Source organism: Argopecten irradians, chromosome 16 (assembly GCF_041381155.1).
Source record: "Argopecten irradians isolate NY chromosome 16, Ai_NY, whole genome shotgun sequence".
Lineage (NCBI taxonomy): Eukaryota > Metazoa > Mollusca > Bivalvia > Pectinida > Pectinidae > Argopecten > Argopecten irradians.
In genome coordinates this window covers 12,029,318-12,317,675 of record NC_091149.1, presented here as the reverse complement: position 1 = coordinate 12,317,675, position 288,358 = coordinate 12,029,318, and the positions used below count along the sequence as shown (strand labels likewise).

The 288,358-nt window shown below is 34.3% G+C and overlaps 8 protein-coding genes and 1 long non-coding RNA gene across 19 annotated transcripts in view; 4 read left to right on the top strand and 5 right to left on the bottom strand.

Moving 5' to 3' along the window:
- The window catches only part of LOC138310429 (uncharacterized), a 51,121-nt gene extending 48,232 nt beyond the window's left edge, over positions 1 to 2,889 (bottom strand). For both annotated transcript variants that reach the window (XM_069251646.1, XM_069251648.1), the window contains exon 1: positions 2,646 to 2,889. In XM_069251646.1, coding sequence (XP_069107747.1) covers positions 2,646 to 2,686 — 41 coding nt within the window. In that variant the 5' untranslated portion in view covers positions 2,687 to 2,889. The remainder of the gene's footprint in view (positions 1 to 2,645) is intronic.
- A 515-nt stretch (positions 2,890 to 3,404) lies between these two features.
- Positions 3,405 to 8,470, top strand: LOC138310302 (eukaryotic translation initiation factor eIF1-like). The gene is made up of 4 exons (XM_069251443.1): positions 3,405 to 3,571; positions 5,510 to 5,676; positions 7,368 to 7,499; positions 7,923 to 8,470. The coding sequence occupies exons 1-4, from the start codon at positions 3,538 to 3,540 to the stop codon at positions 7,935 to 7,937; spliced, it is 348 nt and encodes a 115-aa protein (XP_069107544.1). The 5' UTR covers positions 3,405 to 3,537; the 3' UTR covers positions 7,938 to 8,470.
- An 8,528-nt stretch (positions 8,471 to 16,998) lies between these two features.
- On the top strand, positions 16,999 to 67,510 carry LOC138310353 (la-related protein 4-like). Of its 6 annotated transcripts, none has more exons than XM_069251544.1 (18): positions 16,999 to 17,185; positions 31,486 to 31,581; positions 43,324 to 43,447; positions 45,194 to 45,349; positions 45,873 to 45,963; positions 46,692 to 46,828; positions 47,321 to 47,433; positions 48,111 to 48,275; positions 48,751 to 49,011; positions 49,878 to 50,069; positions 51,845 to 51,892; positions 54,325 to 54,416; positions 54,999 to 55,361; positions 55,884 to 55,941; positions 56,162 to 56,269; positions 56,763 to 57,157; positions 57,745 to 57,835; positions 58,957 to 67,510. In XM_069251544.1, exons 2-18 carry the CDS (start codon positions 31,528 to 31,530, stop codon positions 59,344 to 59,346), a joined length of 2,838 nt encoding a protein of 945 aa, XP_069107645.1. In that variant the 5' UTR covers positions 16,999 to 17,185; positions 31,486 to 31,527; the 3' UTR covers positions 59,347 to 67,510. The 6 variants fall into 6 exon arrangements, with proteins under 6 accessions (XP_069107645.1, XP_069107643.1, XP_069107646.1 ...); XM_069251542.1 differs by lacking the exon at positions 16,999 to 17,185 and adding an exon at positions 17,668 to 17,748 and having other exon boundaries at positions 58,960 to 67,510; XM_069251545.1 differs by lacking the exon at positions 16,999 to 17,185 and adding an exon at positions 17,670 to 17,748 and having other exon boundaries at positions 49,878 to 49,961.
- Positions 67,511 to 70,760: 3,250 nt separating this feature from the next.
- Positions 70,761 to 72,414, bottom strand: LOC138309992 (uncharacterized). The gene is made up of 3 exons (XM_069251143.1): positions 72,385 to 72,414; positions 71,232 to 71,459; positions 70,761 to 71,039 (listed from the first exon to the last, which is right to left on the bottom strand). Exons 1-3 carry the CDS (start codon positions 72,412 to 72,414, stop codon positions 70,761 to 70,763), a joined length of 537 nt encoding a protein of 178 aa, XP_069107244.1.
- A 17,220-nt stretch (positions 72,415 to 89,634) lies between these two features.
- Positions 89,635 to 92,859, bottom strand: LOC138310596 (uncharacterized). Its single transcript, XM_069251863.1, has 4 exons — positions 92,792 to 92,859; positions 92,171 to 92,402; positions 91,267 to 91,399; positions 89,635 to 90,855 (listed from the first exon to the last, which is right to left on the bottom strand). The coding sequence occupies exons 2-4, from the start codon at positions 92,336 to 92,338 to the stop codon at positions 90,830 to 90,832; spliced, it is 327 nt and encodes a 108-aa protein (XP_069107964.1). The 5' UTR covers positions 92,339 to 92,402; positions 92,792 to 92,859; the 3' UTR covers positions 89,635 to 90,829.
- Positions 92,860 to 112,327: 19,468 nt separating this feature from the next.
- Positions 112,328 to 123,654, bottom strand: LOC138310774 (acyl-CoA 6-desaturase-like). Its single transcript, XM_069252108.1, has 12 exons — positions 123,481 to 123,654; positions 121,388 to 121,528; positions 120,405 to 120,551; positions 119,125 to 119,223; positions 118,055 to 118,114; positions 117,699 to 117,764; positions 117,181 to 117,241; positions 116,547 to 116,623; positions 115,442 to 115,539; positions 114,224 to 114,400; positions 113,347 to 113,472; positions 112,328 to 112,472 (listed from the first exon to the last, which is right to left on the bottom strand). The coding sequence occupies exons 1-12, from the start codon at positions 123,652 to 123,654 to the stop codon at positions 112,415 to 112,417; spliced, it is 1,284 nt and encodes a 427-aa protein (XP_069108209.1). The 3' UTR covers positions 112,328 to 112,414.
- A 26,906-nt stretch (positions 123,655 to 150,560) lies between these two features.
- On the top strand, positions 150,561 to 201,729 carry LOC138310238 (protein Wnt-9a-like). 3 transcript variants are annotated; one of them, XM_069251359.1, is made up of 6 exons: positions 150,561 to 150,696; positions 155,272 to 155,590; positions 164,887 to 164,934; positions 166,176 to 166,453; positions 183,792 to 184,060; positions 197,576 to 201,729. In XM_069251359.1, exons 2-6 carry the CDS (start codon positions 155,514 to 155,516, stop codon positions 198,053 to 198,055), a joined length of 1,152 nt encoding a protein of 383 aa, XP_069107460.1. In that variant the 5' UTR covers positions 150,561 to 150,696; positions 155,272 to 155,513; the 3' UTR covers positions 198,056 to 201,729. The 3 variants fall into 3 exon arrangements, with proteins under 3 accessions (XP_069107460.1, XP_069107459.1, XP_069107461.1); XM_069251358.1 differs by lacking the exon at positions 150,561 to 150,696 and having other exon boundaries at positions 154,696 to 155,590; XM_069251360.1 differs by lacking the exons at positions 150,561 to 150,696; positions 164,887 to 164,934 and having other exon boundaries at positions 154,706 to 155,590.
- An 801-nt stretch (positions 201,730 to 202,530) lies between these two features.
- LOC138310240 (uncharacterized) lies at positions 202,531 to 247,027 on the bottom strand. The gene is made up of 5 exons (XR_011206379.1): positions 246,437 to 247,027; positions 212,095 to 212,218; positions 211,700 to 211,765; positions 210,634 to 210,721; positions 202,531 to 203,495 (listed from the first exon to the last, which is right to left on the bottom strand). It is a non-coding gene; the product is annotated as an uncharacterized lncRNA (long non-coding RNA).
- LOC138310239 (protein Wnt-1-like) lies at positions 241,422 to 284,666 on the top strand. Of its 3 annotated transcripts, none has more exons than XM_069251361.1 (6): positions 241,422 to 243,105; positions 252,443 to 252,699; positions 278,791 to 279,059; positions 281,740 to 281,890; positions 282,350 to 282,376; positions 283,223 to 284,666. In XM_069251361.1, exons 1-6 carry the CDS (start codon positions 243,014 to 243,016, stop codon positions 283,558 to 283,560), a joined length of 1,134 nt encoding a protein of 377 aa, XP_069107462.1. In that variant the 5' UTR covers positions 241,422 to 243,013; the 3' UTR covers positions 283,561 to 284,666. The 3 variants fall into 3 exon arrangements, with proteins under 3 accessions (XP_069107462.1, XP_069107463.1, XP_069107464.1); XM_069251363.1 differs by lacking the exon at positions 241,422 to 243,105 and adding an exon at positions 251,505 to 251,662; XM_069251362.1 differs by lacking the exon at positions 282,350 to 282,376 and having other exon boundaries at positions 241,423 to 243,105.
- The last annotated feature ends 3,692 nt before the right edge of the window (positions 284,667 to 288,358 follow it).

The following is a 288,358-nucleotide window of genomic DNA, read 5'->3' as shown; positions in this document are numbered from 1 at the left end:
ATAAAAAAAAACACACTTTTAAATCAAGATTTTTTTTAGTTATGAACCTAACAAACCAAATTATCTGTTAAAATTTTATGTATATAAACACAAAATTACTAGAACAGCTGAAGTGTATACATATTGTATTGTGGACAGTGATATAATCAATATCACAAATTCAATTCATATATGATTGAGAAACATATAACTAAAATTCTATTAAATATCTAAACAAGATTCTGAGCTGTAAATGTATGACATTAGTAAAAAGTATTAACTGTAATCAAATTACCGGTACACTGACAGAATTTTTTAAAAAGCAACCAATTTGACCATCTCCTTTGTCAACAGTATTGCTCTATACAGCTAACATTACATTCAGCAAGGGAGACAACTACACCATCTTCGCTATGGGCATTATATGTAGACTGTATATATATATATATATATTTGAGGATAAACAAAGCATTTGAAATTGTTGTCCAACAGACAAATACATGTGTGTAATATTACCAAACAAACAATCCTTCTTGATTATTCTTATAAATCTTAAAGATTGTCGATGGAATTTAAGAATTCTTGTGTAATGTCTGAAAACTCTGAGTGAATGTAAACAAATTATACCTTATCTGAGCATGATCATATCTGATACACCAAATGAAAAACACACCAAATTGTCTAAGGCGTCACCAAGTTCCAGAAGCCTGAGTTACCTCATCAACAATGAAACACCAAGTAAAGATGGTTTTGAGCACAGGAATGTCAACACTTTTGAAAATCATTTTCGGCTTTTCGCATCACCAAAATATGTATGGCAGCCAACCAGATAACAGCACAAACTGGACAGTGAACTATGGCCAATAATGAGTTATCCAGCACTTAAATATTCTCATTAACTGTAAAAAACAAATTCCTGATGAGAACCTGAAGAAATTATTGACCTATGGTTCTAAAATTTATAAGCACCTGACCTGTCCTAAGTGGGGCTTGAACTTAAAGTGCAGGGGCAATGATAAAATACTAACTTCTAAAAAACCAAAAGGTGACTAGCCAATGGTCATGCCATTGAGTAAGTTCAAAAGAAAAGCGACAAAATTTGTCTATGTACATTTTCTTCTTATAAAATATCTTATCAAATATTTTCTAAATATATTCTTCTAAAATATATGTACAATTCGTATCCATGTATCTACTGTTTATACAATGCAATGCTGGAATTCAAATAATCTAATTGACAGTTTCCACAGTGATCATGTCAGCATATCGAACCGACTCACTTCGTCATTGAAACGTCCTTTTTTGAGGATGTGGATTAGGCGCAGGTATGTTTGGCTAGGCGATTGGGTACCAGAGATCGAGAGTTTCAGGCCCGGATATATAGGGCACGAATATTAATCAATGAATTGTCATCCTTTATTAAATTGTGTTTCTTTTATTTTCTTCTTGAAACAACACAACAATGTTCTGTTATTTTGTTTAGTATTGATTGATTGAGTATTTTGTTTTTATATATTCCTTGACATTATTTTCGTTCACACAAACTTAGGGGTAGGGTGGTGCAAATATCATCCCCAAAATACAATAACTTGGACACAGAGTTTTTATAGCACTGTACATAAAAATAGTTTTTTTCTCAATTGCTTCATGCATTTTAAAGCATTTAACACTATTTAATTTACTAATTAAGATAATTAGAATTAATTGTAATTAAACGCAACTTTTTGTTGATATTTCTCCAGTTTAAACATCATATCCCCACAGTTGTCTCCCTTGTATTTCAAAAGCATTTAGAAATTTTAAGCAAGGACTATCAAAGAAATTAAAAAATTGTCCTGAAATATCTTAGGACTGCAAGTTAAAGGTTCAAAAACTATACTTGTATTAAAACACAAAAATAATAACATTTAGTCTAAAATAAGTAGATGGCAATTAATTGTGCATAGTATCAATATATCAATAAGCAATGAAATAAAAACATTTTCAACAGTTCATTTTAAAGTTTTTAGAACACCAGCTGGATACATGCAATCATTACCATCATCTAATGCTTGATGTGATTTAAATATGAGTCATGTTATTCACTACAAGAAATATATCAAAACTTATTTCAAATGTTGACGTTACTTCGAAATAGCAATTTTTCCTGTGTTGACATATATATTTACCTGTAATATGCGTGTACATGTGCTTATACAAAGTTTTGTCCATTTGAATCAATAAGATTACTCATCAGTGATGGACTCTTTAATGAATTAAAATGGACAAAAACGTTTTACTTAACATTGACAATGCACAATTTATCTTTCTTGAATTCCAACTTTAAACTGATAACAACACCTACACCATGATCAAGTCTGGTAAGACAATATCTGAAATATTTTTCACTGTAGTGTTGTGCAGATATTCTCGCCTATATTTTTGTACACATCGACTTGATTTATGGTTTTTTGTCAACACCATATAACAAGATCTGGTTACTTTGAAGTAAACAATCGTGTATGTTGACAACACAATTGTTTGTGAAATAAGATTGTGTTTTCTATATTTAGTGCATGTCAACGAGGCCACTGTACTAATACAATGTAGCTGCATTAGCCAGACACCGTTGTGGACTGCTAGCTTTATGATAATGATTATTTCATGTCGGCGAAAACCATACTCACTCAGTAGGACAAGACGGGTCATAGACGTCCGATTCAGACATTGTTGGATCACCGTTGCACGGCGAACATAATCTGTCGATATGAGACCAACTAGTAGCTACAAATGCAGGTTGTCTAACAGCAAACACTTGCCGCTCAAGTCGATTCAGTCGGGACGAACAGCCATTGATGATGAGCGTTCTCGCTTGTGTTGCATGAACTCTCTTCGATGTTTCTGTTCTTTATCTTTACTCTGTCGTCTCAGTGACACCTGTTTATATCAAAATAACATCAATAGATACATACATTGAAATATGTGCGTCAATAAATATGTTGATTTCTAAGTTACTTGTATACTTGCAGTTGTATAGCCTTATCGAGTTCTCTTCTCACAGCTCTCACAAGCATAAAACAAGCACATTGGGGGTTTCCTTTGGGGCACCATAGGGATATTTATTTTGGTAAAAAATAATATTTTTCAAAGTAACGTTTAACACCTACTTAAATAACAATTGCTTTGTTATTTTATTATAACACTATTACTTCAATATATTTTGATATTATTTTTCAAAATTCAAAGTATTGTGAAATACATTTTGCAATTTTAGCAAACAATTGCCCTTTTGGGGTACTTTCACAACATCCGGGCATGAGTGTTTCCCCACTTCATTGATAAGTACATGTTTATTTTTTCTAAAATTTCAATTTCTGATAAATATTTGTAAATCTAATAATTTGTAGAGTCTTTCACAAATTTCTACCTAAGAACAAACAAAAAATGTTTTGTTGTTTGTGGTGAAGGCCATTTTGATACAGGTGAACACCAAACAACACCTCTCTCAAAATCTATTAACATCAACCTTAAAACGGGTGTTTTGTTACTTCTTTTCGGTAGACCACAAAGAAAGGCTATATGAATATCGCTGGGCAGCTTCCAGGTCAACTCGGTTAGTATAAATACCATTTATCGTATCATTTTCTTACCGGAAGTAAACTTCGATTTAGCTATTTGCGTCATCAAATGGAGTTCAGTGCATACTATTGTTGCGTTTGTGAAATCGCAATAAGGTTTATGCAACAGTAAGTCATGAACTAAATGTGATATACATTAAGATTGATATCGTCATTAACATTTGTGATTAAAAACTACTTTCTATATTGTTTTGAAAACGATAATCGAGCCCTAATATCTACTGACAGTCCTGTATCGATGTTGTTTATTCTGTCAGTTTTACCAAAGTTCTGACTTGGCCTATTGCTGATGAAATTCTATTCACAAAATTGATCGCTACTGACGGAGATCCGATACACATTTTTGTTAATTTCAAAGCTATATGTCATACTAATATTAACTATGTACATTTATCAGTGGAAGCAATACTATGTTTCTTGTATTACATTATCAAATTAAAGATTGTGATTCGGTGTAGTGGTTAAGCCACTCGCCTTTCATTTAGCTGACCAGGGTTCGACCCCCTACACGGACACGAAAACTGAAGGCCTGCAGGGTTTTCTCTGGGCACTCTGTTTTCCACCCACTCTAAAACCCCTCGCTAGCTATAAAGGCCATCGAATGTTATTAGCATCACAGGGATCTGAGTTACAGTTGATATAATTTAAATATGGACCCACCAAAGTGCCAATAGAACATTTTTATACGTTTTAGTGGTAAAGATAAAAAATAAGTAAATTCATACTATACATAGTACTACAGTTATATATTTACGGAAACGGTGGAAAGCTTCCCGCTACACCATGCACCTAACTTTAGTAAATTAGTAACTGAAAAATTCACATTTCTAACAATTACAATCTGATTAAAATACAGATCCATATTATCACTACGTTGGATAAGAGGATCTGAGAAAATCCCATTATGGGTCATGTCCAGGTGACCTTTGGAAATGGCCAATCCAATTGCCGCTGGCAAAATTTTGACAGTGAATTTCAGGGGACGAAATAGTTTGAAAATCTGTCAGAATTATTTCTGTGTACTTAGTCATCTCGCCCAAAGAGCACAACAAAGCTAATCGTATATGTATGTTGGGGCGAAATGACGTTGTCAATTGATATAGCAACGTGCAGCGTGGTATAAAGGTCATCTGAACATGACCCTTAACGGGATATTGTCAGATCCTCTATTGAATGGAGTGGTTATAAGGATCTGTATTTCAATCAGATTGTAGCAATTAAGTCTTGCTGTGTGTTAAAGGCAAAGAATTTCTCACTGCATTATAAATCAAATGAATCAGTGATTTACGGAACTCGCCTAGACAAGTCCTGAACTCATGATTTTCTTGTACATGTGGGACAGACTCCCCCGACTTACCAAAATTTTGACAACCCTCTTTATTTCCTAGTAATGGGATTCATCAAAATTAGAAAATCGGTCTTCTGGACTCGCCTTAAAAAATCCATCATAAATTGCTGGGAAGTTCATATTACTATTAATCATTCAAAGTTGGATCCTTCAACCTGTGGGACCTCTTGTTGGAGTATTCTATAGTTAGCCAATTGACAATCGGTACAATGCCTAGGAAATCTTCCGTGTAGTATGTTCAGGGGTTTCATTATCAGGCAGTACCCGGTACTTTTTGTCGGTTAAACCTAGCTGTGGTACCGCTTGATTTAGGCTAAATTACATTAGATTGCCTATACAAATGATATAGAAAATTCTGGTATTTCTTTGGCTACTAGTATAAATATATGTTATGTATGATGTTGATTGTTTTGATTCTAGGCCAGAACCAGTATGAGTAAAAGAGCTAAAGTAAGATAAGCTAAACACATATTTTGTTAAAGGTTTCCAATCCAACAAACATTTTTCGTTGGAAATTTGCTTTCCTCATTATAAATCAAAATTTTATATCATTTTTTTTTTCCAGCCCAATCGGACCCCTTTTCTAATCAAAGTGCAGGGGAAGGAGGTACCGGTTCTGAAACATTCATCCACATCCGAATCCAACAGAGAAATGGTAGAAAAACCCTGACCACTGTTCAAGGGATTAATCCCCAATTTGATCTCAAGAAAATTGTCAAGGCATGCAAAAAGGTAAAATATTGAGAAATTGATGAGATGTTTTATGAACTCCAAACAACTGCATTGTATGTCTATATTGTGGTTTTCAGATAGAACTTTGTTGAAAAATTAACCTTATATTTTATATCTTATGAAACTTGGGCGAGGTATCCAAGGTTGATTTTATAGATACTGGTAGAATGTCCCAATATATAGAACATTTCTATGTAAGATTTGTACAGATTGATGTGATTAATTCTATAATTTGTATCAATCACACAATGTTAAAAAAAAAAAAAAAAAAGATTCCTGAGAGCGCGGGCAAGATTTGAATGTCACAAAGAACAAATTCAACAGTAGAACTGTGGATACATGGAACAGTCTGTACCTGAAAATGTTTTGGTATCTGCATTCCTCATGAACTCATTTAAGTCACGCCTATTAACAACACTGCAGGTTACCACTCAAATTTTCATAAAGAGGTTTCCCTCTAAACTTTGAACCGATCTATGGATTTTATGTTAAAGATTGATTGAAAAAGACAAGGTAATCTATTTATACAAGGATACCCCAAGGACTCTAGTTTGGTGCATAATTTGTTATTTGGGACCGATCGTGAAAACAAGATCCGACCGACGTCCATAATGGATTTTTGAAGAATACAGACGGTCTTTAACTACCCTATAATTACATATAATATATGCCTGATGAAAAATCGGTCAATATGTTTACTTTCATTGTTGAAAATCTTAGCGGAATGGTGTAAAATCGAAAGATGCCCTGATCAACATAGAGATTGAATAATTGGTTTTCTTTCAGGAATATGTTATATAGAAACATCTTTAAATTTCAAACACTTATCAATCGAGGTTATCACTATTTAATTGGAAAAACACTAAATCACGGTTATAGTGTGGTAAAAATCCTGTCCACTGCGACGGACTAATGCATCATGATGGATACTGTCCTATATATGAGAACAATATCTGTAGGGTAATAAAAATGGGCTAATTATTCAGTTGAATTATGATAATCAAATGTTTCTTGACACAAATCTAAATAGGATGACTTTGAAAAAATTCTGATTAATTGGTTTTAAAAATTCTTAATCGATGATCAGTTTAAATTTTTTTCGACTGATTTTTCAATTTTTTTTATTTTTTTTTTCAATCATTGGCCCGTCACTACATATACTATATAATTGTAATTAGTGTAATGTGCAAATAAGAACATGTGTCTGGCTTGATTTTGAACAAATGTGGGTAGTACATAATATAATATTTTTAATATTATATAATATAATGTAAATCATATGTACATCATATTTCTTTCAAAACAAGTCGGACACCTCTGATAAGAGGAAGCGGGGGACATAAGTCAGCCATCAGCTTACTGTTCTAGTTTGTTTTAGGAATTTCTCGATTAACAGTACATTTGTGATTTGTAGGAATTTGCCTGTAATGGTACTGTTATGTTGTGTTGTTAACTTGTAGAAATTTGCCTGTAATGATACAGTTGTGATTTATTGTAGGAATTTACCTGTAAAGGTACATTTGTGATTTATTTTAGGAATTTGCCTGTAACGGTACATTTGTGATTTATTTTAGGAATTTGCCTGTAACGGTACATTTGTGATTTATTTTAGGAATTTGCCTGTAACGGTACATTTGTGGACGTTAATTAATCAAACAAACAAACAAACAAACATTTGTGATTTATTTTAGGAATTTGCCTGTAACGGTACGGTGGTAGAACACCCGGAGTATGGGGAGGTTATACAGGTGCAGGGTGACCAGAGAAACAACATCAGAGATTTCCTAAAGATGGTTAACATTGCTACAGACGAGCAGCTCAAGGTCGGTATTGTTCATTGTACAATAAACAAATAAATATCACAAAGCAATATAGCATTGAAACTTTAGATAAAATTATAAATATACTGTATTCAACCCAATAGGCACCCATGCCCCTGTAAGCGGCCCCTCCTCCATTTGAGACCTCGCTTTCAATTGGCTTCGCAATAATTTTGTCTTAGTAAGCACCTTTTTATTTTTTAAGCCCTGGCCTGGGTGCATATTGGGTCGAAAATGGTAGATAATTTTGTGTGATTCAAGTTGAATATATTGAATAATCAAATTAGGGTTGCCAAACCAGGAGTTTCAGGTAGAACAAGAAGACCTATTGAGAGAAATGTAACACAATAAGAATTATTATTTTCCTCCCTCCTTATTTATAACTGTGATAGGAGCATAACTCTCTATATTTATTTTTGGTTTCAGGTTCATGGTTTCTAATTTGTAACATTCTGGGGGACAAGCTGCCAAATCTATTCATCAGCTGATCATCTCATTACCAACATCCCTCCCCACGGAAGTGGGCTGCAGCGGTTTGGTTGTAAAATTGGACTAATGAAAGAAAGCCTTAACTTAAAAAGTGAATAATTCAAACATGGATATCAAAAAATAATATTTATTGTTCTATAGGGCTGGACTTGGGGTAACAGATTTGGAGAGATGTGAACAATTTCCTGGTCAAAATTGAAAGAAATCTTTAAAATACAGTTGTATCTGGAATAGGGTGGATTGGCTCATTTTTCCACAGTGATATTGTATACCTTTCACAGTGAGTAGTGTTAGAACAACAAATCAAAGTTTTTTTTAATCCATTCTTTTATTGGTTAGGAGTAAGTCTAAAGGTTCTTTTGAAATAAATAGCAACATGTCTAGAGTAATAGTGATCCAGGCCCTGAGATATTTTGTACATATTTATTGTAAACATGCATAAGTATTGTCATTTTGTCATAAAATAAAAAAATTTGATAATAAAATGTTTTGTGTTCTGTGTTTATAATGATCGGTCAACGCTCATGTGAACATTTATATGATTAATGGTGATATGGGGGTTTCGAGATCCATAAACAATGTGTGTATAGTACAATTTACGGTCGATTAGTTCCACCGTATGGTGATTATAACGTGATCATTTGGCATGACAATGATATACTGGAAGGACCGGAATAGGCAGGACTAATCAATGGTAAATTGTACTTATCCACCTGATAACCCCTGTATTTATATCAGCGATATTCATGATTTGTGTAAGGATATTTCCAGTGGTGTTGGAATGACTTTCAATTTTAATCAATAATCCATGGATTATTATTTTTCAAAAGACTGCTGATTATGAATGGCGATTATCGGCTATCAAAATGGGAGATAGCTCGTGCTTATTTCATACTATTCTGACCCTTTAATATGATATGTAATGGTGCAAAAGCACAGTTCAAAATGCTTTCAAACACTTAACGACCAATTTTTATGTGAAGTGTATCAGAGTTTCTTCCCTTACTGAAATAAATTCTATTGGTTCTGACCGGGTGAAACAAAGGGTCACATCTGAAGTTGATTTCCAGATGATAGCTTGAGAACAAAGTGATGGATTTTGATCAAACTTCACACAATGTAGCATATGAGAAAATACAGCATGGGATTGGTTTTAGGGTCAAAAAGGCAACTGCAAAGGTCACTTTGTCTATAATATTCTAGTTGTTTCTGGAAGATAACTGGAGAACACATCACCAGTATTTGTTCCATTTTCATACAACGATAGCATAGGAGGTGACATTTTTGGATTGAATTTCGGGTCAAAAGGTCAACTACAAATTAAAGGTCACTGATTGAAATAGATTGCTTCACAAAATATTAGTTTCTAGACCATAATTTCAGAACACATCAAACCAATTGATGGAATTTGATCAAACTTCACACAATGATAGCATATGAGAAAATCAAGAGTGGGATTGAATTGAAGGTCAAAAGCTCACTGTTATTAAAAATAAATTGTTTCACAAATTTTAGGTTACATGCGATACTTTGAGAATACATCAACAGAATTTGTTCAAACTTCATACAATGTTAGCATAATTAAGCAAAATAATAATAACTCGCCATTGATTATCATTCAATGGACCTCTCCTTAATAACAGAAAGGCCCAGGGTACTGATATTTGGCCTACAGTATGCTGGGATGAATGACCTTGATCTTCATTCAAGGTTACAAGATCAAATAGGCTAAGATCTTTAAAACAACTTCTTGTGAAAAACTAAGAGACCTAATATTGGGTCAGTGACATGCTGGGATGAAGGGCTACCATCCTTGTTAAAATGAATGACCTTGACCCTCATTCAAGGTCACAGGGATCAAATGGCTAAAAATTTGAAACGACTTCTTGTAAATAACTAAGGCCTAGAGACCTTATATTAGGCCTGTGACATGCTAGGATTAAAGACTACAAAGTTTGTTCAAATGAATGACCTTGACCTTAATTCAAGGTCACAGGGATCAAATAGACTAAAATCTTTCAAATCTTTTAAATAACTAAAATTCCTGAAGACTGGTTATTGGACTTGAAGCATGGTGGGGATCAAGGGACCTTTATTCATAGTCTTATTCATCAAATATATCAGAACCAGAGCTTCTTGTTTTGAAAGAGTTCTTTTGTATTGCCGTAATTGTTCTCCACTACTATATCCTTTGAGGTGTTGCATTGTGCCAATAGTCGGACGAAAGTTATGGGCCTCTTGTTCGCCATGTAACCTTGGATGAATGTCAAGGTAATTCACATTATCAAATTTGGTAGGTATTTATGCCAGCATGCAACAGTCTTAATATCAAGTCTCTAGGCGTTCTAGAACTTCACATGAAGTCTAATGAATATTTTTTGGCTTATGTGACCTTGTATGAAGGCCAAGGTCATTCATATTAACAAACTTTATAGGCATTTATATCCTACGGACCAAATATAAGGTCTCTATGCCTTCCAGAACTTCACACGAAGTCATTTGAAGATTTTATAATTTTTGGCCCATATGATCTTGAATGGAGGTCAAGGCCAATCATATCATCGATATTGGTAGGCATTTATGTCAGCCTGTTGCAGGCCTAATGTGATCTTGAATGAAGGTCAAGGTCACTCATATCAGTAAACTTGGTAGGCATTTATGTCAGCATGCTACAGACCTATTAGATCTCTGGTCTAGATCTTGAGAAGAAGATTTTTAATGATGTCGCGGCAGTCATCCTTGCTGGAATATTACCACGCCTTGAACTTTCCTGGTAGACATGTCCTATCGCCATTCCTCAGTCATTCACAAACTTGCTGCTCAAGCTGTCATATAACCATTTACTAAGACACGTAATTGGATTGCCCAATAGTGATGGAATTGGATTTCCTTGAATAAGAAGACGAAATTGTCTTGTCACTTGGCCTTCTTCACCATTAGACATCTTGATTTGACTGGCTTTCATTTCATTCTGGCCCAGGATACTGTCTCCTCCAATGCTGTCGTGATCTGCCTTGCTCGGACATGAAATGTTGCGGTAAGTGTCATTCCATCCATGAATACCCTTCTCTGTGGCTGTCTGATATTAGTTCTAGACAGCGGGTCTCGTGTCTTAGTCTTCCTAGCTGCAATATTGTAATATGTAAATGCATGTATACGCATAAAATAATTGGAAACCTACAAAAAAGTATAGAAAACTGTGCCCGAGTGATTTTCGGAGGCAGCGCTCCACTACGACACATAGGGACCAATTCGTTCCCGGCCGAAAGGTATAGTAGGCCGGGTACGTATATTCGTTCTATAGTCTTCCATGCCTCGATGATCATGTTCATTAACGTAATGAACAACACTACAAAATTGAACAGCATGTCAAACTCCCTTTCACCGATTTCTGCCATGATGTTCCTTGAAAATAGCTTTGGATAATTTCCTTCACTTTCTCTTGGATATGGTACTGGTCTAGGGCAATTGTCTATCAAACTCTGAGGACAGTGCCATACGCATTCGCCAATTCAAGCCGATCCTCAATACTGCAGTGCTTCCGATCACTTACAATCTCTACAACCATGGACTATCTAAGAGTAGAATGGAGGCAACAGAACAGAACATGTAATTTACTCCTTTTAAAAGATCGGTAAAACGCTACACTGTGGTTGACGGTGTGGCTTTGGAGTTGGACCTCGCTCTGTCTCTGTAGTTTTCAAAGGAAGTCTCTGCAGGCCTGTGATTAGTTCATATTTTTTTCCTCTGAGCTGCCTTCAGTTTTACTTTGAGATAATTCAAGGGTGAAGAGATCGTAAGTGATGGAAACCCCTGGAGTATCGATGAGTCGAGTCTCCATGGTTCACCTTCACTTCCCTGATCAGTTGACTTAACACACATGTATGATCCTCATGTCCAGAAAATGTCCCGAGTACCCCACCTTTCTGTGCACACTCTCGTTTTAAGTCATTAAGACGTCATACAGAGACATCCTGAACTCATCGGATGTTATAGCGGAAATATAATAACCTGTATCCGGAGGAGTTCCTTGTGATACAGAGAGTAAGATAATCCTTCCACGTTGAGCAATGCTATTGTCCTGAACTGTCCTAACCTTTTGGTTAGTATCTTCCTACTTTGAAACAGCTTGCAAGCATGCTGGTATTCTTCCTTTCCTCCAGACCACTTTCAGAACTTCCCAAAGTCTGTGTAGAAGCTTGTGACATATCTTAAACACCTTGTACGGAATGTCATTTGTTCTTCATCCTATTATTGCAGTTGTCTCTTACAACTTCTGTTAAATCCCTCGATGTTGGTTCCCTTAAATCCATTGGTCTATCTGGAATGTTTACAGGCTCTTTTTTTCATTTGACCTCGAAGATTCCTCTCTGTCTTCTCAGATGTCAGCTTATCCTATTCAGTAGCTTCTGGTATTCTTCAGCTATAGAATAGTGCCCGAATACAGTTGTTGGTGTTGCTGCTCAACTGTCGACGTCGTCGTCAGCAAGTTATGCCCATCCATCACTATATCACTGAAGCATGCCGCCGAAGACACCAAGCAACACACACTCCACCCGGTCACATTATACTGACAACGGGCGAAACCAGTCGTCCCACTCCCTGTATGCTGAGCGCTAAGCAGGAGGAGAAACTACCACTTTTATAGACTTTGATGTGTCTCGGCCAGGGGACAGAACCAGAGCCTTCCTCACAGGGGCGAACGCTCAACTCAAGGTCAAAAGTGAGGCAGTGCCAAGGGAGGCATTAGGAAAGATAAAGTCGGTTAGGAAGAAGGGTAGGAAGAAGAGAAAACGATAAGATCCTAAATATTGTCGCCTTTTACTACCATGCAGTAGTGGCAGCAGGTACAATTCGAACGCCCTACCTGCAGACAGATTTCCTGCACATTCAACATGGAGAATGTTTGCAGCACCGGGTGTGAAGGGCAGAAACAGGAAAACAGCAGTGGACCGACTGTCAAGAACAGCAGAGAAGTCGTCCATCTGACTGTGGTGGAAACGATAAGACACGAGCTGGAAGTTATCCACAGTCAGGCACAGATTTGGCCAATCACTGTTGTCTCGCCATCTTGGGGAAGTTCCAGGTTAGGAGTCGAAACGTCCAGGGAGAGGTGGACTTGGCTGATGACGATTGTGGAGCTGTAATCCAGAAGAGAGTATTTAGGTAAGATACTATCACTGTGTATAGTCGTAATGCTTGTCTCCACCATCACTGCATCCTCGATACTCCAGTGGTTCCGATCACTTACGATCTCTACACCCCTAGACTATCTCACAGTGAAATTGAAGGCAGCTCAGCGAAAAACATTTGACCAATCACAGGCTAGCAAAGATTTCCTTTGAAGACTACAGAGAGAACGATGCCTAACATCAAAGCCACACAGTCAACCACAGTGAACCGTTATACACCTCTTTTGATGTACATCAAATGACTAAATTACCTGTTCTATTCTGTTGCCTCCAGTTTTACTATGAGATAGTCCAGGGGTGTAGAGATCGTAAGTGATCGGAACCCCTGGAATATCGAGGATGCCATCACTGGGAAGGTTAACTCGTTTCCTCCCAGGGCACACATCTTTTGCACATCCTAGAATATGTAGCTTGGTCTTGATAAATACGTTTCACTACGGCACATGTCATATTATAGTCACATTTGTTTGGACAAGCCTGTTCATGACCTTTGTATGAGATTTGTTCGGTTCATCCTCCCTCCCACCCTCTCGGAAAACCATCTTCAATCATTTTTATGTTCTCAGAGGAGAAGTACATAAAATTACACTTTTTCACTATGGGTCTACAAAATGACTCTGGTCATTCCTCTGTAAGAAGATGTGATCTTCACTATGAGTGTACGGAATGGTCCCAATCATATTTGTCTTTAAGAAATTGTGCTTTGCACTATTGGTCTACATAATGATATCAAGCATCGTTCTGTAAGTAGATGAAAGCATATCTACACAAATCACACACTTTACAATTACTAAGAACGCTGCAATATATGAAGTTGTAGACTATGATTAGACTTCATTTCATTGCGCATCCTCGATACCCCTGGGGTTCCGATCACTTACTATCTCTACACCCCTGGACTATCTCATTGTAAAACTGGAGGCACCCAGAACAGAACAAGCAATTTAGATATTTGATGTTCATCAAAAGGGTCGTATAACGGTACACTGTGGTTGACTGTGTGGCTTTGAATTAGGGCGTCGCTCTCTCTGTAGTCTCAAAATAAATTTTTGCTGGCCTGTAATTGGTTCAGATTTTTCCTTCTGAGCTGCCTTCGGAACCTCCTGGAGTATCGAGGATGTTTACTGTGCTGTAAACGTAAATATGTCAACGTCCATTTTAAATTCTTGTATTTGTCTATTATGTCTATTATTTGAACAATATCTGATTTTCAATCATGTATATATGTGTCAAATTGACACAAAATACATACACGTGGTGCATGCACAATTATCCCATATAAGCATAGTGCCATAAAGTTTTTCCTGGATTCAAGAAGCTCAAAATTTTCGATGGTGGTAATGGTGTAAAGTAAGTAACCTTTGCAACCGAAGAAAAATACTAATTTGTCTATTCCTGTTTTTGATAGGGGAAAAAGTTCTATTCGTCAGCGGTGAAGCACCTTTAAACCTCCTTCATATTTAAAACAGGAAGTAGTTCTCTTCAAATTTTACACACTCGCTTACATTAAAGATGCTCCACCGCTGACAAATGTTTTTTTTCCCACTATTATAAACAGGAGCAGACGATTTAGTATTTTTCTTCAGTTACAAAAGTTACTTACTTTAGACCATTACCACCAATGAAAAGTTTAAGCTTCTAATTTTACTTCACGTTAAAAATATAAAAAATAATTAATTGCATCCCGAAAAAATTCCCTGCCACTATATCCTATATGGAATGAAGTACTGATTGCGCATGCACCAAAGGCGAAGTAAATTATTTTATATTATTTTTTTGTGTGTTAATTATATATATACACGTATATATACACGATTAAACACCAATTATTGTTCAAATGATGAATACCATTTATGCTCTGTCGGCGGTGAAGCATCTTTAAAGACTCGAACATAGAACTCTCAAACAACGCTTATATTTAGGAAACTTAGAAGATAGTCCACTTTGTACTTGTATATTATCCTCGATACTCCAGGGGTTAGTATCACTGACGTTGTAATAATGTTAGTGATAGTAATCCCTGGAGTATCGATGATACCCCAGTTGTGAATCAGTCGAAACAAAAGATCATTTTCTTCTATCATGCTCTAACCATACTGTTTTAGACAAAATACTAATAACTGCATCAACTAGAAAGTGTTTTTTTTACTACTTTTTTGTTTTGGTTTTTTTATTTTTATTTTTTTTTTTTTTAACTTTTCAAAATGTAAAAGTTACATTCGACATCAGCACACAAATCATTCACTCATTCATCATCATCATCATCATACATATACTCAATAAATATACAAAGTCATTACAAATAATCACCATATCCCACAGTAGCAAATTATAATTGATTACCATTATCACACTCCGTAAACACTATAGTTACAGCTTTGCACATTAACATCATCTCTCAATTCGCATCATCATTACCATAATCATTATCATTGTCAAAATATCCTTACTACATGTATTTTAATATCATGATCAATAAATCTTATATTTTGATATCATAATCAATGTTATCACATATCCTCTTATCCTCAAACATAACATTATATATGATATCACCCACATTTTTTTACTACTTTTTTATCAGTGATTATGTGCACGTCAATATCATAACACCATATTTGATACCTAGGTAATTTAATGGGTATGTATATTGTCAGAAACATGTAAACATATTCATAGAGATTGGCAACTCCGCCATTTTTACGATCGGCAGATGTACCTATATATGTGCTTAGGCGTTGGTTTTTTTTAGATAAACCCTTAAAGATGCTCCACCGCTGACAAATGGGATAAACAGGATCAGACGATTGGGTATTTTTCTTCAGTTACAAAAGTTACTTACTTTACACCATCACCACCATTGAAAAGTTTGAGCTTCTACTTTTACTTCAAGTTAAAAATATGAAAAATAATTAATTTCATCCCGAAAAAAATCCGTGACACTATATCCTATATGGAATGAAGTACTGATTGCGCATGCACCAAAGGCGAAATAAATTATTTTATATTATTTTTTTTGTTTTAAATTATGCATATGCATATACATATATACATAATGATGTACCCAACTACTAAAAGAAAACGAAACTCCTACATGACTATTTAATGTGCCTACTAAAAGAACGATAAATCCTACATGACTATTTAATGTGCCTCGTGTTACCGTAGGTTCAGGCCAACAACACAACACAGCTGGTTGCCATAAAAGGAAGTGATTTATATCGCTAGTATCTTGAAAATCAAACACCAGATACAATCATATTCATTACCAATTCCATTATTCGTATACGCATGTAAAACCACATTTATGAATAACACCATTTTAGCATAAATTGTGTGAGTTGTGCTGAAGATTCCTAGATTTTTGTAGCAAGGGGCACTTAACTAATCATCACTTATAAATATATCACCGTAGGCGAAAAAATGTGCACTGTTAAACACACGCAATTACTGCTCGTTGGGAATTTATTTACGAAAAATCTTTCGCGTATTGGTTATCATTCTGCTTGCAATACAGTCTCTAGTTAAAAATAATGTTATGACATACGTGTAGCAAGCCATGTGTTTTCCAATCAAATTTTCCCTAAGGAACCTCAACCGCAGTGCGTCACAATGGCCCGCCTCTCTCCCGCCAAATAGCACACAATCCGTAATTTCACACTCCAAATACACAAATTTGTAATGCTTTCATCATTACTGATAATTATAACAATCTTATAGTATGTTAATGTGAATAAATATCCAGAGTTTTTAACATTTGTTTATTTTGTTCGTATCCTGCATGTTTTCTACATCGCGGTTGCCATGTTGGATATGAGCGGCCCATGTGACTAGGCCTAGTGAGGAGATAGGCCAACCTGCTTGATAGCATTGAACTGCATTTTCGTCTCCTAAGGCAGCGTTTTCTTGTAAATTTTCGTCAAGGTTCAACTGATATAGTTGTCAAGAAAGGCTTAAAAACGGCTTTTTTCAAGGATTTTGTCACGTAGTGAGTTTACAGCCAGAAAAGTAAGTGAAAATGTAACTTGTGTATTCGAATGAAATCATGGCACGAGTTTAGACGCCATATTCTGCAGTGTAATGTAGTGGCAGTGTCACGTGTAATTCTTATTTCTGAATATATTTCTATATTTTGAGTTATAATATATATATGACAAGGTATAGAAATATACACACTATAGATGTAAAATGATAAAATCGGTTGTTAAAGTGGTATTCGTTATAAATCCCTTCTGTCGGACGCGTTGTGACCCGCCTTGATCAAAGTGCTCAAAACCCTCGTGTTCATTGAAACAATTTGACCATGGCCTTGGTGACAGACTCAGACGGATGTCTAAACATCAAGACATCACCCATACATTCATCTATTCAAACCCAAACACCATTCCTATTGATTAAGTCATATGCAAATGATATATCACAAAACATAAGCTAGCATGCTTTCCTCGTGGAAAGCGGAAATTCGTATGTCCGTCAGCCATTTCAAGATGGCGGCGTCCATGGTATTTCCTAAATTGGACAGGTTTTGAAGATTTTTAGCCTAATACACTGTCAAAATGGTTCGAATGCAGGTAAATTTTCATATAATTTTGTAGTAGATATATTCTTACGTATATTTGCAGATCATATGATGATGCATTTTGATTACATCCACCCAATATGTTAATAAACTGACGAGTGATTATAACTCCACTTTCTGACCTTGTCCTTCAGATACTCGCGGTAATAGGGTTTATTTTCGGGTCAAGTAATCGCACTCTTTCTCTCCCTCCCACCTTCCCACACATATGGTCTTATTCTCATACCTAGTAAATGCTGTAGTATCTATGCAAAGTTTTGTTATGTAAAATAATAGTATTTCATCATAGAAAGTTGGTCAAAATGACCCATGCAATTTCTAGTAGGTGTTATATGATAGCTTAATTTACATTAGCTCGGAATTACTTATCTAGCTAGGCCCTAAAGACTGACCATCAATTTCATGATCATATGTGCATCTATCACTATGGTATAGGTCCAATTGGTTTTGAAATATCAGATGGGTTTATAGATAATGTGATACGACATTTATCAAACGAGTTCAAGAATTTGATATGCCATGACCCTTTAATACGAGTGCAAGATTTTATTTATCACATAACTTTTAGTAATAGAAATTTAAGCAAAACTTAAAATTTTGTGTCTATATAAAACAGTAGAAATCCAGCTCCGATATGATGTTTCCGGCTACTGAAACAATCATGCAATGTCATATATATATAACGACGTCAAAAATGCATGTGACGTCATAATAGTATTATTACACATATGTCTTAAAATACTTATGACATGGCCAGACATGTGATAAGAATAAGTGTGAAAAAAGCAACACATTTACATGGAGACATTCTAGGCAAGTTTTGCCTATATATATTTAGCTTTATCAAAATTTTTGAAGAAGTTGTGTGTTTAAATAGTATATAATTAGAATGTATGTTTGATAAAATATGAAGACCTGATAGCTTTTCTATTGATTTATCACTATGTACATATTTTTATCAATGAGTCAAAATGTACGCTCTGTCATGAATGAACTTGTGTCTGTGTCAATACACATTTAGGTCAGACTATAGGCCTTTATCAATGAACCAACATCCCATGATTATACGATGTGAAATTGTACACATTACAACATGGTACTAGTCTATCTCTATTATAGACATCTCGAAATTTACTGGTCCGACGAACATATCTGACAAAATTTGACTCGAACCGCCTATTTTATAATCCAGTCGGCACCGACTGTCCAGCAATTATTGTGTACCAGAAGTCTGTAGAAATGGCGTCCCTGAAGTATTACGCAGGTGCCGAATCTGACAAAAATGTAAACTGCATAAGATAATCATGAAAACAGTTGCCGGGATACTAATAACATGAAGTTGTTTACTTCAAAAATTCACATTAGTGTTCGGTATGGCAAAATCTTGTTCGGTTCGGCTTGTTCGGCCATTTTTTCAAACTTTCATGATGTCTGCCATGAGTGTATCCTCTTTATGTTTTTAGTGTGAGTTAGTGTTGTATAATTGGCTAAAAATGACAATTGATCATCGGTTGGAATTGGATTCGGTTGGAATTGGATGATCATCTGATCTGATAATCGCACAAAATGATCGGTTTAATTTTGTAGTCAAATTGCCTATTTATGGCTACTTTTGCCTTCTTCATTGTAAGCATTGAAGAGAATGTAATGTTTTTTTCTTGCAAATTTTTGTCTTTAAATGGTGAAAAATATTGTAATGGAGAAATGTATGGATTATTTACACTGTAATTTGTGTTTTTATTGGAAAATTTTTGAAATCATGATGATCACAATAAGTTCTTATACTTACCTGGTAAAAGATTATAAAAATTTCTTAATCAATTATCAGATCAGTTGAGGGTCATCTAGTAGTTAATCAATTATTGTCGATCACTATTATATGTGAGTGTACTCATCACATGCTACTGAATGTCACAGCATTATCCAAATTAATAGATTTCAATGTGGTTAAGTGATATGACACCTGCATTCAAAAACAAGTTATAAAAGAAACCTGACAATGTTCTTCTACTAATAGGAATAGAAATAACTTTGACAGTGCTGGTAAACACGTTCATTTTGTCTCACTTCAAGCTGGGTATCATACACATGCTTGTATTAGCCACCATATTCTAACCATCCCTGGATCCCATTGACTTAAGAAACTTATGTATAACCTTAAAATGCAAATCAGCTTGACTTGTATATATATATATAGTTTATAATTTAAGAAACGGATAAAACAGATAACTCTTGCATTGTCAATTAAAGCATTCTGTAGCTATTTCATGTAGGCCTTAACCAGCTTAGCTTGTGAATATATCCTTGGGTTATTAGGTTGAAGCTGTTGACTTACATAATACAGGGTTTTCGAGATCCCTAAATGACATGGGTAAAGTACGATTTACCGTCGATTAGTCTCACCTTCTGGTTATTATAGCGTCACAAAAATCACGTCAGAAGAAGTCGTTGCAACTTACAATCACGGTTGGTGGTTCGGTACTTATGGACATTTGTACAGTCCACAAGCCTATAGGTCCAGCCTATCCCCATGTCTGATGAACTGTCTGTAAAGTCAAGTGACAGTTTCATATAGGGCACGTTAGTTTGTGCTGGAAATATTTTCAATTTTCCATGTATACATGTTTATTAATTATCAATAATGACGACCACTGTGGTCAATCACACAGGCAGATATTGATTTCAGCATTGTCTGTACTATAGTACATAAAGTATGGAATTCTCCTCATCAACATTGATCCATCTAGATCTGGACTCTGTCTATCTGCACTTAGTGTCCCAAGGGACAGATCTAGCAGAATTGTGGTATTATAAAATACATCAAATAATGTTGTAATCTTGTAACTTCAGTTTGTAAACTTCACATATATATATAAGTGGAGCAGTGTTTTTCCTGCCTATATATTTGGGGCCGAAATAAGGCCCCATTCCCAATTGTATTTCTTGTTATTTTTTCCCCAATTTATGTCTAAATTTCCCAAATCAGTGAGATGACGCCAATTTTGTGTGATGAAACAAAAAAATTCTGGAAATCCCAAGTCTGAACGTGGTATTTTAGTATACATTCTTACACTTGATTCTTAGAGAAGGATAATTGTTTATTTCTACCTTTTCCAAAATTTCCATAAACACTGTTAAAATTTTTCATTTCATACTTTTATCGCACAAAATTTCCCAATTTTTACCAGGTGGCAATTTCCCAAAATGCCCAGGAAAAACACTGGGGAGGGGTGTAATAAAATAAGCGTTCTACCATCATACATGATTAAGGTTTCTTTGAACCAACAATACCCTGATGATTTTTGGATACTTCCCCACCCTTCCCCTGGACTTTTGCCCCCCAATTTAGCTAATTAGGATTTGAGGATTCTGCAGAATTTAAAAAAAAAAAACTTAACTAAATTAGGAAAGAAGCATATTTATACATAGATTTATTAATGCTAATTACAAGTAATAAATTCATCCTTTGAAGTGGAGTAGCAGACTTCGATATATAGTATGTAAGGTTTAAGAGAAGAAAACTCGTAGAAATTTGATACTATACCGTTAGGTGAGATTGGTAGACTGACACTGTAAGTATTACCAGGAAATATATAGGTTTTAATGATCAGGAAGTTAGGTACACTGTTTATGTCCAGCTCTGGGCCGACACCATAAAACTTTCTCACAGATTTTTTAACTCAAGTCTATATAGATTAATTATTATAAACTCATATACTTGAGCAAAAAGCTGTCTGAGAATAGTTTTATGGTGCCAGGCTCGAGTGTACATCTGTAGGTAAGGGTTAGTGTGTGGAGTACAGGAGGGTACATCTGTAGGTCAGGATCAGTGTGTGGAGTACAGGAGGGTACATCTGTAGGTCAGGGTCAGTGTGTGGAGTACAGGAGGGTACATCTGTAGGTCAGGGTCAGTGTGTGGAGTACAGGAGGGTACATCTGTAGGTCAGGGTCAGTGTGTGGAGTACAGGAGGGTACATCTGTAGGTCAGGGTCAGTGTGTGGAGTACAGGAGGGTACATCTGTAGGTCAGGGTCAGTGTGTGGAGTACAGGAGGGTACATCTGTAGGTCAGGGTCAGTGTGTGGAGTACAGGAGGGTACATCTGTAGGTCAGGGTCAGTGTGTGGAGTACAGGAGGGTACATCTGTAGGTCAGGGTCAGTGTGTGGAGTACAGGAGGGTACATCTGTAGGTCAGGGTCAGTGTGTGGAGTACAGGAGGGTACATCTGTAGGTCAGGGTCAGTGTGTGGAGTACAGGAGGGACATCTGTAGGTAGTCAGTGTTGGAGTAGGAGGATACATCTGTAGGTCAGGGTCAGTGTGTGGTGTACAGGAGGGTATATCTGTAGGTCAGGGTCAGTGTGTGGAGTACAGGAGGGTACATCTGTAGGTCAGGGTCAATGTGTGGAGTACAGGAAAAGGGTACATCTGTGTGTTAGGTCAGTGTGTGGAGTACAGGAGGGTACATCTGTAGGTCAGGGTCAGTGTGTGGAGTACAGGAGGGTACATCTGTAGGTCAGGGTCAGTGTGTGGAGTACAGGAGGGTACATCTGTAGGTCAGGGTCAGTGTGTGGAGTACAGGAGGGTACATCTGTAGGTCAGGGTCAGTGTGTGGAGTACAGGAGGGTACATCTGTAGGTCAGGGTCAGTGTGTGGAGTACAGGAGGGTACATCTGTAGGTCAGGGTCAGTGTGTGGAGTACAGGAGGGTACATCTGTAGGTCAGGGTCAGTGTGTGGAGTACAGGAGGGTACATCTGTAGGTCAGGGTCAATGTGTGGAGTACAGGAGGGTACATCTGTAGGTCAGGGTCAGTGTGTGGAGTACAGGAGGGTACATCTGTAGGTCAGGGTCAGTGTGTGGAGTACAGGAGGGTACATCTGTAGGTCAGGGTCAGTGTGTGGAGTACAGGAGGGTACATCTGTAGGTCAGGGTCAGTGTGTGGAGTACATGATGGTCCTATCTCTTGGTAGATGTTTGTGTGTATACCTGTATACATACACACATGTTCTACAAGTGTTGATTATGATGTATCTGTGCTATACACCTGTGTACACACCTGTCATTGCTATAAACATACTTCCTCTGGTCCACATAATTGTTTGTTTTGGTCAGTTTTGTTGTAAGAGGTCAAGGTCTCGGAAAGAGTTTCGGTATGCATGTACTTACTTTTCATTGAATAGGTTTACATATATAATAATAATAAAATATTGTGCATTCATTACAGGTTTATAGTTTTACTTCCCTGTGTTCTGTACTGTCAATGTACTTATTTAGCGCAGTTCATATTTTAGCGCAAAATTTTGTAAAGTGAGTACATTTACAGTATGTGTAATTAGTAATAACACCTCCATCAGGATATGTTACAACTTACTTCTAAAATGTATGCTATTTTAAAGAAAAATAAACGAAATAAATCAGTAAATCACACAAAAAGGAATCTGCTCAACCTGGTTTACTGAAGTCAGCTGATTTCTTGCATGTAGCTTGTGGACTTGAGCGTCACTCAATATAGAAAATTATCACTTTATGTCTACATTAATATGTAGTGACACTTTGATGTGATTGTTGTAAAAGTTCTGAATTCTGTGAGTATGTGGAGAATTCACATTCAGTGTGCATGAATGAATAAATTGTAAAATTTATTTAGTCTGAAACAACAACTAATTAAACAGAATCTTGGAGTTATAAAAGTTCATTTGAACAAGATAGACATGAAGGTAATTATTCAAGAATGATAATGGATTGTATACCGACATGGTTCATGTTTTTACTGTCAATAGTGCATGCTTAACTTGGAATAATTCTTGTTTAAATTTACAAAAAGATTCAGTCTGGTTTGAGTAAACCAAGGCCAAACAAAATAATAGCTGTGTGTACGGTAACACACTAAATGAACGGTCATTAGCTATATAGTTAGCTCCCCTCTTGTCCTTCATTTTTTCCCCTTTCGACTTGAAATGAAGACTACGTCTAATTCTAACCTTATTTAGACCATGATCTATGGATTCCAAGGGCCGATGATTGCCTGACAAAAAATTTTGGGTAATATAAGAACATATTCTATATGGTCAGTAGAGGGTTACTGGAAACAAAAACATTTATTTGTGGCCCTATATAGTCTAAATTCTGCTGATAAATGATGTTAGAGGTTGTACAAGCTCTACATGTACTTTGTTTTTTTCCCTGTCTGTTCTATCCATTATATACAGAGAAGACAATTTGTCATTCAGGTGACATTTTCCTCCTGTATATAAATAGCCTCTTCCTTCATATACATAATATGTATTCCTTTTATGTTTGACCTACAGTTGAAGATTCTTTGGATTGTTTGTCTATAGATCTGGTTGATTTCAATCTAGTATTAAATAACTGTTCATACTGGTCACTTACAATCATACTTGCCATTCCCATGGGGGTAATTTCACACGTTTAAACCTTTAATCTCAAGAAAGTCTATTTAGTAACCCTATATGAAGAAATTAAAGGTTGATTTTTGCATATTTTGACCTGTTCTTTCTGATGGTATAGTCAGATTTTTGAAATTTTGAATATTAATTAATTATTGCTAAAATGGCCTATAATGGGGGTTCAAAATTGGGAGCCTCCTTCCAAAATAGGAAGGGTTGTCAAGTATGTTTAATATACATAATCTCCCTGAAGTATTAGTGGCGATGATTCTACCCCAATGGGGTTTAGAAATGTTCTCTCCTCTATTCCCCCCTGTGTCCCTCTTGTAAGCCTCCTTGAGCAAACAACAATAGGTTGGTGCTAAAAATATCTTGACCAGAGGCCTATAAATAGATAGGTATGTATACTAGTGGAGTTGCATCAGCACATGGCTAACATATACATGTTGTATGTATACATAGATTACACACCTTCATCTGTACACAAACAGTTGTCATGGATATGTATGCTCACCATTGGAAACCCTTTAACCTAGCTTACATACTTTAAGTTAGGGACATGTCTAATTTGATGGGAAATCTTATTTCATGTTCCGATGTAAAATTTGATAGGAAATCTTATTTCATGTTCCGATGTAAATCCATAGAAATTATATTCAGTAGAATTCAATGTCATTTAAACAACTGTTTTCAAGTATTGTATTACATTATACATACTATATATATATATATATAGATCGATGCAGATTGAGAAAATAACTTGAGACCCCTATCTTGAGCATGTATAAATATCTAAAAAATGAAAAGGTATCTTATAACTCTCAATTAATTATATGTATCAATTAGAGCTAGAATGGGTAACCGGATAACTGGTTCACGGATAGGTTTGAGCTTGTTTCTGTTAGCATTGTAGTTACCTGATACCGCAATATACATTTCATACGGCGAAAAAGTAATGAAATTCCTTTACTAACGAATGTCTTCACCTATGCTTTCAGAAGCCCAATTTTGTAATGAAATTAAAAGTGTTATGGCAACGATGTTGTTATCGGAAACTGGGTCGTCACCAAAATGCTTAGGTTCACTTGGCTTCTATGCAAATATTCCAGTGAGTGTGATGTGTGCAAGTGTCGTGTACAAAAGTAACCATGTGCAGGAATTTGAAGTAGGCCTACTTTGGCATTGTAAGTTTTTACACCAATTTCCGTTGAAAGTCATAGTTTTATTGAAAATAAATCTAATTCAAAGCAATAATCCTTTGTGTCAAATGATTGTTTCTTGGAAGATCTGAGCAATAGTTATGGAATCCAGAGGAAGTATGATATTTCATGGCATTGATGTACGACTGTAACTTTACTTAATCGGCATCAGTTATCCGGTTACGGTTAGGTTAATCTGATAGGGTTAACCAGTTGGCATTTTTACTAACTGTTCCAGCACTAGCATCAATAATACAAATATGTGAATATTGATTACCTGTGATAAAGGTGTGTAGATTACCTGTATATACCTGTGATACAGGTGTGTAGATTACCTGTATATAACAGTGATATAGGTGTGTAGATTACCTGTATATATAACAGTGATATAGCTAAAGGTGTGTAGATTACCTGAATATATAACAGTGATACAGGTGTGTTGATTACGTTGTGTGAGATGTAATTTAGAGTAAATAAAATTCAGCAATTTCATTTAATTCATCATTATCCATCAGAACTTTGACAAAAAGCTTTCAACCCTGTATTATTACTTTGTATGGTTAGCTCTGAAATCTCTATTGCCTAATTATGCAGTTTAAATCTAGCTAGCCCAATTAAAATTTATTTATCTGGTGTAGTTTAAGTGGATATCAGGAATACCTTGTAGTCTAAATAAGCTTCAAGTAGTCTAAATGGGAATCTCACTAAATCTGTCTCTTAATAAGGTTAAAATCTAGATCTGCTTCCTGAAGTCTAAATCTGCTTCCTGTAGTCTAAATGGGAATCTCAAATAGTTTAAATCTGCCTCCTGAAGTCTAAATCTGCTTCCTGTAGTCTAAATGGGAATCTCAAATAGTTTAAATCTGCCTCCTGAAGTCTAAATCTGCCTCCTGTAGTCCTAAATGGGAATCTCAAATAGTTTAAATCTGCCTCCTGAAGTCTAAATCTGCTTCCTGTAGTCCTAAATGGGAATCTCAAATAGTTTAAATCTGCCTCCTGAAGTCTAAATCTGCTTCCTGTAGTCTAAATGGGAATCTCAAATAGTTTAAATCTGCCTCCTGTAGTCTAAATGGGAATCTCAAATAGTTTAAATCTGCCTCCTGAAGTCTAAATCTGCCTCCTGTAGTCTAAATGGGAATCTCAAATAGTTTAAATCTGCCTCCTGAAGTCTAAATCTGCCTCCTGTAGTCTAAATGGGAATCTCAAATAGTTTAAATCTGCCTCCTGAAGTCTAAATCTGCCTTCCTGTAGTCTAAATGGGAATCTCAAATAGTTTAAATCTGCCTCCTGAAGTCTAAATCTGCTTCCTGTAGTCTAAATGGGAATCTCAAATAGTTTAAATCTGCCTCCTGAAGTCTAAATCTGCCTCCTGTAGTCTAAATGGGAATCTCAAATAGTTTTAAATCTGCCTCCTGAAGTCTAAATCTGCCTCCTGTAGTCTAAATGGGAATCTCAAATAGTTTAAATCTGCCTCCTGAAGTCTAAATCTGCCTCCTGTAGTCTAAATGGGAATCTCAAATAGTTTAAATCTGCCTCCTGAAGTCTAAATCTGCCTCCTGTAGTCTAAATGGGAATCTCAAATAGTTTAAATCTGCCTCCTGAAGTCTAAATCTGCTTCCTGTAGTCTAAATGGGAATCTCAAATAGTTTAAATCTGCCTCCTGAAGTCTAAATCTGCCTCCTGTAGTCTAAATGGGAATCTCAAATAGTTTAAATCTGCCTCCTGAAGTCTAAATCTGCCTCCTGTAGTCTAAATGGGAATCTCAAATAGTTTAAATCTGCCTCCTGAAGTCTAAATCTGCCTCCTGTAGTCTAAATGGGAATCTCAAATAGTTTAAATCGGCCTCCTGAAGTCTAAATCTGCCTCCTGTAGTCTAAATCTGCTTCCTGTAGTCTAAATGGGAATCTCAAATAGATTTAAAATCTGCCTCCTGAAAATGGGAATCTCAAATCTGCCTCCTGAAGTCTAAATCTGCCTCCAGTAGTCTAAATGGGAATCTCAAATAGTTTAAATCTGTTTCCTGAAGTCTAAATCTGCCTCCTGTAGTCTAAATGGGAATCTCAAATAGTTTAAATCTGCCTCCTGAAGTCTAAATCTGCCTCCCTGTAGTCTAAATGGGAATCTCAAATAGTTTAAATCTGCCTCCTGTAGTCTAAATGGGAATCTCAAATAGTTTAAATCTGCCTCCTGAAGTCTAAATCTGCCTCCTGTAGTCTAAATGGGAATCTCAAATAGTTTAAATCTGCCTCCTGAAGTCTAAATCTGCTTCCTGTAGTCTAAATGGAAATCTCAAATAGTCTGAATCTGTCTCCTGAAGTCTAAATGGGAATCTCAAATAATATAATTAATCTGTTCCATTCCAATCCTATTATAAGCATTTTACTTAGTCATTCAATCCTTCACAGTCTACATTTCATTGCCTAAGTCAGTATCTAATTAGTCTATACATTTAACACCTAATTAATCTGTGTACCATATTAGTCTAAATCTAACATCTGTGTATCTTCTAGTATAGACATTAATTTCTACATTAAATTTTAAGGATTTAAAACTCTACTCTAATAGAGATTTATCTCTGATATACTTTATTTGACCCAATAAGCGCCCATGGCGTTTAACAAAATTAAAAAATGAAACTAGGTTCTTAATTAGACGAAATTATTGCAAACCTATTAAGTTTGGTGTAGTTTTGGTCTTTATTTGTGCCCAGGCAACTGAAATTGAGGTCTCGATAAGGAGGAGGGCACTTATTTGATTGAATACAGTAATAGAAATAAATATACATGTATATATAAGATTTAGACAGTGTTGGGTGTAAAACAGATGGCTAAGTATGGTGTGAAAAGCACATTTGGTGGTTTTATTTATAGATTTTCATGTTCATACCTGGAGATAAAATGCAAGCAGTACTTACAGGTACACAGTATACCAATAATGAAAGATAATCATCAACGGAGTACAATTTTAACACGAAATTTAAATTAACGGGTAAACATTTGGATCAGCAACACATAGTTTATATAATACATTGTGTTTAAGTAATTGTGTCATATCAAAGAAGCGTAATTTAACAAAGAATGACAATTTATTGACTCGTGCCCTATCTGGGAGGACTCAAACTCATGATCTACGACACTGAATCGCCTAGCCAAACATACCTAGGTATGCCTTTTACCACTGTGCTACATGCATCCCCGTCCCAAAAAAGAATGTTTCAATTATGAAGTGAAAGTCGGTTCTATATATGCGATCGCTATACTTGTCATTGTTTCCCTATAACTGTTGTTTTGATTATCATGACTTGGAGAAAGTATTGAAATCAATGAATTTGGCCTGAAATGAAATAATAAATATTTACCATAACTTGACGTAAGCAGAAAAATTGACTGTACTCTGAAAAGATTTTATTTCCAATCTTGAGTCAAAAATTAAATAAGTATTTTATTTTCCCAACCTCAATTGTTTAGGTGCAGTAGTACTGTATCTAGTAGTAGTACTGTATCCCTTCATTTAAAACTTTTTACATGTTGATCTACCTGCTAGCTAGTATTAAAATAGGTGAAATAAAAATATTTACCTTCATTATTGAAATTACGAAAATATGGGGCATAATAAAACATTTTATCTACCCACTCAAAAAAATTAAAAAAAAAACATGGTAAAATTATGGCCAACTAACAATATTTTAATTTATAGGCCTTATATTAGAATGTATGATATGTATTTAAATGTGTTTTAGCTTATATCTGTTAATGACAGGTCAAGAATTGCTACAGGATATATTATAACGTTTTCGCCGTAATTAGCACCCCTTCTCCTATAAGTGCCCCTCCCCTTTTTCTGGAGAAGAGTTGAAGTTGTATAAACGCCCCCATCCCATGGATTTAACAATGTTTTACAATATGTGTTGCCTTTAAAATAGCATTTTATCCCAAATTACATGAATCACAACATAATATTGCATCTCAAAGGATGAAAGGCACATGCATATTTACTGTACAGATTAATGTACCATGAGTACAGAAAGATTTAAAATATCGATGATTTTTTTGTCCACAACTTACATTTTGGTTCATTAAGTGACAATTTACAATTATGTTAGCGCCCTGGGCACAAATTATGGCGAATATTGTACCAGTGTTAAACTTAAACAACTATTTTCGGTTCTGCTACTAAGTTGAAATAATTGAGTGTTAGTACAGATCAATTTTGATGTAAAACCCTTTAAAACTAGTATCTATAAGCACTAAAACTATTTGATATAAAAGATTTCCTTTGACAACTCAAATCTTCCTCAATATATTGATTGATTTGTAGTATAACATCAAGTCCAGAACAATGCAGGTCTAGAATTGTTGATGGACTGTTGAACATTTTAAACAAAATACACTAGTTATAGTAGTTAGGCGGGGGATAAGTATCTGACAGACATTAAAGTTTAAACACAGTTTTGCTGATATTATTGATTGCAAACCTGTACACGATATTATATATAATTTGAGAACATTGATTTCTTTTTTATTATTCTTTGAGTGAGATTAATTTTTCTCAGACATGTGATTTATAAAGAGTTGCTTCCCTTTACATGCCAGGCTGATGTAGAAAGTAACAAGATAGAGTAAATGAACATACAACAAGGCAACATTCATTAGTATTGATTTTTCCATGGCAACCTTTACTGTGTTACCTATACATCTATAATGGACTGATCCATTTATTGATTGGAGTGAATCCATATGATCTCCAGGGGTTGAAGACTTTATTGAGACTGGTTTATATATAGGATTAAGTGTGGAATAGCCTGGATTAGTGACCAGACTGTACGCATAGAGACTGAGGTCAAGGCTCGGTATATAGAAAGCCTTGACTAACGTAACCACTTATTGTAAAGTAGCTGCGTATTTTAATTAGTCGAGGGCCAAGTCATCTTTGTTATGGGTTATACATATTTATAAAGAACGAATTGATTTAAAAACAAGGATGGTCATGTGCAAAAGAAAATTAGAAAAAAATCCAGGTAAATTAGTAAATGGTATTAGATTTATAGATAATCTAGTCCAATACAAAAACCAGGTATATAGAAGGAAAGTAGAAAAGGGTGTATTATAATGGTCGAAGATTAATTAGTCGAGGGCCAAGTCATCTTTGGTATCCGTATGGGTTATACTTATTTATAAAGAACAGAATCAATTTAAATACAAGGATGGTCATGTACAAAAAAAAAAAAAAAAAATCCAGGTAAATTAGAGGGTATGAGATTTATAGATAATCTAGTCCAATACAAAAACCAAGTAAAGGACAGTAGAAAACAGTTTATAATGGTCAAAGATGATTATTAGGTAAATTAAGGAATATTTAGATCATCTGATACAGGTGAATTAAATGGAAAAGGTCGAACGATTAAAACGTATACAGTACATGTTGTAAATCTAGTGTAAGATATTATATAACTCGAGGTTGGTTGTTAGGAATTTGTTGAATAAATTAAGTATTTAATAAAGAGTTACCAAGGGTCTGGTACGTTTACCAGGTAAACTGTGTTTGATTTATTGAGTCTTAGTTAAGTTAACATTTGTTTAACAGGATATTATTTTTTGAAGATCCTATATTCACTGTTTACCATACCATTAACACTGTCGCAAAAAAAGGATTTGTGAAATTATAAGAAATGAGTGAATATATGTACTCTTGCCACCAGACTTAGATATCAGTTACCATATTTGACCAAATAAACACTCAGGGCATATAAAAAATTGAAAAAAATGAAAAGGTAGGTGGTTAATAAGACAAAAATATTTCCAACCTTTACAGTTTTGATCCTATGCCAGGGCAATTGAAATGAGGCCTCAGAAAGGGGAGGGGGTATTATAGGGACATGGACGCTAATTGGGTCGAATACAGTAATTTAATAATTGTTTTCCTCATAATTGCAAAAGTATTAATCTCTGAAAATATCGCTGATAAATTTTTTTTATACTCTATTAACTTGAAAATATGCAAGGGAAAGTTTATTTTCCCCCATTTAAGGTATGAAGATATCTCAGTGTGTCTATAATATGATTATAGTATGCATTTTACAAATTTAACTTGATATTGTAGTAACAATTTACTCTGTCTGTTTAATAGGTGGAGCTGACGGCAAATTTAGAAGAAAACTCGGCTGCCCTCATGACGTCCGACCGGGGTACCAGTGGGGGCGCTGAGTTGACGCTGACAACACCGGTACGTATATTGAGTCTGCTAAAAACTTTTGGCCTTCAGTTGAGCTTTCTCTCCAGTGAGGAAGGCTCTGGGTTCTGTCCCCTGGCCAAGACACACCGTAGTCTGTAAAAGTTCTATCCCTGGCCAAGACACACTAGTCTATAAAATTGGTACTGTGTACTTCTGCTTAGAGTTCAGTATAAAGCGAGTGGGGCAATAATTAGATTGCCATTGTCATTGTAATGTGAATTGTGATTAGGTGTGAGTGTGCTGTTCGATGTCTTTCGCAGCATGCTTCATTGAGAGGAGTTCCTTTATTACAAGGAGGCAACATGGACATACTGCAGCCTACAATGTACCAAAACATTTCAGGTTCAGACATTTGTAGGGAATGGGAGGTGAGGGAGGGGCCAAAAATTGTGTTAACCAGGGGGAGAGAAGCCATAATTACGTGTATCATATCACACTAATCACTCATTTCTTAATCAGGTATTTAGACTGGTAGTGTATCACAAGCTTACATCCACTAGTATATGACAACCATTGTAAAACTTAAGATATATTAGTTATCCTTGTCTATTAGTTAAGGTATCATCTTTTCGATAGATTGAGCCAGGTAAACTCCAAAGTTGATTAAAGCCAATAATTTCAGAAATCTGTTGTCCTTGACGATTAATTAGGTATGACAAATATAGTAGCTACTGTGAATTGTGTTATCCTTGTTAATTAATTAAATACTAATTACTAAGGCATTGCCTATGTACTCCTAATGCAGGTTATAGACAGTTTCTTTATAATTACATATACTGTATATTTTCTTTGTAAATTTTGATTAAATACTTGGTTATGTTGAAAGATAAATACGGTATTAGGAAAAATGGAGTCCGTTTAGGTCATTTGTATGTTTTCTTAAGACTGACTGATTTGTTTGGTTGCCATGACAATGACAGACCTAGAACTTGTACAGCTTTTAGCCACCATCCTTAAGAAGATCCGAGACACAAGTACACCACAGTCTTTGCCACACTCATCTCACATATGGCAGCTTGGTGACTAGTAACAGTGATAACTTTTCTCAAGATGTCTCGCTAGGTCGGTGGCTTTCCTCCAGTTTCCAGACTTTCCCCCACCTGACCCTGGCTGTTTATACAACTGAATTGGTTATAAATCCAAACAAACAAACCGAACAAGTGGTTTCCATGGTTACCCTAGCAAGCAAAAATAGTCCTGTACTGGCTCCACGATAATTACAGGACTATATATAGAGATACAGGCTTTAATGAAGTTATAATGGCATTGAGTGATGCTTCAGAATCAAAAGTAACAATGCACTTAACATGATCTCTAAACAGAAAGCACAAGAAAATTGTATATGCACACACATATGCTCTTGGTTTCCCAAACTGAAATTTAAGTGCGAAATCAGTTCTGAGCCAGTTAGCATAACTAGGAATCTGCTTTATCACAGATATATACTTTACAAGGGACATAAATAGAGGAAATGCAATTTGGACAATTTCAGTGCAAAGTCGATGACAAGAAAATCATTAAATCATTTGAAAATCATTGAGTATTGTATAGTAAAACATGTTGATTACAAACCTCTGGGGACCAACAAAATCACTTTGTTACAAACATAGTTCATTATACACGTATTACAGACATCTTATTCACTATAGGAACTTTGATAGGGAATGAAAATTACTACCTTATAACCCAAATTTGTTGTATGTTTGTTATAAATGTGTTTACTGATTGTGGTAGTGCTCAACAAAAATATCTGTCAGTTTAAAGCTTGTACAAAAAGACCAATACTCGTGGGTTTCATTATCTTTCAGGAGATGCGGTACAATTGCCATTTTAGGGGTTACTTTTCTATACTATCTGTATTCCATCTAATGTAATTTAGCCCAAATCAGGTGGTACCACAGCTAGGTGTAACCGAGAAAAAAGTACCGGGTACCGCCTGATATTGAAACCCCTGAATACTATCCTGGTGACTTTCATTGTGACGTCCACTTTCTATTCTCACTCCGGTAAACATTTTAAAAATGTTAGTTTGCTCATTTATACCAGTTTATTATCGGTAGGATATGACACTGTATGTTGATGGGCTGTTAATAACAATGGTGATCACGACTCCAATGTACTCTACGCTACTGGTACATGAGGTAACAGCTTTCACTTCTATACCGTCACATTATAGATAGCCCCTAAACCTAGGTCAGTATTGATAGGCTGGGGTAGTTATAAAGGCTCAGATCAGAGTTAACAGCCCGGGGTCCTTCTTCAATAAAATAGGCTCTCTGTATAATTGGAATAGAGTTTCAGAAAAAATACTCTTGTCATTCATTTCCCGTGCTTAAAAGGGGTGTGGGGACAAGGTAAACACAAACACTTGAGTGATATATCATTATAATATTTCATAATATTTCTTCACTCCTTGCCAGAGTGCCAGAATAAAACTAATAGAAGAACTAAACTTTATATGCAAGCAAGACAATGTGTAATTGGTTTTTGATGGATTTAGATAATAAATGAATGGAATACCATGATGTACATGACTAAGTTTTGATACCACCGGCTAGGGACTATAGATGAAATGTGTAGAAGTTCATACCATGCATCCTGCTATGTACTGCAGATTTTGCTATCGCTTGTCAATAAAAACCTATTTCTTATTAATTGTATAAATTTTACTTTAAGAGCCTTAGGGGGGGGGGGGAGATAATCCTTCAGTCCATGTTGTGGACACATAGCATTAGTATGTCAATCGATTCTGTTTAAAAATGGAAATGGGAAATTTGAACAATTCAAATATGGGTTTTAAGCTTTACAATCGACCAAAAAAGCCTTAACACCACATACACAAAAAGCAAAACAAAGTTTGAACAGTGTAATGAATGGGAAATAAAATTGATATGCGGTAAAATCTAATGAATTGAAAATAAAATGAATATTGCTGTAAAATCTAATGAATTGAAAATAAAATGAATATTGCTGTAAAATCTAATGAATTGAAAATAAAATGAATATTGCTGTAAAATCTAATGAATAGAAATTAGAATGAATATTGCTGTAAAATCTAATAAATTGAAAATAAAATGAATATTGCTGTAAAATCTAATGAATTGAAAATAAAATGAATATTGCTGTAAAATCTAATGAATAGAAATTAGAATGAATATTGCTGTAAAATCTAATAAATTGAAAATAAAATGAATATTGCTGTAAAATCTAATGAATAGTAATTAAAATGATTATTGCTGTAAAATCTAATGAATAGAAAATAAAATGAAATATTGCTGTAAAATCTAATGAATAGTAATTAAAATGATTATTGCTGTAAAATCTAATGAATAGATAATAAAATGAATATTGCTGTGAAGTCAAACAGTTGTGGTATTGATAACATCAAGCTAAATCTGATTGAAGAAATCCACGAGATGACATTTAAACCTGACGGTGTGAACAGAACAAGACAGACAACTTGAGTGAAATAATGATTTTGCCCACCGCGACCACCACGAGCAGCTTGGAGGGCGACATCGTAGGCTGGGTAGTACCAGGCCAATGTAAGGATATGACAGTGCGTGCTGTGATACAGAAAACTGCATTATGTCTGAGGAGGAGAGCTAGGCTTGTAGAGCTGGCTGCACTGGCTGTCGTCATCAACGATCGGCCCGATATTATACCATATGGTGACCGTTGTGTTTCTGTGTCGGACACCTGGACCTTAGTTAAGGTGTACAGTCGCTCGGACTAACTGGACTGTAGTGGACAGTGGAGTCTGTCCAGTCCATCGTGTGGTCAGTTTGGTGATCTACAGTGGACACAAGGATAGGTAGATCGTAAGTGTATATGTACACACAATATGTCACCTTCTAGGTAACGGTGGACAAATTTATCAACCTTATGTCAGGCTACTGTGGAGGACTTGTGTAGCCTCACAGCAGTGTAAAGCATGCGTGTGGACAAAGCTATTAGTAAGTGCTGAGGTCCGCCCACTCGCTTGTTGTCGACTGACCGAGGCAGACAAGATTTCAACATATGGTGGTCCAGTCTGACGGACAGTGGACACACATAGTAACGATGTATTAACACATCAGGACATGTGCTGGTTACCTATTCTACAGGCGTGCAAATGAAATGTTGACAATATATGAAGGAAAATAATTACCTTATTTTACTTTCACAATATCACAAGTACAGGGATACATTTTCCGGAAAATCCTGAGCAGGTGATGTAAGAAATCAGGCTGTACATGGATACTGTGTGACCATTTGACCATTGGCTATTGACAACTCGGCTGATGGAGGACTGAAGTAAAATTGGCCTGAACTTTTTATAAAATATTACCATTGGATATACATTATTAATGTTTTTATCAACAGAAGCTTGCCTGAATACACCTGTACAATGTTACCTTTATAGCAACAGGATTATCTTACCTTCAAACAAGGACTTTGTAGTAGTAACAGGAATTCAATAGGGTTTCAAAGATTTCTATTTATTTTTTATCAAAAAACCACTGATACTGTGCATGATAAATGGCAGAATATCTGCAGAATGGATACATCTCTATCAATGTTAACATGTATTGTTTCATATCAGTTACACCTGGTCTGACAATGGTAAGATACACCTAGCTTAATAAAGTTTGGATACACCTTACATTATGAAGATTGGATACACCTCGGAGACATGAGGACCATATAATATATATACCTGGACTAATAGCAATGATAATCCTAGCTTAAAGTAAGGAAAGAAGACATCTGGTCTTTTAGTCTTAGACAGATGATGACAAATACCAATTTTCTATACATCAACCGATTATAAACATAAGATACACCTTGATCTTATCAAGGATACACCTTGATCTTAACAAGGATACACCTTGATCTTAACGAGGATTAGATACACCTTGACTTACTAGATACACCTTAACCTTAGCGAGGATTATGTATATTTGATACACCTTAACCTTAGCGAGGATTATGTACATTTGGATACACCTTGATCTGAATGAGGATTATATACACCTGGATTAACTAGATACACCTTAGCGAGGATTATGTACACTTGGACTAATTAGATACACCTTGATCTGAATGAGGATTAAATACACCTGGATTAACTAGATACACCTTAGCGAGGATTATGTACACTTGGACTAATTAGATACACCTTGATCTGAATGAGGATTATATACACCTGGATTAACTAGATACACCTTAGCGAGGATTATGTACACTTGGACTAATTAGATACACCTTGATCTGAATGAGGATTATATACACCTGGATTAACTAGATACACCTTAGCGAGGATTATGTACACTTGGACTAATTAGATACACCTTGATCTGAATGAGGATTATATACACCTGGACTAACAACACCTGGACAAATGAATTACTTTCACCTGAACTTTTGAGGTATATCTGGACTATCAAGGGTTAGATAAACCAGGACTACCAAGAATCAACCTGGATTAACGAAATGAAAACTGGACTTAAGGAATTAATTTCACCTGGACTAACAAGAATTAGATACACCTGTACTAACAAGGATACGGTGTGACACTATAGGGGTGGACGGTGATGGAAGCCTAATAAGGGACAAAACCCATGTTACCAGGCGATGTCTACTACTACTCTACTCGGTCTTTGGTGGTGTGCTTCAAACAGAACCGTGAAAAAACGCAGTCGGAGTCTCCACAGGTAAAAATCATACATGTAGGGAGAGTCTCCACAGGTAAAAATCATACAGATAGTGAGAGTCTCCACAGGTAAAAATCATATAGATAGTGAGAGTCTCCACAGGTAAAAATCATACAGATAGTGAGAGTCTCCACAGGTAAAAATCATATAGATAGTGAGAGTCTCCACAGGTAAAAATCATACAGATAGTGAGAGTCTCTGTAGGTAAAAATCATACAGGTAGTGAGAGTCTCCACAGGTAAAAATCATATATATAGTGAGAGTCTCCACAGGTAAAAATCATACAGATAGTGAGAGTCTCCACAGGTAAAAATCATACAGATAGTGAGAGTCTCCACAGGTAAAAATCATACAGATAGTGAGAGTCTCCACAGGTAAAAATCATACAGATAGTGAGAGTCTCCACAGATAAAAATTATATATGTAGGGAGAGTCTCCACAGGTAAAAATCATACAGATAGTGAGAGTCTCCACAGGTAAAAATCATAGATAGTGAGAGTCTCCGCAGGTAAAAATCATACAGATAGTGAGAGTAGTCTCCACAGGTAAAAATCATATAGATAGTGAGAGTCTCCACAGGTAAAAATCATACAGATAGTGAGAGTCTCCACAGGTAAAAATCATACAGATAGTGAGAGTCTCCACAGGTAAAAATCATACAGATAGTGAGAGTCTCCACAGGTAAAAATCATACAGATAGTGAGAGTCTCCGCAGGTAAAAATCATACAGATAGTGAGAGTCTCTGCAGGTAAAAATCATGCATGTAGGAGAGTCTCCAGCAGGTAAAAAATCATACAGATAGTGAGAGTCTCCCAGGTAAAAATCATACAGATAGTGAGAGTCTCCACAGGTAAAAATCATACATGTAGGGAGAGTCTCCGCAGGTAAAAATCATACAGTAGTGGAGAGTCTCCGCAGGTAAAAATCATACAGATAGTGAGAGTCTCCGCAGGTAAAAATCATAGATAGTGAGAGTCTCCACAGGTAAAAATCATACAGATAGTGAGAGTCTCCACAGGTAAAAATCATACAGATAGTGAGAGTCTCCACAGGTAAAAATCATACAGATAGTGAGAGTCTCCACAGGTAAAAATCATACAGATAGTGAGAGTCTCCGTAGGTAAAAATCATACAGATAGTGAGAGTCTCCGTAGGTAAAAATCATACAGATAGTGAGAGTCTCCACAGGTAAAAATCATACAGATAGTGAGAGTCTCCACAGGTAAAAATCATGCATGTAGGGATAGTCTCCGCAGGTAAAAATCATACAGATAGTGAGAGTCTCCACAGGTAAAAATCATAGATAGTGAGAGTCTCCGCAGGTAAAAATCATACAGATAGTGAGAGTCTCCACAGGTAAAAATCATATAGATGGTGAGAGTCTCCACAGGTAAAAATCATACAGATAGTTAGTCTCCACAGGTGAAAATCATACAGATAGTGAGAGTCTCCGCAGGTAAAAATCGTACAGATAGTGAGAGTCTCCACAGGTAAAAATCATACAGGTAAGGAGTCTCCACAGGTAAAAATTACACAGGTAAGGAGAGTCTCTACGGTAAAATTCATACAGGTAGGGAGAGTCTCTGTTGGTAAAAATCATACAGATAGTGAGAGTCTCCACAGGTAAAAATCATACAGATAGTGAGAGTCTCCACAGGTTAAAATTATACATGTAGGGATAGTCTCCACAGGTAAAAATCATACAGGTAGGGGGAGAGGGGGGGAGTCTCTGCAGGTAAAGCAGGTGAAAAGTACAGGTAGGGGGAGTCTCTGCAGGTAAAGCGATTAAAAATCATACAGGTAGTGCGGAGTCTCCGCAGGTAAAAGCAATTAAAAATCATACAGATAGGGGAGTCCCCTCAGGTAAAAATCATACATGTAGTAAAGGTCTCCGCAGGTAAAAATCATACAGATAGTGAGAGTTTCCAAAGAGTCTCTGCAGGTAAAAATCATACAGGTAGGGAAGGGGGAGTCTCTGCAGTAAAAAATCAGACAGGTAAGGGGAGTCTCCACAGGTAAAATTTCTTGTCGGAGGTTACCATATGGGGATGAGTTGTGTATATTGGAGAATGTTTTGGCACCATTTCTAGGCCGGCCATATCATTTGGAAAGACAGGTATAAAGTTTTGGATATATAGTGACAAGTCACACATTGAAGATATCTCGGCAAGGTTAATTAAGATGTCAAAACAAGATAGTATACTTAATTTGCTATTTTTAGCTCTTACGACTTTTCAGTTCATAGATCTATTTAGATGAAAATTGTGTTTTGATCAAATTTTAGAGTAGATCATTGATCTAAATATTGACTGTTCCTGTCATTTGATATGTCTATCCGCAATACTTGCACATAAAGAGATTGATATCTTTAATAAAGCAGTGTTTTTTATGCCAATGGGTATGCAAATATAGCAATATTGATTTTATTTTAAAACGCCCATGATAAAAAATTGATGTGGTCAAAATCTATTTTTTCCAGGAAAGCGTTGGTATTGTCATATGATACCGTAAAGTTAAACCTTTCTCGCTGACGTATGAAACCATATAATTTGTCATTGATGAGCCTCGAGCCAGGAAATTAAACAAACAAGTGCTAAAAAGCGCTGGTCTGTTAGAACGTTAATATTCATAATTGGTCTGGCATATGTAATATGTGACAATTATGTTACCTCACCAGTATGATACCTGTGAAATCAGATCATAAGTTTGTCCTGTATCTATCTCAGGGAGTATTTGGTTTTCATATTTCGTGTTGGTAAAAGTGTTTCGTTATGAAGTTTGGCGAGTAAGAGATGGGTGTTAGGTGGTGTAACAGACTGATGACAGAATCCTACAAGTCTATCAAGGGGATATTGATTTAGGACTAGGCTGAGATGTCACTTGTACATGATTGTCACGTATCTAACCCACACCATAGCTAATCTACATATATTGCTGTAGTAGGTTAGAGTTATTCAATATTAATACTGATTTTTTTAAAAAAAAAAAAATTCTTCTTTATATGTTTAAATAACAAACCACCTTGTGTTAAATTGTTAACTGTATCAGTTTCTGGTTACCTCACTTAGCACATTAATACTGAATTTTTTCAATTTTTTGTTCTTTGTATAAATATATTCAGAATTTACTGTGGTGCAAGTTGATTTAGCTATCAAAAATGGGTGATAATGATATTTGAAATGAAATAATTTCCAACAAGTTACAATTAAAATTACGTGATTTACTTAAAGGGACAATTCAGTCTAAGAGAACATTAAAATTTGTACAAATATCGGAAAAACCCCTGTTCTGATGGAAATTAGATCAGTCGGTTTTACTGTGATATGCCAGAAAAGCCCATGGTGGTGAAATGTTCAAACTCGCTCGCTATCCGCCATCACACATTGTGGTCGAACATCTTGTATGCCGAACCCTGTCCCTTGCTCGTAGAGTAATGCAACTTTTGTCTAGAACTGCTCAAATCGCTCTGACAGTAGTGTTTACCTTATTAGGTGAATTATCTTGCCTCAAAATCATTTCATCACCTCCTTAGTGGTTATGTAGTTCATTTGTTTAACGTTCGTGACTTTGGCTCGGGTATGAGTAAAGCGTACATATTGTACCTGCTTAATCGTATTGATCAACGATTTGTAATTACAATGGTATCAATTAAAATATTAAACATTGACGTGGAATTTGTAAATATTTTGTGTTATATATTTCATAAGAAATGTAGAACAACACATTTATGCCATAGTTTGCTTCTTGGTTGTGTAAAAGAATTAACCTGAGTGAATTGTCTCTTTAAATGAAATTACAATAGATTGTATTAATGTTATTTAAAAATGTTGATGGATGGAATTTATGTAACCATGGCAGTGGTAGTATGCAATAGGGCTGTTCATAGTTAGAATCAATGGAATATTTGACAAAATCTGCTACATTAGAATTCTATAACATTCACCTGAAATAGTATATTGAACAAGACCGACCTCTCCACGTGATGATATTCTATATCTTATGTAGTAAAAAATTACTTCATGGCCCAGTATTGTTTAAAACTGACTTGTCTACACAATGAGTTTCTATATCTTTCGGTAAAATATGACTCTATGGCCCGGTATTGTACAAGACTAATAATCTTTTCTAAATTTGTGTTTTTACAAATCACTGACGGACTCCGCCCACAGGGACAATTAAACAATTAGAACAAATGTATCCTTCAACATTTAATTGGTTGATGTTTTCCGAGGATGAAATAAATCTAGTAATCTCTGTATATTGAGCTGGATTATTGTTAACCAACTATTTTGGCAAGTGGTTAAATTTCACAAGTAATAGGATATCTTGAAAATACATTAGCTGCGAAAATGTTTGAAACACAAGTGAAGTGGAATCAGAATATCTAGATTGAAAATGTTTCAAGCACAAGTGAAGTGGAATCAGAATATCTAGATTGAAAATGTTTCAAGCACAAGTGAAATGGAATCAGAAGTATCTATTTTGAAAATGTTTCAAGCACAAGTGAAATTCAATCAGAAGTATCAAGATTGAAAATGTTTCAAGCACAAGTGAAATGGAATCAGAACTATCTGGATTGAAAATGTTTCAAGCACAAGTGAAATGGAATCAGAATATCTAGATTGAAAATGTTTCAAACACAAGTGAAGTGGAATCAGAATATCTAGATTGAAAATGTTTCAAACACAAGTGAAGTGGAATCAGAATATCTAGATTGAAAATGTTTCAAACACAAGTGAAGTGGAATCAGAATATCTAGATTGAAAATGTTTCAAACACAAGTGAAATGGAATCAGAAGTATCTAGATTGAAAATGTTTGAAGCACAAGTGAAATGGAATCAGAAATATCTAGATTTGAAATTGAAAACATTATCAATAAATTTTTCGGCAGAAAACATAAAATTAATTGGTTTACAAGTTGGTTTACAGTTTTGAAGAAACTACAATTCAACCACCAAAAACCTCCCCCTCCCTTAGAGAAAATGACGCCTAAGTACTCTATACATCAAGTTTTCAATGTACTGGCCCGGTTTGGAATAAATAACACAAGTCTTGGTATTAATTGGCTTCTGTTGAGATGGTGAGATAGGATGAGGGGGTATGAAAAATGTCCAGCTAAGACACAATGTTATAGGTATGTGGGGGCGTGAATCTAGTTAAGCAGGCTGGCATATCTAGTGGACCAGCAGCGTCCGTACACAACGTATTGATTATCACACAATGATTGGGTACATATTCTCTATTATTAGCCGTCTTTGATCATTTAGACAGAATAACCAGCCCATGATTACTTCCTGTCGTGTGACAAGCTCGTCTTAAACAACATTTATTTCAGATTTAAAATGTGGCTCAATTACCCGAATTTCCATTGAGTAGAAGACGTAGTGGTGTTGTGTGAGTCCGTGTCTGTTAATTATATAAGTTGACGGCTCCACTTTCAATCAATGGAAGAAAATAGATGTGATAACTTATATATAGAAGAGTTCCATTGATAAAATCTGTCAGTGACGCTGAAATTACTATATTCAGCATTTCAGACCTATAAGCAGTGTCCTCTAGAAGTCAGCATTGATTTCTTTAGAATTAACAATTCCCATCCCATTTTAAACTTTATTTAGCGAACTTGGCTGTCTGTTTTGATACAAGTCAAAAGTCCTAGTTCTTACTTCTAAGTCATTTTAGCCAGGATTCACAGCTAGAATGAATATTTTTTGTATGTAATGTAAAACATTTTGAATTTTGCGAATGGTTCAAACACAAACTTGTTTCATGAATTTTTCATATCACAAATCATGTATGATCCTCCATTTTGTTTCTATACTGATAATTAGAATGGAAGAATTTCCTGATAAATTTGACAGTATCAGGGATCGATTTGGAGTAGACATATTGGCCCTTACATTTTAAAAATTGACTTCCTTGAGTCAGGAGATTTCTTTATGTGCCATACAATATGCAAAATGTTCAATTTATCTGAAAATGACTAATTTATGTTTGGTCAAAATGATTCTGATGATGACATATTTCTGTTGTAGGTCACACCTAAGACAGCTGCTGGGTTAAATCCAAATGCCACCGTCTTCTCGCTCAGCAATAAAACGAGCACGCCTAACCCACTGCTGGACGCTTCTGCGTGGGACGGGATCAATGCAAATGATGGTACGTATCACCAGTCCCTGGTCAAAATGGTTTACAAGGATGGCCAACCATAGGCTAGCAATGGTCATCCGAGACTGATTAGCACTGAGTATGTATAAACAGACAATACAGGTCTATATGCAAGGTTGATTAAGTAAGATCTGTTGGTAGTCGACAAAAGGTCAAGGTCGTATTGACCTCTATAATCACCAAACAGTTAACCACCAATGTGGGAATAGCATCATCAACCAATTCAAAGTGACAAAATTTATATAACTGACCTGCAATCACAGGGGTCTCTGTACACTCATTCATGAAATGCCTATCACAGGGGTCGATATATGTATTTCATTCATTAAATGCGGCTTGCCTATCACAGGGGTCTCTGTATATGACATCCAAGAAATCCCTATCACAGGGATCTCTATATATGTCATTCATGATATGCCTATCACAGGGTCTCTGTATATGTCATTAATAAAATGTCTATCACAGGGGTCTCTGTATATATCATCCAAGAAATGCCTATCACAGGGATCTCTATATATGTCATTCATGATATGCCTATCACAGGGGTCTCTGTATATGTCATTTATAAAATGCCTATCACAGGGGTCTCTATATATGACATCCAAAAAATGCCTATCACAGGTATTGCTATATATGTCATTCATGATATGCCTATCACAGGGTCTCTGTATATGTCATTAATAAAATGTCTATCACAGGGGTCTCTGTATATATCATTAATAAAATGCCTATCACAGGGGTCTCTGTATATGTCATTAATAAAATGCCTATCACAGGGGTCTCTGTATATGTCATTAATAAAATGCCTACCACAGGGGTCTCTGTACATGTCATTAAGAAAATGCCTATCACAGGTATCTCTGTATATGTCATTAATAAAATGCCTATCACAGGGGTCTCTGTATATGTCATTAAGAAAATGCCTATCACAGGGGTCTCTGTATATGTCATTCATGAAATGCCTATCACAGGGGTCTCTGTATATGTCATTCATGAAAAGCCTATCACAGGGGTCTCTGTATATGTCATTAAGAAAATGCCTATCACAGGGGTCTCTGTATATGATATAAATAAAATGCCTATCACAGGTATCTCTATATATGTCATTCATGATATGCCTATCACAGGGGTCTCTGTATATGTCATTAATAAAATGCCTATCACAGGGGTTTCTGTATATGTCATTAACAAAATGTCTATCACAGGGGTCTCTGTATATGTCATTAATAAAATGCCTATCACAGGGGTCTCTGTATATGTCATTAACAAAATGCCTATCACAGGGGTCTCTGTATATGTCATTAATTAAATGCCTATCACAGGGGTCTCTGTATATGTCATTCATAAAATGCCTATCACAGGGGTCTATATATATTCTATTCATAAAATGCCTTAAACTATCACAGGAATCTTTATATTTCATCCATGAAATGCCTTTCACAGGGGACTCTGTATATGTCATTAACAAAATGCCTATCACAGGGGTCTCTGTATATGTCATCCATGAAATGCCTATCACAGGGGTCTCTGTATATGTCATCCATGAAATGCCTATCACAGGGGTCTCTGTATATGTCATCCATGAAATGCCTTTCACAGGGGACTCTGTACATATGTCATTCATTATAGGCTTTTACAGAACTATAACAGAACTCTATTATTTATTTTATCCATGAAATGCCTGTCACAAGGGTCATAGTCATTGTATTGTGTACCATATTGATATTTTGGTTACAGAGTACCAGCATGCCAACGGTGACATTGGGAAGGGAGAACAGGGAGGGGCGGTAGAAACTCCCATTGAGTCCCCCCTCTCCAGTGATGTCTCCTCGGGTTACATCGACAACCAGGCCCCTGTGGTCACAGCGTTCCCTACCGAGAACACTGTTGTTGGTAAGTACCTAGACATAACAATTCTCTGTGGTCACAACTTTTTCCAGCAAGGTTGAGTCATTGCACAAAAACGTTTTGAAATGTGTATATCTAGTCAAACATCTAATGGGATAAAATAGTCAACAAACATCCATTTTCGTAAAGCATTAAACAGATAATGATTTGACCAGTTAAGGGAAGAAGAAAAAACCTCTTGTTCTCCTGGTACGCTTACTTTTGTCTTCAGGAAATGTAGTTATGTAAGTTGTTAATTGTGGCTGGGGCCGCAGTTGGCCGAGTGGTTAAGATGTCCCGACATATCACAAGCCCTCCACCTCTCGGTCACGAGTTTGAGTCTTGTGTGTTGGAAGATACTGACTTCTGGTTGGTGATTTTTCTCAGGGTACTCTAGTTTTCCTCCATCAAACCTGGCACGTCCTTACATAACCCTGGCTGTTAATAGGACATAAAACTGAAACTAAACCAAATAATTATGGCCGATTACATTGTCGATTTCTGTCAATTTCTGTATATGTATTTATAGATGCGGAGGATAACGTTGTCAATCCTGGTATTGTGACAGAGGACCAACTGCGACAGATGCTAAAGGAACAGCTGGAAAACTGCTTCTCCAGGTAGGGTGATCCGTCACAGCTCGGGAGGCGCCGCGATCCTCGTCAATCACTCCTAGTGGGGCTGCCATAAATAGGCAGCTACAAACTTAGTCTACAATGTTATTTATCTGAATCAAAAAACGGCTACTAAGGTTGTATGTTCTTCAACTACATTTTGAAATCAGATTGTTTAGAAGACTAAAAGATTATGTTATTTGTCTCTATGATACTGTATATTATCTCTTTATGGTAGCATAAATAATGTTATACCGTAAATATGCAGAAGTGTTTGGCTGACATCACTAATATCTTTATATTGAAAGTTTTACATTTTCTATTCTTTAATAAATTCTTTACTAGCAATCCCAATTATACCCCCACAACAAAGTTGAAGGGGGGGGGGGGTGTAAAACTGAAATCGGTTGTCTGTCTGCTGACACAACTTTGTCCGGCGAACTCCTCCTAAACTACTGGACAGATTTTGATAAAATTTGGTGCACAGAACCCGGACATACAGTGGAGTTGAGTAAACTATATAGGGTTCTGCATTGTCCCATATTAATGGAGTTATTGCTAAATTTGTGCAACTGGGGTATTAGTCATCCATCTAAAGGGATTTCAGGACGGCATTACTACTTTGGTATCACATGTCTTCAATTAGTTTTCAAAGTTGGCATTGCTAATTCGTTATTTTATATCAATATCACGATTTCTATGATAACATGACACCATGTATTATGTCTCTACAGAGAAAGTCTTGCCAGTGACCGCTACCTACAATCACAAATGGATGCTGACCAGTATGTTCCCATAGCAACTGTTGCTGACCTCCAACAAATTCAGCAGCTCACAAATGACCTGGAACTTATCACAGAATTACTTAAAGGTGAATTTTTAACATCAATAGATTAAGTCTGTCAAGTGGAGGTTTCGGCTGACTAACACGAGACTTGCTGAGTACTGAACGCCAAAATTGTTTTACGAGGGGCAAAATATTCTTGTCCACCTGACAGACCCATGTTTGCTTATTTTTCTCCCATGCTTTAAAGAAAAATTATGACATTTCAAAAATTATGACATTTCAATGTGTAAAAGTTGATGACAGAGATTGCACATGTAATGATGTTTGTATGAACCGTCTTTTGAACCGTCTTTTATCCTACCTCAGAAAAAGGCTTTTCCCTAGCAACCTCTGTATAACCTTGTCTGGGATAGAGTCAAAATCTTTTCTTGTCCTTAGGGAACGACAGAGAAATCTACTCTTTTAGAGGGAGTTCATGACTGAGAGAATATATTATACATTTTACATTTGATGAATTTATCTTCCAGCATACCAGTACTATGATAGTAATTTTTATAAAATTTCTGTGTTTTACAGAACTACCTAACGTACAAGTACTAGAGGTAGATGGGAAATGTGAGAAAGTTCGTCCGATTCACAATCGCTGTATAGTGATTCTACGGGAGATTCCTGAGTCAACACCTCTCGAGGTAACGTATGGCTGGTTTAAATGCTTAACATATCAAAAAATGGTTTCATATATAAATAAGCCATATTGGCTGAGTGGGAATCATTTTCAAAATACTACGGTGATATGATGTAGGATCTATACAGAAATTATAGACAATAGTGGTAGATTCACTAAATTCTATTCTGAGTGGATGTCTGAATTTTGTGTTAAGAGACGTGACTTTCCATTCCTCTCATTTTGATAATTGTTTATAAATGCAATGATTTATTTCATTGACCAAGGCCCAGTTGTTCAAAGGATGATTAGCATAAGCACATAATTAGTGAAATTTTCATTTCTCATTTGCTGCAAAATTTTTGATTTTACCTTCACCGAAATCAGCAAGCAGGTAAAGAATGAAGATCTTGGAGACCTTATAAAATTTTGAAAAATTGTTTTATCTTGATATGAAAATTGTCGTTGAACTGTGATTAGCCTAATTACCTTTTAAACAACTGGGCCCTAGTTCTATAAAGTTAAGAAAGATGAAATGAATAGGTTTGAAAAATGAGTGCTCTTTATTATAAAATCGGCAGTATTACTTCAATTTCCTTGTCTGAGGCAGCTCGTTATCTTAATGATGTTCCCAAAAGTTGTTTCTGTAATAGATTAACAAGATACTCAAATTTAATAAAAATTTGACTAAATTTTGTACAGGATGTGAAAAACCTGTTCAGTGGAGAGAAATGTCCGAGGTTTGTGAGCTGCGAGTTTGCAGCAAATGATAGTTGGTATGTGACGTTTGACTCTGACGTGAGTGCTCAGCAGGCGTACCAGTACCTACGAGAGGAACAATGCACCTTCCTTAACAAACCTATTCTGGTAAGGCCCGTAGGTCAGCAAGCGGCATGAATAATGTCCAGTTTTAAGAATTCCTTTAGATATATGGTATTGCCATCAATGGGTTGTTTGGTAATGTTGGTGATAAATACATGTCTTTAGGGGTGACTGAGTTCAGCAATACCATCAAGACTATGATATGTTGGTGGTCAAAGGGAGATAATTAAAAAAAAATAATTATGACATATAATCTTTGATGATAAATTTGTTAGAGGGAATATTTAATGGCATTTATAGGATTAGCATGATGTATCAAGTGATGGGATGTAAAGATGTTCAAGCATGTAAAGCACTAAGGAATTCATTATTTTCTTTCACTTTGATAACCGCACTTCAAACTTTTCATTGTTGCTAGCTGCAGGAGTATTCATATCTTCATCTTAAATAGAAATTCAAGAAACTTGAAATATAGACTAAATAATTTCAATTATTTGAGATGTAACTGGTCTTGTTTTAGGCGAGAATCAAAGCCAAGCCACTGATACGGATGACGTATCCCCGTAACGGGTACAGACCACAGTATCACCAACAACAGCAGGCTGTTCAACAGCAACAAGCACCACCACAACAGACTGGGGTAGGAGTTACCTCCCCTCCCGCCGTGTCGCAGGCGGACCAGGCTGCTCAACAACAGTCGCAACAACCATCACAGCAACAAACACAATACCAGGTACAGCAACAGGTACCGATAATGACGCCGTTCATCAACGGTCAGCAAGTAAGTACGAGTTCTGTAATGGCTCAGTACCCATTGTGTATTTGCATGTTACAGTTATCTGCCCTTGCGTATAGGAGTTGATTGTAACGTCATGTGTTTGAAAGCGTAACGTCATATTTTTCGGAGAAAAGAACATGAATTGCGCTCACAAAATAATGACTTATAATACCTATTCGTAAGGGAGTTACCTCTATAATATGAAAAGACAAAATATTAATCCCTGGTTCATCTACAATTTGTTTCAAAGATTTTCTCAAAAACCATTTTGAAGTTCTATTTTGAAATTGCACCTTGTGATAGCTGATAACTAATTTCTAAATATACAACAGATGTTCCCTGGAAAATCCTTGGTAATCACCATAAGCTGCCAAAGAGGTGATCTTTTAAAAATGACCTCCATGAATTCTGGTAATCCTAGGTACTTGGGGACGCTGGTTATCATGGTCATATATAAATAAAGGGGCATGGAAATCAGGGATCGCTTTATCGGAATCCTTTTTAGTAGATGTTGACTTCCTAGAGGAATCTGTTCCTAGGCCGAGAAGAATTACTTAACCATAAAATAATCAAACATTTCAGCATCCGGCATTTCAACTATAGCTAATACTTGCTGAAATTAATTGGCCTCAAGAAATATGGTAACATATTAGTTCATCACATTGAGGTCAAATTGATTTGATTTCTTGTAACAAAGGTGTATAAAATGATTGATTTTGAAGATACACATTCAGTATGCATGTAGGTAGACATTTCATCTTCATTACAATTTTCTGATTGACTTGTATGATAAAACTTTGAATCCTGCACATAGACAAATAATTTTGTTGGTTGTTTTTGATTGACCTATATAAAACATTGTTTTTCAGACTCTTCCATTTTTCCCAAACGCTGCCCTGCTGCAATCCTGGCCAACAAATGTAACTAGTCCGACCCTGTTGGATCCCAGTATGGTAATTACGACTCCCTCTACTTCTTCCTCCTCCTCCCATACTACCATAGACATCATGAGACTGATGCAGGCCAAAGCTGGGAACACATGGGGCCACAGAGATGAAAGGGTTATTGTTACTACTCCAAAACCACCTCTCATTTTACCAAGGCTGCCGTACTTGTACCTGTACACTGTTGATGATGTCACTGTGAATTGAGAAATAAGCTTTTTAAACGCGTTGTATTAAATCGTATATTCTGTCTTTGCATATTACATAGTTGGTAGATACCAATTGTGACGGCATAACTTTTTCTACATAATTGGTAGATCCCGTATCAATTGTGACGTCATTATTTTGCGAGTAAAATTTACGTAATTTGCTCTGAAAAATGTGACGTTACACTGTTAAAAACATAACAGGCGATACCTTGCAGATTACTTTGTAATATGCAAAGATGGAATACATATTGTAATAATTCTACCTACCGATGGGATGTAGTTTATGTACATTGTGTGACAGATAATTTTGATGAGTTTGAGTTTTGTGATTTCAATACGTACGGAGGTAGATTTTATTTTGATAACAATGTGAAAATGAACTGCTCTATGAATCTTAACAGCTCAAAGTGATCTGAAAAGGAAATTGTCTGTATCCTTGATATGATATAACTAGGCTAGATTTCTATTTTCTTCAAGTTTCCATGATACAAAAGGAACTGACCTACAAATTTGCCAGTACCATAACAAAATATGCATGAATTATTTCTATACAGATATTGCAATATCAGATACAGAGTTGACAGTTCTCTTTGTTTCATCGTGAATTAATGATTACAAACTAGAAACGAAAATAGATACAGCATTTATAGTTGTTTTCAATTGACTGTAAAGTTAGATAAGTTAAGAAGAAGTGTCATAATGGTATGTGATTAGCTAATGTGTGTTGCTATTTTAGGATTGTAGATAGATTAATATAATCTTGCATGGGCCTGTCAGGTGGACAGGGATATCTGATCCCCAGTGAAAGATTTTGGCTTGTCAACCGGAGGCTTGCCACGGCTTGACGGCCAAAATCTTTAACTGGGGTTGAGATATAGGCCCATGTTTGATTCTTTGTCTCCCATACTTTCATGAAATATCTTTCATGAGACGTCGCAGACAATAGTCACTGCATGAATTGATGACGTCACATCCTTGTCTTGCGTGTGTGAGCTGTCTTTTCCCTACCCCGGTAAAAGACAGAGTTATCTTTTCCCTAGCAACCGCTGTATAACCCGGTCAACTATAGGAGATTTGTAAATCTTTCGGAATGGACACTCCGTTAACAATGAGAAAATTATAAAACTTCATTGACAGATTATTTTAGTGTAGAAGATATGTGTATGTACTCGCTAGGCTATTTCTCAATTCACATTGCGTCTTGTTTTCACTCTAATGTTTTAAAATTAACATATGACTCTTGACTGTGTCCTGATGATCATCAAGATACACCACTCTAACTAATGTCTATCTGTACGTTTGAGTTTGATGATGATAACATAACAAATAATATGTAAAGTTTACAAAATTACTAAATGTTAAACATTCTTGACCAGAGGTGCTTGATTTTACTGGCAAAAAAGCAAAAGTATGTGAAATTTAAAGAAACACGACTTACTTCAATCACACAAACAAAAAAGATGGGAGGGTGGGCTAGCAATTATATTCGTATGATAAAGAAATGATAGTTTTCAATTTGAAATTAGTATTACATTTATCTATTTTCTGATTATATTTCTGATTTTAAGATATATGTTTCCTTTTTCCCCTTTCATCCCTAAGTTCCATATATCCATATGTCAGGGGTGAAAGGGACTTTATTGATCATTTTTGGGTTTTGTTTCATATTTGAACTGACTGTAGGATCACATATTTTCCTTGACTGAGATGGGGCAGGTTTTGATGAAAGAGGTTTGTCAATTAATACTTTAGGATCTGACTGTAACCATTGTTGTGTCGAGTGAAGTAGAGAGGAGAGTGGAGGTTTTGGGCAGCTTGTTGTCATTTCAACCAGATTATATCATTAAAGTGAATAGTCGGGCAAGGATGGCTAAAGTCGGTAAAAATGGTGTGAATGTATCCAGTATAATTTCTTATGAAATGGAAAAATAAAATCTCTCGTCAAAATCAGTCTGCGTACGAAGAAATTAATTTAAAGTATGGGAATTCTAAAACGTCCTCCCGGCTCACTATGTCCTTGGTTACATTTCCACACAGCCTCGCTTTCAATGCTTTCAACTTTTCTTTACTTTAATGGTCAGAACTGGGAAACTAAGCAGAACTTGATCGTCGTATTAATATGTGAGAACTTTTGGAAGGCCAATGAACGCATTTAGACTGGTTTTCTTTGCCCGACTATTCACTTTAATAACCTATGTAGACACTTGAAGCTTGTTATTCAGAATCAAAACTGTCCAAGTTTGATTGTGAAGAATCAAGGTTGGAAATTAAAGCCAAAATAGTTATTTAACAGTTCAGTTGTGTGGCCAGAAAAAATGATTGCTATCCATCAAATGATGAAACTAGACTTTTGTTTCATGTGAAATTATAGAAAAAAATAAAACTTGGTAATTTTATCACATTTCTTCGGTGATGTTAGGAGAGATCAATAAAAATTCAATTAATGTTGAAGATTGGACAAGCAGAATCTATGATCACATTAATTTCTATACATTGTTTCTAGAGGTTCTGAAGGTCCTTGTTTGTGTATTTTATTTCCATCAAAAAAAAGTTCAATTATATGAGTTTTCGGACTCCAAATTGTTAAATAATGAATTGGTTTGAGATCAAAAGAGAAACTTGTTGATTTGAAATATTCATTATTTAGTCTTTTTCACGAAATTGCTCCATTGTCTAATAATCTACGAATATTTTTATTGATAAAATCATAGCAAAGTCTCAAACTACAGTAGAAAGTACACACAAATATCTCATGTTACACAGAATGTATTTGCAATGAAAAAAATGTTGAAGAAAAATCCTTTGAAGTATATTTCCGTAACTGGTTGAAATTAAACAACAGCTGTCTTTAAAGTATTTTAGATGTGTGTGTTGTGTGATATATACTATTGTGGAAAACCTTTTGGCAATCTCTTCTTGTTTCTATGATCGTATCCAGGTTCTCTGTAAATATTCTCACAGTTGTTATGTTGTTTATACAGCCTTAAATGGTACTGTATGTTGTTCATACAACCATATATTTGCCGTATAACCATGTATATCAAGTGTCTCAGGATATGTACAGTTGTCAGTCCCACAGTTTTACATTATACTGCTGGCATTGGGCGTCATACTGGTCATTCATTCAGCTGTCGTTTGTGTAGTTGGTCTTGTATTTGTTTACTGTCACTGAAATTGTTTGTTTCCGGAGTTTTGTTGTTGAGACAGTGTTTTTGTGTAGTCATATTGTGTGTATTGGCAAGTATTGCAGCCTTATACATAACCTTGTATACTTGATCTGTCCACGAATTTTTCCCCTTACTGGCGTAATCCAACACCGTGCCACCGTAACTGTTTCACTAATTCATCACTATCAATCTGTGACTTTCACATTTTGATTTGGATTGACATAGATATATACTTTATTCTGAAAATTCTACTATGATGATTGATCAATGAATCTCCTCAAAGATAAGTATTAACATTCTGAAATGATAAGTAGTCGTGACACATACAATATGCTGAAAGTTTGAATGCAAAAGATAAATTATGTCCATTTAGTGTATATAAGTAAATTTTACTTGCTGCAAAATTATTTGATGAAAATCAAGTCAACATTGCCAAGATAAAACAGTAATTAATATGTGAAGGTCAAGTTGAAATAGTTAGTTTGGAATACTGTGCAAAAATGATTAAAGTCACTTCATGCTATATTGTGAAGGGATTGCATCTCGGCTATCCTAATAATTTCAATAGTATTTCATTAAACCTTTTATAAGTATGTCAGAATCAGGTTGATGGAATCTTTCCCTGATTCTGATATCATTTTGTACTAAAAATCCTTTACTGAATAGATTTTCTTTTTGCTTGTGACTTTCACTTACTAATAGACAAAAGTTATAGACTAGCAAATTTCTGTTGAAGATATAAACTTTTTGTGATATTCATTTCCAAATTGTTTGCCTGTAAACAAAATCTGTGACTAACTAAAAAAATATGATTTTGTACTGCTATTTTCGGTCTTTAAATGAATGATTTATAATGTATCTAAAGGAAAGCTGCACCGCTTTGAATATTTTCTATTTTTCTTTGGTGTGTTTTACTCTCTCTAACACAAACTAGGCTGATACTTGTATCAGCAGCATGCTTGTCTGTGTTACTGACCATCATGTTTTCTGTTACAGGTTTTAGCCATTAATGGCTACCAGGCCACTAGTGTGGCTAAACTGAACTCGGGACCGTCACGACATCAATACACCAACGTCAACCGAAATAGGTAAGTACACATAAAAATATACAAAAACTTGCTCAAACTGCAGCCTTTCAAAACATACAGATAATCTCTCACACACATTGCACACTGGGAAGGTGTCGTTGAATGAGGTTTGTTAGTTTATACGTCCTATTAACAGCCATGGTCATGTAAGGACATGCCAGGTTTGTTGGTGGAGGAAAGCCGGAATACCAGGAGAAAAACCACCGACCAGCTGTCAGTACCTGGCAACTGCCCCACATTGTATTCAAATTCGCGACCCAGAGGCGGAGGGCTTGTGGTAAAGTGTCGAGACATCCACCTCGGCCCTTCGTTGAATGAATCCTGGCTGCTAATTTGGATATTAAAATAAGCTGTTATTTCCAATCCACCAAATAAATATTTGAGATATTTATAATTCTAATGTGAAGTTATTTTACAGTAGAATTCATAATTCCACTTGTTGCCATACTCCACTCAATTTTATGTAGAACTTTATTCTGCACAATATATGTAAAACTTTTGTTTCTCTACGAAATATAACCCAGAATCTTGTTTGCCTTTTTCTTGACAGTTACAATACAGAACTTTTCTTTCACTTTGCAGTAGAAACCAGCGACCTGTTCGCCTTAACCATGAACACCGTATGCATTCAGACAACCGTCCAAACCAGGACCGTCAACAAGGACCTTCTGGAGGGTCGATGGATCGCCGCGGTGATAACACTGGGGGAGGTGGTGGTGGTGGCGGCGGTAGTCACCGCACTAGTCCACGTAACTCTGACAATTCACAGATATCAGGTCACCATTCCCCATTCCACCGTGAGGGGCGAAGGGGAGATAATTCAAATATCAACCACTCTCACATGGTGCATTCAACAGTTCAGCAACAACAAACACAACAACCGGTCACAGATAACAATTCCAATATTACAGTCAATAACCGCCAATCAGACAACTTATCACAGAGGTGAGAATACAACATCTTCTGAATGTTGTAAATTATATATACCGTCTTTGCATATTACAGAGTTAGCTCCCTTGCGGGTAAGTATTGATTGTTACGTCATTATTTTATGAGCGCAATTCACGCCGTTTTCTCCGAAAAGTATGACGTTAAGCTCACAAACACATGACGTCACAATCGATACCTACCCGCAAGGACAGATAACTCTGTAATATGCAATTACGGAATAACTTCACGTTGTATTCATGGTATGATTTTCTGAATATAGTAGAAATAGATTGCATAATTTAACCACTGTATATAATATACTACCACAACATTTCCCTTTTTGCATTTCTGAATGTTGTAAATCATCTGTATTCATGGTATGATTTTCTTAATATAGCGGAAATAAATTATTAGATATATACAAAATGCACCATTACTATTCCTGTACTTGTAATTTTCTTGCTTGTACCTTGAGCTGAGTTCACATAATTGTTCCACAACTTACAGCCTAAATTCAAATTTAACATGTGTTTGTAGGATGACGAGAAGTTATAGAAGTCGCAGGAGAAGAGACGACGATGGTGCTAGAAATATGGTAAGTATAGAAATATGACCACTTTCCGTGGTTAATACTACTGTAAACATGGACGTTTTCGCGGATGGTTAATTTCACGATTTCCTCAGTAAACTATATGTATGGGGGTCATTTTGAGATCTAATAATATCATAATTCATGATACAATTTCATGTCTGAAAATATTGTGGTTTAAGGTACAGTGTGATTTGATAACGAAAAAATTTTGTTTTGATTACAGCGACCCAATTCTTCCCAGGCTCTCCCCAAAGACAGTAAATTGCCTAACGATCCACAGTTTGATCTAGAAATCAATTCGTTCCCACCATTACCAGGACCGGGAGCAGCTGTGAGTTTTTTATTCCATCTTTTATGAGTAAAAGTCTAATGTTTATTCTGAAAAATATGATGTGCTCATATACACTTGACATAACAATCAATACCTATGTGTGAGAACAGATGGACTCTTCACCATGGAAAGATTTTGTTTTTTAAATCTTAATTTTACCTCCTGCATGAAAGTTAAGAGGGGGTTATACTGGAATCTGTTTATTCATTCGACTGTTTGTCTGTCTGTAGTCACAACTTTGTCCTCCTAAACTACTTGTGGTGTACAGAATTCTGACATAATGGGGAGTTGAGTAAACTATATAGAGTTCTATAATGGAATAATTACTGAATCTGTGCAGTGGGGGGGGGGGGGGGGGGGGGGGGGTATTAGTCGTCCACTCTGGCGACAGTTCTAGTTTGATTTCCATTGAAATACTCCATACAAAGAACTAGTTGGTTTTCTATATAACAAATATATATGTCAGTACTGATGTATTTTGTTGAATTTTCAGAATTCATCAACAGCTGGTGATGTCTTTGAGAGCAAGTTATCGGATGTTGTTAAGGGAACAGCTAAGCCCCAGGTGCGGGAGTCGAAGGCGTCCCCACCCCCTGTACCTCCCCCTCCACCACCTCCGTCTGCGTCTATACAGTCACCGCCAGTGGCCATTCCTAAGCCACAGGTACCGGTCGCTGTCACGGCGACAACAACATCAGTGCCTGCCACAACACGACCCTCAAGTCCGCCAAAGTCCCGGGAGTCTACAACCGCAACGTCAACGACAGCTGCGACGACAAACAGCTCCAGTGGAAATACAACATCAGTGCCATCTAGTGGTAGTGCCAATTGTACGGCCGTGGCGAGCCCGGTGACACGAGTGCCATCCCCACCAGTTGTACCACAGAAGTAGGTGTATTACAGACCTAGGCCGTTTGTTAAAGTCATTATTTCAAGTATAAATCCTGATGGACCTTCAGGTTTTAATTCAGGCTGTGATGGCTTTGTCAAAGCTGGTCTGAAAACATTATAAAAATCACCAGGTCCGTCTTTCATTCATGAACGAACAACTAGGTCAAAACAGTCAAATTGTTTAATCGAAAAGGGCCCTAGTCCACATCCAGGATCATACTCATTGGTCTAGCGCTGACTTATCCAATCAATATATTCATGTCAAATCAGACTAAACACATGGCTACCCATGTTAATCAAAATGGCTGAATTTCTTCTGCATAAGAAAGCGAAATAAAATCTAGAAGTATATTTCAATACCATATTTCCTGTTTTGACTCTACTATCAACTTTTTTAAGTACAAACTCCATTTCTTCTTGGACCTTTTCACGACATCTGTCACTAATTAAACTTTGCCCAAACCATCATTACTTTGACACAAAACTGTCTCACTTGAACTTCATTCTACTTATATCAAGCCTAATAAAATCTTTGATGATAGTTGAAGTGTTTGATGATGATTTAATTCAATATTTTTTTGCAGGTCAGTCAAGATATTGAGCATGCCTGAGAGTCAGCCAAAATCTGCAGAAAGCCACACGTCTCAGAGAACAGTCAGCAGTACTCCAAAGACTGTATGTATTAAATCCCCTACAGGGCCATGAACTTGAGTTGTCATCCTCTGTAAAAACCAATACAGGGTCATGACCATGATGAGTTGTCATCCTCATTCCAAGGTGTAAATCGCCAAGATGTTTATTTACCCCTCAGGGAACAAAGGCCACAATGGCTGCAGTATCATGAATAACTCATCTCTCAAATTCTCCTGATTTGATTGGTTCATCCAGATTTTGAAGTGGAAATCTTGTCCATAGTTCACCGGATGTTGTGGTGGAAATCTTGTAAAATCAGTTTGAACAAACTCCACACGTTCTTATGGGCTTAGCCATCTTTTTTGTTAATATTGCATACTATTTTTGGTTTCTCATAACAAATTTCAGTTTTCTTGGAAGTTAAACCATTTGTTCATTGATACACAATTTTATGATTTTTTTATGAGAATCGCAGCAAATGCGGCCTAAATAGTTTGAGGTAAATAATGGCTGGTCTGCTGTACAGTTGGGACGGAGACTGCCGAGTTGTGTGCTAAAGTAGAACTAGACAACACATGGTCAACGCAGTGTTTGACAGTCAAACTACATGTGGCAGATGGAATTAACTTGTTAATGCTGTCAAAATGTTTACATCTTGATAATGGGCATTAAGTGGAAAAAGGAATAAGAAAAAAGTAAAACCTGAACTTCTGTGTTTAGCAGATTAAAAATGAGCTAAATCCTTGTTAGAGAAGTTAAACACAATCTGTTAGAACTCCTCAATGATTTCTAGTCCTACACTGTTGAATATTGTAGAAACCTTCAGTTAGGAAATGATTATAAAACCACAGCCATTGTTTTTCTAAGCTCCCAAGGTCAGGTAAACATGCCTGTCTGTCAACATTTACTTTAAATTGCTGCTAGTCATAATCGATCTGAAGTGAGTGAAAGTTTGTATAGATCAGGTACATATTATATCCTGGTACCAGAGGAATATATCCTGATAGGGAAATGATGACAAATTCTTTAAAATGAACAATTACTTTTTAATCCTTTATAATACTTGTGCCTTTAACAAATCAGGTGAGCAATACATGCCCTCTGGACCTGTTAATACTGTTTAATGTACTTTTGACTTATCTTTTGTTCTTTTCTTTTCCCAGCAGGAAAAACCTGTTCCAGTTCAACAACAGGCTCAAGTCAAACTTACCTATGCTCAAATGTTGGCCCGTGGCCGCGAGGCTGAAGCTGCCGCCGCTGCTGCTGCGGCCGCCGCAGCTGAGGGTGGCAGTAAACAGCGCAGCAGTGATGAATCGGGCGAGGAGGACTCTAAAACTACTACTAGTGTGCGTGCCAGTCAAACATTGAAAGAGCAATCTCAGACAATTAAAACGACTACTGCCAATAACTCTAGACCTCCAGTCAAAGACCAGGGGCGACGTGAATTTGAACCTAAAGACCAGAGATACGGCGGACGTCGTGCCAAAGAGAACCGCGAGCGAAGGGACAGAAGACGTAGTGAACGGGATGGATCTCGGTCGTCGACGAAATAAACAATGGCAATTGATGCTTGAGAATGATACACCACCAGCAATAGAGGCGTGACCTTTGAGGATTCTCCGACGGATAGATGTTCACGGCTTGTTGGTACAAGCCAGATACTCCTTGATGCGTAAAGCAAGCAAGGTTGAAGCACTAACGGAATTTTTCAGATATTTGGAATGATGTTTACAATGATCGACAATTTGGATTTTGTTGATAAACCATATGCAAGAGATGCAATGAAATTACACAGGAGTTGACTGCCGGAAAGGCGGAAATCCTCTTCACACTTACTGCTATGACAAGTCAAGTTTGGACACTGAAACTGGAGCTTGTATAATTGTGATATTGAATAGCTCGCTAACTGAATGTGTAATCAGGCACTCACTTTCCTCATGTCTTGTTAGAGACCTGGATAATATGGAAAACAGGATTTGTCTATAAGCATCGCGAGCACCTCCAGAACTCTTTGTAAGCCCCTGTGTGGGCTTGGATGATGTTTCCATGCATACTGTTACAGAGATGGGAGTTAGCTCATATGTGCAATTAGTAGCCAGAGATATGTGTTGATTGGTTGAAAATTTGCATTGGGGGGGGGAGGGGGGAATTTAGAATCTTTTTGAAAGAATTTTTTGGAAATAGAGTTGAATATTGCTGGGTGTTTTCCCTCGGTAACTTGTGCTTATGATCTCTATTGGTTTGTTTTGATGATTCTGGTAATTGTTGCCGTCATTTGGTAGTTGGCTTTGATAAGTAGTCAGGTTTTTAAAAACACCCGTTTCATGGTGCACGCCAAACACGTAACTGTTTTTCTACCTCTCTTTCTCTTCTTCTCTTTCTTTCCCTTGTTGCTGCTGAACTGTACAGGCAGGGAACAGTTCTAATTCACTGGAATTCAATTTCAAGCACAACAATCCTTCAAAAAAATATTTTATTGTGATCATTTTTGAGAATGTTCAATCATTGTTTATGGTTTAAATTTAGATTTAAAATCACCATTTTAAGCGTATAATATTTGGCGCATAGTTCAGTAATGGCTGTGTTTTTAAAACATAACAAACAGGTGTTGTTAAAAGCTAATTTGTTGTGTACAAGTATGTGAGTGACTTGAGCGTTGGGTTGCTGGTTAAAGCAAAGGCCCAGCATTAGTCGTGTATCACTATAGAATACCATAGATTTAGTGTGGTATTTGATGTAAGAACCCTGCTTTACATTTCACATTCAAACACAGCCACAAATCGCTGACGGTTTAAATATTAATCTTACATGTAGAGTCTTCTATGAAAATCCATAGTCTGATAATTTTTCTTTCGTAGAAATATTTGTATATTTAATATAATTGATCGGCCCAATGCCCTAGAGAATGATATGTGGTAATATCATTAAGAATATGAAGCATGAAGCGACTCAAATAACATTGTATTAAATACTAGCAGATCCAGTCTCTGGTTATCTTGAATTAGTGCCTGTTCGCATTTAAATTCTGTAAGTTTCTTTAATTCCTTGTTGTAGGTCTGTTATACAGAAAGACGTTGAGGCGAGAACCTCTTTAAATACATAACCAAGTCGCTGTACATATATTGTTAGACACTCTTAACCAGTATTCAACACTATTTAATCGTGATTTTGCACATTCATTTTAAAGTTATTTGTTTATTTTTGTTTTGTGTTTTTTGTTGAAGTTGGAATAACCAAAACTGTTATTTTAGAAACTTGATGTCAAAGCTGGATTCCAGTTGTATTCTCCAGATTTTCTACATTACGTGTACCATACTTTCAAATGATGTATTTCCATATGTGAAATTTGAAGGCTCAGATTTGTTTAAAGGATGTTCAGCTATGCATGTAATAGAAAATGTTCTACATTTAACGACAATCTTGTTAAAATCCTAAACAGATATTTCCATTTGGTTGATATTAAGATTGAATCATGGGTCAATATATATTTAGTTCTGCCTCAGTTCTGGTGTTCATTACGCTGAGTAGGCAATGGTATAAAAATCAAAACATGTTTTGGAGAGAAGTCAAGAATAGTACAATTGATCATTTAAACGATTCTTTAGGTGAACCAGGGCCTAAGATTTGTTTGGGAGAACAGATATTTACTGTAGAAAAATTTCCTCTACCAGTGATATTAGCATCATGCTATTAGAAATTTTGTGAATAGGATTTTTTTTAGAATTTAATTTGAAGTGTGTAAGATTATATTATGAAGAGATATATATCAAGATTGCTTTTAATCTATCTGGTGAAGAAGTGTGAGGAGCTGTCGTGAATGTTTTAAATGCATACTGCAATACAGAGAATTATACAGAAAAAGTATATTTTGAATCTTTAAATTGCTGCCATAGTTTGTATAAATGTTGCTGTTATATAGTGTTGTTGTGTACAATAAGACACTTGTAACCTCACCAACCCTTAACTCCCTGTAAAACAACCAGATAAAGTTCAGATAATATTTGCGTTGTGAACTAGTTATTAATGAATAGGTCGTGTCATCAGTTACATGACAGACTATATATATGTAAATGTGTTGCTGCTATATGGATGCCCCAGATGATGAATCCTATGTTGTGCTATATTAATGAAGTATGCATGTGTGCTTGTTTGCTTTCAAATGTGCTTTTGAAGAGTGATAAAGAAAGAGTAAACAAGATGGCTACATAGGTGTTTATGTTATATATGTATATGAGGAGTGTGAGACAGATATTTTGATGTATTTTATTGAGGTGTAAATAACTACGAGGTCTACATAAATAATGTACACTCTGTAACGGCTCTCACAATCATTTGGATGTTGATGGAGTGATTTGCTAAACACTAGTGTGTCTTTTATAGTGATACAAGTCATTCATTAGTTTAAAGTGGGTTAGCAATCTTTATGAAAACTAGGTATTGAAGGCTAGGCTTTATAGAAGCAGATAATCTAATGTCAATTTGATCAACTTTTTGATGAAACCAGAAGTGAAACGACATTAATAAATACTGGTTCTGATAAGGGAGAAAGCAAGTACAAATACTGGTACTGACAAAGGAGATAACTCGTACAAATACTGATACTGTCAAGGGAGATAACTAGTGCAAATACTGGTACTGACAAGGGAGATAACAAGTAAAATTACTGGTACAGACAAGGGAGATAACCAAGTACAAATACTGGTACAGACAAGGGAGATAACCAAGTACAAATACTGGCACAGACAAGGGAGATAACCTCTTCATTTATAAATAACCTACCAATGCTGACTTGACTCTTTTACACTATGTATGCTTATCTTGGCTTCTTGTGACGATGATGCTGTTTAGTTTCAGACTATCAAAGAATTTTCTAAACAAAAACACAGCACTCTGAAATGGGATGGTTTGGTAACGTTTGCCAGCGAACTCTGAAATGGGATGGTTTGGTAACGTTTGCCAACGAACTCTGAAATGGGATGGTTTGGTAACATTTGCCAGCGAACTCTGAAATGGGATGGTTTGGTAACGTTTGCCAGCGAACTCTGAAATGGGATAGTTTGGTAACGTTTGCCAGCAAACTCTGAAATGGAATGGTTTGGTAACGTTTGCCAGCGAACTCTGAAATGGGATAGTTTGGTAACGTTTGTCAGCGAACTCTGAAATGGAATGGTTTGGTAACGTTTGCCAGCTGGGGACTGCTTGTTCATGTTGTACTTTGAAATGCATTTAAAATGCATCGTTCTACTTTAAGATCAGTGCTTTACACATAACATAAACAATGTTGCTGCCATGCATAAGGTCTTGAGTACATGTTAATATCAGTTTATTTAGTGTATACCATTGTAATAGATTGGGCACATGTTTAACTACAAAATCTCACTTCCATTACATTAGAGTCTTGTGTTGAAGTAAACATTACACACTGTTGGTGTGGCCTGCTGTTTACAGTAAACATTGCACACTGTTGGTGTGGCCTGTTGTTTACAGTAAACATTGCACACTGTTGGTGTGGCCTGCTGTTTACAGTAAACATTGCACACTGTTGGTGTGGCCTGCTGTTTACCGGGCCTGTTACAGAGCGTACATTAATTTGTTTGGACCTATAATTCATGCCTGTTTGTTGTCCTGTTCTGGAGACCCAGAATATTATTGTTGATTGTAGTTGTACTTTTTTTCACTTTTTAATACTTTGCGATTTCTTATGAATTATTATAAGTAATTACTATTGATTGTTTTTGGTTCACACACACTTAGAGAAGTCATTTTGTTTTAGGTTTGGGCTTTTAGTGTTATACAGTGATGTGTTAGATTGTATATGTGTGATATATATATATATATTTATATATAATGCGAGAGTTGAACTTACGTCCCCTCAAGTCACAACCGTTGATGGAGGTCAGGTGTTGATGTAGGATGTAAGTTTAGTGGTCAGTCGAGTCCTTGATCTAGTCTTCTTCACCTTTAACTGTAAATCTGGGTTCCATTCAACAAGACAAATGCAGATAGTTTCTTAGTGCTCTGGGTTATTTAAATGTATTTGGTTAAAGATTTCAAATCACCCGATATGCCTGATACGTATACGTTTTGGTCTACTCAATGTGGGATTGAAGCTTCTCAAGAACCTTGGGTATCAAGCTTCTCGAATGACTTGATGTGACTCTTCTGTGTCTAGTTCCTTCCAAAATCTATCGTAGTATGCTGTATTGAAGAAGACCCATCTACCAAGGATTTGTGACCTGAGGGGCTGTTAGGAAGACGTTTCAAGTGTATGTGAAGAAAATTGCATTTTCCTTATCAATCTTATTGATTATTGATATCCAGCCAAATCTTGTTTTCAACATTCACAAACCCCATATCAAACCAATACCAAAAATGGTATAATATTTGTCAATGTGAATTATACAATGTGTTCATTCTATAGTTGAGTCACAATAGCTTCAATGTTTAATCCTTGGAATTATTTTACCTTTTAATTTATTGCTCAGATGAACGTAGTGCTAAGGACGTTTGGTCGGAGAATGAAATGGCTGAAAATATAATTATTATTTATAAAGGCATTGACTCGCTCTCTCATGGCTTTTGTGATTTCCATTGGGTTTCATCCTTGTTTGAATCATAGACTAACAATTTGAATCATTCTGTGCGATTCATTTTGCATGGCTAATTTTGTAACATAACTACATCCAATGCTGAAGAATTCAATTAAGTATTTTTTGACTTAAACACACAGTTCAGATAAATGTAGCATAATATCTCGAAAATAATGTAATCACCAGGAAAAAAAATAGCTGAATATATTAATTTTGTTACCATGGTGTAAATGAAGGAGAATATGAAATTGTTTATTACTTTCGATAAAGAGATGGATTCATTATGGGATATATGTTGTGTGTCAATTGTTGGATGCGTGAAAAATAGCTGTCTCCTAATTATGACTCTTTTCTTTTAGTCAATTTATAAAATAGTATACATGTACATAGACAACAATTGTTCGAGACGTGCTAATGAAACACGTCGCCTATTTTTGTGAATCACATTGGCTGGGTATGAATTGAGGCTTAGTTTCATCCTTTGTAAATAATTGTTGATAATAGTTGTTAGGGTATCTTCATTGTCATCCTGGTTTAATACAAATTCTTGTTTGTTCTGTTAATGTATTGTTCATTCGTCGCTGCCGAATCTGTCATTTCCGTTAAACTGAGCATGTAGGGTCGTACTAAAAAAATTGTTTTACTAAGTGTATGCCAGATAAGGTTTTCAATCAGATGTTAGAAAGATTTTGTCTTTTTATAAATTTTTGAACTTATGAGAAAAAAACCTGATCCTATTTAAAGTTTTTCTTCGATAAATAGTTATTTTCTGTATACTCAACACGTCATTAATTTTTTTCTAAAACACTTGTGTCCATATGTTTTAGGTGAAAACGATGGATTCGTATTATCACGATGAATTATTATTCTATTAGCATTGCCAGGGTATATGTGCTTTCTAACTGTGGTAAAAGTGGGCCTTTCATTCACCATGTGCTGTTAGGAATGATAGAAGTATTATCTCATTGTTTGGCGAATATTGTTATCAGCATTGGTCTTGAATCACTTCCTCTAGTGTTAATGCTAAAGTAGATTTGCACATATCATGTTTAGATTGTCGATGATTAAGAGTAAATTGTGAACTAGGTATTTTCAGTATTTTGAACTGCTGAAAGCTTCTCAGCAGATCAACGCTAGTCAAATTATCACTTAAAAACTCAAATTAGTCACTGGAATAATTTTTGAAAATATTTTCCTGATGTCTTATCGGGGTTTTTATTCCGGTTACAATATGTTGAGTTGGTTCCACATGTGAAATGAACTAACATAAAATTACATTTAGCTTTCATATCGATTTGATGTTTATTTCATGGTGGAGAAATTGGTAGCTGTACAGCTTTCGGAAAATCCTTTTTTATTGGTATTTATTTGTGGTTGGAAAAAAAAATCAGCATTTTTTTTTTAATCTTTGTGTTAATACAAATTCTTGCTCATGATAAAAGCAACTAATATAAATATTCTTGTTAGTTTGCTCTACAAAACTATAGCCATTTTTTGTTAACTAGAAGAAAACAAGGAATTTCTTTCTTCTGGTATAATGTACTTTGTTCTGTGACGGCTGCATAATTAGATATTTGTAATCTATCCCCAGATCATTATAATGAAAGTGTGTGTGGTTTGTATGATTATTTATTATTAACATTCTGTGATTAGCCCATTGTTAACCTCAATGCCTTTGATGCCATGCCGATAATCATCTCACCCATCCACAGACACATTCAAAAACCTTACTCATTTGACTGGTTGAAAAGTACAGGAAATTCTGATTCAAAATTAACAGATTGTTTATTATTTCTGTGACTGGGTATAGTCTTAACATGGCAGATCTTTACTTCAGGTCACATTTTTGTGACGAGGTATGATGTGACATGGCAGATCTTTACTTCAGGTCACATTTCTGTGATGAGTTAAAATGTGACATGGCAGATCTTTACTTCAGGTCATATTTATGTGACGAGGTATAATGTGACATGGCAGATCTTTACTTCAGGTCACATTTCTGTGACGAGGTATAATGTGACATGGCAGATCTTTACTTCAGGTCACATTTCTGTGACGAGGTATGATGTGACATGGCAGATCTTTACTTCAGGTCACATTTCTGTGAAGAGATATTGTTCTGTGACGAGGTATGATGTGACATGGCAGATCTTTACTTCAGGTCACATTTGTGTGACGAGATATTTTCCTGTGACGAGGTATTATGTGACATAGCAGATCTTTACTTCTGGTCACATTTCTGTGACGAAATATTGTTCTGTGACAAGGTATGATGTGACATGGCAGATCTTGACTTTAGACCACAGCTAGGATTTGTAACGTGCTTCCATATTTTTGTTTAACTGTGAACAAGTACAATATTTAAAAAATCAAAGAGTTTGAAAGATTAGATTTTCCTACTGGCTGTAGTCACTCAAACGCAATTTACTTGTGTTTGATTGGTTCCGTATAGTAATAGAGCATATGCCCATTCCTACAATTTGAGTATGTGTGTACTTTTCATATTTCATCGGGAAGGGGTTTATCACCTGAGATCTGTAGTTTTGTTCTGTCGACCCATCTCTGGTTAATTATGTCATGTGACTTTAAAGTCCAAACTTCAGACTTCCTCCAGTTTTAGATAGGAAAGAAAACGATTCCCTTTTGTTTACTTGTTGTTTTGCAGAAAATGATTTTGGCATACCTGTAAATAGATGTATAACTTGAAAAGAAAATGTACCTAATGGTGTTTTGTTTTCTATTCCTTGGTGATTCATTGGAATAGTTGAGAATCTAAAACTTGAATGAGAGTATGGATATGATTTAATGGTCAAAACTGTATCTTGTTAACTTATTAACCCTGAAAATATCTTTGAACTCTTCCAATCCTATAGGTGGGTGAGTCCAAAATGATATAACAGGGTTGAATAGGTTATGTTTGTCTATAATCTGTTTAGAATTCTTTTGTTCTGATGTACATTGACATTAGATAAAACCTATGTATTCCTGAAAGCCTGGAGATGGCACAGGGTAAAACTGCATGTCTCCTTTCATGTATTTTTTTATTGGGCATATTTGTGATTGGATTAAATTATTGACAATTTTCGGGGTTAAAAACAAGGACATCCAATAAAGAACATCCTCATCAGATATTGTATTTGTTATTTGTGTGACTTTGTTAATATCATCTATAACAGGTATTATTTCGTCTTTGAATATTACAGAGTTAGCTCCCTTCCGGATAGGTATCGATTGTTACGTCATTATTTTGTGAGCGCAATTCACGTCGTCCAAAAAGTATGACGTTACGCTCACAAACACATGACGTCACAATCAATACCTACACGCAAGGGCAGATAACTCTGTAATATGTAAATACAGAATAGGTTACCGAAAGTCTCGGGTGACCTATTCAAATTGCCTTTTGTCTTTAGTCGTCCGTTGTGTGTCTGTAAACAATTTACATTTTCAACTTCTTCTCCAAAATTGCTAAAGCCAATTCAATGAAATTTTGCACAAACCTTCTAAGGCATAAGGCCAATCAAAAATGTGAATTATATGGTCCCCACCCACAAGGATTTATAAGTGATATACTCATATACGTCCTTGCCACCCACCAGGGGTTGTAGGAGGGGGGCCTAAAGGGGTAAAATTGACTAAAATTTCAAAAACCTTTTCCACTCACAGATGCGGTAGAATCAAATACTCTTCTTAGATAGAAAGGTCTTTTATAAAATTGTGAATTATATGGCCATCGGGTCTCTCGTATGCCCCTGGGGAAGTGGGTTTACTAAAGTTTACATAGGGAAAACACGTGTTGGAACATTATTTGCCCAATATTCATAGGAAATGGGGCAAACTTGATTACAATCTGATTTAAATTCCTTATTTGTATTTAAATCTCTGTTATCACTACGTTTGATAAGAGGATCTTACAACATCCCATTTGGGTCACGTCAAGATGACCTTTGGAAATGGCCAATCAAATTGGCACTGCCAGAATCTTGACTGGGACGAAATAGTTTGGAAAAGTTGTCTAAATTATTTTCGTGTACATAGTCATCGCGCCCAAACTGCACAATAAAGCTAAACGTACATGTATACTGGGGCGAAATGGCGTTATCAATGTGTGGAAAATGTATTTGATCTGAAGTACATGTGGTATGGGATGTTGTCAGATCTCTATTGAACGGAGTGGTTATAAGGATCTGTATTTTAATCAGATTGACTTGATAAGAATTATTAGCCTGAGATATACATGTAGCATAACATCCATATCGGTCCTCGCTGACCGCCTTGGGGCCCAAAAGGTCAAATTGACTAAAATTTCAAAAAATCTTCTGAGTTCTCAGGTTTGGTGGCAATACTGTTATAGGGATCAACCAACTAAATAAAAAGAGACCTTCGAAATGGCCCCTGTGTATACAAGATTGAGCCCAGGATAGAATTGTAACCCGGCCGCTGATTGGCTGGCTAATTATGAATTTCAAAAGTAAAAATGTTTTCTGACAGGTAATTATTCCTAGATAACCATGATATGAATTTGGAAATTCATATTGAGATTTAGGTTCAAAATATCAATTTTGATAATGAATAGGTAACAATATTAGAATTTCAGGATTTTTTAGTGCAAAATGCGCCTGATTTCAATATAGCTACCCTGGTTGGAGCACAGGGACCTGGCACGATTTTTCAAAACTAACAGTATACATATATACATATTAGAGATACTATAATATATATATAGGTATACTGTTGGTTAAAAATTTTCGTGCCAGGTCCCTGTGGGTTGGAGTTTGAGCAGAAGGACCCAAACTTTTTTTTCTATCTAGTGTTATATGAGAACCTAGACTTTAATTATAGAAGACAATAGCTAACTAATATTCCTTTGTTTTAATAATACAGTACAAAACTTTAACAAAGTTTAACACTGTGGTCTATGTAAATTTATTTAGTTGGTTGTTCTCTATAAGTAAAATCTATAAAATCACTGCACGACATCAAGGGCCAGTATGTAGTGTTTATATGTCTTTGTTTCATTATATATCCGAACTCAGGTGACCGTTAAGGCCCATGGGCCTCTTGTCAGAGAAAAGCCACTGACCAGCGGTCACTACCTAGCAACTGCCCCACGTGTGATTTGAACATCGACCCAAAGGTGGAGGGCTTGTGGTAATATTTCGGGACATATTGACCTCTCGGGTTGAGGTTATCTATAACACACAAGACACTGTCTCAATCTGATAAAGGTAATCTGAGCCCAGGTGTTAAAAGGGTGATTAAGCTAATCACAGTTCAAATCAAGATAAAATAATTTCTGGTAATACAAATTTTACAAGAATCTTTTATGTGAGAAATGAAAATTTCACTAATCATGTGATTAAGCTAACAATGCTTTGAACAACTGGTATTTACAGAGAATTTTGATTTGTTTGAACATTCTTTTGTAGTATTATTTACTACTGAATAGTGATTCATTGAAGTCATTATCCGCCACAGCAGTATCATCTAAAGAGTGAAACAACATTAACTTCCTATCAACAGGTTTCGGTTCTATTAGTTCAACGTCCTATTAACAGTCAGAGTCATGTAAGGATGTGCCAGGTTTATTGGTGGAGGAAAGCTGAAGTACCCGAAGAAAAACCACCGACCAGCGGTCAGTACCTAGCAACTGTCCCACTCACAGCTACAGTTTAAAATTATATATAAACATTAAACAGTATAAATATCCCTTCCACAAATTTTCGGCCTCTTGGCCAGAAGCACAAGAAAAGCTAGGTGAAATCCTTCTTTAACCTTTTGATATGATGTCGTATAATGAGGTTATTGTTGTTACGACATCATATCAAAAGGTTAAAGAAGGATTTCACCTAGCTTTTCTTGTGTTTCTATATACCTGAAGATGGCCAAGAGGCCGAAAATTTGTAGAAGGGATATTTATACTGTTTAAAGTCAATATGATTTCCCCCTTTTACAATATACAATGTGTACTTCATTCACTGTAAATACAACATTTACCATTACCGCTCGGAGAATTGAAAACAAGAGGAGAAAAGGTGTTTTCAATCGATGGTTACATGAATCGATGATTTTTTCTTTACGTTTAAAGGCCTACTACCTTTCCTAAACAAAATTTAAATGTTTCTTAAAAACTGTTTTAATATAGTGAAATTGATAAGGATGATAAGGATAACAACACCAAACAAATGCAAAATTCCATGCGTAATTCAAGTTACCAGTGAAGAATCATTACTTTAAGATCAGTGCTTTACACATAAAGTAAACAATGTTACTGCCATGCATAAGGTCTTGAGTACATGTTAATATCAGTTTATTTAGTGTATACCATTGTAATAGATTGGGCACATGTTTAACTACAAAATCTCACTTCCATTACATTAGAGTCTTGTGTTGAAGTAAACATTACACACTGTTGGTGTGGCCTGCTGTTTACAGTAAACATTGCACACTGTTGGTGTGGCCTGTTGTTTACAGTAAACATTACACACTTTTGGTGTGGCCTGCTGTTTACTGTTAACATTGCACACTGTTGGTGTGGCCTGTTGTTTACAGTAAACATTGCACACTGTTGGTGTGGCCTGTTGTTTACAGTAAACATTACACACTGTTGATGTGGCCTGTTGTTTACAGTAAACATTACACACTGTTGGTGTGGCCTGTTGTTTACAGTAAACATTGCACACTGTTGATGTGGCCTGTTGTTTACAGTAAACATTGCACACTGTTGGTGTGGCCGGTTGTTTACAGAAAACATTGCACACAATGTTGGTGTGGCCTGTTGTTTACAGTAAACATTGCACACTGTTGATGTGGCCTGCTGTTTACAGTAAACATTACACAATGTTTACTGTTGATGTGGCCTGCTGTTTACAGTAAACATTGCACACTGTTGATGTGGCCTGTTGTTTACAGTAAACATTGCACACTGTTGATGTGGCCTGTTGTTCACAGTAAACATTGCACACTGTTGATGTGGCCTGCTGTTTACAGTTAACATTACACACTGTTGATGTGGCCTGCTGTTTACAGTAAACATTACACTGTTGTTTTACTAAATTCAGCTGTGTTGTCCTGTTCTGGAACCCAGAATATTATTGTTGATTGTAGTTGTACTTTTTTCACTTTTTAATACTTTGCGATTTCTTATGAATTATTATAAGTAATTACTATTGATTGTTTTTGGTTCACACACACTTAGAGAAGTCATTTTGTTTTAGGTTTGGGCTTTTAGTGTTATACAGTGATGTGTTAGATTGTATATGTGTGATATATATATATATATTTATATATAATGCGAGAGTTGAACTTACGTCCCCTCAAGTCACAACCGTTGATGGAGGTCAGGTGTTGATGTAGGATGTAAGTTTAGTGGTCAGTCGAGTCCTTGATCTAGTCTTCTTCACCTTTAACTGTAAATCTGGGTTCCATTCAACAAGACAAATGCAGATAGTTTCTTAGTGCTCTGGGTTGTTTAAATGTATTTGGTTAAAGATTTAAAATCACCCGATATGCCTGATTACGTTTTGGTCTACTCAATATGGGATTGAAGCTTCTCAAGAACCTTGGGTATCAAGCTTCTCGAATGACTTGATGTGACTCTTCTGTGTCTAGTTCCTTCCAAAATCTATCGTAGTATGCTGTATTGAAGAAGACCCATCTACCAAGGATTTGTGACCTGAGGGGCTGTTAGGAAGACGTTTCAAGTGTATGTGAAGAAAATTGCATTTTCCTTATCAATCTTATTGATTATTGATATCCAGCCAAATCTTGTTTTCAACATTCACAAACCCCATATCAAACCAATACCAAAAATGGTATAATATTTGTCAATGTGAATTATACAATGTGTTCATTCTATAGTTGAGTCACAATAGCTTCAATGTTTAATCCTTGGAATTATTTTACCTTTTAATTTATTGCTCAGATGAACGTAGTGCTAAGGACGTTTGGTCGGAGAATGAAATGGCTGAAAATATAATTATTATTTATAAAGGCATTGACTCGCTCTCTCATGGCTTTTGTGATTTCCATTGGGTTTCATCCTTGTTTGAATCATAGACTAACAATTTGAATCATTCTGTGCGATTCATTTTGCATGGCTAATTTTGTAACATAACTACATCCAATGCTGAAGAATTCAATTAAGTATTTTTTGACTTAAACACACAGTTCAGATAAATGTAGCATAATATCTCGAAAATAATGTAATCACCAGGAAAAAAAATAGCTGAATATATTAATTTTGTTACCATGGTGTAAATGAAGGAGAATATGAAATTGTTTATTACTTTCAATAAAGAGATGGATTCATTATGGGATATATGTTGTGTGTCAATTGTTGGATGTGTGAAAAATAGCTGTCTCCTAATTATGACTCTTTTCTTTTAGTCAATTTATAAAATAGTATACATGTACATAGACAACAATTGTTCGAGACGTGCTAATGAAACACGTCGCCTATTTTTGTGAATCACATTGGCTGGGTATGAATTGAGGCTTAGTTTCATCCTTTGTAAATAATTGTTGATAATAGTTGTTAGGGTATCTTCATTGTCATCCTGGTTTAATACAAATTCTTGTTTGTTCTGTTAATGTATTGTTCATTCGTCGCTGCCGAATCTGTCATTTCCGTTAAACTGAGCATGTAGGGTCGTACTAAAAAATTGTTTTACTAAGTGTATGCCAGATAAGGTTTTCAATCAGATGTTAGAAAGATTTTGTCTTTTTATAAATTTTTGAACTTATGAGAAAAAAAACTGATCCTATTTAAAGTTTTTCTTCGATAAATAGTTATTTTCTGTATACTCAACACGTCATTAATTTTTTTCTAAAACACTTGTGTCCATATGTTTTAGGTGAAAACGATGGATTCGTATTATCACGATGAATTATTATTCTATTAGCATTGCCAGGGTATATGTGCTTTCTAACTGTGGTAAAAGTGGGCCTTTCATTCACCATGTGCTGTTAGGAATGATAGAAGTATTATCTCATTGTTTGGCGAATATTGTTATCAGCATTGGTCTTGAATCACTTCCTCTAGTGTTAATGCTAAAGTAGATTTGCACATATCATGTTTAGATTGTCGATGATTAAGAGTAAATTGTGAACTAGGTATTTTCAGTATTTTGAACTGCTGAAAGCTTCTCAGCAGATCAACGCTAGTCAAATTATCACTTAAAAACTCAAATTAGTCACTGGAATAATTTTTGAAAATATTTTCCTGATGTCTTATCGGGGTTTTTATTCCGGTTACAATATGTTGAGTTGGTTCCACATGTGAAATGAACTAACATAAAATTACATTTAGCTTTCATATCGATTTGATGTTTATTTCATGGTGGAGAAATTGGTAGCTGTACAGCTTTCGGAAAATCTTTTTTTATTGGTATTTATTTGTGGTTGAAAAAAAAATCAGCATTTTTTTTTTAATCTTTGTGTTAATACAAATTCTTGCTCATGATAAAAGCAACTAATATAAATATTCTTGTTAGTTTGCTCTACAAAACTATAGCCATTTTTTGTTAACTAGAAGAAAACAAGGAATTTCTTTCTTCTGGTATAATGTACTTTGTTCTGTGACGGCTGCATAATTAGATATTTGTAATCTATCCCCAGATCATTATAATGAAAGTGTGTGTGGTTTGTATGATTATTTATTATTAACATTCTGTGATTGATTAGCCCATTGTTAACCTCAATGCCTTTGATGCCATGCCGATAATCATCTCACCCATCCACAGACACATTCAAAAACCTTACTCATTTGACTGGTTGAAAAGTACAGGAAATTCTGATTCAAAATTAACAGATTGTTTATTATTTCTGTGACTGGGTATAGTCTTAACATGGCAGATCTTTACTTCAGGTCACATTTTTGTGACGAGGTATGATGTGACATGGCAGATCTTTACTTCAGGTCACATTTCTGTGATGAGTTAAAATGTGACATGGCAGATCTTTACTTCAGGTCATATTTATGTGACGAGGTATAATGTGACATGGCAGATCTTTACTTCAGGTCACATTTCTGTGACGAGGTATAATGTGACATGGCAGATCTTTACTTCAGGTCACATTTCTGTGACGAGGTATGATGTGACATGGCAGATCTTTACTTCAGGTCACATTTCTGTGAAGAGATATTGTTCTGTGACGAGGTATGATGTGACATGGCAGATCTTTACTTCAGGTCACATTTCTGTGACGAGATATTTTCCTGTGACGAGGTATTATGTGACATGGCAGATCTTTACTTCAGGTCACATTTCTGTGACGAAATATTGTTCTGTGACGAGGTATGATGTGACATGGCAGATCTTGACTTTAGACCACAGCTAGGATTTGTAACGTGCTTCCATATTTTTGTTTAACTGTGAACAAGTACAATATTTAAAAATCAAAGAGTTTGAAAGATTAGATTTTCCTACTGGCTGTAGTCACTCAAACACAATTTACTTGTGTTTGATTGGTTCCGTATAGTAATAGAGCATATGCCCATTCCTACAATTTGAGTATGTGTGTACTTTTCATATTTCATCGGGAAGGGGTTTATCACCTGAGATCTGTAGTTTTGTTCTGTCGACCCATCTCTGGTTAATTATGTCATGTGACTTTAAAGTCCAAACTTCAGACTTCCTCCAGTTTTAGATAGGAAAGAAAACGATTCCCTTTTGTTTACTTGTTGTTTTGCAGAAAATGATTTTGGCATACCTGTAAATAGATGTATAACTTGAAAAGAAAATGTACCTAATGGTGTTTTGTTTTCTATTCCTTGGTGATTCATTGGAATAGTTGAGAATCTAAAACTTGAATGAGAGTATGGATATGATTTAATGGTCAAAACTGTATCTTGTTAACTTATTAACCCTGAAAATATCTTTGAACTCTTCCAATCCTATAGATGGGTGAGTCCAAAAGGATATAACAGGGTTGAATAGGTTATGTTTGTCTATAATCTGTTTAGAATTCTTTTGTTCTGATGTACATTGACATTAGATAAAACCTATGTATTCCTGAAAGCCTGGAGATGGCACAGGGTAAAACTGCATGTCTCCTTTCATGTATTTTTTTATTGGGCATATTTGTGATTGGATTAAATTATTGACAATTTTCGGGGTTAAAAACAAGGACATCCAATAAAGAACATCCTCATCAGATATTGTATTTGTTATTTGTGTGACTTTGTTAATATCATCTATAACAGGTATTATTTCGTCTTTGAATATTACAGAGTTAGCTCCCTTCCGGATAGGTATCGATTGTTACGTCATTATTTTGTGAGCGCAATTCACGTCGTCCAAAAAGTATGACGTTACGCTCACAAACACATGACGTCACAATCAATACCTACACGCAAGGGCAGATAACTCTGTAATATGTAAATACAGAATAGGTTACCGAAAGTCTCGGGTGACCTATTCAAATTGCCTTTTGTCTTTAGTCGTCCGTTGTGTGTCTGTAAACAATTTACATTTTCAACTTCTTCTCCAAAACTGCTAAAGCAAATAAATTCAATGAAATTTTGCACAAACCTTCTAAGGCATAAGGCCAATCAAAAATGTGAATTATATGGTCCCCACCCACAAGTGATATACTCATATACGTCCTTGCCACCCACCAGGGGCTGTAGGAGGGGGGCCTAAAGGGGTAAAATTGACTAAAATTTCAAAAACCTTTTCCACTCACAGATGTGGTAGAATCAAATTTAGCCCACCATCATCAGATGGTGGGCTATTCAAATCGCCCTGTGTCCGTGGTCCGTGGTCCGGCGTCCGTCCGTAAACAATGCTTGTTATCACTATTTCTTAAAAACTGCTGCAGGGATTTTGGTCCATATTTGTGCCATACAGATTTTGAGGCTGATCGAAAAAACAAGATGGCCGCCAGGCAGCCATCTTTGATTTTGGCAGTTGAAGTTTGTTATCGATATTTCTTGAGAACTGCTGAAGGGATTTTGTTCAAACTTCACATGGAGGGTACCCTTGGGACCTTATTGTGCCATACAGATTTTGAGGCTGATCGGAAAAAACAAGATGGCCGCCAGGCAGCCATCTTTGATTTTGGCAGTTGAAGTTTGTTATCGATATTTCTTGAGAACTACTGAAGGAATTTTGTTCAAACTTCACATGGAGGGTACCCTTGGTCCCTAGTTGTGCCATACAGATTTTGAGGCTGATCGGAATAAACAAGATGGCCGCCAGGCAGCCATCTTTGATTTTGGCAGTTGAAGTTTGTTATCGATATTTCTTGAGAACTACTGAAGGAATTTTGTTCAAACTTCACATGGAGGGTACCCTTGGTCCCTAGTTGTGCCATACAGATTTTGCGGCTGATCGGGAAAACAAGATGGCCTCCAGGCAGCCATCTTTGATATTGGCAGTTGAAGTTTGTTATCGATATTTCTTGAGAACTACTGAAGGAATTTTGTTCAAACTTCACATGGAGGTTACCCTTGGTCCATATTTGTGCCATACAGATTTTGAGGCTGATAGGAAAAACAAGATGGCCGCCAGGCGGCTGTAGGAGGGGGGCCTAAAGGGGTAATCTTTGATTTTGATAGTTAAGGTTTGATATCCCCATTTCTCAAAAAGTGCTGAAGGGATCTTTCTCAAATTTGATATGTAGGTTCCCCTAGGGACCTAGTTGTGCATATTACATTTTGGGACCGATCGGTTGACAAGATGGCCGCCAGGCCGCCATCTTGGATTTCGATAGTTAAAGTTTGTTATGGCTATTTCTCAGATAGTACTGAAGGGATCTGTCTCAAATTTCATATGTAGGTTCCCCTAGGGACCTAGTTGTGCATATTGCATTTTGGGACCGATCGGTTGACAAGATGGCCGCCAGGCAGCCATCTTGGATTTTGTTTTTCAAAGTTTGTTATCGCTATTTCTCAGAAAGTATTGAATGGTCTTTCTCAAATTTCACATGTAGGTTCCCCTAGGGCCCTAGTTGTGCAAATTGTGATTTGGGACCGATTGATCAACAAGATGGCCGCCAAGGAGTCATCTTGGATTTCGATAGTTGAAGTTTGTTACCGCTATTTCTCAAAAGGTACTGAAGCGATCTGTCTCAAATTTTATATGTAGTATGTTTGAAAAAGTTTAAAAAGTAGAGAAAAGATCCATCTTTCCTTTGTCAGATATAGATCATTCTTTGGTGGGCGCAAAGATCCCTCTGGGATCTCTTGTATAAAAATGTGAATTATATGACCTTCGGGTCTCTCGTATGCCCCTGGGGAAGTGGGTTTACTAAAGTTTAAATAGGAAAAACACATGTTTGAACATTATTTGCTCAATTTTCATAGGAAATGGGGCAAACTTGATTACAATCTGATTTAAATTCCTTATTTGTATTTAAATCTCTGTTATCACTACGTTTGATAAGAGGATCTTACAACATCCCATTTGGGTCACGTCAAGATGACCTTTGGAAATGGCCAATCAAATTGGCACTGCCAGAATCTTGACTGGGACGAAATAGTTTGGAAAAGTTGTCTAAATTATTTTCGTGTACATAGTCATCGCGCCCAAACTGCACAATAAAGCTAAACGTACATGTATACTGGGGCGAAATGGCGTTATCAATGTGTGGAAAATGTATTTGATCTGAAGTACATGTGGTATGGGATGTTGTCAGATCTCTATTGAACGGAGTGGTTATAAGGATCTGTATTTTAATCAGATTGACTTGATAAGAATTATTAGCCTGAGATATACATGTAGCATAACATCCATATCGGTCCTCGCTGACCGCCTTGGGGCCCAAAAGGTCAAATTGACTAAAATTTCAAAAAATCTTCTGAGTTCTCAGGTTTGGTGGCAATACTGTTATAGGGATCAACCAACTAAATAAAAAGAGACCTTCGAAATGGCCCCTGTGTATACAAGATTGAGCCCAGGATAGAATTGTAACCCGGCCGCTGATTGGCTGGCTAATTATGAATTTCAAAAGTAAAAATGTTTTCTGACAGGTAATTATTCCTAGATAACCATGATATGAATTTGGAAATTCATATTGAGATTTAGGTTCAAAATATCAATTTTGATAATGAATAGGTAACAATATTGGAATTTCAGGATTTTTTAGTGTAAAATGCGCCTGATTTCAATATAGCTACCCTGGTTGGAGTTTGAGCAGAAGGACCCAAACTTTTTTTCTATCTAGTGTTATATGAGAACCTAGACTTTAATTATAGAACACAATAGCTAACTAATATTCCTTTGTTTTAATAACACAGTACAAAACTTTAACAAAGTTTAACACTGTGGTCTATGTAAATTTATTTAGTTGGTTGTTCTCTATAAGTAAAATCTATAAAATCACTGCACGACATCAAGGGCCAGTATGTAGTGTTTATATGTCTTTGTTTCATTATATTTCCGAACTCAGGTGACCGTTAAGGCTCATGGGCCTCTTGTTTTAGTTAGTGTCATGTTAACATCCAGGGTCATGTAAGGACGTGCCAGGTTTGTCGGTAGAGGAAAGCTGGAGTACCCAGAGAAAAGCCAATGACCAGCGGTCAGTACCTGGCAACTGCCCGACGTGGGATTTGAACATCGACCCAAAGGTGGAGGGCTTGTGGTAATATTTCGGGACATATTGACCTCTCGGGTTGGGGTTATCTATAACACACAAGACACTGTGTCAATCTGATAAAGGTAATCTGGGCCCAGGTGTTAAAAGGGTGATTAAGCTAATCACAGTTCAAATCAAGATAAAATAATTTCTGGTAATACAAATTTTACAAGAATCTTATAAATGAGAAATGAAAATTTCACTAATCATGTGATTAAGCTAACCATGCTTTGAACAACTGGTAATTACAGAGAATTTTGATTTGTTGGAATATTCTTTTGTAGTATTATTCACGACTGAATAGTGATTCATTGAAGTCATTAGCGGCCACATCAGTATCACATAAAGAGTGAAACAACATTAACTTCCAATCAACAGATTTCGGTTTTATTAGTTCAACGTCCTATTAACAGTCAGGGTCATGTAAGGAGGTGGCAGGTTTATTGGTAAAGGAAAGCTGGAGTACCCGGAGAAAAACCATCGACCAGCTGTCAGTACCTAGCAACTGTCCCACTTGGGATTCAAACTCACAGCTACAGTTTAAAATTATATATAAACATTATAAACAGTATAAATATCCCTTCCACAAATTTTCGGCCTCTTGGCCAGAAACACAAGAAAAGCTAGGTGAAATCCTTCTTTAACCTTTTGATATGATGTCGTATAATGAGGTTATTGTTGCTACGACATCATATCAAAAGGTTAAAGAAGGATTTCACCTAGCTTTTCTTGTGTTTCTATATACCTGAAGATGGCCAAGAGGCCGAAAATTGTGTAGAAGGGATATTTATACTGTTTAAAGTCAATATGATTTCCCCCTTTTAAAATATACAATGTGTACTTCATTCACTGTAAATACAACATTTACCATTACCGCTCGGAGAATTGAAAACAAGAGGAGAAAAGGTGTTTTCAATCGATGGTTGCATGAATCGATGATTTTTTCTTTACGTTTAAAGGCCTACTACCTTTCCTAAACAAAATTTAAATGTTTCTTAAAAACTGTTTTAATATAGTGAAATTGATAAGAATGGCCTAAGATGAGATTACAACACCAAACAAATGCAAAATTTCATGCGTAATTTAAGTTACCAGTGAAGAATCATTACTTTAAGATCAGTGCTTTACACATAAAGTAAACAATGTTACTGCCATGCATAAGGTCTTGAGTACATGTTAATATCAGTTTATTTAGTGTATACCATTGTAATAGATTGGCACATGTTTGTAGTTGTACTTTTTTTCACTTTTTAATACTTTGCGATTTCTTATGAATTATTATAAGTAATTACTATTGATTGTTTTTGGTTCACACACACTTAGAGAAGTCATTTTGTTTTAGGTTTGGGCTTTTAGTGTTATACAGTGATGTGTTAGATTGTATATGTGTGATATATATATATATATATTTATATATAATGCGAGAGTTGAACTTACGCCCCCTCAAGTCACAACCGTTGATGGAGGTCAGGTGTTGATGTAGGATGTAAGTTTAGTGGTCAGTCGAGTTCTTGATCTAGTCTTCTTCACCTTTAACTGTAAATCTGGGTTCCATTCAACAAGACAAATGCAAATAGTTTCTTAGTGCTCTGGGTTATTTAAATGTATTTGGTTAAAGATTTCAAATCACCCGATATGCCTGATTACGTTTTGGTCTACTCAATGTGGGATTGAAGCTTCTCGAGAACCTTGGGTATCAAGCTTCTCGAATGACTTGATGTGACTCTTCTGTGTCTAATTCCTTCCAAAATCTATCGTAGTATGCTGTATTGAAGAAGACCCATCTACCAAGGATTTGTGACCTGAGGGGCTGTTAGGAAGACGTTTCAAGTGTATGTGAAGAAAACTGCATTTTCCTTATCAATCTTATTGATTATTGATATCCAGCCAAATCTTGTTTTCAACATTCACAAACCCCATATCAAACCAATACCAAAAATGGTATAATATTTGTCAATGTGAATTATACAATGTGTTCATTCTATAGTTGAGTCACAATAGCTTCAATGTTTAATCCTTGGAATTATTTTACCTTTTAATTTATTGCTCAGATGAACGTAGTGCTAAGGACGTTTGGTCGGAGAATGAAATGGCTGAAAATATAATTATTATTTATAAAGGCATTGACTCGCTCTCTCATGGCTTTTGTGATTTCCATTGGGTTTCATCCTTGTTTGAATCATAGACTAACAATTTGAATCATTCTGTGCGATTCATTTTGCATGGCTAATTTTGTAACATAATTACATCCAATGCTGAAGAATTCAATTAAGTATTTTTTTGACTTAAACACACAGTTCAGATAAATGTAGCATAATATCTCGAAAATAATGTAAGCACCAGGAAAAAAATAGCTGAATATATTATTTTGTTACCATGGTGTAAATGAAGGAGAATATGAAATTGTTTATTACTTTCAATAAAGAGATGGTTTCATTATGGGATATATGTTGTGTGTCAATTGTTGGATGTGTGAAAAATAGCTGTCTCCTAATTATGACTCTTTTCTTTTAGTCAATTTATAAAATAGTATACATGTACATAGACAACAATTGTTCGAGACGTGCTAATGAAACACGTCGCCTATTTTTGTGAATCACATTGGCTGGGTATGAATTGAGGCTTAGTTTCATCCTTTGTAAATAATTGTTGATAATAGTTGTAAGGGTATCTTCATTGTCATCCTGGTTTAATACAAATTCTTGTTTGTTCTGTTAATGTATTGTTCATTCGTCGCTGCCGAATCTGTCATTTCCGTTAAACTGAGCATGTAGGGTCGTACTAAAAAATTGTTTTTACTAAGTGTATGCCAGATAAGGTTTTCAATCAGATGTTAGAAAGATTTTGTCTTTTTATAAATTTTTGAACTTATGAGAAAAAAAAACTGATCCTATTTAAAGTTTTTCTTCGATAAATAGTTATTTTCTGTATACTCAACACGTCATTAATTTTTTTCTAAAACACTGTGTCCATATGTTTTAGGTGAAAACGATGGATTCGTATTATCACGATGAATTATTATTCTATTAGCATTGCCAGGGTATATGTGCTTTCTAACTGTGGTAAAAGTGGGCCTTTCATTCACCATGTGCTGTTAGGAATGATAGAAGTATTATCTCATTGTTTGGCGAATATTGTTATCAGCATTGGTCTTGAATCACTTCCTCTAGTGTTAATGCTAAAGTAGATTTGCACATATCATGTTTAGATTGTCGATGATTAAGAGTAAATTGTGAACTAGGTATTTTCAGTATTTTGAACTGCTGAAAGCTTCTCAGCAGATCAACGCTAGTCAAATTGTCACTTAAAAACTCAAATTAGTCACTGGAATAATTTTTGAAAATATTTTCCTGATGTCTTATCGGGGTTTTTATTCCGGTTACAATATGTTGAGTTGGTTCCACATATGAAATGAACTAACATAAAATTATTTTTAGCTTTCATATCGATTTGATGTTTATTTCATGGTGGAGAAATTGATAGCTGTACAGCTTTCGGAAAATCTTTTTTTATTGGTATTTATTTGTGGTTGAAAAAAAATCAGCATTTTTTTTTAATCTTTGTGTTAATACAAATTCTTGCTCATGATAAAAGCAACTAATATGAATATTCTTGTTAGTTTGCTCTACAAGATTATGGCCATTTTTTGTTAACTAGAAGAAAACAAGGAATTTCTTTCTTCTGGTATAATGTACTTTGTTCTGTGACGGCTGAATAATTAGATATTTGTAATCTATCCCCAGATCATTATAATGAAAGTGTTTGTGGTTTGTATGATTATTTATTATTAACATTCTGTGATTGATTAGCCCATTGTTAACCTCAATGCCTTTGATGCCATGCCGATAATCATCTCACCCATCCACAGACACATTCAAAAACCTTACTCATTTGACTGGTTGAAAAGTACAGGAAATTCTGATTCAAAATTAACAGATTGTTTATTATTTCTGTGACTGGGTATAGTCTTAACATGGCAGATCTTTACTTCAGGTCACATTTCTGTGACGAGGTATGATGTGACATGGCAGATCTTTACTTCAGGTCACATTTCTGTGATGAGTTAAAATGTGACATGGCAGATCTTTACTTCAGGTCATATTTATGTGACGAGGTATAATGTGACATGGCAGATCTTTACTTCAGGTCACATTCCTGTGACGAGGTACAATGTGACATGGCAGATCTTTACTTCAGGTCACATTTCTGTGACGAGGTATGATGTGACATGGTAGATCTTTACTTCAGGTCACATTTCTGTGACGAGATATTGTTCTGTGACGAGGTATGATGTGACATGGCAGATCTTTACTTCAGGTCACATTTGTGTGACGAGATATTTTCCTGTGACGAGGTATTATGTGACATAGCAGATCTTTACTTCAGGTCACATTTCTGTGACGAAATATTGTTCTGTGACGAGGTATGATGTGACATGGCAGATCTTGACTTTAGACCACAGCTAGGATTTGTAACGTGCTTCCATATTTTTTATTTAACTGTGAACAAGTACAATATCTAAAAATCAAAGAGTTTGAAAGATTAGATTTTCCTACTGGCTGTAGTCACTCAAACACAATTTACTTGTGTTTGATTGGTTCCGTATAGTAATAGAGCATATGCCCATTCCTACAATTTGAGTATGTGTGTACTTTTCATATTTCATCGGGAAGGGGTTTATCACCTGAGATCTGTTATTTTGTTCTGTCGACCCATCTCTGGTTAATTATGTCATGTGACTTTAAAGTCCAAGCTTCAGACTTCCTCCAGTTTTAGATAGGAAAGAAAACGATTCCCTTTTGTTTACTTGTTGTTTTGCAGAAAATGATTTTGGCATACCTGTAAATAGATGTATAACTTGAAAAGAAAATGTACCTAATGCTGTTTTGTTTTCTATTCCTTGGTGATTCATTGGAATAGTTGAGAATCTAAAACTTGAATGAGAGTATGGATATGATTTAATGGTCAAAACTGTATCTTGTTAACTTATTAACCCTGAAAATATCTTTGAACTCTTCCAATCCTATAGATGGGTGAGTCCAAAAGGATATAACAGGGTTGAATAGGTTATGTTTGTCTATAATCTGTTTAGAATTCTTTTGTTCTGATGTACATTGACATTAGATAAAACCTATGTATTCCTGAAAGCCTGGAGATGGCACAGGGTAAAACTGCATGTCTCCTTTCATGTATTTTTTTATTGGGCATATTTGTGATTGGATTAAATTATTGACAATTTTCGGGGTTAAAAACAAGGACATCCAATAAAGAACATCCTCATCAGATATTGTATTTGTTATTTGTGTGACTTTGTTAATATCATCTATAACAGGTATTATTTCGTCTTTGAATATTACAGAGTTAGCTCCCTTGGGGATAGGTATCGATTGTTACGTCATTATTTTGTGAGCGCAATTCACGTCGTCCAAAAAGTATGACGTTACGCTCGCAAACACATTACGTCACAATCAATACCTACACGCAAGGGCAGATAACTCTGTAATATGCAAATACAGAATAGGTTACCGAAAGTCTCGGGTGACCTATTCAAATTGCCTTTTGTCTGTAGTCGTCCGTTGTGTGTCTGTAAACAATTTACATTTTCAACTTCTTCTCCAAAACTGCTAAAGCAAATAAATTCAATGAAATTTTGCACAAACCTTCTAAGGCATAAGGCCAATCAAAAATGTGAATTATATGGTCCCCACCCACAAGTGATATACTCATATACGTCCTTGCCACCCACCAGGGGCTGTAGGAGGGGGGCCTAAAGGGGTAAAATTGACTAAAATTTCAAAAACCTTTTCCACTCACAGATGTGGTAGAATCAAATTTAGCCCACCATCATCAGATGGTGGGCTATTCAAATCGCCCTGTGTCCGTGGTCCGTGGTCCGGCGTCCGTCCGTAAACAATGCTTGTTATCACTATTTCTTAAAAACTGCTGCAGGGATTTTGGTCCATATTTGTGCCATACAGATTTTGAGGCTGATCGAAAAAACAAGATGGCCGCCAGGCAGCCATCTTTGATTTTGGCAGTTGAAGTTTGTTATCGATATTTCTTGAGAACTGCTGAAGGGATTTTGTTCAAACTTCACATGGAGGGTACCCTTGGGACCTTATTGTGCCATACAGATTTTGAGGCTGATCGGAAAAACAAGATGGCCGCCAGGCAGCCATCTTTGATTTTGGCAGTTGAAGTTTGTTATCGATATTTCTTGAGAACTACTGAAGGAATTTTGTTCAAACTTCACATGGAGGGTACCCTTGGTCCCTAGTTGTGCCATACAGATTTTGAGGCTGATCGGAAAAACAAGATGGCCGCCAGGCAGCCATCTTTGATTTTGGCAGTTGAAGTTTGTTATCGATATTTCTTGAGAACTACTGAAGGAATTTTGTTCAAACTTCACATGGAGGGTACCCTTGGTCCCTAGTTGTGCCATACAGATTTTGCGGCTGATCGGGAAAACAAGATGGCCTCCAGGCAGCCATCTTTGATATTGGCAGTTGAAGTTTGTTATCGATATTTCTTGAGAACTACTGAAGGAATTTTGTTCAAACTTCACATGGAGGTTACCCTTGGTCCATATTTGTGCCATACAGATTTTGAGGCTGATAGGAAAAACAAGATGGCCGCCAGGCGGCTGTAGGAGGGGGGCCTAAAGGGGTAATCTTTGATTTTGATAGTTAAGGTTTGATATCCCCATTTCTCAAAAAGTGCTGAAGGGATCTTTCTCAAATTTGATATGTAGGTTCCCCTAGGGACCTAGTTGTGCATATTGCATTTTGGGACCGATCGGTGAACAAGATGGCCGCCAGGCCGCCATCTTGGATTTTGATAGTTAAAGTTTGTTATGGCTATTTCTCAGATAGTACTGAAGGGATCTGTCTCAAATTTCATATGTAGGTTCCCCTAGGGACCTAGTTGTGCATATTGCATTTTGGGACCGATCGGTTAACAAGATGGCCGCCAGGCAGCCATCTTGGATTTTGTTATTCAAAGTTTGTTATCGCTATTTCTCAGAAAGTATTGAATGGATCTTTCTCAAATTTCACATGTAGGTTCCCCTAGGGCCCTAGTTGTGCATATTGTGATTTGGGACCGATTGATCAACAAGATGGCCGCCAAGGAGTCATCTTGGATTTTGATAGTTGAAGTTTGTTACCGCTATTTCACAAAAGGTACTGAAGCGATCTGTCTCAAATTTTATATGTAGTATGTTTGAAAAAGTTTAAAAAGTAGAGAAAAGATCCATCTTTCCTTTGTCAGATATAGATCATTCTTTGGTGGGCGCAAAGATCCCTCTGGGATCTCTTGTATAAAAATGTGAATTATATGACCTTCGGGTCTCTCGTATGCCCCTGGGGAAGTGGGTTTACTAAAGTTTACATAGGGAAAACACGTGTTGGAACATTATTTGCCCAATATTCATAGGAAATGGGGCAAACTTGATTACAATCTGATTTAAATTCCTTATTTGTATTTAAATCTCTGTTATCACTACGTTTGATAAGAGGATCTTACAACATCCCATTTGGGTCACGTCAAGATGACCTTTGGAAATGGCCAATCAAATTGGCACTGCCAGAATCTTGACTGGGACGAAATAGTTTGGAAAAGTTGTCTAAATTATTTTCGTGTACATAGTCATCGCGCCCAAACTGCACAATAAAGCTAAACGTACATGTATACTGGGGCGAAATGGCGTTATCAATGTGTGGAAAATGTATTTGATCTGAAGTACATGTGGGTATGGGATGTTGTCAGATCTCTATTGAACGGAGTAGTTATAAGGATCTGTATTTTAATCAGATTGACTTGATACGAATTATTAGCCTGATATATACATGTAGCATGACATCCATATCGGTCCTCGCTGACCCCCTGGGGGCCCAGAAGGTCAAATTGACTAAAATTTCAAAAAATCTTCTGAGTTCTCAGGTTTGGTGGCAATACTGTTATAGGGATCAACCAACTAAATAAAAAGAGACCTTCGAAAAGGCCCCTGTGTATACAAGATTGAGCCCAGGATAGAATTTTAACCCTGCTGCTGATTGGCTGGCTACTTATGAATTTCAAAAGTAAAAATGTTTTCTGACAGGTAATTATTCCTAGATAACCATGATATGAATTTGGAAATTCATATTGAGATTTAGGTTCAAAATATCAATTTTGATAATGAATAGGTAACAATATTAGAATTTCAGGATTTTTTAGTGCAAAATGCGCCTGATTTCAATATAGCTACCCTGGTTGGAGTTTGAGCAGAAGGACCCAAACTTTTTTTTCTATCTAGTGTTATATGAGAACCTAGACTTTAATTATAGAACACAATAGCTAACTAATATTCCTTTGTTTTAATAATACAGTACAAAACTTTAACAAAGTTTAACACTGTGGTCTATGTAAATTTATTTAGTTGGTTGTTCTCTATAAGTAAAATCTATAAAATCACTGCACGACATCAAGGGCCAGTATGTAGTGTTTATATGTCTTTGTTTCATTATATTTCCGAACTCAGGTGACCGTTAAGGCTCATGGGCCTCTTGTTTTAGTTAGTGTCATGTTAACATCCAGGGTCATGTAAGGACGTGCCAGGTTTGTCGGTAGAGGAAAGCTGGAGTACCCAGAGAAAAGCCACTGACCAGCGGTCTCTACCTAGCAACTGCCCCACGTGGGATTTGAACATCGACCCAAAGGTGGAGGGCTTGTGGTAATATTTCGGGACATATTGACCTCTCGGGTTGGGGTTATCTATAACACACAAGACACTGTCTCAATCTGATAAAGGTAATCTGGGCCCAGGTGTTAAAAGGATGATTAAGCTAATCACAGTTCAAATCAAGATAAAATAATTTCTGGTAATACCAATTTTACAAGAATCTTATAAATGAGAAATGAAAATTTCACTAATCATGTGATTAAGCTAACCATGCTTTGAACAACTGGTAATTACAGAGAATTTTGATTTGTTGGAATATTCTTTTGTAGTATTATTCACGACTGAATAGTGATTCATTGAAGTCATTAGCGGCCACATCAGTATCACATAAAGAGTGAAACAACATTAACTTCCAATCAACAGATTTCGGTTTTATTAGTTCAACGTCCTATTAACAGTCAGGGTCATGTAAGGAGGTGGCAGGTTTATTGGTAAAGGAAAGCTGGAGTACCCGGAGAAAAACCATCGACCAGCTGTCAGTACCTAGCAACTGTCCCACTTGGGATTCAAACTCACAGCTACAGTTTAAAATTATATATAAACATTATAAACAGTATAAATATCCCTTCCACAAATTTTCGGCCTCTTGGCCAGAAACACAAGAAAAGCTAGGTGAAATCCTTCTTTAACCTTTTGATATGATGCCGTATGATGAGGTTCTTGTTGCTACGACATCATATCAAAAGGTTAAAGAAGGATTTCACCTAGCTTTTCTTGTGTTTCTATATACCTAAAGATGGCCAAGAGGCCGAACAATTGTGCATTGCGGTACCCATGGGCATTGTAAAAGATTGGTACGATCACAGAGTTACTCCCCTTTGTCTATTTTTTTACTGCCGTTCACAGATGTTGATCTATAAGGTAAATTTTCCCTACAACGAATGCCAGTTTTGGAATCCTATCACACTTTCTCGCTATTCTTGTATGACTATAGTTTTAAATCCATATTTCTATTACAATTCGTTGATTGCCTGGCATATCTTTTAACTAGAATACCAGGCAAAAACATACTAAAATACTACTCAACAGAAAAAAAGATATAACTTTACTAAAACTAGACCCAGTTTCATGAACATTCCTTAATTTTAAGGAATGCCTTAACTTAAATTTTCCTGTAGAAAAGTATAACAGAAGTTAAGGAAACAATCTTAAGTTAAGAAGCATTCTTTAAAGTCTGAAATACTTTCCAAAGGATAATTTAAAATAAAGGGATTCCTTTAATTAAGGAATGTTCATGGAACCGGGCACTGTCCTGCAAACGATGTTTTAGGTTTCACCGTCTTCATTAAGTAGTGCAATCTATTCCTTCACGAGAAAGCTAACCTGACGCTACCCAAATTGGAACACTTTTGAAGATTATTGTAAAAAAATTCTTACTTGTGCTTGAATCCAGATTTTTTTTCTTAATACTCCACAAATAGATGCTTTTATTTTTAATTTCATGTTCATGCCCGATCCAGCCTAGTGTTTCAGTAGGTTTGAGTACCCAAAATGGAACACCTCCTAAATAAAGTTTGATTAATAAATGCCCAGGCATGATAAAAAAATGTTTGAATTCATTTAAAGAAAGTTCAAACATTTTTTAGTTTATTAAAGCACATTTCTTTCAAAAATATTTCATTTAGTAATTTTTTTTCTTATTTTAAAGTATTTGGTGTTTCTAAGGTTGTCGCACCACGTCGTTTCCCGGAGTTTTTCAAAATTTCATTATTTTCATTTTTAAATACAGATAAGCAACTGGAAAGAAAATGACATTAAAATTGTCGCAGTTATTAGTCAGCACCTTAATTTTTGTTCAGGACAGTTATTGTTAGTTTAGATTGTAAACTGAAAATTCTGAATCACATATTTAAGAGTGTTCCATTTTGGGTAGCGTACCAAATTGGTTAGCGTCACGTTAGTGTCATATTACGACAAGTAAAACTCTCCATTCAGATGTACACAGATGACGGACAAAGTAATTTGTGAATAATTTGTTATTTAATCAAAATATGTATTTACAAAACATAACAAATATAGAGTACATGTAAATCATCATGCAATGAAACAGCAAGACCATGGTGAATGAACATCAATTTTTTAAGCAGAAACTTATATACATTTTATTGTTAAAACATACGGATTGAACACATGCTAGGACAGCTTATGAATATTTATGTCTGGCGTTAATCATCTCAGTATCCTTAATTAGAAATAATGTACGTAGAATCTATAGATTTTGAGCGGTTTTGGAGCACTTATTTGTAAAAAAAAAAAAAAAAAAAAAAGCGGTACCAAATACAAAATTTCGTATAAAACATCAGCAATTTAGACTTTAATTACAAAAGGACAGACAGTCATACGTGAGCTACATCCTGTATGTAAAACAGTGCTATTCATCATAAAATATATTTTAAAGAGTGGAAAAATGAAAGACTGACAAATAATAGTGCGTCAAGCCCCAATCTCTCCCAGAGTGCATTGCGGCTACCCTTCGCACTCTGGGAGAGATTGGACAAGCCCGTGATATCTTTATTGTGTATTCCTGGATTTCATATCCTCAATCCTCCAGGGGTTACGAGTACTATCGTTATGTCGACAGTGAAAGTAACCACTGGTGTATCGAGGATGTGATTCCCATAGCTAACGAAAATCTGTTTAAAACAGTGTAATAATACATACTAGCCCACAGGAATGCTTGTCAAACTGTAATACGTATTGTTTACAGACAAACAGATAGACAGGCAGAAAGAAAGAAAGAAAAGAAAGAAAAGAAAGAAAGAAAGAAAGAAAAAAAGAAAAAAGAAAGAAAGAAAGAAAGAAAAAAGAAAGAAAGAAAGAAAGAAAGAAAAAGAAAGAAAGAGGAATGCTTGTCAACTTGCAATGCTTATCTTTCTACAGACAAAGAAAGAAAGAAAAGAAAGAAAGAAAGAAAGAAACAGAAATGCTTGTCAATCTGTAATCCTTGTTTATCTACAGACAAAGAAAGAAAGAAAGAAGTACAACAATGCAAGAGGAACAAGAAGGAAAGAAAAATTATGTCATTTGTATCTTTCGTTTTGAAATAGGTTTAAACGCCCTCTTGATATTTGATTGCCATATCATGCCGTCACTGGCCCATCACCACCGATATCAAAGATTAAATAATGAGCTGGATTGTTGACATCAGCGAAGAGTACAGTTGGGATTATCTGTAAAAGAAACACATCTATAGATAAAGGACTGCTGGTATGATGAAAGAAACAATACAGTTGGGTTATTTGTAAGGAAACAGATCTTTAGACATAGAACGACTTGTATGATGAAAGGAACAATAATATTAATCGGTGATTAAATTACTGGATATTCTATATCTATTTATCACCATCGTGGCTTATGTTTAGATATACAAAAAATGCATATTACAGAGTTAGCTCCCTTGCGGGTAGGTATCCATTGTGACGTCTTTAGTTGGTGCGCGTAATTTACGTCGTTTTATCCGAAAAGAATGACGTTTTACGCTTGTAAAAACATGACGTCACTTCCTACCCACAAGGGCAAATAACTCTGTAATATGCATATATATTACAGAATATAACTGCCGTGTGACATAATCGCCCCACCTTTGAAAATAAACCACCACAGTAGAAAGCCGGCGGCTCCAATCACAAGGACGATAACTAGGATGAGAATTGCGATGAGACATCTCTTCTTTAACTTTCGACGATCTCTCTGTGACATCACCCTTTTCCTACTCTATCACAAAAAATTGACACAAAAATAAACAATCGTTACACATCGGGTGTGTAACACAGATTTAAATTGTGGAATAAAAGCTGGCAAATATACAGTAGTATTTCAGCCGTTTCTTTGAATAAATTAGTTTTCTTCGGTAACGCATCCTCGATGCTCCAGGGGTTAATATCACTTACGTTATATCCACGGTGGCTATAACGAGTGATAATAATCCCCCCCCGGAGTACCGAGGATGTCGGTAACGGAAACATTTCTACATGATTCTCGGGGGGGGGGGGGGGGGGGTCTTTTTGCCCCCCCCCCCCATTTCGCCGACTGAAATGTTCTAAAAATGCATATTTCAAAGAAAAGGATTCAGATCGAGCAGGGTTACATAATGATATGACGACATTCACAATTTAATCTCGAGACTTCGGCGATCGCACGCTAATTTGCGTTTTCGTTAATTTCCTGCCAGCGACGCCACTGTCTATAGATGTATACAAGGATATATGTAATGATATATGAAAAAGTATATAGTATACTTCTCCTGTGGATTCGGACTCAGGATTACGAAATATTGAGGACCTTTGGCCCCCGAATACGTTTCATCTTTCTACGCCACTCCTAGTGTCCATATTACAGAGTTATCTGCCCTTGCAATTAGATATTGATTATGACATCATATAGGTTAAAATTACGTCATTACGGCGTTACGTTCACAGGCACATCAGTTAATTATAGATTGAAGCACATTATCTCTAAATGTGTAAACGTCCATTACGTCTTTACCTTATCTCGTTTACGAGCCCGACCCTGTCTCCTCTGTTTAAGTTCTTCGGCCCGCCGTCTAGCCCAATCAATAGCATGGGGGTACACTTTCTTTTTAGAGAACGCCGCCCGTCGGGGAGGGGACCAGTAACTCCTGGGCCATCCCAGGGCACCACTTGAGATCGGCATCCCGTGAGTCGGGGTAGCTGGGATCTCTTACCGAAAAACTACAGAACAGATCCGAAAGAAAGGTCTGAAAGAAAGAATAGAAATAATAATTGTTTCGAGGCCTGGGTTCCCCTGTTTATGTTTGACCACAGGCGTTTGGTTCTTACAGTATTACGTATATATATATATAGTGGGAAAATGTCTTATAGAGCCAAACGCTTGTGATTTGACCAGGACTAGTGCGTATTTTTTTAGTAAAAGTGCGTAATTACAACATATAACGTTCGGATTTGGAAGTCGCTGAAATTATATAAAATAATAATTTGCTTCGAACCATTTGATATAATATTACGAAAATGTACATTTGCAATATATATATTTATGGTATTTTTTGCTTTTATAATTAAATAGAATATCTCACAATTCATAAATTGAAAAATAGCGAGTTTCTTTTCATAAATAATAATTACTTACCGAAATACATTTCTGAACGTCGTACACTTCGATTAAACCTCATGATTACACGTCCGGAGTGTTCCAATATTGGGAAGGTATATACTCTCGTGTCCGGACCACCGTCACTCCCTAGGCTAAATTGTCCGAATTTCCCTCCAATTGAGTATAACCATCGCTCCGGTAATATCTTATAAAAAATAATTGCTAATTTTGGAAGACAGGAAAAACATTTCAGATAGTATGGAAACTTTCCGAACGAAGCTAAATAACAACATTAATTTGTTTTAGTGGTTATATTATTCGTTCAGTTATACAATTAAATTCATTTTAACTTCACTTGCGTATGAGCACCACTGAAGTGGATTTAAATAGTCACGATTAAAATTTCTGTTTTATCAGCGAACGATGATATGATTGTTTCCCCTATTCTGCCAGTCCGATAGACTGACATTTGTACAAAAGTGAAAACGGTACCGACAAGCCTAGATATGGTTGTACTGATAAGTAGAGGGAAGGTAGTGTATCTACATGGAACATTTCGTCTGACCAAGTTTTAGACTTACTTCATTGATAAAATTGTAATAACAAAAACGAGGATTACAAAATACAAAATATTTACCTATAGATCTAAGGATTCGACTGTTTCCGGATTTAATTATAACAAATAATATGATAATCGACGGTGACACCCTTATATCCCTACGGCCTAATAGTCCGAAGGCCCGTTAGTCCGAAGGTCCAATAGTCCGAAGGTCCAATAGTCCGAAGGCCCTTCAGTCCGAAGGCCCGTTAGTCCGAAAATTAGTAAATATTGCAAGTTATATAGTTGTTATAATTAACGTACAGTTGTATTTTCACGAATACATTTTTCTGCAGTGCTGATCTGACAATTTATATGGACGATTGGACGGCAAGTTGTCATTTCTTCATGGAGCATTGCGAGTTCAAAATTACATCAAAATAAAAAAATAATGCTAAAACAGGTTTATATGTTATATTTTATAAGATATCTCACAAGCATACAAGCTTTAAAAAGTTGTTCGATTGTAAGCCTTATGTACACTGTAATTTGATTGCATTAGGGTTAACGTTGCTCCATGAATAAATGATGTATATAATCAAAATTTACCGAAAAATGACCTTTATTATACCTTATATACGTTATATTTTACAATATGTACATGTATTTTGCGTTTCCTTCCCCTTTCTTTGACTTGTTTATTCTACCCTTAATGACAGAAATGGTCCGCATAATGATATTTTGGGGGGTGATGTTAAACGTGATTGCATTGTAAATTAAAATGCATATACTCTTCAATATCAGATACGTTTACGTATTTCAAGATTATGCTCTTTTTTAAAATTCGCAACATTTCGTTTTTTGTTATCATTTTTCATCAAATCTATAGTCACATACATGTAAGTATACCTTAGCAAATTTACAACAAATCTTTTGCATCGAAAACCGTAATAAACATTTCGAGTACTGTTCACATATAAATTCCAGTTATATTATTTTTTTCGGCCTATCGGGCCTTCGGACTAACGGGCCTTAGGACTATTGGACTTTCGGACTAACGGGCCTTAGGACTAATGGGCCGTAGGGATATAAGGCGGTCACCATACCCGACCCTTGATTTGAATATTATCGACATTAAAAACAAGAACGTTATTAGCAAGAAACAAACATATATGTATCGATAAGGTTGAATGGGGCCTCCGATTAGAGGGGGGGGGGGGGGGGGGGACTTCTGGGCCTCAATTAGACACGTACAATCTGATAGCAGAAGTCAAAATATTCTTAAATTCGTGTCTTGTATAGAGTGAGGCAATATTGTGATTCCCTTCCAGGGTGTGTTCCATGTGATTCCCTTCGAGGGGGTGTTCCATGTGATTCCCTTCGAGGGGGTGTTCCATGTGATTCCCTTCGAGGGGGTGTTCCATGTGATTCCCTTCGAGGGGGTGTTCTATGTGATTCCCTTCGAGGGAGTGTTCTATGTGATTCCCTTTGAGGGGAGTGTTCTATGTTCTATGTGATTCCCTTCGAGGGGGTGTTCCATGTGATTCCCTTCGAGGGGGTGTTCCATGTGATTCCCTTCGAGGGGGTGTTCCATGTGATTCCCTTCGAGGGGGTGTTCCATGTGATTCCCTTCGAGGGGGTGTTCCATGTGATTCCCTTCGAGGGGGTGTTCCATGTGATTCCCTTCGAGGGGGTGTTCCATGTGATTCCCTTCGAGGGGATGTTCCATGTGATTCCCTTCGAGGGGGTGTTCTATGTGATTCCCTTCGAGGGGGTGTTCCATGTGATTCCCTTCGAGGGGGTGTTCCATGTGATTCCCTTCGAGGGGGTGTTCCATGTGATTCCCTTCGAGGGGGTGTTCCATGTGATTCCCTTCGAGGGGGTGTTCCATGTGATTCCCTTCGAGGGGGTGTTCCATGTGATTCCCTTCGAGGGGGTGTTCCATGTGATTCCCTTCGAGGGGGTGTTCCATGTGATTCCCTTCGAGGGGGTGTTCTATATGATCTTGAAAGTGGAAATTAAACGCCACCCTTTCATAAAGCACTGTGTATATACAGCAAGGCACCATACAGCAGAGATCGACGTTGATTTTGTTAATTCGGGTTTTTATTTATTTGATTTAAAAATTAAAAATTGTGATCCTGCACATCACGGCCATGCAGCTGTAGCCTGCGTGCACGTAGCTGTCAGTCCGAACTGAGGAAGTTAGAGTGCATTAATTCGTTTAAAAGCTGTGTGTGTTTTGTGGATTGGCATTCGTACCAAGTCCATGTAGTACATACCGTGGTATACTATGATAAAAGAATGAATGAAAAATGCAAAACAATGATTTTTTTTCATGTTTTATTTTCTAACGAATCACGAAAAATACCAGTTACGTAATTCAAAAACCATAAATGTCACAGTACAGGTACACAATACACATTGGGAAACCAGCTTTACTTGTTAGCTTGCCCTGTCTATATATATATATATACCATGTACATGTACATAAATATTTACATCCCTCGATATACTAATATAAAGGCACAACGAATTTTTGTTATGGTCTTAATAGCCAGATTCAACCTTTGGACTAAAAATCCTCCCGGGACGCGGTTTACAACTCCAAACTCGGTATACATCTGCATCTATTTTGTGTAGTAAAAACACGCGTTCTTTGTAGTCAAACGTAGTAAAACAAGTCACGTGCTTATACCTCATTCATGCCATTGGCCGGAATATACAATTGTATTATGGGTAACTAGTGATCATGTGATTGTGTGTTTACTTCCAAATATGGTGATAGTTTGCTTGCCATTTCTTCGGAAAAATTGATTAATTTGAAAATATTTAGACTCCAAAATGTTATTAATATTGCATGCATATCATTTTGACTTGCACATATGTATTGTTTAACTATATATAATGAACTGAAATGAGCTTTAAAACTGCCATTTCCACTTTTTGTTAATAAATCATATAATGCGAATTGACCAATTCAATAGGTCTAACCATCTAATCTAGGATCAGCAAAGATCGGCTACTCCCGGCTAATTTCGTAGAATTCTAAATTTATATTGATATATATAATTACCTGCTTTAGGTTTCAGAACAGATACATATAACATAGAGAAAATAAGATCTTAGTCAAAAGGCCAAATTATATATACTACATGTAAATACCAGGTCAGAGAAGTCACTATATTTGGAAGTAAACAAACGCTCATGTGATAACTAGTTACCCATAATACAATTTCATATTTATTTCGACCAATGGCATGAATGAGGTATAAGCACGTGACTTGTTTTACTACATTTGACTACAAAGAACTACTACGTGTTTTGTACCATAATGGGGAAAATCCCTCGCGGATCGTGGTTTCATTTCCACCATTTGAAATTGCTAAGCAATACTATCATATCATTGTTTATTTTCCATATTCTTTCCAAACAAATGGTTAAGTTTCCGCGTAGCCCACTTATCTTTTTGGGAATCTAATACGTGAGTACACATACTAAGGAAAATGATGTGCATGCACGGGCTTATGTGCTAACTTGGGACCTAGGACTCATTATGCTTCGGTAGATTCCGTACGAAATTGTATTATTTTGTTTGTCAGAAATACATTGAAAGGTCTCTTCATAGATTAAAGGGTCTCGGAATTTTCCCCAAGGGAGAGGGTCAAATTTATTTATGAGCATTATTTGCTCAATTTTCATAGGAAATGTAACAGATGAAATGGAATCAAATACTTTTCATAGATTGAAAGGTTAAATTGATACTTCATTACTGACTGATTTCATAGGCCTGATAGACCAAAATATGGTGCTTATATACAGTGTATGTCTTTGTTTCATTCTGTATCCGAACTCCGGGTGACAATCAGAAAAAAAAAGAAAAAAACATGGCTGACAGGTGGCTATGTTTTTTTTTGTTACTGCTATATAGACTTCAATTTTAGTTTTCCCATGTTATAAAAAATATTTTCAAGAGGAAAGAAAAAAAGTACAGATTAACAGAAATAGAGAAAAGATCCCTCTTTTATTGGCATGATTTACATCAGTCAGTAGTAGGTACCAAGTTCATTAAACTTTGATGTGCAACTGCAGGGGCATAGGAAGAAAAAGGGTCCTCCTGCACATTTTTCGTACTTCATTTTAGAAAATTTTGCCGCTCTGCGTTCAAGCACGTAATGTTCAAACCTTTTTTAAATAATAAAAATTCAACACACATGAACTAGACTAAAAATGTCCATCAAGGGATTCTACTATTTTAAAAATGTGTCTTAAAATATTAATTTGTTTATATGTCTTAGCAAAACAATTAAATTACCACGTTAAGAACGCATTTAAATCCTCAAAATACATCTTAAAACTCATTTCAGCCATTCTAAATCGTAATATTTTTTCCCGGGGGAGACTCCCGGACCCCCAAACACCGAAATCTCGCGCATTAGGCGCTCGCGAAATCATCAAAATCGTATTTTTTTTTCGAGTGAGACCCCTGGACCCCCCAAACACCAAAATCTCGCGCATTTGGCGCTCGCAAAATCATCAAAATACATCGTAAAACTCATTTCAACCATTCTAAATCGTATGTTTTTTTTCCCGGGGGACACCCCCGGACCCCCAAACACCAAAATCTCGACGCTCGCACGCCATTTGGCATATTCATTAATTTCCTGTTAGCGCCGCCACTGTCTATAGATGTGGATGTGTGATTTATGAGAAAAAGTATATAAAGTATATAATGGTTGTGTGTTGAATTAATCTCCTCCTGTGGGAGTGAAGTCTCAAGTGACCCATTGCAATTGTCTTTTGGCCGGCATCATCCAGTGTCTGTTGTAAACAATTTACGATCTTCTTAATAACCAAGACCCTCATACATGGACATGATATTGGGCCATAGCATGCTGGGATAAAGGGATACAAAGTTTGTTCAAATTAACGATCTAGACCTATGTGCCAAGTCACAGGGCTGAGACATAATTATTATTTGTTTAAAAGCAAAACATTATTTATAACTATGCACACCGGAATTCACGTGACTGTTCGACATATATATATATATATATCCTTATTGCCTTCTGCTCATTCTCAACTATCATTCATTTGTAAACAATTCAAATTCTAACAAACTTCTTCTCCACAACATGGTTTTTCTCACTTTACAGCAAGTACAAAAACAACAACAATAAAATTACAATCACGAATATTTTGTATTGATATTATTTTTTTTCAAATTTTCATCAAAACAAACATGTTTCAAATTATCATCCACATATTTGATTAATATATTAAATCTGCATTCATTTTTGAATTTAAAAATAAAATGCAAAAAAAACCCCAACAACCCCAACCTTTATATCATAGCAAATGTACATGGTTTGTCATAATACATATTTAGTTCAATCAAGGGAGATAATCCGTTTTGAAGGATTTTCCACAAAGTGGAAAAGTTAAGATTATAATTCACTTTCCATGCATTATTCAACCAAACTTTAGACTGGTACATTTCCTTGTCAACATCAATTATAATTTCAACACAACTCTTTTAGATGATGTTTCAAGTAATTGTCATGTATATACACGAACTTTGACATCTGGCACATCATGTAATCTTCAATTTATCAATGTTTCACAATCAAAGTCTTCTCTAGGCCTTCTGTAAGCTAACACAAACTCTGCCTTAGTGTGATATAATTCAAACAAGGTTCAAAACACAATGGAACACACCACTGTTTACACTGGAAAGTGGTTTCCCTTCTAAGACGTCTTGGAGCAGGACATTCCTGATGTTGTGCTCTTTAAATATAGCTCCATCTCACCAGGCCCACAGACAACTTCTGTCTGAAATAAATGTCTCGTTGACAGGCGCTGCAGGTTGTCTCCCTTCTTCCTACCTTTAGATTCCGGTCCTGTCACATCAGCCTCCATCAAAAGATGGCAGATAATTTCTATTCTGAAATTGTAAAATTAATAGATTATGAGAATGTTAACTTTCATGATTTCACACAAAAAGCTTTCGATGTCATATTTTATGCTCCCATTTAAAGATGATCCACCGCTGACAAATGGTAATATTTTTCTCTATCAAAAACAAAAGCAGACGATTTAGAATTTTTCTTCAGTTATAAAAAGTTACTGACTTTACACCATTACCACCATTGAAAAGTTTGAGCTTCTAATTTTACTTGAAGATAAAAATATTAAAAATAATTAATTGCATGATCATCCAAAAAATCCGTGGCACTATGTCCTATATGGAATGAAGTACTGATTGCGCAGTAATTAATTATTTAAATTGTGTGTGAGTTAATTAGACATATATACACACGATTAAACACCAATTGTTGTTCAAATGGTGTGTATCATTTATGTTCTATCGGCGGTGGAGCATCTATAAAATATTCATATGTACATGATCAAAGTAACGGATTCCTGATTGTTTTTTTTAATATTTAACAGTAAAATACAACTTCAAATCCCAAATTATTGAATCTATTTTGTCTTAAGAGTGATGTATTTTCTTTTCCATTCTACATATATATGCTTCATCAGCTCTGAATCAAAGTGTTTATCTGTAAGAATTCAATTTAGTCGGGCTATTTGACTTACCTGTCTCCTAGAAAAACAAGTCACGTGCTTATACCTCATTCACGCCATTGGCCGAAATAAATATGGAATTGTATTATGGGTAACTAGTGATCACATGAGTGTGTGTTTACTTCCAAATATAGTGATTTCTCTGACCTGGTATTTAGTATATATAATTTGGCCTTTTGACGAAGATCTTATTTTCTCAGTGTTATATGTATCTGTTATGAAACCTAAAGCAGGTAATCATATATATAAATATAAATTTAGAATTCTTCGAATTAAGACGGGAGTAGCCGATCTTCGCTGATCCTAGATTAGACGGTTAGACCAATTCAATTGGTCAATTCGCATTATATCATTTATTTACAAAACGTGGAAATGACAGTTTTAAAGCTCATTTCAGTTCATTATTTATAGTTAAACAGTACAAATGTGCAAGTCAAAATGATATGCATGCAATATTAATAACATTTTGGAGTCTAAATATTTTCAAATAAATCAATTTTTCCGAAGAAATGGCAAGCAAACTATCACCATATTTGGAAGTAAACACACAATCATGTGATCACTAGTTACCCATAATTCAATTGTATATTCCGGCCAATGGCATGAATGAGGTATAAGCACGTGACTTTTTTGTACTACGTTTTTACTACAAAAAAATAGATGCATATGCCGAGTTTGGCGCTAAAACCACGTCCCGGGAGGATTTTTAGTCCAAAGGTTGAATCTGGCCATTAAGACCGTAACAAAAATTCGTTGTGCCTTTATGTGTGTACAATGTATATAAAGCTGTTTTCCAAATGTGTATTGTATACCTGTAATGTGACCTTTTTGGCTTTTAAATTACGTATTAAACTGGTATTTTTCGCAAGAAAATAAATCATGAAAAAATCATTGTTTTATTTTTCATTCCTTCTTTTAATATACCACATTGATTTGGAGAAATTCGAAACTGAGAAATGTCAGGGGGCTACTTAAGGTCTATTCTAAATGGGCTATCGAGAGTGACAGAAATACAGTATTTTTAGGACTAGAAGAGCGCAATCAAGGTTTAAAGAAAATAAGTCAACTAATGACTGATAGCGGTGTTTTATTAACCACAACGGATTCTTAATTACTTGAAATTTATTTATTCTATAGAAATCTATATTTTTGTGTATAGGTCAATGAGGATGAAACGGGTGATTTTTTACAATGTATTGATAAGAAATTATCTTCGGGTGATCGGAATTCTAACTAGATACATGTAGTTAGGAAATAAAGTCTGCATTGACTTGGATGTCTCGTAATAAAAGTCCCGGAAAAGACGGTCTTACTGTTGAATTATAAGTCAGATTTTATGAGGATTTTAAGAGTGTTTTATTACATTTATTCAAATCGATTGCAGCGAATGGCGAATTATCTAAATCTATGAACTTAGGTGTAATTAGTTTAGTATATACGAATAAAAGTGAAAAAAAAATCTTAAAAACTGGAGACCTATTAGTCTCCTGAATGTTGATTATAAAATTCTTGCTAGGGTTATGTCCAATACACACTGTAGGTCAAAACGAGTTTTACTTTCGATTGTCTCCCCTTATCAGAGTTGTTGTGTATTGGGTAGGGACATTGCTGATAATTTATCTAATGTCAGAGATGTCATAGACCTGGTTGAAAGAGATAACTTAAGTGGATATATTTCAAAAATTGATCAAGAAAAGGCTTTTAATAAAGTTGACCATAAATATTTATTTAAGGTACTAAAAAAGTTTGGATTGGTGAGAAATTCATCAGCTGGATAAAAATATTTTATTCTGATATTTACAGTAGTGTATAATGCAACGGATTTTAACCATTTTTTTTCAATCAAAAATTCAGTAAGGCAAGGTTGTCCGATTTCTGCGTTATTCTATATCCTGGTTGCTGAGCCTCTTGGGCAAACAATTATTAAAAATGATGATATTTGTTGTATACCTATCCCTATGTCTACATGGTTTCGAAAAATTTTCAACACGCGGATGATACCACGTTGACGCTTTCTGATAAGAAATCGATACCGGAAGTTTCAAAGTTTTAGATACCTACAGTCGATCTTCTGGTGCAAAAGTTAACAAATTAAAGACTGAATTATTATGTATTGGTAACATGCTGAAATATCGGAAAATGAATCTAGGGTGTTTCAGTTTAAATTGTTAAAAGATGTAATAGTAATTCTTGGTGTACATTTGGGTCCTAATAAGTTATTGTGTAATGAACTAAATTGGAAACAAAAGATTGAATCCATTAAGAAGCGTTTACAGTTATGGTCACAAAGAAATTTGACGATTCATGGTAGGGCGACAGTTATATCGTCGTTAATGTTATCTAAATGTTGGTATACGCTTGCAGTAACGAGTATACCGGATGCTAAACTAAAGAATATGTGTATTGATTTTTTGTGGGGATATAGATCACATCTCGAGTCGTGTCATATAAAACACTAATTGGCGATAAACGAATGGGTGGTTTGCAGGTCCCTGATATAGATTTAAAGCAAAAAGCCTTTAGAATAAAATTCGTTTTCAGATTATTGTATTAAAATGAAAATGTGCATACACTCTGGATTGATACATGTAAATATATCCGATATAGATTGCATGAAACTTGGTATGTTAGGCCTGTACTGTAATTATAAGAGTAGGCAATTAACGACCATTCCCATATTTTATCAAGAAATGCTGTCTGCGTGGTCAGAGTGCCGTTATTTCTTAGATTTTGATTTTAATGTTCGTCAAACTTATTGCCAAACCGTGTTTTGCAATCCCTTGGTTACGGAAAATGATAAACAATAATATAACAAAATCTTTATAAATGCAGAATTAATACAGTTAAAATATTTCACTTACGAATGTGTTCCAGAATTCCTGTCCAAATCAGCCATCACTGAAATAATCCATGATTTAAATCCAAATAATGAATGAGAGGAAATTCTGGCCACTTATTCGTCCATTAAAGTTTGCCACAATCATAGATTAAAACTGTCGAGAATCAATGTAATCCAATTTCGAATAACGGTATACAACCCTGTCCTCTCATGATAAACGACACAGGCACGCGGTTTGTTCCGTCGTCTACACGTGAAATCTACATACTCGTGCGGCGTGCTTTCACTGAGCCCGTGTCAATCGGGTACTAGTCCAGTGTGTCCTACTTTTGATTTAAAGCGCGCTTTTCAAATTATACACGCAAGCTATTACCCAAGTAATTGTGTCGAAGCACATTTCAAAGTTTCTCACAATGTCATTGTTGCGCTCCAACCACAGGTGTTCGTTTCTAATATAAGTATAAGTATAATACTGGGTCAAGGTCTATAACTCGGCCGGCCATATAACACTACCCAATTTCAGAAAAAGTATGATTATTATCCAACCGTATAGGATATAATAATAGAAATACTCTCAATCGACAGCCAGATAATTTATCTTTAATTTGGTATATGATACAATATATATCATGCCGTATAAATGTCACTAGGTATCCAGAAACATCGGAAAACAGCCAGATTTCAACTGGTCGGACACTGGTGTCCTCCGATAAACACGCTAGGGCTCTAATGGGTAGTTCAAAAACCACTGCATGTCAACACTTCAGCTTCATAGGAATTAAAGTTTGGTAGAAAACAAACTTACCGGTTAGTAAATCCCTGGATAAATACCATCCATTTGCCTAACGTAGCCCTTTGAAATTTCCGATTGAAAAAAATTATGTCTCTAGCCGCCATGTAAGTATGTGTGCAGTAGATTTGTTTTGTCGGCGTTGATTGGCTCTCGAAAATTAATTGACCAATCAACGCCGAAAAAACAAATGTACTACACACATATCAACATGACGGCTAGAAACACACATTTTTTCAATCGGAAATTTCAAAAGGCTGTATTGCGCAAATGGATGGTACATAGATAAACACTAACATACCGGTAAGTTTGTTTTTTACCAAACTTTAATTCCTATGAAGCTGAAGTGTTGACATGCAGTGGTTTTTGAACTACCCATTAGAGCCCTAGCGTGTTTATCGGAGGACACCACAGTGTCCGACCAGTTGAAATCTGGCTGTTTTCCGATGTTTCTGGATACCTAGTGACATTTATACGGCATGATATATATTGTATCATATACCAAATTAAAGATAAATTATCTGGCTGTCGATTGAGAGTATTTCTATTATTATATCCTATACGGTTGGATAATAATCATACTTTTTCTGAAATTGGGTAGTGTTATATGGCCGGCCGAGTTATAGACCTTGACCCAGTATTATACTTATACTTATATTAGAAACGAACACCTGTGCTCCAACATACATACGCATGTAGCGCTCCGACCGGGACGGGTGGGTCACCATGGCCAGGACCTGTAACAACTGTACCTCCCCCATTACCCTCCCCAATCGCAACACGACCTTCGCCGACGTTGCAACATGCACCACCAGCTTTAGCACCAACTATGATACCAGCAGTGGCCTTCCAAATGATGTCAGCTCAAATTAACATTATGTAGTGATAAAGTCAGTAAGTTAGATAATTTATTGGAGAAAGGCTACCAAAACTTCAACTTAAGGGAAGACTTTTTAAAGTTAAAAACTCACTCTATGAAGTACAACTTAGTTTTTAATGGAATAGAGTGCACTGACCCAGAAAATTAAAACACGGAACAAGTTTTAAAAGCATTCATTGACCAGGAACTAGGAATTGACGATGCTGGAACCATCCCTCTCCAGAATGTTCATCGGCTAAGAAAGAGAAGGGGATGGTAAACCGCGCGGAATTTAGCCAGATATTCACGCTATTCCGATCGCGAACGTGTATTAAAGGCGGTGCCAGAGAAACTTCGAGAAAAAACGACATTTCTCCGTCTTCCAACAGTTACCCCCAGAGATTATAGACAGGAGATCCGCGTTGACATCACAGTTACGCGAGGCTAAACGAAGAGGCCAAAACGTGAGGTTAGTGTATGACACACTCTATATTGATGGAATCCCACATCACGCGCCCCAGCCTCCATCTGACAACAACCAACGACCCTCAGCCGCGCCTCCTAACGGACATCACGACACCAATGAGGTACACAGGAATCCCCGAGCACTGCCTCCCAGATATCCATCCACTGATCCACCACCTCCCGGAAGTGCTGACCGCCATTAGCAACACGCGACAAGAGGACTTGAAATTTACTTTCTTAAACGTATGTGGTATAAGATTGATATTATAACGTCTAATGACGTCATATTATTGGCTGAATCAAAAACTGATAATTATGATATTTTAGATTTACCATCAGGTTACAGTAACATAGCGAAAATAGGTCCCATGTATAGCATAAATCAGGCAGAATAGTCGTCATATATAGAAACACACTCAAATCATCTATTGTGCTACATGAAACTTTGTTAGAATTTGTACAGTGGATAGATATCCGTACTTGTAAAAATCATCTAGTTTACTTGTAGGTTGTGTGTATGTGCCACCTGAAACATCAAAGTATACCTCTAATGAAGCGTTTCAAGATATTGAAAATGAAATGATTAATCTTATGAAAAGTGCAAAAAATATCATGCTAGTTGGAGATTTTAACTACAGAAGCCAAGTTTGTGATAATTATGTAATACCAGATCAACAATTTATTGAAGTGTCAAATTTAATTGAAACTAGTGAATGAATGCTTAACTATTTATATGACTTTGAAGTCCTCCCTCAATTAGGACTACTATTACAGAGATCTAGCTAAGATATGTCAAGACCAAACAGATTTGGCATAAAACTACTGGAACTTTGTAAAAATAATAACCTGTATATTGCGAATGGCAGAGTTGGCAATGACAAGTCCATTGGGAATTATACATGTAAAAATGTAAGTCTTGTAGACTATTTGATCGTATCGTCGAATGTATTTTATGTGCTTAATGATTTCGAAGTTTTAGATTTTAATCCTCTGATATAGGATATTCACTGTAGATTAGTATTTTGTATCCAACGTTCGGAGATAAATACTGAAATAGAAGAAAAATTCATACCCACCGAGAAAGTTGGTAAATGGGTTAAAGAAAAACAAGCAGATATTGTATACAATTTACAATTGAGAGCGGCCGCAAACTGCGCGATATAAATGACTTAATAAAAAAAAATGAGTCCCCCACATCAGTATCGTAAGCTGATATGAATGACGTTGTGAACAGTCTTACAGAAATATTTAAGAAAACGGCAAAAAATGTCTTGGGTACGAAACAGACGAGAATGGGTAAAAAAGTTTACACGCGAAAGCGCAAATAAAAGAAAGGAATTCCATGAAACTAAAAAACGGTATAAAATCCTTAAAAATAATGAAAATCGTAAAAAGTTAATCAAGAAAAGTATGGAATATAAAAAAATAATTAATGCAAATTTTAGAAAGTTCCGAGAAAAAACTGAGAACGAAATGGGGAAAACCTCCATGTATAAACCGACAGCATTCTGGAATATCTTAAATAGAATTGGTAAAATAGATAATTCAATGAGAGTTGACATGCCAATTGGTGAGCTCCATGATTATTTTAGAGAAATTTAAATCTGAGTCCTGATAATACTGAAGACGAATGTCTGGACTGATATACCTTTATATGACAATATACTGAACGGTCCAATTATTAGTTAAGAAATAGTAGACGCTATTACAAAAATAGATAATAATAAAGCGTGCGGAATTGATGATATATTTAATGAATACATTAAAAGTACAATAAATGAAATGTTGCCCACATACCATAAACTTTTTTTTTACAATGTAATATTATATTGGACACAGGTATAGTACCAGAAAGTTGGAGTACTGGCATAATTAAGCCAATTTTTAAAAACAAAGGTGATCGTAAAATTATATAATTACAGAGCTATAACGCTAGTCTCATGCTTGGGTAAAGTTTTTACGTCAATAATAAATTCCAGACTTTACACATTGTCAAATAAAATTAATCTTATTAGTTGCGCTCAAGCGGGCTTTAGAAAATGGACACTCGACCATAGATAACATTTTCATTCTACATGCTCTGACATCTTTGTATCTGTCTTCGGGTAAAAAAACTCTATTGTGCCTTTTTTGATTTTAGGAAGGCCTTCGACTCGGTCAGGCGTATAGGTTTATGGCAAAAAAATATAAAACGTAATATAACTGGGAAGATATTTAATGTTGTATATGGTATGTATTCAAACACTAAGTCTTGAGTGAAAATGGTAATGAAATGTCACAAATGTTCACCTCCAACATGGGTTTGAAACAAGGGGAAAACTGCTCTCCGTTTTTGTTTGCCCTGTATTTGAACGACTTAGAAACATTTTTTACTGAAAAAAATGTTGATTGTTTGTCTGAAATTTATTAACTGTGTTGCGACAATATTCATATGTATGTTAAATTGTTTATTATTCTATACGCTGACGACACTATCTAATGTCGGAAACAACTCCTGGTTTGCAACATATGTTGAATATGTTTGAAGAATATTGTCAAAAATGGAAACTTGAGGTTAACACAAAGAAAACAAAAGTCGTAATTTTTGCAAAACGAAAACCGACAGGAAGAAACCGATTTTTGGTGTTCAAAAGCAACTAGATATTCAAGATACTTTCTCATACTTAGGTGTACTATTTAACTATAATGGAAGCTTTACAGCTGCCAAAAAACAATTATGTATTCAAGCCAACAAAGTACTTTTTGCTCTTTACCGTAAGATAAGAAATATTAATTTACCTGTTGATATACAACTTAAGCTATTCGATTCATTAGTTACCCCAATATAATTGTATTCATGTGAAATATCGGGGTACGAAAATACAAGTCTGTTGGAAAAAATACATCTGCAATTCTGTAAAAGAAGTTTTGGTCTACGAAAAAATACATCTAATTTCATGATTTACGGAGAAACCGGCAGGTATCCATTACTGTTAATATTAAACTAAGAATGATAAAATTTTGGTATACTCTTCTATCCAATGAAAGCAAAATGTCTAGTTTTATGTACAAATTGATGTTACTCTTCATGTAACTGGTCAGATTGAGTTTAAATGGATGAAATATGTTAAAAATATTTTTGACAGTGTTGTATTAAGTTTTGTTAGTATGTCCACTTTGTAGCGCTGGTACTGGAGACGAGTTCCATTTTTTATTTGTGTGTAACAACCATAATGTAACCCAGTTGCGTAGTAAATATATCCCAAATTACTACCATTCCTAATTACTACAAGATGAAAGGAATGTTCTCAATATTTTATAAAAATCTATACATGTATATAAATGTCAGTTTATTCATCCAAAAATAGTCAAGTTATTATGACACACTTTTATCATCCCGCATTGTGATTATGTAGTAGGAAAGATTATTAAATTTATAATTACAATTATGAAATGTTGATATGTATGTATTTTTTTCCATATTTTCTTTGCATATGATGTTACATTTTCCCTGCCATGCATTAATTCTGTTTGAAATTGTATGACCTCTTGTTACACACTATATTGTGTTTGAGTGAATAAATAAAATCTTGGAATCATTTTCACTGGAGATAAACTTTTTCTTTATAATATGTGTACTACTGACATGTGTCCTGTTCGTAAAGAACGATCTGAGGATATTCTTCACCTTTTTGTACAATGTTCTAAATAAAAAAAGTTCCATGATTATCTTGTTACTCTCATAGAAGATCTTTTTGCGAAGGCAGATTTATTAATCCTAAATTCCATAAAATACGAAACTGTAATTCTTTTTGGACTTATTGAAAAACTTTGTTAATTTTTATTTTGTCAACTTCATGTTGGCTGTCGCTAGGTTCTGTATCTTTAAGCGATGTAATTTAAGTATGTGCGGTGAAGGTTTCGTAGATATTAAGTCTTTCTTTAAGTTTACACTAAAGAGCTAAACAAAATACAGTTTTTTCTTATTATCTTTCAAATCTGAACGCTCAATTATTCACAAAATATTTGAAAAATCATAATCCTTTTGTGAGTTTATTGTGGTCTGGATTAAATGTAGTTCTGTGATTACTATTTTTTTTACGTAATTAGTCCAAGTTTCATTTTATGTAAGAGAGGGGAGATTGTATATTAATTTGTTTCTATTTAACTTATCATATTACTTATATATATATTTCGTTCGAGCTATATTCTGACTATTCTTTGCTGCTGTAACGATTACACTATTTCAATTTCAATGGTGTGAAAGTGTGTGCATGTGAATTTACTTACAAAGAATTTACATGCAATATGTTTGTATTTTGTTTTGAATGTTTAAAATGTATGTTACATATTCGTATGTATAAATTGATACTTGAATGAAATCATTTTTTTGGAAAAAGAAGAAGAAGAAAAAAAAAAAAACAAAAAAAAAACATGCTAGACTTCTGGTCAGGCAGCCGGGGTTCGATACTCGCCGTCGGCATATTTTTTTAAGATATATCACGCAAACATAAATATATATCACGCAAACATAAATATATCACGCAAACATGTATAATGTTTTTGTTAACGTATTTACTGACAACGAATTTTGTACATTCATATAATTTTTGTCTTTAGAAAGTTAATTTATTATTACAATGTACATGCAATTGATAAAAATCTAAAAACTATATTTCAATACACTCCATTGGTTATTTACCAGTTCAATTATCATTAGTTCTATAATTTTAATTGTACATTTTTGTATATGTATCAATAACTAAACTAAATCTTTCGTGTTACATCCTAAAATTTGTCAAATTATACATCTTATTGATTTTTCTTCCAAAATACAATAAAATATTCAAACTGTTTACAAAATCTGGTGAGGGCTGGCACATGTACATGTAAGCTATTACTACAAATGTATAATTCTATATCTTAGGATTTAGGTTTTTACAATGTATAGACATTTTGTTTCGTGTAATAAAGGGATCAAATTTGAAGTATTTGGTCTTAGTTTATAGTCTTCCCACAGACCAATGTCCTTTACAAACATAAAACAAATCATGTCAAATAAGGCAGAATTAATAGCCAGTGTGGCTAAAATAGTACCGGATTTCCTCCATCAATATTCGATTGAGTTAAGGGGAAAGCACCCCCTTTTTATTCATCGTTGGACTACATAATGAACATAGAATCTTTTTATCAAGATTCTCGAATATTACACGGAGACGTCTTGAATTTTCCAAGCAAACAATTGGAAATTTTATCTTTCGAACCATATATAAAGCTTTCCTATTTGTATTTCTGCATTATGACACACACAATTTTGATTTTCCGAAAATCCTACTGATCTTCAAAATCAGCTTAAATATATTTAGCGAATATTGCACCACTGTCTATTATTCATGTTAAGAGTAAATATTGACCACCGAACCAAATGATCGTGGATGTTTTCGTGTTGAACCGCTTTGTTAATATAAAATGCATTCACGATTTGTCATAATAACGTAACATTGATGTGTTAATAACCTTTACCTATTTGTGGAAGTTTCACATAATTTCCAAAGTGAAACTTTGACCTTGAGGGTTTTTTTTCCCGTGATTACAACAGATAAACGATAATATGTCCTATTTTGAGAAAAGGCAGAAAATTTCTTGTTTCTAGCCGGATGTAGTTCTGACTTTTTGAAAAAACATTTAAGGGCACACACCGGTTATAGAACGGTTGTGAGATATGGGGTTTACACTAGTTGTACAAAAAATTGCGCGCTTTTATTTAAAATTTTGTAAACTGCTACTGGTTAGAAAAAAAAGTACCCCCAAGTTACATGGTATATGGCTGAACTGGGTACAAGACCATTATATCCTTGGCCTGAACATTTTGCCAAAGATGATTAATTATTGTCGCAGCAATTAGTCTATCTAAAGAAAATAAATGAAATGTTGTTGGTGTATAGTATGTTATATCATGTTTTTGTAAATAAAAAACAGAGTAGTTCCATACTTAAGATGCTCCATCCGCCGACAGAGCATAAATGATGTTAATCATTTGAACAATAATTGGTGTTTAATCGTGTATATATATGCCCTAATTAGACACAAAAAAATAATTCTAAAAATAATTATATTTCGCCTTTGGTGCATCACACAATCAGTACTTGATCATTCCATATAGGATATAGTGTCACGGAATTTTTTTCGGGATGCAATTAATTATTTTTCATATTTTTAACTTTGAAGTAAAATAAGAAGCTCAAACTTTTCAATGGTGAAGGTAATATATAAAGTAAGTAACTTTTGTAAATGGAGATAAAATACTAAATCGTCTGCTCCTGTTTTATGATACCTTATAAAGGAAATTATATGTTAATGAGTACTATTACACCAGACCAAATATAATAAAATTTTCACAGCTTCTGAACTCAAAGAACATAAAAATAATGAGAAATTTATGTAAATTTATCAAAGTTATATTTGAAAAAGTCATATGATTTGTCCTCCTCCTATGTTGCATTTCTTGACTGTTGTAAATATGTTTCTCTATAATTTATTTTGTAAAGAGACTAATAAATAAAATTTGAAGACCCATTTCTGCCCACGGGGTCTTCTCCGAACACCAACTCTGGGTATAGGGTGGGGTGTTTTCATAGGGGTTAAGGTGTGTTGATAGGGAGTTATAGTCTCTCACAAAATGGTTCTAGTTGCAAGATCAAAGGTAAATCTCAGGTAAACCAACTCACCTGGTAGGTGATCAGCAAATCAGTAACTGTGAAAGGATTTGTGCAGCCAATTTTTTTTAATACTCCAGGATATTGCTTTGGATGAATGAAAAATCAAGTCCCACCCACCCCTATTTTAGCGCTATCGGTTGGTTTTGGTCATGATTTACGGGTAGTATCGACTACGGCTTAGAGATAATGAGCTAGGCGGTCACGTGGTATTGTGATGTCATAGAAGTCCGCGGCTACACAAGGTAAGCCCAAGTACTATGCATGTATACAGCACAGATACGTATACATGTGCGTTAGATCTACAACTTGAGTTTTTCGAGTAAATGGTTATTCTAGCTTTATGATTTAGATATATTCAGTTTCAAAACATTCCATTTACACCATTTCAAACAAACATATATCTAACTTTAGATAAGATAATAAGTTCAATTTGATAGCGATATCAAAAAGATAGCATATTATGTAAATTTCTTTGTGATAAAAACAAAATACTTATTTGTCACTGTAAATAAATTAATTTTTGTTTTAATTTCACGTTATAATGCTGGTGATTTGAATCCGCAAAACTCCATCGTCGCAAAAAAGGTTTCCCGTTAATAAAATGTTTTTTTTTTCAGCCGTAAATCGCAAAAAGTTTTCGCCGTGAAGTCGTTGAATTTGAAACCTTACATTGGAGTCCCCGAGTGTTTGACCGTATGTCGAATTACTTAATTCGTAAGAAAATTTCGCGGAGATAAAGTAAGATAACAAACTCAGTTTGATGATTTAATCCCACTTTCAATTTAATAAGGATGGTATGAATACAAAATACTTAAGTTAATAAACACTATTTCCCGAATCTTCGAACACATGGGTGGTTTGTATTGTAGTCTTCAGATTTCCTCACATATGGTACATATTATATGTTTCCTCCCATAAGTCACCTGATTTTTTCAGACACCTGAAATAAAATAACAAGCTGTTATAATTATATGTAAAAAGTCGCTTTACAACAAACCGTATAACGCGTTATTTTCGCCACACCCAATCTCCAAATGTACCCGTGATTAGGAGATTTAATTTTCGCCTCTTAATATATTCGCAATTGAAAAACAAGAGTTTAAAATTTAAATTTTGTTAAATATTCAGGCTTTGTTCTTAGTAGTTACATGCACATTTAGGCTTTACATGTATTTCGTTAAGTTGTGTTGATATTGTAGCAGAGACGTGATTGACACTGCCCACTGCATTTACAGTATGATTATAGTGTATATCGTAAAACAATATGGGTAATTATGTAATTCTTTTCTTGATATGATCAATGTTCAGATTATTTACGGGTGAACCCCGGCATGTTTAGTTTATACAGTAGTAAAAACATTTAGTCGTTGTCAGACTGTCCACGGGTATATCGACTATGTTATATGTATACCGATCAGTTTATTTTTTGTTTGTTTGTGTCTTGACAAAGGGGCAGATCGCCTCGAAAATTCGACAATATTTTGTCCAGAATGTTGGAATTACTTCTTTGCCATACATACAGACATATGTCAATAAGGATCCAGTATTATATGGAAAACAACTGTTGATATTACTTCATTTACCCATTAAGGGATATTAACTAATATAACAATATTCCTACTCAACTAATATTCACCAGTTAAAATTTCGCCAAGCTTTGTCATGGCGATTCTAGCGAACATTAGACACTGGCGAAGAAAACCCCGTTGTACAGTGTCTGAAACACGCCATTATTCCAACTATACATGTAGGTCAAACAGAACCGGAACCGGAACTGCTATTTAAGGGGAAATAACTTCCATTAAAAGTCTTACCTGACGACATCCCCGAAGGCCGTACTCAAAGGCTTCACTTCATACTTAATATCATGTTTCTTACATAAAGCCTTGACAAGGGGCGCAACTTTGTACAGATTATGTCGTGGCATCGATGGAAACAAACTGTAATACAAATACAAAAAAGTGTTTAATTTTATTTGCAAGTGTAAATATTTCATGTCGGTTACAATGTCTGTTTGTGATAGAGAAAACTTATTTTATAATGATTACATATATTTATTTCGCTATGAAAATTTTCATGGTGAAAAGGTCTATTATACGCATAAATAGAGAAAATTTTCCCCTTGCGTTAATTGAATTGTAAAACTAAAGAATAAAGTTCAATCAAATTCTAACATTAGCAGTGATGTCGGATATGTTCTCAAAGTCAAATTATAAAACAATAGAAGAAGCGAAAATAAATTCAGAGTGCGTAATTGGAAGGTATCAAATATCCGCAGAACATTTGATTATATGCATCCGAATAAGCCGCAACCTTTCAAAACACACAGACATCCATACACCATATGGTCGTCCAAAAATGACCCCCTTGCGTTAATTGAATTGTAAAACTAAAGATTAAAGTTCTATCAAATTCTAATATATTCTAAAGTCAAATTAGAAAAAAATAGAAGAAGCGAAAATGAATTCAGAGTGCGTAATTGGAAGGTATCAAATATCCGCAGAACATTTGATTTTATGCATCCGAATATGCCGCAACCTTCCAAAACACACAGACATTCATACACCATATGGCCGTCCAAAAATGATCCTGGCTGTTAAATAGGAAGTTAATCTAATACGCCATACCTCAAGACGATACACATGAGGAGGAGCATAAAAAAGATTTTGAGGTGAAATAATGAAGACTCACTGGTGCTCTATCTGGAAGTTGAGGTGACCGGTGAACCAATCATTGAAGGCTGATTTCTGTACATTACACGTGGCATTGATCTGGAGCTTGACCCAGTGTAACGCCTGGTCGTTGTCGATGGTCATGGTTGTGTGGTTGGACTGTGAAACCCATATAAACCAGTGACTTTCTAGGCACCTGTGACAACAAAGTACCCAGTAATGGTCAACGTGGTGGAGCAATGGAATGGTTCTGGATCATATCAATCACCGAAGAGCACGTAGCTTAATTTGTAGAGTATCAAGTCGTTTAATGACTATCAAAAATAAAAAAAAAACAAATCTTATTTGGTAGTCTATCAGGCCAATTGTCGACAATTCCTAACATGTAACCCGGTCTAAGCTTCATTTTTGCTCATTATATATAGTGGTGTGCCGCAACATGGATCCCATTATAGGTTGTTGTGAGTTTCTGAATCTCCGAATTAACGTAGATAGTTGGAAGCATCGTTACATCGGACCAAATAGCCTTTATTGGGTCCGCCTCTGTGTCACCCTCGATAATCCAGAGGCTACTATCACTGACGTCATATCCACCCTGGGCAATTCAATTTCTTTCTATATCAGAAGATCAACCTACACGTGTCTTCTGTTGGCTCCAGTTTTACTATGAAATAGTCCGGGGTGGATATAACGTCAGTGATAGTAACCGCTTGAGTATCGTGGAAGTTCTTTGTTGATTTGATGTATAGCAAATATGTAATCATATAAGGTTATATCAATTTCGACTCGTAGTCTGGTCACGTGGTCATCGTTATAATGGCTAAGGAAATTTTAGATATTACCTGGGAAAATATAGTGAATTATTTCTAAAGATTATGCGATAAATCTTTATTTTAACAAATCTAGCAAAATAGAACCACTCACATATCCACCTTAAGCCTGATGACTATGACATGTTGTTATGGTAAGAGATTACGGTACAGTCGACAATTTTTATACAGTGTTATTTCGAATATCATCTACGAAAACTGGTCATTCATCGGTCTAGAACTGGTGGCTAAGAGTATCCGGAAGTCCCGATAACAAATCTTTTCTGTTTGTTTTCTCTCTTGTTATAAAGTGGCATTGAAGATGAACGCTCGACCAAAGTATTCTATCCATAGAATTGATCAAATATAAACCCCACCACATCCCTATCTCCTCCTTCTGGAGCCTCTGGGTAGCTTACACGACTTACTTTACTAACACGTAGAAGATTGTTGATCCAACGACGCCAAGCATCGGTGTGTATAAACAGAAAAACTTAATGAAGAAAAGCAGAACAAGCACGAAGTCCTGAAACAGAGATATATCCATGATATATAGTTACCCACTCTAGTGACTGATAGAATTATAGCCGTATTAGGTTAGCATTATATATTATTACGTTTGAACAAGTTATCGTTCTTTGCTCCTGATGTCTTAAACAACAAGATTGCAGCCAAGAAACTTATCACGAAGAAATCGACCCTTATTCTCACTCCGTAACGGGATCCTAATGGAATACGTGTTATATTATCTAAGAAGCTAGTGGTGATAATGATCTATATTTTAAAGATGTTCCACTGTCGACAGAGCATATATGATACACCTCATTATTTGAACAATAATTAAATATTTATTTTACATATTGATTTTTCCTTCAATTCTGTTATTTTTTTTATTTTTTTTTTGTTTTCATCATCACCTTTATTATACATATAATATGCATTTATATAAAATTATTCATTTTTGTCATTTCCGGACATTGGAACGGATTTGTATAGGCTTTGCATGTTATCCAATCCAATTGCTAATACATTGTACTTTATCATTTTTATAATCTATATAATAATTATGTTTATATTTATTGTATTACCAATTAAATATTTTGAAACAGAAATTTGAACAATAATAATTAATGTTTACACATATAAATGTATGTCTGATTAACAAAACGATACTAATACGATGACGTCACGACAAAACTGTGTTGGTCGTACAACAACACTATGATATTGGAAAGCGACACATTAAAGAAAGGAATAATCATTCACAGATTCTCTCTAACAAATCACATTCTTTGGGGGAAATATCTGAAACTGGCAAACACTCGGCAAGCCTCATGATTGAAAACATCAAAATTTTACCCCGAGGGTTGAGATTTCCTAATCATCAACATCAAGGGAGTGAAGCATGTATAAATCATGACATTATCATCACGTAATTAGTTTTCAAAGTTTTCGCAGAGAAAAATACTATTAAGTACAAACAAATCATTAATTACCATTTTGAGAAGTGATGAAAAATCAAAATGTACTTACGACAGGAAGCTTTCGTATGAAGATATGTCTGAACGTCGAGATATGGTAATACACAGGAAACAACATTGGAGGACCCACTGTCAATATAAATCAAAACCTCGATACTCCAGGGGGTACTATAACTTTATATCCACCCATGGAATATCTCAAACTAAATCTGAAAGAAGCTCAGAAGAAATTATCTGAACCAATCACATGCCTGCAGACATTTCCTTTGAAGACTACAGAGAGAGAGAGCGACGTCCAACTTCAAAATCACACAGTCAACCACAGTGTACCGTTATACGACTCTTTTGATGTACATCAAAGGACCAAGTTAAATGTGTCGACTCTTTTGTCTCCAGTTTTACTAGGCAATTATCAGGGGGTGGATATAACGTCAGTTATTGTAACCCCTGAAGTAAGGATGCATAAACCACAGAATTCGTGCTATTAGAATAAAAATCAGAAGATGGAATATGGAAATCTTTAACAGAATTGGAGTAAAACTGATAATGATATTAGAATAAAAATCGGAATAATAATCAAAGAGAATATTAATATCATTATCAAAATTAGAGTAAAACATCTATATGCTATCAGACTAGGACTGGTAGAATAACAACTACTAATTTACTTTACTAAGTTTACTTACTAAAACAGAAATATCTATGTTGCCAGTTGAACGGCATGGACTCTTTTCTTGATTTGGCGACCTGAAATATTTGTTTGGTGTGATTAAGCAGTTTACATTATTATACAGTAAACTAACTTTCTTTTGCGGTTACTAAATTTCGCGATTTCCATTTCAAAACAAGTTTGCGTAGATAAATACTTGCGGGTTTTAAATTTTCATAGAAATTCCTTTCAATATATTATATAGTGTAGCTATTTATTCGCGGAGATAAACTTTCGCGGATACACTCTGATCACGAAAATTTCACGAGAAATGAAGTTGGTTTACAGTCCCTTTTTAGCCAACCATCACCATCAAAGACATAGATAATTCTTTGGTGGGCGTCATGATTTCTCTGGGATCTCTTGTATATAATCTATACATCAATAGATGTAGGATTTTATTTTTTATCTAATTCCACCTATTATTCACCTAGAATTTTGTTCAACACATTTATAAAATAGCGTTACCGAGCCTGAGGGCCTGATGTTACTCACCTCGACTGGCATAACGTCCCCTATTACAAATAGTTTGTCCATCGCTACATCAGGGTCTTTTTTAATCTGAAAATCAAATTAATGTATTATATGACATCTGTCTATTGTTATTAATTAAATGTCAATTGGACAAAATTAGACAAATTTAACTAAGTTACGGATAATTGCAACACATAAAAAAAAATCACCGAACACACAGTTTGAAAGTGGTGTTTTCACAAGAAAAAACCTCAAAAAAAAAAAAAAAAAAAAAAATTAATATAAAAAATAAGTAAATAAAAAACTATAATAATAATGAATAATTTTTTTTATAATAAATGAAAAAATAATATCATGCATGTTGATAGTAGACATACCACATTAGGCTTAGCGTGATGTTGGAAATGTAGATAATTCCACCAGCTCGGCGATATACCCTAGATTAAAACAAATTAACTGTATTAATTTTATAAATTGTTTCTGCACTGAAATAATTATACTCAATTTTAGTCCCTTGAGATATTATCTTCATATATACATGTAGATATTTATTTGACCCCTACCCCCCCCCCCCCCCCCCCCCCCCAAAAACCCCCCCCAAAAAACACCCCCCCCAAAAAAAATAAAAATAAAATTTAAAAAAAAGCACAAAAAAACCCACAAGATTCTCCACAACCCCTTTCTGCTGTGTTTGGCGTCATCATGCGGAATGATCCTGAACATTTAAGTTTTTATTCAACTTTTAATGGTTTGTTTACCAGTAATTATGACAATCAATTTATATACAAAAAAATGTTTAATGTACCTTTTTCAATACTGTTTACATAAGCATTGTTTATTTTAATATATACAGGTGAAATCAATAATTTAGATAGAGGTTATTATACATGTACATTTACTATTCGTTTGAATTCCAGACGCATGATCGTAAAAAGCCACTAAATTAAGGATATATTTTTTTTATCTTTTTCCTAACTTCCTTTATACTTCTTTAGGTCTCCCTTGACACCACCTCACGTTTGACCTTTTGTTGAGCGCTCGTTCCTGTGTAGAAGGTTCAGTCCCCTGGCCGAGGCAAACCGTAGTTTATAAAAGTGGTAGTTTCTACTCCTGCTAAGCACTATCGCTTCTTTTACGTTAAGCCTTATCAATTAATTAATCAAAAATCTGCTAAGCGCTCAGAGTAAAAGAAAGTGGGACGACTGGTTTGCAATCAGTCGCTGTAAATGTTTACACACTGAAATGTTTAGATATAAATGCTACCTTAATACAACAGCTATAGAGTTTATCACACGATATTCGTTGTTAAACATTCATAGTTATGGAAAACAATAATCTATAGTATTCTGTCTCTCTTCCGAGCGCAGAATACTTAAACTTTAGCTGAAAGATATTAACAATGTGTCGACAGGATGTTTGTTTTAGACTTCAATAACACAGTACTTACTTTTACTATGCCCATTACGTAATTCTGAACCACATGATCCAGTTTTGATCTAAACATTGAGAAATGTCCAAAGTCATGTTGGATCCATGAAGCCTGTGCCTGATAACGTAAGAAGCGAATAGCCAATGCAAAACATATCATAAGTGAGTTTAGAAAATAGTAAAGAAGTAGGATTAACAGTAATGCGAGACGTATCGTAAAAGTCCCCTTCCTCTGGATTAAAAGCTTGAAAGACGAAACTAACATGGAAAAGTTGTCTGCTACTGTCCACAAATCTATAATAATGTTGATATTATTCTTATCCTTAGGATCTCAAACCAATTCAATGTAATTCATTCAAACAAACTCGGCTTATCCGATAATAACTTTGAATTCCAGATTGCTCATTTTTTAAATCTCCATACACAAGATTACAGTTTATCACAGTCAAATAAAAAAGTCAACAATGCAATAAGTCAAATTAGTATCACTAGCGCTTTCAGCCCCCTCTCCCCATCTTCAGGCGATACGTTTGCTGTCATAGACACAACATTGTGACGTAGCATAATGAAACAAATAAAAAGGGAAGGTAATAACATTATATAACGGAAAGTTTCATATCACATATATGAGCACTTTCTGAGATTCTTTTTTTTCGTTCACATTTATTATCAACACGTATTTGAATTTTCTTATGACAAGCTATAAACAAACGTATTTTTGCGGTGAATTAATCTTGCGTTTTTATGCCAAACTATTTTTTCGCGGATATTAAATTTTGAGTAATAAAATAATGGTCCTATTGCTTATATAAATGTTACTACCAAATGTCCTCCTAATGGTCCTACTGTACATTTATCTATGTTTGACATTATTTTTCCGCGGTGAGTTATTTTCGCGGTTTCTATGTAATTACCACTGAAATCGGCGGAATTTCGTTGTACGCGAAAACTATTTGATCTACAGTATATAACAACAGCAAAATATACCACAGCCTACTGGAATTTACAGACAGCGAAATGCACTCAGAGGAGGCCGCCATGGCTGTAAATAAAACGTTAATCCGAAATCTGTTCCAAATTTCATAAGCCATCCTAACCGTTTCAAGTAGGCATCAACGCACATTTATCCGTAAACGCTCTCTTAATGGTACAGATAATTCAACATATTCGGCACATGTTACATTTTAAATGTGTTGTTTCGTAACTAGCACGTGGTTCTGTATTATAACATGATATGTGAGGCATCTAATCAATGTATTTTTGACATATTAGCTACTATGAATATCGTTGTAAGTTTACCTGTAATATGACTGAACATAGCAGGGACACCAGGTAGGGGAGCCATCCCGTGCCGAAATAGGCCATCACCATATAGGATAGCACCTCCAGGACACACAGCTGTACCATCATCATCAGAAAGAAGGTGTAACTAGGTTTAAAGTAACCCTGTCAAAATTCAAGTTTATACATAATACGGCATAATCGAGGACTAATGTTGTAAAATTAAATATGGATGTTTCCCATATGTGATATGTGAAGCAGTTTATTTTCATTTCAAAATATTTTTTATTAAATCATTAGATTTAATAGGGATTGGGCAGCAGGCTATGAAGCAGTTTATGATGTTACCTGATGTAAATACAGTACTTTTGTCTGTTTTCACATGAACTTGCTTCAAAATCGTTACAAATATATAAATCCTCAGAAACTATTGACCTGCTGACCCGCGAGGAACGTTTGTATTCGGTTAATTGTTGACGTAATAATTAATTGATGACGTCATAAACACCAGATCGCCGGACACGTCGAGGAACGTCTTTTTCATGTCATATCAATCAACAGTCCAAATTCTTTCCCCTCGGTATTGCGAACAACCCAATAAACTGTTTTCCTCGGTTCACCGGGTTGGTCCAAACACCTCGGGAAAAGATTTTTCACTGGTGACTTATATGGTATGAAACAACTATATTATGAAATGACAATTAGAGTTTTTATGTGTTAGAATCTATATCTTCATAACATAAAGATATAAAATCAATCTTTATGTTTCAATCTACTATAGACAATCTCTTCATAATTCCAACTATATCGAGGGACTTTTTTCTATGCAATCATTACACTTTTATTAAATTTGCATCAGCCAATTAAAGGCCATGTTACAAACGACGTGCCATTTTTACCCTTTTATGGTCAATAGAAATAAATTTGTATGACATATCATAATCCAATAATCGCTACAAGCAAGATTTAATGATTAATGTTTACTCTATGTGATAAGTGACCTTTTTCTTGACTGTTTGATATAGCTCCCGGAAGTCCTCGTCCAGACCTGATTTCCGGTAGTTTTCCACTGGGCCCACGTGGAGAGTTCTGAGGTATTTCTTCACAGTCACCAGATCATTATGGAAGGCTTTAAACGCCTCCTGTAATGCCAACGGATAACGATTATCGTAGATCATCATATATCTTTTTTTTTTTAGAAATTCCTTCTTAAAGGCCCAACATCTTTCGTTAACAAAACATAAAGATTTCTTAAACGCATTAAAACATCAGAAAATATATACCGATGACCTAAGATGAGGTTACAACACCAAACGTATGCAAGACTTCCTGTGTTATATATGATAACCGTGGAGTCATTTCGCTGTTTTGCCGTCATTTTATTTATTTCAATCAAATTGTTCAGAAGGTGATGATACGTTAAGTTTTAACGGTAAGTTAATAACTTTTGCGACTATACAAAATTATCGTTTTACATTCCCATTTAAAAAATTAAAAACCGATTCGGAAAGGAAGTGGAACTTGAAATATACCTAGATCATATTTCAATAACATTTCAAAGGGGCACTCGCTTCATTGCAGTAATGTAAAAGTGGATATCTCCACATGCAAAGTTTAGATTCATATATGAAATCAATTAATAAATCTTGAATTCCTCAAAGAGAAATGCAAATAACAAATTCTCAAGAAATAAATCCATGAAATGAGAAATAGAACAAGGCATTCAACTACGCGTTCACGTAGCGAAACATACATTAATCCATTGTTTACGCATGAGACGTTAATCCATTGTTTACGCATGAGACGTTAATCCATTGTTTACGCATGAGACGTTAATCCATTGTTTACGCATGAGACAATCCATTGTTTACGCATGAGACGTTAATCCATTGTTTACGCATGAGACGTTAATCCATTGTTTACGCATGAGACGTTAATCCATTGTTTACGCATGAGACGTTAATCCATTGTTTACGCATGAGACGTTAATCCATTGTTTACCATGAGACATTAATCCATTGTTTACGCATGAGACGTTTAATGAGACGTTAATCCATTGTTTACGCATGAGACGTTAATCCATTGTTTACGCATGTACTTCTGCACTTACGTAGCATGTAGCCATTTTTGAAATGCTTCTTCGATGTCTTTTAGATCACTTTTGCGTTTTTCGAATATAATTCGTAAAAAAAAATTCAATTGGCTCATTGTCTAGAAGTGCCACTTTTAATGCCACCTATGTCAAGGAAATCGGTCATGAATATATCTCTTAAAGTACGAGTAGCATGACACTGTGTAAAATAATGTCTTTTGGTGTCCGTTCGTCCTTTTACATATTTGGAGCACGATTCATCGCTATTTTGAAATAAATAGGTCAACAGTTTTGAACCGCGCACAGGCTAGATCTGATGGTGTTTTCGGAATAGTCCAGAGTTCATGGGCGAATATCTAAATACACGTGAACTCATTGTCTTTGTTCTTTCGATCGAGTCATAATCTCGTTTCGAGATTTCTGATGGCAGACTTAACAAATAGTTTCCATTACATCTTTGATGAAAATTCCGTATTCGTAAATGAGATTATATTTCTTTAGAAGTTTGCAGATGTCGGGTATCAATCCTCGTTGTTCCAGAACTTCATCATACACCATGACATCCGATAATTTATTACAAGTGAAATGTATCAATATGTTAAAAACAATTATTTTGCTCGAGAAAGTACGTTTATTGTATACAAGTTCAGTTAAATTAACAGGATACAGACTTACCGCATCCTTGATAATCCAGGGGTTTCGATCACTTATAATCTCTACACATATGGACTATCTCATGGTCAAAGTAGAAGCAACGGAAAAGAACAGGTAATTTAGTCGTTTGATGTACATCAAAAGAGCCGTATAACGGTACACTGTGGTTAACTGTGCGGCTTTGAAGTTGGGCCTCGCCCTCTCTCTGTAGTCTTCAAAGGATTTTTTTGCTGGCCTGTGATTGGTTCAGATTTTTCCCTTTGAGCTGTCTTCAGTTTTACTATGAGATAGTCCAGGGAGTAGAGATCGTAAGTGATCGTACCCCTGGAGTATGGAGGATGGACATACCGTGGCATCCTGTCCCGCGTAGTAGCTGATCACTCTGCGCCCACCAGGATGTCGGTCGGCCCACTGGGTGATATTATAAACTTGTCCATCAATCACAAGCCACTGATCACCAGGTTTGTTGTGTTCCTGGATCTCTCCCCATGTCACACAGCCCTTCTTCCCTCCGCCACCCATTCACACACTCCTCTGACAAAATTCATTTGATGTAATATAACATTGTTTTAAAATAGTTTTGAATGAAAACCTGAACCTTCTGTTGGAAACATTATTTATCTATGACACAAGCCCCATAGAAAATATTGTGTTTAAAGGGACAATTCAGTCTAAGAGAACATTAACATTTGTACATATATCGGAAAAACCCAGTTCTAATGGAAATTAGATCAGTCGGTTTTACTGTGGTATGCCAGAGAAGCCCATGGTGGTGAAATGCGTGTGAAATGTTCAAACTCGCTCGCTGTCCGCCATTGCACATTGTGGTCAAACATCATGTATGCCGAACCCTGTCCCTTGCTCGTAGAGTAATGCAACTTTTGTCTAGAACTGCTCAAATCGCTATATGACAGTAGTGTGTTTACCTTATTAGATGAATTGTCTTGCCTAAAAATCATTTTATCACCTCTTCAGTGGTTATGTAGTTCATTTGTTAACGTGCATGACATTGGCTCGGGTATGGGTACAGCGAACATATTGTACCTGCTTAATCGTATCGACCAACGATTTGTAATTACAACGGTATCAAATAAAATACTAAACAATGACGTGGAATTTGTCAATATTTTATGTTACATTTTTCATAAGAAATGTAAAACAATACATTTATGTCATATTTTGTTTTTTGGTTATGTTAAAGAATTAGCCTGAGTAAAATATTGTGTTTAAAACGTGCTGCAACAGTTCTCAGTAGAAATACTTAATGGAATGCAAAGGGCAATAACTCTGGAAAAATATCTAAAAATACCATTCAGTATTAATAAATTATGACATAACGTTATGTAAAGGATCGATTTTGTTAGAATAACAAATAAATACATATATACGTGTAATTAAAGATGCTTCATATAAACGATAATCATCATTGATGTCTAATCGTGTATACATAAAATGATTCATTTTGCTTTTGGTGTATGCGCAATCTGTACTTTATTTCATATAGGGCATAGTGCCGTGGATTTTTGTCGGGACGCAATTAATTATTTTTAATATTTTTATAATCAAAATTAATAATCTCAAATTTCTAATGCTGGAAAAGTTGTAAATAAGTAACTTTTGCAAATGAGGAAAAATACTAAATCGTCTGCTCCTGTTTTTGATAGAGAATAATATCATTCGTCACCGGTGGAGCATCTTTAAATAAAACACATGCTATTTGTATTAACATGATTGTTGTTGTAACTTTGATTTTTTTCAATTAAGAAAATAATCATTAAAAAAAAAACCCACACAAGGCCTGCATATGCCATTTCCTATATTTTGTCTGAATTTCGCAACCAACATTTCTAGACAGTTTAAAACACAGTATACTATGGTTAATACCATCAAACGTTTCAGTAATGTACGGAACAGCTAATAAGTCTTTGTAATACAAATTCAACAAAATCTTTCGTTATATGTACATAATGTATGAGTATAGTCCAAAAATCTTTCTTTATTTTATAAAAAAATGCCATTTTATAGTCTAAATCGTATGGTCATTTGTATAAGTATTGCATCTTTTATAGTAGAATATGTATCGTTATTGTATAAGAATTACCCTTTTATAGTCTAAAAAATCTTTTTTTATAAGTATAAGTAATGCCATTTTATAATCTAAAATATATCATTATTCGTCGAACTATTGCAGTTTTATAGCTATTTGTATCAGAATTGCATCTTTTGTAGTCTAAAATATATAATTATTCGTAGAACTATTGCAGTTTAATAGCTATTTGTATCAAAATTGTCCCTTTATAGTCTAAGGTCTATAGCTATTATATCAGTATATAATTATTTGTAGAAATATTGCAGTTTAATAGCTATTTGTATCAAAATTGTCCCTTTATAGTCTAAGGTCTATAGCTATTATATCAGTATATAATTATTTGTAGAAATATTGCAGTTTAATAGCTATTTGTATCAAAATTGTCCATATATAGTCTAAGGTCTATAGCTATTTATATCAGTATCGCATCTTTTATAGTCTAAAATATATCATTTATATCTAGAACTATTGCAATTGTATAGCTTTTTGTATCAGAATTGTATTTGTTATAGTCTAAACTCCATCACTATTTGTATAAATATTGTCCTGTTAAAGTCTAAGGTTTATAGATAACATTGCATTATTATCATCAGTATTAGTATTTCTCACCTGTTTACAACAAAAGTCCGTGTATATTATATTTCCAATCTCGTCATTTGAGGCACACGTTCCACAACGACCAGCAGTAATGACATATACCCACGACACCCGCCGTGTATCATTTGGTGTATGTAAGCTCCAACTTTCACTGCTTTGACCACAATTGATTCATCATCAATCATAACCTGTTACGTATTTACCTCCCTTGCTATGATCTAGTGTAGTGGAGTCAACGTAATTCTAAATATTCGTCCAGTCGTCCTTTATTTAGTTCAAACAGTATGTAAGTCACTTGTCGAATCTTATATGAATTATTTTCCCAAATAAATGAAATCAAGCTAATTTTCGTTGGGTCATATATTTTGAATATGAACTAAAAGTCCCATTATGATTTTATGAATGTTCTACAAACTAAACATCGATGATTCTTATGAATTAAGCTTAATTTTGTTAAAAAATGTACAACGGAATCGGGTTTTAAAACATTTTGTGAGCCCCAGGTTGAATATCGGAAAGATGTCGGTTGTAATACGTATAGAGACTATTTTTGCTTTAACCACTTAAAATTATTAATAGCTTTGTCAATAGTCGATATCTACTTTGAAATCTTGATGATGGGAAACAACGGTTGTGAATGTTTGGTTTCTTTAATTTTACATCCTATAAACATCTAGGGTCATGTAAGGACGTGCCAGGTTTGATAGTGGAAGAGAACAAGAGAGAAAAAACCAGCGTTCAGTACCTGGCAACTGCCCCACATGGGATTCGAACTCGTGACCAAGAGGTGGAGGCCACCGTGGCCCAATGTTGTGAATGTAATGGGATTCCTATCCAGAATAAGCAAAAATAACATCACCATGTTTGATACATAACTTACATTAAGGTAAGCGCAAACTTTATAAATATGAATGATTTTTCCCGGTTTAGCTTACGGGTTAAGGATGAACATTTCGACCTTACCACGAGCGGCTCAGAATTAAAGCCCATTGGAGTTTTCCTGTATAAATTCACCATAGTTTGATGTATCGGTACAGCAAACTTTCCGATCGATCACTGAACATGTTTCCAATATTTATGCAAATTGACATTCTCTATCCCAAATATACGTGTATACATCTGTGTGCTATCACATAAATAGTATGTGTGCAGTTATTTTTTAATTGCATGAATTTACTTACATAGGTCTAGCTAGTTATATTTTAATCTGGTAAAATATTTTTTTTATATCAGCTGTTGTATCTGAACATCTGATGATATTATTTTGTACTTATGTCGATGTCGAATTAATAAAGAGAACTATATCCTGATAGCTAGGTGACGTAGCTTGCACATGACATCGTTGTGTCTGCTGTGTTTACACAAAAACATTGTACATTTAGATCTTGATATGAAATAATTAAGAAATTCAAGAAAAAAACCCTAATATTTGACATGTAGACAATATCTACTAATTTAGATTTTTATCCTATTCGACAAGGTTTACATTGGATTTTCAGTGGTATTTCAGGATTTTGTGACTGATATTATTTACATTATTTCACTTTTAAGGATATTCAAAGATATTTTGTATGGTTTGGACAAAGATACGGTCTGTAGAAGTGTTTGAGAATACAAACAATCGATTAGTAATTTTTCTGTTTTAGCAATAACAAGATCAGTATCAAAATTTCGTTAAGAAAATACCTGAAAACTTGCCACAGTTGGTTATATGCACGAGTTATGTTCTGGTTCAACCAACCATAGAAAGTATTAAACTCAATACCTGCTTATATGGTAGTGGCCTTATACGGTCCAAATACTTTCAAATATATTTTTTCGAAGATCAAAAACTTAAGTAGTTACATTTAATTATCATTGAGATTTTTTTTAATATATTTTTTTTTTCAATCAATTTTATGGATACATGAGCATATGTTGACATGTAAACTCACTTACTGTCCTTCCCCAATCAATTTTATGTATATTTAGAGCTATATTTTAAACTCACTCACTCACTATCATTCGTCAATATTTTTATAGCAATATATATACATATACATACATACTTGGTACACAACATATACACCTTCTCACACACCATCACACACTTGCACACCATCACGCACACCTACATACACACATAACCAAATAGACATATGATACAAATACAGACAGAAAGACATAAAATAGAGGCAGGCAGAGAGACATAGATAGACAGAAAGATAAAAAAAAAAGATAGAGAAAAAGAGAGATATGGGGGATGGTAAAATTACATTACCTTTGTTATAAGCCAAATATTTTTGAAAATTATGATAGTCTTGAATAGCATTAATTAGAAAATTTTGTGAAGACAACGCATTTCATATATATAGTGTTTCACTAAAATGAGTATTTCATTATCAATCTCCTATTTACATTTTGAAAGGGGAAGTTCAAAAAGAAAAGATTCTTTATTGAAACTAAAAGGAATAAGAAGAGTGTCTAAAATAGTTTCAAGACTCACAAGAAGTGTTTGCACCTCTTGACATTCCCAAAGCAAGTGTGTAATAGTTTCATATTCCGAGTTGCAAAGTGTACACATATGCGACTGAACAATTCGAGCTTTAAATAAAAAAAGAATTAGTTGCCAGAATATTAGGATTAACTCTTTACTGAAACCACTGAAATTTTGTGTTTTTCTAATCATAAATGGAAGCTTAAAAATATTTTTCCATGATATATTACTCAAATCAAAAATTGAATTTCATTTCTTTTGTCCTGATGGTACAATATTAGGTTTTTATAAGGCTGCTATAAAACACTTTGGAACCTTTAGATTTGCTAAACATTTGCTCATAATATATTGGAATAAATGGACAAGGTATTTCTGTTTTAGGAAAATCTGGATTGCGATTAAATTGTTTTACTGCTGATATAACACTGTGATACTGATGGAAGTTAGTCTCTATGTGATATTTTTTAAGTAAATTCCTCAAAAGTATAAAATTTACCAGCAGCTCCATAGTCCCTTATTAAGTCCTTTATATGTATAACTCCCCTTTTATACCAGTCTTTAATGAAAATTGACTTTCTGTCAATAATAATTTGTCATTATACCATAGTGGGGTCTTCAGATAAACATCATGATCATTCAAATCCCTTTCCTTAGCCAAATACATTTTTCCGGGCATTCAAAACGTCTTACCAAAACTTGCTTTTTCATTTCAGTTCACATTTTTTTATAGTCTGAACCAGTTTGAATCAACATATCTATATTGACATAAGTCTTCAGAACGGCTTGCCATTTTGATGTACAATGGAATAATCTTCTTATCCAACCTAATTTAAGAGAATCTATAAAAGTTTGGATACCAATCATTCTTAACCCACCATAAATATAATCCTGAACATCTACTTCTCTTCTTACTTTATCTACTTTACTATTCCATTGAAAATCATACAAAGTAGAATTAGGTTTCCCAATAAATTTTTCATGTGGGTTTGGTAATGATATCAACAGATGATTGAACTGTTACTCTGAAATAGATTTAAATACATTTATTTTGCCAATTGGTGTTAACATTATTCTTTTCCATGATCTTATGAGTGATTTTAACTTTGTAAGTTTTTTATCAAAGTTTAATTGAGGAATCATTTGCAAGTTAATATTGCATTCAATACCTAGCAAAGTGAAGGTTTCCCTACCCCATTGTAGATCAAGTTCTGGAAGAAATCCAAATAACTTATGTTTTTGAAATATTTGTTTTAGGTCCTGATATATTCACAAAAAAGTCAAGTTCTGTAACAGCTTCTTTAAGTGATTTTTCTGTACCATCAAGTGCAAGTGAGGTATCATCTGCGTACTGCGAAAGAAGTATGGGACACTTATCCACATTGACACTTTTATTATTTTTATTTTTTCTTAGTTTGATAGCTAGAATTTCAGCAACAAGGAAAAAAAAATGTAGGGAGCGATTGGGTCCCCTTGACGACAGTCCTTTTTAATTTGGAAAAAATTTGAGACATATTTCCACCCTGATTAATAGACGCACTGACCTGATTATGAAATGTTTTGACCAAATGAATGATACTATCACAAAACCCCCCCCCCAACTTTTTCAATAAATATCCATGACACCGAATCAAAGGCCTTTTCAAAATCAATCCTTAAAAACATACCTCATTTTCCTCTGTATACTGCATTACATCATAAACTAGTCTGATATTTTCACCTATATATCTGCCCGAAAGAAAGCCTGTTTGATCTTTATCAATTATTTTATCTAAAACTGTACTAATTCTGTTTACTATAGTATCTGAAGCTATTTTATATACTACATTTATAAGTGTTAAGGTTCATTGAGATATTTTAATTAAGCCCCCTCCTCCCCCTTCACACTGGATAACCCAGAAAAACGTCCAATTGTGGACAGCCACAGCGTCGTGATGAATTCCACGGCATACGATCTCTGTTCAATCTTATCAATGTTTGTTGAAATTAATGCCCTGCAGGTAGGGCGTTAGAATTGTACCTGCTGCCCTTATTGCATGATCGTAAAAGATGACTAAATTTACAATCTTTCTTTTTCCTAACGTATTCATTGACACTACCTCACTTTTGGCCTTTGGTTGATCACTCGCGCATGTGAGCCAGGCCTGGGTTCTGCCCGCTGGCCGAGACACACCATAATCTTTAGTGGTAGTTTCTGCTCCTGCTTAGCGCTCAGCATACAGGGAGTAAGACGACTGGTTCGCCTGTTGTCTTTATCATGTGACCGGGTGGGGTATGTTGCTTGGTGTCTCCGGCGGCATGCTTCAGTAATATAGCACTATAAAAAGGAGAAAGTTCTACTGTACAAGAAGACACATCACAAATACACCTTAGTCTCTCAGAACACTCACCACACACTACATACACGCTTTACACCACATACATGAGAGGCCGTCCTTACATGGCCCTGACTTTTAATTGGACGTTAATAAATCAAACAAACTAGTTGAAATGAAGTTTAAACGATCCAGGAGAACTAAGACTTCGTCGCTCGAACTATCTCAACAGAAAAACAATAGTAATACACTAAGGTGGATAGACTACACATTATCTATCATATAGTCCTCCTGCTAAAAATAGTAACAAAGAAAAGAGTAAGTTTACAAACAATTATAAAAAAATTGTATGTTTGATCTATTAATGTCCTATAAACAGCCGATGTTATGTAAGGACGGTCTCCCATGTATGCGGTGTGTAGTGTGTCTGAATTGCATGTTGTGTGTTTGGGAGACTGCGGTATATTCGTGTTGTGCCTTTCTGTATAGTGGAACTGTTGCCCTTTTTATATCACTGAAGCATGCCGCCAAACATCACAAATGTTATACTTAAAAATTATCACTGATGATTAATGCATAAATATCATACATGGGTATATCACTTACAAACGGCATACATACATGTTGATTAGTAAATATAAATATTGACATAGCTTCATGCTAATTTAGCATAATCTAGAAGTTGAAGAATTAATAATTTAAATGTTATTATTAAGAATCTTGAATAGGAAATTGAGTTTAACGTTACAATAAACTACAACACTGCAAAAAATAAATTGTGTGTCAAATGAAGACTGTATGTATTTTATGACAAAACAGATTAAATAGATAGATGATATTCTTTATTTCTTGATAAATAACTGTTATATTCCACCTCACGAGATGAAATATAACTGTTATTCATTAAGAAAGAAGCAATATTCTATTTTAAATTAATATATTTTCCTAAGTCTCTACTTTATCAACAAGGCCATCTGGTACCATTACTGTGTTTCAATCAGCTACGATTTTCCGCTTTGTTACACACATATGTGAGGCTCAAATTTCGAAGAAAATTAACGTTAAATTAAAGTTAATCTAATGCAACACATGTATGCTACAACTATTAAAGACACAAAACAATAATTGGCACGATGCATTTACTATTGTAATTTTGGTTTGATATTTCAAAAAGGTATTTTTTCTATTTTATTTTCCCGATTTTTGAAATAAAAAAAAAGTGAAAAAAAAAAAAAAATAAAAAAATAAACTTGCAATTTTGGTGTAGTATTTTCGGTCGATGCATCCATACCGATAGGTATATCATATCTGATTTGTGATACGAATAGGTCGTTTTTTATGGATCTCTCCGAAGCCAGTGATATCCCAGCGCAATAGTGAAATATAATCTGGCATATATAACATAAAAGAAATATGGTCAATGTTTATTGATTTACATAATTCTAATACTGATCATAGTATAGATTCTAAAGTAGATACATCTAGCTTCTATTTAGCTAAATGGCTTTGATTATAGACATGAATTTTAAAAGTGTTAAAAGTAAACAAGTATTGACATGTAAAAAAAAGGAGTCTTATTTTTTTCTTGGGTAGTCTCCCTTTAGCCATGGAAAATTGTAAATTAAACCCATATTTGATTTATATACACCGGGTTGAGGTGATGCAACACATTATATTAATGACCTAATTATCAAAACACAACATCCAACAATCTGCTTCGTGTTGACCATATCGATGACCTACCTACCTTTGTGATGTTCCCGAACGTCATCACTTTGTGGGTTAAGGTTTTATTAGTTTAAAGTCCTATTTACCACCAGGGTCATGTGAAGACGTGCCAGGTTTGTTGGTGGAGGAAAGTCGAAGTACCCGGAGAAAAACCACCGCCCAGCAATCAGTACCTTGCAACTGCCCCACATTGAATGTTCACAAATTTCATTATATTGTTCATTGTGATATAACCAAAGTTTTATTTGTTGAAAAGATATACCTGGGTGCGGCAGGGAATCGACAGGGAATACGATATGGTACCGACTGTACAATATTTTTAATCTAACTGAAATGTCAATATCATGAGACATATTTACAGATTATGTGTTGGGAATATTAAAGTACATTTGAGGTCCAAAACTTATCAATCATTACAATACATAGGGTCCTTTAGATGGTTTTCCAGAGAGATTTTAAAGTATTTCGTGGTTTCTACGTTCACGACTGATTCTGGCAAAGCGTTCAAGACATTACTAACCACATTTATGATATCCCTGTTGGTAGATTATATGACTCTTTCATATGTACATACTGTATGTAGGATAGAGCTTTGCCGAGGTTTCTGACCCAAAATTCTGTACCCGAGGGTGGAATAGTTCTATCCTACATAATTTACATATAAAGGAGTTATTTTCTCACATTGCTTGTCGAATTACTATTTGATTTATTTTATTTTTATTATCAATAGCCATTTTGTGACAAAATCTTAACTTCTTAAATAATTGATCGATTTTAAAAATAAGAACGCCATTCGAAAGAGCTCATCAAAGTTTGGTTTGTATTAAGAATATAAAAAGAAATCTTAGGTAAAACGGTTTGAAATGCAAATTAAACAAATGAAGTGGTAAAGAAATCCGACAAATCAATCGAAATAGAATAAAAATGGCGTCAACTTTGCCGTGATATGACGTCATCTCATTGTTTTTCAATTGTGATATCACGACTATGTATGATAGATTTATCTTACGTAGATGTCTTACATGGGACAACTCTATCTTACATGGCCAGCTATGTGAGACATTGGTGCCTTTGGTGTATCATTTAATTGTTTTATCATCTTTACTATCACTTATTTATACCTCACTTCTGTGAGATCGATGTTACATGTATCTACGGTGTAAATGTAATGCTTTTTGATGTATATACTTTAATGTGTAATGATTCGTACATGTATTTCGTCGATACTTTTCCTCTTAAAACAGTTTATGATACACGTAAATCACGCTTTTAAGTTAACTCTCCACACATCAAATATAAGTACAACCGGAAAATATCATTATATGTCATCATCGTAACAAGCCAAACTATCATAGACCTGTTTAATCCATTGTTGCCGTTATCGGTGCCGATAATTACAGGGGTTAGTAGTAGTAATCACTAGTATCACAAGGGTATACAGGTTTAATAGAGAAATCAGAGTTACCGGGATTGCCTTCACTGAGAAATAATATAAAATGAAAAAAATCCCAACTGTACTTTGCAAGTGACGATATAAATCCAAGTTAATCTATTTATGTTCTAAACTTACTTCAATGTGTTCTATTAAATAGTTAAACGCTATCTTTGGTCATAGATGCAAATATATATGTATTGAAAATATTAAAAGTTAGAAAAATCGATTTTAGTTGCTATATATAATAAAGTTTAGTTCTGGCGGTATGTTTCTGCTTTCAAACACATGTGCATAATGCACCAATGTGTAATCAAAGCTCCCCTAAACCTTGATTGGCCTTCCCGTATGTTTGTCCTGATGCAAATGTAGAGTGTTACACTGTACTAATACTACACTTGCATCTACGTTTGTATGCACCCTTCGTTGTGGATCGGAGGTCCCTAATATCTAGATGGTATGACTAGGTGAGTTCCATGGGATACGTCCTACCACCGATTGGTTCCTTGGGAGTACCGTTTCTGCTGTAGTATTATTGACTTGTCGGCGGTGAGCCAACGAGTGAGCTTGAAATATGATAGGTGATGCTCACTCGGAAAGTGAGCTGGGGGAGAGTGTAGTAATGGTATGGAATGTGCCAGAGACTTTCTGATGGTGACAGTGCTATGTTTTTTTACAAATGATTATGCCAAGGCACGAATTAAACTATATTCTGAATACACCTACAATAATAAAAGTTTCCGAAATGCAGGGATGGAAATTTCCGATTTTCAGTATTTATTTGGATTTTTATACTGCCTTATTGTAAAATACATGCATATCAAAAGCTGAGTTGGTTTCCTGGATTGTTTGAACTGTTCTGGGACAAGTTGCTTCGGAGGAGATTCGGCAGGAAATAACTTTGCATCTACATTTTTTTAACCCCGACTACGCCCCTGGAGACATTTATCATTGTTTATTAAACACAACTCACTGATAATAGTTAATAAGGTGTAGAATTTTTGAGTAATGGACCTGTAAAACAGTGTTCTCAAGTTTCTGTTATTCAAAGAAACTCAAAATACCAGAATAATATTTTTGTGGACAAAAAAGTGAGATTTGGTGTTTTTATATGGTTGCAACGACACAGGTTTAAATAGGTTTCCATTCGTAAGGTATCCGTAAATTGGATTTAAAACATTTCACGAAAATTCCACGGCCAGCGAAAATAATCATGGTATCCTTATAATAAGCGTGTATATTGGCAACAATCATTTCTGCATGTACGATTTGTGTTAATTCTAAAAATGATTAAATATTAATCTATAGATTCAGCCGCTGCAAATATGCTTTTAAAGATATTCACTTCTATATACAGTAAATGCATTCAATTATGTGGATAGAGCGTAAAAAGGCTTTGTCTGCTGCACGATCCGAAATGGACTCTTTTTCTTTTAAGCTCTGTTTCAACATTTTTCTTCTTGAAATAAAGACACAAAAGATAACACAGTCAAAAGATGAAATGACAGTCTTCTCTCAGTACACATTGATGTTAGACGTGTTGTTAAGTGTAAGTTCCCGGAGTATAACCGGAGAATGAACCGCGGATGACCAGACGTCGCGGAGGTAGACAGCGAGACCATTCGGAACACTTTTCTTGTGTTGTTCCGCCAGTAATGGCGACGATACACAAATAGTCCTCATAATCTCGTGTCCCTGTCGTCCGGGAAATGATGAATGTCCGGCGGGGACACCGGACTCTGGCGGGAAATAACAACCATTACTTAACCGCATTACACAGTTACAGGACCGGCATCTGTCTCCGAGACTTGTTCCTGACACTCGGAGATGCGAAACGGAGTCTGGAGGTTTCCGCTCCATTTAAAGTTTACATGACAATACATATTCTATGAGAACAATACATGCTTTTATGTCACTGTTAAAAATAAACGGAAAAGTAGATATAGTCTTTAAAAATATATTCAACAGACATGTAAATAACAATGTTTTATTTTCACACAGTAGATATAGTCTTAGTTTTCTATTGCCCTTGTTGGTTCTATAATTTTTGTTAATCTTTTAAGTAAAAAACATATTCAAGGCTGCTCCCACTTGGCAGAAAAATGTTGATGTTAAGTAATAAAGTGTGTAGCTTTATGTTCATGATTGTCTCCAGGGGTTTGAGTCTGACGGAAGCTGGATTACAAGGAAAAAACCATCGAACTACTCAGCAATTTGCAACATACCACTCTGTTTTACACGCAACACAGAACAAAGTTAATTTTAAAATAGCAGATATCGGCCATCGCGGCCCTTTGATGTAAATGTCGATATTTTTGCGCGTTGATTTTGGATATGAAAACGCAAAATAATGTTTGCAGTATAATGCGACGACGATACATTTGAAAAGAAACAAGAGAAAGCAGCGAAAAAAAGAACTGTTTAATCCTCTGCTATCAGTATCGGAGAATATTGGCATTTAGTAAATCACATCTTTTAAAAAATGTAAACAAAACGTCCTTTCCCTTCTCTCTCTCCCACCTAGCTGTATATCTTAATGTGTCAGTTTTCTTCCTTCTCCATGTATTTCTTCCAATTCGTATTGTACATATGTAAACATATTGTCATCATGTTTGTGTATGTTTTTATATTTATTAAATTGTATCGGGAGGAGAGGACTTAAAAAAGTTGGACAACTCGTGAGCCCGATTCTGTGGACTGTACGTTTGATTTTAAAATTCGTGAGCCCGATTCTGTGGACTGTACGTTTGATTTTAAAATTTGAGTGTTGTCCATAAAATTTCCGGAATGCTATCACTGCTTTTTATAGTTTTAATCTTGTTCGATTTGAATTACATTTCCAACACACACTTTTCCTCGTTTTTGTAATTGAAGTATCATCTTACAAAGCAAGGTTCAGCTATATATGCCCTTGACATTGATTTAGTTGCGTACTGTTTGGGAAATAGTATTTACAAAATCAAGGAAACACCCATGTTTAGTGTATTTTACGAAAGAAACGAACATCTCTAATTACAAAAAAACGATACATGTAACAGATATTCTTCCTGGTGCATTTTCATTAATATTACGAAGTCGTATTCGGCATAACCCCGTCTTTTGATGTAACGTTAGTATTTCAGGAAAATGGCCAATATATTGTACGGATAAAAGGATTTTTTGAAAAGATGGAAACATGCGGTTCAGGAGAAAGTTAAACATGCGTTGTTATCACTGCACAAAGACTTCAGGAAATTCCGTCATGGTACCACATATAGATTTTCTTAAATTTCTTTTCTTTGAAATCAATTCGTGGGCGTTTAGTTTAACAATGTTTGTCGTTTGGAACTTCCCTAATACACGTGATTAACGGGCGATTGAGGCGACCCCTGTGTCCGAACATGGCCTAAATACGACCTTGTAATAAATCAACAAAACCAGATATAATACGCATTTTCATTGGCTGACAAATTCACGCAGGGCTGTGACAACTTCGAACTCATCACTTTCACGCCACGAGAGGTGGTCACCATGGCATCCCGTGTCAGACATGTGAGTTATGGTCCGGGATCACGTGGTCTGACATTTGTCGTTGTTAAGAAGGTTGTAGATGCGGCAGACGATGTTAACAGCGTGTCCCGGTCTGTCTGCTACAATTTGTCTCTAATTTCTCCGCTAATGTACAAACTAGCTCATATTCTTTTCAGATAAATCTATTTCATAGTTATTTGGTATTAGAAGGCTGTTTGGCTTTTACGCAACCTCAAGACATGTGTGAATACTTTTGTAATCGTATATAGTGCATTATTTATTTAAAAAAAGCTATGGATTCTTGGTTGTGATATCCAATGAATATTTGGCAAATGTTTAGTTTAATTTCGTTTCTTTTATGTTAAACGTCCTATTAACGGTCAAGGCTAAGTAAAGACAGCCATCCATGAGTGCAATGTGTTGCGGTGAGAGGATGTTTGTTTTGGGAGGCTGCGGTATTTAACAAATATTGATAATTATATCATCGAGTGAATCCCTTTGGATGAAAACGTAAAAACATGTAAGACTTTATTTAGTTTGTTATCATGAAACCTGAAAGAAGGGTCATGTAAGGACGGCCTCCCATGTATGCAGCGTGTAGCGTGTGTAAAGTGCAAGGTGCGTGTTTTGGGAGACTGCGGTATGTTCGTGTTGTGTCTTCTTGTATAGTGTAACTGTTGCCCTAAATTTAGTCGCCTTTTACGATCATGAAATAGGGGCAGCAGGTACAATTCGCCCTACCTGCAAGGCCAAATTTCCACTATAACATAGAGACACATCACTAACATACTGCATCCTCCCAAAACAGACCCACACTTCACACCCACAACACACCAGGTACACAGGAGATCGTTCTTAAATGACTCTGGCTGTTAATTATAATAGGACGTTATTCAACTAACCCTCAGAAGGTGTATCATATACATATATCAGTGATGCTGCATGAATGATCTAGGTTCGGGTAAGAACTGATATCACTTCGCGTCTTTCTCTTTGATACTTAGATAATTATTCGATCATTATCAACAATACTAGTAATTTTTTTCTGTCATATTCCGTTCTATTTGCAACAATTTAGAATCGAAGGAAATAATTCAACGGCGGACATAGCAAAATATTAATTCCGCGAAGAAAACGACAATAAAGCTACTACACAACAAATTTCTTTCCAGTGCGATTTTTTTGGCGATTTTCGCGATCAATGTTAACTAGGAAACGTTCATCTTCGAGATTTAAATTTCATTTGATAATATCAGAATATTGAACAAATTATCGTTGAGTCCGTGAAAATTTATCTCCGCCATCTTGGTTTGAAACGAAAATCTCGAAGTTTAGTAGCCGGCGAAAGATGGCTTACATTACCAAAAGGGTGTAAGAGTTTGTTGTTGTGATAAACTAGCAGTGCATTCTACCTCAACATGAACAATAGATATGTTAGTGGTGACACCGCGCTATCACCAGAAACTGTCAGCCGACTAATGTGCGGTCTAAACATTGTCAACAATCCTCGGTTACAACCCCATCCATCAGCTTCCTTTGTCTGTCGTACACACGGATTGTTCTACTTCTATACATTCTAATGGTTAATATTATCAGTTTTGTCCCTTTGCGTTAAAATGTTTTGGGTAGTTATTCTCGGTTAGCTTTTGTTTAAAACTTTACCTACTGTTAACCAACTATTTTTCGCGGTGATTTACTTTCGCGAATTTCGCGATCAAAATTATTTCGCCAAATTATGCTAATTTATATCCCTAAAATTTGACTGTGCTAAAACAAGTACATTTATAGTAAGCTGGTTACATATACCTGATTCAGCAGTAAATGTGTATTTCATAGGTATTCAGACTTATGACTTTGAATCTTTCATCCACAGACATATAAAACTATTATTATATTGCAAACTGAATCCATGTACTGATTTCTTTTTCACATTTACTAACAAATCTATGGCGAATTAGTTTAGACAACATATTTATTGATAAGAATTTCAATTTCATATTTCAATCCGCGAATTTTAATCATAGCTAACTTGCTTTAAGATACACATCGCGAAATCAAATAGCCAAGAAAGAATGTTAGTATTTTAAAACATCTAATCTCGAAGATAGGTCTGCCCAGGGTATTATATTGACTTTAAATATTAAAACATGTCGAAATGGTTGATGCTGTATAGATGAGAACAACGAAACACTTACCTGGGTTTCCAGATAACTCAAACTCAAATGGCCAACCTTAAGCTGACGAAGAGTAAGAAGAGACATGATTAAGATACATTTTGAATCAGTAAGATTTATGATATTTGTAGAACAAAATAAACTATACAGACAAGTTATAAGGAGATTTTCATTAAATTATTCCATTATTTAACATTGGGAGAATCAGTAACTTAGCGTTCAGCATACAGGGAGTGGGACGACTGGTTAGCCCGTTGTCAGTATAATGTGACCGGGTGGGGTGTGTTGCTTGGTGTCTTCGGCGGCATGCTTCAGTGTTAAAGCACTATAAAAAGGGCAACAGTTCCACTATACAAGAAGACACAACACGAACATACCGCAGTCTCCCAGTACACTCACCTCGCACAACATACACGCAACACACCGCATACATGGGAGGCCGTCCTTACATGACCATACCTGCTAATAGGACGTTAATAAATCAACCAAAATAATCAGTAACTCCTTTATGGTTATAGATCTGAAATTAGATAAAAGTTTATTTAAAAGTAATAATATGTACATTATATAATAAAATATAATTGTTACTTTTTGTGAGTCCAAGTAAGATGATTACTTTTCAGATCCTGTATCGGTAAATAAACTTAACTTAATAAACCCGCGCTATAACATGTATATTTCACATGCACCATGGAAAGAAAGCCTTATCATGATGTCATAAGTATTATGACGTTTCGCACATTTTAGCGTTATTACTAACACCAAAAGGCCGAACCTAAGAGTAAATATATTCCCAGTTATGTTTTCATTTGAGTGAAAAATGAAACCCTCGCCAAATTAAACCCATAGTAATCTTATGACTGTTGCTGGTCATCAGGAAGGAGCATTTGTTTGACGTGGTCAGTGTGATAGAAAGGTCATCACCTGCTATTGACCACTGTCCACGTGAGGTCTGATTGACACTTATGTCTGGTTGTTGTGTCGTGGACCTATCTTGGATTGTCTACAACACATGATTACTTGATGGGACTCTGAATATCACCATCAATGACTTTGGTGTGATATTCCGACGGTTTTACAGACACATTCAAACACCAAACATGCCAATGCTAATCACAATTGTTTGATTTTTCACTTTGTTTGCACTACATTAGAATTAATTTAATTTGTTCTGAATTAATTAATTCTATTTCTATATTTTATATATAGTTTTGCAATCATTTTGTGATAAAATGTCAACAGGATACTTGATCTGTTTCAAAGCATTCATGTGACAATAGTAATTAACTCTCGTCATGTTGAGCGCTAAATAGAAGTAATAACTATTCCACATCCAAAGACTTATTTAATTTTGCGAGACAATGGTTAATGCCTAACGCAAGGTTGAAGGTGAACCTATAGCAAGGGAGACGTGAGTAAGAAGCAATTGAGGTAGAATAGAAACAACAAAATCCTCAACCTAGTCGCCTTCACTGTCATTCTTGGAGGAGAGCAGGTTCATTTTAAATGCATAAATATTTTGGAGTAACTTTTGTTTACATGTCAGATTTATTGTTTACAATTTTTCATCTTGTAATCTTATATATCTATAAAATGCAAACCTTGTTTACTCGAATCGGGACGGAACAATGATATTGTTTCGAGTTATCCGCGCATTCGAGTTAATGTTATGTTTTAAAAATACTTCATACAGGTGAGTTACTAAATCAGACTGAGTTGTCTCGGCGATAAATTACCAGTTATTACTATTTCATGTTGTTTTTCTTGACAGTTTCACAACCAGACGCATTTTACTGCCAATTAAACTCTGCGTACGACTGCTACAGGGTGACGACCTCGTAATGCACACTTTGGTCATGTTACGAGGTTAGACACCTACATTACATCGCACAGACGTTTATGTCTGTCTTTCTGTAGAACAGATAAATTGTTAATTGGTCTTAGAGCAAATTCAACTACGTCCTTGCATGTTAAAGAGTTATCTCCCTTGTGCGTAGGTCATTTTCTTTGCAATTATTGTGCGTAGGTCATTTTCTTTGCAATTATGATCTTACTTTCATAAAAATATGACGTAAAAAACAACAATTGTAGATATCTATGTAATATGAAATACGGAACATGACTTTATTGTTAAGTCTTCAAAATTGGGCATTTGAGTCCTCTCAACATCTACTCTTAAAGTGCCGCTGGAATTTCAACCGTTTTATCCTTTTGCAGATTAGTGATAAGTTAGGATAGCATATTTTTGGCAACAATCTTACAAATAATTACAGTAAAACAGTTGTCCATAATTTCATTGAGATAATTAACAAAATTGACAGAAAACATGTAAGAAAAAATAAAAAAAAAAGTACTCTATAAAGCGATATGTGATTTTTTATGCCCCAGTACTTTTGAGGCATGATATCACAACATATGGATGTGCGTAGGGTTGTTTACTTTTCTGACCTGTGTTTCAGACGAAGTATCATTTGTTTTCTACCACATAGTTCCTTTGAATTACCATTATCGTCCATAGGACGCGTAACAAAATCAAGCAAATAAATAAATAAATAAAATATATAAATAAATAAATATATAAATAATATAATAATATAAAATAATATATATAATATAAATAAATATATAAATAATATAAATAAATAAAATAAATATATATAATATAATAAATAAATATAAATAATATACAGTAAAATATATTTAGATACTAGTTCTGTTGTGGTCAATCGAAGTGTTGCCATGGTCTAAACGACTGCTACGTAATTAAGTAGTATGTGCCGTAATTTCCATGATGACAGACAAGACGAGTTTTTTCTTATATCATTAAGCACCAGAAGTTGTCCACATTTTATATTTCAATAATTAAAACGTAATGGTTATAACTTTACTGACACAAATCGATTTCTGACGTCATTTTTGACCAGTTGCGACACATAAAACTTTATTGACTGCATGTAATCATGTAGCGATCAGACCCAATATCTGACTCGCCTACAGACTCTAGTGTTTATTTGATGTTTCATCTAGAGTTGGTCCGACACCTTGCCGTGCTGGGTCCTCCGTATGACTGACAGGTGGACGGATTAAGTTGACATAGTACAACTATAAACGATTCATGGCGGTGAATATCGTCGGCCAAGTGTGTCTGTGTGTATACTTAATTGACACCGTAGTCGAGGTGGGTTAGGGCCTCGGCCAAAATCTGACACCAACTCAGACTTATATAGCTACACACGGAACAAGAAATAGTAAAACGAGTCTGATATTGCTGCAGTACATCAGGAGAAGTAGCGTTTAATGAGAATTCTCATAAACCCCTCACACTGTCAACTGATACAGTCCTCAGAAAAAAAAAAAAAAAAAAACATCGCACAAAGTGTACCTAACAAAATCTGCAGTTGCTAAAGGAGATACAGAAAAAAAATAGATAGTAATTTTTAAGACATTTATGACGTAACGTACCTTGAATTGCTACACAAGACAACATCAATCAAATTGTACCCCACAACACTTCTACAGAACAATTAGCCCGAGATACTCTGGTCCTGACATCAGACATGTCTGGCATCTATCTGCTATACTGTCTAAGTCTGGTGTCATCAGACTTAGACATGTCTGGTATCTATCTGATATAATGTCTAAGTCTGGTGTCAGGGCCAGAGTATATCGGGCTACAGAACAATCTACAAAGGTTCACGACTATTTACATTTTGGGGTCACTAGAGCTAAAACTTGCAAAAGTTCGACACTAATGTAGGGAAATTCTATCAACCCCGACGCGCCCTTATTTTCCAGTCTGTTATTATGATGAAAACAAAATAAAACCAAATAAATAAACACGAATTTGTTTGTGTCCTATCTCAATCGTCAGGAAATAATTTATGGCGACGACATTTTGTGTCGGGTGATGACGCCAATGTATCAAAACACAATGTCAGTCTGTACCGAAATGAGATCGAGGCTAATTGAGGGTACCAAATAATTCAGCGGGCCATCATTAAATCTGTTCAAGATGAATACACTATATAAAACAAATAATTTCAGCCATTTTTTATAGATAGGGGATCACAGGATCGTTAAGAAAAGTTTCAAGGATAAATGCAAGAAAAATGCCAACCTCGTAGAAAAACTTGCAGTAACAACATAGTATTGTAATTGTTAGTCTGAAATCATAGATGAATTAGTACAAAATCAAAAACAGTTTTGGAGAACGCTATGACATAAGGTTTGTACTCTGTAACGCTTTACTCGTATGTATTTGTTTACATCACAGCTTGAACAAAAGTTACCTTTTATTGACGTTTGTGTTACAGACAAACATAACAACGTTGAGACGATGTTTTATATAAGTGACGCATAAATTTAGTCGGGTGGCACATTTCATTGCAAAATATATTCATATTGCCGTTAGATACGAATTAAACCGTTTATTCGATGCAACGTTAAGACTTTGATGAGTATCATGGTAATATCAACAATTTTGCTTTCTTTGCACACGTTGGCAATTGTAGATATTTTTTTTCAATCTGCGACAAACGGAAGCGGAAAATATAGAGAAAGACTTCATACAATCTGTCCTACCTAAAAGTGGTTTTGGAGAGAGGAAAGGACACCAGTAATTTTTTTAAATAGCAATTGAAGCTCTCATTGACACATTAATTTGTTGGAAAAAAATTGAATTGTAACTGTTTTTTTTTATGTTATTTCAGTCCAGTTACCTTTTAAGTAATATCACTGTATATTAGACATTAATGACGAATTTAAACAATCATTTACATGTACTCAAAGCACGGGGAAAGTTGTGGACTACTTTACGTACATGTCTGATAACATAGGGTTTGAGGCACATGGAATGCTGCCACGTGCACCAGTGCGCGTGCAATCGGGGCGAGGATGTTCCTTATTGAGCAAGACGTGTAGTGTTGCAATGTGCAATGAACCGTGACAGGTTTGTAAAATTTTCCGATATGAAGTGTTTGACGCTACTGAGTGCTTCTGGGTTAGGAAATCTTGCCAAATACATTGTATGTAAACCGAATGAAAAACACCATCTACATTCATAAACTGCTCGTTCTGCAACCCCTATTTCTACAGATGAAGCGGAACGCAAATACGTTTTTACAGATGAAGCGGGACGCAAATATGTTTCTACAGATGCAGAGGAACGCTTATATTCAGATAAACGACAGTAGCGTCTTCATTAGTAAGGAAAGCATTATAAATAACAGTAGATAAATGAGAGTTTTTAATAGAAAATTTTCAAAAAACAAATTCTACCGAAGATTATTTATTTTTCACTTTAATTGGCGTCCGCCCTTACACTTCGGCCATATAACATGGCTGTGGTGTGGCATGACATACATAGATAGTGTAATATACCAAGTGTGTCCGGACGTCAGAATGGAGAAGAATAGACTTCTGCGGTGGTGTGTCCATCTTTGTGTCATAGCTACTAAGTAAGGCATTAATTACATTGTTGGACAGCAATCTGGTAGTGTGATAACATTATTAACTTAATTCATTTGTTTGGCTGACAACGGGTCGCTGGATTAATGGTACTTTTAAATGTTTAATGTCTCAGCGGTGTAAATTTTATACTCTTCATAAGACGCGGCTGGTGTAATCATGTCTCACATGGTTGGAAGATTTAACTGATGTTCTGTTTTTGTTTTCATTTTTACAGCTCAGCTTATCAACCATTGACATACAAAACTTCATATTTTCTGTTATTTCTTTTCGCACGAATCTGTTTAATATATTTTCCTAGTTTATGATTTTGATTTTGGGTTGAGATTATTTTCATATTGTCGGTAGAGAACACATTTTTTATCAACTGTACACATTTCTATTTTTGAAACAGACAAGTCGTTTTATATATAATGGATACGATAATCTGCAAAATACAAGTAATTGGGCAACGATCGACATTTATACTAATTTTGAGTTGGCTGTTCTGTATACAGTGAACTTGAAAGGAATGATAGACAGATACGATAGTCTTCCATTGTTTTTGTTTTCTTTTTTAATAAGCCAATAAAATGCTGGTTCTATGCAATATTGAATTATATTAAATTGTCGTGTATCTACTGGTAGACAGCAACATATGATATAGTTTTGTTCAATTGAAATGCTGTCATGTATATCGTTGAAGTATCTTCTTATAAAAATGATGTTTGACTCATGCAACTGTCAAAATAATAATGGCGTCATTTTCATATGAAATGACGTCATGCGTCACATGTACAATCTGATAATATAAGTATTTGTCTATGATAACTTTATCTGGTGGCTATAAGATGCAAGGAAATAAATAGAGCATACGGAATTGTGATATCATCACGTAATCATGTGTTGCGTATTGAACTAGAAACTAGATTCAAGAACATTACCCCTAAAACGCCAACAATCCAGAACGGAACTTGAAGGAATCGATCGTTTTTAAAATAGCTTGTAATAGGCTTAATGTGCATATTGCATATGTTGCATATGTGACCTTCACTCGGCATGTATTTTATTAGTGACCTTGAGTCAAGCAGGTGTCATTGAGGCATGTTGACCTCTGACCTCCGTCGTAGTTACCGCGCGTGTGTAGATAGGTGATCTGTGGGAGGTCTGGGGTGTGTTAGACATTTGATATAATATTTAGTGTAATGGTAAGAACCATATAAACAACATGGCTTTTAATATAAATTATTCAATGTAAATAAATAGAAAAAAACCCACTTTCAAGAGACACATTAGTCGCCTTTTACAATCATCCAATATGACAGCAGGTTAATTCTGAAGTAGGTGTTATGTTAGAAATATGCCTATTGTATTACATGTATCTTTGAGAATAAGATTGGTGGCTTGTGTGTGGACTAAAACACCATAAACATAAAACATTGGGTAATGAGATTAAAAGATAGTGGTTGCCCATTGGGCGTCGAAGGTGTCTAGTTCAACGAGGATCCGGGTCTTTAATCACCTTAAGGAAGGGCACTAGAATTGTACCTGATTTCCCTTTGGTATAATCGTAGAAAGCGACTTAATTTAAGATTTTATCTGTTCTAATTTTCTCACATGCACAACGCCTTACAATTTTGCGCTCGCCCTCGTAGGAAGTTGGAAGATTCTGACCCCTGGCCGAGACAGTCTGTACCAGGCTTCAGTGAGATACAAATTATGGACAAGACTTCCCCCTATTCCAAAGAGACTTTACAAGAACATACCGGTATCTCCAAAAACCAAAACAAACAAACGAAAACAAAATCATACTAGAAATTGCCACCGGGACAATTTGACGGGCTTTTCACCTGAAAGTTATTCCTGTCATGGTCATTAATATCAACAAACTTGGTAGCGCTTTGTCGTAACGTCCTACATGTCCAATTCTAGGTCTTTGCCATTTTAGAACCTCACAAAAAGTAATATGAAGATTTTAAGGGTGCTAGATGAAGGTCAATCATATTAACAAACTTGGTAGGCACTTATGTCAGCATGCTTCATGCTAAATATGAGGTCTGTATGCCTTCTATTGTGGTCATTTTGACACCACATTAGTCTACTTCGTTTGAAAAATGTCAATGTTATGAACTTTTTTTTCAATTTTTAGTGAAATTCGATGGCGGCCATCTTGATGACGTCATAACTGGGACTTACACAATGTAATTATTCGGTTTTTGTTGTTGTTGTTTAAACTGATTAAGAAGTAGTCATAAAACTGATTAGAAATAATAGTTTGCTGTTGGGAAACATTTTTGCTGCATCAAGCCAAATATGAAAAAAATGCTAAAAAATCCCCATTTTTGAGCTTCAAATCCGATTTTTTCGTTTCCTGCGTAAATATCACTACATATATCGGATTATTTGGTCCTGATATGTATTTATTGTTCTACTGTGGTCATTTTGATACCTCATTTGTCTATTTTGGTTGAAAAATGTTAATGTGATGATTTTTTTTTCAATTTTTAATGAAATTCGATGGCGGCCATCTTGATGACGTCATAACCGGAATTTATACAATGTTAACAATGATTTTTTGTTGATGTTGTTTAAACGAATTAAAAAGTGGTCAAAACAATGATTAGAAATAATAGTTTGCTATTGGGAAACACTTTTGCTGCGTCAAGCCAAGTATGAAAAATTTGCTAAAAAATTACCAATTTTGAGCTTCAAATCCGATTTTTTCGTTTCCTGCGTAAAAATCACTACATATATTAGGTTATTTGGTCCTGATATGTATTTATTGTTCTACTATGGTCATTTTGATACCTCATTTGCTTACTTTGGTTGAAAAATGTTAATGTGATGAAAATTTTTCATTTTTTAGACAAATTCGATGGTGGCCATCTTGATGACGGAACTTAACATTCGTTTTGTTGTTGTTGTTGTTTAAACTGATTAAGAAGTGGTAAAAAAAACTTATTAGAAATAATAGTTTGCTGTTGGGAAACATTTTTGCTGCATAAAGCCAAATATGAAAATAAAAATTGTTAAAAAATTACCATTTTGGAGCTTCAAATCCGATTTTTTCGTTTCCTGCGTAAAAATCACTACATATATTGGATTATTATATGTATTTGTTGTTCTACTGTGGTCATTTTGATACCTCATTTGTCTACTTCGGTTAAAAAATGTCAATGTTATGATTATTTTTTTTACGTTTTTTAGTGAAATTCGGGATTGCGGTCATCTTGGTGACGTCATAACCGGGAGTTCATCCCAACTTCTGCAATGTTAACATTTTGATTTGTGATCAGTGGGTCATGAGGGTGGAAAAAATATTGATTTGGAGGTTGGGGTGGGGGTGAATGTAGGACCCTTCTAGCCCATGGCCTAATTAGTGTCCTTAGCACGCTTACATCCGGGACATCGAAAATGCTTTGTATAAGTTATATAACTGGTTTCACAATCGATGTAAAATAACTAAAGTTTATCTTAATTAGGGCAATTTTCGCATGCACGTAAGTACACACGTAAAAATGAGAAAGCGTCATTGTTTACATTTCGCCTTTTCTTTTTGTCACTATGATGCTTTTCAGCGTTTTGACATAATTTAGTGTTAAAATTACCCTAGGAAGCCTGCCAAATCTTTTGTTTGTTTTATTAATTAACGTCCTTTTAACAGTCAGGGTCATGTAAGGACGGGCGCCCATTACATGCGCATGTGCGGTGCGTGTTTTGGGACACTGCGATATATTCGCGTCGTGTCCTCTTGTATGTTGGAACTATTGCCCTGTTATAGTGCTATATCACTACCGAAGACACCAATCAACACACACCAGCCGGTCACATTATACTGACAACGTATGAACCAGTCGTCCCACTCCCTCTTTGCTGAGCGCTAAGCAGGAGTACAAACTATCACTTTTAAGACTATGGTGTGTCTCGGTCAGGGGACAGAACCCGTAGCCTACCTCACAGGGGCAAGTGCCCAACAGAAGGACAAAATGAGGCGGTGCCAAGGAAGACGCTAGTAAGAACAAAGTTAGGTAGGACGAAGAGAACAGATAAAATCCCAAATTTAGTCGCCTTTTACAATCATTCAATATGGGCAGCAGGTACAATTCTAACGTCCTACCTGCAGGGCCCAAATACCGCTTGTTTGTAAGCAGTGTTGAGCCACGATTATCAGACAAAATAATGTACGAGCGACGCAGATAAATGTTGTCATTGTACTTCATCTTCTTGACACACATTTTCTGTTTACATTTCATAATATCTACAAATAGGTTTGTGGAATAACCAGGCCAGCCAAACTGTGACGAACTGTTTAGTAATCAAATATAACAAGAGTCCATTATTGTCCGATAACTACGTCAACAGAATGCGATGTACATCAACACACTATGTGTACGCTAATATCCAGTTTGACTGGATTATTTTAACATAACGATGTTGATAAAATACATGTGTGTGTATTTAAAACGCCTTGAGACAAAACTTGAGTCAATATTGAGAAGCCAACAATCTGATGAAAATACAAATCCTTTATTAAACTTGGTGATTATAGGGATGTGTGTTTTAATCAGATTGAGAAAACAAGACAATTGCTTAATACTTGCTCGTAAAGATGTCAACTAATAATTACAACTAATAATTACATTCTTATGCGAGTAACGAGGATTTACATTGGTTTAAAAAGTAACGATATTATCGCATAACGTAAAAACTGACGTTGTTATGTTACCTCTGATTGGCTGAAACAACGTTGTAATGATGTTTTATAAACTAAAGTGCCAATTTAGAAATGTGGAATTCCTAGAGACTGCATTGAAATATCAGGATTAATAAAATTAGATTGTTTTATGCTCTAACTCCGAAATATCAAAAAGTGTATTATGTATTCAAGATATGTATTAAGATGCCTCGACATATTGCCACATGCCCTCCACCTCTGGGTTGCTAGTTCGAGTCCCATTTGTCCCGGGGTTAGCAGGAACTGACCGCTGGTTATTCTCCGGAACTCCGGTTTTCCTCCACCTGACCCTGGCTGTTAAAAGGACGTTAAACTAATAAAACCCAATAATTTTTTTATTAAATTTATTATTTCATCTTAGTTTGAAGATATTTCAAATTTTACTAGAACTCTTCCAGTTAAAGTTTTAAGAACGTACTGACAATTTGATTTAGGTTAATGATCTTTTAATCAATCTGGTAATGATCAGATATGGGGTGATATTAATTTTCACACCCGTAATCCAGCGCTGTCACAGGCATATTAATGACCGGTATTGTGTTTGACAGGTATCATAGTATATATACCAGAAACACATGTGTACAAACGACGGGGGCGTGAGTCCCTGGACACTGATGGATGTTCACCCTCCCCTTAAGTCCCTTTAGCAATGGCGAGTACAAAACCGCACTGTCAACTCCTTTGAGCCGTGACGTGCAGAATTTAAATATTTCTATTTAAACATTTTGACATGACAGAACACTCTTTTGCATTTTTTAGTTTTTAAATTGTTATCTCCTGTCGCGCTTCCAGTACCCCCGGTAACAAAGCTCCCACAAGTCCTCCTGGCGATAGACGCTTATCTAGTTATGCTAAATAAGTATGTGTAATAAATATATAACGGTAGTTTGATGTACACCCACTACTGCATTTGTCATAAAGCTGGATTCGATTGTGCTTACAGGGACAGCAGCCACAACTTAAACATTGCTCTATTATAGAGGAGAATAGTCGCTTTGAACTGTTCAGCGTTATCATTTGGTGTAGGACCAAGGCAGAACACCCAAGGAGTGACATCAACTGAGCCGTGAGTATTAGACATGTCAAACGTTGTTATTCTGGTAACAGCAGACGCCAATACATTGTATATAGTAACATTTATATTCCTTAGGAGCCATCAAGAAATGGTGAAAGTATTAGAGGAATGTCGTTGTGCTTCTTTTTTTATATTAACATTTGTATATCAGAGAAATAATAAAACGTTAAATGAACGTAGTAATTAAACCAAGACACTCAATTTCTAGAAGTGCCCTGCATCTATTATGTGATGTGATAACTGTATGTTATGTTGTCATGGTGATATGATCTGATGCCTGCATGTAATGAAATGATGATGCCAATTAAGTTGTGAACTTACCAATGGAATTATCGTGCGATGTAGTTTTTGGACTTTATGCATTCAAAGTCTACTTAATTATAAACAATTCGTATACTGTAAAGCACTTTTTTCGCGAGGAAGATACAGATTTTGCACATAATTTTGTAAAAGCGCTTGAACGTGAATTTAAATATTTCGCAAATAAAATGTCACATGACTGCACAATTGTCAGTAAGAGCAACTGTTCGCGAACTTATGTTCTTGCGAATAAAGAAGACGCGAAATACTGTATACGTGAAAATCGAGTGGTTAACAGTATAGATTGAAATACCATGGTAAATAAAACTTTCCTTAAACATTCACTCCTGTGTAAGCTATCGCTCGACTCCACAGTTCAGTCGAGAGGCTATCGATGACGCTATTTAAGGTCAAAGGTACGTATCCAATTGGGCGTGTCGTCTCGGAAACACCACGCGCGAACGAACGCTTTGCGCCCTGGGCTAGTTCACTTGTCGTCTGGACATTTCGTTGTTAAGGAGGACACGCGCATGCGTATCGCACCATCTGATAGCTAAAGTGAGATAATTATTTGATACTGCATTCGCGCGGTAGGTTTTGTAAATGTACGGTTTAATGTTTTAGTGTTTTGTTAGGAGCAATATCATGTTTAATAAATCATTCTATTTATGGTTGAAAATGTTTTCAATATATTCGCGATCAATCGCTCTGACTGACATATATTTCATACAGTTATTAGCGAAATATTTAAATTCTAGTTCAATTTTATTTTAACTGTCATGGTCATGTAAGGGCTGCCTCCCATGTATGCGGTAGGTAGCGTGTATATAGTTCGTAGTGTGTGTTTTGGAAGACTGCGGTATGTCTGTGTTGTGTCTTTTCATAGTGCTTTATAACTGTAAATGAAGTTGTTACAGCAATGTTTTGCTTATATATGTTAGTGTGTTCCAGATATGAAGATAACATGAAATGTAAAATCAAATATCTAATGATAATTTATTATTGATATTTTTGATATTTTTGTATTTAGGCATTATCAAAGCTATATTTTTTGTGGAATATATGGGCTATAAAGATGTTATACTTTGCATGCACTTTTATGGGATGATTGATTGGTTGCAAAGATTTTGACGTTATCATAACAACATTTGTGATGTCATAATGGTCAAGTTTTTGGTATCATATATACCCAAATATAGTAGTAGTGGCAAACAAATGTATATATAGCGATATATCTTAATAAGTCTTAAACTTTGATATTGCTGTGACTGTTTCATATTTTTATTTATGTCGTTTACTGGAATCGACATTTACGTGAGGTGAAAATTGATAGTCATTACACATAGGTATTTTATCGCTAAAATTTACCTACGGATACTATTATATTAATGCATGAATGGTATTGCTAAAATTGAGAGCTAACTTCCGTTGCAAAATTCCGTTGCAAAATCACCGCTGTACCTACAAATCGCGAAATTCAGCACACACGAAAATACCCGCGTTTGTTGTAACTATATTGGTATTATTTCATATAATTAAATTTTGATGGTGATAATTCGATGTATAATTTTATCAGTAAAAATGTTTGTTGTCAAATGTGATCAATGTTTGTAAAATCACACATAAATATTATGATATTTTGATATATATATATAATTGTGTTAAATTGATATAGGTGTATTGATTATTGGTACACTTACTAAGTTTTACATTATACTTATAAAATATATTATATGTCATATTAGTATACATATTATGAATATGTGTAAAATATCTTGTTTACGCAGTAATATCATATAAAATATACTATGTTGTCATGATTTGTAATATTAATTTTATTGATGTTAACTTAAGAACATATCAGGATGGTGTATACGATAGTCAACATGTTGTATTGATATCTATATTTAATTATGTAAATATTACTAAGAATTTCTGCACAATTACGTATATTCTATCAAATATAGTTATACAAATAATACTATTTTATTATACTATTTTATTATAAACTTAGTATAACAAATAAGACTACATTTGTATTTTATCATAGATCACAATACATTTATATATTACAGACAAATATGCTATAACATATTGCAAATAAGACTATTTAAGTATGTAGTATAATACAAATACGACTCTTTCATTATGTAGGACTCTTAAGACTATTTTACCATATTTGATAATACTAACACTACTATTGTATTATATATCATTATAAAAAAGTTATAGTTTGATATTACATTAAGATGATACTACTCTGTTATACCCTCGTGGGACTATCTATTATATATTACAGCATGCTATAAAATATTACAAATCCGACTATTTATTCTATATTATAATATTAATGCGACTTTTTTTTATTACATATTAAAATTACGACTATTGTATTAGATATGTAACATTGTATATTACAATTACGACTATTGTAATATTTATTAAAATTACGACTATTGTATTACATAATAAAATTACGGCTATTGTAATATTTATTAAAATTACGACTTTTGTATTACATAATACAATTACGCCTATCGTATTGCATATTACAATTACGACTTTTGTATTTTATGATACAATAACGACTATTTTATTACATATTACAATTATGACTATTTTATTACATATTACAATTACGACTATTGTATCACATCTTACCTTTACGGCTATTGTATCACATATTGCAATTACGACTATTGTATTAGATATTACAATTACGACTATTGTATTAGATATAACAATTACGACTTTTGTATTTTATATTACGATTACGACTATTGTATCACATATTGCAATTACGACTATTGTATTAGATATTACAATTACGACTATTGTATTAGATATTACAATTACGACTTTTGTATTTTATATTACGATTACGACTATTGTATCACATATTGCAATTACGACTTTTGGATTATATATTACAATTACGGCTATTGTATCATATATGACAATTATGACTATTGTATTAGATATTACAATTACGACTATTGTATTATTTTTTATTACAATAACGTTTATTTTATTTCATATTACAATAACTTCTTTTGGATTATATATTACACTTACGGCTATTGTATCATATATGACAATTATGACTATTGTATCACATATTACAATTACGACTATTGTATTATTTATTATAATAACGTTTATTTTATTTCATATTACAATAACTTCTTTCGGATTATATATTACAATTACGACTTTTGTATTATATATTACAATTACGACTATTGTATTATATATTACAATTACGACTATTGTATTATTTATTACAATAACGTTTATTTTATTTCATATTACAAGAACTTCTTTTGGATTATATATTACTTACGGCTATTGTATCATATATGACAATTATGACTATTGTATTAGATATTACAATTACGACTATTGTATTATTTTTTATTACAATAACGTTTATTTTATTTCATATTACAATAACTTCTTTTGGATTATATATTACACTTACGGCTATTGTATCATATATGACAATTATGACTATGTTTTATATATTACAATTATGACTATTGCATTATATATCATTTTATTATATGGTATTACTATGGTGATACTGCTTTGATATACCTTCGTGGGATATGATACAGATGGTTTATCATGGAACACCTAATCCTATATCGTGACTATCAGAGTAAACCGTTTCTATAATTACCGACAAACCTTAAGGCAGTACTAGACCTACAGTATGTAATGGTTTATAATACATACTACATATATTCCGACACTCAATAAAATACACAATATATATAAGGAGTTAACCTAGATCCAATGCTACCAATACTAGGCCCGTGTCCGGTGCTGTCGCCACACCCTCCCCGTAGATCTAGAGGACAGTCGCTTTATCTGTTTCTCGCGAGAGTTGACCTATAGCGGTCAGACCTGTGCAGTGTATACTACCTGCCTTGCCTGTGTAGCTTCACTGTAGGACGAGCTACGCTTCGATACAGCCGGCGTCGCTACCCAAGCTCCCCAATGTCACCGTTACGGGAACCATCTGTTCTGAAAATGTAACCTCGTATCTGATTCAATCAAATTTGATTCATCTGTACATATATTCTGGTATATAGAAGGATAGTGGGGAAAGTTGGTTCCGACACTAAGCTGCGCCAGTACACATATATAACACCACATGTCTCATACAGATACCTACCGCCTGTGACAGAAGTAGTACGGATACCTACCAAACACCAGTAATACATATTTTCTCTGTAATTTTCCATGATTTAATCTTTGTAGAATTTTCAGTTATTATTCTCGTCTGAATCACATAATACTTGAGATGGCTGCGGAACCAGAGGGATGGACCATGAGTCGTGGAAGTTAGAAAATTCGCAACATGTGCCTTTGAAATTCTCTTGGATATTGTCATCCTGGATTTTTTTTCTCGATGTGTTCCGTGGATTAATATTCCTGTGTATGAAGGCATGCCTACAGTGACCAAGCGTCATGTACGTGGCTAGGCAAAGCTTTAAGGAACCATGCGAATACCAACGTTTCATTTCTGTACATTGATTGTATTACTTCTAGGAATAACGTCGGCCTCAGCTTATTTTGGGTAAGTACATTTTTGAAATCTTACATCACAATTGGGAGCTCTTAGGAATAGTTAGTTAGCAGCCATGTGATTACAACTTATACTGATATTATATATGTCAGTAAACAAGTCTATATGTTAAATTATAAAGGTACCTACCCAGTAATTCCTCTCTAGTCAGGTTTCTTGAACTTATGTTACAATTTAGATGCTTTTAGAATAAATGCAAATATGCCATGTAGTACCATCATCATATGTAGTATTATATGTATCGGAGACCTTTCTTTATGCTAGAAATTAGAATAGAAAGTTATCTATCTAGAGATTCATCTCTAGTCTGGTTCTTTGAACTTACATAACAATTAGACGCTTTTAGAAATAGTTAGTCATACAAGTACACCATCAGTGACAACATGGATAGCATTCCGTGTGTCAGAGACCATTGTTCGAATAGAAGGTTTCCCACCTAGAATCTCCTTTCTAGACAAGCCCTTCATTATGGACCGTAGTTGTACTAAAATTTTGATCTCAAACATAATAAGAATTTTGATATTTGACTTTGATATTTAAGTAGTTTGATTTCATATTATTCGAATAAACTCTGATACAATTATTAATGATTAAAGTTAAAAGATCTGGGGCCAACTAAGATGATTACGCTAATAACAGTTTGACGGCAATTTTCAAATCAAATTGAAATATTTTCTTGTAATACTAACTTTACAATTTATTTAAGATTCCTCATTTAAGGAACACTCTTTACACGTACTTACTTGATGTTATAGTGGAGACATAATTACAGATTGGTTTTAGAAAATAAAATATGAACATTTCACTAACCAATTTATTAAGATAACCATCCTTTGAACAACTGGAATTTGATGTGTAATAAGTTGTACGACAAGTAAGTCTCTTGGTGAAATTTTCAAACTTGACATCAAAACAAAATATTTATAGAGTTGTTTACCTTAACACGAAGTTTTGGAAAAAAGTTTTGAACAAACTATTTAGCATCAATAATTGAATTAAGAAATACTGGAATGAAAAGAAATCGTTTTAAAGTTTCTATCCTTATCCTATATATGTGGTATATACGGGATCTACAAGCTGGAAAAAAAAATCAACAAGTCTTGAAATATAATTCATCTAGTGTCAGTGTCAGAACATTTATTGTCTGTAGTAATGTACTCGTACTCGACATGTTAGTTTTATTGTTTCTAGTCGTGGTTTTTGTATTTAGTTTTAGTATTGTCACTGTAGCTACCCATCCTTAAAACATGATTAAATTGACAGACTTGATTGATAATTGATTTAGTGTATCTATACATTAGTATCAACATAACTACCTTGCATTGAACAAAAATCTGTAAGCTTCTTATTGGGATGGATACAGTAGTTGTATTAGTATTTTGGTTGTGTAGCATTTTCAAAATTATTAATCATTACTGGAATTCCTCCTCACGACTTATTTATCCGGACATTAGTGAGGTGCCTTTCGTCGGACAAGAGTCATCTATCAAACGTCAAAAGATACAAGAGTCTCGAAGAAGGATTCCTATAGAGATTACAAATGAGTCTGTAGGTTTGGCATTGGAATTGGCTATCGGGTTTAACCAGGGACATTTGACACCTTCCCATTCTGCAGAGTTCTGACATAACGTTTGATCTGAGAGTTAAGTTACCCGTAGGCCATAGTAGTTTTTTTTCTGTTTAACGACTTTTAAGAGTTTCTGAAACCTTCCAGCGAACAAGGCGGTATAACACAAAGTATACACAGACAATAATACATACCATTATATCCTTGGGAACCTATAAAGTTTGTGAGACATTCTAATTGAGACGGGTTATGACTTATTTTCAACCAAAATAAAGTTTCATATCAGACGTTCAAATTAATAGAGATTTGTTTTAATATATGTTTCCCGTTTGAAAATGGTAAGGAGTACTTTGCTGTCTTTTATCGCTAACTTCTTCAAATGTTTATGTTGTTTTATTCATGGGATATTAAATCTACCAGTACATGGACGTAAATCAGAACACAACACAAGTATGACCTTACAATCTGAGAATAGGAAAGGTCGATACCTCAGCTGTGTATATATCCGCGTTCAGTTAAACAATTTATTTCGTCATGGTAACTGCAGTTAGACCCACAGAAATGTCATTTAAATGTGAAATAAAACTTATTCAGACTATATAAAAATATATAACATAAATGTAATCGAATCAATGTTTTAACCAGACACGTGATAAACCATTGACTGTTGCTAAAACACATTTTGCATATTAAACCTAACGATGAGATTATCGTTCACTCTGCATAAGGACTAAAGATCAAGAAAAGGGCATGTATAGACAATAAGGCAAAAAGTCGACTGTTTTGTCATTTAACTACCACATCTGATTTTTAATCTTAGATTTAAATTTATGCACGAAAAGTTTGACATTTTAACAAACTAACTGAATATTTTTTTAAAAATATCAAACGTCATTAGAATGGTTCTGCTTTAGTATTTATAATGTAGCAAAGTGTTTATTTAATTGTTTAAAAGTTAGTAGTATCAAGAAGTATGGAACATATCTAGAAATGAAAACCTAGCATTAATAACTAACATAGATTTGGTTGTCCGTCTAGTGTTAGTGTTGTTATCGCCAAACGACTATCATCAATTACTTGAGTAACTTTAGTTATCTATCAAATGTGAGTGTGGTTATGCACGAATAGATAGCCATGGTTTCTTGGATCAGTTTTGGTATACATTCACGATTGGTGTGATCAAACATGAAAGGTTTACAACTCAGATTGTCCATGTTATTTTATTCTAGTATAACACTAGTTGCTTGAAACTATGTAAGGGACATTATGAAAAGAACGTCAATTCCAATGTCCCAATGTTCTTTGCTTAAGAAATACCTCTTTTGAAAAACTACATGTATTCGTGTAATTATTTTCAGTATTGAAATTGTTATATTAATATAAAGACGTATATAAATTTTCTCATTGATTTTATTTTGCACATTATCTTCTATACTACTTTTATTTTGTATGTTACCTCTGAATTTTTTATTGAAGTTGCCTTCGTTGACAATTATTTGGGATACATAAGTAGCATCAGTATAAGTACTCAACACATGTAGGAGGCACCTTTTATACTTCTGGTGTGTCGTGTCTTTTGTAAAATCTTTTCATTAGTGATACTGTTTGTTCTAGAAATATCATATAAGGTTGCTTAATGCTATCAAGGGCTTCAATGTTATTATCTTAGTTGAATAATTTGAACTTTGACCTTTACTCTGGTTACATAAGGTAGAGATACAGACAAACCAATTATATTTCGTGTTCGATTCACAAACGAGAGTATCGTAATGCAATCATATTCACGAAAATGAGATTCAACGAAATATATCTTCTGATATTCATTGAAAGGTATTTCGATTCAATTTTTATTCCATTAAAGTTCTTCTCCATATATTTTTTAAAAAGAAATCACGAATTTTCCTAGCAATGGAAGAAAAGCAGTTTACACAACAAGCATTGCTTTTGCTTTAAAGTTATTTTCAGTCTTTTCTTCAAAAGAAAATTTTAAACGTAAGCTATTAAATCTTATCACTTCATAGATAGGTTTTTCATTGATTTCGATTGTTGTTCCTGTTCCTTTAAAATTTTTACTTTTTCTTTCTGTAAGGGAAATTGTTGTTCAGTTATTTCAAGGCATAATTGTTTCAAAATTTGAATATAAGCGGGCGAAATGCATTACAAGAAGAATAGCTTAATGATATATCGAAAACATGACCAAACCTAACGGTGATCAACCATAGCTAAATAAGGCGATGATATAAAAGTTACATTAGCTTAACAATCATGACTCACAGATCTCATTCTAAATTCACTTAAAACTTTAATTTTATAATTATCCGTTGGTCTATCTTCTATTATGACTTTGGTTTTGCTCTAGTGTATAACGTTAATTACCAATATTGATATTCTTTTCGTAGTATTCAGAATATTTATTATCATGTGTAAGAATATGTTATTAGATCATAAACCTCTATTCTTGAACATTTTGAAAAAATAACTTAAAGTGTCAGTTATAGCTACATTAACTACATTGTATGTATATCGCTGTTGTCGGTCTTTAGCTGCTTATTAAGGCTTTGTTAAACATGCGAAATAATTACCCTTTTTAGGATAAAAATTAGACGTCATGTGAAAAAAGCAGACTGCACACCAATATAGTTGGTACTCGCACCATTTGTGTGCTGACCTTCTAAAACACATAAACCTTGATTTTTCTGTTTGATCTTGAAAGGTAAACGGTGGCTGTTAGCCATACACTAAGTACTGGTATTTACTTCTAAGTGACATGATGGGTTGTTTTTACTGACTTGATATGTAACCTTATCCATGTCGCCTCAACATTAGACAATAATCTATTATGTCACGAATAAAAATAAATAATATATATAAAAAAAATGATTATGTTATTTCCTTTAAAAGAACCATAGAGCAAGTCCTATGAGGTATATTTTTTATTTACACGAATTGAAATAGAGTTATGAAAACGAATTTGCTTTTATGTCAGTTTTGATTATTTTTACTCCCAAGTCAAGGGTATCACAAAGCAGTTATCGACTTGGCTTTCGGGCAACAACTGAAATGTTGGACCCTCACGGTCCTCGGGCAACAGTTTGTCATCGGGTCCAACAAATCATCTGTTGCCCTCAACCCCAGTCAACAACTGTATACAGTAATCCTAGGTGTAATGGTCTAACACTGGTACTGTGACCTTTAACATCTCAATCACAACAATAGAAAATAGGTGCAGGTTTGTATAGATATACATTCCTGGTTAAAAGGTATACAAAGGTTATGCAAAAGTACCCAGAATTAATACATAAATTAGTACTAAATAGTACAAAAGTAGTAGTAAAGTTAGTTGTGTAAAAGTAATACAAAAGCAATTACCCAAAACTTTACAAAAATGTTCAACATCGTACATTAACATACGCATGTTTGATAATAAATAAGATAAAATATATCGTTCAATGTCATTTCCCCGATTAGAAGACTCAATGTGCGTTTCATAGTTTATCAAATAGTTTCCATTTTGCTCATGTGTGGTAACAGCTCTAGTTTTTCAAGCCCTACCAAGCTCTCGAGTGAATTCTACGACAAAACGACGCTTATATGTATTTAATAAAACTGTTTTTGGCTTTTCCTACTGATACTGTCCTTGCTCTAAATTACATTTATAAAATAATGTTTTTGTAATTGGAGCGACAAAACAAAAGTACGGTCAAAAATGGGTTTGAACTCAGTAACTCCCAACTCTAGTCGAGTGCTGTATCAGAGAACAGGGATAGATACGATCCAGAACTCATAGTCATGTGGTCATGGTTAAGTTCTTAATCAGATTAATATATTTAATAAAAATAGTTTTGCTAACGAAACACTAAACATGTTTATTTGATAGTGTCACTTTATCTTAATTTGACCTATATTTATATAGCTGATGTCGCAGCGACCTATATTTGTATAGCGGGTGTCGCCGTGACCTAGATTTGTATAGCGGGTGTCGCTGTGACATAGAATTGTATATCGAGTGTCGCCGTGACAAAGAATTGTATAGCGGGTGTCGCCATAACCTAGATTTGTATTATTACTTCGTTACTATATCTCCATCTCAAGATGTTCGATAATTTAAGTCTTCAAAATTTTTAGTCTTTCGTTGAAAGAAGCCTAATTGTGAATTCTATATATCGTATGTAAAAGATGTTTAAATGTTAAACATTATTCATTCACTATACCCTAGTAGAAATATAAAAGATATTTCAAATTATTTTCATGTTCAACACGCAGAAGATCGGTTATGATACCAAACAGTTTGTAATTAAACGGGAATATAAAATAGATGTCTATGTTCGATCAAACTTCTATCGTGTTATCAATACCGTCTTATGTTTCATAAGTACATGGCAAGTTTGTAAAACATTTCGCTCGTGTACTCCATGCCAATTTTTACATATCAGATTTTCCAGTATGTGTAATGGTGTTCTGAAGCCTGACGAAACCGTCCTGCCTTTTTAATTCCTACAGCAGTAAGGTGGCTGTTTGATCGATAACATAGTAAAGTGTCTTGTCGTAAATATCAAATGCAATTTACACTAGGTTCCGTTCGATTACATACAACACCACTAAACGCCTATAAATAGATCAGGTTCTCAGATGCAACACATAAAAGTCAGAACACAGATTCTAGTGTTGTGGTTAATTCATAGTGATACCTCGACCTGGTGTAATGACCAGTCGACAATTAGTCAAACAAATGGTGACGGAGTCTGAAGTAAGTCAAAAATAATGTTTAGATGTAAACCACTTTGAAATGGTGTTCTTGTATCGAACTGAAAACAACACTAGAATATATTAACCTTCAATAAAGTTTGAAGTATAGTGCCTAAACATATGTTAGCGTCAAACTTAAAAGGTATGGTTAGCGATAAAATAGGATTTTGTTAATTGTATTTTCTGTATAATATTTATGTAACAATAACGACGAAATTGTCATTGTGCTAATAAGTTCGATTGTTCTACAAATGTAAACATTCATTACGCAAAATAAGTTTATTTATAGTATATCTCGGTAAGACCTTACAAAATTTACAAATGTGGGCACGATAAATCGCGTATACATTGCCTTATCGTTATTGTGAACATATTGTCAATGCATTTTTACAATTATTTTCAAAGTAAATAAATCACGTTAGACTTTCTCGCAAAATTACGCGAAAATTTGTATATCGCGAGCGTTGTACACGGATTTGCGCTCTTTTTTTCCAGTGTCAAGTTACGATGAATTACACACTATTGAGTAATACAACAAATGAATTACACAAATTTTAAATATTTTCGAGTATAACATTACTAAGAATTAAATACTTACTTCCGCCCGTGAAGTAACATTTACACACGATATCAAATATTGTAAAACAACCATGAACAAAACAACTTCCGTTATAACGGGTGCGTTTGATTTGGAATTAATATTCATAACTTTAGTATTTGATATAAATGAACTATAAAAATAAGCTTATCTAACATCGATCGTAAACTGTAAAATATATGTTCGACATTTCATGCGTTTGTAAGTAAGTCTCAAATAAGTTTGAGAGTTAAAGTATCTGCAAAATAAAATTGATTTAAAGTAAATGCAATATATCTTATTTATCGGTGTTTTATCTTAAGAACACTTGGTGATAACTGTTTGTAAAAGCGATTTAGGCACTGGTACGTATAAAAGACAAGGGAGGAATACGTGCCGGACGGGAGGACGTTGCTTAATGGCCAAATCAAGACGTTATAGCAGGATTTATTTCTTCTTAAACTTTCATAAACAAGACAAACGATTTCACGTAAATGACATCTTTTATCTATTCGTGGGTCATTACATATAGTTCATGTCTTTGAAGTGAAAATAGATGATCGACATCAAAGACTATGATGCATGTAGGTGTTGGGATTACGATGTCGTCTGTGTATCAGTGAACTATGAATTACATGAACATCAACATCTTCATTTCTAACTACGTGGGTAGATCGCTGTTACTTAATTACTATAAATCGTATAGAAGAGTTCTCCGCCATATGACATGTACGACATTTTCATGAGTTTCTGAGTGAGAAAGTCTCCCCCATTTGTAACGTAATATGTTATCCGCCGATAAGATAATCATATTGGTGAATTTTTATCGTCATAAATAACCACCAGAATGTTCGTCTTAACAAATGTCAACCATTACTTCAACATTAAGTGACCACATTCTTGGCAGATTTCCTACTTTACAAATAATTATTTTTGTCATTATTGACACCTGAGTATATCTAAGATGAGTTCGTATGTATATGAAAAAGAAAAGTGTACATGAACTTTAAAATATAGAAAGTTCAATGTAACATCAATGACTTATTAAGGTGGATAAGTTGTTGTTCTTTCAGTGAAATCTTAATTCAATGTTAATACAAAAAAATAAGTTTCTTGGTTGTTTGACTTACGTAAATAACCGGTATCACTAATAAGGGATAGTGTTAAAGCATTACTACACTGTGTTTCAGACATTTGACTTGCTAAATGTTGTAAGATTCAACACTTGGCCTGTGGCGGGACTTGACTGTGTCGAACATAGGCGATCAGGTAGTTCAAATATTAGAATATCCGGCTAGTGTTCGGGGATCCGGGTTCGAGTTTCAGTGTAGTTCACTCATTTTCTCCTCTCCTGTTACAGACAGTAATATGTCCTATGTTATGGCAATCAAAAGAATATATTTTATGTTTACTTACTATAATCATCTATGAATAATCATCTATGAACAAAATATTGTCAATAGATACTACTGTAAATGGATATTGTAATACATATAAAACCCTGTTCCTTGTGATGCTACGCGGATTCACACAGTTTGCAAACATAATTTCTTTCATATCCCGACGAAGTTACAAATAGTGACATCAATGCTTAAATGTATCAAGATATTCACTCAAAACCAAAGTACATACCTGTAATATTCCTCACTCACAATTTAACACTAAAAACTCTATAACATGACTGTGTCTGTTATCGTTACCTGTAGCGACTGTTGCCATGGTGACGGTATACCTTTGTACTAACACCATGTCAATCAATGTAGGTTAGGTGTAACTATATCAACTATGAGGATCGAGAGTATACTGTCACTCATGTCTAGAAAGACCACCCAAATGACAAACATGTATATAAAACCCACTCAAAGGACAAAAAATGGTCATATGGTCAAGTTATGTTATAAATGACCATTTAAGAAAAATGGTCTTAATACATGTAAGTAGATGATCTTTATATACGAGTGACCGTTAAGACAGATTTCACGGTACTCAATATGCATACACAAGTATGGTTATAAATCAATGGAAGTATCTGCTACATTAATTATAACACACCGTAGGTCTATTTATTTTCTCCGATAACTCCGACTTTCAAATCATTCAATTTCCTTATATCATCATAGCTGCATCATAACAAGTAAAACAATGAAACAATAAAATTGTTAAAATCTCTGTTAGTACACAGGTGTATAGATAGGTGTATACGTATGGATACGTAATATCTAATATTTATTGAAGCAATGTATTTCTCTTATATTTATACGTCGAAATGCCCCGACGAAAATATAATCCAATTTAAAAAAAAGATTCAAATTATAAACTGTCGTTAAATATTCATTTATTTATATATACATACTAATCCAATTAACTTTCAACAATTGTATATTCCATATATTTCAGTTTTGTAAGTCGTCATGCGAAAGTTGCGAAGGGTAGAAAGAAACCGGGGTAGGTGTAACGATTACTTACTTACAGTGCTTATTTAACCGGGAAATCAATAAATGTGTCATTGATTATAATATTGACTCTTTCACGATATACATTATAACCAATGAAGAACGAATCAACGACGTAGGTCAGGAAGGATACAGTGAAATGTTTATCTATTGAACTTTCGGATCAAACATTTCCTGTCGGTTTGTTATACATATTGTTGTAGTTGAAACAAAAAACCCCGTCATGGAATTAAATGTACCCAAGACATTGACAATACCATGCTAATCTGCCGACAAACACCCCCAATGATCCCGAGATAGTGGTCGATGGAGGTGGTTCTTTAATCCAACTCATTTTCGTGGTGACATAATTTTCGCGTGTTCAGGTTAAACGACCCTTCCCCAGTGTTAAAAATTTGCGAATTACTGCTGAAAATCAATACTGCATTTAAAGTTAAATATTTGTGGTACAGAAATGTTCTTATTTCCCGATTTGCAAGTGTTTACGGCGATTAAGGCGAGATAGGCGAAATGTTAAAGCACACGAAAATGAGTTGGTTTCCACTAGTATGTATTTAGTGCTCACGGATCATGCTTGTTACTTTGTTGTCGTCTGCTCTTTTGTAACTTTGCTGTCGTCTGCTCCTTTGTAACTTTGCTATCGCTGCTTCGTTGTAACTATGCTGCCATGTGCTCATTTGTAACTTTGCTGTCGTGTGCTCCTTCGTAACTTTGCTGTCGTCTGATCCTTTGCAACTTTGTTGTCGTCTGCTTCTATGTAAGTTTGCTGTCGTCTGCTCCTTTTGTAATTTTACTGTCGTCTGCTACTTTGTAATTTTGTTGTCGTCTACTACTTTGTAACTTTGCTGTCGTCTGCTCCTTTGTACTTTGTAACTTTGCTGTCGTCTGCACCTTTGTAACTTTGTTGTAGTCTGTTCCTTTGTAACTTTGATGTCGTCTGCTCCTTTTGTAATTTTGCTGTCGTCTGCTTCTTTGCAATTTAGCTGTCCTCTTCTCCTTTGTATCTTTGCTGTCGTCTGCTCCTTTGTAACTTTGCTGTCGTCTCCTAGTAACTTTGCGATCATCTTCTCATGTATAACTTTGATGTCGTCTGCTCCTTTGCAACTTTGTTGTAGTCTGCTCCTTTCTAACTTTGTTGTCGTCTGCTGCTTTGTGACTTTGTTGTCGTCTGCTACTTTGTAACTTTGCAATCATCTACTCCTTTGTAACTTTTCTATCGTCTGCTATTTGTAGGTTGACTGCCTGGGACCCGATGCTCTCTCACAACTATAACTTTGAGGACAACTACATAGACGACGGGAGGGGTAACAGGGGCATCTCATCCACCAAGTTGTGTGAAATGATGAACTTACACAAAAAACAAAAACGTATGTGCCGGCGAGGTAGGGGTGTCGCCAGGACTTTATTGGACGCCATTGAACTATCTGTGATGGAGTGTCAGTTTCAGTTTCAGCAGGAAAGATGGAACTGCTCACTGTCGGAGCCCCACAGACGCAATCTCCTTAAAAAGGGTAAGCTTTAATAGATATTAATTGGTGGTTTCTGTTTCAGCCGGAAAGATGGATTTATTCCCCATCGGAGCCTCATAGATGCATTCTTCTTAAATAATATAATGTTTAGTAGATATAAGATGGAGGTTGTGTCACTTTTCTCTGAGAAAAACATTTTTGTGTTGTCATAGTGACGTTCTATTCATTATAAGTCATTAAAATGACATCCTTAAATGTAAATCCGCCAGCAGAACATATTTTTTTCGGTAAAGAAGTTCTTATAAATGATGTGACATGATAAATCGTAGCTGGGTGTACAAGATAGGGATTTGTCCCATACCTGACAGAGTTATCCCGTGGTTGCTTGGGAAAAAATAACAGTCTTTTACCGGGGTAGGGAAAAGACAGCTCACATGCGCTAGACAGTGACGTCATCAATACTAGCGTTAACAATTTTTATGCACAGTGACGTTCATGTCGACTGCATTTTCACCATTTCTCGTTAAAGTATGGAAGAAAAAGAACCTGGTATTGGCCAGTCAGGTGGACAGGGATATATCAACGCTCGTGAAAAATTTTGACCATCAACACTCGGCAAGCATCGGGTTGATTAGCCAAAATCTTTCACTCGGGTTGAGATATCTGTCCACTTGACAGACTCATGTAAGATTCTATTAACCCTATCCTCGTAGTCATTAAATTAATTCAGCAACACCTCGGTTGGATTATCCCTATCCTTCATACCCTCATATGAGATAATTTTATACCCTAGGTAATATTGTTACTTCGTATTCAAATTAATTAATTAATCAATTAATTGATTGAGTAACTGATGTCAAAACATATATTATACATCAGGTATTTTAAATGATGATTTACAATTTATCGAGTCACTACTATGGTCGGGAAAATTCAATGAAATTTGATTTTCTCGTTTTTTATTAAAATAGCTATTGATTAACCTGCAAAATAACCGATAACACGGCATTAAATGTTTTTTTCGCAACAGACAGAGAAAACATATGAAAACTGATTAAAACTATGTTTTATATAAAATACCCATATCTAATATTCAGAGTAAACGTCATAAAAGGATTGTAATATCAATGCATAAAGTGAAGTGAAAATAATGTACAATGAACGTTTCAGCTAGACACAATTCGCTTCTGTTTTGATAATAAAATGGCTACACTCCCCGTACTTCATCAAACTTTTACAATGTTAACGTTGTAGCCACAAGGCTTTACACCAGGGAAGATAAACACATTCCAATTAACTTGTTTAATTGTTAAACAACATCAACATAATATCAAAGTAAAATGTCAGATATCATTCGGGATGTGTTGATGGCAATATTTTGAAGTCTGATACTATTCATGTTTTAAGTCGTATAATTTTAGTCATATCTGTGTAATATCTATATATTAGCGTACCCATTCACTTGAAATATTGTCTACTTTATGTAATGGGAAGCTCTTTAAACTGAACGCGTGTTTTGGCACTAACATAAGCCAGACGTAGTGTTTCTCTCTGATGTTGTTTTCCCATCTTTGTTGTAAACATACCTACTTACCCATCCCTCATTGTTATACAACCCATTCCGTCACCTGTAATAAAACTAGAAACAAGACGAATAACGATGATGTCACTTTTACTTAGTACGAAGTATTATATTTGTTTTTGCCATTAAATTTTTCTGAAATTTCATGTTAACATAATTTTAGTAAGGCTATTTTAATCTCGAATATCTAGCATATATTCCATATACAGATATCAAGATTCTGAATCCGTTACTGGACCACATGCTTGTAATCTAGGTATATATATGGTTTCAATGCTAGGGACCTTGGCCAGTTGTGGACCTATATTCGACTTGTTATTGACCCTATTTGACCCCACTGGACGCTATTCGATCTGTAATTGGCACTATTTGACATATATTTTACATGTATTTAATCTGTCTTTGTCGTCATTGACCTGTATTTGACCTATATGTTACCTGTATTTGACCCGTATTTGCCCTACTTGGCCCGTGTTTGATCTGTTATTGACCCATATTTGTATAACGAATGCTAAGTTATCCATCATTCCTTATGTTTCAGGTTATCTGATCAAATATATACTATTTGTTTATCATTATTAACGTTTGGAGACGATATCTGTATATACGAATCCGGATACGTTTATTGTAGAAATAACTGTGTAGCATTTCGTGGTTAATACGCATATATGATTTTTATTGTAGCCTTTCGAGGTCAATATATGGTTTTACTGTAGCTTTTTGAGGTCAAGATATGGTTTGAATGTAGCATTTCGAGGTCAATATATGGTTTTGTAGTAGCATTTCGAGATCAATATATGGTTTTATTGTAGCTTTTTGAGGTCAACATATGGTTTGAATGTAGCATTTCGAGGTCATTATATGGTTTTGTAGTAGCATTTCGAGATTAATATATGGTTTTATTTTAGCTTTTTGGGGTCAATATATGGTTTGAATGCAGCATTTCGAGGTCGATATATGGTTTTATTGTAGCTTTTCGAGGTCAAAATATGGTTTTGTTGTAGCTTTTTGAGGTCAATAAATGGTTTGAATGTAGCATTTCGAGGTCAATATATGGTTTTATAGTAGCTTTTCGAGGTCAATATATGGTTTTATTGTAGCTTTTTGAGGTCAATATATGTTTTGAATGTAGCATTTCGAGGTCAATATATGGTTTTATAGTGGCATTTCGAGATCAATATATGGTTTTATTGTAGCTTTTGAGGTCAACATATGGTTTGAATGTAGCATTTCGAGGTCAATATATGGTTTTATTGTAGCTTTTCGAGGTCAAAATATGGTTTTGTTGTAGCTTTTTGAGGTCAATAAATGGTTTGAATGTAGCATTTCGAGATCAATATATGGTTTTATTGTAGCTTTTTGAGGTCAATATATGGTTTGAATATTGCTTTTCGAGGTCAATAATGGTTTGAATGTAGCATTTCGGTTGGTTTATAAACTCGAGGAAGGGATTTTACCCGAGGCAGAAGGCTTAGGGTTATAGCACTTTCGAGGGTTGATGAATCACTGTATCCACCTGAAAACACACCGATATCTGTTTTATCTTATGCCATTTACATGATGTAACCATTTGACTACATGTATATGAACATGTATTTACTCCTCTTGATATTGAGTAGCCATTCTCCCCGATACTCAATAGTCCTGTTGAATAATTTCGAAGAAAAATGAAGGCTGATAATATCATAAATAGAGAAAACACCGCGTAATACATATTACTATTATTTAAAAAAGAAGACAAAAATAAACACGCAAATATTGGCATGGTCAAACTGATTCCAGTACACCAGCTGTTTTCCGCCACATTTGCTGAATGATGACGTCATAATAGAGGTTTGACGTCACGGAAATTCTATTTACGCTATATTTTGTTACGACCTGTATCCGATGGAATATTATATCAACCTGTGAAGTGATTGTGACGTCATTTTACAAGACGCCATAATGTAAGATTTCTATATTTGGGTACGACATGGGGGCTCTGGAATCTTATATCAACCTTCGGATGATGTTACAATGCATAGTTCGGAATTTTCTGGTGGATATCGTGTTGTATCGTGGCAGGAAAATGTAATTTCAGCCAATCAGGAACGAGCAAAACGAACAGCCATATAATAAATGGTTTTATAGTAGCATTTCGAGGTCAATAAATAGTTTTATAGTAGCATTTCGAGGTTAATATATGGTTTTATTGTAACATTTCGAAGTTAATATGGTTTTATATATAAATCAGGGTAATAACAAGGGAAGATAATTCACTATGACGGGCATTTATTTTATAAATATCCATTTAACAAGCATTTTAACGGTTGTTTTAAACATGCTCTTATTTTTATCGGGAGTCACGTGATACAATTTTGTCTGATCAGAAGATTATATAATCATTACTGCATATTAAAACAGACAAACTTATCGGCTTGATTTTGCCCTCATGACCACACAAATTATCTCCATGTACTCATGTCATAGAAATATCCTATGAAGCTTTAACATGATCAAAATGAGTTAGGATATAATTGTTAAATGTAAACATCACATCTTAAACTGAAATCCTACTCAAGGGTGTTTCTAACGACTCTCCGTCGGCTACACAGTCCTTGTATCCACGGCCACACTTAGTGTAACATGTTACTGTAACTGAAATTAACTATAACAGTTATTGCTTCTGGCCGTGCGCCATATTGTTCTATAATCAGACGCTCATCATTGTTGTAGCGAGGTCCAAATCTTATCGCCCTCACTGCCGTACACCACCAGAAAACCTGTATCTATCTCTGGTCTTTGGTCGTATCGTTTGGAATGACCTCGATCGACACTTCCTCACTATTCAAGGTCAAGCAACTAGCCTTGACCTTTTCATTTACTTGCATCCATTTTTAGATCAAAGGTATTACTTATTTTAGTTTCCGAATCGAATGGAAGAGGTGTTCTGATGGATATTTCAACTTATTGCTCGAACTCCGAGTTTTGAGTTCGTATCCTTCTTTGGGGGTAGTGTCTGGTAAGGGTCGTAAATCGGTGACTTCACTTACTCTGAAGTTTTACTATGTCTTTTATGTTTTAAGCGCACGAGATTTCAGTTTAAGTTCTTTTTATGTCGACGCGTGCCCGGATGTAAACACTTATTTGAATCGTTGGGTGTAGCGTTTCACTTTTGTTTACTTTTTTAACTGTTTGGGTTGACTAAACATTCCGATGTTGAGCATAAGACGTATAGCATAACCGTATTCATATTTTTGATGAATTGTTATCGAAAAGACGAAAGGGATATCAAACAATTATCAATTACATATTCACAACTTCAAAGACATACCAAAGTCTCTGAAGTGATTGGTCAATGACTGACTCTTCACTTAGAGAAGTATTTTTTGTAATATGAACGAATACCGTCTATGTCTAGTGTATATGTCTGAAAAATATGCTGACTGTGCATTTTAATGTCGTTAATATTTATTTAAACTGAAATAGATTCCCACCTTGTGATGTTTTAACCTTATTCAGGATATCTGATACTGCTTACATAACGGATCTCTGAAAGAGCAAACAATACGGAAACGCCCCAAATCCAAGTAGCAATGTCTAACTTCGCGGTAATTCTCGGCTACTACTTGATTCATAAAAGTTATTCTAAGGTTTCAGTCTTGTCTTTTATAAAATGCCCATTTTGAGGTGGATGAAAGAACGTTTGTTATGTTCAAGAGATGTTTTTATTGCTTGATATCACATGGGAAAAGTATATACTTCTGATCTTTTAATATAAATAAATATCGCAACACCGAAATAGTTTATCAATTGCCGGCGGTTCCGAAAATGTGATTTTGTGTAGTGTTTCTTCAAATCGTTTCCTGCTTCGATTAAAAATACCCATTGATTATGTTACTTGAATTAATAATCATTAATCACAAATGAAATGTTTCAATTTTTAGCTTGACAACTTACGAACGTATTGTGTTGAGGAAAACAGTAATTATGCGTTCCTGATGTCATGCTGGTATTTATAAAGTTTAATATTTGTGCCATGCACCTAATTGTCATGCTGTCGAATATTTTGGAAAATATAAATATATCAAATCAAAATGGATCAATGGGAACACATATCAGAAATAAATCTACATTAACGACTTCTGACAACATCCTATTCAGTGTCACGTTCGGAAGACCTCTAAACTCACTGTACTTTGGTTCAAGTGCTTTTTTCACATCTTTTAAAGCTAGCTAAATGAACTGAAAACGACATTTCGTCGAAGGAAACATGTAGCAATGTTGTGTTCCTTGTCCAAGACGACTTCGTACACGAAAATTATTCTCATCGCTCTAACAAACTATTTCGTTCCCGTCAAGAGAAAGTAATTTGATTGGTCAGTCTAAAAGGCCACCTGAACGTGCTATTGGAGGTTGTCAGATCCTTTATGAAACATATTAAGAATAATGATTGTAGTTATCAGATTGAAGAATTTAAAATAGCACAACCATTATAACATGTAATTGACTATATGTTTTGATTTGCAAACTAAACTAACATCGATTACTTTCCACAAAAATGCAGTTATCGCCATTTTTGTGATAAAGTAACACCCATTCACACATTTTCCGGAAACAAACAGGTTCACTTATCACACTGTTAGTAGGCATGTGTTGCTGTTTATTAGCCGTAGAGTGAGCATCGTCGGCGGACGATAACTAACAGTGATTGATTATTGAACTATCGATCAGCCATCACATTCCTTTGTTACACCTACCTCTCCCATTGTTATCAAGCTTCACAATTGTTGTAGTCAGCTTATTGTCAAAAAACAAACGTTTAAGGATCGGTCTCAAGGAATTTCTACATTTTTATGCGTACGTGATCACATTTATGCACCCAAATGAAATTATTTGCTTTTTAAACTTATAATGAAAGACATTTTTTAGGCTCGATTCACCTCCTCCGCAGACATAAGCTGACATGGATGACGAGTATAGCAACATACCACCGCGCATCTTTATCAACGTTCTGCTTCTGAATAGCTGATGGATATTTTAATTCATCGCCTTCTATCACTGACCTTTAAACCTTTTACCCCTAGGATTTTATAATGGGCTGACCCATGTCTTGAAGTAGAACAGTCAAAATATGTATACAGGGGTGAATGAGTTCTTCAGAGACACACCTACAAGGAAACCGACAATAAAAAAAATAAAAAAAATTGAATGCTACTCTAAACCACATCATTTTTCGCGAGATTCTGAATTTTGGCGTTCTTTTCCGAGAGAGCTTGAACACGAACTCCAATGTTACACAAAAAATGTACAAAAACGTATATATTAACGCACGATATTGTCACCAAAAATCGAATTGATGTTTTCGGGAATATGTTAAAATAAAGATTACACGAGGAATTGTATCTGCCATAATAAAGTGATTTACCGTAATTGAAGAATTGTATTACACATACATTACGTTCAAAACATTGACTGTGTGTGACTGTATTCCGTATTTGCACATTACAGAGTTAGCTTCCTTGCGAGTAGGTATTGATTGTGACGCCATGTGTTTGCGAGCATAACGTCTTACGTTTCGGTGAAAACGACGTGAATTGCGCTCACAAAATAATGACGTAACAACCGATACCTACTCGCAAGGGAGCTAACTCTGTAATATGCAAAGACGGAATTGTGATATCTCAAAGTTTGTCATGCACACATGGTGGAATGTAAAGAGGAATGCACTTCACTATTGGAGGGTGGGTCTATACTAGAAAGGTTATTGAGAAGTTTCAGTACATATAGATAATGATTTAGGTGGGTTTTTTTGCATTTATCAACCAATATATAGTGACTATCATTTTGTAGAGGAGTGCGTTTATGATAACTTTATTAAGTCAACGTAAGTGATATGGCATTTCATAAGTAATCTTTCGCCGATATTAAAAAGACATTTTTTGTATTCCTTCCTAACCAGTTCCTACTCGAACTGGAAACGAATTTTAAATTTAGTAAATGTAAGGAGTTGGTTCCTTAGTGTATTCATTTTCAATGCTAAGGGCTTTTCTGATCTTTCATTCGATATTATATGATTTATAAACTACACAACACCTCGAGCATAGACAGATAAATTAAAAAAAAAAGTTAGCGACTAACCAACCATAGCCAGCAGAATTAAATTAGAAAGCACAGTCTGGACAAAAAAAAAAAAAACCCGATCTGTTTAGAAAGCCAAATCTAAGTTTTAACTTTCACATAAAACAAAATACATCCCTAAACACTGCATCCGATTTCTATAGCAAAAGTTTAACCCACTGCCATTGAAACAATTGCAATTGTTTGTCAAATCAATTATTTTGTATATATCGGTATATCAAAAAAGTACAAATTATGTAGTTGAGGGGTAGGGATTTTCTTTTTCCTCGACCTTGTCTATTTCCCTGGGCTTTATCAGCCCAACCTTGGGGGAAACGCATGTCTCGGAAAAATCTAGAAACTTACTACATTATATATCCATTCAGCTCCATACCTTAACCGTGTAATATAATGATTAAATCCCTGTAGCAATATCGGACACCCCGCTAAGTGGTGTAAAGATAATTCACTGACAGCAAACTTCATTATCATGATTCTCAAGCTTTGTTATCCTGTAACCTGTTTATTTATCTATTTTTTTTTAATGTTCCAAAGACAATTGCTAAAAAACGGTAACGAATATCTAATCGTGATTATTAAACTAAAGAGAGGGATATCTACTTTTGGTGTTCTGAAAAAATTCAACATGGATTTTTGAGTTGAAAATATATTTGTGGATGAACGCATGGCTGGTACTATGATATCCGAAACGGCCGTTCTCCGTAGTGATAATTTGTCATGGACGCTTTTGGGGGTCCGTATTTATCATCTTTCACAGTTTTTTTCCTGTTTCGTGTTTCACTTAACACTACTTACAAATTAATGGGTGACACGGTCATCAACATTTACAGTAATTAATAAAAGAATGCTACTGTTGAAACTATATATTTATACACATTTACACATGATATATTACATAAACGATATGGCCACCTAGCACGTGGAAAAAAAAATGAAAATGAAAAAAAAAAAAAAAAACAATGAAAAAGACAAAACGAAAAACAAAAAAAAATGAAAAAGACAAAACGAAAAACGAAAAAAAAAAAAAACCGAAAAGAAAATAACAATATCCTATATCAAAGACAGGTTAGGGAAGGTGTGTTAGTCAATTACAGGTATTTGAAGAATGCGTCATTCCCATAGCTATCATTAGACAATGAACATGTATAAATTCCTTTGTGACCATGTAACTTACTTTCACACTAAGATGTCATTGGGGTTTTAATACTTCCCTCCGTCTGCCACATAATTTATTACATTAATTAACCCATCCGCCCCCAATAAATTATAAAAGATTTGATAGAAAGTTAAAACAGTCATCCACAAATGGCCATCCCCAATAACTGGACAGGTCAACAGAGAATCACTTATTTAACCTGGGAACGTTTCACACCCATAAATCGCCGTATTGGTGTGTCGGGTATTGTTTAGTGTTGGGTAATACACTATTATCGGGTGATGTATGGGGTATCCGGACACCGTATCAATGTTGGAGGGTATTACAGAGGTATTGTAGCTCCTATCATGGGATTACTGTAGTCGATATTGCCGGCCACCCGGCACCCTCTCAATCACCCGCGGTCATTTATCAGGCCTGCTGACGTGTATGGCCAAGGCTATCGGTGGTGGAGAAATCGCTCTGATAAGTCCAACATATCCCTCTACTGTTTGGACTATCTGTTACAGTGATCCCAGCGCATTCTCTATAAGGCTATACCGAAATCGAGTGTCTGGAGAATCTATTCCAATAAGTCTCTATAAAGTTATACCGAAATCCAGGGATTTGAACTAGGTAGGAAATACAAGATAATAAGTCTATAAAACGTAAGTTTGTTTAGTGATTCTATTACAAATGGTCTAGCGCCTACTGGGGGAATTCTGAACATACAGTACTAAACTGTAGGGATTTGTATGTACAGTATTATAGTCTGTAAAGAATAATGTATTGGATGAGTATTTCAATTAAGTGGGTGTAAATTTCTACCAGAACCCAGAGATATTAGTTTATTATGCATAAATTACAATGCAAATCACCCGAATGTATCATCCGATTTTACCTCATCAGAGGTTGGCAATATATAGGTTGGTAGTACATTAAGGAATACCCTTTTGTTTCAAATACTAAAGTGATTAACGTTTTACGTTTGCTACATGCAGTCTGTTAATCCTACAGTTTGTAATTATTAAGGTTCCTGGTACAGTGGCTATGCCTTCTTTTATTACATTTATTATTAAAATATTAATACTCATTCACAACTAGATCACTGTGAACTTCTTTCCCTCAATTCTTGTTCTTAATTGAAATCCACATAACCATACTTTGCTGGTGATAATTTAAAAGCTTTCTACTCCAATATGTAATCTATTTTCCCAAGGCCTGATCAAAACAAGATCCGTTTATTTCAAGTTAAATGGTTTGATTTGAAATCAACATTACCGATATCGTAACACAATACAAAAATAAATGTCCCGACATATCACCACAGGCTCTCTAACTCTGGGTCGAATCCCATGTAATCCCATCTGTGGCAGTTGCCAGGAACTGACCGCTGGTCGGTGGTTTTTCTCCGGGTACACCGGCTTTCCTTCACCAACAAATCTGGCACGTCCTTAAATGATCCTGGCTGGTAATGGGACGTTTAACTGATAAAACCTAAAAAACACATTACAAATATAAATTCGCCTTTTTAATTATAAGTGAATCGAGATCATAAGATCATACAGCTTTTAATGTTATTGAAATATTGATTATACAGTTAACGTTTTGCAGTAATACCATATTAATTATCTACTTAGATATGTTCGTCTCAAAACTTTTCGTTTTTGCATGTTTCTGATGAAGCTTGCGTCTACTATAACACTTAACTTCTCAAAATCAATGTTAAGCTACAATATGAATGTGCCAAATTTCATAGATGCTCGGTATATCGGTCATTACGCCTTATGCAAGATGTTTACACAATGATATCTGTGATAGCTCTTAGTAATTAGGGTAATTTGTAATGTCAGTGTATTACCTTCCAAACCAGAACGTTTATTTAGCTCTAACTGACATGTGGGTTAGTAGAGGGGCATGTTACACGTTACAATGATCTCCTCTGGGGTTTTTATAACCCGCATAACTTTATTATAGCCATAAGTCATTGTTATAATTAAACGTAATTACGGAGTAATGATGCTTTGTTTATTATTATATAATAAAGGCTATGAATTCTAAGGTGTAAACTCCAATTGTCGTACTTTTTCCACATTATCAGTATTCCTGTGAGAACGATATGACAGCCAAATATAAATATTTAGTTGTAAAAAACTTGTGTATCTTATTGAGTCACCAAATAACAATGACGTATATATTCATGTTGCAACGTCACTGTTCTATGCACACATATTATGATGTATATATACTTAGCTTATTTGCACTGACTCTAGTTATTTATTGTAATGTTTCGTCAGATATGTGCAACAATTATAGACACCATAAGAACCACATCACCAGTATACCATCGGTACTAAGTGGTTACACCGAAGCCAGAGTTGGTTGGCGGTGATCTGTGGGGCTAATTCCCGAACAGTTTGTCAGCAAAGCCGAACTCTACACATGATGCTATCTTGGTTGACTGTCAGAAAACAACACCTTAAGTTATAGAGAACCCATCTCATAAACATCCGTGTCCTGTAAACCAACTTTCTTTCGCGGTTGATTAATTTCGCGATTTCTCTCAAAGTGCAAGTCCACGAATATTAACGTTTGCGTATTCAATAACTGCATGGACATCCTAAACATAATACAAGTGATGTGTAAATTATTTATCGGAAATTAAGTTCCATAAGTATTCATAAAAATCAATTAGCCAGTACTTTGTTATCGGTTGATCTACTACAATAATAATATTATTGCTATACTGTTTTACACAGTTTTGCTTCGTACGATTATCTGCCTCATTGAAAAATACATTTTGACAATGTGACTGGTTCCGAAAATTAAATGTTAATATGACGCAAGTAAGAATATTATCGATGATATATTCTCTCTCTGATGGCATACTTTGGTGTGATAGCAAACAGGAATTTTGCATCATATTTTGACAATATTGAACGAAGATTCTTACAGTTGCTTGATAATAAGTATCTTGTATTCGTCACCTTATATACTAATCAGTCTATTCAAAAGGTCGTAAAAGTAAAAGTGCTGAAATGATAAAAATCAGTTATATTACATGATTTGATAACACAATTACCATAGCGTTGCATTCCTATTGTTTTTTTCGCTGTTTCTTTAATTCTATTGTCTATACGTAGGTGTAAAACGCTTGAACGGCCACCACGGGGCAGACGTTACAGAGAAACGTTTTAATGATGAATTGTGGTTAGGATCTACCCCAAGATAAAGAGCTTCAAACATACCAGCTTTGATGAATATAGACTGTTATCATAGTCCATCTCAGAGGGAATGTACCTCTGGCTGTAAATAGACCAGGCCTGACAGGGGCGTTTGTCATTAGGAGGGTCAGCCAGGTCTGGGAGAGGTTAGAGGATGGGGGAGGCAGGGTATAAAGTTTCTGGATATTTTCTAATTCTAGAGTACCTCATTTTTAGCGATTTCGAAGGCCCAGCCAAGTTGTGGGAAAAACGGAATATAAAATTATTATATATTTTTAAATTCAAAGTACCAAAATTTGCGCCATTCAAACATTATCATTGGGTTAGCGCCACGGTAAACCACTCAAGCAATCGTTGATTTTGTTAAATGGTTCTGTCCTTCAGCAGTGATAATTATCAAATATTGATGCCATACTTCAACATCAGAGTTATTGTGGCACGCTACTTTTAATGTAAATAAGCTTATTTTCATCAATGTTTCATTTCTCGTTTTTATGCCCAACGGCTTTCTCATTGCGGGATTCCAATTTACTGCTTTAAAATAAATTGTTACCGATATGATTGATTTAGGATATTTGAAACAAAAATGATGTCTTTTGTAATGAAATTCCAACAAACAACTTTAGCGGAAATTTCCCACAATATTGAGTCATTGTTACATCAACTGACAATACTTGAATTGATTAGTTTTACATCATATTAAAAGCCAGAGTCATATAAAGAATACCAGATTTAGAAAGTGGGAAAAAGCAGGAGTACCCCGAAGAAAGACACCGTACTACGGTCAATACCTGGCAACTGTCACACATGAGTTTCGAATTCGCTACCCAGAGGTACAGGGCATAGTATAATATGTCGGATATTGTAATCAATCGTTCACCGTGGCCCCTACCTTGAAATATGCCATATAAACAGCAGACATTTATGACTGATTTTTTTTTCCTAGACTACAATGCATGTGTGACATTCCGTATGATTGTGGGTTATTTTCCATTTAGCCGTGTGGCATACATCAACCAGTGTCAGACTCATTCCATCGCATCTTTATGGAGTAGACACTGGTATCGACGATATAGTCAACAACAACGCCACCACTCCATTGGCATGTCATTGCCTACAAAATGATGTCATCGTTATTGGAATGTCTGTTATTTTCATCTAAATAAACATTTCAGGTAAACATCCTATGACTTTCATTTACGGTGGGGTAAGAAATTTCTACAGTATAGCCGGTTACAAGCATTTCTTTGATCATAAACATGACAGTAAATATTTTAATTTCATCCCGAAAATAGAAATTAATTGATAGCTTATATTACTATTATCATATCGCGAAATTGGTTTCTTTTTTTTCCTTTCAAGTTGAATCCCAGATATGTTTGACCTGCAATATATAGGGCTACAGAAAATTGAAATGCTAATTTCTAGAATGCACACAAATGTAATTCAAACATTATGGTTTTGTATTTGTTAAGTTATTGTTTCAAATTTTGCTCATTCCAACACCACTATCGATACGATATAAGATTAAAAAAGGATGACGATATGGCAAGGTAATTTTGGAAATTCGAAAATCACTATTATAAGCATCATTTGTAGATTTAGATTTTATATTAATCAATGAATGATATTAAAAATAACCAACTCGGTGACTGTTTCCTATCCTAGTCTAGAATCGTTTTAACCTGTAAAATTAAACATGCTTCATCACCGACAGAGCATCAACGTTACTAATTATTTGAACAATAATTGGTGTTTAATCATCTGTGTATATAAGTCTTATAAACAAAAGAAAATGAAAATAATTTTGCTTTTGATGCATGAGCAATCAATACTTCATTCCATATAGGACATAGTATTTGTGCCATGGCATTTTATCGAGACGCCATTGACTATTTTTAAAAAAAAATCTTGAAGTAAAATTAGAAGTTTAAACTTTTCAATGGTGGTAATAGCGTAACATAGTAACTTTTGTAACAGAAGAAAAATACTAATTCGTCTGCTCCTGTTTTTTTTTATTCAGAAAAAATATATTTGTCAGCCATGGACCATCTTTAAATAAAATGTAAAAGTTTTTTGCAGTAACTACTATATTACTTGAAACATATAAGCAAGACCACATGTTCCCGAAGGAGTAGCGTTCTATGCGTCATCGGACAATAACTATCCTAGGCATTTGAATATTTCTAAGTATCTACTCTGTTTTGAAAACAAGTTGAAATTTTGCCGTACTATTCACTTCCAGTTTAATCTCTGGGTTACATAACTCAATGGATGTTTACAGTTATTAGATCTACTGAATCCCGCTGTTGTGAAGTTCTTCCCAGTCAAACAATAATTCCAAGTAAACATGATAAGGGAACAGGTCAGACCTGGCTGATGAGGTATCCCTCATATCATCAACATTATATAAAATCTTAATTAGGAATTCCATTATTTTTACTGAGGAGATAATTGTTTAACGACATCAAAAAGGCGTCGCCTTTGATACCCTGCAAAAATATTATGTCCAAATATACCTTCCCTTCGAGTAAGGTTTTGGTCCATTGCCAATTTTCAGCATTTTTTTGTGATGTATTTATTCATCTACAACAATAAGAAAACAAAACATATATTATAGAGTTTTGAAAAATATCTTGAATATCAGAGTATGAACAATGTAGTCCGCTTCGTCGTAAGGTTATTTTGTTTGTATCATTAAACCCATTTGTCTTTAAGTCCAGAAAAATTAAAGATACCCCACCGCCGACAGAGCATAAATGATATTCATCATTGGAACACTAATTGGTGTTTAATCGTGTATATATATGCCTAATTAACACAAAAAATAACAAAAGATAATTTATTACGCCTTTGGTGCATGCGCAATCATTACTTCATTCCATATAGGATACAGTGACACGGAATTGTTTCGGGATGCTATTAATTATTTTTCATATTTTCAACTTGAAGTAAAATAAGAAGCTCAAACTTTTCAATGGTGGTAATGATGTTAAGTTAGTAACTTTTATAACTGAAGAAAACTACTAAATCGTCTGCTCCTGTTTTTGATAGTGAGAAAATACCATTTGTCAGCGGTGGAGCATCTTTAAGAAAAATCCAATTATTCCATATCTAACACGAGGAAAAGAATAGGAAAAGGATATTTATACGTCATTTAAAACGGAGCAGCATCTTCTCAAGTGGTGCCAGTGTATTCTGTTTTAACCACATCTTGGACACATTGTACAAATGTGCACTTTGTTTGGCCATTTAAGGAAACAGTGTACATATTTGAAAGTTTTGACATTCTTGGACATTGTACATATTGAATTTTTTTGACAATTTCTGAACATTGAATTTGAAGTTGTTTTGACATTTCTTGACATGTACATATTGAAAGTTTTTGACATTTTTGGAGACATTGTACATATTTGAAAGTTGTTTTGACATTTTTGGAGACATTGTACATATTTGAAAGTTGTTTTTGACAATTTCTTGGAGACATTGTACATATTTGAAAGTTGTTTTTGACAATTTCTTGGAGACATTGTACATATTTGAAAGTTGTTTTTGACAATTTCTTGGAGACATTGTACATATTTGAAAGTTGTTTTTGACAATTTCTTGGAGACATTGTACATATTTGAAAGTTGTTTTTGACAATTTCTTGGAGACATTGTACATATTTGAAAGTTGTTTTTGACAATTTCTTGGAGACATTGTACAAATTTGAAAGTTGTTTTTGACAGTTTCTTGGAGACATTGTACATATTTGAAAGTTGTTTTTGACAATTTCTTGAAGACATTGTACATATTTGAAAGTTGTTTTTGACAATTTCTCGCAGACATTGTACATATTTGAACGTTGTGTTGACCGTTCCAAGGAAATATTTACAAACCGTTATCTTAACGTTGTTTTGGCCACTGTTCATATCTGAACAATGACTAGTGAGTCATTTGTTTAGGGTATTTTCAAGAATTTTGAAAACAAATTTGCGTTTTCGTCCGCCAGATTGTTTATTAAAGCACACATCGGAGGATTTCAATCCTCTACATTTTGTGTGTCCTGCCACAGATTGTGGGACTCAATCAAGTCGTAAATACGTTCAGGTGTAAGATGTGATCGCACGAACGGCTTCATTTAACTAGCCTATCAGCACATAAAGTTGTTACTTTAATATGCCCAATCTCGAAAATGACAATTGATTCGCCGCGTTTATCCCGTATTTTATACAAAGGAGATGGGCGTACATTTGCTAAATGGCGTGTAGAGGATCCCAAAGTATGTTCAGTTGTGAAAACGAACTAAATAGGCGGCCGAAAGGTATGCATGCCTCACTACACCGCATAGCAAGCGAAACACCTGGAAATGTGATTGAAGTGGAATCCATTGTCAGTTCACCATGACAGATACCAATGTATTCATGCGCCTATTGAAATTGACGGATGATTGTTGAAGAAATGATCTACCTACGCGAGGGTAAAGAAGTGCGGATTGCCCTAATTGCTAAACGATTGCCTTAAATGATTCTGTTCTGCGGACCACCAGAGTCACTGGTGATATTTTACATGTCATTTGTCCTGTGTATGAGGGGTTTGACGGGTGCTTTGTCTGATAAACCGAGTGCTCCCTTCCCCAAACGCCCACTAAGATACCAATAACGCAGACATTTATCCTTAACGTTTGGATGATTGGCTTTGACTTGTACACTGACAAGAACATTTATAATAAAGCTGCAGGAATGACACTAACATGTACATATCAATAAATAAAAAATGGTGTATGGGAAAATATTTTGAATTAAAAACTGCGTTTATGGCGTTATGTATATAAAGGGGCCGTTGAGTACAGATGGCTCATGATTTATGTTCGTACGTCTTATTTTGGGAAAACAAATAATGACGTCCAGTCCAACCGCAAATTAACTTCAAATTAAACACGGTCTTTACCAACCTTTAAAGTAGAAAATTAAACATAATTAATATACGATACAGGTGTGGAATTCCTAGTATCACCTGTAGGTGTGAAATTATAAAAAATGAAGTCGTATATCTGTCAAATAAGATGTTTCTACGGCATCATATGCATGTAATACATGGTAAATAACCGAACATCATAATTTACTGTTAATATTTAACTTATAACGTTTTAAGTGTTAGCACACACTTTTTAATGGAAGTGAATAAAACCAATTAGAAATTCGAGATGATTTTTTTTTCTTTCGTGTGGGCAGAGAGCCAAAATGGAGCCAAAAAGATAAAAGAAAGACACTGCTTATGAATAATTTTTGTATTTGCTCCCTTTGGATTTTTGTTTTTCATTTTGTTCTTTTTCAGGCTTTAAAGAAACATCTTTTCTGTACGCGATGTCTTCAGCAAGTTTAGTACACGAATTTGCACGCGCATGCAGTAGTGGTCGTTTGGACAGATGCACGTGCGACGAGTCCAAAAGTCTTCAGAACAAGGAGGCGTGGAGGTGGGGCGGTTGTGGTGACAATGTCAAATACGGCTTCCGGTTCACGAGACGTTTCCTACGGCGGGCCAGACGGAGGGGCAAAGATCACCGGGCCATGATTAATCAGCATAATAGTAAACTAGGAATAAGGGTGAGTAGATTCTGTTTAACTAGAACAATGGTGCTTCTCTCTCAAACTGGTAAACTCATCTGCAAATTTGACATTGTAACTTTCTTTATCGCTGCTTAATAGCTTATGATAATAGCCAATTTATATGTAGAAGTACTTTATAAGGGATCCGAAAGTCCAAGTAGAATCAGTCAATTATCAATAGGGAATTGTATGTAATAATTGGGATCAAAGTAAAGATATTTGTCTTTGAGATTAGGGTAGACATTCTTTAGACAGAAAAAAAAATTTATCACTTGAAATACCATACACTACGCTAAAGAGATCATCGTGATGATATGTCTAAGTTTGATCATCATGACACCGATTATAAAGAGAAGTGTAATGACAAAATATTAATCGAATTGTATCAGTTGGTCGTTTATGTCTTATTGATATTATATAAAGAGACAAATGATTATATAATTAATTCTCACCAGTCTGTAGCGTCAAAGTAACCAGATACCCCACTGTATCGGTATTCCTTTGTTTCGATCCCCTCGTCATGTTTGTACCTCTATAGGATACTTAAATATTTCATAATTGTATTAACTTTGCTAAAAACGATTGAAATTATATTTGATGAAATATTCAGGTTAAGCATTTTTGATTTCGAATGGAAATTTATTACATCTGATAAAATATTTCGCTGTTGTATAAGTCGCACCGTTGGGGATTAAAGATAACCTCGATGCAATTAATTCATCGACCTCACGGAGATGAATGAAATATATCTAGCCTTGGGGTAGACCGGTGAATCTGCGGGATAGGATTCCGAAGGTGATGAATGTGAACACATCAGAAAATGTGACGTTTTAAGAATCTGACCCCAAGGATAGTATAATTGATCGTGTTTTCTTACCCGGGGTAGACGGGATATTAACTAACAAATAAAACTTCAAAAATAAGTATATTTTTATTTATGAGATTAATCAATCTTGCTTGTAGCGAGCATTTTCATTGTTTTAAATACTTTATAAGTCCATGCAGAAAACATGACGTTGCCATTTTTAACGTCGTATCTCATTGGCTAATACAACGGCGTATTGATTTCATAAAAAAAAACTATTCACTCGATATTATCTAGTAGTCGATGTTTATATAGTTTTATGTCAGGGAGATATTACACAAAAACATGAGCGAACTTTCATAAAAAAAACCGCAAGATTTTAACTAACGCACTTCTGTAGCGAGCATTAAACTTAAATAATGAGTTCAGGTGTTTAAAATACAAGTATGCGACAAAAATGTTTGTTTACAGTAATTAAGATTATTTATACGGATTTTGCCTGAATAATGTCCCCTATTCACACCAAATAACCGGATATATTTTTATATACTTATATTTTTATAAGTTAGCCCTATATTGACGAAATAAAATCTTCAAACTTGACGTACATAATACATAATTAAGAAAAATGTTTTCAAACAAATGTTGAGGCCAGTATATAAATGCATATAACAATATGGAAGGATGAACTAGAATAGATGGGTTATGGCACAAAAATATAGAACATTACATAAATAAGATAATGGGAAGAAAAACAAAACTAAATGACGTCACTTAATTACGACAGCTCCACGCAGTCGTGACCTAGTTTCTATTGACGTATTGTGTAAACACATTTCGGGACACGTCCGAAGGGTGATGAATTATGAAAAAAACTAGATGTGACATAGCACAATTTAGTTGTTATTTTATGCTTTAACTATTTGTTTGCGAGTTGGCAATCTGATATATATCGTATATCCAAACACCTCTCTGATTTGTCAAAAAAGGTCGGAGCATTGTAAAAAAAAGTTCATCAATTCAGACCGGTTATCAGATTTTACACCTCTACAACACCTCGGTATACATCTGCTTTGTCACGGGGCACGTGGTAATCAATAACTGTCAATTAAGATTGAATGAATCAAGGACAGTTCTTGACAGTCACGTGCGTTAAATCCTGTAACTGTTTGCACAAGTTTAAAAATTGTCACATTATACAATGCCAACGATTGCGTAACAACAGTCACGAGCAATGCAGGGGCGAATCACGTGACACTTTCACAGCATGGCCGTCAGAGACATTGGATCGGCTATTAGATCTATAGATTAAGCAATCAGAAGGGATCATCATGCCCTTTCTGATTTTTGTTGTAAATTCTACCCACACCACAGGTATTGCATGCTTTCAGGTGATGTATTGCAATACGGATTAGCCCTGACCCCAGGTACGAATATGTCAGCGAAGTGTGATCCACTCAGGGGAACGTTCGTCTTTCATCCCACAAATTCCTCTGGATTTAAAGGAGTGCTATATTGTCATATTGGTGATCTTTAATGATGTCTTTTTATTTTTATCATAATTCCATGGCTGATATATTGTTAAGATACTTGAACCAGGCTCCAGAATCATAAAAGATTTTTAGACTTAAGTTTTGACATAGCTACTCGTAAATGCTGTAACTTTTGTAACATCATCTTTGATTGGCAAAGCTTAAATTAAGACAGGTTTGTCTTAAAATTAAAAAAATAAAATTAAGAAAGGCTTGGACTTAAATTATGTAACTTTTTGTATCGCCATCTCTAATTGGCTAAGCCTAACATTAAGATAGGTTTGGATTGAGTGATTTTCATAATTCTTAGGTCATACCTTCTTTAAACCATTTACAAATAAACTGCAATGCATCAGCGCGAACTACATCGAGATCAGTAGAAACGTTTACTCGGTATAACTACCCATACACGAATATATAACAAGATCACAATTCATATATATATATATATAATGTTAACTATGCCAATTGATATATATAGATAAATCTGTATGACTGTGTCGATATTGTATCTGTTTATTTGTTTAACAGTATTGCTTCGAAATGTCTTGAAAACTAAACGAAATATTTATAAATATAAAAAAAGATCATGCCAAAAGACGACAGACAAAATTATGTGATAAAATATAAATCCATGTTCTATTGTTGCTTACATCCCAACAGACATTCTTAGCCTGTTATCTGAATGTGCAGTGACAATGTTGGGGTTAGCAGAGTGTACGGAAAAGTGCGCCGGAAGGGAAACCGAGCTAACGATATGTATTCTTATGAATGATTTAGAAATTACTGATGGAAGCCTGAGGATGCACGTGGGTGTCACGTGAAAATGTGTAGTGATAGGCCTGTTGAATATACAAAAGTTCAAACATTTCAAGAATGTTTTCGAGCAGAGGCTTCTGATTTTAAATGATCAAAATACACTTATATTACGAATTGAAGCTATAGTTGTAAACTATGTCTTCTTCAGGGGGAAATTCATGTAAATCATTCTTTTGTAAAAATATGGGCGAATATCTCTTTCCTATTTCTTCTAACATTTAGTAAATATTGGCATGGGTTGTGATAAAGTTCGTTATTTCTTAATGTTTGTACTCTCTTGTTAATGCGTTTTGAATCGTTAAAGGAACAGTGATATTTGTTAAAATCCTAAATTATATGATATAGTATTATAACAGTCCTTCAATATTCCATTTGGTCAATAATTGCAGACTGGCAATAAAGTTAGATTAATTATATGATATTGTTTACCGCTGCAACAATTACACTCGATGTGAAAAAGAAATATATGTTCAAGACAAATATCGAAATGGTTAATTATCTCTGATTACACTGTGCTATACTAGATATGTAACATCTCAAACAGCTATGGTCATTTCTGGATAGTATTTTGTCTTTGCATCATGTGTTCATATACAGGTACAAATGTATATTCGGATGGTATCTTCTTGTGATAACGGTAATTGTGGTGATACCTCGCCAAGCATATTTCCGGAGACAACGAACAAGAAACCCATCGGGACCATATTCACTGACTAACTTTCGGGATTCAAAATTTTCTGTCATGATCCTATGGTAATTAAATACTTGTAGTGACATTCTCATTAACAATATGAATATATTACAATTTATGAAACATTTCATTTATGGTTATTGAACAATACTGCTTGGAATTTTTGTTTTTGCAAAGCTTTGGACATTTACAGTTTGTGTAAAGCAATAAAATTATTATCATTCAAAATAAAAAAAATGAAAATTTGACGTCACATTTAATAACAAAATGCATGATGCTGCGCATGTGCATCACCGCGTTATATCTAAAAGATACACATGTCCGTATCAGGAGTGTTATCAGGGGCACGGTATTGGCACGTGAAGCCATATGCCTAATACCGCCTAACTCCGAACCACAGTTGTTTTGGTCTGATATGCATTAAAACTGCCCCTGCTAGGTGTTAGTAAAACGTATGTTCGACAAACCCGTCGTAACATCAGTTAAACGTTCTAAACACTAAACAGATATTTACTCGATCGTCTAGAAGTTCATCGAGTAACATCTTAATTAAAACAAGTGCTAGATTGTCCGATATGTGTCGTACATGTGTTTAATATGTAATTCAATTCCGTAAACCTTCAGGTTATTTTTTCCCAAAATCATAGCGTTAGTAATTGCTTTCCATTAACCTGATTTGACTTCAATTTTCATATATGTAGTTTATTGTTTATTGACGGTATCTACAACATAGGCTGCGAAATAATTTATAACGACATATGACTTAATACTTTGTTTTAATAAATGTTGCTTAGATTTTACTGCGATTAAACTTGTCATTATGTACAACGTTGTCTTTTCACCGATTACTCATTTACTTGTTAACATTTTATAGACTGTCCACATATACATAGAAGCAAATGTTGTAAATTCGGAAACGTTACCCTACCATAAACCTAAATAGAATTGTGATGATTAAGCTTTTTATTGCTGATATTAAGATGTGTTTAGAGGAAAGAGGGTACGCAGCTCACTGGTGAAAGTAAACTATTTAATAATAAGGTATCGATATCATGAGAAATGAGCCCCTTTACACCTTAAGAAAGTCCACAAGTTTCATGTGTGAGCAGACAATCACCAAAACACCACCCTTGTATTATTTTTCCCAATTTTTTTTTACTAAAAAATGTCAGTTTACATATTAACCTCGTTGTAACGACACAGACTTAACTTTCGATTTCGATGTTTAAATGACAACATATCCAGAAATTCACCTCTCGTGATATCTGTCGTATTATTAAAGGGTGTACTGATATGATGGGCTATCAGACACCTCGGTAAGGGTCGTCGTTCGTCTGAGGTTTTGTCGCACTTCTGAAAGTTCGTATCATGTGAAGTATACTTGAGTCTGGAGTAGGTGTTTATGAGAGATATAGCCCTATCAATGTGATTGTTTTACCGTGTTTAAAGCCTTATAACGACCATTCAGCCAAATAACCGAACCTTTAAATTGATCAGAGAAATATCATGTAAAAGTCCGATTGTTGTAGTTACGATTTATACGATTTTGATTTGAACCGTGTTTAACATGTAGTTTCTGAAGTACGTGATTGTTATGCAGTATTTAAATGTATAAATTTTACATTTAAATCAAATGTCAAATAAAGTGTAAGATTTAAACTGCATACATGATTATTTCTTTAAATAAGAAAAAAGATTTCGTCAATACCATAAAATAGCAGAGATATATACATACGTTATCTAACAAATATGCTTAATAAGCCTTTATAATGAAAAGGCGCTACGAAACGAACGGTGAATAACCCACTAGAATTTTTTTCACGTGAAATTAATGTTGATTTCACTTTTTGCCTCGGTTTACGTGAAACTCATATGAATATGAATAAATATTGCTTATGATATAACTATTTAAATTCAGAGTTTTCCTAATTCTTTTAATTCATCCACAATATGTATATTTAATTTATAAAGTCCCTGTGTTATATATTGCTTTCTCTACATCTACCAGTGGCTGGGTATTGTTTGCCCTGTAACGCCCTGATATAGACCATACAGTATTCACAGTCCCCACTAATCCCCGTCATACACCCAACCCTATGGACAGCTAGATCTGTGGAATGTCCCGCGAGATATCGCGAGATTTCCGCGTCTTATCCGCCCGTATGCTGAGCTTCCCGTAAGGAGCTGTTTGCCTGGTTGTTTGGTCGTGTTTGCCTCAATGTTTAGACAACCCGCGACTTCAAACGGACCTGAGCGTATTATGTACGATAAGTTGTATCAAACTCGACAAAACATTATAATACCTCCGAACGGCAATACCGGATAACAGTGAAGAGGACATGGCCAAACGTCTTTACGGTTTTAATTAATTGTTATTTCACAGACACGAGTCTTTTAAGACAAAGTCGCCAAGCTTTAATTTCTCGTCGTTACATGAAGTTGATAGAAAGGGAGCAACAATTGGCGAGTAATCTTCCGGTGTGACTAAGGTCAAACCCTTTATATCATCTCATTTACAAATCGAACACCTCAAATCTTACCACCCATTAGGGATAGCTAGCCCATCTGTCAGATCAGGGTTAATATGTATATACCGCTGACAAACGTTTTTTTTCTCTATCAAAAACAGTAGCAGACGAATAAATAATTTTCTTATGTTACAAAAATGGCTTTCTTTACACCATTACCACCATTGGCAAGTTTGAGCTTATAATTTTATTTCAAGATAAAAATATTAATAATAAATAATTTCATCCCGAAAAAATTCCGTGACATTATGTACTATATGGAAAGAAGTACTGATTGCGCATGCACAAAAAGTAAAATAAATTATTTTATAATAATTTTTGTGTTAATTAGACTTATATATACACGATTAAACACCAATTATTGTTTAAATGATGAGTATCGTTAATTCTCTGTCGGCGGTGGAGCATCTTTAAATCTTTATCTCCAAAACATAATTTGTTTTCATATATAACCTTATTATTTAAATTACTTTATAATATCGTCTCAAAATTCTAAATTAATTTCGGTAATTTTTTTTCTATAAAATCATTACGCCGTTTTATCAGGCAATCAGAAGCGACGTTGCATACGATAAACGTCATTTCATCATTTAATGGCTGATTATAATTCAAGACAAATATGTTCTGGTTGTATCTGAAATGTTTATCATTATGTATTATGAAGATAGTAGTACAACCAATATTTTTCTATGGAATTATTATCTTGTTTTGCAGCGATGTCTTATTTTTGTCTTATTCCTTAAGCTGTTCCAATGACCTTCTCCTCTGTTTCCTTTAATTGATTGAACTGCAGTTGATGTTTCGTATTATTTAGAATGTATTCCAACTCTGTCCAGAATCTGGCTCCAGGAACATAATACAATATTAGAGTTTAAACTTAGCCAATCAGACATGACGTAAGATTTTTGTAACGTTATTTTTAATTGGCTGAGCTTAAGACAATTTAATCTTACGTTTTATTTGTGATCTTGAGACCTGATATTAATGTGGTTTGATTGACGTTGTGAGGTGTATTCTCTAAGTTATATACGTTTGATCGACCCATGTTCTTTCTAGATTTCTCGTTAACTTGTTTTAAGTGGTAATTCTTCTTCTAAATGTCTGATACTAATGGATCATTAACAAAGATTTAATCAAACTCTGATACTAATGGCGTATGTTATGTATAATTAATGGTAAAATAAGCAGTTTGTGTTTATAATGGAGGTAGGTACTCAATCAAGCAATATTGAAATAAAACATCCGTTTTTACACTTTCTGAAAAACTAAAATGCCCCGATATCAGATCGAAGTTTTTACCTCAAATGTTACCACCCAATGTTGGTTCTTGGCACGTGATCGGATGCCAGTGTGTCAGACGAGAATTTTACAGGTAAAACCCCATCATCGGAAATAAACGACTTGATTCTATTAGAGATGAAACTCCAATCACATTACGGTTACCACATAAAATACTTCTCACCATCGTTCATGTCGGGAGCTATCATCAATTGAAATCAAACATTTATGTTTTATGGTGTGCTTACCACAGACGTTTTCTTTTAAGAAAAATAATATATGTGTGTAAACATTGTTGTTATGATTGATAAACATTTGTGGGACTGTGGTCACGTTATTATCCGTAACCCCCGGATAATATCCTTGACCCCCGGGCTATGTTTATTACTGTAGAAATTGTTTATTGCATAGCTGGTACACCTGTGCCGACATACTTGTACTATATATCAGCACGCCTGACGGTTCACACTACTGCCAGATAATGTAATGTCACTTATTGCAAACTTCATTTCGTGTTTTCATAAATTATGACCACATTTTCGAAATGATGTAATTTCGTGATTTACATTTAAAAGTTACATTTCACATGTTGTTTAAACATTTTGGTGACAATATACTTGCGTTTACTTCCCTCACTTCTAAAGGACTTAAATCAATTTTAATTTCAACTTTGCTGATTAAACAAACCGATAGTTCTCCTTCTGGTTTTTAAACTTTGTTCTATGAACTGATGTCTTCGGCATTTTTATAGAGCTTCCATTAATCCGTAAGATGGATATCATTCTCTTACTAATATTCATAGAAAAGGCTAGATAGATATACCATAATTAGGTACGTATTTGTTTACTTTCCTTCTAGTAATCTGATTTATTTACTATATATATATTTGGTAATAATTAAATCATTTCATAATTGAATTACATTTTGTATGTCCTCTTTTAATAACACATTCATCAAGGAAACAATTATTTCAATGGAATACTCTTACAATATGCCTTTTCCGAAATATCTTCCTCTCATAAATTGTATATAGGAAAACATGGTCTAGATCAAAGTCTTGTGTTAACCATAACCCATGATTTTGTTCTGTAATATAAGTGTCTTTCATAATTTTGTAGATAGACATTAAGAATCACATTGTTGAATATCTTCTTAGTAGTATAAGCACATAATCGCATTCTCCACCATGGTGCGAGCCATTACGTGTCAAGATTGGTATTGACTGTCACATCTGAGACTTTTCTGAGACTTTTAATGATCTATGCGTATACAATGGAATGCTTTGAATTATCAAGAACGATGCGAATCTTTGGTCAGGTAGCCTAAGTGTATGATGCTTATGTATCGACTTGATATCTAGTGAGTCTATCGTTCAATTCAATCTTCACGTCTTACCGTTATGATACCTTAACTTGCCTTAGACAAGAATCCTGTATTCGTTCAAATTACGTCAATCCATGATATTGAATTAGTAGAAATTTTTATCAGCTTGATACAAGTGTCTTTTAGACCCAATATCGTCTCGTATTAGGTCACTAACAAACTTTGTTACTAATTATTTAGGCAAGTTTTTTGATGGTGGGTCAGGTAGGCGGTTATATTTGTCTCTGCCCCAAACATTCTAAGATAGCGAAATGCGACTTTGGGACTTTAGCTGAATATAACTATGACGAAATAAACATTCATCACAGTTAAACAGCAAAAAGAGAATATGTGATAGTTTGGCCATTTATAAATTCAAAAGTGTTTATTTTTTTAAAAAATCGTTTAATAAGCCATTTTGTCACCAAGACATAATATAAATCCATTTTTTCGATATGTTTCTGATTTGTTAACAGTATATGTAAGGAATTTATACCAATGTATGAAGCCGATAAAACACAGCTTCAGGTGCATCAGGAACCTCTCACTGACGCTGGGGGCCAAGCGTGTTGATGATGGAAGACAAACATGTCGTCAAAATAGATAAAACGATATGATACATGTGTATCATAGGAACAGGGTCATATACAATGGTATTAAAATAGTGTTACCAAGCATAGTTATCAAAGCTGTTGTAATTCGATATTGATTGGGAGTGAGTGCAACAAAAAATACAATTTCTTCCCAATGTGTTCCCTCCCTGAATAGTTATTCTAATAAATCAAAAAAATCATACGAAGATATTAGAAATATATGTCAGAGCTATTTATTAAGCTCTTATTAATAACACCGAAAATCAATAATTAAAAGAAAAAAAAAGAAAAAAGTATCTATTAATTCGTAGAATAACGAAAGAAACAGAAACTTTTAGTGAATTTAAACTTCAGTCAAACCTCGAAATAGTCGTAATGATATATTATCGAGGTAATATCATTTTTTTTGAGTTCAGTGTTAATGTAAAGTAAAGAGATATTGAACCATTAATGAGGTTTGGAGTTATGTGAAAGTAAATATGCTACATCTATAAATCACTGAATATATAATTTACAAAACGGGAACAAGATTTGTCCGGGAAAAAACTACTATATTCCGAGTGTGCCATATAGTAGATATCTCTCGTCGAGGAGATAGGGCTGCAGACCCAGTAAACATTTACGAGTCCCCGTACCCCCCAACTCGATCCTCCCTCCCAGCTCTGACCTACAACTGCCACAGAACGTACGCTAGCATGCATATTTTTTCATACATCAAAACTGAGTATTGCTTGGAATGTGATAAGTATGTGGAGGACTGACTCTATTAGGTGAAGCGTTGTAACCGGCAAGTGTCAGGTCCATGGGAGTTCTCATATCGAGTAACGATGGTTTTATGATCTTGACCTTTGAACTCGAGTAGAAGGGATGAGGGTTGAGTCGAGGAAGTTACACATGTTATCTGCTTAGAACTAATTATATGAGAAGTATAATCACGAAAAAATATAACATCATATAACGTTGTTACCAAGACTATGTAGGAAGGTATATAGTAAATATAAAAGTTACCTAGAGTATGCTCTATAGTGGTCGTAGAAGTTAAAGTTTTTCAACACAATGACGCCAGTCCTCCATCTCTCGGATACGAATGAATGTTGTGCAGTTGTCAGTTAAACGTCGTAGGTCGATAGTTTTTCTCATGGCATTTAATCTTTTTTCCCAAACTTCTGAAACCCTTAAAATTTGGGGCATAATAAGAAAAAATATTGAACTGTTACACATTGGATTAGAGGTTCAAACGTGGGGGATGGGGGATGGGGGAGGGGGGGGGGCAGGGTAACTTTAGTTTATATCTAAAAAAAATAATATTTTGAAAGCATGCGTTACTCCTACGTGATGCCCGAAAGACCTATTGGTAAATAAACATCCTTATGCCCTGCTCATCGTTTTTTCTAAAGACATTTTTCTTCTTAGCCTGTGTTTATCTGTCAACATTGCTAGTTTTTATCATGTAAACATCCAGATGTGTTTGTATAAATCAAGGTCTCACTTTGTTTGGAGATGGAAAATATATTTCAATTTCAGTCGCGTGCCGGCATGGCCTCACATCACTTATCACTGCTTCGTCATTGGTCACGTGATATGTCATGTTGGCTTTCCCGCCATAATGAATGATGGCACGTGCATGAGTTATGTCGTCTGCTACGGTCCCGCTGTGAAAAGTGAAAAAGACATGTACCTCGTGCATTCTCTCAGTCAGACATAATGCCACAGAAAATTACTCATATTTACAATGTGTCCTCTTGTTAAGCTATGCAATCAAAAATACATTGTACATCATGTTTATGGGTTTTAGTTTCATTTATCATTTTCTTCAAATTTACAGAACAAATATCTTTATTGCGTAATTTCATCAAGGGTCACTTATCAATTACATGCTCCAGATTTATTGCTATTATTCTAAGGTAAAACAAAAAAGTATTTAGTGTAGTTCAAAAATGATCAACATCCACATGAAGTGCCCTAGGCTCGGTTATCAATCAATTAAACACATCCATATGAGTATATACGCAAAACGACAATGACATTGTAAGAGATAACGAAGACAATCACCTTTATTCTTTTTATTTCGTCAGCCATTGTATTGTGTTAAGAGATTTATATTTTGAGGGTATACTACAATAATATGTGGACATTCAAACGACATGTGTAAACGTACACAAACTGACGTCACATTCACCGGAATGACGTCATTTTTACGTTCGTCCAGCTGTAGATATACTTTTGATTATCAGTCCACTCGTAAATGTCACAATAATGTTAATGCCAATGTCTATTTCGGAGTTGTAATCGATGCGTACAGCCAAATTTTTGAAAATGAGAGAAACAAGAATATGTTTTAGGTACAATAATTATCTCGCTCATATGTTGTTCAGGTATCTTTTCGTATCAGTTCTGTTATTGCTCCTACAGCTCACCTCTCGCATTAACATTATACACCAGTATAATGATAATATCTTGGTTTAATGTAAAATACATTGTTTATTTTTACAGTTACAGACTTAATATCCTCAAATGTTGACACACACAACAGGTAATACCTGTGTATATTACCTTTAATGACCGACAGTGGGTCCTCACACAACATTTACATTGTATATTACAAGTGAAACAATCCTGACTTCCTGCTGATAACGTGAAGCTTGGCGATAAGCCGTTGTATTGGTGGTATAACGACCTCTTGTTTCCTGACAAAGGAATCCGTTTATAATATAACACTTACCTTATAATTTGAAAAAGGAAATAATGAAAATGGTCACAGTTATAAGTTTCACTATCATAAAGGTGTTAAAACATCCTGGTATAAACTAACCACAATATCCAAAGTTTCCTATTATAAAGTATCATAATTATATATTCAACCTTTCCTAGTATCTGCTAAACGACCGACTTGATTGTTTCCTTTTATCCGCCATATCACCTTTCTAAACATCGGGTGATTTCAAGACGTTCCCCTCTCCTATATGCGTTGTGAAAGTAGTAAGAACGTTGTGTTTTGGAGGCTGCGGTATGTTCGTTTTATATCTCAGTTAACATTGGAAATTTTCTCCAATTTGTAGTGGTATATATCAGAACGCTACCGTCACATACTCCGTCAAATACTCCGTCGTATACTCCGTCAAATACTCCGTCAGATACTCCGTCAAATACATAGGAGCAGGTGATCCAAGCAGTTAAATATATACTACTGTAAATTAAATTTCTCGTACTTTGTGGGGGTTATATAGGAAAATTCGCCGCGACATATAATAGAGCTTTATATCTCTCAGTCATAGAAATTTATTTACCATGAAAAGTCCTGAGACATGAAAACGCTAAATTAGTTACCTTGAAAACAAGTGTATAGGTTTGTAGTACCATGTGATCTTCTATTGGCGACGGGAGCTGTTAAAACATTTGGGTTGTGTAATGTGCAATGTGTTATCATTATCATTTGAATTGTTATCATGTTAAATCAAAAAGTTTTGCCTTCAAATATATAGTTACTTTAAATATGTGGTGACCAATTCAATACTATTTGAAGTATTTTCATGAGAGAATGAAAATTATAAAAATCAATATTTTGCAATGGTCTAATCGGTTTCCGGCGTTATCGTATCTGTAGTATTGGTTAAGGTTAATTTTCAGTCGAATGGATAATCAAATACTGTACGGTACTATCCTATTTATAGCCAATTTGTATAATTTAGGTAATTTATAATATTTTGTGTCAAAGAACCTTTATGTGAAATGTTGATATATTTTCGCCGAAGACATGACTGCTGTGTTATAGATAATTACAATATAAAACGGCCAGGCATTTCTTCTTAATTTAGATTTTCTAATTTTTGTATTTTCTAACGTTAGTGTTGAAAATGTTTTCTAAGCACATAATGTTATATTTAACTCTTTCTTTTCGTTACAGGTTGTTCGAAGCAATGTGAATACCACATGCAAGTGTCACGGGGTATCAGGCTCGTGTACGGTCCGCACGTGCTGGCAACAGCTCTCTCCATTCCACAAGATTGGCAATATTCTAAAACGGAAGTACGAACGCGCATTGAAAGTTGAAGTTGATAATAACATATCTTATGGGAAGTACGAATTGCCAAAAGGCGAAATATCCAATGCTATTCGCGGTGCTAATCCGTTTTTAAGTTCTTATGGAAGCAATATGGTGTATATGGACGATTCACCGAGCTATTGTTCTCGGAGTAAATTCTCACTGGGCACGACCGGAAGAGAATGCGACAAAGACCGGAACTGTGACGCAATCTGTTGTGGGCGTGGCTACAATGTGCAGACCAAGGTGTATAACAGGTCTTGTGCATGCCAGGTTGTTTGGTGTTGTGATTTCCATTGTAAACAATGTCGTTTCGAAGAAGAAGTCCACTTATGCAAATAAAAAAAGGAGAAAACAAATGTCTCAAGAAAATAATGTATTGAACAGACGATAAAAATCTGCACATGTTTTTAGTCAATTGTATGCACAAACCTTCGACTTGCCTGATGGATGTAGTTAACAACGCCCAACATTCTTAACACGAGAGTGTATGGATTACTCTGTTTGTAATGGCCTAAATTCGAAGTATGTTTTTATAAAAAAAACTTTGATATTGACAACATGCAGTAAAAGAATTGGCTTTTGGATAAGAAGTTGAACATATGTGCTAAGAAATATTCTTACCTAAATAGAAATAAATGTTACTTCAACAAATGCACGAGTTTAAGAATGGACCATAAGGAGGAGTAGATACAGCACCATATGGGTGATAATACAGGTTGATGATATATTGACAATGTTTAGAATAGTTGTATTAGTTGTATTATGTACATATGATGTATAATTTATGTTATAATGATTCACATGTATAATGCTATGTTTTCATACTAAGCAACGAACAGAACCTTACCCATTTGTCCTACAAATAATTTAAATCCGTTAACAATGTCTTTGAAATATTTATTTTAATGTGTATATTGGATTTCCTTTGTATCACGTATTTGTTTTGATAAGTAGACATGTACATTTTCATATCATCGTTTTCCATTCATGTACTGTTCTTCCTGAACTAGAAGCATAACTGTATATATTTTATATGGAATTTAAATAGTAAATGCAAAAATGAAATAATTTTGATACGAAGCATTTTTTCACTGAATAGGGAAAAAGATTTACATTGTCTAAGTCATATTCTATAAGTTTACCCTTTATATAATAATTCAAAAATTCTATTTAGATATTATGTCTTTTGGTGAATAATATGTAAACATTTTTTAATGTGTATCATAATTTTACAAATTATGAAACAATGAGTTGACAAAAGACAAAATTGTCAATAAAACACTATACAGGAAATGCATCAAAGAGAGGTCACAAATTATAGTATCGAACATAAAAAAGCACACATATATATTTTTTTGCTTATTCCCTAGATCACGCTTATCTCATCCTATTTGATTTAAATCTTAAAATTTATAGCATCTAAGATTTTTTGGGAACCGTTTAATATTTGGACCAAATCATCGAAGTTTAATGGATATTTATTATCTTACCAGTCATGTATAACATTTTAACATTTTGTAATGCTTTTTGAGTTTTTCATAAGTAACCCCAGATTAACTTATTTTAATCTATACATTGTCTTTTTTATTTGATTTAGACGTAGGAGTCTCATGGCGCGGTATATTTTATACAATGTTATATACAATATTTCAGAAAAAGGTGCTTATTGTTTGAAGGTATGTGTACAATAAATGAACTGCCCTTTGATGAGAAAATTGTCAATCGAGGAAAAAGTTAGCATTTGTTACCGATTATTGAACTCTATATTGGCTGAAATCAAATGTGTGAAAACACGCAATAATATATGAAAACCACAAGAGTATATTTACCTTCGATATGATATGTCTTAAAGTAAAGTTTTTGTTCATGAGTCTGATCGCAATGCTTTACCAACATTGTCTGAATAAATGATTATCGAAGTAAATGATATTGTTGACTGACAGCATTATCAAATATGTTCGAGAATGTATCGCTCTGAGTTGTTTTAAAAAATGTAGATGTCATTATTTCAAAATACACATTGTGGTTATAAGATGCCTTTTAAACAGTGTAGTTGATGCATTGAGAACTATTTATTTTACTTCACTTTCAAAAATATTAATAATTAATGTTTAATCATTTCAAACTAATGTCACCTGAATCAACAAAGGTTTTTTGTCAGAAAAGTCTGTGATATATTCATTTCATCATGGTTTCATACCGCACATGCATGTACATTTTACATTATTTGGTAGATTCCTGTATCCTGTAGGGGATTTGTCTCCCTTTAATCATAACTGCATTAGCGTGTGGAAAGTAATATCCTGATATATATTATTTCACTTGGTCCCAACGACCACGTTATGCCTAAGTAATAATCCATAAAAATAGTTCCATCAACTTTTTCAATTTAAAAAATAGATTCATTATCAAAGATGATCCACCACCGACAGAGCACAATAACTGACATATAATCGCGGATATATGTGTTAATTAACACAAAAATACGTATAAAACTATTTTGCTTTTGGTGCATACACAATCAGTGCTCAATTCCATATAAGGCATGGTGCCGGACGCAATTATTTTTAATATTTATATTCTGAATTGAAATAAGAAGCTCAAACTTTTCAATGGTGGCAGTGGTGTAAAGTGAGTAACTTTTGTAACTGAAGAAAAGTACTTATTTGTCTGCATCTATTTTGGTAGTGAAAAAATACCATTCGTCGGCGGTGGAGCATCTCTGAAACGTTCATTTATTTTAATATGAACAAACATCTGTTGTTAGACTCATCCAAGGTAGTTCAGGGACAGGAGGAAGACGCACTGATATAATCTCACTAACGTGAACCCCTCCTTTCCCCCTTCTTTAAAAAGAAGTTTATATTTATCAATTGGTCCCGTGGTAGGGGCCATAATTAAACCATAAGTAACACCTGATCTGACTAAATTATAAATACATATTTTATCCAGTTCTTTAGCGGGACGAGGAACATCTAAAGACGAGGATTATTTAAAAGTCCATGCAAATCAAGACCTTAAGAATCCTTGAAGATGATAAGTGTTTTAAGGATTTTGTCATATTTCTTTTTAATGTAGATTCATTTTACTATAAAATTTCTTGATATTATAGCTTCCCGAATGCTGTTAAGAAATTACTTTTGTAAATGGTTCCCCCTGGATGACAACTCGACATCTGCCAACCTTTAACTTTTCCCGAAACACAAAGTAAAATATACCATGTTTATACCTTCATCACTATGTACTTAAGTCCATACAACGAACAATTTGTTTTTCAAGATGTTTATACTTATGGTGAGATGTTCAGTCAAATAACTACGACAAACTTAGTAAAACTTTTTTGTATTGCAGTTTCTATTTTGAATGATATCTTCTTTTGACACGGTTTTAGAAAACAAGACTAAGTTATTAGAAATTGAACTTCGTTCGAAATTAACTTCTTATCAGTACACATAAATAAAGTGATATTTCCCTAGACTGTTTATTAAGTTCTTTAAATGCCTGCATCTAAACGAAAATTTCGTAAAATATTACCAAAAATAACTGGTATTCATTTTGCGTTAGAATTTCAACAACGTCCTAAAAACGAAATAATTTTCTTTAAATGAAACTGTTTTCTGATGTTATAGTTAATGCAATTTCCTATTTTTGCGGATGGATTCATTTTACTCCTTGATTTATCATAAAGGTTCAATATATCGAGATATCGGGAGATCGTAAGATCGGTATATCGGACGTGTATTCTATTAGTAATACTGCTACATTTTGCAAGCCTGAAGTCTCTCCAGTTATTAATTCTGAGTTTAAACTTTGCAATAGGCTATTTATCTCATGTATCTATACACTTTGAAAACGTTGTGGGATGACGGAGGGGGTATTCTTTTTGTATAGCATGATGTTGATTTACATATTGCTTAGAAACGGGTACATTTTTGCCATTTACGGAGATACCATTTCGTCTCCAGTATAAATGTATGATTTCATACTTAGTTGATAAAATTTCATTCTTATTATTTGTGTTTGATGTTTTTCTTATTGATTCCCGCTTAATTCGGGACACTTGTAAACTGTTCACCAACTTATTTCCGCGGTAATTTAATGTCGCGTTTTTATGTCTAAAGACTTCTTCATTGACGCTTTAATTTCTAGATCTAGACTTCCATAGTTCTACTTAACCTGTATGTGAAACACTTAAATGGCCACTACCTTTACGAAACGGTTTTAATTTTTAAAATAGGAATGTAAAACGAAATTGATAATTACATAGAGTCAAAAAAATTATTAACTTACCGTAAATACTACACTTACCATCTTAACAATTTAATTTAAATTAAATGCTAATTTTCATAACGCGGGTCGTTTTATGGTTTCCGCCGTTGTACTCATCACCGCGCGTCGATTGATTATCACTGCCCCAGACGGCAAATCAGTGACATGAATCTTTACTGTGAACATAGTTCACGCGGGGAATCCTGCATTTGGTTGGTTTTATAACATCCTCTTAGGAAATTAATATACATTTTCGTATATCATTATTGTTTTTAAGAAACTTTTGATTTTTGTTTCGCAATGGTAGTTTGCCTTTAAGAACCGATATATTTTCGCGATTTCTTACTGCCGAGGATATATTTAGAAGCACGCAAAATTAATTAAGATTACAGTATACAAGCCTCCCGAATTGAGCGGAAGACTCCCGAATATCAACTCAGGAGGTCCACTGTAACTTAAGTTCGAATCCGTATTATTTGTAAAGTATCTTACTAAAATCATACCATGTACGTCTTTACACTTTACGTCTGAACACACTAGTCGAATTTTATGTTTTCACACACTCCACAACCTCCATATAAGCGCAAAACATTCATTGTTCATGTATCATGCTAATATATATTCGAAATGTGAAGAAAATACGAAGACTACAAAAAATATAGAAATATTATGCAACATGTTTTAAATTATTGATTTATTGAAGCGAAATGACCTAATTGGCAATATGTTGCAATGCAATTGTATACCATTGAATGTTTATTAAGAATGCCACTATAAATCGCGTGCGATTTACTTTTATTTTCGCAGTCCATAGTTTCCCCAAAGTTTATCTGCAACATTTAAATTTATAGAAATTCCCACCTAGTGATTTGAGGATTTTACACATGGTTTTTAAACAACAATCATTAGTAAACGCAAACTTGTTAGAACTGGTATTTGGTGGCCACGAAATTGATTCACAGTATGACTTCTAGAGTCTAGAGAGAAACAAATGAACACATCGAAATTGAATATACATAATAAACTTGAGGTGATTTCAACGCATCGCGATAATTAATCTTCACTATTGACATCCGCCTACACTTCCATCCCAAGGCATCATATCGGAAATCTAACGAAATAAATCCCTAAGTAAATACGTTACAGGATATTAGCGCAGTGCTGGCTATCAGATATCACAGGTATACTTCTAACACTGAAAAACCAGCCTCGGGATAGTAAAGACTTGTTGTATCTATACGAAATCACATGTAACGTCTACAGCGCAATAAAAGTACAGCGTTTCTGGTTTGAATTATTACAGAGTGAGATTTATAGACATTGTTTTAGCTTGTGTTGTATATCGTTCGTATAATAGCTGATTAATATAGACGTGTGTTTGGTAATTACATAAAAGATGTCGTAAATCAGTGAAATGACATGTATGTGACTCCACTGACAAGCTCCAGACTGTAACCGCAAATGTTTACATGGCAGCAAGGGGTACTAACCAGCAGCAACGCAGAAAAATCTAAAAACGAAGAAAACACACTTATTATGGCTAGCATGACAGCATATATTAATGAAACGATATGGATAATGAATAAAGCATTTAAAAGGAGGAGGCAGAGGAAAAGTGTTGAGGGAGCTGAGGAGAGATGATAGGTGGATGGGGAGACGAAAAAGGAAGGGATATAGGACGAGGAGCGGGACCTAGGATGAGGACAATGACGAGGAAGTACTGTGGAGATAACGTATGAGGGTGGACAGCGCAAATATGGATAAGAGGGAAGAGGGTTGGAGAGACAGAAAGAGTAGGACAAGGGCAGAGAAGATGACGAGGGATTGGAATGTAGGAGAAAGAGATAAGGTAGGGAGATGATGATGAAGAGGAGCGACGGGGTGTAGGAGATCAGGACGGAGGTAGATGAGGAAGTGTAGGGTGGGGAGGACGAGGACTGGGAACGTAGGAGGAGAGGTGACAGTGGGAATGAGAAAGGAGGGTAGTAAAAGAAGGAGAGCAGGGAGGAAGGGGAGGAAGAGAATGAGATCAGGGAGGAGACCATGTAGGAAATAGAGACGGAGGGTAAGGACGAGAAAGGCAGGGCTAGAGAGAGCATGGAGGAGGAGAGCAATAGGTACGGAGCGAAGGATGAGTTGAACAACGAGGAGGAAAGATGGGTAGGAGGAGGGCAGGGAGGAGGAATGGATCGTAGGAGGAAGAGGAACAGGAGGGAATGAGGAGGAGGGCAAGGAAGAGGAAGAGGAATGGGAGCATAGGTGAGGGTGTAAGCGGAGGGCAGGGATGAGGGACGAATAGTAGGAGAGGAATAAAAGGAAGGAAATGAAACGAGTGATGGAGAGTAGGAGGGAAAGGATGAATAAAATTTGGCGATAATTATTTATCATTATTTGATTTTTTTAGTAATGGAAAAATGTTTGTGTAATATAAATAGGTTCCTAATATATTAAAATGTTAATTTCAAAGAGTGATTTGAGGATTTTACACATGATTCAGATTTTAAATATGCTTAAAATAGTATTTTAATCGACCAGACAACCCCCTGAGTTTATCCTTTTTTCAACCCGATCTTATGGGATTATTTTCAATAGAGCAAGAAATCCAGCGGAAGTTTGTAAATCGGTTGATAAAAATCATTGATATTTGTCGCGGATTTATATAAAACAGGTTCCAGGGTTTGGCGCACCGAATCGTACAGCGATGTCACAGGTGTTATAGGAGAGAAATATGCGTTCATATCGGTCGTAATAGCTCTAGTCAGTTGTTGGTACTTGTACAAGATCCACCTCGATACAATTAACGGTGGGGTTTGATCACTGTGCGCTACAGACGAAGATAGTACCGTCATGTCGGCATCACCAGGGATGGAATGCATGTAAGACAGACCTATCACTATACCATCACACTCGACCACTTCTGAGCGGCTGACGGGCAAACGCGATGCATATATAGATGAAAGACACTGTACGATCTGATAGTGGGATGCTCACTGGTAGAGATACAGTCAGGATAGGAAATAAGCAGCACGTTTGTATTTATTAAGACCGCTCATATACTTGTATGATAACATTATATAAGATTCCATTCCAACACTGCACTAGACAATGGGCGCGGCTCGATCATACCTAGTGTTCTAAGGCAATCACAAAACTACTTAACCAAGTCATTATAGTGAACTTATACAAACAGGAATCTACTTAATTAAGGCAGTTAGGATGACCACATGACCAATAAATCCACTTTAGTGAACCGAGTCATTAGCGGATGATGACCACTTAAATTAAAAATTCCCAATAGTGAAATAGGTCAGTAACTAATGAAGATAACATGACTAAAAACACATACGATGATAATAAAACAAAGATTCAACTTTAGAGTTGTCATTAACTGGCAATTATCACAAAACTTACAGATCATATTAGGTGAACCAAGATATTTACATACAATACCTATTTCACTTATACATTAAACTTGGTGAACAAAGTGCACAATGGCAGCGTAAATTAATTATCCACCGAGGTCAACATGGTCATTAACTTATGAAGATTACATAACTTAAACATACTTTAGTGAATAACGGCACTAATTTACGATGATCGTTTAACTTACAAACTCATTTAAGTGAACTACTGTAATGCACTGACTTACGATGATCAATAAGCTAAAACATCCACATCAGTAAATGTATCCACTAACATGCCATGGTCACATAACTTACAAATTAGATAATGCACTAACCGCTGTTGGTCACTTATGCACTAACTTACAAGGATTACATAACATTAAAATCGACTTTGGTAAACTAAGTCAGTATCAGACGTTAATCACATAGCTATCAAATGCACTAATATACGAGGATTACATGACTTTAAAATCGACTACCAAATGCACTTTAGTGAACTTATGAACTAACATACAATGATCAATTAATTTACAAATTAATTTTGCGAATTAAGCACTAACCTTTGAAGATCATTCAACGGCGACTTCATTTTAGTGAACCAAGAGTTTAAAATAAGGAATTCATAACTTTTGAATCCACTTAAATTAATTAGGTTACACACCTCAGTTAGTGAATTAATTGCTTATTTACATTCATTTAACGTACTCTCATTTACTTACAAAATTAGTTAAGTGAACTTAGTTAAGATGACAATTTAACTTCTCATATTATTAAAGTAATCATAGTAGACCAATAGCATCATTATAATGCTTTTATTGTGACAGGACAGCCTCTCGGTGTAATTTTGAATATAAGGGATCAAAAAACAGTTGTATTTGCTTTAGGGTTATCATCATTTACAGATTCATGGGCCTGACAAACCAAATACCAAATAAACTCAACTCCTTGATGTAATGAAGAGAAACAGATATAGCGATAAAGAAAAACCCATATCACCACGGAATCCTGCAAGATACATGATAACTGTTTTAATAGGTTTTATTAACTATCTTAATGTACGCAGATTTACGTAAGTTAAACATTTTATTTAAAGGTCAATTATCTGATTTTTAATTGAGCGTAAGGGACTTATAAGTGGACTATATACATAACTTCAATAATTAGGAGATAACTACTGTCAGAAATAGGAGATGATATTAAGATCAGAAAAATGAGATAATATAACTGTCAGAAATAGGAGATAGTATTACTGTCAGAAATATGAGATAATATTACTGTCAGAAATAAGATACAAAAAAATAATATTTCCGTCAGAAATAGGAGATAATATTACTTTCAGAAATAGGAGATAGTATTACTGTCAGAAATAGGGGATACTATGACTGTCAGAAATAGGAGATAATGTTACTGTCAGAAATAGGGGATAAAATTACTGTCAGAAATAGGGGATAATATTACTGTCAGAAAAATGAGATAACATTACTGTCAGAAATAGGGGATAGTATTACTGTCAGAAATAGGAGAAAATATTACTGTCAGAAATAGGAGAATACATTATTGTCAGAGATAAAGGATAATATTACTGTCAGAAATAGCGGATAATATGTCTACATAAATAGGAGATCACATTACTGTCAGAAATAGGGGATAATATTACTGTCAAAAATATGAAATAATATTACTTTCAGAAATAGGGGATAATATTAATGTCAGAAATAGGGGATAATATTGCTGTCAGAAATATAAGATAATATTACTGTCAGAAATATAAGATAATTTTACTTTCAGAAATAGGGGATAATATTACTGTCAGAAATAGTGAATAATATGTCTGCAAAAATACATGTAGGAGATAATATTACTGTCAGAAAAAGGAGATAGTATTACTGTCAGAAATAGGAGATAATATTACTTTCAGAAATAGGGGATAATATTACTGTCAGAAATAGGGGATAATATTACTGTCAGAAATAGGAGATAATATTACTGTCAGAAATAGGAGATAACATTACTGTCAGAAATAGGAGAATACATTATTGTCAGAGATAAAGGATAATATTACTGTCAGAAATAGCGGATAATATGTCTACATAAATAGGAGATCACATTACTGTCAGAAATAGGGGATAATATTACTGTCAGAAATATGAAATAATATTACTTTCAGAAATAGGGGATACTATTAATGTCAGAAATAGGGGATAATATTGCTGTCAGAAATATAAGATAATATTACTGTCAGAAATATGAGATAATTTTACTGGCAGAGATATGGGATAATATTACTGTCAGAAATAGTGGATAATATGTCTGCAACAATACATGTAGGAGATAATATTACTGTCAGAAAAAGGAGATAGTATTACTGTCAGAAATAGGAGATAATATTACTTTCAGAAATAGGAGATAGTATTACTGTCAGAAATAGGGGATAATATTACTGTCAGAAATAGGAGATAATATTACTGTCAGAAATAGGGGATAATATTACTGTCAGAAATAGGAGATAATATTACTGTCAGAAAAATGAGATAACATTACTGTCAGAAATAGGGGATAGTATTACTGTCAGAAATAGGAGAAAATATTACTGTCAGAAATAGGAGAATACATTATTGTCAGAGATAAAGGATAATATTACTGTCAGAAATAGCGGATAATATGTCTACATAAATAGGAGATAACATTACTGTCAGAAATATGAGATAATATTACTTTCAGAAATAGGAGATAATATTACTTTCAGAAATAGGGGATAATATTACTGTCAGAAATAGGGGATAATATTAATGTCAGAAATATGGGATAATATTACTGTCAGAAATATAAGATAATTTTACTTTCAGAAATAGGGGATAATATTACTGTCAGAAATAGTGAATAATATGTCTGCAAAAATACATGTAGGAGATAATATTACTGTCAGAAAAAGGAGATAGTATTACTGTCAGAAATAGGAGATAATATTACTTTCAGAAATAGGGGATACTATTACTTTCAGAAATAGGGGATAATATTACTGTCAGAAAAAGTGGATAATATGTCTACAGAAATAGGAGATAATACTACACATAATATTACTGTCAGAAATAGGGGATAATTTACTGTCAGAAATAGGGGATAATTACTGTCAGGAATAGGGGATAATAACACTGTCAGAAATAGGGGATTATATGTCTAACAGAAAAGGGAACCACATCACTTCTAAAGCTAGGGAACAATATTGCTGCTACATATAGAATATCATATTACTGTACAACCAGGGCAGAAAAAGTAGTAGCATTACTATTAGAAATATATAACTATATTTCTCGCAGAAACAGACTACTACTTAAATAGAGGACCATGTTCTTACCATAAATAGACGACCATTGTATTATTAGAAGTAAAGGATGATATTAGCATCGAAAATATAACACTATATTACTAGTAAGGCAAACCGTTTAAAACCAAAATATTTCAAACCATCCATTTTTCAGCTTACTATATGCATTATCGAAGCATACGTGCTGTATATCAGACCTATACGATGTGAACATTACGACGTCACTGATTTCGATATGGAGACGTTCACTGATCATTCATAAAAACGATGTTCCAAATATCGAATTACATGTATTGAAATAAAGATGATTTTCGTGGTTTAGCCTCAACACATTATCCACCCATACCACATAATTTATTATAATGAATAAACCTGAAATTGTACTAAATGTACCATGATGTGGCGTATATATTAAGAACACTCGAAAGGAGGAAATAAATCATACCGTATAACCGGTTATTTTCTCTCTTATGATATTTTCGCGATTTTGCGGGACATTGCTAAGATCTCTAAAAAAATGTTCTGAGAAATATTGATAAATCATTCAATCATTTACTACCTGAAAGACAGATTTTTTACCCGTCTAAATAACCGACTATACAACGCGAAATATTTCATCCATACTAAATACATCATATGATAATTAAAACGTGGGAAATATTATATACAAAATGTATCTGTTTTCATGCTTTTGATTGGAAATATGATATAATTAGAGTTTATTTCACAAAGAAAATTATTGTTACATATGTGTGGAACCTTCATGAGTTCACGCCATATTTATGAAAATGCAAATTAAGGATGTAACAATAAGCCTTTATGATAGTAACAATTAGTACATATCACGTCATGAATCGTATTAATGAAATTAACGGAATGAAATTGGTCTTTGAATTTTTAGGGTTTAATGGTTATCTTACGATCGTTTAAGATTTGATCTTATCCAAAAAGTCCTGATTCAATAAATCTTACATTTCCTTGTGATTTAGCCACACGGATAGTTGTCTCCCTTCTACTGTGGTATATAGTTTAGAAATTCTTGTAGTATGTTGTGGAGACTTCTCTTTATTTATTTTAGGCAATTGACCACTATCTACAGAAATGTCCTGTTATTTCGGGCGTATTATACACAGGTACCATTATGATTTAGTTTTCCGTTGATAGATCTACATGTATGTAGGTGCTATTATCATTTTTAAAAAATAGTTATGAAATATTGATTGTAGTTTTAATCATATGTAGCCAGTAGAGTTTGATGTTCTCAAACATATTGCTTTTGTTTTTGTGTTTTTGTTTGTTTTTTACTTCTTTATCTTTTTGCTGGCTTACATATAGAGAAACAATAATTTTTCAATTTACTTTAATTCATTAACAGTATTCATTAAAAAAATATGATGGATATTTTCCCAAGATAATCTATATTCAGAGAAAATGAAGATTCGATTTCAAAAACAAAACGTATTATACAGGAAATAACAAAGTATTATTATTCTCAATTAATTATTGGATTTTATGGTCACACTCCCTGAACATGATTGCGTAAATTTGGAAATACCCAATAAGTTTTTTGTGAGGAAAACTGTGGTTTGATTTGGAGTTACCTCCCGTAGTCTATAAACTTTTTTCACCATCTTAACTACAAAGTCATAACTTCAATCTGAATCACCGGTGAATTAGCAATTATTGAGCGACACCTGTGTAACGAATTAGTGTGAAATACCCGTTATACAAAACTCCAAATGGTGAGACGATTAAAATGTCTGATTAATCGCCTCCTCGGTTTACATAAAATTCGCCATTTTATGGCATCCTCTTCCCGAAGGTCCGACATTAGCCCTTCCCAACCTGATTAATGGTAGTACTAAGGTTTTATAGCGGAGTCAGTCGGTACGGGTAAAAAATTACCTGTATGAACTTACCTGTGGTCTTTTTGCCTGTGTCCGCACCTGGTGAGGAGATTGACGAGTTATTGATAAATTCCTCAAAAGTGATTAAAATGAGTTAAGCCTGAAATGATATATAATAAATAAACAACATTATAGAATGGCTTTATACTATATATATTGACCTTGTAATTTAGTTAGTTATGATTTCACAACTTCTCAACTGAAAATCTAACTTATGAAAAAATTCAATTGTAAAATGAATTTAATCTCACTGTCAGTATTAAAAGGTTATGTCTAATTTACTTGGTGATTCTGCTCAATTAATCATCCACATATGTGAATCATATTAATTGTGTTTCAAAGCCAATATATTTCTAAAAAGTCTAATTTCTGTAACACTTCAAGGTCGTAATTGTTTCTTGTATTATTCCATTAAAATTTTGCCTTCAGAATTTGAGGAACGTTGATCTTTCGTACCCTGTCAAAATATTTGATCGATTCCACTTCTAATACGTATGGAAGTGCAGATAATTCAAATAAAGTTTTCTAAAAAACAAAAGTTAACCTAGTAGTCAATGCATGTAAAACATTTCATAGTTGATATAAGTAAAAAAGGTACAACACAATGCAGTTAAACAAGCTAAGAATGTTAAAGTGATATGTGCCGTATTTTCATACTCACGAAACAAGAAGAGTTTTTAATATGTTAAACATCACCAAAAGTTACCAACATTTTGAGAATAACAATACTTATAATGAATAGGTTTGAATTTCACAAGGACAAATAAGAGCTGAAAATTATTCGTTGGCAACAGTACTAAAATCATTATATTTACATCAACAGTGTAGTGAAATGAGTACATACGGTGAGACTATGGAGCTAAATTGTGGTCTATAATTTCATTTCACATTTACGAAACATACTTACATAAGACATAAAGACAAGAATTGTATAGTGCGTAACGTTGTTAGTGACGATAATAAGGCATCATATATGTTTATCTATCCATTTAAATCATTTTCACATCTTTATTCATCAACCCTTATACACAAATGTAGTTTTCAATATAGACAAACAGTAAAAAATATATAAACATACCATTTCTGTAATTGATTTGTTGAATCTGCTATTTCGAAAAATATTTCGAAGGTTGTTTCAGATGAACTTAAGATGGATATGAAACATAAATACTAGAAAATAATTACTGAAGATCACATTGAATAATTAGATGCGAAAATGTAGATACATTGTACTCATTTAATAATTGACGCTATATATTCGGTCTTTTAAATTCATTTTTTCATAATTTGGTAATTTGTACATACTACGATGAAATTAAAAAATAATGACATCAATTATTTTATTTATTTTTTCAGGCTACTTGAAAAAAAAGTCTCTCATATTTGTTTTCATAGAGGTAAGTAAAAACGAATAAAAAGTCAGATTTTGTATATCAAAAATATTCCTCAATGCTCAGAAAAACCATTACTTACCTATACGTCTTCGTAATGTCTACTGAGTGCGGAAGAAAGGTAGTGATCACAAACTGTACCATACACCGTAGTTCATTCTCTAGGTATGATCAGTGATGCTAGGGGTTTGACAAAGTAATCCGAACTAGAATATGAAAAAAAACCTCAATAAAAATCCTCAACAGAAAGATGCAAAAACTCATCGTTATTTTAAGATGTTGTTATTACACCCGATTTTTCAATTTCTATGTTTTTGTGCAATAGTTAATGTACCACGAACTTTCGCCAAAACAGATCGTAATATTATTTTCTAAAGAAGTAATGAAATACTCAATATCATATAATTAAGAATTTATCTAAAATAATATCACGATATTGATACCAAGATTTTCAATTACAGTATATAATTTTACCAAACCTTGAAGCCATAACTTCTAATATAGGCATTCGACATTAAAAAGTACAAAGTATAATACGAACCGTGTTATTATTCTTATACATTTATGCGTATCAATCATGCGTCTGTCGTGTATATTTACCTGTACTGTTTACTGCGAGCCATTTCATTTTCGCGCAATGTTACGAGAGAGCACAAACGCAAATTCAAATATTTCCCAAATAGTTATATAAAACGATGTATATCTATATTATATATTATAAAACCTTTGCAAAAGTACATAAGATAAATAAAAAATAAAAGCAAATGACAAACTAAAACGTTGTTTACCTTTCTAAAAGTACGTTTGACTATGTAATTAATTAATGACGCCCACGTTAAGTATAGCCTAAGTGGATGGAGTTAGTAAGGATGTTGGATTTCACGCCTCGGTTTATTGTTTCACGGGGTTAGTTGAAAGGAAATTTCAAATTTGTTTCTGTGATCGTGACAGGTCGTCTATACCGCAATGGAACGGAAACCAAAACCAGACTCATTAGTAAGGAGATCTACTCTGTACTTTTACATGTGACAACACATATCCACATCCAACGTTACATACTTAAAGGTGGGTTTCCGAGTATTAAATATAAAATTTTATTCCCCTTATACATATACTATAAATAAATATTTTAGCATATATCATTCTTTAAAGCTTTTAGCGTTGCAGATTTTGTGTTAAAATATAATTATGTCAGTTGTAGTATCTACATACAGTAAAATGGTCTTAAGACGAATCTGCTTGTTACGAATCTCTGCTTATTACGGAATACCCGGTTTTGTCTCCTCTTTATTCATACTTCTTTTAGAAATGTGAATTTGCTTATAACGAATTATCTTTTGATGTCAAGTGATTTTCGTAGTCCTGTCAAGTAAATATGTGCTATGTTACAAAATTTTCCGGAATTTTGTTCTCAATGTGTTGGATGTAGCCTTATTTTGAAGTGAAACTTGAGAACAAAAAGGAAATAAATTGATAGAAAATCAAATACGATCAAACAAGTTTACAATCATTTGTCGATAATGGAAAATCTGTCGAAGTAGGCATTGTCGCCGACGTCGGAATTCGTGAGAAGCTTAACTACGTTGATTTTAGTTGCAATCAATCTATGCCTTTAATTAACTTTTAGTTTCTTAAACTCAATGGCAAATTTCTGTTATAATGAATTATTTCTCCTTGTCCCATGGGATTTTTTATCACAAAGATTTGCTTATATAAAATGTTAGTATATCTATTATTAGGAATGAACGAACTCATTACTGCGGTAACTTGTTCAAAAGTTTTGCGCCCAAATAAATACATTAACAGTACTATTTGTACTTTATGTATATTCATCCGGACTTGTATAAGCCAGGAGGTTCGCGTTGGTCACGTAATTGAAATAGAAATTATATTTTTTTGTCTTAGAATTCATTAACACCCTTTATAAATATACAACGTAATTCATTAATAGTTAATCAGTATTAGTTATACTTTACAAATTCTGAGAAAAATGAAGGAAAATTTGGAATTATTTTAGACAAATAAGAGCAATTACACAAAACTTCATATTTGAATTGTTCACTGATATTTATTATTTTTGCTGTGGTTATAATGTAAACGCTTGACTTTAGACCAATATACAATTATGTCATACTAAAGAAATAATGTTCTTGATTTGAACTTTTCAAATTGTTCGATACTGACAATTTGTAATTTCATAGACCGTCGTTTATTTTTTTGTATTTCAACTATGCTTCAGTGTCAGTCAAAATTCGATTACGATTTGACGCATTTGTAATTCAAATTTTGTTTCACTAATTCCGTTGTCAAGTAGTTTGAGAGGGGGTTTACAGACATTTTTTTTATTTACAAAGTATGAAGTATCGAAGAGACTTAGAAAATACTATTGGTCATTTATTGCAATGAGTGGGAATGGAAACATTTTTGAGTTGGTTTCAAACGTTTATGAAATTAAAATGATCATTTCCAAGAAAATTTATATAAAAATTGAAATCTCAATAAGGCTGTTTTGTTTATCCTGTGGGTCGTTAATTTTAATTATGTAATATCATCCAGGTTATCGCCTTTTGTCTATATACATTGACAATAAAATAAATAGGTACGGAACCATTGTATCCACTGGCCCAATGATATTTTACACAAACCTACCACATTTTAAGACAACAATGATGGCGAGTGCAACTCAGACATAAAGTTTTAGCCAAATTTAACATATCGCTGTTCAATTATATCTTGATATACATATATGTTTTTAATTCTTATCAATTTTTTGTGTGTGTGTGAGGGAGAGAGACTTTTCGGAAAAAAGGAACGAAATCGTGTAATAGATATATTTGATATTTCTATTTTCACAATTATTCGCGAAGTATTTCAATTCGCGTTCGGGGTCTCTTCCAAAATTGCGCAAAAATGTTTCTCGCAAAATTCAAGAGATTTACAGTATTGTTAGCTTACTAAGATATTTATACCTGTGACCGAATTTAAAATTATAACAAGTTTCGTATTTGGAATGATATTTTGGTCTTACTATTTAACGTCTGTTTTACATTTGATGTTTTCAATGAGCATTGTAAAATGTACTATATTCCGTTGGCGGACCTTGGCCTATGATCCTGTGCGGCGGTGTGATCATGGTTATGTAGAGGCTTGTTGATCGTGGTTGCATAGAGGCTTGTCTTAATTCCGGTTTGTCTGGTGAAAACCGATATGGTAGAAGAAAATACGGGTCACTTGTAAATTCCCAGCGTACACAGTAACGCCACCTAGCGACTGAACCTTGGGACGCTCTTAGCCCACTTTTGCTCAATGGATTTGATCTTGTAGGGTTTAATTTGTGTAAATATCCGAAGTGTATTGATGTCCATAAGTGTCAATTTCGGTTCGATATAACACTGATTAATGAAACACAACACATTTCATAAAAAATGTTCAAATGAACTCATTGAATGATACGCTTGGTTGAGCTCTAGTTAAGTGACCGGAAATTGCACGATGATTGTGTATGCTAGGGGCTCTGCAATGTAAATCTAATTTGCAAACAATACAAGAATAAAGACTTTATGATATAAAAATGTTTTGTTATTATTTAATAGGTTGAATGTATTCCGCACGTGCGTCAAAATTTGATCTCACTTGTACTTTTGATGTTCTTTTCAGCAATTAACGGCGCTACATAGATGTTTCAAGAACTATTTTGTCCATTTTTATTTTCCTGTATACAATATTTCGTGTCTTTTTATTCTAAAAATATTCACGTGTGCATAAATTCGCGATCAATGACTCACACTGACTGTTGTGTATATACTGTAAATCAACTTTCTTTCGCGTGCGATTGACATTCACGGATTTTGCGAACCAAATGAATTAATTGAATTCGCAAAAGTTTATCTTCGCGAAAATTATACTTAATATATATTGAACGTAAACTCTAATTTATTTATTTTCATTCTGCAAAACTTAATCTCCTCCAAAATGTTTTGAAACTGAAATCGCGAAATTTAATAACCGCCAAAGAAAGTTGGTTTACAGTAAGTAATATAGAATTGTTATCGAAACATATATTAATACGCGAATATTTGTAACTTAATTTGCGAACATAAAGTGTGAATTCGCGTTCATGGTCTCTTCCGTAAATACACGAATATTTGTAACTTAATTTGCGAACATAAAGTGTGAATTCGCGTTCACGGGCTCTTCCGTAAATTTACGAATATTTGTAACTTAATTTGCGAACATAAAGTGTGAATTCGCGTTCATGGTCTCTTCCGTAAATACACGAATATTTGTAACTTAATTTGCGAACATAAAGTGTGAATTCGCGTTCACGGTCTCTTCCGTAAATACACGAATATTTGTAACTTAATTTGCGAACATAAAGTGTGAATTCGCGTTCATGGTCTCTTCCGTAAATACACGAATATTTGTAACTTAATTTACGAACATAAAGTTTGAATTCGCGTTCACGGTCTCTTCCGTAAATACACGAATATTTGTAACTTAATTTGCGAACATAAAGTGTGAATTCGCGTTCACGGTCTCTTCCGTAAATACACGAATATTTGTAACTTAATTTGCGAACATAAAGTGTGAATTCGCGTTCACGGTCTCTTCCGTAAATACACGAATATTTGTAACTTAATTTGCGAACATAAAGTGTGAATTCGCGTTCACGGTCTCTTCCGTAAATACACGAATATTTGTAACTTAATTTGCAAACATAAAGAGGTAAACAGTATGATGACCATTCATTTATCTCTCTACAAAACATGAGGCACCTATTATATCTATCAGAAATCATTTCTAGTGGAAACTGTAAAAAAAGTAATATTAGCTATATCCCTAGTGTATAACATTAAAGCTCTGTTTGGTGATGTTTCAGCCACGTTTAAGTCTCGTTCAACTTGAGTCAAAGTTTTTGTGAATTTCAAAAAATATTTTTCTCTATTTGTAGTAAGTTGCGATATAAAATATGTCCAACTATACTTGTTTATATGTTTATAGAATATTTAATTTCATACACAATTAAAAAAATAAATTTGAAGGCTACTTTGAAAAAAGTGCATTTCTTACGCTTTGTTTTAACTTTTAAACTTAAATCGCCAGTGTGACGTCATTTTTAGCTTTATCAAGTTTATTTTTGCCTTAAATAAAAATAAGAATATAGAGAAAAGTAGCATTTTTTGTTTTCTTTTTAACTACCAAATTTAAGTAAGTAATGAAAAGTTTTTCTGTTAAATCTGTCAGATATTGTAAAAAACAAATAATCTTCAATATTTAAGGGGTAGGCATAGCATACATTTATTAATAGCCATTTTGAACATGTCCTTGTAACCATATATCCAAATACTTTATATATTTACTATTGAAATTTCCAAAAACTTTTTTTTTCTTTTTCCCCTATTATTTAGTGTAGAGTGCATACTATTTTGATTTATTCGAGACAAACGGTAATTCATGAACATAATTTTTCGCGAATTCACTTTGATCGCAAATTTTGAAAAAGTAAACCGAACGCGAAAGAAAGTTGGTTTGAGTTTTGAAGTTGATATGACATGTGACATTCGAAGACACATGCCAAACACATAGACAAATGTCATATATTTGACGTAGTTTATATACATTTGAATTATATTTATATTTTGTTACATGTTTACAATACGTTACAATAAACTAATCTTAAGATTTAAAAATAGATAAAATAGAGAAATGATTTTACAACTCAGCGATACTCATTTTTAATATGAAATAAGAATGTTTTTCCTATAAATTAATCAAATTAATCAGAATGTTGAATTGAACGACTGATTTAGGCTAACGTTTGAATTAAATGTGGTATGATATTATTCGCACATGATGAAAAATCTATTTAGGTTCACAAGCACTATATCACAAGTACTTAGAAAATGATAGGCTTCATACAACTAAATGACGACAATGTTTAAAGGGGCTGACCCACCGGTAAGTGTATGGGGCCTGAGACCGGTATGTCTGTTACAGTATAATTTGTCATCTACTCAATGCTAATACATCCCCATCTTTTCTAGATGATTGAATTAACTGAGATGGAGTTAAAATTGCAGGAATTCGTCACATATTTTCTGCATTGATAATAACATAGTCATGGTCGTGCATTGGTGGTCTTTAAGGGGAAAATTTCCATAAATCACCATCAAGCGGGAAATAGTAATTACCTTTTTAGAGAAAATATTATAACGTGTCTTTATCAAGAACACATCGAATGGAGTCAATCACTTGGAAAAAGTAGGTAAACTCGATGACAGACGGTTATCAGATGATCCGGGTTCTTCAAAAAGCTATATTTGCATTAATTAATTAATGCCATTAATTATAAACAAACTGTCATTCGCGTTTCATTTACTTTCGTGAATTTCGCGATCCAAGTTAATTCGTGAAAGATTATCTCAGCGAATTAATATCTCCATTATCTATATTGATAGTAATTATCATTAAATTGTTAATTCGCGAATATTTATCATAGCGAACTTGTTTTGTTATAGAAACCGCGAAATTTAATTGCCGCGAAAAAAGGTTGTTTTACAGCATTCTCAAATCATCGCTTGCTGTAAAAAAGCTTCATTTCGCGTGCGACTAAAATTCGGTTATTTGTTACGTGTGAAAACGCGGAATTATGTCGCCGTAGTTTGCAATAGTATGTTGAACACTTGATTATGTCTTATAATTCGTGTCTATCGCAATCATTTGGAAAATGATTCAATCTATCTTAAAACGAGCATTTTCTTTGTGGAAAATTATTTGCTATTGTCCCACAACGTAATTGGCGAAAAAAATACTATAATCCGTTTTATTTCGTATTTACATTTTCCAGAGTTATCTGCCCTTGCGGGAAGGTATTGATTGTGAGGTCACGTGTTTTGCGAGCATAATGTCATACACAAGTATTAGCTTCCCAAAAAGCTAGGTGGGCTACGCGGAAGCTTAACCCTTTGATTGGACAGAATATGGAAATTAAATAATGATATGATGATATTGTTTAGCAATTTTAATTGTTCTGTTGAAAGCCATTTTATAATTTGTGAGCTTGTGTTAGTGCAAGGTAGCCAGGCCCCGATTTCTCGAAACAAACTTAAGTCCAAAACTGACTTAAGTCATAAGTTTTCATATAAGTTACATAAGGAGAAAAAACTTAAGTTTTGACTTAAGTCTGCACTTTTGTTTCGAGAAATCGAGGCCATCTTCCTGAAGATGGCATCCGATTCTAACTGCTACGCCTCAAGCGGCGTAGCAATTATAGAGCAAACGACGCGGATTCCGCTCACAAAATAACGACGTCACAATGAATATCTAGATAACTATGTAAAATGCAAAGACAAAATAGATAAAATAGTCAATAAAAAAAATGGAATTTTACGGGATAATATTGGTGATTAACATGGACATACGGGTTTTGTTAGTGAATGTCTTTATTTTATGTGTGTGAATATGTTATTAAGCTATAGAAAGAAGTCATGGTGTACTTTTATCATATGGCGTTCCGATTTATTTAGAGTACGTCTTGTTACCGTATGGTCGGTTATTTTCGTGGGGATGATATTTTCGCGATTTCGCGGCACATTGCTAGGATCGCAAAAATTTGACCCAGAAATAATGAAAAATGGTTGAATGACATCTACCTTTAAAATCCATATAGCAAAAATTAAAAAGAGCTAAAATTTGATTTTCTCGTTTTTATGTGTATCCTTAAATTTGACCATGATCAATGTTTAAATCAATTTTAGTTGCATATAAATTTCGTTGTTTTGAACCACGAATATAAAAATAACTATTTAATATGTTATTGGTAGTATTCCAGAAAATTATTCGAAATCCCTATACCACAAATGAAAGTATAGAATTTCTTACATTAAACAATATCGATAAAATTTATTTGAATTGTGTTAGTTACCTGACTAATGAGGAAATTACATCATTATTATATAGTATTCCTTATATATCTTTTATACATAGAGTATTCTAATCACGTAATGGTATTGCGTCAAGTCTAGGTTTATGAAAGGCGTCATTGATAAATTGTTCGCATATAAAAACATTTCTCTGGTAATACAAATGTAAGTATGAAATTTTCTGACTTGATTTTGATATTTAAAATCTCAATTTATCACATAACTAGCCCTTCCAGCCATGTCATACGGCCATGTCATGAATATCATAAGACACATATGTAATAACACTATTGTGACGTCACAGGGAGTTTACTCTATATACAATTTATGACGTCACATGATTGTCTCAGTAGACAGAAACGTCACACTCGAGCCGGATTTCTACTGTTTTATATAGAGACGAAATCTTAAGGTTTACTCATATTTCTATTGTTGAAAGTTATGTGATAAATATAATCTTACACTCGTGACTATGTGATATGAAATTTATCAAACTAGATAGATAATCTGATTTGCCACTCGCCTTAAGGCTCGTGGCATATCAAATTATTGAACTTGTTTGATAAATTTCATATCACATAGTCACTCATGTAACATCCTCTTTATCCTGTTTTTTCACGTTAAAATCATTTTTTGGCATATTTTCGTCCCCCCCCCAAAAAAAAAAAAACCAAAACAATAAATAAGCAAAACAGAAATGAAAACCTTTGTGAATTTCACGATATTTACATATATGTTTTGTAACTCATAACTCTACCCCAATTTCATTGAGTATAAAGAAGGGTCATATTTGATTATTAAAAAAAAAGAAAAAAAGAAAAAAAAACCAAGCAGCAAAATCAACATTCAATTCGTATATTAAGATAAAACCGTATTTTTGTTTGTTTATTGTGATTACTTTCTCCATATTTTGATTATTTTATGAATGCGACAGTTTTAGAATTCCGAAATTCAGATTCGTACGGGTCCCCTTTCATAGTTTCCAGCGACCAACGTTGCTTCTGGTGTTTAAATTCCATTCCAATTTATGTCAGGACAAGACAATACCTCAGATATATAATCTAATTTTCATTTTATTGCTTTTATCTGCTTTACTTAATAATTTTTGACAATCAATATATGTGTAGGCAATATTATATTATATAAAATTATCCACGTGGAATATCGTAGTGTATCGGAATCCATTTTGGAATCCGAAACAACTCCCACATCTTCCGGTGTAGCGGCATGCGAATTGGCGCGGTTTTCAAAAGTATGGGCCTAACTTATAAATTATTGCATTATCTTGCATCAGCAGTTATGTGATGGGGAGTACAGATAATTAGTATAGAAAGTACAAAACCTTTGGACAAATATCTGATGGACTTAAAATTCACGTCTTTCATAATGTTAATGCATATTGCTTATCACATTATTTTCATTTTTTCCTGTGACCATCATTAGCATTGTCCGATACAGTGTCTGAAACAATATTATTATCTTTTAACTAAAATGGTGTTCATATGAATGTTGCAGGAAAAATAGTATTCATGGTCAGTGCCTGAAAATACAAGCTGTATATTTAGCTCGCCACTTGTTTCTCTATTAACCCTTTTCTAATAGTAGCGTATATCCTCAGACACCATTATTCTCTTTCAGCAACATATGTGGATATGGTTTATGTAATATTATATATACAAGGGACACCAGAAAATGTTTTAAAATTCGTTTGGTCCTGAAATATTTTTATTTATTTTTGCGTATACAGTATTCCGGGCCTTCGTAATTTTCACGATTAAGGGCTCGTGTTGACAATCATACATTCATGTAACGTATTTATACAAAATTCGAGAAACATCAGCAGTATTTGCGCTCATGCCCCCTCATGAAGTAACATGAAAAATCACGAAATAATGCGGATCATGGTAATACAAAATAGCATCAAGCATTACATTATCAAAAGTTTTTTTTTTATACAAGCAAGTTGACTGTCTATTTATGTCTATTTATGATCAGTATACATGATTAACTATTTGTTTTGGAACTACGCAATAATTAATATTAGTTGTGTATTATATTAATGTAGAGGTTTTCAAATAAAGTGCAGATTTAAATAGACGAAATGTCGTTCTTTTTGTTAAATATATAAAGATTATATAGATTAATCAATATTATAACATTACATGATATTTTAAAAAGTACTTGAATCAATTTTATTTTTCAGATTTGATACCCACGCTCTTACATTTTATTGGCGTTACATAAACCAGTGAAGCGTGTCACTCCTTGACCTCCCCCGATATGATACAGCAGTATTTACACTGTTATGTTGTGCATAATGGGTGTAAATGACGGGGGTTTACCGATAATACTAAATCATAACAATAAACACTGTGAAATATGTGACATACCTCCAATACAATGTATGTAATGGTAAATACATGACATATTGCTGCAGGTGCATGGACTGTGTTTATCGTAATGATATAGGGAGGAGGTGTAATTACTAGGGCAGCACAAACACTAGTTTAATGGAATCTTGACCATAATTACGTAACTGTGAAATTCTTTCCTTCGCAAAGTGCATGATTGTGGGACATTATATACTGAAAATAATTACCTGATACACAAGTAAATTGCTGGAAATGCCAACGCGAAAACCAATAAATATTACAATGCATTTGTTCATTGCACTTTATGATACTGAGATTGCAGAATGCTATGCATTTACATCGTTTGATAATGCCTATTATTTTGTTTTATTCTGGTATTTTAAGGCGGAGTGACGAATCGCACCTTGCTAAAATTCTTGTTGTATTGTTTTTTCCTTGCTTTAGTGGGAGTTATAACTTATGATATTTGCCTTCAAATGCTACACCGCTGACGAATGATATTTTTCTCTATCAAGAACAGGAGCGGAATAATTATCATTTGTCTTCATTTACAAATTTTACTTACTTAACACATTACCATCATTGAGCTTCTTATTTTACTTCTAGATAGAAATAATTATTTGCGTCCCCCAAAAAAGTCCATGAAACTATACCATATATATATTGAAGTACTGATTGCGCATCCACCAAAAGCAAAATAATCATTTTATGTATTTTTTTGTGTTAATATGACACATACACGTATATACACAAATTAACACCAATTATGCTCTGCCGCGATAGAGCATCTTTAGATTTAGTCATACGAGCAATAGGACAAGTGCTTTTTTTACTCGCAGTAAACTAACAGTCACTATATATCGCAATCTGTTTTCTTATGTTGAGTGTGGAGGAAAAGGAGGCTGTGATATCAATGGTATTTATTTTAAAATTATAAACATGTTTTTGATTCCCAAACTATGATCACGAAAACGTGGTTAAGAATGTTTTACTGTCAATTAGTCTCACCTTCTGGTGATTGTGACGTCATAAAAGGCATGTTCATAATATAATTTGAATGTTGAAAAGGTTCGCGGCGAAAAATGTTGTAACGGATCCTATCATTCAACGAATACACTTCACCTCTATTACAGAGTTGACTCGTTGTTAAGGTGCCCGATATTGTTAAGATTAAAAGTACGAATTAAATCAATTTTTTTTTTAAATTTTGTTAATGTCTATATAAATAGTTTAATGCTTGGTCAGAATATAGTTTGATTCAAATCGATTTTATTTTTTTATCAAATGATATTATTATGCCATATTGTTATTTGACTTAACATTACATTCAATGTACATGTATATTACATTTCAAAAAGAAAATTTTAAAATGTATGAATCATAAGTTTGATATATCTATCGACAACTCTTTTGAAATAACGCCATCATGCAAATACAGGATTCCCTGAGTACATAACGAGTGGTTGTTGAACATGATATATATTTCACACTTGTAAGCTATCTTTGCAAAGTATGTACAAGAACAAGCTTTATAGAGTGTCTTTCTCAAATTTAAAAAAAAATGGATTAAATTCCAAGCATGGCATAAACTAAATGTTATTCAACCCAGGCAATGTTTACTGGATACCAAAACAATTGTAAGAAATTGTCTTACTATAATTTTTCGTAAACAAAGTAGGTTCAGGTCACAGTTCCGTTCTTGGTGTAGTGAGTTGATCATTTATTTTTGTGTTCCTGTTGGTGTCATATATTGTTTCTAGGATTATGTTGCTTCTGACGTCATAATAGTCATAATATTACTGATGTCATGGTTTATATGTCGTCATACCATCAGAACGTTATGCTACAGTGTATAATGTGTATAATGGCACAATATAGCAGCAATACAAATGGACTACTCATTACTGGGGTTTTGAGACACCAAAATGGCGTGAGTAACGTAAAATTTACCGCCGATTAGTCCCACCAACCGGTGATTATTACTTCATGAAACTGACGTCAAATGTTGACGTCATAATCACAGGATGGTAGGATTAATCGACGGTAAATTGTACTTTACTCACGTTGTTTTTGGATCTCGAAACCCCCGTATTGCAATAGATAGTATGTAGATTGATTGATATTTCATTGACTTTATCGGCGAAAATAACAGAACCAAATCGTCAGTATTTTTTTGTTTGAAGGATCTTTATATGGTATCAATTCAATGTATAATTGATTACGACGCATGCTCTATGTCTGGCCTACAAGGCGACCTCTTTAATATTAGTTACGTATGTTGAGCAGATTAGTGTATAACATTACAGACCTGAGGAAAGGCGTTATGATATCTCAAGTGCATACATGTTGTGCACAGTGTGAGACATGCGCAGTCGTCCGGACACCGTTCGTCTGTTTTGTAGCTGTTGGTATAAATCAGACATTTTTTTAAAAGCTATAAACAGGTGCCCGACAGAGAATTATATGTTTCTCATATAGTTAGAATTTGATAAGCTCTTAAAATATATCTTAAACATTCAAATGCAATAATATGTTTTTAATTTTTATTATTAATGATGATGCTTCGGTTCTATAATATCGCATTTAACAGTTGCGATATATTTATTACGTACTCCGACCTGTAATAGGGGGTATCGTGAAATCTTAAAATACATTAGTGAAATGCTACACAAATGGTCCAAAGTGACGTCGGAGATCCTTATCCTAGCAAAAGAAAATGTATAGCGAGTTAGAACATGTTTGATAAAGTTCCCAGTTCACAATAAGCCCAATATAGTACTGAGTGAACGACTCTCATCTAATGTGGAGGAGATACCATCGCCATCTCCCCGCGCCCCTTTGTTCATAGCGATGTAACACATTCTAGGGACGCCACCTGATCTATCTAATTATTGGTATATGTATATATAAAGACGATCGCACATGAATGGTGGCTATGTTATATGAAATTTATTAAACGAGTTCAATAATTTGATAGTGTAACCCTGGTCAGTACTAACTGTAAAATTACAAACATAAAAAAACATACAAGCAAACAAATAATAAATCAAAACACACACACAAAAACTATTAAAAAATAAACAACAAACAAAAAGACAAACAAACAAAAACACTCTCGGCTACGGAGAACTTCTTTTTAACTCGATCGGTTGAGTGTCAGACTACTAATGCACAGGCCCAGAGTTTGATTGCCTGCGGAGGTAGATTTTAACGTTATATACAACCATGCGCTGTGTTAAATTATGCCACGAGCCTTAATGATCATTAAATTATATGATGTACACATCATGTAACAATACCAGTCGCCGCGAACGAAAATGTCTCAATTATAATCACAGTCGAACCTTACGATCTGAATCATGACATTAATAATGAAAATAAACAACAACAAAAAAAACAATAAAAAACGCAAGCAAAAATTGCGACGAAAAGAAGCTGGTTCATTTATATAGTACCTAGTATTTATTGAAATACAATGTATATAAAAAAATCCCAATTTTGCTATACGAGGTGTGAAATTAGTCACAGATGTGACGTTTACGTTTATCGGTTTATTGAGACAATCGTATGACGTCATCATTTTGATTTTGACGTCATTATTACTTGTGCCGCCACAATAGTGTTATTATGAGTATGTCTTACGATATTTATGACATTACCGTATAGCATGATTTGACGGGCCAGTTATGTGATGAATAAGGTTATTGTCATTCTTTCGGTATTTCCTGACTTTACCTACAACATTCATCGTTCATAAAGCGACTAAGACAATATGTTAGAAATAAACCATTACGGGATGCTTATATATAAATAAATATTGATAAAAAAATATCTTTAAAAAGTGTAGATTATTGTGATTTCTAAATTTCATGTAAATTCCTCAATAAAGTTTATCAGATCTTACAATTGCGATATAAAATTTCGTTAATGATTTAGAAACACATGCCTAGGCCTGATGTTGATTAAATGCACCTCGTAACGTACTCATAAACAGACACATCTGTCTGCAGTTTTACAGTCTGGGTCTGATAGCAAATCGTTTGGGAATTAACTATAAAATGTATTAGATAAAAATTCACGATAAACGTTGATTTTGTTTTCTTAACTCACAATGTACATGAATATAGAATTTCCTAGAACAGATCTATCTGCTGCTGTAATCTTGGCGTAGAGGGTTCTTAATGTTTTGTTTTTCGCATCCAACAAATCACCAACTTGTTGATTAATTACAAGTTCAGCGCCAACAGGTAGTGTGTTGCCAGGTAAATATCTAGATGAACATGGCAGTCGTTAGGTGCTAGGATGGTGTTACTTAAAATACATATGGGGATGGAAAATATTTCAACTTTGCTAAGCGGACATCCATCGACCGACTTGTTTTTGAGATTTTTGTTATACTGTAGAATCGGCTGTTTTCGTGAGATGAAAATTGGAATTTGCAGAAACATCCATAGGATCGTAAAATTCTAATGAATAGAAAAATCACATATGCACTATTAGCCAATTCACAAAATTTTAATTCGTTGAAAAATAATGACTTTGCTTGAAGTTAGAATCGTGGTATTTTTTCTCTCACGGCTACTTGGCGTTCCCTATTGCGACTTTCAAAAGTTGAATCGTCTTTCCTCTTTATCTGCAAGAAACTTTTCAATTGAAACACGATTTTCTTGATATTATAAACATCAAATGGGACTGCAGACTATGCCTATATAAGGTTTTTTTTTTTTTAAAAGAGTTCAAATACATAGCGATTTTTGGGACATTTCCTTTCTTTAAAGGATAAGTCAACAAAAGACCACCAGTCTACTACATATACTACACATGTTAAATCATAATTATTATTTAGTCTATATAGGTTTGATTCTAGCCTTAACTTCGTATCGGATCAAATATGATTGTTTTCAGCACTGCATTAATTTATAAAACGGAAATCAACAATGTCGAACAAAGCGTAGCTCATTCTCACAAAAGTTTGGAAACCTTTATGCATATCCCGATGAAATTAGATAGTGACATTTATGCTTATATTCAATTTTTCAAATTACTTGCTTAAATAAGCATACGATTACAATGGTTTTTCAAGATTATTTTTCCAGAATCAATACGTAACGTCGATGTCTCTATAGTGATGTTATAACAAAGACAGTTTTTTTGGCGACATTCTCGGATTTTTTTCGTAGAAATAAAAAAAAAACCAAAAAAAAAAAAACCAAAAACGACCAATTAGATATTCACATTTAGTATAAGAAGAATTGATTGTTGGATATTTGAATTTACAAAATTATGAACGTTTTACTACAAGGAAGATCAAAAGAAAATAATAATAAAAAAACCCCCAAAAAAACAAAAATCAAAACGAGATGGTCCCCACTGGACAAGATTTCGCAACATTTTGTCTCTTAAATACTTACAGTCATTTTGTTACTACAACAGTCATTGAGAAATCCAATATAATAATCAAAGACAATCGACAAGGTGATTAATTTATAACTTCGTGTGATAAGATATATCCAATTGTGTATACATAGTAAAAAATAAGTATATAACTTTATTTGACACTTGTACATGTAACACCACTATTATTACGTCACAGGTAAAATAATTATGTCGTAGTAAAATTATTGCCGTCTCACGATTGACTTAGTAATTGGAATTATAACTTGTCAATTAATTGACAACCACAACACATATCAAGTACAAAAAAATATAAGGTACGTTGTTTGGTTGATTGTTTAAGTCAATATTAATGTTACAAAGTCAATATTAAAGATGCTCCACCGCTGACAGAGCATAAATGATATTCATCATTTGAACAAGAATTGGTGTTTAATCGTGTATATATATGCCTAATTAACACAAAAAATAATATAAAAATAATTTATTTCGCCTTTGGTGCATGCGCAATCATTACTTCATTCCATATAAGATATAGTGCCACGGAATTTTTTCGGGATGCAATTAATTATTTTTCGTATATTTAACTTTAAGTAAAATTAGAAGCTCTAACTTTTCAATGGTGGTAATAGTGTAACGTAAGTAACTTTTGTAACTAAAGAAAAATACTAAATCGTCTGCTCCTGATTTTGATAGTGAAAAAATACCATTTGTCAGCGGTGGAGTCATCTTTAAAGTTACAAAGTCAATATTAAAATTAAAAAGTCAATATTGAAGTTACAAATTCAATATTAAAGCTACAAAGTCAATAATGAAGTTACAAAGTCAATATTAAAGCTACAAAGTCAATATTAAAGTTACAAAGTCAATATTAAAGTTACAAAGTCAATATTAAAGTAACAAAGTCAATATTCAAGCTACAAAGTCAATATTAACGATACAAAGTCAATATTAACGATACAAAGTCAATATTAAAGCTACAAAGTCAATATTAAAGCTACAAAGTCAATATTAAAGTTACAAAGTAATATTAATGTTACAAAGTCAATATTAATGTTAAAAAGTCAATATTAAAGCTACAAAGTCAATATTAAAGTTACAAAGTCAATATTAAAGCTACAAAGTCAATATTAATGTTACAAGCAATATTAAGTCAAAGTCATAATGTTAAAAGTCAATATTAAGGATAAAAAGTCAATATTAAAGCTATAAAGTCAATATTAAAACTACAAAGTCAATATTAAAGCTACAAAGTCAATATTAAAGTTACAAATTCAATATTAAAATTAAAAAGTCAATATTAAAGTTACAAAGTCAATATTAAAGTTACAAAGTCAATACTAAAATCAAAAAGTCAATATTAAAGTTACAAAGTCAATATTAAAGCTACAAAGTCAATATTAATGTTACAAAGTCAATATTAAAGTTACAAAGTCAATATTAAAATTAAAAAGTCAATATTAAAGTTACAAAGTCAATATTAAAGTTACAAAGTCAATACTAAAATTAAAAAGTCAATATTAAAGTTACAAAGTCAATATTAAAGCTACAAAGTCAATATTAATGTTACAAAGTCAATATTAAAGTTACAAAGTCAATAATAAAGTTACAAAGTCAATATTAAAGTTACAAAGTCAATATTAAAGTTACAAAGTCAATATTAAAGTTACAAAGTCAATATTAAAGCTACAAAGTCAATATTAAAGTTACAAAGTCAATATTAATGTTACAAAGTCAATATTAAAGTTACAAAGTCAATATTAAAGCTACAAAGTCAATATTAATGTTACAAAGTCAATATTAAAGATGCTCCACCGCTGACAGAGCATAAATGATATTCATCATTTGAACAAGAATTGGTGTTTAATCGTGTATATATATGCCTAATTAACACAAAAAATAATATAAAATAATTTATTTCGCCTTTGGTGCATGCGCAATCATTACTTCATTCCATATAAGATATAGTGCCACGGAATTTTTTCGGGATGCAATTAATTATTTTTCGTATATTTAACTTTAAGTAAAATTAGAAGCTCTAACTTTTCAATGGTGGTAATAGTGTAACGTAAGTAACTTTTGTAACTAAAGAAAAATACTAAATCGTCTGCTCCTGATTTTGATAGTGAAAAAATACCATTTGTCAGCGGTGGAGCATCTTTAAAGTTACAAAGTCAATATTAAAATTAAAAAGTCAATATTGAAGTTACAAATTCAATATTAAAGCTACAAAGTCAATAATGAAGTTACAAAGTCAATATTAAAGCTACAAAGTCAATATTAAAGTTACAAAGTCAATATTAAAGTTACAAAGTCAATATTAAAGTAACAAAGTCAATATTCAAGCTACAAAGTCAATATTAACGATACAAAGTCAATATTAACGATACAAAGTCAATATTAAAGCTACAAAGTCAATATTAAAGCTACAAAGTCAATATTAAAGTTACAAAGTCAATATTAATGTTACAAAGTCAATATTAATGTTACAAAGTCAATATTAAAGTTACAAAGTCAATATTAAAGTTACAAAGTCAATATTAAAGTTACAAAGTCAATATTAATGTTACAAAGTCAATATTAATGTTACAAAGTCAATATTAAAGTTAAAAAGTCAATATTAAAGTTACAAAGTCAATATTAAAGCTATAAAGCTATAAAGTCAATATTAAAACTACAAAGTCAATATTAAAGCTACAAAGTCAATATTAAAGTTACAAATTCAATATTAAAATTAAAAAGTCAATATTAAAGTTACAAAGTCAATATTAAAGTTACAAAGTCAATACTAAAATCAAAAAGTCAATATTAAAGTTACAAAGTCAATATTAAAGCTACAAAGTCAATATTAAAGTTACAAAGTCAATATTAAAGTTACAAAGTCAATATTAAAATTAAAAAGTCAATATTAAAGTTACAAAGTCAATATTAAAGTTACAAAGTCAATACTAAAATTAAAAAGTCAATATTAAAGTTACAAAGTCAATATTAAAGCTACAAAGTCAATATTAATGTTACAAAGTCAATATTAAAGTTACAAAGTCAATATTAAAGTTACAAAGTCAATATTAAAGTTACAAAGTCAATATTAAAGTTACAAAGTCAATATTAAAGCTACAAAGTCAATATTAAAGTTACAAAGTCAATATTAATGTTACAAAGTCAATATTAAAGTTACAAAGTCAATATTAAAGCTACAAAGTCAATATTAAAGTTACAAAGTCAATATTAAAGCTACAAAGTCAATATTAAAGCTACAAAGTCAATATTAAAGTTACAAAGTCAATATTAAAGTTACAAAGTCAATATTAAAGTTACAAAGTCAATATTAAAGTTACAAAGTCAATATTAAAGTTACAAAGTCAATATTAAAGTTACAAAGTCAATATTAAAGCTACAAAGTCAATATTAAAGCTACAACCTCTACTCTATCTACCCCTCCGCCTTTCTCAACACTGACTCGGAACCGGCTACGGCGGAGAATGTGAACAATAAAACATAATACAATGTAAGTGTTTTATGTAAAAAAGTGCCTTAATTGTTAATTAGCGATAATGAAATTTAGCAATTATAACCATAGGATTAAATGATTTCACGCTATTTCTACACTCAATATGTTGTTCCTTATAACATATTTATATTTACTTGTCACTTCTACTATATAAACTAACCAACGCAAAGTGAAGTATATGACAGTATAACTGACACCCATAACATGACCATTATGACGTCACTATTGTTGACGTGGTGACGTCAACTAATCACTGTCAAAGTGGCTGTTCCATCTCTTGGATTACATCGTCGTTGACAAACGGTTTTCCTGGTCTAGCTTAAACGATGTTAATGCAGAAGCCCTGAAATTAGTTGATAATGTAAATATTATCATTTACATTAAAGCTATCTTTCTATGGCATCTATAGTCTATATAGATGCCAGAGCTTTGAGGACAATCATTTCATAATGCGCTAGCACGCATTATGAAGATTGCCTGTAAAGCTCTAGCATCTCTATAGACCATAGATGCCGTAAGAAGACAGTTTAATGCTTTTAAAAATAGATACCAGATGGTCAAAAATTCGCCTTATATTGTGTTTAAATTCGAGTGCAATAAATACATAACTAATCTACATCAGATATCACAATAAAAATATGATGGATATGAAAATAGTTTATTATTTTCAAATTGCTTATTTGCTCCTTATTTCCCATTTACATTTAATGAGAATAAAGACATACGCTTTATAACACACCACCAAGATTGAGTGTTAAATGGATTGGATCAGAGGAGGTCATCACTTTGTTTGTCTGCGACTTTGAACTTATTAAAAGGAAAACATTGATAGCCGATTCCGGGATACAAGGAACTCTTCTAGGTAGGAGGTAGAAAGCGTTGATTTAGTCATGTGACCGCGAAAACGTTAGGGCACATTTTTCCGTTATGGCGGTGACACTTATAGGCAGAGAATACCAATGTCCGGGTAAAGGTCATAGTCTGTAATACTTGCTCGATAACGGAACTAAGATAAACTGTTATGTTTTGTGTTTCTTTTTTGTTATTGATTTTTGGTAAAATGCACCAAGGTAAGTTATGAAATATTTGTGAGTGAGACGTCAGATACCGCTGATTTCCAACTGCTTAACGACAGCTCCATTTGATGCCGTAATTTACATGTCATTTCCGTATGAAGTGTCTAAATTCAATTTTCGTGCATATTTAGATTAAATTTAATACAATATATTCTGATAATTAATGTTAAATGTTCTATCATGATATGTAATTTTCCACCCGTGTTCAATCATTACATATGCCGCCATTTTGTTTCAAATGTGCCCTAAATTAAGTCACGTGGTGATGAAAGTCACATGACTAAACTGACTGAATGTTGTATCCCGGAATCGGCGTATTACATACGGCTACCATTCCATGTGATATTTTAATGTACGTTTGCTTCATTCAGACTTAAATTATGACCAGAATATTTTTACACAATTTTACATGCTGTTATGAATTTACCATCATAGTTATAGTGTTAAATAATAAATATGAAATACGATGTGTCCTATTGTTACGGTGCCGAGCTGAACGCATAGTGATCACATTTTGTCACCTAAAAGCACGGAAAGTTGCTACTTTATCAATAACCATTAAGATGCTGGATAAAATATATAATGTCTAATTCTTCTTTTTCTTGTTCTTTCTTCTTCTTCCTCTTTCTATCTTTCTTTATTTATTTCTTCTTTCCCTTCTTCTTTTCTTCTTCTTATCTAGTTTTTTCTAAAAACGAAATATCAAAGACAACATATAATATAATCAAAGAATTTATAGATAATAGGCATTTGATGTTTACTACTGTTGTAGTTTTCAACGTTGAGTATAAGGATAGGAACAATAATCTAGGACCTCCATATGTCAAAGCAAACAATGATGACACATATAACAATAATAGGAAGAAGATTAATCCCTCAAAAAATTCTGGATTACTTGGTAAATTGATACGCGCGAAGACTACACGTGTATTAGTAATTCACTGGAGGAAAAGGGACAGGGCAGTCGAATTCTATCATACACCCACTACCTTTCAGAAACAAAAAAAATAATAAGTAAATAAAATTTCTTTAATACAATAATAACATATAGAAATATATATCGAAGGCATAAGATGAGAATACAAAACCAAACAAATGCTTTCATGCCTAATCTATGTTATCAGTGAAGATTTGCCGTCTGACGCCATAATATTCATCTATTGTGCTGTTATTATAACGACGGAGGAGGGAAATAGGCCTAAAGGAGACCGCAGAAACAAATGATTTTCCATAGACGACAATGATAACGTTTGCTACTGTCCAGCTTAAATGAAGTTTTCAAGTCCTGTCATCCATCACTTATTCTGACGAGAGGTATCTAACATAACTGTGAATAAAATTGGTTAAAGACGTACCATCTTGGTAAACATTTATGTCGGGTACCATCTTTTTGTTAAATTTCGCACTAAGACTTGACCACAATTTTCATGAAAATCTTATCTTGATTATATCCACTGTTAGAATTAGACTTTAAAGAATTCTAAAATTTCGATTTTTTTACATGATTATTCTCTACATATAATGACCACACATAAATTATATGAAACTAAAATACGTTTGCTGTAGATTTGTTTGACATCAATGTGCTAACAGCTTATCCAAGTAAATGACTGGTAAAGGTTACCCTTGCAAACCGTTTTATATGTTAAACCGAAAATCCTCCATAATTTATTACGGAGATGTATTCGGTCCACTTTACATTTAATTTCCATGCTATTGTTGACACTTGGGGAAGTCACACCAGCTCTAAGTTGTCTTTAAATAGTTGCGGTATAGTGCGATGACCAATTTGTAATATTTGTGATATAGTTGCATCGATTTGCTCACCGTCTCTGATATAAACTAGCGGACGACTTTTGGCAAGGTTTTCTTATAAAAGAGATAAGAGAAGTGAGGCGGAGACTCGGTAACGGAAAACACACTACATTATCTTCATGATTGCTTTTATCTTACCTTCCGGAATTTGATTTTTGTCACTGACTAAGGAATAATCACTATTTATGTCCGAATGGTGACAGGCATTGTTGAATCTGTTCGACATTAGTATATTTATGACACATAGTCGTGATTTTAACAAGTTTAATCACATAGCACTTGAGGTTCCATTCACGAAAAGTTTCGGATATTCATTTTGACATTCTCCTGTGTGGTATTATTTATTTTGGTAGAGGTATGCCACTTTAGAGCTTATATATTATTTTATTACAATTCATATGTTATTTTATTTGATATAAATGTATAATTCATTTGTCAATTAGTTGACCACTCGATATCCACTTTTCTGTCAGTGCTTTTCATATACTGACCGCAGGTCGGTGATTTTTTTCTTTGCGAGCCACACCCAAAATACATAGAAAACACTGAAAGACAAAATGTTGTCAAAAGTGTATCAATCTGCATTATAACTCATATTTTTGTTAGCCATCTTATCTAACACATATTCTACCAAGAAAAGTTGACAAAAGAAAATCCGGTTAATGACAAATCACAACTCAAGTGTGTCCTACTGGACAACGAATCATAGAAACTAAAATAAAACGAAATTTTGCCTAGGGGAGATATTAAACTACGCATCTATACAAGACATCAATTGTTTTGACGAAAAAAGGACAATGAAACAATATTAGTTGTTGTTTCATTCCATCATGTTAAAAGGTCTGCTCACAATATGACCCTATATCAACAATAATCTTTGATTATTTTATGTCATTGTGTCAATGTATTAATAGGTGTTTAAGATGAAAATCCAAGAAAACATATTTAGGCGACTTGAATACATCAAGTGTAAGTTATGACGGAGCATTTCTTTATAAATATTTTCTGCCTCCAGTTTCAGTGCAAAATTAGTGTGTACGATGAAGTAATAATGAGAGATGGTGAATAACATTGTTATTATCCGAAAAGATTGGTTGGCAGAAGAACAAAATGAAGGTCTTCCATTGGTTAGAATTGAAACTTTGTCAAATTGATTTGAAAATTTCTGCATAGTGCTTATGTGGTATACTGAATATCATGGTTACTCTTTTGAAAGAATTGGTTACCAAGGTAACAGAATGATGAAATTGGTTAAATTTAGATTTTGCCCGATAAAGAAAGAAAATGTTGTGTTCTGCAATATCGTTCACATTTTACACTGTTTTTAGTTATTGAAATGTGATTTATTTATATATGTTTTCATATAATCATACTTAAGGCAAAAAACCAAGAATTTTACATTGCAAACAAATCTGTGTTTAATTTACTGTATAGGCTTCAAAAACAAAAATTCGTCACACCATTTTTTATAAGTGTATTACTGAGGAAAATTACAATGTCAAAATTCCCGCCACTTATGTGAGTGATATATGGATTTGCATAGTGATAATATATATCTGTTTTCTTTCTTCAAATCTTTGTCCAATTGTATTAAATTGCTTGTTTTTCCGTTGCAAGATAAAACGGGAATTAAGGGTAGCAGAACATCGGTATTGAATTCTTTCCTTTGGAGGACACATATTTCAATTTAAAGAAATGCAAATTTACCTTTGATAGGAGCATCCCACCATGTCAAAAATGTCTTTGTTTCTTTGGAATGCGTGCAAAGTCATGAAATGACAACTGTCCTTCAAAGTAAATGTAAACTTCCCAGTGAACCGGACCTTCTAAGTGTGAAACCCCTCCGTGAATTACTTAGTTGTTAGCTCATACAATCAGATAATTTTGTCGCGTGTGGCCTCCTTGACCTTTGACATCAATTGGGGTCATGAGATCACGTAATCGTATCTAATCTGCTGTTATAGCCTGGCTATTTAGTAGTATGAGTCAACCTGAGGCCGATAGCAAGAATTATCCGATAGGGGAAATCTTTACTCACTAGAAATGTATAATCAACTCTGTAATCTGTTTGTATTAATATAACTCTGACAACAGAAATTAATTACATTTTTATTTCAAAAAGCATTCAACACATTTTTATCACAAGTTACATTTAAAATTATATCTGTTTATTTAAAATAACTACAACAATTGGGAAAATAATAATTTCGAAAGTTGAAAATCATTGAACAGTTCCAACAAACTAAAAGGAAAATAATTTTAAAGACTCAATCACCTTATCATCACTCATTTTAGTTCAAACTATATCTGCATAATCAAAATAACTGCAAACACTAAATACTTTTTTACCAATATTTTATTGGAAAAATAATTTCAATTTTTGAACTTTATAGCAAATATGCTTTAAAAGTTCTTTGGAAATAAGACATGGTTCATAGAAGTAGCTAGATTATTTTGTTCATCAACGATATCTACCTCCCAAACCTAGGTCACAACGACAATTAGGCATTCAAATGTATGTTATATACCAATAATACTACGATAGGTACGCTTGCAATGTAGCCGCGAGTAACAGCGACATTCAACAATATAATAAATCTAGGTCACTGCGACTTATATAATACATACAAGCAATTAGGTAACAGTGACACCAGCAACATCTTTGATTATGTCCTTTCATCATTTAAAAGTCTAAACTGTGATGTGCAAACATGATATTAATAATGATATGCGATCGAGAGAATTAAAAGTTATGGATGCCTGAGGGAGAACGAAAACGACAAGCTAAGTGGAACATTATAGTTAATGTAAGGTTAGGGAACCACACATCTGATTATCCATGTTTTGTAAATTAAATTGACTTTAGTGTTATCGAGATAAGTTCCATCGATATACCTGAACTTTGAGGAATTATATTATTCAAATCATCTATCGAAAGGCATAACCTATGTTAGAGGGATCTTAACTTTCCTTTAAAATTCCGTTATGCTTTATATTGAAGAATTTTAATTTAATGAATTCTTTAAAGTTAAAAAAAATATGTATGAAATTGGGTTCTGAGTGTCACATGTAAAATACTAATACTGGAGTACCATAACCCGGATGATTGTGGTTTGATGTATTCTGTACGAATTTTTGTATGTAACTACGTCTGTTGTAGATTTCAAATAAACGGCGTCGACGTCGAACAAGTTGCGTTTCTACCGGGTCATCATATTCCAGAATATAAGTCCAAATCAACTTGCTTTATATAGTTATACCTAGAAGCTGTCGTCCGGATTATCGGACGCGTAATAAGAGAAAGAATATAATTGGGCCCCATTGATGTTGTACCATGAATGTGTCATCTTATCTGCATGAACCTGTGCAACACAGCCAATACTATATCCCATTCATGTGCGTGTTTATATTTTTGTCTCGATCCACTCAATGACCCACAAAAGAGGGTATCACGGAATCAACCCACCGCCCTAACCGCAAACGGGCGAGTTATAAAAGCAAATAAATACGCAAAATGTATAAAACAATTCTCAAGTATAATACTATTGGTGTTCTGCAGTAGGCATAAGCTTACAGGCGTCTTCGATTACTGTAAAATAACTTGTTTTCGGTGGGACTTAATCTCACGTTTTCATGCTTCACGACCTTTTGCGGTAATTTAGTTTAGCGTTCCTATGCTAGTTCACTTTATTTCTACTGCACACGCGGACATGCATTTTCGCGGCCATACAATTTCGCAATATTTCGTGGGAATCGCAACATTTGCGTTAAAATTGCATGCGAACATTAGTTTTATGGATTATTGTTTTAAAAAGGGACAATTTAGTCAGGCTAATTCGGTTACAAAACAAAGAAGCAAAATATGGCATAATTAATGTATTGTTCTATATTCCTTACGAAAACAAAAAGTTGCATTACTCCGCGAGCAAGGGCCATTACAATGTGTAATGGCGGACGGCAAGCAGATTTCACATACATTTCACCACCATGGGCTTTTATGGCATATCACTGTAAAACCGACAAATGTAATTTCAATAAGAACTAGATTGTTTCCGATATACCTCCAAATTTTAATGTCCTCTTAGACTATATTGTCCATTTAAATCAATATCAAGATCAAGCTGTTTTGATCAATTCGAAAAAGATAAAAAAAATCACTGTATTATTATTGTTTTTAATTTTGAAATAAAACAGTATCGTTATCAATAAAATATATTAAAAATTATCGAATTCAGAAACGTACAAAGAAAATAGTTGTAGTGATGAATTGACCTTGAAGGTCACGAACACATGGGGATATGTGATCATTAAATCGTTCTAATTTGATATGTTGGAACTATTTGTCCATTTCAAAGTATTTTATTGACAGGAAAAGTACAAATGCCTTTGTTATACAGAATCAGACAACAGGCCAGGTCCACTTTTTTTCTCCGATAAAACCCTATTAAAATACATATGTAATACAAAATGATTTAAAAATCATTTGATTGTAAGATGGTAAAAAATTAACATTGCATTCTTTATAAAACTACGCTTATTTTCCTGCAATTTATCAAATTGAACATTTACATTTTCTTAACTTTTTTTCTTTTAACTAAGTGGTATTTTTCGATCTGAATCGATAATTTGTCTGGTAAACTCTTGATCTCGTGTTTGAGGACTTCAATAAATAGGAACGTTGTGGTACTCCTAATATTAAATACGACTAAAACCCGATACGTCATTGAAAGAATAATGCTGTTGCCATGACTACATAGATAATAAAACAAAAAGGAAAAATGCTCGAAGATAGACGTGTAGATAGTGTAGTTCATTGTATTTCCGAGGGCTTATTCATTTTCGCAAACTTCAATGCCCGCGAATACAATAGTACGAATGACAAATAAGGTTACCTACATAGTAAGTTTGCGACTAGTTGGCGTGTGGAATACTCACCACATGATGTTATAAGTGGAAATGTATCTCATAAAGTTATATTTTCACATGGTAAATCATTCTACAAGTTCTAAAATATAATGTTGAAGACTATAATGATATGATGGTTCTTTATAATAAGTTGTCATCCTTACGAGATCATTTCAATTCATACAGTTTTATGTGGAGCAAGTATAAAAATATTGCTACAAGCTATTGACAAATACGCGAACATTTTGTCTCTACGAATTAGTATTAAAGATCACATCGCGAATTTGAATTTTTTCATTGTAAATATTAACAATTATTCATTATGATGATGGGCGAATATATCTTATACCGTATAGCCTGATATTTTCGCGGGGATGATATTTTCGCGATTTCACGGCACATTGCTATGGTCGCGAAAATTTTATCCGTGAATAATGAACAATGGTTGAATGATATCTACCTTTAAATTCCATATCGCCGATATTTAAAACTGCTGAAATATTATTTTCTCGCTCTTAGATCATACCAAAAAAATTTTGGTCCGCGAAAATAACCATCTAAACGGTATTTGGTAGGAGGATCACAGGAAACACGGGTGAGGAAGTGTGTTAACCAAGCTTATCACCATGTTTCGATTCGTTAAGCGGACATTTTGCCGGTATCGTATGAAGTCAAGGTGTACGGAGATTGATAGGTAAATGACAACCTGTCAAACAGACGTTACAATCCACGCACGAGAAGAATCGAAATAGCCGATTTATCAAACAACTGAAATAGAAAAATTAAAAATCAATTAAAACAGAAACAAACGCGTGATTCATTATGCTTTGTTAGGATCGGACTAAAACTTAATTTACCGTTAACAAGATTTTTTTTTATATTATTTGTAATTTGATGTGCACATTTTAGAAAATAAATTTTCGGTACAATGCACACAGATACGTGAATATTATATTTATCGTTGTATTTTCGTGTCCCGTATACATTATAAATTTGGTAGTTTTTGGTAATTGTAAAATTTTGTTATTGATATTAATAGTATGTTATAGATAAGAAGGAAGCTATCATACTAATAGCATTGACTTGTCAGTGGCAGATAATTTTGGCACAGACCGATTGGAAGATATCTACACGGGTCAGAGATATGACATGTGATCTCTGTTTAAGGAGCTACCTCAACAATTACAACACACAGGCTACTTAGTACAACTCGAAACTGCATTCAATACACTGGTACAATGGTTTTATCTGCTTCAATCGTCGAGAGGAAGAAAAAGCTAGGTATTTGAAAAAGGACTGTGAGGTGGTTATTTAGCGCAATTACGACGGATTGGGTTGACCAAAGGAAACCTGGAATTCAGGCAAGACTTCAAAATCTAGTTTTAAACTTTCAGTCGGACAACAAAGGGCTTAAAAGGTCCACAACGTATTTTAGTGTACTATTGAAGATTTTTCACACCGGAGAATTTTAATGGGATCCGAAACAAAGTAATATTGAATCAAGACGTCACTGGAAGGCAAGACTGTGTTACAGAAGAAGGGAGTTTATTTTATTGACAGTATTCTATAATTTGATTAAAAGGGATAGCTGAAGAGGAGATAGAAGGATGTAAATTAGTTTAAATCACAATAGATTTATTTGATGTTAAAATAAGTAATTAAATCATTCAGATTGATATTTCATAAATATACAATATACAGCATATTATGCACACCGAAAAAATATTATGTAGGTCGTGTACTCGGCAAATACAGAAATAAACTAAAATAATATCTGAATATCATAATGACTTTACAAATCTAGAATTTCTGAATGACACTTGTAGTGTAAGATAAAAAATCAAAAAGGTTGTTAATATGCTAGAAAAGTAATGCATTTTCTATTGAAATTAAAGAGACATTAGGTTGTATAACGTTACAGGAAGATAGCAGACTATTCCATATCTGATCGAGAAACACACATATAGATATATCTGTAGTGGAGTGGAATTATTTAAATATTGAATTTATTCCATATATCAACAAAGATAGGATAATATAAGTATATATCATTGTTTCTATTTATGGAAACAGTCTTATCATATAAGAAAGTGTATGCGTTGTTCAGATTCAGAGGAACATTTAGTTTTTTTATGTATACAATTTTTAAAGCAATGATTTCAACGGTCTGCTGACTATTACTTGACAACAATTTAAATAATTCACACATTTATATATGTATATATATGGATGTATATTATATGAATTTTTATACATTAGCTTACGAATACACGTATTGTAATAAATAGTTTTCAACGCATTTTTGAGGAATGTACAATGACAGGCTTTAAGCTACCCGGAGAATGCCGGGGTATTTAATGTACCCCAGTTTATAACTCAATCGTCGATGGTGTCTGGAAATTAAATCTCTAAGTCACCGACAAGCCCTGAAACCATTGTCCGGTGAATTTATGGTGGGGCAGTTTGCACCTATTAGAGGAATTCATTGTTCGGAATATGTGATGGGACTCGTCTCGGCTGTGGGACAAATTAGCCTGTCTTCGCAAATTACACTCCTACCGGAGGTAGACTCGATTTCAGGAAAGTGATAGTTCCAAGGCCATAATTCGTAAATTCAAAGACATAAAAATCTGTTTTAATGGCTAGAGGATTGAAAATGACGGTGTCACGGCCATTAATTTGGATTAACGCCAGAACACCTGACCAATGTGACGTAGACGGTGGTCAACAGACTCCGGACGCGTGTGTATGATAAATGTGGTCCACGTGACCCCTTCGGTTACATGGTATATCCAGTATACTACAATTAGAACTCTGGAAAACATTTAATTGATTTTAAACTCAGCGTTTAACAGTCGGACGTAAACACTTTCATCTAACTTTCGCTATCCATGTGACACCCGGTACATGTCTAGCCAGCCAACCATACTACCACAACGTACTTTATAATGATACGAGGCTATATACCTAGGAAATCCTATCTGATATGTTCGGGAGTATTGGTGGATAGCTGATCTCTAGTCCGGTGACTTTCCCTGTGCTTCCGAGGGTATACGATTCGATATGCTGGTCGAACAGACCCCGCCGGCTGTCAGTCAATTGCGAGAGGGCGGCCCTTAACTATTTGTAATGCCCTACTCGAACGGTCCCGATGGGACGGTACGAAATGGACTGACGATTATCAAAGTTGTATATAAATTTCCATGATGTCATCAGCATCATTACACTGTGAAGAAAAAAATACGATAGTTGTGGTCTACCTAAAGAATTCACTTGAGTAGAAGTGATGAAAGTGATTATGTATATATAGTGAAACTTTTGGAGTCTTTCAGCACGTGGAGCGTTGGAGTATAGACTGTAAAACGTGTGCGGTGTGTGGGTTTTGTTAAGTTCAAAAAGAAACAGATATGATTTTATCACGAAAATGTATAACAGAGTTATTTTCTCATAATATGACGGAAAGCTGAGAAAGCAGGCGGACAAGACTAGTCTGCAGTAAGGGAAATCATTTGGCAATTTAAATGAAGGAGTTTTGATACATTTTTTAAAAAATCGCTTAGCTGTAATAACGGGCGTATTGTAGTATAATTCGTCAGTGATATATTGTGCCATATTGGAGGTTGAATGAGGATAGTTAAAGAAGATTCGCCGGCTAGACGACTATAGGTGTAAACGTCCTGATTACCGACACACAATTATCACATCTCTTCTAGTACCTACTCATCATTCCATTGTCTACCCTAGACGGGAATTGATAACTTAACCACCACAGATCATTTACATACGCAGAGTGACCGGAACTGGCTACCTAATTAACACCTGCAAGTTTAATTATATCACCCGAGGCACTGGACAGAGGTGCTAAGTCGTTTGTCCTTTTCAAATATGACTTGACCAACACGTCTGAATTGCACGTGGCGGAAAGGGGACGGAGTTGGGCGAAGGATATCGACATGTAAGGTCCAAACTGGCCAACTTATTGGCGTGTGGCAACAAGGGATATAAGATGCGAGACCTTTTATTTACTATTTTTGTTTTAGCAGCAGCTTTTCATTTTGGGCAGGGCAAGAAAACGAAATTAAAAGGCACAAAGTGGTGGTAAGTACTACATAGTTGTATAGAGTATTGCACAATATATTGATATAGTATTACACATTATTGGTTATAAATAAATAAATCATTTAAATTTCATATAGAAATAATAATAAATGACAATACATAATATAGTAAGTATATACTGTAAAATAATAGTATAAAATGCATATCATGACATATGGCATGGTATCGACAAAGTTATAAAATTAATACTATCAAATAATAATATTCTATAATATGATAAATAAATAAGTAAAAGAACCACATCATATACTATCAAAAAATAGTTAATTATTACATTTAATATTTATCATCGGTATGATGTGATGTGTAAAGTTGTTATACTGACATAAGCATACGTGTCACCTAATGATAATCATATTAATATATCTTACACGTTATAACATAATATATGATAAACATATATCATGGCCGCACTTAGAATTCAACTGTATAGAAAAACTGATCATCATAATACTGTATGTTAAACCCATAATATTTATATCGTACTACAATAAATATTTACAATGATTAGCACCAAATTCCCGGCTATATTGTAAAACGCTTTACATATATAGGTACATGAACAAATGTAAATTACCGAAATACTTTGTACTTTGTAAGAAACACGTGAATCCTAATAATAATGAAGAGACTACACTGTGAATGACAGAAATAATCAAAATGATTTATTACATTTCAATATCAAATCTATACTGTTTACCGTGATATTTGTATGATACAGAAAATACCAATACATCAATACTTTAATTTTGTATTGAAAATCGTTCATTGTGAAGTAATTATTTTCGTATTAATTATGTTAATCAGATAGGACTAGATACCAATGGGAAAGATAATCCTTAATTGGGAATCAGTGTATCTCAATGTATCGGTCTATACTAACAATACATTTCTACTGTTCACAACACAGCAACAACGACATGTTTACAAGCAGAAAAAAACAGCGAATTCTAACATGTATTTTATCATTGGCGTTCCCTTGAGCTCAGATACTAGGATAGATTTTCGGATAAACTAATAAACAAAATGTGAATTGTTATCAGGGACTTGCAGACTAATTCGAATTGATTAATTTTCATATCAGTCCTGAAAGATAATTACCGTTAGAAGATGGTTGACGTAAGTAATTAGCGGGAAGGCGAAGAGAGTTTATTTAATTTAAATGTGAAAAAATTAGGTCACCAGCGCAACCTTCAATGCTTTTCTAAATGAACCGTGTTGATCAGAAATATCTGCAGCTACATTTGATATAACACAGAATTAAACGTTCATCAACTGCCGTAACTACATGTTATATTAGCATACTAAACATCAACAATAAATACTGCCTTAGGTTTCTCTGACCAAAATCTTAATATGTTAATTTTCAAATCACATTCAAAGTAAAACCTGAGTCTCTCTACTCTAACCATTAAAGCAAAGGGACCTATATCATCAACATTTTGACCATAATCATATATAAACAAGACGAAATCAGTATTACCATGATAAGAAAATCTCCGTCTAACATATGTTACGGGCTACAGTTAGTATGGACTAAGCAGATTTTAGAGATCAGCTCTAGTACAAAGGATCATGTCGTAATATTGTGACCGATAATTCAATGGGAAATATGAAATCGTACGATTTTAACTATTGGTGATGTTAAGATCGATAACTGAGAATTTAATAATAACAAAATATCAAGGAAACTCGAGAAAACTAAATATATATATATAGATATTTCATATTATTAATTTCGAATAATACCAGGTACATATTGCGAATTAAAATAGATTTGACGATTAGCATTACAAGGAACGGTTCAACCACAGTAAATTTCTGAGAAAAAATAATGAAACGTAAACGGAAGAACCAATTACAAGGGAATAGCATATGTCCAGTTTAGAGAGGATCGTGACATTATTTTTCACAATATATATTTGTGATAGTATGCGACTACGTCTGATTGTGGGGAGGGTGAATCCGAGAGAAGACACAGTCGTACCGAGTGACCTGCTCCCTTCAGTGACAACTTAACACTTAGACAGATAAGTTCCTTCTGTAGATTGATTAGTGAACACCAGTACCGCCCTTCACAGGCAGGTGGGTCCCGGGACCTTCAACTAATTCGGTCATTAAACCAGTTATTTTAATTCAATTTAAATCGAAAGCGAGATTGCGAGGACGGGGTAAGGTTTAATGCGAGGAGTCCTACCTCATTGACTTATCACTAAAACGGATTGAAATTGAAATCGAGAAATGATTAAACAAAACATATCAACATTCAACTATATATACATTTTTACACAAGTTTCTGAAAATATATTTCTCCAGTATAATGATTTCTAAATCATAGCTAATCCATATCTTTATAATAATACATATTGTACATATATTACATACGTATTGTGTTATTTTTCCACAATCAAATCATTTATATAACAATATCATTGTTAAAAATATGAAAGAAATATTTGCTTTATTAGTAAAAAACCAAAAGAGAAAAATATTTCAAAATTAATCTGTAATTTATGCAAACAACATAGCCCATCCAAACGACAATTTACTCTGTAATGTATTTGTTTATATTTATTTGATAAAATCAGCCTAGAAATCCGTAAACAGTCCTAAGGTTCGATTATGAAAATACGAAAAACTGCAAATAAAGATATTAGTCCGTATGATTCGGTGTTCAGATTTACACTTAATTTGATTACTACTTGACCTACTACGGTGACTAATACTGGAAATTCATTAAGGTTTGTTAGCCCCGTAAGAAATATGTCATTGAGGAAGCTCGGGTGAATGTTTGGTATTATCTCCTTAATCACCCTCTAATCTTGTGCCGTGGCTATTAATTAGGCGGTTACCCAGCTAATGTGTCCCTCGTCTTAGTGCCATCTAGATCTCTAGATAGCTAAACCAAGCCAACTATGTTTCCACTTTAACAGATTTTGCATATCTGTGTCAAAAATCTGGTGATTTTTTAAGCTTATCTATACAACAGGAACAAAGCAACTTGTCATGTATCCCCATTTTTTTGAGAATCATTAGAACACATTTATAATGCTAGGTCATAAGAATAGTTCTTATTTGGAAATATTTGTCGATATGTAACTGGTTGATACGTCCCTCTCCCGTGTAAGATTTATAACTGCTAGGGTACGTTATATAGCGATACACAAGGACGGGTATTCACCCTCTCTCAGATTTAAACACTATTTAGCACGGCTAATCACCTCAGTTAAGTGTCTTTCATGTTTAATTCTTTAAAGGATATTTAGTTTCCTATGAGGTTGGTACAACATTGGGTGTTATATATACTTACAAGAGAGCCCAACGCCCATACAGTCGAGACATAATCAACAATCCACGTTCAAAATTCGATGAACTGTACATAGTTGTTGTTCATGACAGTATGTATCCATTTTTTAACTATCTGTTAATTACACAAAATGTTGTTCATGACAGTATGAATCTAGTTCACTCTCCGGTAATGTTCATGACGTTTGATATCAATTGTAATGTCGTTACGTTAAAAAACTTGTATCCGATTCATACGGTGATATTTCCTATTTTTGGTCTGAAATTACATATAATATCCAGTTTGGAATAAAATATGCCACATGATGAGATAGCAAACACACTACAAAACACATTACACTTGCGTAATAATCCAAAACGGTCTTAATGAATAACCGTAAATCCCTTTAAAATGAAACTAATAGATGATGAAAACTTATGTGTTCAGTAGTAATAGACGTCTTTTCGACTCAATTACGTTCCAGGACGATAATGAAAGTTTGTAAACACAGATGCTCTTCCCTGTTGACATGTCACATATGAAACTTCACATAATGAATGTTAAAGGACCGACAGCTAACATTATATATTATATCTATAGCGTGCTATACATACAAGATGCTTTCTTGTGAACGCAAATTATGCATCAAACTGGAGAGCGTGGAGCCTATAGTTTCATTGATATCCAGAGGTCTTTCCAACGCTATCTTGATTTACTTGTAAAACAATCATTTGTTCTGAAGAGTTGATAAAAGGAATTTCTCTTTAACATTACGCCATACACAAGTCTTTCATGACTTGGTGTGCATTGCTTTAGTGTTACTTTGCTTCAACATCAAGGGCGACTCGCGTCTTTGATGTGTAAAGATCTGACGAATTTTGTGTTTGTGTATCGTCTTTTCGCCTTATTTCTTCACTTCATTGAGTAAATAAAAAATAACAAATTTAAAATTCAAAGATCATTACATGTGTTACATGTTTTACTGGTTTGTATACTGGCCAAGCACGAATAGTATAATTTACTCCACAAGTTGATGGCACATCTAAAAAGATACTAGCGGATGCGATTTGTAATGGTATGCAGGCAGAACACATGTTGGTCTACCCAAATAACACATCCCATCAGATCAAAAGCCACGATCTTAAGGAAGATGTCGAAGTTTAGTAAGCAACATACTTGATAATTACGGATCATATGGATAATTACGGTAGTGGACCGATATAGACGTTAAAATAAGGCACCGACATGTAACAAAACAAAGTCAAAAACTGACTAAATCATTTTTACTTAAGTTATATAATAAACTATTTGAAGTTTTAAATCGGTCGGGTTATGCTATATACATTTAAGTTGTACTTAAATTCATATCGTCTAGTTAAGATCATATTGAGTTACATAATGAAGTTACTGAAGTTGAGTATCGGCCAGGGGCTACTGTCCGTGGGTTCATTTATAATTTCTTTCGCCCAGTTTTGACTTGTGAGTTCCTGTTCGACTTCTCCACCGACATTACTCGAAAATTAGAATCTCGACAAAACTAAAATGATTTGCAGTACTATAATGATCGAGTTTGTGTGTGGGGGATGGTTGTTGCTGTGTGAGATTGTTGTCGGCAGGCACTGTACTTGAGAAATATACAACTACAAAGCAGACGACCATTGTTTTTGCTTAATAGAATATAGTGTTCCAGAAACCTACCACACTACACTTGAGGCCATGCAACATTGGCTATATGTGGTGGTAAATCGTTTTACAAACACTTAATCATCAAGGTTGAACAACATGAAGAATTGGCCATGTCTCCGCTAAATAGTGCATTTTTTCTAGAAAATGGCAGACGCATTTTAGTGGAATATCTTTCAGTGGTTTCTTAGTGATTAATGTGATAGAAAGTCATGTTCTACGTAGAAATATATTTAGATGCCACCATGCCATAAGACAAGATCTGCTACACTGTCTTTGAAGTAGAGCTCATCACCCAGTTGCTGTCTTGCCCCAAAGTCCAATGACAAATTGCCCACTACCGATCGCCGATTGATAGTTGTCCTCCTGGAGGTCTATCTAGTCTATACTTTCAAACCTGTGCTCTCTATTTCCAATGGTAATCGTTATTTGAAAAAATCAAGGTATAGTCAGGTATAAAAAACAAGTTAATAGCATGGAAGTGATGACCAATTAATGAAAAAATAGATGCGATATTTTTTAGCAATTAAAATTCAGTTTCCGTATTTGTATCTTTTCTTTTGTAATCTGCTATAATTGTGTGTTCGGGTTATGGTACATGATAAATTCGCAGCTTATCCGATGGTTTGGTCAATGCAAAATGAAGGAAAAGGATAAAATCTTGACACCTTGAACGATTCCTCACTGTATGATATAAGTCACTTCGATTTCGCGTTTACATCTTTGCGTTAAAACTATTTTTCGATACAATTGTGAAATCAGTTTCCTGTAACTAATTATTATAAGGATGCATGTGGATAGACTTAATTAGATAAAATGATCAAAATTGATGCTTGCAACTTATTTTAATCGTACCTTAAATGAGAGAGCTAAATGTAACGCGAACATGTAAGCGACATATTACGGTGTTGATGGCTTGTTATCTGAAATATTCGCTCTGTTTGGAAATTAACCTTTCTCTAAAATTCTGTCGATCAGTAGACCTTGAAACCTAAAGACAACAGCAAGGAATCGAATGTCGATGGTTGCCTCAACGTGTTAGTCTGTACATCAATGACTTGGTCAGTAGGCTTTCCCAGGATCATCTACGTAAACATTTACTCGTTTACTCGGATGGTAGTCAATAGCTTCGTTCTCCTTATGTGGACAATAAAGCAAATGGCATCATGGTCGTTTAGATCGACATTTATTTAGGTCATAGAGATATAATTTATAATGAATTTATCCCGAATGGAGATATAAATCAACAATAACAATATGATTTTCCTTTTGTAAAATTTTGGCGAAATACAATTTCTCTGATGACGTCAATGCTACCTCAGAAATAAGAAGCCATGGCGTCGCTCTCCTTCCCGTCTTCCTTGTAACAACACCCGCCCTGTAGGCTTATCAAGCCCCACTAGTTAACACTTACGATTTGATAATAAAACCTTACCAAAAAGGCTTGATAAGAAAAATACGATAATTGAGACACGTTCTTCGAATTTTCTCTTAGCTATTTTGGCCACAATGAAAGACAGCAACTGTCGAATTGTTTCTGGGCCCCATAGCCTGTTTTGTTTGATGGTGGTAGTTCTCAAGCCTGATCGACTACACGGGTAATGTCTGGTTATCGGGTTGATCTCACCTGTGATGTTAGGATGCATAGACTTGACATGGAAGCTAATGTTGCTTTAGGACGCACGCTTGTGACCCAAAGGCTGTGGGGAATAGTAAGGTTTTGCTTCGTTACACTAACCTTCAACGTTATCAAGGATTACAGCAAAATATATTCTTGTCTAAATACTGTAAAGTTAGAAATTTGCGCTAGGTTTGGTTTATTTAACGTCCTATTAACAGCCAGGGTCATTTAAGGACGTGCCAGGTTTAGATGGTGAGGGAAACTCTGCAGTTCCCGGCGAAAAACCCGGGTTTGGGTTTTATCAATTTAACGTCCTGTTTATAGCTAGGGTCATTTAAGGATGATCCAGGTTTAGATGGCGAGAAAACCTGAATTTCCCGGAGAAAAATCACGGTTTGGGTTTTGTTAAATTTGTCTAAATACTGTAAAATTAGAAATTTGCGCTAGGTTTGGTTTATTTAACGTCCTATTAACAGCCAGGGTCATTTAAGGACGCGCCAGGTTTAGATGGTGAGCAAATATAAAGTTCCCGGAGAAAAATCATGGTTTGGGTTATATAAGTTTAACGTCCTATTAACAGCCAGGGCCATTTAAGGAGATGCTAGTTTTAGATGATTGGAAAATTCCGATTACCCGTAGAAAAATCACACAAGCGGTAAGTACATGTGTACCTGGCAACATCCCCATATGGGATTCGAACTCGCGATCCATGTGGAAGGCTTTTGGTAATTTCTCGGGACATCTTGACCACTCGACCACCATAGTTCAATTTACACAAGAGGATACTTAATATGTGATATACGATAGTCTCGAGTCTCACCAAATAACGGGTATATAAAAACAGAAATTCTTTATACAGTTTATGAAGAAGTACGTTATATTTCACCATGTGGCCAATATAGACGTAGATGCGCTTTACCCAACTCCATTGTGATACACTAAATTAAATAAATTAGAATTATCAATTCCTTATCTATCACAAATGCGTTACAGCTGTACATGTGATATGCCCGCTGGATGGAATCAGAATCCAAATCACCTCGAACAATAAAAACTTAACATTTTCATTTTATTCTTTCCTAAATGAGTTAAATAAGAGAAGCGGCTAGTTGAATATCTTTGTAACATCGTTAAAGGAGCTTGGCGATATAGCTTGTCACGCACCTGACGGACCTACTTTGGCTCAGTAGGTAAAGCCTTTGGTATATCACGCCGGAGACCAAGGTTCGATTCCTGGTCGAGGCATTCGTCAGGAAATGTGTATTTCCCCAGTTCTCATACATCCACAACATTATATCAGTGTTCCGTTACATCTTATATGGGACTGGTAGACTGCCAAGAAACTTACTTCAACTTTCAAATTTTATGGAACGAAAATAATATTTTCAAACGAACGCACCGCTACCACAGTGTCAACACCGGCATTGACGCGAGTTAAGTGTTCTGAGCACGTGGCGATCCCGCTCCACCATAACATGTATTACACATAAATGTTCTGCATATCAAAACACACTGGAAGGTGAAGTCTTCAGATAATTTAATTCGAATGGGGAAACATGTAAGACTAGATGATATATCGGAGTATTTAGGTTGTGCGGCTCCTGTGCATACGCTTGTTTCATGTCTAAATTACCGCGCTTTGATGATACAAATTCAAAGTTGGAAATTTATCTAGAGCTTCAAAGGGGAGGTAAAAGGTGAAACTACATGTGCTGGCTGGTGTACGCGGCCGTGGTAGGGGAACTCAATTAACTGTAGAAGAGAGGACTAAAAGCATGTGTTTTGATGAGAGTACTGTGGGCCGAAAACTGTCTAACACTGGCCTGGTGTGATCTGATTAGTACATAGCAGTTCCCTTAATTTGGTACTCGATGTCAATTCACACTTCATCAAGTGGCACATCACGTTGTTTACATGATATGGTGAAGGAGAATAGGTTTGAAAATGTATTTCACTTAATTTACATATATGCTACTTCCGGTTTATTAATTACGACTTCCGGTGAATCGATTGATTAACCAGAGACGGGGAATCTTTTAACAACGCTTCTTTATATACTCTCATAAATTCAGATGGTATACTTGATCGAATCAGGCGCCGTATCATTTTTAGACATGAAAAATCTATTTTGCTCTTACTGTATTTTTCATGTCTGTTATTATATAGTTAAAGCATAGGGTTGATGGATATACCAAGTATTTTCCGAGGCGGAAAGTAAAATTAACTAAGGGCATATTAATGAAAAATTAATTAAGGCATTGCCAAAAAAGCTAAAAGAAAATTTTGCTAAAAAGCAAAAGAAAAATTTGCAACAGGACTTAAAAACTGAATTTTGGGGTAAATAATATTTGTTAAAGTAATATACATAGCATGCTTGCCCATTAAAATAATTACCACCAAATGATGAACTTAACTGTTTAATTGTATGAAATCAGTTAAAAAGCATCATCAAATCATTTAAACAAAAGCTTAACTTTATGTTTTATCATTACCGCGTTTTGTCATTTTTTTAACATTGAATGTTCCATAATTAGTTCACGTCAGATAATATTACATAAATAATAAACCATTATCTTTACTTTGACGGTCCTTAAAAGGTATTGTTTTCCGTTAATTTAGTGGTTAATAAAAAAACTATCTCTGATGTTGCCAGAAAACTTTATTTGACCAAAACTGTGCATCATTATTACCATACACGAAGAAAATTTCATTTTTGGTCATTACAGGACCTTAGCCAACATTGGTCAACCCTCCAACGATCTCCACTCAAACACACAGTTATACAACAGTCCAAGCCTTCTGCCTCTGACGAAAAGACAGCGACGACTCGTTACCAAGAACCCCGGAACAATCTTAGCTCTGATGGCAGGTGCGAGGATGGCCATCGAGGAATGTAAATATCAGTTTCGAAATCGTCGCTGGAATTGTCCGACGATGGATGTCGGTAATGGCGGTCCTATCTTCGGGAAGATTCTACAGAAAGGTACGTGACATTCATGTAACGTGGAGTACAGTGCTGCTGATATACAGGAAATCACTTTATTTTTGAGTTTACAACATTTTGGCGTTGGTATTATTTCAACATATTCACAAGCACATATAATTTCACTATCAAGGGCTTTTACTGCCAGTAGTAAATTCTTCAGTAATTTTAGAAACTATTTGCGAAATGTTTGAATTCGCGGTCGAGCTTTCTCTCACAATTATGCGAAAATTTATGTTCACGAAAATAAAGTGATTTACAGTAAAAGAACAGTTACAATTTCAGGGTCTGCTTATTGTATTCAATGACTCAACTGCTATCGGCTTCCCTATAGGTAGAATGTTTGCGTTTAGATATGGTGCCTCTTGCCCGATTCTCATTGTCTTCAGCATACAAAACATACTCTGAAACGAAACAAATCTACTTCCCTTTGAATTAATTTGATTGAATAAAGTTAGCACCGTCAAATTGTGTCGACAATTTTGCCATGACTTCCATCTCCCACAAATAACAGCTAATATAAAGGATATACTCTACGTGTTTTGCAATAACTATGTACATATACTGATTTATTGTTATTTTGATGCATCAAGCAATGACGGTAGTGGGAACTATTGATGTATAGTATTATTAAAATGATAAACGCCTCCACTATTGCCCGTCTTTGCTTCTTATGTTGACCCTGGTTGTTAAAAGAACCTTTAACAAACAAAAATAAATATAATATTCTGTTTCTTACACAATATTTATTTATTCCCATTGTACGCGCACTCTGCGACAGACTGTTCAGATCCACAAATGGTGATGCAATCACACAGCATACACTGTTATGTAAACTACAGTGAAGTAGTTAATATTCTATGAATGAAGTGTTTACAGAATGCCTCTCTTTGTGTCATCGCGTGGTAGGCTATGCTACCTTTTTATACACTCATACAAATGTCATTCAACATTTTCAATACGAATTCAATAAAAGGAATTATAAAAGGTACATATTAACAAAACTGTTGGCGAAATCAATGGGTCAAAATATATCAATACTATATAATAAATGGATTATTTTATTAAATTATAATTATTATTTCCACCATTTCCCTTTCTTCTTACTTTAAAACACACCTTGCTCGAGATGTAGGTAATGTTTGGCAGTTACGTGATATATATGTTAATGTAGACGAGAAGTCTTTGAACCATAGTCAAATACACCCAGTTACAAAGTTAACTCGGTGTCGCTGGTTTACATTTGAAAGGTCGACTCGTTACTTTAACCCATTATATGTAGTCGTGAATCGTTCTACGTTAGTTATATATCACAAATTGTATACATACTATAGCGCCATTTTTGATCCAATAAATGCCACATTCAACGTGTAACCATGGACACGGTAGGAAACTGTTATTTCACACAAAAGTACACTGATATATAACTGGGCAAAACTGTTCCAAAGGGAACATAATTTTCAATCCATTTCTTTCAAATATTCGTCTAAACGGCGTTTGACGAGAAAACATATTGAAACTTACACTTCAAGTCATCCTCTCATTGTGTTATGAGTTAACTATAGAGTATTAGTGATATATATAGTTTAGTACATATTTCTGTTATTTTATGTGACAATATGTTTTTAGTAGGCGCAATAAAGCGCATATTTGTTCTATCTCGTTGAATTTCGAATGAATATACTTTATATTTCTAATAAGTAGATTTTTACGAATAAACCACAAATACTTTCACACCTACGTCGACTAGTTGTAGCTTGTTAGGAACCTGATTGAATGACCCCAGCGGACAGTTTGGCCATTCGATGACCTTTCCGTTAAAGTATGTATCAATTGACCACCAGCACGGACACATATATTTATATATTCACTATTTAGATCAAATCGATAACGACAACATGTCGCCTTTTCTGACCTCTCCAACACAAAGTGTTTGACACATATCATGTCTTATAATCTGTACTTGTATCAGGGTATTCCATAGGTTTAAAGATGACATCAATTTGTCACCTCATTTGTGATTGGTCAGTAATATCGGTGTCATAAATTGAAAAAAAAAATCAAACAAAGGTTTTTTTGTTTAATTGGCGATAAAAATCAAAATTTGAATATTTGAATATGCAACTACAAAATTCAACTCTCAGACCACAAATTAAACATTGCAGGTGTTTATCAACAATTAGCTTTTACACATAACTCACAAGTGTGGAATAATATCCATATCCAACAGCACGCTCTGATTTTGATGTCATTGAGCTATAGTTAGAAATAAAAAAGTAAGTTTAAGTAACTTGTAAGACTGTTAATTGACAGCTAAAAGGCCATAATAAATGTAACCGCTAAGTGTCAATATTGACATATTACATATTATTTATTTATATTTTAGGGTTATTTTTTATTTTCAATAATCGTACCTTATCATCAAAACAAGTTTACATGAAAATCGTGCAATGCTTAATAATTTTAATGGTTGTTTTCAAACAAGACAATACTATTTATATGTACTTAGCGTTAGGGTTACATATATCAAACCTTGACAGTAGCAAACAATGGCTATGACGACATCCCAGGTAATGTATGTCTACAGGTACAAATACCCAGGTTACAACGCCATATCATCCGCTTTATCTAATTAGATTAAATTCTGACCTACTCCGTAATTTATGAATGAAGGCACGCGCCATGTTCTTAAGATGTTTAACAAAAGAATTGCCATCCTACAGAGTAACTTTACTACAAATCGGTCTTTATTTGCATAATATGAACGAAATCAACAATTGTCCATGGAGTTTGCGTATTATATCGATGTAGAAATTATTGTATTTTTACGAATACTTCCTGTCAAACTGACACTGACAATATGTCAATGGCACATGCGTCAAGCTAACAATACATAAAAGTTTGACATATGTTCCTGTCATGTATGCTCTTTGACGATGTAATTAGTAGTCTAATGCCCCTTAATCAGATCGATGATATGTTGATGTTTTATTAAAAGAAGACACACTGACTCGAATGCTTACATAGTAGAGCGCAGAACAGCTCTGCCAAATTGATTGGTGCCAAAATCGATCACAAAGTCGATAATCAAAAGATAATAAACGTATTACATAAAACACCCAAAGTACATGTTATCGCCAACCGTCTAAAAGTCACTCATGTGTATCGAACCGACAGACACAGTAGACATATTTATAGTAAGGACATCATGACAGACAGACAGATTGACAGACAGACAGACAGACAGACAGACAACAAAAACAGACTTGGTCCAGTTATCTCGTCACTCAAGGAGAGTGATTTGGCTTCATGTTTAAGTTATTATGGACCAAGGTATATTAATTAAGTATATTGATAAGGTTATATATTGTAACTTGTATGACCAGTGTAGAGAGTTAGAACCAAAGAACTAAATATGATGTCTTTGCTGACGCCTGTAATCATTACTTATCTTTTAATATCTATAATGTGACGTGGTAGTGTGGGCTTTACGGCTACTGTATGGTTTATAGATTTTCCGCTCTCGCATGAAGACATGAGACAAAAACAGTCTTATTTGAAAACTTCCACAATCAAGATATTCACATAGATACCCTTCTGAAGTGATATTAGACGACAAAGCGCTAACAATATGTAACTGAATTATCCATAAACTAGTCTGATTTTGTAAATTTATCCGGGATGTTGCCTAGATTTCTACAGCTGGTGTCGCTGTGACCTAGATGTGTATGCTGGTATTTGTTGTGACCTAGATCTGTATGACGGGTGTCACTGTGACCTAGAGTTGCATGCCAGTTATCACCGTGACCTACATTTGATCATTTGGACTAAATGAAAGTACAGATGAAGTGACAGAATTTTAAATTTAAAATGGAAAAATATTCATATATTTGATAAAGACTTAACTGTCAGATACCCTTGGTCAAATGAACGTTTTCAAATTAAATGGTTCTATTAAACTTGTCATTTTCAAGGATTCTGCATATACATCTTCGATCCTTTGTTATAAATAAAATAAAAATAGTATGATATCATGTACTCTATCTCGTACCCATCGTCTAGAGGAACATAGGTGGTCTTCAATGTTTACAAACAAAAGGTCATTGTGTACCAGAAATGTCATCGACACGTTTCATAAACGAAAACGACGATGAAACAAGGGTCCACACCAGCGATACGATCAATTATGTTAAATGAGTAAGTATAAAGATGGAGTGGTCAGCTAAACCTGCAGCTATATTCCCGTGTAGTGACACCTCGGAATGTGGCCATGCAAGGACAAATCCTTTCTCCCGGCAACTCAATGGAGATACATTGATATGATTATAGTCTACCAGTCTCCGTTAGCTTTGACCTAAACGAAATGTCATCGAAAAGTAAATATCGAACACATTTTAACGCATCTGTCTGTTTGTAAAAAGTGAAAGGAAAAGTTGATGTCGAGTCTTATAGATAATTATATATATTTGTTTCATTGATTTGACAGATGATTTTTCATATCAGTTTCATTAATTCTACAGATGTTTTTACCTATCTGTTTCATTGATTGGAAAGATGATTTTACGTATCTTTATAATTTTACATATCTCTATAATTGATTTTACTATTTAGTAATCATATGGCTTGTTACATTTGTCTTCAAACTATGGCTAGTTATTCACTTATTGCATTTCTTTGATGTTATTGACACTTAAACTTGTTGTTATGCATAACAATGATAAATGATAAAAAGTTGATAATTTTGTTTTTCTCAAATTCATGAAAGCATTTTTAAACCTGTAAATCTAATTTGGGATGTTGATCTTACTGTTAAGGCAATGGGATTCAAGAACAGCAGAACTTTAATAGAATGATAACATACATGATTTTGTTTTTCCTAAGAAAACATGCATAATCGATGCATGCATTTTCGCACAAAACATGTCATGGGAAACTGCGGTTGAGTTGGTGTACACGAGAATAACATGCACAGGACAATAACGGGTATCGATGATTTGTTCTTTTGAACTCTTGTGGAAGAAACCATAAACTATTTGTACAGTTGTACCCTTGGTAATTACGTGGGAATTATGTGTTAATTGGGATATAAAAATAGCGATCGGCCACAGGTCAGGCGTAGTTATTGACACGACCAATACATCATGGCTTAGATTGACAAGTGTTCGATAATGCAGATTTTTTTTCTTTAACCCCATTAATTATAACCTATGTTTTTTATTGCAGACTCAATGATAGAGGGGGGTTAAGTGTATTGTGTATTATAGTCGTACATTTTGGCGATAACATACAGGTGTAATTTAGATAACGCAGAGGATCCCGTGTAAAAACTAATTAAAGGTGATTGCATGCACGACCTGGTCACCCCGATAGTACAACTGTTTAATTCCTGTCCCCAGGACTGACTTCAATCTGGTAAGAACCATGATCTGTCGAGGGTATAGTCAAACCTGTCCATAAAAAGTACCCACTGGACCAAGTGTTTTTAAGCCAAATTTTATGTGCAGGTCAAACTATGTTATAAATAGACATTTTGGACACTCAGAAATTGTTCATATTGAGCAGGTGATTTTATTATCTAGTCGCTATGGATTGTTTAACTGCAGTTGATAAGGTTAAAATCCTACATTATATAAATTTCTTTTAAAAACAAGCCCAACCCGACTTATTAGGATTTTAATATTTGAAGGTATTTTCTTTACATCACTGGTCATTGACCTAGTTTTCTAACTATTTTTAACTGATTTATTATCAATATATTCTCCGTAACATGTTTGACGTGTTCTTGAATGACGAAATGTCACCTAATGCAGTCTTATACATACTAACTGTGTTGTATGCTGCTACATGTTCGAACACTGGTGATACACCAATACAATTACTGATTGACCATGACTAGTGCACAATCGGCCAGGGCGGTCACATAATGGAACTCATTCAATAGATACAGTACCCATATTTACCTTTATAACCTGTTCTTCCTTATAGTTAATGTTCTTGAGAAATATGTCAAAATGTTCATCAAGTCATTATGTTATGATTCCTTCAATATATAATTCGAAAATAAGAAATAGTAACAAAGAGCCCCTGTTTTAATCTATTTGGTTTTTTAATTGGAACGAAAATATCACTTTTAAGATAAATCAGTGTAAGTCACATTGTATTTTGTAGGTCTTCCTCGCACTGTGTGAAGTTATTTTCTCGTTTCCATACATACAAATCTATTTAGCGGCAATTAACATCTGCGTATGTGGAATAATAGTAATAATGATTTGGGTCGTCAGATGATTGTTAATCGAATTAACAACTACTAGCAATATTCAAGCACAACTTTGTTGTCGTCTTTGCCAACAACAATCTGTCTTGATGAATGTAAACCATTCTATTTACGCATATATTATGTTTCGCATTTACCTTATTTTGCACATGTCTTCTAATGCATAAATTCGCGATAAAAAAAACTCCTACAGATGATTGTGCATTCATATATGCGTTTTATAGATAATTCGCAAAACATATTAAATCGATCTGTCGCGAAGTTCCGCAAAGATTTGCATCTCGCAAAACGAAAGTAGTTAACATTAGCTTTTATTGCGAGCATGATGTGTTGATTATCGTTTGGCGGACATGTGGACTTCTGATCTATGTAAATGTCGGTATTTCATGGAGTCATTCATGAAAAGCCACCTATATAGTGATATATGGCTGAATGGGAGTCAGTGGGATGTTGTCGTTTAGGACACAAGTCACAAGTCATGGACGACATCGTCATTTTCTCCCACCTACGGCGTAAAATTGTATTTCTAAAGTACCAGGTATATAGCCCTGTATTTATATAGCTTACATTGATGATTCACCGCGTTGATTACAATTTGATAACCGCAGGGCTTCATAAACTGCGTGTTTCTGTCATTAAATAACACTTTTTACGAGTATTTAGCAATTTCTGCTCAATAGCCTCCCGCCTCGCTACACTACGTGTATGAGAGTTTAGGATAATTTCAGAGCCGACACGATGAGGAGTATAGAAAGCGATATTTCAAAATGAAAACCCGTCAGTAACGCTAATCAAATGCTCGGTCGTTACACCTACTGCAACAATAGCTTGGAATGTATTTTATCATTTATACCCACTTGTTATATTATTAATTTTATTTAGCGATATTTTCTCCCGGAAAGCTCCGCCCAGCACGTCGCCAAGAAATATGTTTTAGATGCGATCGTCTACGACAAGGATTCACATTGCTCGTCCAATCAGAAACTCAACCGTCCTTCAGTCCGGACCGCATTTGTCAATTTCAAATTTATTCCTAAATTGAAGGTTAATCGACCATCTATGTACAACATGCTTTTATATCTGGCTGTCCTCATAAACACGTACATATAGAGGTTGTGTGAAATTAATCCCCTCCCAGAAAATATATTACGCGGGATTAAGGCAATGAATCCTTGGTAATTTGAGGTTTTCCCTTCAGACGTTCTCTCTTTAAATGAGCTTATAATGAGATCTTGATCCCGCTTTCTCGAATCGAACTGAAGTCAAAATAGGTGACTTAAATTTTGACTTCAGTCGGTGTGTTTATCTAGAGATATCGGGGCCAGATACTAAAATGTATCAAATTGATACGACTGCCGCTAAAAATACGTACTTTCTTATAAATAATGTTAAAGTGAATTTGATGTTCATTCATAACGCTTTAGTAGGGCCTCACTCATTCTTATAAATGTTCACAATAGTTCATAATTGATAGTTCACACAGTTCATAATTGACATCATAGATTAAGGAAACATCTGTGTCCTTGAGATATAACGATGCCATGTATAATTAATCTCAGATCAATGTATTTTTATTTTGTGTCTTTTTCTTTGTTTTTGCGTTTGTTTGTTTATTTGTTTGTTTGTTTTTGCGAATAATAGCTCGACAGTAAAAAATGCGAAATGATTAACTCGAAAATATAGCAGTGAATTATGTTATCTAAAATTCTTAATGTACTTTAGCAAACGTTTCTGATATATGTCAAACTAAATTAAATAAGTAATTTAAATATCAATTGATCGGCAGAATTGAATGTCTGCACGGTAACTAGAGCGCAGACAGAATTTGCGGCGGTATCTGATAGTTATAACTTCATCAACACTCCTTGGTGTACACTGACTTGAATCCAAACCTGAATGACTGTCATCATTTACACATTTGCTGTCTAGATGTTTGGGTGATAGGAAACAAACCCGTGTATAAATTATCACAGTGTATAGTTCATCACCAGCCATTGGAAATTGTGCAATATCTAAATTATAGATCGGACGTCTATTTGTGTGATATGTTTCTCGTCCATATACATGTACCATATTTGTTCACGTAAATATGACCCAATATACGCAATATATACTAAATTATAAATCGGACGTCTATATACCATATTTTTTCACGTAAATATGACCCAATATACGCTGTTCTATAATGAGGAGCTGTGAGGCTGAACTTACATCCTGGTCTATTATCATAAAAAAAGCATTTTCCCCCAACTGATATAACCGAGCATTACATTAACGTTATCTACTATTAACCAATGCGTTCTGATTTCTATAATAAGAACCATTGAGACACATTTTATTGACTAATTTTCGGTCTATTTATAGTCTTATTTCTTTAAATCAACAGAAATGTCTTTTCAAAACTTTTTTGTCATCTTTATCATCTTTATAAATATGATTATGCTAGATAAGGATTTTAACATATAACAGGTTGCATTCAACAGATTAAGAAAAAAAATGATTTTTCAGCCAGAAGCTACAGATTAATTTTAAATTTCTTTTTCAATTCATATAAACGGGGATACTATCAAAATGGGGCGATAGTGAAAACTTATTGAAGAAAACAACAGTGATGCTGATGTATATGACATAAAATGAAAACATTATTATTGATTTGCTGTTCATCCTTTCTCCCCTCCGTATGTACACGTATGCTTCATAGTACAATGTAGTATTTAGCTCTGCGTCAATGACGTATATGGATGTCCTAAGTGTGTAAAGCAATAATAACAAAAATCGTGATTGAAAGTAAATATTATACGGCGTACAATTCAACTTCATTTTTATTACAAAAATGTCAAATGGTTATTTGTTTGAATAGATAAAACAAAATAATAAGAACCCATCCCATGAACATACACCAATATTGCGCCTTTTGATAACATCGAACATTTATCAAATACATGTAAACAAGACCTTTACATAATACCACATATAAATCCCCGTATCAATTATAAAATTACAGTAAATCCTGAACTATACTTGAAACAAGATAGAAAAGTGATCACAAAAACCAAATCTACACCAAAATATGCACTTTTATATCATTTTTTGAAATATTAACTTGAAAATATTTATAATAGATGTTTTGCATATAAGAAAAATCGCAAGTAGTAGGTTATGTGCTTTAATTCGATAGTATGATGTTTGGCTTAACATTGTATTTTCGTTTTTCTCACTGGACGTCAGAAGTCTAAGGACTAAAGTTGCCTAAAACTAGTAAAAGAAGAAATGAAATTAAACTATTATACAAGTTTTCATAAATTTTCTTTATTGAATCAAAATTATAATGCTTTCTTTCATCGTTAAGACATATCATTTTTATAAATGTTACTTATGTTCATGATTTTCCTGTATACCATATGCCACATATGTTGACTTATGTCTGTTTTCGACTTCAGTTTGTGTCCAGAAATTAGGCTGGATCTATCAGCTGTGTAATATATTAAATTCTAAAAAGGAGTGATACACAACTGTATCATCCTGGCATCCAGTTTTCCCACCTCTACACATGGCTTATCATACATCACCTCAATTAATGCCACAATATACTACCCATTGTTGACATCAACAATACCTCTCCAAAAACGAAAATTATTTCAAAATTACAGATTTAAGTGCAGGTAAGAATGTAGAAACTGTGATGATATTGCGATTCCACTGTGCAATTTACACCAATATACCCGTAAAAGACATCAACACAGCAATCTGCACCTGCAAAATTATGTGTATAGGTAAGGCCTAAGTAACACGGGTCAGCAAACCAACTGTCCCGCGACTGGGAATAATTAGAGTTCATTGCGATAATGACGCAGTTTCATAAGCAATCATAAACCGCACTGTTATTACACGGGTGTTATATGGGTGTGTATTACGGAGGCTACTTATTCATCACTTACACAGATGTTCCGTCACCTATATTCATCATATTATTTGTCCATTTTTGTTTTTTTCAAGTTACTCAAAACATTTCGCATATTTTGGACGTTTATTGGATCTAATGCATGATAATAAAACTTTTTTTTTTACATTGTGAACTATTAAATAATGTTAATAGTTTGAACATGTAACTGGTGAGTCACTCATTTAATATCATTATATGTCTGACACATTAATTTTATTGATTGGTATCATAATCAGTAAAAATACTCGGTTGTGACACTAACGATAAAATGTCCAGTTTTAATAACTTAACATATGAAGTTTTCGGTTTGAAACAAATTCTTCCTGGGTGTGAATAGGACTCCAAACAAACTCGCACAGCCTAAAAGAATTGTACACACCCTCTTTGGGTTGGGCTGAGACAGAAGGATCTCAACCCGAGGGGTAAGATTCTTTTCAAAGTTGTAAAACACTAGGCTTTGAAAAATGTTCGACAGCTTAAGAATATTATTCCGAGGGTTGAGATATCCTGCCTCACCCAAAGAGCCGGTGAATGATTCTTTTTCTCTTACCCTACATGGGCACGTGCAATGATCTCGTGTAGCTTGTCTTTTCTCTAGAATGAGAGAAAAATCTCACACCGGTAAAATTTCGGATATCCTTGTCCGGGGTAAATAATTTGATGTCGCTGTTGCGTTAGAATTATCCTATGCAGGTTATAAACAATGATTAGATTAAAACTGGTTATTTCCAACATTAAGACAAAATTTAGTCAATACATACGTTTGATTTTAGCTTGATTTATTTCGTCCTAGTTGTTAGCAAACGTAAGGTTTGATTGACCAGGGTCCGATTTCATGAACATTACTTAACTTTAAGGAATTCCTAAACTTAAAAATCTCCACGGAAAGCATTGCATAAGTCAACGAAATATCTTAAGCTATGTAGCTTTTTTTTAAAGCCATGGCTCCGAATGGAAAATTTTAAGTTAATTGTTAAATCTAAGAAGCATTCATGAAACTGGGCTCTGACACTTCGATAGAATTTAACATTTTGTTTGTTAATTGTAAGCAATATTTAGTTGTGGAAAGTGTTGGTTTAATAGATATATTAATTTCATATTGGTATCTGATCTGATCTTATGGCATATATGTATATACATCTGCATCGAAATCATATTTGTTATCTTAGTTTTATTGCACCACATTCCCAATATTTTATGAATTTTAGATTGCTAGTGTTATTGATAAATGGTGTTTAGGCCTATGAAATATTCAAATCCTTCACACGCTGGTACAGTCATTTTGGAACATTCCTGAGAAAATTACTGGAGTTAATAAACTATAGCGAAGGTTATTACTTTAGAAATGGAAAAAAAATAGAAATTAAAATTGAAATATATTTGCACGTATGGCTGCTATAGTGGCGAACGCATGGCTTCCTGCACGAGTTAAAAACGGAGACTGGTTATCTTGTAGAAACATATCACTATTTTAATCAGCTAGATTTCTGTTATACGATTTGTAGAAATAAACATCATTTTGTTCAGTTTATTTCAAATTTTCCTTATCAGGATCGATCTGGTTCTATTAGGTCAGCTTTAATCTTTCGATAGCGATACTAAGACAAAACCGCCAAGCATACCAGCGTTTACACGAGGAAAGCGCGACAAGTTCCGGTTGATTGCACTAATGGGTTTTGTGTGACGTCACAAGTCAAGCATGACGAACATTTATTCAGCTCACACATGGTACAGGCGCAATAAAATGGCCGGTTATCATATTGGATACAAATGATTAAATCCATCAATTAAGAAAAAACATCTTTGTCAAACACGAGGTTATATGGGTGCGATAGAATATCAAGATTTTAACAATGCCATTTTAAAATACATTTGATTTTGTCACCTGAATTTTAATACATTATTAGCAATTTATCTTGTCGATTACATCCGACTACATGTAACCGTCCGTTATCGACAACTAATGCTCTTCATTTCAAAGTGACTAGAAAAAAACGCACAGAAATTAAGTATCAAATCTCGTAATAAATTTAGTCTGTTAATGGAGTGTTAGTTAGGAGAAGTGGCGATTATTGATTGGGATGCTATGATATGTTATCTGATACTCAGACATGACTTGCACTTTAACACTTAGAGCCATATAACTTAAATGACAGGTGGTGAGTTGTGGGTATCTCTACATAGAGTTAAAGTAAGTTTGTGGGTATCTATACAGGTAAACAGAGTTTGTTAGTATATATACAGTTATAGAGAATTTTTGGGTATCTATACAGTTACATAGAGTTTGTGAGTATTTATACAGTTACAGAGAGTTTGTGTGTATCTGTACAGTTACAGAGAGTTTGTGGTTATCTGTACCATTACAGAGAGTTTGTGGGTATGTATACAGTAACAGATATTTGTGGGTATCTGATCTATACAGTAAGGAGAGTTTGTAGGTATCTAGACAGTTACAGAATGTTTGTGGGTACATCTAGACAGTTACAGAGAGTTTGTGGGTACATCTAGACAGTTACAGAGAGTTTGTGGTTCATCTAGACAGTTACAGAGAGTTTGTGGGTATCTATACAGTTACAGAGAGTTTGTGGGTATCTATACAGTTACAGAGAGTTTGTGGGTATCTATACAGTCACAGAGAATTTGTGGTACATCTAGACAGTTACAGAGAATTTGTGGTACATCTAGGCAGTTACAGAGAGTTTGTGGGTATCTATACAGTTACAGAGAATTTGTGGTACATCTAAACGGTACAGAGAATTTGTGGTATATCTAGACAGTTACAGAGAATTTGTGGTACATTTAGACAGTTACAGAGAATTTGTGGTACTTCTAGGCAGTTACAGAGAATTTGTGGGTGTCTCTACAGATGCAGAGAGTTTTGGGTATATATACAGTCACAGAGAATTTGTTGTACATCTAGGCAGTTACAGAGAATTTGTGGTACATCTAGACAGTTACAGAGAATTTGTGGTACATCTAGACAGTTACAGAGAGTTTGTGGTACATCTAGACAGTTACAGAGAGTTTGTGGTACATCTAAACAGTTACAGAGAGTTTGTGATACATCTAGACAGTTACAGAGAATTTGTGGTACATCTAGACAGTTACAGAGAGTTTGTGGTTATCTGTACAGTTACAGAGAGTTTGTGGTTATCTGTACAGTTACAGAGAGTTTGTGGTACATCTATACAGTTACAGATAGTTTGTGGTACATCTATACAGTTACAGATAGTTTGTGGTACATCTAGACAATTACAGAGAGTTTGCGGTACATCTAGACAGTTACAGAGAGTTTGTGGTACATCTAGACAGTTACAGAGAGTTTGTGGTACATATAGACAGTTACAGAGAATTTGTGGTACATCCATACAGTTACAGAGAGTTTGTGGTACATCTAAACAATTACAGAGAATTTGTGGTATATCTAGACAGTTACAGAGAATTTGTGGGTACATCTAGACAGTTACAGAGAATTTGTGGTGCATCTAAACAATTACAGAGAATTTGTGTTACATCCATACAGTTACAGAGAGTTTGTGGTACATATAGAGAGTTACAGAGAATTTGTGGTACATCTAGACAGTTACAGAGAGTTTGTGGTACATCTATACATTCACAGAGAGTTTGTGGTACATCTAGACAGTTACAGAGAGTTTGTGGTACATCTAGACAGTTACAGAGAGTTTGTGGTACATCTAGACAGTTACAGAGAATTTGTGGTACATCTAGACAGTTACAGAGAGTTTGTGGTACATCTAGACAATTACAGAGAATTTGTGGTACATCTAGACAGTTACAGAGAGTTTGTGGGTACATCTAGACAGTTACAGAGAGTTTGTGGGTACATCCAGACAGTTACACGGAATGTTTTTCTTTATTAACATTTATCAAAACCTGATATAATGGAGACACAGGTTGCCGAAGGCTTAGAATGGTTAAGATGTTTGAAATGACAATAGAAAATATGTATGTTTTCATACCTAAATCTTTGTTTAAATCAGGTATATAAGAAACATAATATATGGGTACCATAACTATTTTCTTTAAATGTGCTAATAACCATATTTTCGTTCTTTTGTGCGATCCTCATGGTTAGAACGGCGGTTCTTGCACCTCCTCAAAACTTTTGAGACCTTCGCCTATGTCAAGATATGTCAATGCATAGACCACACACACGCGGACTTAGACCAACGAAAAGGAAATCTTTACTTTCACTTAAACATTCCGGATTGACGCGAGGTGAACAAAACACCCTAAATGGATGTTTGGTGCTTAAATCAAAGCTGATATAGTCAATCCAATAGCCGTATGTTGGCCTACCGTCCCTATAGTACCGATCGCCACCCTATTTGCGGGCGTTATCATGCTCATAAATTGTCTCTATCTGTTTACGTGTCTTTATTACTTTGTAGAAGACAGTATTTTACCTTTACAAATCGAGTTATCCCCATCTGTCGTTACAGGCCAAATTTGACAACTCACAAATCACGGGATAAGGATCACATGTCTTCTCATCATCAAACTATCAACTATGAGTTTTACAAAGTATGTGAAGGCGTTGGGGTAGCTTAATGGTAAATGTGTATTACATTCTTAATCGTCTACCGCTTGGCCCCGGTGGCCGAGTGGTTATTTTGTCTGGTGTTTCCCTAACTCTTCATTTTCAGTGTGACTGAATGGATCTGACATTGAATTTTATTAGCAGTTCGTCAGTGGAACCCATTAGTTTGAGGGAGAATGGTTAAATTGTGGTGGGCGAGTGGTATGTCTAAAAGTGTTGCTACCAAGTAACGGTGGTTGAATTGTGGTGGATGAGTGGTAGGTCTAAAAGTGATGTTACCAAGTAACTGTGGTTAAAATGTGGTGGGCGAGTGCTAGGTCTAAAAGTGTTGCTACCAACTAAAAGTGCTCCACATATGGACCGAGAGATCTATGTTTCTCTTATGTCTACCATTTTTTTCATTAAATGCCAAGACTAATCGTTGGGCGGTGACTGTGTCCGGGAACTTCAGTTTCCTTTTGCCTTGTTTGGATGTCTCGTCTTTTAGTGACCTTGGCTTTCAAAAGGACGTGTGATAAACATTCCTTAGGACAACACATGCTTCAAAATACATTATCACTCTTTACTGATCTCTCTTGAATCAAAGGGAAGATTGCCTCACTTAACCACGTGTTACACGAATAACAGTGTGTCGATCTTTACTGAGAGAGATATGGTGGTACGTCCGGTATGTCTTACTGTAGTTGAGTTATTGGTATTCTCCCCTAAGTTAACCTGCCTTGGGTTCAACAGTCCCTAATGAGGAAGCTCCCATTTAGTCTGGTTAAGCCTGGAAATTGTAGTGGACCACACACCAGGTGTAAAGGAGTCGCCCTGCGGCCTGACAATACCCAAGTTGTAATCATTCTGGTGGTTTAATTTATAAACCATTCTGGAGATCTACCCGTCACATGTATCGAACGTAGCATTGAGGCTATAATCGAGTGGATTTTACCTTTTTGTAAATTGTTTCTACACATTGTGAAGTCAAGGTGGGATAATTATCCAATTGTAGGCTTGAGCTAGGTGGCCAGTGTTTATCACTTCAGAATTCAAGTAAAACATACACCACTGTTGTAATTAGTTTATCTGTAGAACGCTTGCCCGGCATCAAAGGAGCTTATCTGTCGACGGCATACTGATAGCTCAGTAAGTTAAATATTGTATTATCGGGTTTCCGATCCAAACAATAATCACTAAATAGGGATAAATTGATATGCTGAGACACAAAGAGAAAACAGACCCAGTATTAAACACTTGGATGATTCCATTTTCAGTAATATGAATTCGGTTATGGTACATGAGCTTTACGTGCATTGTGAATGTAGGGTGTATAAACAATTCATAGACGTTATGTGGTGTAATATTTACCGGCAATTAACTTCCTCTTGTTAATTCAGACAACAGCAAGTTACCTTTCAGCGCATTAATGTTTAATCTGACAAATTTCTATCGCCTGCACCTGTCATCGGCCTAACGGCCTCGGGGCTCATTTATTGACTGATAGTTTATCTCATGGGTTGTTTACCATTCTATCAACAGTCCGGACTATTCAATAGGCTTGTCATGTGAAGAAGGTGTGGAGAATCAGAGTTCCCGGTAAAAACCACCGACGTACAGATCGTACGTTGCAACACCCTAGCTTGTGTTTCGAACTTGCTTTGCGTGTACCAATAGGTGGAAGACATTGGTAATGCGTTGTGAAAACCTTACAACTAGTTAGATCACCATTGGTTAGAGGAAAAACAAGCCTATTGTATTAGCAACATGTTAAACGATGTTAGACGAAACGATATATGTGTGCAATAGAACTACCAATGATTGTTAGGTAGAACATGCTACCAAAGCATAATATATTAATTTTTTCAATGATAGCGTGTTATATCTGTTCAATTTGAAGTAAATAATGGTCATTGATAACATATTATATCTGTTCAATTGTGTTCAATCTGAGATAAATAAGATCAATGGTAACATGTTATATTTGTTCAAAATGAGATAAACAATGGTTCAATGATAACATGTTATATTTGTTCAAGCTGAAATAAATAAGATCAATGATAAAATGTTATATATGTTCAATCTGAGATAAATGAGATCAATGATAACATGTTATATTTGTTCAATCTGAGATAAATAATGGTCGGTGATAACATGTTATATCTGTTCAATCTGAGATGATAACTGTCAACGATAACATGTTATGTAACAACAATATCAGCCTCGCAATAAAACCATCATTCCACAAATTGGCACAGTTAATAGTTGAGAGTAACATCGGCAAGTTATTTGGCAGAATCTCAACTGGTGATGGTAGACGATTAAGTTATTGTTTTATCTCCTCGTGCTCGTCCTGCCGATGAACATGACCTAACATCTTACGTAATTACAATGTTTAGTGATGTTTAAGGAACTGTCTGTCTGCTGGAACGTTCAGTCGTGGAGACTATGTCCCGTAATCCCTCGGAGAAGGGAGATAACGACGTAAATATCGTCTACATGAGCAGGAATACAAACCCCGCATTAGGAAATTAATATTGTAAAGTGTGTGTAATTGTTTTTTAAACATTAACAAGACTCAGTAAGCTGTTAGTATCCAGTGTGGGTTTAGAGTGAGGGTCTATAATCTAGCTTTAGGGATTTTCTAGAGATGGAACTCACGAAGGAATCCTATGTATGCCACATAAACGTTGTTACCATGGTTATCTATTTATCAACATAGGGCTGATAGTCACTCGTAGTGAAGTTAGGATATTCATAATAAAGATATCTTCGTAGAAATCAATACAACAGATGAATAATCTAAAGGAGATAAATTATATGTAACTATTATATATTTTACAAGTCAACCTACATACAATCTAAAGGAGATAAATGCTATGCATTTATTATATATTTTACAATTCAACCTACATACAATCTCAAGTAGATAAATGATATGTATTTTTTATTTAATTTAAAATTCAACATACACACAATCTTAAGAGATAAACGTTGAAAACAAGTATAATGGTGATTGGAAAATATCAAATGAAAAACGATTTGAACTTGTAAGATAACGAATATATAATTAATAATGTATTCCGAAAATGTCAAAATATTTAGATAAATGAAATGTTGGGGTGATGTTTATGAAAAATACCACAGAAAATCTAAGATAGGACGATCAATTACAATGTAACTCTTTGCAAGTAGTCAAGATGATTATACGCATAATATTTCGGTGATATCAAATGTTACATAAACGACATGTTTTTGTATGAACATTGAGAATAATGCTTTTCGAAACAAAAACCGTGAATAAAATTATGAAAATATTTTAATTTCATAATTATTTTGTATATTAATAAAGGAAAAAATATGATATTTGCAGTAATTATCGTAACGATGTTTTCTATGATTGAAACTTCTGATGATGTTATACTGTAATCAATATACAAAAGTAATGGTGTTTAAAACGATGACGAATTTGAAATAATTTAATAGGAAATATAGCATTTAAAAAGATATTTCCTATTTAGATAAATATTATTTAAGTCTATGCTTTTTGGATTTTTTTACAAAGTAATACAAAAATAATATAACACTGATAATAACATAATCATGTCGAACTCACACAAAATAATATCATCTTATTCAAAGATAAGAATTTTAAAATCATTATTTTTAATACATCTGGAACAATAAGCGTAATCTAATGAGATAAGCCTGTAGCATGTGAAGACAATACTAGTACATACATTTGCATGCAACTATTTATATGTCAAATCATCCATGATCAGTTTATATTTTAATATAATTTCTGTGAATTCTTCGCCGAGGGACATCATATAAAACTTACCAGGGGAAATCCTTCTTGAACGGGTATATGACCAGATAGCAATAGTTCCTGACATGTATAAAATAATTACGACTTTCTGGTGATGTCATCAGCCATCTGTTGAACGAAAAGTGCCTTATCTATCTGTGAGTTTGTTTTCTCGGTGACTTTTGTGCTAATTCTGTGTAGGATACCCTAGGACACCAAACACTCCATTCATAAACTATTCCAATAATGCTTGTCCTCGGTTGATACAGCCCTGCTAGAAATATGTAAGCTGCACTCATCTGCTTTGATCCCAATAATTTCTTAAAAGCTAAATGTGACATAATCTATGAACATTGTCTTTGATCAAAGATCATCAAATAGTTTCATGCTATTTTCATTTATAAATACACTTTATTTATTTTACATCGATTGCGAAACAAGTTGATATAGAAGATTATCAAATAGTTTCATTTTATTTTGCTTGATGCTTTGTGTTGAAAAAGGGGCATGAAGTATGAGGAAAGAAGGCAATTTATCACTAACCTGAAATATCAACATCAATCATACCCTTAATTTTACTATTAGAGGTTATTTTCTATTAAGATTTCATTAATGTTTGAAATATGTACTTAATAATAGAATCATCACACCATTAAATAGTGTATCGATGGGGATGTTGCTGCGTAGAAATTTTATAATTATCACATTGATATCATACATTTTTGAAAAGTTTTGTTTCCGTTGGTTAAAACATAATCATTTGTATGAAAATTTCGTGGTATGATATTCCCTTCTTCCTGTTATATAGAAAGATCAAATTTTGCTAGATATATGCAAACATATGTAACGTCCTTCCTCTGGTAACTTTGAAACTCTTCTGATCTGGTTTGAAAGCATATTACTTTTCATGTATGAATTTTCTTTCTTTCGTGTTTGAGGTATCAGATTATTTTTATGTAGTTCTATAAAACAATCACCACAGAACCATATGTATGGTTGGTTATTTTCATAGGGTTGATTTTTCCGTGATTTTGAGCTAAAATGTCGAAGCACGCAAAAAAAAAAAAAAAAATAGAAAAAAAAGGAAAAAAAATTGCCATGAAAATGGAGATATTGATGAATTATGTATATCCTTATTGCCAAAGTGCAAAGTGTTTTATCCGCTAAGATTCAATTGATTTTCTCATTTCTAATGCAAATCGTGAACAAAAAATGACCAATGAACATACCCGGCTATACGGTATTCTTGATCCCAATGAAAACCAAGAAAGCAACAATAACGTCTACAAAAGGAATATCGCATTTATAGTGTTATTGAACAAACATCTGCACTTAAGTATTGCTATATATTTATCTATAAAGTACCCGGTATTACTCATAGCACGTCTTGTTTCCTGAAATTTCATTACAATGACAGGTGCTGAATAGATTTCCCATTGATACGTGGCCGTCTTTACCCGGTGTTTTCCGTACCAACTTACGGGTGGCTTAGCCCGTGATTTGTCGTGCTATAGAGCCATTACACGATCCTGGTCTGTTCATTATTGTAGAATGTTTGATAGACAATGACTTAGAGGTTAATTAGCGTTAGTAATGACTGTCTAAATCAATTACAATTACAATAACAGGTACACGGGCTATATCCCAGTGTTTATCGTGGTTTTATTTAGTCACCAGTATCATTCTGGAACCCGTCAATTCGGGTGGAGGGGATAATTTAGTTGTTGTTTGGGTATTTAGGCAGGTACCCCGTAGTTACACCGCTGTAAATCACTGTAGCGCAGTAATTAGTATCATTAAATAGACTGAGGATATTCACGACATACCGAGGTAATACCTACCTCTGTACCAGGCTAATACATTCTACAGAAACACAGGGGATGTTTAAGTCACATTTAAAACTTCCATAAAGTGGTCCATCAACGGTCTGATGATAGGAGGAAAAATAAGTGTTTCACGAAGGTAGTCACCATCTGATTTAGAAGGTCTTATCATAACGCCCTAGTAGGGTCATCGAAGTGCCCCTATCAGGGAATGTCCGTCTAATCGCTCAACTCGGGTCATCCAGGACAGAGCGCGTGCAGAGGGCCGCACTGATACATCCCATAATATACCGTAAATATATGTTATCAACTATAATAAGATGTTGTGTATTGTTTTGTTGTTTCTTAATCGATTTTTTATTGGTTCATGTCAAGAGTCCATCATACAATATCATCTGAATTTCCAAACTGATGGAAAAATTGAACTTTATAATGTCCTTATTATCGAATGTCTTTTGTTTTCAAATGCAACATTTATCTCAAAAAAGAATCTAAATCATATTGTATAAAGGGAGAGTTCACTAATACAATGCGAGAGTGAACTCGGCCTTTGTGACGCTAACAGACGTGGTTGCTACACCTGACCCCTGATTACTTTTCCTTTTGTCGTTGGCAATGAATTGTATTCACAAAGTAATTTCCCAAAAGTAAGTAAAACTGGTGTGGTGAATATCGTTATAGCCACTCAAACTTACTCGAAAACAGGCCAAAAACTAACAAATGAATTTGTTTGAAGATTTGTTGGGACCCTTTATCACAGTAAAGATTAACGGATTCATATAGTGAATTAATTAAAGCCCTTTTCTGGTTAATTATGTCTATGATGAATATGGTGGCGCAAATATGAATTTGCATATATGGCACCGACATTATATCCCGAAATATGAATCCACAATCACTGTTACGTTTAGAATATAGCTATAAGTTCAAAATATGCAATAGATAAAGAGATGTGAACATTTCAATAGGTCTATCTTAGTCCTCTTCTAATATAGAATATAGTTACAAATGAGAAATTATTGAAATATTATTAATAATTGTCGTACGAAAAGTAGCAATACTGTTTACAAACTGAACGAACACATTTCAGATATAAACATAGAGGGTATATTTCTTTTATCTTGTTATGAATAATGCAATATTTGTGATAGGTCCGAATGTCTATATGTCTTTAATTATCAATAAGGCAATATGTTTAATAGGTACATTTCTATATATCCAAATGCCTATGTATAAGAATTGTTCCGGTTTAGACACACACCAGAAATATTTGTCTGAGCGACCATGAAGATAGACTATGTGTAATATGACTCGGGATCAAAAGCGGCTCTTGAAAAGCCTGTGTGACAGGATACGGTTTGTCTGATCACCCCTCCACCCGTCATACTGACAGCCCAATCAACACGTTACATACGTCTTCATAGGGTCTTATCCTACAAAGCGATCTGGGTTTTTTTGCTGGGTAAATTATTGTTTTCCCTGATATCTAAACATCAGTGTACGTAATACTCACTATAATGATGTTTACGTTATTGTGTTGTATTGTCACGACTAACATATACATATACAGGACTACTGATAATACCTTTTTTTAAAAGAGGAGCAATGTCAATATTTACAAATCTATCAATAGGTATTGTTGTTATATTCTAATGATTTTTATTTACTATCATATACATATCCCTAATTGTAAACTAGTCATGGCATAGGTAAAAGTATGACATCAATAATAGTAATAGCTCATTTCGCTGCTGCTTTTTATAGGATGATATTACTAATTAGGTATATTTTTAGGAAAAAAAACAATGATCAATTGTTGAAAGGTTCTAAAAATATTTTGCTAATTTGTGCTTTGATTCATTGTGACGTAAACTATAATTAACGAGTCATAGAAAAATGAATTCAAACAATCATTATTTTATTTAGTTATTTTCGAAAGTGATAATTGTAAAGGTGAAGGTTTTTGTGGTGGGAGAGGTTGTCTCAAATTGAATGAAGGCGTCTGATGCTATTGCAGTTTAAAATAATTTTCGGAAGTGAACTAAACAAAATAAAGATTTATTTCTATGATATCACAGAATACTTCCGATGATAATGCAATTTATGAATGGTTTTAAAAAAATAGATGCGTTGCGGTTAGCCGAAGGATACTAAAAATAGTAAATCTTCGGTGCAGATTAAACCTTACTCTAACAAATCAGGTGTCAAAGGATTGGATCAAAGGGAGATGATGGAAATCTTACTCATGTATTCCTTCTGACCCTACAGCTACATTTGACAATTCAATTTTAGAATGATTAGTACTAGTATATATACTGTCAAAAGACATCAGTATCTATAACTACTGTTTGTTTACTATATATTTGAAACATTTTTGTCCATCTTTCATTTATTTCTTACATTTTGAATTTATACACATAGAAATAAATTAACTATTAATTTCTATGACGACATTATCAAAATTGTCCTCTGCATTAGTTTTGTTAAACTAATTTTAATTCACATATTTAAACATTTAAGCCGTCATTTCCCCCTGTATCCTTATTAAAATGTAGTCCAAAGTTTTGGTCTCAGGTAATTGTTATTTTCTTGAAAACAAAGTGACAGGATTTATTGTCATTTTGTTGAAGTAAACATCGTATACGTCATCATCGGGATGGACAGTTTTATAATCAGAACTTAAAAAATAGTCAGAGCGACTAAATGACGAATAAATGTGAACATTTATGAGATATATAGGAGATATCGACAGTGACGAATACTTATTTCCCTTGACTGTATTTGTAGAGGTTAGAGGATATACTGAAGTTTTCACCTCAATTTATCATACAGAAATTAGTCGAGATAAAATGAATATACCACTAATGGTGGTACACATACATTGAGTCAGTAGGGCTAACACATCGAGATTACATCGAGAAATGATGAAGATCTCATAGGTTGAGGTTCAATGGGAATAACAAGATAAATGTAAATCTCCAGATATATAGATTTATGTCTCTTAACATTAATTCTACATCATTGAATTCTCAGACGCACTTTAAATATAAATGAAACTCATCTATAGTAATATACGTTGTGCTGTATAGATTTGCTTGTTCCAGAATATTAACTTTAGATTTCGAAACCGATAAGAAAGCGAAGGTGGTAAAATAGATGCCATTTAAATACATGTATCTCTCCTTGCCTCCAATTGAGTAGATTTCACGTCCGATAAACAAGTCTGTACAGAAATATATGTTCTCACATTCTTAACTGCTGTTTGCATACCTGAACAGCAAAAAATAAATTGATAGGTAAAGCGACCAGAAAATGTTAAATCAATCATAGATCCATAGCCCTGGGCTGTACTCGATTGTGATAATAGCCCGTCTGACAGAAAGCTAATTGTAACACCTGTGAGCTCGATAGTTCGCTGTGAAAATCTGAAAATATTCGGAGGACAGGTGTTTTCTGGAAATACATTCTAACATAGTACATAGAGATTATGATGTCTTTATAAAAAATATGTGATACAATGAAAAAAACTGGCAAATTTTAATAAGAATGTAAAAACGAATATGACTGAAAAATTACATTGATGCCGTGTGTATGGTTGACATTGGGATATTGATGATAATGATGAGGGATATATCCAAGTACAAAGAATTGTTGATGTTAATTTAAAAGGGGCGACAATTGAGGATTGAGTAACGATGAGATTACGTATATGATGACATTGATGATGTCGAGTTCATTTCGCAATACGAATGGAAAAAAGACGCAATTAGCGTGTTTTTTGCAAATTACATTATCGTAGCGAAGTCTTAATAAAAGTACTGGGAAGTTAAAATTATAAAAAAATATTGAGAAAACAGGTTATAATTCGTGATAAAAAATAGCGAAATCGTGACAAAAAATAAATCGTGACATACTTATCGAAATAAATGTTTAAATCAAAGGGAGAAAAATATAATATGTTTATATAATGAGATAAACTCTATAGCAATTGCTAATCGTTTGCTTAAGCTAATCTGGTTAAGGCTCATGTTTTTCAAAATCTGCAAATCAACTAATTCGAATTTGATATTAAATAAATGGAATAATTAATTGCCATTTGCTGGGGATTTCTTCTACATATATGAAGCTGGATACCATAGACATTTAGAAGTAGCACAACTTTACATTTCGTATGTACCCGAGTCTTCCTTCATCGGTTTGGTGACCACAAAAGGAATGTCGGACTCTACGTGTATATGGTGAGGGATACCCGGGTAGTAATTTGTGTTGGCAACTCAATCAGCCAGTTCTCGCTAAATGGGAAGTTTATTAGCTATTTAAGTGGCCATATAAATCGATAACAATAAAAAAGTATGACTTTTCACTCCGGTGCCTTACACGGCCTACCCCATACAAAGTTCATATACACTGACCAGGACAGTCTTGACCAGGTATTTTATCACTGAATCTGATGACCAGGGGTGATTTACACGATAACCTCACACTGTCTAGGTAGGCATTACAGAGTGGTTTGACTTCATAGACAACTCAATATCGTAGAATGAGTCGTATGTGTTGTTAAACATGTATATAGGGTTATCATAATGAAAAAAATGTGAGATTTATCTTTGAGTCCAGATATCGAACAAAGAAATCAAAATCATAAAAATTGTGTGTGGTTATCACGTAGAGCGTAACAAATTAACTTTGTTGCGGGTAAACATGTATATGCATCGAAAGTTAATACAAAATATTGATCTATTTGAATGTAAACATACATAAAGAGCTTCAATAAAAAATAAACTTATTTATGTGGAGTAAACACGTGTATATGGCAATACTGATGAAAAATAAATATTAACATTATTTGTTAGTAAACATGTTTATATGTAGCTATACATTGAAAATATTAATCGTATTTTTAGGTAAACATACTATATTGATTTACATATGTATTATATAAAATGTTCACACTAAATCAGCTCGCAGTGGGTTGTTCAATAATCTGCAAAGTGACATTATTATTTTTACAAAAATATATATTTCGCAAAATTAAAATGGATTACGAATGATGTAATAACTAAACTGTATTTATACTTCACGCAAAAATGACAGATATAATAGAATAAACAACATAATCGTTTTTTATAAGTTAAAGATGCTCCACCGCCGACAAATGTTTATTTTCCATCAAAAACAGGATCAGGAGAATTAGTATTTTTCTTCAGTTACAAAAGTTACTTACTTTACACCATTACCACCATTGAAAAGTTTGAGCTTCTAATTCTACTTCAAGATAAACATATTAAAATTTATTAATTGTATCCCGAAAAATTCAATGACAGTATGCCCTATATGGAATAAAGTACTGATTGTTCATATAATAAACGCAAAATGAATTATCTTATATGCATTTTTGTGTTGATAAGACAAATTTAAACATGGTTATACATCAGTTATTGGTCACATAATGGGTATCGTTTATGCTTTGTCGGCGATGGAACATCTTTAATCCATGTCTTTTGTGGTTATTTGTGCTTTCAATAGGTATGCTACAATTTAGGTAGAAGTAGACAGAGTGATTTGTTTACTCTTATCAAAAATAAAACAATTTAGTAATATCATTTTCAGGTTGCTGTTTGTGTGCGTTTTTGTTAAATTGCTTTTTGTTACAATTTGCGTATTTTGGAGCGGTAATGACTAAACTGTTGTATTTTTTTACAGGTTGCCGGGAAACATCTTTTATATATGCCATTACCAGTGCTGCTGTAACTCATTCTATTGCGCGTGCATGTTCGGAAGGGAGTGTGTATACGTGCACGTGCGACTACCAACTCAAAGAACCTCGCGGGACTAAAAACTGGGAGTGGGGAGGTTGTAGTGACAATGCCAATTTCGGACATAAATTCTCCAGAAAATTTGTAGACGTTTTAGAAAAAGGACGTGACTTCCGGTATATGATGAATCTCCATAACAACGAGGCTGGAAGGGTGGTAAGTTAAACATACTTATTTACTAGTACCCGATGACTAACAGAATATAGTAATCAGTATTGCTGGAATTCCTTATAAAATTTAAACAAACATCTCTAACCATCAAAAGGATCTTAATTCCTTCAGAATTCGATACATTGACAGAGGTGGAATTGAGGAGAATAAGCACTATCCGTCGTATATGAAATCTAACAACGAATTTTGATAATGAAAACTTAAAACAGGAGCAGGCGATTGAATATTTTCTTCTGATACAAAAGTTACTTACTTTACACCATTACCACCATTGAAAAGTTTGAACTTCTAATGTTACTTCAAGATAAACATATTAAAATAATTAATTGCACCCCGAAAAATTGTCCTATATGGAATGAAGTACTGATTGCGCATGCACCAAAAGCAAAATAAATTATTTTGTGTTATTTTGTGTGTAAATTAGATATATATATATACGATAAAACACCAAATATTGTTCAAATGATGAGTATCATTTATGCTCCGTCGGCGATGAAGATATCAAAAATATCATCAGCAAATTTAGTTAATCCTTTCATTCATATAATTTTTGAGCACAGCCACGCCTTAAATATTTTTTGTGGAAAAACTGTTTTGAATTATCTAAGGATTGATTTGAATACACGTTTATATGATGAAACCAAAAGTTGAAATTCATTCTAAACTAAACAGAGATTCATTTAAGATTCATTGTGATTTATTTTGTAAATATCTCAAAAGTCTTACCATTCATCCTTTTAGCCAGTTTGCTTTACATAGTTTCTTGAAATAGACGATATTGTCGAATTTAGAACTATCACCCCACCGTATTTGTCAACTAAAAGCAGTGATCACAATTTTATGGTGATAAATAGAGGACATTCCTTGTTTCTTGATGAATGCCAGTTTTATTTCATGATATGAAGAGTGATGGAAATATTGATATTTTTTAAGTGCGAAAATCACTTATATTTTCACCACAAAACCTAATATTTCACTGCGAAAATGTAATAAAATACATTATTTCAGATTAATTGCCACTTTACAAACAAAGAATAAGAACTTTATAAGTATGTTAAAATGTTGGAACAAAGAATAAGAACTTTATAAGTATGTTAAAATGTTGGATTTGAAGAAATAAATGGCTGTAAACTGTTAACATGTGATTAAAAAGAGACAGTCAATTGACTAAAGAGAGCATACATGGTATATAGTATTATTACTTATAAGGATTTACAAATATTGCTATAAAAAGGGAAAGTATAACACTCACGTGGAATTCATTCACGCATAATTTCACTTAAAGTGATTTACATGAAAAAACCCTACGTCAAAATGACTAAGTGTATACAAGTGTTATCTTGACAAGAACACATCGATAATATTTTTTTATTTCATGACTAATGGGTCTCACAAATTTCTATATAAGTAAAATCATTGAAAACATTTCCGACTACAAATTCGACTTTAAACTCAATAAGAATATATAACTCTCGCAATATACTGAGATTGCTTAGCGATAGTGTAAATGCATATAAAACGTTATTTCAATTAAAAGTTCTGGTTGAGAGGGAAACTTGTGGAAAGAGGGAGCGGTCTCCTTAAGGCATTACCCCTGTTCTACATTTTAGTGGTTTATATACTGAAGCGATGATGGCCTGAAATGGACGCACAATAGGGCACATTTCTTTTCCCCGTTAAGTGTTTTGTGTGAAAGTTTTATTTACATTTCTACTTGTTGTGAATAAAATGCCTGCTCATGGTTATATTTACATTTAGATATATCAACATCAACTTAATGATAAACAACCTTTCCTAGCGGATACCTAATATATCGTTTTTTGTGTGTACAACAAGTTTACGCTAATAATTTAATCTTGTGTGTACCGAAGGCTTTCATTGGCTAAAACAGTTACTTTATCAAAGGACAAAGTGAAATTGGCGTTTGTAACGTCACTTCTGATTGGCTGAAACAACAGCGTATTGAAAAATTGTCCATCAATGATTTCAAAAATTTTGAAAATTTTGTAGATTGAATTTAAGCGATTGAATTTAATGTGTTGGAGTTATAAGGCATATATCGTAGTTTACTCTCAACGTAAAGTAAAGATAAAAGTGTTATAATCTCCATAGCTTAAAAATCTCTATTCCAGCGAATTATTTATGAAGGGGTTCTATTTTATTTGATTTCACATATTTTAAGCGATGAAGAGTCATGCATTTATTCCTTATTTGGTTTCATGCTGTTAATAAATACAATTAATAAATGAATTGGTTCATTTTCATTTATTTTATAACCTTCATTGTGAACTTTCGGACACAACCACATATCATTTGTTGTTATAATAAAATAAAACCATAGTATGGAAAATAAAGTAAAGAAGTCGATGAAACCCCACCACAAACTATAATGAAATATATAGGAAATTTTCATTTTTCACATTTTGATTTTCAATATTAAATATTATGGAAACGTCGAAAAACCTATAACTATATGATATATTGTACACTTCTAAATAAGTTTTCTGCCTTATGAAAACTGATACGTCATCATTTTGCGAGAATGACGTTGCTTTCACATATCAATAATATGGGAATGGATAGATATTTTAACGGAAATACTTAATATTTAAGAAATCGTCCCAGTTAACTTTTGTTGTATCCATGACTTTTCTGTTGTTTGCAGCACGTGTCCAAGAACATGGAGCAAGAGTGTAAATGTCACGGTATGTCGGGTAGCTGTACCATCCAAACCTGCTGGATGAGACTCCCTACCTTCCGAAAGGTCGGCTTCCTACTCAAGGATAGGTTTGACGGGGCGTCACAGGTTGTTTCTGGTGAGTAGACCAAAGCGTCCTTATCATTCAGTTACCATAACACAACATCATCATTGTAACACAGACACCGAAATTCTCCATCACTATCATTACTATCACCAACACCATCGTCAATATCATCAGCATCAGCATCACCATAATCATTTAAATGCTTTTTAATATTATGCAATGTTATGTGAAACCCCTTTGTTTTGTGTCGTTAAAATAATGCAAAAGTGTTACGAGTGTTAATTTCACATCACTGGCTTTACGGAGACGTCATCTTTGCTTCAGATATAAATAGTATCTGAGGTCACTGTTTTTATAACCTAATATCATTAGTTCCCAACCCAACTGTTTTGACCTCATCCCGCAATGTTAACCTGGTGTCACGTGTTATCAGCCTACTTTCACTTTCATTTTGCACTGTTTTTGTGTTGCCGTGTTGTCACTCATTTTACCATCGCTATCCAATTGTAGGTAACGCCGGAAGTGCAGATAACTCAGGTTAGTATTGATTATTGACAGCAGTCATAAACGTATTCCTTTAGACGAACCTACGGGAGATGAAACCCAATCACACTCCATGTTTTAGATATTCTCCACTTTCTCTCTACAAGGAACATTTTTGTTTTTCATACCAGCTCATCTCATGTCTTTATGTCCTTTCTCAAATAAGTGCCTTCAAAAATAAACGTTAGCGATGTAGGTGTTATCAACAACTGAAAAAACACTCCAATTACAAAGGTTAGATCGAGGTTTAACAGCAGGAGAGAAAAATACGAAATCCAGAGAGAATAACGAGACTGCCATCGAAACCAAAATCAAATCAACGATAAAGCAACACAGAAAACAGTTTTATGTTGCATAATATAAATAATGAGTATTATAAGGGTGGTCACTTTGATTTTTATTATGTCCCGAAACAATTATCGTCTCTTAAAGTTTCTGTTTATCGTTTCTCCTCAATCATCTTACTTATCTCATTGCTTACTCCATTTTCTATATCCTTTGTATCATCATCACTGCATGCTTAACACGTGAAAATGTGAAGGTTTTTAATTACACATCCAAATGTTGTACTCTGTTAAGGTCTTCTTTGCTTCCATATTACTGAAAAAAAATAATTTCACTTACTTTAAACTTGCTAAATTATTAATAACATTCACGTCCACGTTCATCGTTTACTTGCATGCATTGTTCAGAAGGGTTTTCATCCTTTGAATAAGTCTGTACAAAATCGCCGGTTAGTCAAAATCTATCTCGCTCATATTAATACTCATAGTGTAGTAGGAGGGTTAATATAAGTACATTGATCTGCGACAATTAATATCTGTTTTTATTTGATTGCAGCCAACAATGGCGGTGGAAGGAAAAAGAGGAGGCGAAGGTTCAAGTTTGTACCGACGAATCCGAACCTTAAAAAGCCGGGAAGGAGGGACCTGGTTTATTTCGAGACCTCACCGTTATTTTGTGAGCGTGATGATAGTATTGGATTTCCAGGAACACAAAACCGAGAGTGCAATGCTACGTCTATTGGTATAGACGGGTGCGACTTGATGTGTTGTGGACGGGGGTTCGATTCGGAGAGCTACACTGTCCGAGAAAGATGTAGCTGCATTTTTCAATGGTGTTGTCAAGTTAAATGTGAAACCTGTACACGGACGAAAATCAGACATACGTGTCTGTAACAGAACCGAGGCAAGCGTGTTGGAAAAAATGTTTGATTTGCACACGTGTCTGTAAAGAAAACATGGCATGTGTGTTCGAATAAGTGATCTGTTTGTGGAGGGAGGAAGCCAGAAGAACATTGTAAGACAAACAAAGACCGCTGTTCTGGTAAAGTCACATAAACATATTGAAAACGGATATAGTGGTATTTTATACAATGAAGTGTTAGTCGGTCAATTTACGTCTTACAAGATAAGGGCTTCACACTGTAATGTTTGAGGAATGGATATCAACATTTGCGAATGGGGCATTCCCAGATTTAATGGTTATTGGTATCAGAACGGGACTGAACACCATAGATCAGGCGCGAAAAACTGTGCGCGAAGCATTGTGGCTTCGCTTGGCAGTTATTATGTAACAGTTCTAAAAATACAAATGCAAAAAAATGATTCTATGGATCAGAACAATATATTATAATGCATATGTAGTTATAGATATAACACTGGAAGATTCGGTTGATATATGAACAGAAATCGTGGATATATTTCGTGTAAAAATGTTTACCACAAAGGAGACATTTTTTCTATGCAATTCGAAATCAACGCAAAAAGACAATGTTGATGAATCGACGATGATTTCTGGTGCTTCCGTTTTTAACCGGAAATTCTGATCACGTGTGTTAACCCGTGATTCATTGCACGTGTAACCCCGTGCACGTGATATGCAATTGATTTTGTTAGTGGATCAATTTGTATTGTTGTTGGCAACTGTTATAACGGATGAGAGTAAACGTAAAGAATATATAGAGCACTTGACTGGTAGTTTTACCATTTTAAATAGGATTTTACGCATAATTATAATTTATTTTCAATATACATGTAATTCTGGCGGAAAACATTGTGTACTTCTCCAGTAAACTTTTAAAACTAGTGCTTAGTGCGGTTGCGCACTTTTCATGTTTCATGTTGTAGATTTAAATGTACAGTGTTATTGTTGAAGGTCAAACTGTACTTTGTAAATTACTCACCACCGTACCTCACGGTCAGAGGTCATGCAGACACGCGCACTGATATTTATTCTCGCTTCCTGTTATCGATGTATATATATTTCATCCACTTTTATATAAATTTTGTTATGTAAAAGTATCGTTTGTTGTTTTGTTTTCATTGATGTATATGACCAAAGATAGAACCTGTATATTGTTCAGTTTATTGTAAAGATCATACGGGGGTCATGTTCGGCTCAACTGCAGTAAATTATATTAGATCAGGTGGGCGCAACATTTGCAGAAAGAATAGGACCGAAATGCGAGTCGCAAATTCACGAAGCAATTTTTCGTTGACAGGATAATCTACTTTGAAAATATAATGTGTAAATGAATGATTTCTACATACGTCCACTTCTCCGGAACCTCACGGAAAAGAACCGTGGTTCATGTACGTCAGGCAACAACAACCTGCTCTGACATCATCTGGGACCAATCTGGATAATTAACGACAGTCAGGATGTGACAACAGATGACTCATCACATCATAAGACAACAGTAGGGTATCACTCCACATCACATGAAGAATATCTCCATATGATTACTGACCTTGATCATTAAACATAACATTTAGCATAATTGGTTTAACCGGTAAATTGCCATTTTGTTCTCAACACACATCAATGAATATCTGCCATCGAACATCTTTAAATATACTGTATATAATTTCTAATTCCCCCCGTGTGGACAAATTGACTTTATTACATTGATAAAAACAAATGTTCTACCTATAAAATACTTTGACACCCAAAATTACGACAACAAGAACATTTCATATGATATCGTATAGTCCATCAAGAAATGTAACGTTGGGGATAGAGGGTTGTAGCTGTCTAGTAATGGTAATTGTCAATTGTATTGCGGGATTGGTTCATATGTATATTATTTTCCTATCAAAATGCAGCACACTTCACTCTCACAGGACAGGTCTTCGTCAATCTGACTATGGATAAATCTCGTGCCTAACAAAACTTTTTCCCATCCTGGTCAACTTATTTACAAATAAGTCGAAATCATGTTATTGAGGCTTTTCTCCACAAAACAAGTTTATATGTGCTATCACACTGCAGCACACTGCCTCGTATATCTAGAAGGCGTATGGCTAGAGCTACTAGACGATTCCTACAAATAAACTATACGAGGGAGGGCACTCGGTGTATGCATACAAGGCATACTGGATATCAACCATCATCAACTTGCGAACATCCATGACAATAAGTCGTCAGATTACTTAACATGATGAAAACTATCATGATATGTTCGTTTTATTGTAAGCGAAAATTTTACCATTACCAACTTACATTACCATTGCATTTCTACTGCATGTTAAGGATTGTAGTAGAATTTATGAAGCCAAAAGGAACTTCTTGTTTTCATAAACTAAATGATATTGTAGTGGTTTTTTTCTTCTTTTCTTTTTCTTTTTTATTTTTATTTATTTCTTTTTTTTTTGGGGGGGGGGGGGTGTACGTGTTCTTCTCTCGGTTCAATCCGACTGCATGGTATCAATACCCACTATATTGTGTTGGTCGTTTTCCTTTTCACAGTAGATAAACGCGTTCTGTAGTGCTTTGGTTCAGTAATGACGAACAGAGAAGTGTCTGATGAGGATTATTATCCACATAATTACCTCCCTATTACCCATCCTTCCTTCAACACAATATTTCATTTTGTTTAATTCAAGCGGTAACAAAAGTGTAAGAAATAACGACGTATTCATAGAGACATACTACCTAAGCTTATAGATATGAAGATGATTCTTTTTCACGAATGAGTAATTTCCTTTCGTGCGAAAAAGAAAGATCAAAGCCTCGTAGAGTCATAATTACATTCATCGCGCCATTAAAATAGCTGACTTCCGGTATTTGATAAATAGGTGCGTTCGTATAAGCAGTCACGTGAGTGCTGTAATATAATTGTCCACACATTTAGGTAATGTTTAGGTTCACATATTGAATGAAATCAGACACCATATGAATTAATTTAGCTAGCATCTGCTGAACACTCCACTACTCGGGTGTAAACAGTTGGCACGATTAATTGAATATAAATTCGTAATATTCGTGCGTGTGTAGACAATATCACATATACTTTGGACAGATATAGACACATGCATATATATGTGTGATGAAACATATATTCTTGAGCGCTCCGTCTCTGAATAATCTACGTTATATAACACATGTAGGTATGGTGAATGATACTGGAAAAAATCGTTAACACAAATAGACTGCTTACAATAAACTGAAATATTTTCAGGAGCATGGTGTCTTTGCATGAATGCAAACTATATCAACCATAAACACATATATGTAGGTACACCAGCAAAACGAATGGATGTTAATGAAAACGAAATAAAAACAAAACAAAAAGTAAAACGATGAATAAATAAAATAATAATAAAAAAAAATTAAAAAAAAATAAAAACATAAATAAAAAAATAAACATTGGAAAATCAATATCTGCTACAGAGAACAAATTATAGCTAGGTTAACAAATGCCAGATTACAAAAAGAAAAACTGTTGACCAACGGTTAACATAAAATACAGTCCTTGTTAAACTGTAACAATGGTATTTCGATTATGATATGCAGTGTACGGTTAGAAAAATCATATATCTATACTAGATTAATAATAGATTGAGAAGATCAATTCAATTTTCGATGCTAAGAAGAACGGCTTTTTGTGATACTAGATTCAAATAAAGGATCTGCACATTAACTGAACGTTTTGGATACAGTAAAGTATGACGTTACTGACATTTTGTTTGTGGTACAGAAACAAAAAGAAAAAGCAGTGTACTGAACGTCTATGTTACTATGGCCAAATGTTTCAGTTTCTGCAACTCCAGACAGACAAGGTAAGGGAGACAACTTCTATTTTGTTCGTTGCTATGGTATCTGACAATTTCAGCATTGATTGTAATATTCATTTAAATAATACCCAGACAAATCAGAACATATATAACTTACAAGTCAGTTTGGTTAGATTTATTAACCATTTTTTTCTTTATTATTCACATCAATGTCAGAATTATAATTATTTTTATTTTTCATTAAGCAATGAAAACAACTTGAACTTCATGTCAGCACAATGATCAATTGTTCAAGAACAAATTACAGTCAAGAGACATGCTATTTTTCCACCGCTGTGTTCACCTTCCCAAATGGAATAGGTCTGTTTGTCGTATAGTCTCTAGTTGATAGAGAAAAGGCAAGAGAAAACACCTTTGGCCTTCGATAGGTGTGTTGTCTTTAGCACATTATTTTTGACACTTATCCTCATACATATGTTATATATTTCAATGTTTTTTTCAATGACTCTTCTTTCGTTAATAGCATCGGCATATGTGATGATATTGTACAAAGTAAATGGAAAGAATATTAATAAACATTTTCTATGACAACATTTTCAAAATTGTCATTGTCTAAATTTTGCGAAATAAGTTGTTTATCCATCCCACACGTAGTCATAAATTAAATACACATTTTCCCTCTTTACCCTAACCTACATAGAGGCACCAGGGTGGAAATTTGGTGGTCTATAATAAATGACGATATATTCAATACAAAGTAGGATGGTTTTGAAATTTGGCCACAACATCATCACAAATTCTTAATATCGCTAATGTACAATTAAGGAAATTAAGTCTAAATGATTAAAACGAGTGAGGATATATAAAATAAAAAAGGAAAAAAACAACAACAACAAAAACAAAAAACAATGTCGAATATGTAGAAATAAATAGTATCAAAACGAAATGTTACCAGAGG

Excerpts from the sequence above, each read along its gene's own strand:
- LOC138310302 (XM_069251443.1), top strand. The coding sequence starts at position 3,538 with ATGAATATCGCTGGGCAGCTTCCAGGTCAACTCG. Across the intron at positions 3,572-5,509 it reads GCAGCTTCCAGGTCAACTCG|CCCAATCGGACCCCTTTTCT; the intron begins GTTAGTATAAAT and ends TTTTTTTTCCAG. Across the intron at positions 5,677-7,367 it reads TTGTCAAGGCATGCAAAAAG|GAATTTGCCTGTAACGGTAC; the intron begins GTAAAATATTGA and ends GATTTATTTTAG.
- LOC138310353 (XM_069251541.1), top strand. Across the intron at positions 43,448-45,193 it reads CGGGATCAATGCAAATGATG|AGTACCAGCATGCCAACGGT; the intron begins GTACGTATCACC and ends TTTTGGTTACAG. Across the intron at positions 49,012-49,877 it reads CGTTCATCAACGGTCAGCAA|ACTCTTCCATTTTTCCCAAA; the intron begins GTAAGTACGAGT and ends ATTGTTTTTCAG.
- LOC138309992 (XM_069251143.1), bottom strand. The coding sequence starts at position 72,414 with ATGGAAATCACAAAAGCCATGAGAGAGCGA. Across the intron at positions 71,460-72,384 it reads CAAAAGCCATGAGAGAGCGA|AACAGGACAACACAGCTGAA; the intron begins GTCAATGCCTTT and ends TCTGGGTTCCAG. Across the intron at positions 71,040-71,231 it reads AACAGCAGGCCACATCAACA|GCCACACCAACAGTGTGTAA; the intron begins GTAAACATTGTG and ends TGTAAACAACAG.
- LOC138310596 (XM_069251863.1), bottom strand. The coding sequence starts at position 92,338 with ATGCCGATCTCAAGTGGTGCCCTGGGATGGCCCAGGAGTTACTGGTCC. Across the intron at positions 91,400-92,170 it reads GGGCTCGTAAACGAGATAAG|AGTAGGAAAAGGGTGATGTC; the intron begins GTAAAGACGTAA and ends TTTTTGTGATAG. Across the intron at positions 90,856-91,266 it reads GTGGTGGTTTATTTTCAAAG|ATAATCCCAACTGTACTCTT; the intron begins GTGGGGCGATTA and ends TTTCTTTTACAG.
- LOC138310774 (XM_069252108.1), bottom strand. The coding sequence starts at position 123,654 with ATGGGTGGCGGAGGGAAGAAGGGCTGTGTGACATGGGGAGAGATCCAG. Across the intron at positions 114,401-115,441 it reads ATCTTCTACGTGTTAGTAAA|GTGCCTAGAAAGTCACTGGT; the intron begins GTAAGTCGTGTA and ends TTGTTGTCACAG. Across the intron at positions 112,473-113,346 it reads GCCTTCGGGGATGTCGTCAG|GTGTCTGAAAAAATCAGGTG; the intron begins GTAAGACTTTTA and ends ATTTTATTTCAG.
- LOC138310238 (XM_069251359.1), top strand. The coding sequence starts at position 155,514 with ATGCGAATACCAACGTTTCATTTCTGTACATTGATTGTATTACTTCTA. Across the intron at positions 164,935-166,175 it reads AAGGGTAGAAAGAAACCGGG|GTTGACTGCCTGGGACCCGA; the intron begins GTAGGTGTAACG and ends TGCTATTTGTAG. Across the intron at positions 184,061-197,575 it reads ATAGTAAACTAGGAATAAGG|GTTGTTCGAAGCAATGTGAA; the intron begins GTGAGTAGATTC and ends TTTTCGTTACAG.
- LOC138310239 (XM_069251361.1), top strand. The coding sequence starts at position 243,014 with ATGCGAGACCTTTTATTTACTATTTTTGTTTTAGCAGCAGCTTTTCAT. Across the intron at positions 252,700-278,790 it reads CGGGAAGATTCTACAGAAAG|GTTGCCGGGAAACATCTTTT; the intron begins GTACGTGACATT and ends ATTTTTTTACAG. Across the intron at positions 279,060-281,739 it reads ACAACGAGGCTGGAAGGGTG|CACGTGTCCAAGAACATGGA; the intron begins GTAAGTTAAACA and ends TGTTGTTTGCAG.